Genomic DNA, 261151 nt, shown 5'->3' on the forward strand with positions numbered 1-261151 from the left:
TGACAGATTTCTTTCATTTGCTACAGCAGCATTTCTGTATCATGTAGGAAAACTGAGACGTCTAGTTGAAATTGCACTACTTCTCATATTAAGACATCTCAGGGAGTGAATGTGTTGTTAAACTTCTTTACACTGACAGAAAGGGGAATTTCACCAATCTGGCCCACTTAAGATCAAAGTATCTAGCCCTTGATGCAAAATCAGGTTGACATCCTTGGTTTAAAGCTGTCTTGTTAGTCAAACTGGAGTAAAAAGTAAAGATGTTATTGCATCTGTTGTTTTGACTTTGACTGTTCAATTTAAAGTCTTCCTATTCTGAGTGACTTTATGGAAGTCACTGATGAGACCCGATAAAATTTGTAAACACATTACATATTCAGAAGTTGTTTGTTTATTCTTCAGAGATATGCAAATGAATCAAGATCGCTGTAATTGTAAAATATAAGCTAAATGGCTAAAGCTATCCCTCTGTTCCTTCCTCATGGGTAAAATAGCAAGTATCTTTGTTTAATTTTGAATTTAAATGAGGTACAAATTCACCATATTTGAAGATGTGCACTTAAAAGGGGTATAGTTTGCACAAAATTAATCCCAATCACACACAAAAAAGGATTTACGGCAGTTGTCAAGCCTCTTTCAGGTGGGTATGGTTTTAATTTTCTCTAAATGTTTTAGCAATGTATCCCAAACAGCAAAGAATCTCTCCTTCGACCCCTTGACAGCGTACTTTATCTTTTCCAACTGTATAAATTGTGTCAGGTCACTAAACCACAAAGCCGCTTTGGGTGGCTTTTTTGACTTCCAATGCAACAATATCCTTCTGCGTGCAAGCAGTGTAGTGAAAGCGATTATGTTTTTATGACTCTTCCTTAATGTTCTATGTCCACTATCTGCGACACCAAATATACCCATACCTGCATTGGGTTGAAGCTCAACATTCAATGTGTCGGACAATGTTTTGAAAATTGTTGACCAGTAGGCTTTTAAAGTTGGACATGACCAAAACATTTGTGTTAAATCTGCAGAGGGATTTCTACATCTCTCACAACTTGCATCTATGTTTGGAAATATTTTGGCCAGTCTTGCCTTGGAGCAGGGGTGGGTTGACCTTGGGTCTGGACTGGTGGTGTGCTGCCGTGAGGAAATTGGAAGGCTGGAGGTGACCAAGGCTCTGAGAAAGGTGGCGATGCAAGACGCCGCTTCAATTTGGCACCCGTCTTCATCAGGGGTATTGAGCCAGCATGATTTCTTTGAACATTTGAGGCCCAATAGGTTTTTAGGCCTCTGTAACAGAGCCAGGCGTATTCTAGGTTTTTTCCCCCATCCCATACAAATGAGATCAGAGCTTTATCAATAGATTTAAAGAAAATAATTTTGGAAGGTAAAGTGGGATACACTGAAAAGGATAAAGAAACGTGGGGTGTATATTAATTTTTTTTTTATACAGTTTACCCTCCCTGCCAACGATAAATGAAGTGGCTTCCATTTCTTTAAGTCTGATTTGACCTTTTCAAGTAACTCACAGAAATTTTCTTCATAGAGATTATGCAGATCTCTATTTATGCCTAGATATTTAAAGCCGTTTTGAAAGGTAGCAAGTATCTTTTTAACCACATTTGTAAGGGATGAGTAAGACTCACTGGTTTGCATATTTAGTGAAAGGATGGTGAACAGGTTTCCCCCTTGGGACAGTTTCCACTCTTTTTTTGCATCTAGAAAAATGTCCCACCATTTGTTAAATAAATTATGGAGGTGGTACAACAAACAAAGAAAACATACCTATATGATAGCAATTGTCTAGTGCCTTGAGAGCTTATTTATATGCAGACTGCAGAGGCTTTATTACTGCATCAGTGGTGAAATAAACAACAACAAGCAAATAAATCTCAACAGCTTCAAGTGTTGGGTAATCATGAATAAATTTAGTTTAACTAAGATTTTTTTGCTTTTGTAGGAAGGTGCTAATTTTGTTCTTTAAAAACAAAACAAAAACAAAAAAAAAAATCAAGGCTTTACTTTATAAAGATACCATGATATTTAAAATTGGACCTACATCACTGACTGAATATCTTTGAGAAAAACAATTTCCTTAAAAAAAAACAAAAACCAAAATACAACTTTTTAAAACAAATTTTAGCATAAAGGAAAAAAGAAAAAAAAAAGAAAAAAAAAAGCTGCAAGCCATACATACAGTTACTTTAAAAACAAACAGCATAAATATTCTCCTCACAGACTAAAAACAATTAGGCAATCAAATCAAGAGTTCAGGCAGCAGCTTTGGTTCAGTCCACTGATGCTGACTTCCATGCAGAGCAGCATGGTACCTTCTAGCAATGTTTGACAGCTTTGACAACAGTTACATCAGAATCTGACATACCTCTATGACTGCTGGTTTCCCACCTGGCGCGCTTCTCCCTCACAGAAATCTCAGGAGAGCAACTCCATCCTGTCTCATAAGACAGAGGGGCATGGGAGGAATTCTCCGCTCAGTTGGCGTGCAACCTGCTGCAACTATTTCAAGTTGCTTGACACTAACCTCTTCCTTCAGGCAGAGAAAAAGACGACCTCCATTCTGGTGCAGAACCAAAGCGAAGCACAAACATGCAGAGATCTTCTATGATGGAAGATCTGTAGCTTTGACATCTCTGCTGGGCAAATGTGTGACGCAAAGGGCTTGTCAGGAGAAAAAAAAAGAAAAAAAAAAAGTGTAAAAACTGACCCTGTCGAGTCTGATTACATTGTGAAACAGGAAGAAGAGTAAGCTTGGGGCTTTGATGCCCCGTGGTGCCACAAGATGAATTTGAAGAGATGTAGTCTGATATTTTTCTTTCCTGCAAATTCTGAACAATTTTAACTAATTATTCAATTTAAAAGACCAAAATAGGAACGATTAATAATCCTGCTGTGGTCTCAGTACTCAATGTCAAGCATGAGAAGAACAGATCCAACAGAGAATATTTCTTGAACAAAGATAGAAAGCCTTTACTGTCATTGCATTAAGGATACAAAAAGACTGGCGCACCAAGGCTAACTTTACGTGCTTGCATTGTGGTTTAAAAAAAAAAAAAAAAAAAAGATTACATTAAGCACACCATAAAAGGACTACTTAAATAGAAGCATTTTAACATCAAGCACATTGCAAAGAACCACATCCAGACAACATAAAATACTGCAATCAATAAAGTGCCGGCGTCAACTGATTTTGCAAAAGTAACAGTTTTCGCAACATAATAGCATATAAACATTGTGTGTGGACTGTGACTGCTCATCTTGTATGGTGAGAGTGAACAGTCTCAGGCAGAAAGTGCTTGTGTGTGTCTGTAAGTCAGTTTTTAGTAACCTGTAGCATCTCCCTGACCGCAGAAGGTCAAACAGAGTCTCTGAGATGAGAACAGTCTTTTACAACATTTTGGCCTCTGGAAAGGTGACGTATGTTTGCAATGTCTCGAAGGGAGAGATAGGGCAGTCAATTACTTTTTGGGCAGTGATGATGACCCTCTGTGGAGCTTTTCTGTCAGCTACAGAGCAACTGGCATAACACACTGTGAGGCAGTATTTGAACATCCTCTCTACTGCGATATAGCCAAACATCACCACAAACTTCTGTTCAGAGGTTATTTAAACGAGGGTGCCGGATGGGCCTAGCTGCAAGGCTGAGTATGCCCACATAAAGCACCGGTGCAGAGCATGTTGCTCTCCAACAACAGATCCACCACAAACACAAAAGGAATGACATTAAGCTACTGATAACTGTCTGATGATAATAATAGAGAACTAGCTTCACCAGGTTACTGTATAACTAGCAAGCTGCACGTAGTGTTCACACAGCCAGCTCGTAGACCTTTTTAAGGCCATGAAAATGCAATACTCAGTGTCAAGAACATACTATAAGATACAGAATCCTAATTTTTCAGCATTTTATTAAAAATCTGATACTAGTGTGTGGCTGATGTTATTTGAGGTTACCTGTTACACATTTCTTTATTTTTATTATTTCAGTCTATAGCAAAGTAACTACGCACAATGCAACCGCTCAGTCTATCCACTGTCTGAAATAAGCTGCTCATCTCTTTAAGCCAACTTTCTTCTCATTGGGTGCCCCTCGCTAACGAAACATTTTCAGGTGGGTGGGGCTTCCGTACTCTGACCATATAAGGGGGATCTGCTATTACTGACACCATATTGGTGACATCAGATCATTCTGAAGCCTGTGTTTTTGGCTCACTCGGATTACTTTAGTCACACCAAAAGACCTTTAAAATTCACCGTATTTTTCAATATAAAAGACTAAACGCATGAAGACATTTAATTCATTGGAGTCTTGTAGTCTGTGAAGGAAATAATGTGGAGCACATAGTGATTAAACAAGCATGTGCCCTTATCTTTGAAAGGAAAGCACCCTTATTACAAAGTAAGGAACTGCTGTTGCTGTAACGTTGACATTTAAAAATGATTTATACGGTTTCAATGCCTCAGCTCTGTCTTTTCAAATTACACATAATCAGGCCAGTGCTCTTAGAAAGTCTAGAGCAGAATTTTCACCTCATCTGTATCCAAGCATGAGGTTATACGGAAAAGTTAAAGCAAATTTAAGGCTGTCACCAGCAAAGCTCCAGGAGAAAACCTGCAAAAGGAGTGAGAAGTGTAAGGTCAACACAGTCAGCAGATTGGCTAAAGATTTCCTATTCCATGTCTGCCAGTGTGATTTGTTTGACTCCCATACAGTATCTTCTTCCTTTCTATCTATCAGTATTGTCAACACAAAGATAAAGTCCCATTGGTTTTTTTTCGTACAAGATGATCAAAGTGATTCTGATTGTTGTTCATTGTCTCACTCAGGAGAGCTTAGAGGTCATTTTTCATCCAGCCACTCTGATGCTTCAGCCCGAAACGCTCCACAGAAAACTGCTTTTCTCCGATTCACTGAAATCTGTCTCTGTCTCATGCAGTTCAAAGCTGTGCAAAGTAATAATCCATCACTGGGCGCTCTGACCTTGGGACATAAGCGGCATCACAACAACAACACAAACGGCACAGAGAGGCGACAACTTTCAACACCTGTTCCGACTGGCTCGCTGCCCATTGCCAATATGGATGAGTAGAAATATGGATCCAGGTGGGATGTGAATATGGATGCGATCACAGCTTTGATTATGGTGGAAACACAGTGAGATGGAGCTGGGAATAGATTGATGGATACATGGAGAGATAGAGAGAACGAAGTTTTATTCGTGTAAAATATTCCGATGTAGTGAATTTAATTATGATGACAAATCTGGTTGTACATGAAAACAGCATGGGTGGCAATATAGATGGTTTCAATAAAGTTGCTTTAATGCTATCCAGATAAATCCCTTCATATCTGCTGTGCGTGGTAAATTAATGACTCCAAATGTAACTCTCACTGCTCAGAGGCGCTCGTGATTAATTTCTGATCGCAATGTGTAAAAAAAGAAATCAGCAGGAGAAACGATCATAATGAAGCAAGCCTAAACCTCTCCCCCCCCCATTCACAAAAAAAAAAGATGTGAGGGAAAGATACTATGGTCTGTTTATTGAAGACACTGATGTCATTAAGTCCTCAAGCAAAATGCTCATATCAGACATCGTTCTTACAACATAAAATAACCCATCTGAGGGGAACCTGTGCACTTATTCTGGAAACATTTCTACTTTAGACGTGGAATCAGGAGAAGGATGGATGACACAATGTTCAACCAGGAATAATAACACAGATTGAGTCTTTTCCAACAGTGGTTGCACTCAAGCAAACAGAACTCGTTATGAACATGGAAGGCTCCCTTTAATTATTATTTTAAATTAAATGTCATGCTTTTGTTTAACAAATCAATGGTGGTTTCATGGAAATGGTCTTTTTTGCACCATGCAGATATGTAGTTCAAGCTACAGTGTTCAAGTTGTAAGTTAAACCTTTCATAAACTTATTACTGCTGTATATAATCAGGATAAGGAACAACATGTACCACAAGGCGCATTAAGCGAAACAAAACAGTCAGATAAGTCAAACTTCACTCAATTCATTCTTCTTGCTTCATCCATTTCCGTACCATTGACTCATTAATGTTAAGGAGCTGCTCTATTCCCATGTTGTTGCAGTATATTAATGACTAACCTCGTATGGATTATCTCAGTTGTTCTCCTGACTGAAGTTTGGTTCGTTTACAGCATCCTGCCATGCGATTACAATTGTCCCCAACCATCAGGAACCCTCACCTCTACTTTTATCCAGTGGAACAAAGTTAGCGCTCATCCTCCAGCTTCACTGCGTATATGTTATGCTAACATAGCTGTGTCGCTAGTGATCGTGTAACACATCATTATATACCAGCTAGTCCAACTTCAGCAACCCTACAAAAGTCACTGCTGTTTAGTTTTCTGTCTTCATTTATGTTGGAAGTGACAGCAGAGCTGTACGTTTCAATTTATTCAGAACATGCTATATCATGTTCGGGTGGAAACTATCGAGCTAACTCCCTGCTAACTTCTAACTCATTGTTCATTAGACTTTGGGACCTGAAGCAGATGGAGTTTTGGACCCAGATTACTCTGTGAGGCTCTGACTACGGTAGCCGTAATGCTCCGACAATCCATCAAGCGGTGTGGCTTCGTAGCTTACCGAAGTCATAATAAAAGATTTTTTGACAGATTTGTGAGCACCGTGTAGCACATAACATCGGTTCGAGGTCAGTAAGCACAACCAGAATTCATACATAAGGTGCACCGGATTATAAGGCGCACTGTCGATTTTGAGAAAATTAAAGGATTTTAAGAAAATTAAAGGATTTTAAGTGCGCCTTATAGTGTGGAAAATACAGTATATGTTATTTACATAAAGGTTTGCCCAAACTGAAGAGACATTTCAAACCATCTAATTTTGCAAACAAATGCTTAATGTGATTTGTTGCAAAATACATTTGTTGCAGGAGTGGTACTGATTTTTGGTCTGGATCACCATTTTGCTAATATCTGCAATATAAAGAAATCAACTCTCTAAAACAAAACAAAACAAAAAAAACTAACTTCATGGGAGCCTCTGCTTCGGCTCCAGCCGGGAGCGAGGAAACTGAAATGTTTTCATTTAATTTCTCTGAAAGCACATCAGTGAGTGTACAAATCCAGCTTTTCTGTGAAGCTTTACACTAAATAATACCAAAAGGATGAGAAAGGAAAAAGATTAACACGACTGATCTCAGCCTCCTCTGGACAGAGCGTTCAATCACAGATGTTTTTCTTTTCTCTCTCTTTGTCACTTTGTACGTGAAGAGGATTTCTCACCAGTGACCACATGACTTCTGAATTTCAATTAGGGACCTGGAGTATATGGACAGCTCTCACTTAGCAAAGATAGGGATCTTTTAAATGTCATATAATCTATATACACTTACCAGTAACTTTGTTAGATACACCTTGCGAGTATTGATTTGGATCACCTTTTGCCTTCAGAACAGCCTTCATTTGTGCATTCATTGGTTTTGAGAGACGCTCTTCTGCAGGGGTGTCGGACTCGAGGGCCGGTGTCCTACAAGTTTAGATGTGTCCAACACAGCTGATTTAAATGGCTAAATTACCTCCTCAACATGTTTTGACGTTCTCCAGAGGCCTGCTAATGAACTGATCATTTGATTCAGGTGTGTTGACCCAGAGTGATATCTAAAACCTGCTGGACACCGGCCCTGGAGGCCTGGAGTTCGACACGCCTGCTCTTCTGCATACCTTGGGTGTAATGAGCTCAATAGAGTCAAGTAATTCTTCTGCTCAGTGAACTGCTACACACTGAGTATTTTCTCTTTTTCTGAACCAGTCTCTGTTAACCTTGATGGTTTATAAGTCAAACCCTGAACCGGTTTGTGGGGATAATCTTCATCTACTTATTTTCTGTATTTATTTCCTTTTGTCTGTTGAGGCATTTTTCTGTTTTTCTGATTTATGCCAAGGCAACATGTATGTCCTATCTAATACGTGGTTCTGATTAGACGTTATTGCCACTGGTCGTCTTCATGTGACTTATCACGGGTGATTTAAAATGGCGTTTCCCTGTGTGTCACTGTCTGTTGAAGAGGAGGTGTCCTCCAACCGTTGCACATTACTAGATGCAGTAAATAAGAAAATTTGAGTTCTGCTGTGGGCAAACTGTCAATTCTTTTCTATGTTCAGCTCTGCACTTGCCCCACGTGGTGGTGAGGATGTACATGGATTTCTTTAAATAACAGTTGAACAGGAGGTACTTGGGGAAGTGGATGGCGACTTTTTGATGCAACATTTCGCAGCCTTGCCTGGTGCGGCATTAAATGCGCTCTGTGTTTTCCTTTAAGTCCAGTCAATTTGATTTGTAATGACTTTAATCAAGGCTGCAGTCTCACAGGGCTTCACGACGCCTACATTTTGAAACAACAAATGAAAACAAGGGTAGCAATACTTTCTAAATCTAGAATCTGCCTGGTGGGGAAATTAAACTGCAGCTGCCAGTTCTAACAGCTTTCTCTGAGCAAAAATAAGAAAAAATGCAGAAAACCGATGTGAGGTTAAATAGATCTATTTAGAAATACATTATTCATGTGCCCTTCAGTAGACATTAAACTGACTTTAAATTATAGCCTGAAAACATTTCTCTTGCCTCGTTGTTGGCTGAATATATTGCCCTTTTAAAGCATCTGCAGGGATGGTTTTGCACTAATGATTCCTGCAACGCTTGACCATAATCCACTTTACTCTGCTGTAGGTTGATAATATAAATCCCACTGTCACAACAGGAAAACATGTTAAGAGATTTGTGGTTATATTTACAGAGTTTATATCCTGTGTACTTTGGCTTAATAAAGCTGTTTTCTGAGCATCTTATCAAGCACCAAAAACACACAACCAATGTCAGCGTAATCCTCATGGTGCCAAGCGACTGTCAAAGCATCTTTGTTCCTCTGCCCGTCACCTGGATAAAAAGTAAACTGATCCTAAATTGAACAATATACGCTGCCACTGCTGCTCCTGTGAGAGTCATTTCGCATTGACTCTGGAAAATCTTTTGAAAAAGCTCTAAAAAAAAGAGAGAAAAGTTGACCAAGTTGAAGATAGCCTGACAATATCTGGGAAAATATAACAACAAACTGAAGAAGAAGAAAAAAAGAGACAATAATTTGAGGGAGAATGAGATGGAGGCTCCTGCTGAGCAGAAAATAGCTCACCATCTCGGTTTGTGAGATAACAACAAATAGGAGGCTTCTGTAAATGTCATCCTGTGGGCGTGTGTAATGGGAGGTGTGTCACAGGGTAAATGAGAGACTTTAGCTGGAGAGAACCTCATGATATCGACTGTAATGGGACAGCTTAGGTGATACCTGCAGGAAAATGGAGGCTTCTTACTGAGATAATTATATGACTGAAAACATGGGTAATTTTCATCACAATCTTAAAGAATTGAAAATGACTTGGGCTTGTTGAATATCACTTTAGAGTCCAAGTCATTTACGGGCAAACATGAGAAAGTTGGCATTTGTGCAGGTGGAAGCTGAATTTCTGAATTACATTATATTTTAACAGAACAGGCAGCTCATGTTGTAAAATGAGCCGAGGCTGCCGAGAATAAATCTGAGCTTTTTTTTTTTTGCTTTTTTTTTTTTTTTTTTACAGCAGAATGTTTTTAAAGGTTTAGTTTCATTAAAAAATCAAAGAAAATCAAAGAAAAAGATTTTGCTGTACTAACATGGATTAAAATGTGTCTAACACTATCAAACAGATTATGACATCTAAATTTTTAAGGTAACTTCTATTACCTGTTAACGATCCTTAGACTGCATTTAAAAAGATGACATCTTCTCATCTAAAAAGTTAAGCTGCGACTCAAGATCATAGCAAAGTGTGTAATGGACACACTGGTAAACCCTCTGGATGTTCAGCTTTCTCTGTCCTAAGCGTCAAATGGACATGCATGGTTAATTTGCACTACCAGCAGGGGGAGATAATATTTAACGCCAACAAGTCGCTACCACCTGTGGGAGGTATGAAATACATTCCAGGCTCCTTCCATGCCAGGAACTATTAAGACGGTGGCTGATATGTATTTAGAAGTAAATGTGCCAGCAATGTCTCTTTAAATGTTTTCCATTTATTTTTTCATGTTGGCTTGAAATAAAATATCGCCATCTGCTGGTACTGCAACTTACCGCAACTTAAGCAACTTGCGACAGGCAAAGCTTGACATCGTTACACGCATTGCTGTGGCTAGAAGTGCCGCAAATCTGTATTTTTTTGAATGCCCACCAGGGGGCTACTCATCTGGCTGCAAAAATAAATATGATTGTGTAAAAGTGTAACAGAAAAAAGCTATTTTCAGTTCAGATCAGTTCATAATACTACATAATGTTCAGTTTGTAAATTATGGATGCTCTAAGAGTCAGAGTACGTTGATGGACTTCTGGGTATACAGGGTACACCCTGGTGACCTGCACAGAGTGTACCTGCCTGCAACACCATGAAAGTTTGGATGGGCTGCAGCTCTCTTGTGACGCTGAATTGCATAACATGCAGAAATGTGTATCCATTCTCTACCTCTATTCTACCTGGAATAGAGACAGAAAGGAAGATCAGACAAGATATGCTTTAAGCTGGCCTACCTTGCAATTTACAAGTTTCTGCTGTATTTGTATAGCGCTTTACTTAGTCCCAAAGCGCTTTACACTACATTCAATCATCCATCCATTCACACACAGATGATGGCAAGCTACATTGTAGCCACAGCTGCCCTGGGGCGCACTGACAGAGGCGAGCTTGCCAGACACTGACCACCACCAGTAGGCAACGGGTGAAGTGTCTTGCCCAAGGACACAATGACTGAGACTGTCGGAGCCAGGATTCGAACCGGCAACCTTCCAATTACAAGACGAACTGCCAACTCTTGAGCCACGATCACTTTGTTTACAAAACACCTCAGCTTGATAGACTTCACTTGTCAGTGAGGTATGTCATGGAGGTTAACTCCATCTTCTCTACATCGTACAGCAGCATGACTTCAGTCCTTCAATTTTCAAAAAAAGAGCCTTTTCCGACTAAACGGTTTGCAAAGGATAAAAACAAACAGTCTTAGAGACACAGACATCCAGGTGACGAATTTCTGGAATTAGATTGTTGGACAGTGTCAGAAATCTCCCAATCTCACATATTCCTGCTGTCAGATATTTGAAGGTCCTTCCGGCACATTTTTTAAAACTTTCTAGTTTATGCAGAAATTTTTGAGGAGATGTGAAATTCTTTCTACCTCTCTTTCTTCATTCTTCACATTTGTGCATACTACTGCGACAACAGAAAGGAAATGAAGAGCACGAACTGCTATCTCCAGTTTTCCAGTTTAATAGTTCAGTTTGTCCCCTCCTGTTTTAGAACAATGGACTTTTTTAGTTGCATTGTGAAGAGACACAGGAAATACACATTTTTGTATTCATTGCAACAAAATCAAAGTAACAAGAACAACAGAAGCGTTATTTTTCAAATATATGACAAGGTATATAATGTCTAATGACTCGACTGGATAAACATCTGACAGCACTGTGTTCAGGTTAATTACACCTGCTAAAGGCTCAGGATACATGAGCCAGGAAGTGCAGGGCACAGAGACAGCTTACATAACTAAAAGTAAAGGATGAGAGCGAGAGTTAAAAACGGGACTGTATTTTATCCATACACAGTGGTGATTAATGATGAAACCAGGCAGCTAAAAGACAATAGAGATGATGCAATCACAATGGAGGGAAAGAAACAAAAAGTAGGAAGTAAAGAAGACACGGTAAACACGCAACAGGCTAGCACTAAAAATGAAAAGCAGAAACCAGGAAATGTCTGTGTAGGTTTTCAGTCATGGTAGCCTTAAGAGCTTAATAAAAGAAGACAACTAAAGAAGTCCAGTTGCTTTCCTGTTTTTAAGCTCTCAATAGAGCTGTTTAGAAGCTGATTCACATATAGACATAACATTGATCTTAGGCAGCATCATGTGTCGGCGTTGAGAAGCGGTTGGATTATCATGCAAATGTCAGGCTACAGTGCGCTGCTGATGGTTTTTAAACCAAGTTTTCCTCCATGGTCACAATGACTCACTAGTCAGTGATTGAGTCTAACAGACTGATGAGGGTGGAAGATGAAGGAAAGAACTCAGACAGAGGAAGGTAGAAGGCAATGACAAGTCAAGAGACAGAGTTTAAATGGAGCATTAGCTCTCCTCGTCTGCAGAGAATATTTATCAGATTGCTCTACAGTTCCCCAGTTTCGGTTTAAGAGCACCTTGACTCTTCCAAGCTCTCCTTCTTAATAGGAGATAACACTGGTCTAATCTCTAATGGAAAAATAACAGTCCCCAGAGAAACAGAGCTAATCTGTGACAGAGAAATAACAGCAGACGAGGACAACTTTTTAAACATGTCTGCCTGAAGACGACATGTACTTTTAACGGATTATCCTCACACTCATCGCCTTCTCTCCCCAAAAACATTTCCAGCCTCTCCTCTGTGTCTGCTTCCACATAGTGGAGTCAGTGTTTGCCCTGATTTGTATCAGTTATCACGGCAGAGCTACCTTACAACCTTGCTATCCAATAATGAAATGATTTTCCAGTTTCACCTCCAAATGCTCTTATCAGCCATGTTGAAGGCTGTGAGGAGGAGGGTCAAGCCTTCAACAGCCCATACATTTTTTCTATTAATTGTGATCTTTTATCCAGCTTTAAATCCCTCTAATCTGGGTAAAGACTTAAATCTGATAAAAAGTTAGAAATCAATTGGATTTGTTAATTATATCTTTATGGATACGGAGTATTATGGAAAAAAATGCTCAATATATAGAGCCTGATTAAACGCCACGTTTACTGATGTTTACCTTACAAACATAAGATTGTCTGTTGTGTTGCCTGTATTTTCCCTAAGAAACTGCTAGGCACTATTGTGCAGCAGTGCAGTGTTGTTGCTGCATGAATGAACCATGGTTACTTTTCCAATTACAAGCAAAGCAACACATTCACAGTCACACAGAAATGCAAAAACAGAAACAGAATGAATTCTTATGAACTGATGAGAGAGTCCAACATTATCCCGTGAAGGTCAGGAGATCCCTGAGAATCTCCATATTGAGCATTTGAAACATCCAGGAATTTGTTTGTGCTGGTTAGGCAGCGTTTTTGTGCAAAAATTTGATGTGGAGAAGTGGAGCCCAGTGATTTTCTCCACTGACCTTACTACTCTCTACAGGCTCCCAACCACACATGCATGTGGTCAATAAACTGTCTATAGTGCTGATATAGTGCTGAGGGCGAGAGAGGGAAGGTGAGCTCTTCTCAAAAATTGCACGAGCCGCTAAGCTCTCTTTATAAGCACTCCGGTGTTCAGTGACCACAACAAACTGTCTGTTATCTGTAACCTTTTTATTTATTGAAGTTGTTGAATGAAGTAAAAGAAAAAAGACAGGCTAAAACCTCCATCTAAACATAAATACACATGTACTGTGTGGAATCCAGGGCAGTTCTAGTGGGTTAAAACTGCTTTTTCACATATCTTTGTCACATATTTCCACTGAATCTCTTTCGTTTCTTCTGTGTTTTATATACTCATTCAAAATATAAAACATATAGCAAATATGAGTACAAATCTAGGTATAATATGTGTAGCAAATGTGGATTTCAAATGGCAACATGTTTAAGGTGTTAACAAAATTATTGAAAATTAAAGCACGTTGCTGTCATAATTTATTTTTCTGCTTCTGTTTTATAGATAGATTGAGAGAAAGAGAAACAGATCACTTTACATATACAACAGTGATAAAAAACGACAAAAATAAAAAATACAAATTAGGTAAGGTAATAAAGAGTAAAAAGTAAGACTGAGATTATCCAAGAGAGTAGTTCAAATGTCATTAATAAATAATAAGTATGATATAAATCTGAGAAAGAGCTGCAAGAAGGTATAATACAGAAAAATGCCTGATAGGTATGTTGATGTGCCACAGAGTTATTGTTCAGTTTTATAGAGAACAGTAATTTCCTGCAGCGTTCTTCACGTCAGAAAGATAAAAACCCAAAATGTAATTCTTCAAAGTGTTATAACTAAAATGCCAATGAATAGAGCTGATTTTAACCATGTTGATTGACTTCTGACATTTAGGGACGAATAAGGCTTTGCACACGATTTAAAAGAGAGACAAGGTTGGAGAGGCAAGTTTGAGATGTCTTGTACATGTGCTATGGAGGGATACTGGATATATTGGGCAAATGATGTTGAAGCTGTCAGGCAGGAAGAAAAAAGGAAAACCACAAAGGAAATTCATGGATGTAGTGAAGAAGGACATGCTGACAACTGACCTGACAGAAGATGCTTCAGATGAGGTGAGACTGAGGCAGATGACTCCTAAAGGAAGCAACAGAAAGAAGAAGACAGGATTTAAGCCACTTTCTCAGATAAGAGCACCGTTATATGGATTTCCTATGTCTCACCTGATCTGGTCTGAAATCCCTGTGATAGACCAAAGTCTCTACTGACAGGATTGTCTTTCACAAGCCTGAAAAAGAGGCCAAAGGAAATACAGAAATCTGGTTCCCTCTCGGAGCACTCGAATATGCTGAAAAGCTAACACGGCTTATTGTCCAGTGACACCATAAACACTCTGCCTAACCCCAGCTTTAATTGATTGTAATGAGCTATTCAGACAAGGCTCCTATGTCAAATGTCTGAGTGTCTCATTTAACCAGCCCACACATGAATGGAATTAAGTGTGTTCATTAGAGATGAATGAAGGAGAAGTGGAGGGAAGTACCAGCGGACAGACTTTGTTACTTCCTACATGCTGTACTGTAGGTGGGCTGATAATTAGCAGGAAAAACTCTGCCATCTAATTACTCTGCAGTCGGTCAAATTATAATCTGTGGGAGGTCTGGATGATTACCAGAAGCCTGCTATTAGAAAAGAGATCTTTTCCCTTCAGCAAAACATCATGTCAAAATATCAAGGGCTTCAAGCTGAACCAGACATTACAGAAGAAGTTCGGGGCTGTTGAGGGTCATTTGTTTAATTCATTCAGTAGCAGGTGCTGTAAACATCAAGGAAAAAACAGCATCTTCACCATGTTACAGAGCTTCAAAGCCTAAATTAGACTGGGTTCCTTTAAAAGCTTTGAAGTCTGTAATGCAATGATTTTTCTTTCTTTAGTTGGTGCATTAACACAGATGTAATATGCTTACATGCAGTACTGATATGACACGGCTTACTTAAGACAATAACCTGTTCCCACCAAGTGGAGATGCTGGACTTTGGTGAGATTAACGATGATACTTTTTAATAATGTTGAATTTGGAATAGATATTTAATTTAAATGGTGTAGGTGTGTGTGGAAAAAATAAGAGGAGCAAAAGAAGGGAACTGAAGGCTTTAGTGGGTTGTTAATAACAAGCTAACCGGTGCTCTGCCAAAAGTCTAGATGTACCCAACAAACAGCAAAGCAACGACAAAGCAACGACAAAGCCAACACTGGTCACTACCAATTAGTACTTCACGCATTTGGCTGAAGAGTCTCTTTCACTTTGTCTCAGAGCATTAGCAAGCTTGTATTTTCACTATGTACACAATGTGCAGGGTGGTTGAGTCCAGCATGTAAGAAGGCAAGTTGTGATGACCTCATTGACTGCAGTAATCACCTGCTAAAATCTGCCAGCTTTTCTCACTTGATTTAACTATTGTGTATCTGCTACACAGCTTGAAGGGTTTTTTTTTTTTTTAATAATTGCTCAGTCACACTAGATTAAAAGTAGAATTGCAACTTCCCTGCAACTGGGGAAAAAAATAAGTGGTTTCCACTTTTTTTTTGCATTTGCAAGTAACTGTAGGGACCTCTTTATTCACAAGGCGATTGCACATGTTACCTAGTCAGAGGTAACCCAATTCCAAACAACTGTGGTTGACTTTGTCTGAGTATAGTTTGCAGATAACTGCCATTATAAATGCAGACAGACTGCCAGCACTTCGCCATGAATCTGAATCAGACTCAGTTGGATGTTTTCTGGTTATATTATTTTACGCTAGGTGACAAATCGCTGGTATATTATGCTTCCAGGCACCCAACACGTCCCTATATTACAAGATCGGAAAAATTAGAACCGTTTGGAATGAATCTACACATGTACATTTATTTTACTTAAATCGCTTTGGAAAACACTATCTAACATCATTACAGTGGTGAGAGTTACTGATAAGGTTAGGGTTAGGGCTGGAATGTCTATTACCGCGGGACTGTTGTTCTACTGGATTTCATCCACAACCCGGCGCATAGCAGAGGAATGCAAAAGGTCGCCTTTCGCGTTCCCATAGAACGCCTCGGGATGTGACAAATCGTCGGTATATTACGCATCGGAAGTGAGAGCGGTCTGAAGTGCAAGGTTGCCAAGCACCTGTGTCATTTTAAATTGCTGTCATACAGCAACTATGTAACTATTTGTGACCCTCATAGATTTATGTTTATCTTGATGCCTCGAAGTTGAGTTAAAGACGCCAAGTGGCTGCAAGTGGTTGCAGAGCTAGGTCCATCTACAGATGTTGGTTACACACAAGTCATTGCATTTTAAAGCGATGATAATATGTGTTTAATGTTAAGGTTAGAGTGAGACTGGGACTAGGTGGAGGCCCTACAGCTTTCCTATAACCACCCTATAAATACTTTGTTTTACCATTAATTCAGTTCAAATGAGTCGCCTCAAGATGCTTTAACAGAGTGTGTCTCACAGTAAATAGTGATGAGATTTTAGGACATTGCGTGATATCAAAAAGAAGGAAAACAAATACAGAATAGCTGGAATCAAGTCCCTAATCGGAAGTTCAGTTTTTTCTACCCTGTCTTCAGCTGAGATGAGGAAACACACAATATCTCTACACTATCAAAAGGCCCTTCGTAGAGCCAAAACAACGCTCCATTTTTCCTGCATCCTAAAAAATTGTGAAATCTCACCAAATACAGGGTTTATAATCTGGGTATGGCTACACTACTCACACTCTCAGCCTAATAGTATGTGTAAATCCAAGCATTATGTACTCTTAATTGCAAGTATGAAAGAACATGATTTGACACATAACAAATTTTGCTTGGCTAGCTCTGGGTGAACTGCAGGGTTTAGGGTGAGCAAAAAGTCATTTCAATTGCAAAGTGGGATTAGTAGCCTATTCATGAAAATGTGTATTTCCATCCGCTCAACTGGCTTACAGTACTATTCTGCTATTGCATTGCCGCATATTCTGCTCATTTATTGTGTGAGCGATGACATAACTGGATACTTACTGCATTAGCGTCTTGTACGTAAAGATTAAAACATAATTGCACCATGTTTACAGGCGCACAAAAAGCATGCATCAGCAGCTCTCATCAACATGCAGATCTGTCCCGCTAAACCCTCACGCACCCCTCTGTCATCTAAGCAGCCTTTAATATAGCTGAATATCACAGTAATTACAGATTTTAAAGCTGCTGTTTACATCGCTGTTGAGGAGTAGAGGTGAATAATTGAGGGATTTAAGTCAGCAAACTGGCCAACTGGAGGAGAAAACAGAGCCAGAGATTTTTAATGGGGGAAAAACATGAATAATAACAGCAGTACCTGATTTCAGCAAAGGGCATGCTCTTTAATTTCACTCAGGTTTCTCTATTTTCTCCTGATGTGACTTATAGATCAAACTTACCTGTCCATTCATGATAAAATAAAGAAAAACAAAAGCAAAGAGATGCCAGTAAAGTTTAAATTATTCATCTGTGTGGAGGTGCTGTGAAGTAACACTGCATCTACAGGCAGCACTGGGTGATATAGTTCTGTCTCAGACCACTGACCACTGGTGTAATACTGCTGTAAATGGTAAATGGACTGCATTACCATGGTGGTTTTCTGGACTCAAAGTGCTTTACGCTATAAACTTCATCCAGCCATTGGCACGTGCTTTAATATAAATGGAAGTGATTTCAATTCACCATTACCCACCACCAAAACAATATCTTTTTCATATTGTTTTGGTGGTAATGACTATGGAGCTGCCTACTTTTGTGGTACACACATTTTCTTAAATATAATAATAAGTAATACTTCTTGAAAGTTCAGATAATAATAATAATAATAATACAAGTGAAACCTTTTCTACAATCACATTGCATTTGTCTGTAATACAGTGATGTAATGCATTACAGTATCTCAATATAATAATCACATTACATTTACAGTTTAAGGTAGTAAAACCTACCATGCCTTGATTCTGCAAAACTTTAGTCACACAAACCTCAAGACTGGTCAGTGACCTCCTCACTATGGATAATGTGTGCACCTGGACCATCGAGGAGATGCTGCTAGATGTTATTGTTATTGAAATTGATTGCAAATAAGTGTGATATGGTGCCGCCAGAGATGGGCAGTAACGCGTTACTTGTAAGAGAATGTCTCACGACAGTGCCGTAAGAAAGTGCGACGTTTGTGGCAACAGCTGTGTGCAGATCAACAATGGATAATATATCGAGTGCAGGGGAGAGTATGAGCGTGCAGCGTTTAAAGCGTGGAAGTACTGACCTTACTTTGAGTTTGATTCCATAAAAAGTGACAAAAACATTAGCGTCTTCTGTGCGTGGGAAGAAAACTTCTTTTTACACCGAAAACCCCCTAAACTTCCAAGCAAGCACCGAGTGCGCAATGATGTAATGGGAAATTCACAGAGAAACTCGCGGATTCTTCCACTGACCGCCGCGGCACACCTGCACCAGGGTAAACCTCCGCCTACGCCACTCCTGCTTTACAGGTGAAAATAGAGCAACAGGACCGCTAGTCTGTGACTTTATTTATTTTCTGCTGTGTTTTACTTGCATCTATTTGAAAGAGTGAGTGTAAACACACACAAAAAATATTTTATGTGCTGGAATGTGCAGAAAATAGGTTTAAATATTAAACAAATTTCTTCCAGTCAGAGAATGTTGCATATAATTAAATTTTTGCTTGATGCATAAAGTTAAAAGATTAAAACTAATAAAACAAGTTTTAAAAAGAGACTTTTCCATTTGATTACATATGATGGATTATGCAGAAAAAGTAGAATTGGGCTGAAAGATCTATCGCTTTATTACCTATTCAGGTTGTAAATCGTGTTTTTAAAAAGTAACTAAGTAATTAATTACCTTTGAAAATAAGTAATCAGTAAAGTAACGGGATAAATTTTTTGGGGAAGCAGTTACTGATTACTTTTTTCAAGTAACTTGACCAACACTGGGTGCCGCATTAAAAAACCTCCTTGCAGTTGCTTAGTTTGCTAGCAGACTGCAGCGGTTGCCACTAGTTGCATGGAAGATATCAGGTGATCTGCTAAAAATCACAAATATCCATGAAAACTGAGCAAACTTCAATCTAAATTTGGGTTTTTGGAATGTAATGGTTGCAGTGGTAAGGTTCAAATTTTAGTCTGAAGGGAACTGGCAATAGAAATCACATTATTCTTAGCAGTTGCTCTCACTGAAACTTAACGACCAGCTTGTACTAACCAACAATGTGGTTTGCTGTGTAAGGGCAAAACCATACCATAGAGGGTCCTTATATAATTGTTAAGATAAGTGGACTTATATAATGTTTATTGTTATATTGTTAGCATTTACCTCCACACCATAAAAAGCATGAAGTAAAATAATGCATTACTTTTTAAAAGCAATGTGTAATTTATAATATTTTTTTCAGCGTAACAACTCCAGAACAATTTTCAGGTGCCTTTATCTAACATGTGAATGAACATCAAGCAAAACTAGAATAACGGAAAGTTAAATTAAAACATATTTGTTGCACTTTGTATATTTTGCAAAAATACTGTATGGTTGTGACAAACGTGCACAGCACACCATTCAGGAGAAACGCTCAGTGCGGCATCAACCGGTGCAGTTTTAACACGACATTGCTTTAAAACAGAGGCAGCTCCAAAGCTTCAACCACTGTGTGTATCGAAAATAACCAAAGGAAGGGAGCTACATAAAGCCCTGTGAGTCACAGCGCCATCGCAGATGAAAAAGCCAGCACATCAAAGCTCTTTCAAATGTTAACCCAGGATGACAGTCTCTTTCCCTCTGCTGTCAACTGATTGGCGAAGAGGGGAAGAGACTGGTATTTATCATCCTAATCAGACGCATTAGATGTATACCGCACTGCCCACAGATGAGACTGAATCCTTTAACGAGTTTAAATTCTAGTTGGCTGTAGAGATTATTTGATCCGTTTGATGTTTTCTTCAGCGAGTCTCTGATATCGCCGCTGATGCTGAAGATGTCAGTTATCAGCTTTACTTGTGGCCTCTGATCACAACCAGTAAGCGGATATTTAAATGAATCGAGCAGGGACCACTGATGTGCGGCAGCTGAATCATATCATAACCTCAGACGTCTTAGCGCTTGAACAGAGAGAGGCGCTAAGTGACTCTTCACAGGCAATCACTTTGTCACCCTCTGCTCCTGGATGCCACACGGCTTTACATATTTCTCTCATCTCTGGGATGTTAACAGTCATCATAAATGTCAGCACTGAAGGATGAGCATCCTCCCACACTCCAGTTAAAAGGAACACACATAAAAGATGTAAATGTATGTAAATTGTTATGGTTATTGAGGGGGAAGTCTTTGCTGTATGTCACATTCATTTAACAAAGAAACAAAAGATTGCAGTGGTTTACATTTTTTTTGTAAAGAATCCTACCTCAACTAATTTTCTTTCATTTTGTTGCGGAAACACATGTCATCGTCCTGCAGAACCCTTCAGATATGCAAATGTAAGAACAAATTGATTCACAAACACAATTACTGTTTAACACTCCTGCAATTCGTGTGTAAAGCATGAAAACATGATAGTTTTTATTTTTAAAAAAGCATTGTTATTTATTTTCATCAAACAGGCATTTTTTGTTGATAACCAAACAACCAGAGTTATGGATGAAAGCTGTATATTTCTATTGCATGTCACTCACACTCACATCACTGTATTCACTAACACTACAGATACACTGACAACATTTCATCGTTAAACAAGTGCATTGTCAGAGAGAAACTACACCACTGTCAGTCAAAAAAAATAATACTGAAGAATAAGACTTTAATTACTCTATATTTAACTTAAAGTCAATAAATCCCATGAAAAGGTCAAATTTCACTTCCCCAAACTTTTTTTCTAGCCTCAGTACTGTTGAAAAAAACTCCCAAAAACTAATTTGAGACCACGGTAGTTTTTGGCAAACCTTACCGGGACTTCGCTACGTACTTCTATGTTAGCAACTCAGCTCAGCAGTAGATTCACACACAAATACTTTAGCAAGCATTTCCCATAGCAGGACAGTTTATACACAGACAGTATAAAGGATGGACGTAGCCACTCTGATTTGGCCTGTTGGTCAATAAAGTCCTGTTATGAAGCCTTGAGTAGAGCATTTCAAGCCGTTTGAAACCAGATGCAATGAGGGAGGGGCAGCTCCAACAGTGAAATAGTGTGCAATGAGCATATCTTTGATAAGTCCCTCACAACTCTCTGGATGGCAGTAATTTACAAAATGGGCTTAATGTTGTTATTCGTTATGGCGAATGACCATAAATCCATCAGGGGAATATTTACTGAAGTCACACAGAGCAAGGGAGCCAGGGAGTGTTTTCCCATAGACTTCTACACAACTGTAAGTTTTATTGAAAGAGGTGTTGCCCCCTGCTGGACAATTAAAAAACTGTAGGTTTAAGGCACTTCAGTAATGCTTTTCAGACCTGGAAGCTATGTCCATGTTTTATCCTGTCTATAGGTGCACCTGTGTACTGTGTTCAAAATGACTCATCAATCAAAGTAAAGTCTCACTGGTTATGATTACTTGTCACAGAGAAATATATATCACAATTAATATCAGTTACCTGTTGTTGTTGTTGTTTTTTAACTTCACAGAGTTTGATGACAATAAGAAAACTGCATAACTTCAGACCTGGTCACATGATGTGAGTTTCATCAAATTAATAATAATAACCCCCCACAACCTGCTAGGTTAATGATCTAACATGGCACCAATGCAAAGTGAATTTAAGCAAATTTTTTTTGCTTTATTTTAATCACATTAAGTTAGGTTATTAGCCAATTTGCACATTTTCTCAACATTTGAGGGAACGTAGAGCCAGAGATAAATAAAATTGGGAACCTGAAATTTAAAATACATGAATTTAAATATGTATTTAAAACGTTTAAGTTAGTGAGTGGACAAACCTGATGACAATAAGGACTTCCTGATTTTATTTTGGAAAGTTCTTTACTCAGTTAATGACGAAATGTCAGGCAGTGTAAACAGCCCATTACACAATTAAACTAAAAGACAGTCAAGAAGCTGTAGCTCATCAGCTAGTGGAGCATTAAGAATGTATAGTTCTTGTGGCTGTGCTCACATTACAGGCTTTGCTGCACATTTCTGATTTTTAACTCGTTCTTTTTACTCTTTTTAGACAATTTTTTAAAGTCAAAAACGTAATTTTTTTTGTTTTAATCGTGAGAGTTTGATACATTCAGCTCAGTAACAGATCAAAGTATTAGACCAAAAGTCCAGTAATGCTTTGAAAGTAGCGGTATGATTATTTCATTAAAGTCCATTAGTCGGTTTGAGGGAGCCAAGTGGAAGTCAGTAGGAGTGGCATGTGGGAGTCTCGGGTATGCATGCTCTCTGGAGTGTCACAGATTATATTCCTATATTCACGGGCTTAAATTTGGCGAGCATGCAGAGCATACAGGATAACTAGCCCGTGCTTTATTTAGAACGTGAATGAAAGAGCCACAATGTTTTAATACAGCATCCAGTTCTCTTTAATACGTCCACTTGATGACAACAGAAAATATACAACAGGAAGTGGGATGTAAGCCTCCCACACCAACGGTACCACTCTGAAGTGGTTGTATAGCCCAATATAATATAATATAATATACTTAGTGCTGTAAGCGTTAATCTCGATAAAATGACATTAACGCCATAACTGCATTAATGCGGCAAATCTCCGTTAACGAGTTACTGCGGATCGCCCCGTGCGTGTGGCTGCACAGCATCAACGCGTTAGCATGGTTAGCTCGCTGACAGTACTAAATATGATATAATACAATAATGCAATTTCCTAAAAACACAGGCTTCCTTTAATTCTCGTGTGACCAGGTCTTCATCCTTTAAATGACAAATTAACAAAATTCTACATAATAGTGTAGAAAATGATCAGCCTCAAATGTAACATGGTTGTAATCTTGTTCGTCGTGTTAAAATGGTTTGACAAAACCAGAGACGCTCACAGTGACAGTTTGCACACGGTTTCCACAAATCACTTCACAAATCCCACATTAGTGACTGGTGCCAATGTTATGCTGTGTTTGCAGAGGAAACTTTTGAAAATGTTCTTCTCTGGGTCTTGAGAAACGTCTTATTTGCTTTATACATATGCAGCGTATCATCCAGCACAGTTCAGTCTGCACGCTCGTCTGGATGTCAAAGTTACCTGTTGAACCTAAAGAGTGCTGCACTGCAGTAACTTCTGCTGCGAGGACAGTCAGTGCTTCTTCACCAGAGAATGAACTCTCTGGAATCAAGAATGGGACAGACAACAACGCAAAGAGATGAATTATGCACTTTGAAGATTTAGCAACTTTTGTCATTAAAATCCCATCTGTGCATTGGGTCTCTCAGAGAGACGGTCGTGTGTGTGCGTGTGTTGATAAACAGCTGCTGTTGGGCCTCTCTGCTTGGTGGTGTTTTCATTATAACCATGTTTGCTTGACACAGTCTCTCAGATTATCTTTCAGTCTTATTATTCTCCTCTGTCTCTGCTTTCCATCAAATCACAATTCACCTGTCAGATCAGAGCAGATTAGCATTTCACAAACACATTAACCGTCTCTGTGTGCAGTGAATGAGGTGACAGACAGCCGCACTGTTACCGCCAGCAATAAAAACTTCCCCATTCAGAGACATTTAGAGCATTTGGAGATGATGCTCCCAGCAGGCAACATGCAGCAGGGAGGAGAAAACTTTAATAAAAGAAAAATATATATAAAAAGCTAGAAAACTACAAGAAAAGGTTTAATGTTGTGGTGTGCTCAGAAGAGAAAAGAAGAGACTGAAAAGGAAAGAAAGGAGAAAATGAGTCCCTACTGTATAAAAATCTCTTATTTCCACAACTGCAGCGTACCAACAGTACAAATGCAATATGTGCTTATTCACAAGTGAGCAAGACTGTTGACTTTAAGATGTCACTTAAAAAGGACCAAAAGAATCTGTTCTAGCACAGCATGGCTGGAAAGAAATCACTCAATAAAATGTATAATTGAAATGCTGACAAAAGCAGTCCATAGATGTTTGTTAGCTAAATTCCTCTGACAAAGTACAATTGTACAAGCTCGCACAGTTTTCCTTTAAAGACGTCTTCAAGGTTCCAGAAACTCCAAATTGTTATTCTCCCAAAACTTCCCGCATAATAAAAAGGCATTACAAATGAACAAATGCCAGCACTTACAGAAGTAGTCTTCCTGAGGGCCTGATTAAGGGACAGACTTTTCCACTTCCAGTTAAGCAAACAACATTCATGACCCTCATAAAAATGCACCATCAGCCAAATAACTGCAAACAACCTGATTCTCAGGAATAAAGAAATAAAGTTAAATCAACCCATAAAAAAATAAAAACACAAAATACCTGCAGCCTTTGAATATGACAGAGTGACAATACCTAGAGACTGCTGTAGACATAATTTCCCACATATACATTTTTTTTTTTTAATATTTATAGTAGTGGAAACAAGTTTGTCAACACTTTTAAGGTCCAGCACTGTAGTCTGTTTGATTCACTATATACATAATATACAGTAAAAGACAAAACTGTTCCTTTTATACGTTCTCTATTGCGTGGAGCCGCTGCGTTGTGGCTCAGTGTGCAGTCTGAAGTGCTGAGGGATGACGGACAGTCCGGTCTGCACCCCTCCAAAAACCACCATCTCATCAGGCATTCAGGATTCTTGTTAAATGATATACTCCTTTGGGTTTTCACAGGGGACGCTCTGGGAATCAGCCTGGTTGCTAAAAGCAAAATCCTGGCTGTTTTCCTGCCGGTCCTTCACTTGCTGGTTTCGATATGTCTCTTTTCTCTGGTAGAGTAATCTGCCCGTTATCGCCAGCCCAGTCACAACCACAAAGATCACAACAGCGATGACACCTGCAGGGCAGACATATCCAGGCATTCAGGTTTGGACAGGTCTTTTATGTTATGTAGCCCGCACTTAAACTTTATATTTGAATCAATGGAGCGGACTTAATAATACACAATAGAGTTTAAAAGCACTACAAACTACAAGCCTGGAGAACTACTTACAGAAATCACAACAAAGCTTGCTTAACAGAGATCAGAGGCTGTGTTTCAGAGTAAAAGGCGGTCAAACCAAATATTAATATCACTCCATCTCTGCCTTATACCCTGCAAGTCCTTGTATGTTTGCACACGTTTCAATAAATCCCTGCACCTATTTGAGGTGGCTCAAAACCTGCTCGCAGTGCTGTTTATTAAAAAAAAAAATGTTAATTAAAGAAGGTACAAAATAGTTAGTGCTGAGCAGCTGCTGTTGGGTTTGTTGACAGAGTGGATATCTCATCTCAGGGACAAAGATGTAACACAAGAAGCCCTTTAAAAGGTAAACACTAACATTTTTATTTATTAAAGTCTTACTTTTCTTATCTGACTGTAAGTATGCCAATAACAGTAACACGCTTAGCCTTTGGAAATCACTCGTCAAAAAAACATAAAGAACTGTCATCATAAGGAAGCTGGAAATAATTCGATGTCCTGCAGCTAATACCTACAGTCCTATAATTGGGTTAGACAATGAACTGAGTAGAATCCACATTGTAATTCACTTGTAAATCTCTCACAGTGCTCAGTCTCACAGTACATTGTCTGCCCATCTCTCCTGGGTAAGTCGGCTTTCTTGCCCTGCAGTCTGGTTGTTCTAATCTAACTTCAGCACACACTGAACAGAATCTCACACATTTGTACCCAGCTGGACTCCTGTTTGACACATTTCTTCATTCAGAGAAAGTTTCATCTAATTGGAATTCAAAAACAGAAATCAATTTTGCGCTTTACTACTTTGGTTTTAAAACTTTTGAAGATAACAGGGTGAAAGTTTCAGCAGAGGTTTGGTTAGTTCAGCTGCCCTTTGTACACTGAAACACCAGAATCTCTCACTTTTGTCTCGCTACAACTTTATGGGAACACTTTGGAATCAATCTTCATTTTGAATCGTTCTGGAGTGAAGCGGGGCGATGTAATTTAGTTCAAATGAAATATTTTGCTCATCATATCACCTTTGCCAAAATCCCCTTATCGCTGAAATATTGAGTCACACGTAGTTCAAGAAAAGTTCAACAGCAAAACGCAGCAAAACAAGGTGAAGAAGGTTCACGGTATAGTGAAGTATGTTTAAAAAAAAAAAACAGTACCTCCAATAAGAGCCGAGTCCGTCCTAATGGCATTGATCAAAGGTTGACCCGAACCTGCTGAACCAGACTGATCTACAGCAGAGAAAGAGAAAGGATGAGATAAAGAGGGAAAAACGAGGTAAATAGACGCAGTAAGGATGAAAAACCAAGGGCAACGTGAATTAAAAGAAGAGATACAGAGAGCTTTAATAGAAAAGCGAGGTAAGGTAGATGAATGAGAGGCAATAAGAGGAAATAAACAGGTCAGACAAAAGAAATGGACAAGGAGGGCTATTTAGAGAAACAATAACGCTCATAAAAACAGATACAAAGCAAATACTACAGCAGCAAGTTAGACGACTGTTTAAGGAATATAAAACTGGATGAAAACAAGACCGGAGGAACTGTTTGTAACTCCCCTGTGTGGGTCTAATTAATTACGTTATCAAGCACATTGTCATTTGTCGTCCCAACAAGGTGTACAAATTTAATGACACCATAATGCAGCTCACAAAAAGCAGCTCCCATCAATAAGACACACACACAAACACACACACACACACACACACACACACACACACACGTTCTAACCTGCTATTGCACAATTATCATCACGTTAAAAGGGTTGGAAATTATTAGGCGTTTAGGCCAGCGAGAACAGCAGTTACATTTAAAATGAAAGGGCAGAGGTATCCTCTGAATGTTTTTTTGGGGCGTGTTTAATATATTTTTCTAGGAATATTAATAGAACTCCCATCTGCAGTGAGCAAAAGTACAGCACCCTGGGTGATTCAAGGGCTCATACAGCAAGGCTGATGTTTCCAGTGCAAGAAAATTGGGCTTTCGCTTTTTATGAAACAACTTTCCAGCCATGGCGTGAGGCAAGAATTCACTGTTGAGCCTCTATTGACCTCCCATCCCACCCTCTGCACATCACGTCTTCTCCAAACTGCAAAGCACACAGCGGGCTATATGCCAGCTTGATTGGACCCAGAGAAATAACCCTGAGCTGGAATGATAAATTCTGGCTGGAGGATTTCTGTGTACCAAACAGTTTACACGACCATCCCTTTATATTTTTTATATTTATATATATATATATATATATATATATATATATATATTTTTTTTTAGTGTCAGTTATGGACTCTAATAATTACTCTAATAATTTAATTACCACAAAACAGCTTCTTCACAGATGATGCAAATGAGGCTCCTCCTTTCTTACCTGACAGGTGGTGTGTGTTCTCAGCTGCATAGGGATTGGTTGAAGCTGCAGAGCCACAGTTAGATTGGACTAAAGGTCCAGTGATGATGACAGGGCTGGTGTCTGAGTGGAGAAGAGCTGCTTTCAGAGGACTCATGGTGTTAAAGTGAACCACAGACAGACAACCAGTAAAACCGAGGGACGCCAACTTGGCCAGGTCTGGATCCAGGTCTGGATCCAGGTCATCAGATTCTGGGAATAAGAAAATATCAGACTCTTGAAATAAAAAATACCAAAAAGTCTTTTTTTGTGACAACCATATAATCCACTTTTGATAGTTTTGCCCTTTTGTTGATTTTATAATGATTTGAAAGTGTAACTTTACAAATCAACCAGCAAGCCTTGTGCAAGGAGAAGGATCGCTCAGTGAACCTTCAGTCAATAAAAGAAAAACTCACAATGCTCACAGAAATAACTTACATCTGACAAAAGTAATAATAAATAAAAATTCTATAAATGTTAACCAATGAAATTCAGACATTGCCTTCAACCATGCTTCAATGTAATTATTTAAAAAATAAATGCATGAAAAAGGCCTGGACAAAAATGATGGTACCCACAACTTAATATTTTGTTGCACAACCTTTTGAGGCAATCACTGCAATTAAACGATTCCTGTAACTGTCAATGAGACTTCTGCACCTCTCAGCAGGTATTTTGGCCCACTCTTCATGACCAAACTGCTCCAGGTGTTTCCGGTTTGAAGGGCGGCTTTTCCAAAGATGCTCAATAGGATTGAGGTCAGGGCTCATCTCATAGAAGGCCACTTTAAAATAGTCCAATGTTTTCCTCTTAGCCATTCTTGGGTGTTTTCGCTGTGTGTTTTGGGTCATTGTCCTGTTGCAAGACCCATGACCTGCGACTGAGACCAAGCTTTCTGACACTGGCCAGCACATTTCTCTCTAGAATTCCTTGATAGTCTTGAGATTTCCTTGTACCCCGCACAGATTCAAGACACCCTGTGCCAGATGCAGCAAAGCAGCCCCAGAACATAACAGAGTCTCCTCCATGTTTCACAGTAGGATATTGATATGCTTCATTTTTTTAGAGCTGATGTGCCTTGGCAAAAAGTTCCATTTTTGTCTCATCTGTCCACGGGACATTCACCCAGAAGCTTTGTGGCTTGTCAACATGTAGTTTGGCTTATTCCAGTCTGGCTGTTTTATGATTTGTTTTCAACAATGGTGTCCTCCTTGGTCGTCTCCCATGTAGTCCACTTTGGCTGAAACAACGATGGATGGTGCGATCTGACACTAACGTTCTTTGAGCATGAAGTTCACCTTGGATCTCTTTAGAAGTCTTTCTGGGCTCTTTTGTTACCATTCGGATTATCCGTCTCTTTGATTTGTCATCAATTTTCCTCCTGCAGCCACGTCCAGGGAGGTTGGCTACAGTCCCATGGATCTTAAATTTCTGAATAACATGTGCAACTGTAGTCACAGGAACATCTAGCTGCTTGGAGATGGTCTTATAGCCTTTACCTTTAACATGATTATCTATGATTTTCTTTCTCATCTCCTGAGACAACTCTTTCCTTTGCTTCCTCTGGTCCATGTTGAGTGTGGCACACACCATGTCACCAAACAACACAGTGACTACCTGGAGTCATATACATAGGCCCACTCACTGATTACAAGATTGTAGACACCAGGGATGCTAATTAGTGGACACACCTTGGATTAACGCGTCCCTTTGGTCACATTATTTTGATTCTCTTCTAGGGGTACCATCATTTTTGTCCAGGCCTGTTCCATGCATTTATTTTTTAAATAATTACGTTGAAGCATGGTTGAAAAACAATGTCTGACTTTCATTGGTTAACATTCATAGAATTTTTATTTATTAAGACTTTTGTCAGATGAAAGTTATTTCTGTGAGCATTGTGAGTTTTTCCTTTATTGACTGAAGGGTATCAACAATTTTGTCCACGTCTGTAACTCATTGCTTCGAGTATTTGAGACGTGCATGTCTTTGCTTTTTTTGGCAAGAGTTTAGTGAGAAGCATTGTATCACTAAGAAATGTGTATCTATTGTCAGCCGTAAGTTAGCTTCACCTTGTAAGTTTAATCTATAGTTTTACAATTTACTGGCATGCCACAGCGACCAGACTTTGCTGTTTTGTCTTATTATCAGACTGAACTTGTTAACTTGGTTTTAGGACTAACTTTAAATGTAAATTTAAAATGTAAACGAAATGCTTTACATTAAAAGAAGCCATGTGTGTCATCATTTCGACAACAGCTTTAAAAATATAAACCTTATGGTTTCCATAGGACAGTTTAGTTAATCACTTCAGATAACTGAACTTTTAACCTTTCAGAAGCTTGCTCTGTCAACCAATAGGGTGATCTGACACGACAAAAAGCACGACAAACACTGACAGGTACATTGATCCTGCTTCACATTCCCACGTTATCAGAGTGGGACAATAGTGGCAGCTCATTGACAGTAATAAGGACACACACAACCTCACACACACTGTCAATACAACACAAACCGTTCAGCTGGTCAGCTTTAAAGTCTGCATCCATCACTCCGTTTGACACGTGCACTCTCCAGCTCTTTCTGTTCATTTTATTGACTTCAAACTCTCCATCATTCACCTCTGCTCCTTCACAGCGGTGTAAACAGCAGCTGTGAAAGCCCACATTACTGCTGGAAACAGCTGCATCACTATCTGTTCAGATGACTGAGAGGTGACTGTGGTTTAAGCAGCACACATCTGCATGCTGATGAGAGCAGCAGGAGACACTGGCGCAGCCTGTAAGCTCCTCTCGGCTGATACACTACAGCCACTCTCTCTACCCCCACTTTGTTTCTGTGTATTCCTTCCGGGTCCATTAGTTAGGCTGATGGATGACAGGGTTCGAGGGGAGTGACAGAAAATCCACTTTCCTGCTGCTCTTCAGATCCTGATCTGACTCCCAGCCTCTGCTGGTTTGACAGAGGAGAGGACCGGTCACATGCTGACATGACAGGGTTAAAACCCACAGTGGAACACTGAGCAGATTTACTGCATAAAGAAAAGGATCCTGAGGGGATTTGTATTAGTTGTGTAATAAGACAGCATGAGTGCACGGCTTCTATTACATGTGGATTTCCATTATTTCGTTAATTGTTGTTCTTTTAAACTGTTAAAGATTTTGCCACAGTTTTTCAGTTCTTACATGGTGCAAAATTGTACATTATCTTATGTTCATTACATAGCACGTCCTGATGGATGCCCCGGATGAAAGGCATTTCATTCGACTGACTCATGTTTCACTATTAATTGCAGAGTGTTACGTTTTAAACCACCAGTGCGCTGCTGTGACTCCGAGTCTTATCAGAAAGCTGTGACCACAGCCTGCAGCCTCTCAGCACCTCGTGTTATTAACAGCTTATATCTCAGCCTGTCTTTGATGGTACTGCTCAAGGAGAGCATGAATAAGTCATGACAGAGCCCATTTCTCCCTCACCCCAGCACTGTTACAGGTCCCAGTTCAAGAGTATGCATTGGAGATCAATGAAGATGTGGTTTACACCTCCCAGAGAGTGAGTACTTTTCCCCAGGTGTCAAATCTGCACTTGTGCATTAAAGCAAACACAGTTCTGGTTTAACCTCACCCACCAATCACGGTAAACCCTCGACGGAACCCCATTTGCCAGAATAAGTATCTATTTTTGTATGATAGAAAAAGGAAAACATTTGTATTTATTTTAGTTGTTATGTAATTTTTAAATATCTACATGTCTAAATTGCACATACTGCGATAATAACATGCATTTTACTATAAGTGGTTATACCATCTATGAAGATTTATGCTGTTTACAGATTATACTGTGTTGACCAAACCATATGTTTTAAGGTTTGCAATACTGTATTGCTTTATGCATACACTGCATTATACAGAGAAATGTTCTGAATATTTATCCTAGCCTCATTAATAGAAATGGGATGGAAAAAATAATGGAAGTGTAATGCAATTCAGATTAATGGCAAAAACACAAAAAACACAAAAACTGAATCCCATATTCTCCATTAACCTAATATTTATGAATCCTTCTCACCAGCACATCCTTATACTGGGACCAAACAGATCATATCCATAATTAAAATGCAATAAGTACCAATTTGTGAATATTAACAAAAAGATTGTTTAGCAGTACCATGTTTTGCATAAATGCACCATCGTTGTGTTTTGTTTCATTTGCATAGTATTTGATAGAAATATAAACATCCTTTATTGTCCCTCACTAGGGAAATTCACCTGTTCCAACAGCAACGCGAGAGAGAAATGGAGCAAGAAAATTCACACAACAGTAAAGAATAAAAATACAAGAAATAAGAGACTGTACAGGGCAAATTCACAACACAAGAAAAAAATAATACTGTAAAGTTAGGGTTTCAATAAAATAAGGGTCACTAATTGCAAAATCTGTAATCCCGGATACGTTACTGCAAAAGGCATGACGTTTGAACTCCACAGCTGTTATTTGCTGAGGGAATTTGTCAACCTCCTACAACAACACCTGCATCATCTTAGACTGAGATTTTGATTTTCTGTGTTTCCTATTTACTGAGCCGAAGTCGTTCTTCATGTTTTCACTATGAACTGGCGATGGGGATGAGTTCTTACGTTTATTTGTTTTTACAAACTACTGCATCTCAAAAAAAGTAATATAGACTTTTTTAAAATATAATTTAATTGAATTAGTAAACCCCCACACTATGAATGTCTCTTTGTGCTCAGTAGAACAGTCAACTTTCAAAGACGTTGGCCCTCACGCAATGTTTACGCAAAGTTTCATGAAGACTGATCGAGTTGTCTCGAGTTGAGAGTGAAGCTTCTTAAAGCTCAAGTTGTCTGTTTGAACTAGCTTCCAAGCTTCCATTAATTACCGAAACAATACTGATAATATTAATAGAGATGCTAAAAACACAAGTGCAACAACTGGTGAAGCCAAGTAAGTCATGCATACACGCATCATATTTCAGGCTTAAAACACATACGCAATGATGTTTCCTTTAGCTTGTTGTAATAACATATTTTCCCACAATTGATGAGCATTAAAATTAAACATATTTCCTGTGTAGTTTTATGTTCAATTCAAATTGGTTTTATTAAAAAGCGCCAAGTTACAAGAGCTTACACTGTAAAGACACTAAAGTAATACATGGAAACCCCAACAATTAAACAATGTTTAATCAACAATATTGTATCGTTAGCTTTATTTTTTCTAAAATCTTGTTTCTATTTTTATTTAAGTTAACTGAAATGTTTTTTATACCTACTTTTTAGTGTTAGCTACCCATAATCACCTGTGTTTTATAGAGAAAATGGACAGTGCTATCAAACATGTGTCATTTTCAGGACATCATACATTAAAGTTGATATCATTTTTGGCTTCTGAACTATGGCATCTTTTTTAAACGAAAGATACCAGAAATGTCTGAACATCAGTTCCTGCAGCAGCTATACACGAAGTTCAGGGTTAAAGTCATGATTACAGACATTTTTCCATTTTGCCTCAGTCTCTTTTTTTTCCAGATAATCTGAATAATCAGGCTTGCTGAGAACAGCTAAAGCTACATTTATTTCTTTAAGTTTCCCAAAGCTGAGTGTGAAATGAGGCCAAACACCCCAGAGCTGTTATTCAAATGAGTGTGAGTCTGAGTGTTCTTTAAGTAAAAGGGCTTCTTCTCTATTTTTACAGGCTCCTCACTTACCGTGCACTCTGCCCAACACCAGCGACTTCACAGCGTTGAATTCCCCATCAGATGTCAGATTGAAGTCTTCTCTGGCATTTTCATCAATCTGAAGGAAGAGAGCTACTTCCATTATTTAAATAGGAAAGTTTTGTTTTAATTTCGGCGACTTTGAGCGGTAGGTGTGGCACGAGAAAAACATCTTACAGAAACGGTATTACGAGGTACTCTAAACGTGCTTCAAATTTGATTCAAATTTGTTTAAAATGGATGTAAAACTATCTCCATCACCTTATGACTCCTATACTGTATGCTGCTAAAGATACAACAATTCAGTATGACGGAAAGTGATAAGATGAAATGTGCCTCATAGTTTACTGGAGCCTCACAACACAGTGAATCAGGAGGCTACACCCACGCAAGACAAGGTCACCTTGTAATTTATCTCACAGTTGATAATTATATAGGCATTCTGGCTGCTGCATCCTGGTTAGATAAAATTTACCTCATACATCATCTGAGGCTCTTGTTAACAAGATAGGAGATTCAGGAGATCCAGATACGATGAAGATGCTTCATATTTCATCTGTGGCTTATTTAATGGGCGGTTTGTCCGCGCTGTCCTGCTATAGCTGCATCCAACTACTGTGGGTGGAAGTAAACTACATTGCTGACTAAGGCTTAAAACAAAGAGGGATTTTTTTTACAATACTGTAGTGTGGTCCACACCAGAACTGCGTGTGTGTGTGTGTGTGTGTGTGTGTGTGTGTGTGTGTGTGTGTGTGTGTGTTATTGCCCTTGAGATAAGCTCCTCATTGGCAAAGACATGGAACAAAAAAAGTTTATCTTAAGTAGCTTTGCACCTCATCTTCTTTATCTGCATGTACAAAAGCACATCATCAACATAAAAGGAGCAGGTTTTACGACACAGTGATGCATGACTTTGCATTATTTATGGAATAATTTTAGCAAGTGGCTCAAGCACCATTACATTACTGGTAACGATACTGGTTACTGGATAATCACAATTAGGATATTGTATTTGATGCAACATCATAACAACATAGCAACATCATAACATCATAACCTGTTGCATCAGGCTAAATTCTGGAAGTGTCAGAAGAATCACTACACCTATCTCACAATGAGACTGCTGTGACTGTTACGAGCCACACCTGCTAATCATTCTGGAAATACAAAATAAAATGATTCTCAGTGTGTGGTTCAAACATGCAAACTAAATGTTTCCAGCAAAGAAGAAACTCTTGTCGAGTTGTGGCAGCAGAAGCTTGTTTGTATGATGTGTTTTCTGGTGTGATAATGACAGTGCAAAGGAGCAAGTAATATGGAGAGAAACGCCCTCGGGATTGCTGCCGTGCACTGAAATTCTATAGTAGATATCAGCTTTACAACAGTCTGCAAACAGTGAATAAAACATGATGTTGTGTGCCAAAGCTTATGAGATCCACAATAATGAAACATCAGTTTGTAGACTCTTTAAGGGTTATGAAGCGAAGGTGGTAGGGATGTGGCCAAAGGTTTCTATTGGAATGTGTTGCTGTTGTCACTCACATTAACTCTGCAAACAGGATCATTTGTGTGCTGCTAATCTGTCTTTTGTTCCTCCAATGTAAGAAAACAACAACCTCGCAAATTTGCATTAAACGCTGGACTTGTTTTTTTTTACCTAAAACAATACCGACGCCTTTGTGCGAGCTGGATTTCGTTGTACTTTGCCAATTTGCAAACTTGCAGTGATTTCATGAGCTGATGAGGTGTTTTTACCTGCACAGACACAGAGTCTGTCAGCCTCTTGATGGTAACGGTGTGAAGCTGTCCATTGGCCACGTTCCTCACGCTGCTCCTTAACACTTCAGCATCTCTGCTGCTGTCCAGCTTGTATCTCACCTCCAGCTTATCTTCATACATAACAGACACACACACATACTCATCAAATAATAGTGTTACAACTCAGATATATGAAAGAAGTAACATTTCTACACTTTCACAGAAGAAGGATTTGAGATCATCAGCATTAAGTTTGGTCTTTTCCTGAAAATTAGGCTTTGCTACGTTGTATAATCTTCACCAGCAGGGCAAACATACATTTAATCCTTCATATATGGATCTGAATGTTTTGAAGAAGTTGTTGTTCTATTAATTGAGATTTGCATATTAGGAGGATAAGCGCTAATTCCCCATCAATAACAGAGCTAATCCAATTAATTCCCCTAATAGTCAAGCATATTAATTGGAGATTTATCAAAAGAGTGAAGATTAAAGATTGTTTTTAAAAACGAAAGTTTTTTTTCTCACATCTGCAATATTTCCATAAATCAAAGTGAATAAATCATATCACAAGGTTAAAATTACAATTCAATATCTTCTTTTTGAGGTGCTGAGGAGAAGGGGAAATATTAAAGACGTACCACGTACCAGCTACTGCTCTAATAACAATAAATGTATTCTTTAAAAAAGGAAAAAGGGCCCTAAGTGAAGCAGTAGTGCTCGGGCTGAGAGGGTTTAACTGCAGTCAAGGATGAAAAGAAATGAGCCATCTTAGGGCAAACAAGAGAAAGCTCTCAGGGATTTAATTGGACGCTTCATTTTAAGAGCATTTACCTGACGACTCCAAGGTCAGCAGCAAATCTTAATGCCCTGCTGTCCATCAGCTTTCTCTGAGTCATTAACACCAGAAAAAATCCATTTACAACTAATCTAGCAGCAAAGTGCCAATTTTATTAGATTCCTGGATGCTGAAAATGTAATTTTCAACTCAAAGTGCCTCGTTCCACTCTTAAAAGTCAAACTCACAACACAATTATTTCACACAGAAGCTAAGAAAACACTTCAGCATGTTTCCGGCTCTTTTATTCAGAAGTGCGCTGACCTGCCTCCTATTATCGGCCGACCTAATCCTTATTCCTGCAGTGTCACTCATTGGGTCTCAGAGATAAGTCCAGAAAACACTTTATTCTTAACTTGAGACAAAACCTAATTGCTGGCAAAGCTGGCTGTATAGAAAATGCTAAAGGCTGACGAGGCAAATCCAGAGAGAGGAGTGATCTGACAGATTTTGATGATGGAGAGCAGGAAACGAGGTCAAAACAGGAAAAGTTGTTAGGAATGAATAGGAGAGAACAGGAGGGAATAAAAGGAGAGGAGAAGAGAAACGAGAGGAGCATCAGGGAGGAGAAGCAAATTTAAAAAATATAACTAGACAAAGTTTAGGGAGAAAAATGAGGGCTGGCATTAAAAGTTTCTGAGGTTTCAAAACTTTAAAGTTGGGAAAACTAAAAGTGGAGTTAGCAGGAGTAAGACTGTGAAGAACAGTGTACAAGGAGGATCAAGACACCTCTCAATTAACTTAAGGAGGAGGATAAGGAAAGAAAGGAGATGAGATCATTAAAAGGAAAAGAAGAAAAGACAAACAAGCGTAGGAGGCCTGTGCCCCTCTTACCATGCTTGTTGATGAGCACAGCCAGGTATTCTCTGTAGTAGGAGCTGACGTAGAGCAGCAGAGCTGGACTCTGGTTCGTCCTGAAGCTCAAAGAGATGTTCTCTGCTCTCAGTGTCATCTCAGAGTAGATGGAGGACGGCAGAGCGCTGCTGTTCCTGCTCAGCTCATAGGGCTCCTTGAAGGTGTAGCTGACTGATGTTCCAGGCTTGAAGCTGGCTGACACCTCTGGGACAGGACAAAAATAAATAGGCGAGGATTTAGAGTGCTGTTCAAATTAAACTTTAAAAGAGTTAAAGAGGTTAAAGAATAGTGCAACAACATCTTATTGCTGTCATAAATACATGAAATATATGACTTTCTAATAATAAAAAAAAAAGTCAACTGACACAAAATTTTAAACTCACATTGCATATTTTATCATCATTCTGAGGCAGCGGTCCCCAACCCCCGGGCCACGGAGCGGTACCGGTCTGTGAGTCGTTCGGTACTGGGCCGCGAGAGTTGAGGCTCGGGTGTGAAATGTATGGGTTTCACATTATATTTTTATTGTTTTTATCATTAACTCGGTTTCCCTGGGTCTTTTCCCCTGTGTTATGAATAAATCTTCTGGTTTTTTGGTACCGGTACTGGTTTTATTTTGTTGTATTTATCCGCGACACCTTAAAGGCTGGTCCGTGAAAATATTGTTGGACATAAACCGGTCCGTGGCGCAAGAAAGGTTGGTGACTGCTGTTCTGAGGTATCAAAGGTCACTGGAGCTCAAACTTAAACTTTTTACTCCTGCGCAACGAGATCAGCCTTTGGAATGAACCCATCAACCTACAGTATCTATCCATTCATTTTCTTTCTCTTACCCGGGTCCAGCTCGGAAGGGTAGGGGTTTGAGCAGCGATGCCCAGGGTGTCCTCCTAGCTGGACATGCCTGAACACCTCACTTATGAGCCATCCTGAAGACATCACAGCTAAATGCCCAAACCACCTTAACTAGCTTCTTCCACTGTGGAGGAGTAGTGGCTTTATTTAAACTACCTCTTAAATGAAACAGCTCTAAGGGATGAAGTTTGCTTCTGCTGCTTGCATCCACAATATCATCCTTTCAGTCACTATTCATAGCTTGCGGCTATAGGTAAGCGTAGATTAACTGGTAAACTGACAGCTTTGCTTTCACTCTCAGCTGTACCTTTACCACAAGAGAGTCGTACATTGTCCACATCACTGCAGACATGTGTGAGTCTGCAGAGCGAGTGAGGTGTGTTGCCTCTGTGTGACAGAGTGAAGCTCAAGTACCCAGCCTGAACTAGCTGGATATTTGAAACCCACCTTATTTGTTTTACCAGTTTAATGACGTCTCCAGAATTTCAGTTATCAAAAATATCATTAATAATCTTCTGCTTTTCAGCTGATTGCTAGAGCATTGGCAATAATTTGAAAACTTCACATCCTAAGTTTTCAGCCTACATGAAAAAGATTCTAGTTTGAAAAGTGTTAGCTCTGCTTTCAATAATGTAAGAGTAAACAAATTATTTCTGGGGCACAGAACAATAAATATATACAAAATTATCCCCACAGTGTTTTCCAACTTTAATTAACTTCAAATGAGGGCTGTGGTGTAGGAAGGATCGTGCATGTCTTATTACTTAGGAACTTTATATTTCTAATTACAGAAATTAGTCTTTAGAACTTCTTGCTTTCATTTTCCAACCAGACACAGAGATTAACTTTTAATATATCAAACACAGAGTGTCTCACTGTGACTCACAAAGAAAAACAAAGCGTGCATCAGCATCAGCATCAGCATGATGTGGGAGATCAGAAGATATCGGTGTTTAGTGGGAGGCGGGCTAAAAAAGGACAGATGGTTGAACTCAGTTATAGAACTAATGGAGAACACAAAGGTCAACGTGGTGACGCACTGTTAGTGACTTTAACATCAAAAACAAATCACTAAAATAGACTTCAATCATATGAAACAGTAGCTATCTACATCAAACCACATCAAGTACTTCTTGATGGGTGCTGAGTAGCATAAAAGCAGAAAAATGTTTTCAGTAAAGTATAGGTTCTTAACCTTCAGGCAGCAGGATAAACACTCACTTGTAAGTGCTTTGGCATTATTTCAACTTCCACTCCATAAACGTGAGGAATTTCACCCATCTGTATTAGAAATAACTCTGAAAGACGAATTTTTTATGGCAAGAGAGGCAATCAGGACTGATCTTCACAGTGAAGGACTCTTCTCAGAGAAATAAAACTAACCTACATACCTTCAAACTATGCTTTAACCTCAGTGTGCGAGATGTATAAGGCAGCTGCGCTGAGGGAAGGGGATGGAAGTATGATGTGACACTGTGCAGCATCCTGTAGAGTTTAGACAGATCCTCTGGAGAGGGGTCAAAGCAGGTGACACCACTGAAGTAAAACCCAATCCAAACTCTCTCTTCTGAATATCAAATGATTTGCCATCTCCAAAACTTTTGCTTTTCACACAGAACAGTGGTGTTGGTCAGGATGTTACAAGAGAGCTAAAGACAGAGGAAGGGGTTTACTTCATATTTCTTATCTTCTGTTCTTCCCACCCTCAGAAGAACTTGTGTTTGGTTTCTTTACCTGTGTGCTTTGAGATAGTCAGCAAATTGCAAAAACAACTAACCATAAGGTCTAAAAATTCCTTAGAATAGAAATGCACAATGAAAAGCATGTGCGTCAGAATAGTTCTGCATGGGGATTCTGACATAGGCTACTTAGATAAAATACGTTTGTGCATTGATTAGCTCGACGCTTTTTCGAATCCCGGTCAAACTGAACATTTCTTTTTGTATCACAAATACTCATTGTGATCTTTTTGCTCTGTATTTGAGATTTGAAAAGTAAAAGTGTCACGATTAGCTGTGTGGCTGGCAGTGGCTGGACCCAAGTGCAGGCCCCCGAGACAAAATATTAACTTAAGACGGCAGCTTTATTTGCTGGAAACACAAACTTGGCAATACAAAAACACAACTCAAACTAGGATTGCTTAACTAGACTGGGAATGCATGGCGTGGCATGACATAACCTGACGACAGAAGACGAGGGATACACACACAACTAACGTGGAGGACGTAATGACAAATATTGACTGACAGGGGCTAAAATACACTAGCAGGAAGATGAGGAAATGAGGAACAGGTGGACACATAGCTGGAACTTATTAGAAAAGACCAGTGTTGGGACTAACGCGTTATTAAGTAACGCGTTACAGTAACTACGTTATTATTGTGGTAACGAGCACATAACTAGTTATTATGCCAAAATCAGGAACGCGTTAGTTGTTACTGGTCGTTATTCGTTACTTCTTGCGGTGGCTATCGCGGAGCTTCCACAGATTCAGTAACATTAGCAAGTGGTGGAGGCCAGCAGGTGGATGAGGGAAAGGGGACGCAGGAGGAGCAGAGACCCGAGGCGAACTGAACTTCAGGTAAGAAGTTATGACCTGCAGTCTATCTGGGTCAGATATGAACCAAGTTTAGGTGGAGTTTATTTTCGTTATGCTGACTTTTTCGTACTGGGTACTAGCTAGCATGACGGAGTTTCTATACAGCTGGGTGGGTGCTATGATGTTACTGATGTTGAACTTTATTTTGTTCATAAGGTTAATTATTAGAGTTTCCAACCGTCCCGTAAAAAACGGAATCGTCTCGTATTCAGAGAAAATATCATGCGTTTCGTATTGAGGTGAAAAGGAACACAGTTTGTCCCGGACTTCAGCTACAATGAAAAAGACACAAAGCTGGAGTTATTCTGTGTCTTTGCTGCACAGCTGCCTCTTCTTCTCTCATTCCCTCCCCCTCCCTCTCCTGTTTCTACTTCAATCATGAAACTGATCAATGATCAGCTGATCGGCTTTTCTGTCGCAAGTCCCTTCTCTGTCGTTTGTTTTCATTCAAAGGCTTTATGATTTTTCCTATAATGGTGGGCCGGGCTCTAGTCAAAATGCCCGGGCCGATTTTTTGTCCCAGTCCAGCCCTGTATGCAGCTCATCTGCAGTCTGGTGTTACCTACATCTTCCTATTCGGAAGGCAGAATTTCCGAGTTCTGAGTGCAATCAAAGGACCATGACTGCAGTTTTTGTGTTGGATGTAAAAAGCGCACATGACGCTGTAACGTAGGCTAGAATCATGGCGGCGGTCAACGACGGTCCAGGCGTGGGATTTCTCTCGTGGAAATGTGCACATTATATTTTCCTTTCTATTGGTAGGTGGCACAGAGCACTTGTGGCAAGTAAGCAAGCTAGAAGACTGGCAGTCTTGCTGGGTATCCAGTTACGGAAGCAACACATTAACAAGAGAATTCTGAGTAAAATCAAAGTTACTTTCCCTAGTAACTAGTTACTTTGAAAGTAACGAGTAACTTGAAGTAACTGAGTTACTTTTGATAGAAGTAACTAGTAATGTAACTAAGTTACTAATTTAAAGTAACTTACCCAACACTGGGCAAGACTAGGAAGTAAAATTGAATACACTAACATGAGACAAGACCTTCAAAGTAAAACAGCAAACATGACAGGCACAGAACAGACATTGAACTAAGCCTAAGAACAAACTCTTAACCAGAATAACACTGAAACCTTATCATATTCAAAACAGGACAACTAAAGAATTAGAAAATAAACCATAATACAGAAAAACACCAAAATACAAGAAACTGAAAATGCTGGGTCGAAATGACCCAGAACCGTGACAAAAAAGTATTTTAAATGTCAAATAAGATGTCACGATGTGTTTCTAAAATCATGCTTCCATAAAGTTTAACTCTACATTATTGAGAAGTAATCTTACATTAACTAAGAGCTCAGCATTTTTTCACCAACGATGGAGCGCCTTTAAGACATTTTGGTTATACTGGACTTTTACTCTACTCATTCGACCTCAGGTGTCTCGTCAATAAGAAGCTACCCAGCAACAAACAACAAAAAAGACAAACTTTTCAAAAAGCCAAAATAAGATAAGGGCGAATGTCTGGGCCATGTACCTCACCTTGCTGTGGTATTCCTCTACACATAAACAATACATTTGTCATGTTTAATGAAGTGAGAGTACTGCGATGCAGAATGCGTGAAGCAGACTGAAACTTTTATGATGGGCTGATGAAAAAACTGTTTAACCAGATTAAACTAAAACCAGACAAAAGAGAAAATAACTTCCAAAAAGAAACGAGAAATGAGAAACAAAAAAACGAGGGGATACAGACACATGAATAAAGTTAACAGAGGGAAACTCACAGGAGATGAGGACAAAAGACACATTGAGGGAACTATAAAACTCTAAATGAAATCCGTAACTAAAACAAACAAGGACTTAATGCAGTGACAAATAGATAGAAAAACAAAACCTGCATTAAATAAAGAACAAAGAAACCACAGAGAAGTAAACCCAAAGGACTCCAAACAAAAAAGCCTCTAAAAAAGTGAGTGGGACAGACCTGGGGGTCAGCATCACTAAGTATCTAAAACAATCTGTTTTTCTAAGAGAAAAGCTTGTGCAATCAACTTCCTAAGCCATACACAATATTAATAGTAAAATGTGTGTTCCTGTATCTGCTCACCTGTTTGGCAGAAAACTCCCGCATACGCTGACAGGCTGCAGTCACACTGGAAGCCACTGGCTCTCTCCACACAGCGGCCATGGTTCTGGCAGAGCGAGCCGTAGCTGCTGCAGTGACCCGGGCAGCCGGGTTGAACCCCTGGTGTTATCTTCGCCCTCTCCTCCAAGTCCAGAGTGACGCCGTTCAGCTGCAGAGAGCGGATACAGCCCCGGAAGCCTTTCTGCCTGGATGCTGTGCCTCCTGATAACACAAAAATAGGGCATGGCATTAGCATCCCATTTCCATTTTAAACATTAATGAACTAAAACTCAAAGCCTCCAAAACAAAGAGGAAGCAAAATTCTGCATGTTTAGCTAACGATCTACTACAGCATGACAACATGTTGTCTTTGTTTCAGCCCTTCTTTCATTTCTTTATGTGTTGACAGCTTCTCCTGTCGACTACAGCAGATACACATGTCGCCTGTGCTTCCCCGGAAGCTCCAAACTGTCAAAAGTTTTTATGAAATGACTCAACGATAAAACAGCAATGAAGCAACAAACTGTAGGTGGGAAACAGTTTGGGGGACGTAACTTTTATCATCCATCTGTCTGCCTGTCTAACAGGGCATTCTGCATGCTCTCTTTAGTGGAAGTTTAAACCTTGTTTTCATTGTTACACACTCTCTCTGAGATCTTACACGGTCACCGATTCTTCACATAGTTCAAATAAGACAACCCCTCTTTTTCTACATAGATCAGAGTCGATCTATTACCTCGCTCGAGGCACTAACTCAGCAGCTCTTTGCAGTCAAAGTTAGAAGGAGACAATGTCCTGTTGTTCAGCAGCAGCTTTGCACACCAACAAGTCACTGATCTCTGTTAGAGTCTTGTCTAGGCCTTCCGTCTTTGCCCTGATACAACTCCCATAAATGATTAAACCAGCAAAGCACCGCATAATATGAAACTTGCTTCTGACACAACATAATAGTCATTTGAATCCTCACAGACTCTCCTGGAAGTCATTGTTCATGATTCAAATGTCTACAATCCAGTCATCCTGTCATCCTTTCAACTGTTACTCTTTAAATAATCACTCAGAGAGGTTAGACACTTGGACGCCTTCACTTGCATAACAATGCAACCCTGCAGCGGTCAGACTTACAGTGTAATCACATTTTAATCAGTGTTATAATCACAGCTATTGTACCACAGTTTTCTGCATAGTGATTCAAATTAATACAATATGCAAACACCTTTCTTTAACTGCAAATGTGTCCCGACCCACAAATCTCCAGCTGTAAATGTATTGGAACATTTTACTCTGCACTTATTAAACACAGGCGTACACATACAAAATTGTGACAGTTATTGCTGTCACGTGTTTAAATATGCCTTCTGGACATCCTGACAAAAGACAAACGTTTTTACATTTTCTTCAGTCAAGAGTTTCACATGTAAAAACTGGGAGTTTAGGCTCATGCTGACATTCTTAATCAGTATGATTCTTAATCTCAGGCCATGCTGAGATTAAGAAGATTAAGAATCATATTACTTATTACACCATTTTTTATAAAATTTCCATTCAGTCATGTAAAGGTTTAGCTATTAAGAAGATTTCTTAAAAGTTGTAGATTTGCATTCTGAGAGTCAGAAAGCACAGTTTAAAAAAAACAAAACCTATGTAGTCATCTTAAACTGGCCTTCAACAACAACAACCCAATATAAAAGAACTAAAATAACTAACACAATCTCACGCTGTGACTCTGATATTAAAACTACAGCTCACAGCTGGCCTATTATACAACAGTGATTTCAAATACCCAACAGGAAGCAAGTTTGGCCACTTTAAATAAAGTTTCTAAAGGTTCCAGGAAGAACACCCAGCACACATAAAAGTCATTTTTACCAAACACTAATTTGAGCCCTGGGAGATATTCACACAGTTAAGAATTTTATGTTTTTTTATGTCTTTTGTAGTTATGACCACCAGTTTTAATTATTTCAGCTTCATTTATCAGGAATTCTATATTTTGTCCCCTTAAGAGGTTTCCTATGGCTCCTAGTATTACCAATGACCTTCAGTCCTTTGCTTTTTTGAAGAGATGAAGACACAGAAAGCTGGCAAAATAGAATAATATATTTTAAAGTGCATTTTTATTAAATTCAGATACATTCAAATATTTATCCAGTAAGTGAAAGAAAACTTTTATCAGAATTATACAATTACAATCATTAGCTTCCACGCAACCAAATCAGAAATCTGCTGACTTTATGTTTCTCCCAAAAGTGCATTTTCAGTCACCATTATCTGCTGTTCTTGAGTTTTATGCATATTTTTTTGAGGAAACCGACATCTTTCGACACAGACGCTCATATTTCAGGACGAACATTTAAACAGGATATTTTTCACGTCTATCCAAGCTTTAAGTGCTCCACTCATCTTTGTCACGTCAAAAACCCCAGATGTCGGAAATATCTTACTCCGCTTCTGTTTGGCAGCCAAAAGAAAAGCTTTAGTAGCGCAGGAAATTTTTAAATGGCAGTGTGTGAGAGTGAAAGAGGTGACTGTAGCAGTGAGCAAAAAAGCATCCCTGAGGACCACCACCTCTGATCAAAGCAATAAAACAGCAGCAAGGAGAGGTTATTAAAGAACAAACCCTCCTACCAGGGAGGCTATCAGAGCGGTGAGGGTTTTCAACAAACATCCTGCCGTACAACTTCAGCTCCAACAAGGATTACAGAGTCTTCACATCAAATGGAAACGCTGCTTAAAGAAAACACTTAAACAGCATAATGAGGGATTTGTGATGTGGGGATCAAAGCATACATCAAAGAATTGAAATGCAGATAAACTCCACCTCTGACCAAAGGAGCAGAGCTACGAGTAAGACCTTCAAGAGAATTTCAGCCTCATATCCATCAAAAATGCATCAGCTCTAACAAGACATTTTCAGTGTCTACTATACGTCTGGATCCTGTGTATTACTGGACACGTGAGACGACATGAGCGTGAATAGAAATTAATTAGTGAAATGGAGATCAAAGCCGATGCGTGTTCAAGCCTGAACATCGAGCTCAACAAGCAAAACGCAGGAAAAAGAAAAGTTAAACTAAGAAGGAGCAAAAGCACAGCACAGCTCTGAGAAAAGACTTAAAATCTCAATATGAAACCAGGATATTTTCTGAAAACACAGATTAAAAACAAACAACCAAAAACAGTATGCTGTAGGATGAGCTGACCTGCACCGCTTGAGCGATGGCGAACAAAACAATCATCAAACACTATATGTGCTTTGTGGGCTGCTTATGCTGCACACATGAAAAGAGCATATAGATAACATGGCAATTTATATATATGTTCAGCCTAAACACTTTACATTTGATGTCTATTCCACCCCTACAGTTAAGAGTCTGTAAAGTTGCAATTATAAAAAAGGAAACATACAGTTTTGTTAGCCTGTTTATTCCTTTCTTCACTCATTAACTGTTCCTTATACAACAGTTTCTCAATTTACTCATTACTGAGAAGAAACTTTCAGATGTTTGAGCAAGTATTTACTTTGTACCATCACTGATAAACACTGATTCACAACATAATCATTGCCACATCTCGAAATTTTGGCAAGATCATTTTTACTCAATAACTGTGTGAGCAAGCTGGAGGGTAAGAATGTTTTATAATCTTTACTGAATAGAACACCGAGGCATATAAAAGCAGCAAAAATGGTAGAATTAAAAAAAAACACTGGAAGTTAGGCAATAATCACACATGCCTAGGAACCTGTTTGCGGCCTTCTGATAGCTACGGGTTGCTAGGGAAGAATGGTTCAATCCCTGATTGGTTGCTAAGTGGTTTCTGGCAGTTGCTATGTGAAACTGGGCACCGAATGGTACACAGTGCTGGACTGAAAACCTCCTTGTGATTGCTTTAGCGGGTTGCTGTGATGGTTTGCAAGGAAGATGTTGACTCGTGTGCAAAGACTTGACTCTTGCTGAGCAATGGTTAAAGTGTGAAAAACACAGTGCAAACTGCAACTGGAGGCTATGATTTCTCTCCGTTTATCCTGCAAAAAAGAAATAAATTCTGAATTCAAGTAAAACAAATGAGAGAGGAAGGATGGAACATAGACAGGGAGAAAATACTGAGCAGAATAATTAAACAAATTACCGTTTTGTCTCTTTGACGGTATATTCAGAAAACAGAAAAGCTCTCCACTTCAGAATTCACTCAAGAAGTCATTAATAAGCAGTTGTTGACCGGTTCCACTGGCCATAACACTGGCTCCATCATGTTTGACAGATGATGTGGTATGCTTTGGCTCATGAGCTTTTCTCTCTTTGCCCATACTTTTTTTGTATCCTTAGCCTCATCATCATCATTCATGAGGGCATCTCCTGAACTTAACAAAGATAAGTCTATCCTTCTAATGAGTGTTTTTAACCTAGCTAGATGGAAATGGAAACAATGGAAATAATTCTTTGATCATCCACATAAGTCTTTCAGGCCTTTTGGTGTTCTTGTGCTAGTCATTGCATTCATTCATTTTAGGAATGTATGCAGTGATCAGCTGACCTCTGATAAAACTTTTGCTATCCCTCATTTTTTTTTCAGCCTAATGATGACTTCCACCTACATCAGCATGTCTTTGGACCAGTAAAATGTTATGCAATGCCAGTTCAACACTTTGAATTAACCTCAAATTGTCCATTCCTCTGCTGGAATTACAGTTTACAAATTGTTGTTTTGTGTATAACATTTGTAATGTGAACTCTGATGAACAGGATATGAACAGTCTAGTGAACAATGATAAGTTTAAAAAAAAAAAGTATTTTGTCATCACTGGTTTAACATGCAGGTTGAATATGCCTCGTATAAAGCATATAACTTAGATCAACACAGCACCGAAACCCCCCCCCCCAAAAAAAAAAACCCCACTAAGCTGCGCTTCAAAGAGGATTCGAAGAAAAATAACAACCTTGACTTGACAGGATACCGTGCACACCGCACTGTCTATAATAGGACAATCTAGTGCCAATGCAGCTGCATTTCGAGGGATATGAAGGGAAGATCAAAGGAATCCTGAAAATCCTTGTAGAGGATGGAGTCTCATCTACACATCCCAGCATGGAGGAATAAACTGTGCATCAGTTGGTGGATAGTGATGCTGCACAAATATACAAAGGCTCAGCTATCCAAACAAAACAAAACAACTGCTTCTAACCTTCACAAAGGAAGTGATTTCTGCTGAGCTAATTGCCGAGCTCACTTTAAATTGCTGTGTGTGGATTTTTAGCACCTCCAACGCAAACAGCATGCTGGGGATTATAAATCCATGCAAGGCAATAACACGGCTTATTAATCAAGACAATGGAATCCGCTGCCTTATAAAGCAAGGCAGGATTATGGCACATAAGTACAGCATACATTGAAATATGGCTTGTGAATTTATACAAACCAACACAGGAGCTTGTAATTTACACAATAGAACAGTTTTGCCTTACAAATGGAGTCTTACAAATACAATTCATGGGGTAAAATGGATTGAAAATGTAATCACGCCCATGCTGAGGCTTGTGAATGCAAATAACTTAATATTCAGCTTTTCATACTATGTGAACAAGGAGGGACGCGGTGAGATACTGACGATGTAGAGAGAAATCTGAACACTGCTTTAAAGTCACCCCCCTTGCCAAGACACTAAAAGGGTTACATTTCATATATACGTTTTACACTTAAAATCTTATTAATAATTGTGGGGATTATTATGAGTGTAATATAGCTGAATGATATCTTTTAAGAAACGTGTTGGATGACATATTACCCTATAGAGGTTTGATATTTTTAACTTTTAAAGTGAGATGGTTTGGTACAAACTGGGGGGATGAGAGGTAGAAGTAAGGAGCCATCCAGCTGTCAGGGAGGGCTTAATAAAAAACAAGATATGAGATTACAGCCATGCTGGGAGCTGTGTGGAGGATGTATTTAGGCACCGTGGTGGTGAGAGAAATGCTGACATCAGCTTGCCGTGCTGATGTTTAGCAACTAATGTTCAGCATCTTAATCGTAGTTTATTAGCATGCAAATTTGCACAAAATTCAAAGTACAGCTAGGGTTGATGGGAATGTCATTAGTTTTATTTATCCATTTTAGCATATATTTACTAATAAACCAAAGAACCGGACAATATAGCTACAGTTTTGATCTGATGATGGTGATAGGAAAAAAGAAAGGGGCACATGTAAATAAACCGAAATTTTACTGGGAAAAAACCCCCCAACAAAATTTATTGAGGGATCTGTATCCAGACCAAAATTTTTAGACATATCTAGGCGTGATCCTTGAGGCCTTGCTGGTAGTATGGCTAATAACCAACTGAGCTGTTTCATAGAAAATCAAACTGGACGCACGTGTTATTAAGCTGATGCCAAATAGCCCCACAACAGCCACGAGGCATTCATTTAAATATTACTCAAAATGTGATTTGGGGGGGTCTCAAGCCATTTTACTCCTACTGCTGGTCCCAGGCCCGGATAAATGGGAGGGCTGTGGCAGGTAAGGCATTTGTAAAACCTGCGCCAAAAATGTAGATCCATCCAAGTAAGGGAGCAATGCTGCCGTCTTCAAAAAAATTGAGGTTTGTGAAAAAAAACAACAAAAAAAAAAAAAACACGTGAAGAAAAATCTCTCATAAATAAACTGCTGGAAAAGGTGTGCATATCTAAGACCCTGTCACTGATGATAAGCAAAATGTGTTTGCCCTTCAGAAGCAGCGTAAATGAATAAATAAATTACAACAATTACCAGTCATTAATCCGTTTATTTACTTTGGTGCCAAATTTTGAGTCTTCTGCTCAACAACATCATTGCTAATATTTAAAACATTAATTCACAAATAAAGCCAATAAAATACAACATAGAAACAAAAAGAGAACCAACAACAAACCAGGTAATGTAGCTAGCATCCATCCAGGTATCAATTGATGTCAACTGCTGCTTTTTTAATTACTGACATAAACTATCAGTATAATCAGTAGAGTATAACTGCTTGCAGTTTAAAGAAAAGCTACAGTATGAACCACCTGTTTTTTTTTTTAATTTACTGTCAGTTTATTGCAAAAGTAATCTTGATGTTCTTTATATTTTAAGAAAAAGACAGCACAGCTTGATCAAGCAAGCACTTTGTGAATGTGGGGATAAAGAACTCCATTTTAACAGGAAGTGACCTCTATCAGAACCACACTCAGGAAAGAGCAACCTTCCGCCATGACTGTTTGAAGGGTGAGGGGGTTAGACACCGAAACCTGATGTCTTTGTAATTATTTCCTCTATTAATGTCTTTGGTTGAGTTACGTTGTTTGAGAGGGACAGGTTGGGTCAGGTGATTTATATACAGCCATAAAGAGATGCTGATTTGAGGAGAATTCATGTGAAACTGACCATGACCATTCGTAAAGAGAGATCACAGACTTTATAGCACTTTAAGAGGCTAACTCATCAGATTTAACAGCTGCTATATAGGAAGCAGCAAACTGACAGCAGATATTTTTCTCTGCCTGCTCTGCTTTGTAGGTGAGGTGCAGTTAATTTACAAAGAGCCTATTGGTTAAACACATGCAGCCAATCTATATTCTCCTTGATTTGTCTGTTCTTGTGACCATCAGACAATTTCAGAGTTTGTTGGCTTGTTTTCCCTTCAGTGTGATTACTGGTAAGAAGTGAAAGACTAAATATTTACAGAATGATAAGACTTGAATTGTACAATTGTACTGGCTGTAAGTTAAATTTTCTATTCTATTCTATTTTTCTATTCTGTAAAATAGTCAGATTGCCTATTCCTATTAATGTACAGAATTCACCTGCTTGCTGCTACTACTGCACATTCACCTAATGTATATACTATATATATACATATAATGTTCTTCCTCTACCCCCCCCCATTTTTGCACATGTCGAGGAGCATGTCAGGTTACATTTCACTGTGTGTTATACTTATATAACTATGCATGTGACAAATAAGGAACCTTGAATAGGGCTGCGGCATTGATGAAGTTTGTAGCTGGTTAATAAGATAACTGCGAAATTAATAACTTAGAGGTTTAGAGTTCTTTGCAGTTTATTTATTGCTGCAAGAAATCACACCATGGGCTATGTATGTGTGTGTGTATATATATAAATAATCACAACTCCCTACTGCATGCTTATTTATTGTGATTATTGTTCAGTGGTCAGAACCATTGCCTCAGCACTTTCATATTCAATAATGCTGAAGAGCTGGTGGCATCTGGCCAAGAACAGTTTAGCACTCTGTTGTAGATGATTTCTTTTCCTTTAAAGTATGACTCTGAAAGAGGAAACCAGATGTGGGGCCTGCCTTTGAATCCAAGTCTAGGAGGATTTCTCGCAAAATTAGGAGAAAATAATCAGAAAAAAGAAAAAAAGATTTGCTTCTCTTATACTTTTTAAATTTTATTTAAAAAAAAAAATCTCACTCACAGTTTATTTGACCTAGCGCCAAGAAGTTGAAAAGAGCAACTTTAGTCAAAATTATCTTCTAGATCTCAACTGAGCTCAACTGCTAGAGCGCAAATCAAAAAAAGACTGTAAAACCTCTACTTAATCTCTCAACTGGTCCCGAGTGTTGGCTGGATTTTGGCTTTCATAGACATCCTGCAGTGGAGCTGATAGGCTGCACTTGTGAAACACACTTTAGGGTCAAAAACAAGCATTAGCTTTCTAGGAGCCTCTAAAAACACTCTCTCCCACCAAGTCTCTCCCACCTTTTTAGAAATGATCAGGCAACAGGATTTATACAAACAGTAGTAAAAAAAAAAAGTGGACTACTAATCTTTAAAATGTATTTTTCCACCCAACGTTAGCTTAGAAGCCAAAAAAACAAGGCTCGTATAGGCTCTGATGGTGCAGTAGTCAGCATCTTTCCTTGGCCCTCTCTCTCTGGAGTTGGCATCTACTGCTTGCACCTGTGAGGGGTTTCTCCAAGTTTGCACGTAAGGTTAACTGGTGCTTCTAAATTTGTGGTGTGGATGTGAGATAGATGACAATAATCAGTCAATGAAGAAGTGTGTGAGAAAAAAAAGCGCCATGATTTTTTAAATTGTTAAGAATCCAGATACTGGTTGAAAAAAAAGCTCTTGTTTTTGGTTCATTCATATTCCTTTAACTTAGTTTTATTATATAAATTTTCTAAAGGTAATCAGGACCCCCTGAGTGGATCTATTCGCCGTCTGTTTGAGAGCCGGTCCTCTACAGGAGCAACTGCACTGTTTATACGAGGTATCAACAAACTAACACAATAAAACTCTCTGGTTCCTAACAGCAGCTGGGCATTTTGGTGTCTGTGAAAAATGGCTCGACAAAACCAACAGAATTGTTTTTTATTAATAATTAATCTTCAGGGATGTTTGAAAGAATATATATATATATATATCAGCACAATTTAATTCTGTGTGGGGTTTTTTCCTCGTAAACAATAGAACTTCTTTGTTACATTGGATATTTGCCAGCTAAACACTCCAATAAAATGGTCTGTGCACTGTATCTATTATCCTGCACCTGGCCTAAACGTCGGAAGGACACACACCAACCATTCTGCAAAACACAACAAAAATCCTAACATGCATTACTAATTAGTGTTCGGCTTAATGTGCTGAACACAAATTTTTATTGTTCATCAAGGTTAAATTTGTGGAGGATGAACCAACAAATAAATCCAGAAAACGTGTGCCTGAATTTAGCAAACTATAGCGAGAACAAAAACACAACAGCAACAAGAACACAAAGGCACTCAAGAATGAATTAAAACTCAACAGCTGACTATTTAATGCTACACATGCAAATACGAGTCCGTATTTTTTCCATAATTTACTTTTTCCGTCTCTGCAATGCCAACTGTAACCTACGGGTTCCAAACATTTAAAATAAAGCTAAAAGTTGAGGTAACTCTACTTCCTGGCACAGATGGCTATACAAGCTACCGTGAGAATGAAATGTTCTAAACCAAAGCCTTTGGGAACCAGAAATAGCCCTGCACAGTACAACAATTCATACAGTGACATCTGATGTGAACTTAAGTGGGAGGCACAGAGTTGGCACACTACGGGGACACGGAGGAAAGAAAAGGACTAAAAGCTAAAAGCAGACTTTAGAAGGAGCAGTACAGAAACACTGAGCTGAACTACTGTTCCCCGGAGAACAAAGAAGATATTGTCTGAGATATAGACTACGTATATTATATTCTAAAGAAGTGCAGGGGAATATATGGAGACAGAGAATTCTTTAAACAAAAGAGACATAAAAAAAAAAAAGACACCAAAACCAGCAGTACTACTATTAACAAACAAAAACTGTGCGCAAATGCATCCATGTCATCCTCACCTATGAACAGCTGGCTGTTGAGCTGCAGGTGGAAGTGTCCGTCAGTTGGCGCCTCCTGCGTGGCGACAGGAAGTTCATCCAGTCGAAGCGATGCCTCCTTCACGTTCCGTTCTGCTCGGACCCGATGCCACCGGTTGTCATTCAGCGGGACGCTTGACTCCACACGAACCTCCAGTGGGCCGTTACCAACATCAAAGGAGAAAACCACCTGAGTGGAGGCTGAAAAAGTAGCAAGGGACAGGAAAACAGCGTGATTTCATTAACTGATTAATAGAACGCTTTTTAATAATGATTATATGGATCATTATATAAATTAAATCACAAAACTCATAGGCTGTTAAAATTTAGACTGATTATTTTGTGATAAGAGTCTTTTAGTATTCTGTGTAAATGACCTTAAGCTTTAAGAGGGTCCTCCTTTTAAAATAAAAAAAACAACAATTCATTAGAAACAACCTCATATTATTTAAGAAGCTTTTAGTAAATACTAACAAACTAAAATCTGTGTATTTCATTGTGCAACTCTCTATAGCGGGGGTCTCAAACTCGCGCCCTGGGGGCCACTTAGGGCCCACATCACCTCTACTTTCAGCCCGTATATTGATGTGAAGAAATATAATGTAATTTGACCCTTGAAGTTACTTTTTTTGTTAGGGAGGATTTGTTTATTGTTGTGTGCAATGTTAAAATAAGTTCTTTACAGAGCAAAAATGATTTAATATGAAGGCAATATGAGCAGAGAGCACAAACATGTTGAGGGTTTGGTTGTGTTAGTTCAGTGAGGGAATTAATTAAAAGAAAACAATTTTCACTAGTAGTCAGAAACTAATGTGTACACTCATGTCTGCATTTTTATTTTGTTAAATACGAACAAAATTGTGCGTCCATGTTCCTGGCCAGAAAGACAGCACCAATTTGTTTATTTGGTAGTTCAACGAAAGGCTTCAGTTAGTTAAAAGTGAGAAAAATAAACTGTGTTCACGCTTGCAGTTTTGTCATGTTATACAATATTTGAAATTTGAAAAAAAAAGCAAACAAAACACTTCATTTTCTGAAATATTTGTCTGTGTTTTCTTGTTTGCTTGTTTGTTTGTTTTACTTTGAAGTACTTGAACACTAAAGTGGCCCTCACATGACATGACAGTGTCTGCAGTGGCCCACGGCTCATCTGTATGTTAAAGTGACTGTGGAAACACTTCTCTTTTGGAAAAATATGTCAGATATCACATTCTTAAAACTATCAAGAAACTATATGGATTCAACACACAGACACCTTGCCAAAATACAGTACTTACAATAAAATACTTATATTTTACTCACAAAAACTAGAATACCCAAAAGTACAACACTAATGTTTTGGAGGGGCTGTCACCACCATACAGCAGGCTTTAGTATTTGTTAACTAATTCAATAAAAAAAAATGTTCTAGAGTAGCGGTCCCCAACCTTTTTTGCGCCACGGACCGGTTTATGCCCGACAATATTTTCACGGACTGGCCTTTAAGGTGTCGCGGATAAATACAACAAAATAAAACTAGTACCGGTACCGAAAAAAGAAGATTTATTCATAACACACGTGAAAAGACCCAGGAAAACAGAGTTAACAATAAAAACGATAACAAAATAACGCTGAAAACCGATAAAAACCCTGAAAACCAAACATTTCACACCTGAGCCTCAACTCCCGCAACCCAGTACCAAACGACTCACAGACCGGCTCCCAGACAGCTCCCAATTCACATATTCCAAAGAGTGGGTCAACAAAACAAAAGTCACCCAATACAGTAACATTATACAGGCAAAAGTATTAGGCCACACCTCAGTCACAGTCTGTCCAACAACCTGCAGAGACCATCTGTTGTACATCTATCAGCCAGCTGCAGGAAGCAGTGAAGTTAGAATATATAGAGACCTGAAGTGAAACTGAGTGTTTGTCTCCACTTTTCATGCTGTATTGTTTTAAATCTTTTTCTTCTCAAGTCAAGTTCAAGATTTTTCAAGTTTCTCCAATTCTTGGTAAAGTTGCTGTCACTCCCTTCCCTATTCCGGTCCATTTGCCAACCAATCAGCATTTGACCGACGCATCAGTCATCCACGCCCCAACATACAGATGGGGTTTTGGAGGATGGCCTGGGAGCACATTTGTAGTGGGTGAAAGTGCCACTCTGTTCCCTGCAAACAGAAACACGTATGCAGACGAACACATTTGGAGTATCATAAATTATACATCATGGACTTTGAATTCAGGTGTTTTTAATTCTACTGCCACAGGTATAAAAAAAACGAAGCACCTTGCTCTCCAGTTTGTCTTCATAACCATTTGTGAAATAAAGGATTTTCTATACTGTAACAGGATTCTACTGTTACTTTGTGAAATTTCTTTCCTTCTAGATATCCACTGATCAACTGTAAATTTTATTTTTGCAAAGTGGGAGTGTTTAGTAACCATACCAACTGTCAAAGCCATGTGAAGTGGGAGGCCATGTAAAGTTACAGAGCAGGGTCACTGTTTGCTGAAGCACATAGTGCGTAACACTCAGGTTTTTTTTCCTCAACACACACACACACACACACACACACACACACACACACACACACACACGATGAAGCAACTCACAGATCTATATATATGATATATGAAATAAAGGCTGTAACTAAATCCTAGCTGGCTGATAAATCTATAGTGTCATGGTATAGATCATCCTTTCACCAAGCTCTGACAGAAGCCAGGGAAGCAGTTTTGGTAACACTGAGCAGGAAGTGAAAAGTCTACCGTAATCACATTTTAAAGTGCTGCACCTTTTTGCACATCCGCGAGAAAAAAAGCTTCCTGCGGTGTTCATTCGAACAAAAAGACATGATGGCAGTTGTGTAACAAACTCTCATCCTTCATGGTTTGGAAGGAGAAGATGTATTACTCTGTGAGCACAGAACAAGATGAAACAATATCCTGCAGTAACTTCATTTAGAAATTGTTCTCAGGCCCAGCTGCAGCGTTACAGAGTGATCTGAGGCAGCTGCCAACAAAGCAACACTGTTCAGATCTGAAACAACCTCGCTGACAGTGATTTCCCTGAGGAGAAAAGCTGTTGCTCCAGCAGTGTCCCTGTATTCAGCTGTGTATGTGTCCCTTTAAATCAATTTTTTAGGAAAATGCAAAAAGCAGTGCAGCGATAACACTGCAAACTAACCTCAAACTAAAGTGACTATAAAACTGGCTCATAAATGTGTACCTGTCACTTTGCTGCACTGCAGTGCTGTAGGCAAAGTAATGAGCATCCATGAGTGTAGTTCTGCTATTTCCTAAATGATACTATAGAAAGTATATAGAAGATGGACACATGACTTAAACATGCACTCTGTCTGATGGCCAGCATGGAGTGACACTTCTGAGTTCAAAGTTCAACTTTTTTTTAGTTTAAACTCTTAGGGTACACTCATTCTGTAAACCAGGGTTGCCATTAGATGAGGGAAAAGAAGAATTTCAACTTATCAGTTCAATTCTCTTATTGACTTCCACTGGGTTCACATTGGTACCAATCATTTATCACCACCATTGCTAAACAGCATATCAAAGACATTATGTGCATACAAATTAATTGCTGTGTGGCATTGTCTCATAATTAGTATTTAACAATATAAACCTACAGGCTACAGTTCACTCAGCTTTAACATCACACTGTATTCTTGGCTACTGAGCATCAGCATGCTGTCTGTGCAGATGTTAGCAAAGCGCCAAAGCTGTGTTAGCAGCATAATGGAGTTGTTTCTGTAGATGCATTTTCAACTTTACCATCACATTCTTGTCCTTTTGCACAATAAAAAAAGTGATGTCCATAGCCATGCCAAAGACTGTGCCACAGTTCTCTTCTTCTGGCTTCCTCTGGCTAAATGTCTCCATTAAATTAAATATTTTCAAAAACGATTATTCATTAAATATTAAGTTGCTAGAAGATTCTGCAGGTAGCACAGAAAGCTAGCATTTAGAAATGAAAATTTCAAAAGTAAAGAAGAGAAACACCATTTAGCCATGCTATGACTGTTGATGCTGCACATTTTGTCCACCAGAGGGCGCTCTGCAGTGTCCCTGTTGGCAGCAGGTCTTTGGGCCACAAACACAGCTGATCTGAGCAGAGTTGGGCAGAACATAAACAAATAAAGTGTTAGCTTATTTTTGTTTGGAATTAAAATTCCTGCATGTAAGGTTGAGTTCAGGTACTCGACTTTATCCCGAACTGTTGGGATGATGATTGTGATGATTCAGATATCGTCATTATTCGGTTTCCTGCAGCTAGGTTTGACGGTGTCCTGGAAGAATCGAGGGTAATGTTGCAGCAAACCATTGCCAAAGTTACAAATGGTATCCTTGTGTCAAATTAATGTAGCTTGTTTGCATTCAGATTGTGCAAGACACAGGAAGATACAGTGATGTTTTAAAAAGGTAATATTTGTGCCTACAGGACAGTTTTGACACAGATAAAGTCTTTAACCTCTGGGTTTACACAAATCCAGATTAAAACTTTAAGTTCCAGGTTTTAGTGACACATCACTCTAATCCTCATTAAATTGGTGCCCTCAAGCTCCTACAGTACTCACAGCTCAGTTCGATGCGAATGAAGTCTTTGATGCCCAGGTTTTCCAGGAACACACCAGAGGAGCCCGTGGTTTTAAAAAGGAAGGAGATGTCGGCGCTCAGCTCTCCATGGAAGGTGGGGAAGTGCAGGTACGACGTCTCCTTGTCGAAAAATGCGGCATTCCAGAAGTTCTCTAAGAAGCATGATAAAAACATTGTGTCATGAACATTAAATGTAGCTCATAACACTTATTTATCAATGTTGTGAAGCATTTACACAGTGACTGGAACAGCAATCAATGAAAAGAAGAACAAAGTCAGTGCGATACTTTGATTTACCTTGTATTTTATTCTTAATGAGAAGCAGTTAACAGAGAATGAAGACTTAAAAGGAAATATGGATTAGTAACAGTTATGTTAGTGATAGCTAGAAGGAGGAGGAGGTGCTGAACCCATAAGAATCCATTTAATTCATAATTAATTAAACATTAGACACATAATCCTTTTTTCTAAGCTTGATACTAAAACTTCTAGTCTATTTTTTTTTTTAATTTAGTACTCAGCATCTTTTACATTAAGGAAATGGCATTACTTCCAGAATTTATAGATCTGTGTCACATGACTGAGATCTCAAGGGAAAGTTCCAACAAGCTGCCCAAAATGGGCCACAAGCTTGTCAACCTTCTGTTTCTGTTCACAAACATCTGACCTCCTCTAAAAAGCAGGGAAACAAACGTGTTTGAATAGACTTTCTGGATTTCTAAAAAGAGCAAAGTCCAAGTCAGAGCATCATCATGTTTAAAAATATCTTGTAGACAAATCATATCTGTAACCTGCTTCCAGGATCAAAGTGTACAATAAAACAGACTGCTTTATGTATTTCTTTTCGTGATTGGTTAAAAATGTCACCATTTCAGAACGGTGAAGACCATGAAATTCTCCAGTGTCAAAGGTTAGGCTTTGATTAAAATGGGACATATCCAGTTGGAATAGATGTTTAATCCCAGTGAAACTTGTCCAAACCAATGAAATCATCGTTAAGCCCTTCCTACCAACTGTCCAAACCGATGAAAACAATGTTAAAACTTGTTCAAAGCTGTCCAAACCAATTAAGTAGATGGTTAACTTTTCAGAAACCAGTCCAAATTAATGCATGACCACAACTTAACTCGTCTAAACCAATGATATTGATGCTTAACACCTCCAAAAACACTGCCCAAATTCAGCATTTAAACAAATTAAAATACATGGGCTGGGATTAAATGGTTAAGCTTTAATGCTGCTCTATTCTACAGTTTGCAGACAGGCATACTTGTGCAATGTGGACATTTGGTATGGCAGATTTAGGACACTGACGGCAAGTCATTAGTGCATATTATTTAACAACCATCCAGAATTTTGGCTAAACAAACCTGTTATAAAAACAACAACAACCAAAAAACAACTGGCAGGCAGAGCTTTGTTTTGCCTTCCAGGTGGTCATTTATATAATGATGTGTGGTCACATAAAACCTATAAATAGGATGATTTTTGTCAGCTTTCCGTCTGCTGTAACCAAGCAGTTATGGAGACTTACTGTCTCCATGGCAACGGAGTGGTCCCACCCGGTAGGCAGCCTCCGACCCTGGCCTCTGGATGTCACCCAGCACCAAAGACCTAACCGGGAGGGTGTCCTTATGGGTCAGAAGGCCTGAGTCTTCAGTCCTGTAAAGAGGAAGATGAGAAAGGAAGAAGAGATGAAGAAAAGTAAGCAGGGAGAAGGAAAAGGTGGTGAGAGATTGAGAGAGCAGGAGAGAAGGGTGAGAAGAAACACATGAAGAATGATTAGGAAGGAAAACGGGAAAGAGGAGGAATCGATGAAAAAGGAAGTTGGAGTAGGAGCAAGAAAAATGAGAAGAGAGGGAAGAAGATGAGAAAAACCATGAAAAAGGACAAATTACTTTTTATTGGGATTAACTGCTTTGACATGTATGCTAATTAGGCTAATTTGCTTGCATAAATCTCCAAGCAAATGGCACCGCTGAAAAAAAGTCTAGACTGCTGTAATAATCTGCCACAACCTGTTTTATGTGCAAGACAAATTTTCAGGAAGACAATTTAACAGTGAGACAGATCGTATCATATCCAACCTGACACTCAACACTCCATCTCCGCCAGTTTCTGTGACAGCCTTTTCCAAAAGCGCTCTCCAGACAGACAGCCGAATGAGCAGCGGCGTCCGTTTACACACATGTTCAGATAATCTACAAGACAGTCTCGCTGTCAGGTGAGAATTTTATCCAAGACTGGAAATGAGTGGCATACTCGCAAAGCACATCTGTAAAGCCTGTGTCTGCGCTGGAAAGCTTGACAGCGAGATGAGAGAAAGTAGAAGGTGAAGTGTGATGAAAGCAGCAGGACTGTTCACAGCATGAAGGACGGTAAGTAAAGAGCAATAATTTATTACTCGAGGCTAGAAAGTCTGTTTGTCCGTGTATTCAAAAATAAGTCATATTCAGAATAATGAATCCCACAATCTGAAAGGATTAACACAAGAATTTGATCAGAAATAAATACCTGCCTACTTTAGTGTTTTCTTTTATCTTTTAGAAATTACAGCTTTTGGTGTACCTACGTTTTTTCAGTTATCGTTACAGGTAGTAATGTTTAAATGCATGGGAGGTAACCTGAAAAATGCTCATACAAACTCTAAATCTAAGCCCAAAAGAGAGAGCACATACCTAATACCTGCTGATGCTGCATTTTTTAAATTACAGGTAGAGAGCTGAGTGTGCTACTGAGAGCCAAGACTCTGCAGGTTTGTTTTACAACCCAAACTCCACCTGTCTGATTAGCAGAAAAGACTTCATTAGCGAACTCACTTGCTGAGTTGATTAGTTAGACAAAAAACCCTGCACACTGGTATGTGGTTGGCCACCCCTGCTGTAAATAATTCATTCCAGTACAAACAAATCACTGGCAAACCAACCAAAAGTTACCACAGAGAGGAGGAAGCCCCTCAAACTAGAATGGATCATTAATGTTGGACTGTGGCAGGGCTACCATAGTTTAATTTATGAAATAATGTTGAGAGAGCAAACCTGGCATGAAATGAACAAAGTAATAATAATGCCTATGAATTTTTAAAGGTCAGTACCACTCCAGGCGATCTGCATCACAGTTGCAGTAGTGTTGTAGATCCACACAGTCGCCCTGCAGGCCGCAGGCACACTGCTGGCTTCCTGGATGAGCTCCTCCCCAGTAAGTCTGGACTCGACCTTGACCTGGACCGCCAAGCCACCAGCTAAATGGAGAGCCCTCTGAAACACACAACCATGTTCATGTGTAGCTTCAACATAAATTTTTTTTACTACTACAACTTCTACTATTATTATTATTATTATTAAATAACACCAACTAAGGAATTGTTAAATGTTTATCCTTCTACTTCTTTTTACCTATTGCTGAGTTGAAAACCGTGACGCAATCAAAAGGCTAAATTAAAAATATTTAATTGAGATGGACAGCCAGGGATTTCCAGGCACTGGCTCGTCAGTCGCATGGATCTCTCATTATGAGCCAGTTCATGTCAGTCTTGCCAAACAGCCATACACAAACTCATAGATGCATGCTAACACATCATTAGCATAGAAGTTCTTTATTTTGAGTGAAGACACAAAGTTCATCAAACTGTGAGGAGATTGCCGCAAAATGTTCTCAACAACAAACCTAATCGAACCTAAATCATCCCGACTCTGCTGAACATGAACATTTTAAAGACACCCATAAATCAAAGTGGCTAAAGTTAAAGTTATGCAGATCTCAGATCCAGCTCCAAGCCAGCAGCCTCGGAATGAGCAAAGAATCAAAGCAGCTATCAGACAAATTATGGAGAGTTGTTACGTAAATCTGTTGCATCTGCTTTTGTTTGGTAAGGTAAAATGTGTTGGGTAAAGGTGGTTGAATAGCAGCTCATCTTCAGCTAATTGTTTTCACTTCTCTTGGTAAATGCATTGAGGAAATTAATGACTGGTTGTGCCACAATTTTCTCCAGCTAAACAAAAACAAAACTGAGGTAATAGTCTTTGGTGCCAAACAAAAACGATTACAGGTCACCAGAGAACTTCAATCTATACATCTAAAAACCACAAACCAGGCGAGAAATTTGGGTGTAGTGATGGATGCAGACCTAAACTTAGAAAAACACATTAAGACAATAACAAAATCAGCTTACTATCACCTCAAGAATATTTCAAAGATAAAAGATCTGATGTCTCAACAGGACCTGGAAAAACTAGTCCATGCATTCATCTTTAGCAGGCTTGATTACTGTAACAGCATCTTTACAGGTCTACCTAAAAAAATCAGTCAGACAGCTACAGCTCATTCAGAACTCTGCTGCTCGAGTCCTCACTAAGACCAAAAAAGTGGACCACATCAGTCCAGCTCTGAGGTCTTTACACTGGCTGCCTGTCCGTCAGAGGATAGACTTTAAAGTTCTGATGCTGGCCTATAAAGCTCTGAATGGTTTAGGACCAAAATACATCAATGACCTCCTGACCCAGTATGAACCATCCAGATCCCTCAGGTCATCTGGATCCGGTCTTTTATCAGTTCCCAGAGTCAGAACCAGACACGGAGAAGCTGCATTCAGCTTTTATGCTCCTTATATCTGGAACAAACTCCCAGAAAGCCTCAGATCAGCTGAAACACTCAGTTTATTTAAATCCAGGTTGAAGACTCACCTGTTCTCAGCTGCATTTGAATAAAGCACCAAATCCGCACTTAAGCTTAAATTTCAAAACTTACATTTTAACTACTGATTTTATCTACTGTTCTGATTTTATCTGTTTTGATTTTATATACTGTTTTGTTTGTTTGCTTGTTTTAATCAATTTTAAATCATGCTTTTTATTTGTTTTTGTTTCTAATGTCTCTGTAAAGCACTTTGAATCACCTTGTTGTTGAATTGTGCTATACAAATAAACTTGCCTTGCCTTCTACCACCAGTAGCAAAGCATTTTGTTTTCAATTGTTTCAGTGAGAGAAGATGCTGTGATTTACTTGAAGTTTTGGAGGAAACTGTAAAGTTGAACTTTTTTGTAATTGTGAAAATAATATACTGCATAGAGTAACAGTTTAGTTTTCTTTGTATATCCTGTCAGTTATTGTTCTGATAAGGAAAATTGGAATTGGCTAAAATCCACATCCTCAATTCAAAGATAAAAATCATAATCGGCCAAGAAAAATTCACTCAGTGCATCTCTAATATCTAAACTACAGCTAGACTGCTTACACATTGGGAAATGTCAAAGTCTTCCATTTCATAACTGGTATAATTTTCCTACACTAACAGATATTCTTCCTGTCAAATCAAAGAAATGTTTATCTTTATTCTCAAAGACTGAGCACATCTTATTTAACTTCAGCCTGCTGCTCTCAATGCCAGCCCAAATTAGCTGACTGCAACTGATGCACTTCTGCAAATCCTTTACTCAAACCTCGGGAAATATCAGAACTCTCACTACAGCATGCGTGCCTTCTAAATACAGGCTTTTTACTTTTAATTTACCATCAGTCTAATTCCTCCTTTTAAAAATAATCTTCAGAAAACTGGGAAAACCTGTGGAGCTTCCAATGCTTGAAACAGACAAATCTCACTCTTACAACTGTTTTCACTGATTTCAATAAACGGAGCCTAAAAAAGAAGCAGGAGATGGAAAGACAAGGTTTTGCATTTGGAAGGGTGTTTTTGATCAAATTAAATTGGATATTTTTGTTCCTATGTAAGTGTCCGGTTCTATAAAATCATGAAATTCAAAATGAAACAACAACTAGATGGATTATTTTGTGACAAAAGCATTTTACTATTCTCTGTAAATGACCTTCAGCTTTAAGGGGGATCCTCCTTTAAGAGAAAATAATCTCTTTTTGAGACAAGATTGTTAGATTTATTAGCTTTCTTTAGTTTTCCTAGAATTCTGGAGCATCACCCAGCAGCACCTTTAGCGTTGCATGACTTAGAGTCATGTCTGCTGTCATTGATATCTGCTCTGTTCTGCAGGGAACAGTCTTATTATTGGTCTCCCAGCCTTAGTTTTTCCATGTAAGTACATATAAGCGCAGGAGGTGTGACCATATTGGTGGGAAAAACCTAGAAGAGAGTCGTCAAAGGAGCTTACAAAGAAAAGCGTCTGGACTTCTTTAAGTTAGAAGTCCAGACGCTTTTCTTTGCAAGCTCCTTTGACTACGATGACCTGGATGACTGAGAACCTTCACAGACTAGAAGAGAGTCAGCAAAGATAAATTACAGCAGAAAAAAAAATATTAATCTCACTTTATTTAAATTATACTTTTTTATTTAAACACTGCTGTGAGAACAGCCTTGACCTGTACCAGAATCCCCTGCAGTCATTTGACCAATCGAATGACTGTAGAATCGCTTGCAGTCATTTGATTGGTCATTTTAAACCCACTAAGTATTATGTGGGAGTTGTAATGTCATGAATTATTTCAAACTTTTAAAAGAAAACTGAGTCTCAAAATTTTAAGCACAATTTTCAAATGCAGGCTAAGATGTTGCCATTTGCACAACACATAACTTATTGCACTTTCTTTGGATGCCATATTGTGCCCAAGATGGACTGGGCTGTGAGAAAATAGAGTGCGGCATGGAAAGAGCCCACATGATCCTCCAAAGACAAAGCTAGTGTTTGAGGCGGAGGGATGCTTGCCAGCTTCTAACCCTAACACTGAATATATTGTTTTTCATATTGAGGACGATGACAGTATAAGCTGAAATATGTATTTCACATTTTGAGAGAGTGTAGGTGGAGAGATGGCGAGAGGGTGTTTGGAGATGTCTCTGCTGAGTCAGCACTCCTTTATTTTTCCCAGGGAGTGCCAGAGAGTTTATAATGGAACTTCTATTTCTCCGCTCATTCTTCCTTTTCGACCACTTTTCCCACTTTCATCCATCATTCTATTACCCACCAGACCAAAAGTTTCTTCAGTTTCTTTCCCTTATATACTCCATTATAGGTCCTGAATTGATAAAAACTTTCAAGACTCCCACTGATCTGCATTGGATGGGTAGCAATCAAAAGACAAAACTAAACTGTTTATCTGGTTAGCTGAGACACCTGACGGACATTTCTGAGGGTCAGTCGGCTTCGTTACTACAGGCTGACGTTTCTTGACCACTTTTGGGTTGTTGAAAGGACAAAATTCAAAGGACTTCTTCTAAGTAAGTTTGAAGTCCACATGTGAGCAATATTTTACATTTTCTTTCTTAACCCTCTCAATGCAGGCGTTGCAGATTTGCAACAGTTAAAAGCTAACAACCTGATTACCACACATACATATTTTATGAGTTGTTTTTACTCAGAAGTATCACTGCAGGTATTCTTTTGTGCATTAGCAACAAAAACTTAAGTTGAGCCTGAGAGGGTTAATTGTTTTATTTCCTCCTTTTTTTGTTTAGTTTTTTTTGGAAAGCTTTAGAAAAAGATCAGTTTGCTAGGTTGCCCCTCACAAGCATCGCATTTCATCACAATTTGCCGTGAGACCAGCGTTTGATAAGTTAAATCAATGTTTTTAGTTTTTATTTCTCAACACCGAACAATGTTCGGGTGCTCTTTTACACAGACTCTGAAAGAATAATCTGTTGAATCCACTGCTACTAAAACAAATTTAATGCAACTTAGGAATCAAAGTAATTGTAATTCTGTTTCTAATACTCACCGCCTCTGAGTCAATGCAATCACAACAAAACACATGAACAAAAAAAGAAAACACTAACCCAACTCGATACTCATTCCAAAAGGGGGAGGTTTTTAACAAATCCTGAACAATCAATGTTTCTGAATCATTTGTGAAAGACAAGAAAATCCCTGCAACCAAACTAAGTTTGAAGAAAGGAGTGAAGTAAGTTTGTTGTTCTCTGGCTGAGAGTGAGAGTATGATGTGGTGAGCTCCAGCTGAACAGAGTCAGCCTAATCAAGTTTTTTATTGATTTTTTTCTTTTTGACCCAAACACATTAATTAAAAGCAAGTTTTTGTCTTATTTGCCAGTTTTTTCTTAACACACATCAAAGGAAAAAGCAAGTTAAAACCTCAACGCCAATATTTTAACTACAATTTAAACATTACAGGGATGAGGATTACATAGGATGTTTAAATAGTGAGAATTACTGAAGTTTAACGTACATAAAGAAAATTTCAGCAGCAACAGATAACGCAATTCAAGTTGTCTAAGATAAAGCTGTCAGAAACTGAACTGATAAACTAGTATCTATTTTCAGAGAGGGAAATACATAGTCAATATCAAGCACTGAGAACAAGAAATGTTTTGCCTCGCAGCAAATGGGAAAAGAACAGCGAGCCAAGGAGAGGCAGACTTCATGCTACAGAAAAGAGTTTAGTGTTTGCAGGTTGAAAAACATTTTCATAGCTATGTGCTTTTTACACTGCAACACTTCCAGTTGTTCCAGCTGAGCAGCATCAGAATAATCATTTACAGAATAATAAAGAAAGACATATAATGTTATACTGCAACTAACAGCAAATCTTTACCCAAAGTGTTGAGGAGGCGGGACTTCCTGCAGTGGTAGGACAGTTCCTGTTCGCAGTGCTCTGACTGGCTGATGGCAGCCAGCAGCTGCTCCTCTTGAGATGAGTAGTCGAAGTGAACCGAATGCTGGGACACAGCCGGAGAGGGTCGCACTCGGGTCAGCTCAGTGTTGTTGTGCAGGAGCACCATCCATGTGTTTTCCTCTGGTGGGAAAGATGAGCGTGCAATTTATACTCATTTATTATTATTACAATAAAGCTCTACTGCAAAGTTTCTTTCCTAGAATGTGTACCATTTAAATACCATCTAAGTAGCCAGACTGTGAAATTAGCAATATATGCATGATGTAACTACACAAATAAGCCTGTGATGGAAGAAAGTGAAATGGATGACAATTATATTTCTGCTTTTTAGAAAATAGCACAGATTCAAGAGTCGTCTACTTTCGTATAGATATACCTCCATTTTGGTCCTTCTGTTTAGTGTTGTGGAGTGGCTGGAAGTTATTCCAGTGTAAGATGCGTCATGCAGACAACCACAGACTCCCACATTCACACCTACAGCCAAGTTTGAATCGCTATTTAATCTGTGGGTGGAAGTCGGCGTACCCACAGGAAGAACAGGTGAACACAGAAGGACTCGAGCTGAGTGGGAGTTTTTAGCCACAAAATCTTTTGCTATGATGCAACAGAGCTGATGAAGCTTCCCTTTTCATGCTGGATCTTCATATTTTCCTTCAGCACTTTGCTTTCGAGTTTGCCGCAGTGAATCATCTGCTTCCATCTCCCTTGATCCACTACCATGCTCTCCTGTCAGAACAACCCGCTGCATGTCCTCCTTCACTACATCCATGAACCTCTGTGGTCTTCCTCTTTTTCTTCTTCTTGGCAGCTCCATGTTCAACTACTGCTGTGCAAAATATCTACTATACCTTTTCTGCGCATGTCCAGACCATCTCAACCCTGACTCTCTAAATTTCCATTCAAACTGCTCAACTTGAGCTCTTCCTCTGATTCTCACTTCTAATCCTCTACCAGGAGAGAAAGACAATCTTAGCATTTTCAACTCTAGCACCTTTGACTCCGCCTCCCGTCTTTTTGTTAGAGCAACCATTTCCAAACAATATACCATAGCAGGTCTCACCACGGTCCTGTAAACCTTCCCTTTCATTCTTGCTACTATTCTTTTAACAAATAACTGCCCTTTTGATGCTACGTGAAAAAAAGTAAAATGTCAAATTTTAGAAGCTGGAGCTTGGGAATGTTTTACTGGAAGAAACAGGAACAGATCAATTATCCAAATAGTTGATCTAAAGTATTTAATGGTCATTTGATCTTCTGCAAACCAGCCAGCTGATTCATCGGCTAAGTTTTGCAGTTATGTTTTGTTTTTTAATGTATATTTGATGTATAAATGTAAAGTGGTGACATGAAGGTGCAATGGTTATCAGTGCTATTGACTGCTATAAATTTCCCAGTCCTTCAATAGTAAATGTTTGACCTTGTTTCCTAATGTTTATGTCTAACGCTATAATTGACGAAACATAAAAAGTAATACTTTTTTTTTTTCATTTCTTTATGAGTGGGTGATTTCAGCTCAGCTCACTCTGTGTGTGGATTTTTCATGTTTTTCATGCTGCTTCCAAACACATGCATGTTAAGTTAGTGTGTTACTCCTATTCTTAGTGTTAGCCTTGCAATCGCCCAGTGACTGATCTAGGCGGTAAATTTTCACTTTCCGTCAATGAGTTGGACAAAGATAGAAAAGTAAAAACAAAGAACTAAGTAAGCATGTGATTCAGAGAAAGGTAAAGAATGTTATCATAGTTCATTTATATGATTACACAAAGGGCATGAAAGATTGAGTGAAAGAGAAACAGGAGGAGAGGGAGTGATTGAAGTCTAGGATGAAATAAAAAAAGATGAAGGTGGACAATAATGGGGATCTGGGTGTGATAAGCGGGGACATCATTTAAAGTTATGTCATCATCTCAATCATAAAAAAGGTTCAGTGATGATGGGAGGCAGGCAAGGTGTAAAAGCATGTGTGAGTCTGTGTGTGTCACCTGTCATGTTGCAGTAGACCAGCTGTGGTTTGATTGGTCCGCTGCCATCCACGTCAATATAAAAATGTCCTGACGTGTTGCCGTTGTGTTTGTATGCCTCGCAGGACTGTTCGTACACAGCTGGGAGGAAAATAATGAGAACTACATCAACACGCTGACCCACCGGAGCTGCGAGGGGATGAAGATTACACACTGTGGAGGATTACTATGCTGTGGGTGCTGCTTCATATGTATGTATCACAACTGAATCAAAGTCATGTGATCAGAGAGAAAAAAATAATCGGAGGTTCCTTTTCTGCACCGGCATCCCATAAACTAAAGTTTAATCCAACTGGAGATGACAGTAATGACTGATGGGAATACACAGCCTCAATAAATTTAACTTTATCAGACCTTCTCGCCTCTTTCTCTGTGTCTCCATAAGTCTTCCTCTCATCTCCGTCTCAAGCACGCAACAGTACATCTTCTGCAGTCAAAGATTCAAATCCATATCTGAAAGTTCCCACACTCTGCTCTCCTGTTTATCTCGCTTCTTCTCCACAGCTAAAGGCTTTTTATTCCTCACACTCCCCGAGTGTGGTTAGAGACCAGTTTTCAAAGAAACATCAGAAATAAAAATGAGACCATAGGTGAACCGTGTGGGAAACTCTCCTTGTTTTAGTCTCGAGGATTTGACTCGAGGCATTCAGCACACAGCCACTAAATCTCACCTGCAAGCTCAACTCACTGTCACGGTTTTATTTATTTATTCCCTCTTTGGTATTTTAGTCACAGCTACAGTCTCATTAACCTCCATCATATCACCTTATACACAAAAAGGCGTTATAGAGAGAAAAGATGTGCAGGTAATAAAAATAGATCTCAGGGGACACCTCATTTAAAGTTTGATTCCATAATAAAGATTTATGGACACGCAAGCAGTCAGAAGATCACACAAGAGTTTTCATCTTCCTTCAGATAAACAATATTTTCTAAGCAGGTATTTGTCACTATTTATTCTCTAACAAATACTTATATTAATTTTAAATTACATACTTTTATTCTCAGACTCTTTCTACAGCAGAGTCACAGTTGAAGATAGTTCTTATTTGTCTTATTTTGAGCATTAGTGCAGTTAATGCACCATCAGAGACAAGATGCTCAGCTCTCTTCTACTTTCCTTCAAGTGATCTTTCTTTTGGCCGGCTGACAATCTGAATGGCAGGCTTCTTGGGCTTCCATACTCATCACATGTTAGTATGTAACAGGTGAAAGGATTGTAAATAACACAAATCAGGTGTCAAAAACCAAGCTGATGCAGAAGTGCTTTAAACCTGGCCAGCAGGAAGTGACTTCCTGAGGTGTACAAAGTCTATTTGTATAGAGGTCTATGGGGAAATGACCCTCAGCTTTCTTTAGTTAGAGTCAAAAAGGGGGATAATGTAGGGTTTACTTCAGAGTGAGCCTCCCTCACTGACAAGTGGTACCATATGAGTGTGCAGGAAGTAGCAACAGCAAAAAAAATTACAATACCACCCTTAGAGTTTACTTTGGTTGTCACACACAATAACGACAGGAATCACAGTTTTGTGTCACCAATGTAAAATGTTGGATATAACTTAATATTGTAAATAACTTAATAATTTTGACTGAACCAACCCACCCAATGCATTTTTAATTGATTTGATTTGATTTGATTGATTTGCCATTCCCCTTCCCTGTTTTTTCCCCCTCCTAGTTTAAATTATTCAAGATGAAAAACATCCTCATTATCTTGCTTGACACGCTATCTGTTCCTCATTTGCATTTCATCTGTCCCTCTTACCCCTCCCCCCATCTTTCTCCATTTGCCCTCACTTGTTGTACTTGTCATGTGCTGATGTTTAGCTGTCAGGTGACTCACAGCTGTGGCAGGTTGCTCCGCTGTAGCCGGTGTCAGAGCAGTTACAGTGAAAGACGGTCCAGGATTGGCTGCAGCGGCCACCGTGTTCACAGCGACTGGGAGAACACCTGAGAGAGAGAGAGAGATATGTATAAACCAGGGGAAGAAATCCCAGTTTCCATCACGTTTTTGCAAGTAAAGAGACCATATCAGCAACAGGAAAAAGCACCATGCTGCATTCATTTTGATTAAAGCATTTTAAGAGCAGACTGTAACGTGTAGCTGGAGAGAAGATCCTGATGCAGGATGCAGATGCAGACAATACTGACAAAAAACACCCCAAACGACCAATTGGGAACAAATGTTTTTTTTTAAATTGTTATTTTATGTTAATTCAATAAGCAGAAAAAATAAATGAATAAATAAATAAACATAATCGTGTGGAACAGTAGGAAACCCCAGAGAGTGCAAACAACAATCTGACAAGGACAAGGGGAAAGAAAGAAGGGAAACACAAGTGAAATCAAATGGGAAAAAAAGACCGAAAGCAACAGAAGCAGGACGTGAAATCACTACAAATCACAAGACAAGTAACTACCATTAAGACACATCTAATAACCAAACAAAGAAAGAAAAGAAAGAAAAAAAAACACTCAATGAATAAATAAACTAACAGATCCCACGAGAACCATGACAAAGAGTAACAGAACAGCAGCACCTTGAGGAAAAAGGAACATAATGTGTTTCTGCTGCTGATCTAGCAACCGAGCATTTAAGTGTTTGCCTTGTAAACGTTACTTTTGTATGGAAGAAATAAATGATAAAAAAAGATCATTTTAGTTTGACAGTGAAAAATAACAAGATTAATTAATGGGGATCTACTGTGCTTTTTCCCATTTTCTGCTGTATACTGTCACAGATATAAGGAAAATGGTCAAAGTTTCAAAATAAAGAGGTCAGTTTCAGACAGAATTTTTTTTCTACTATTGATTCAGTGTTTGATGTCAACATTGATCAGAAATCGTTTGCTTTTGTCTGACTAATTCTGCTTGAGACTGTTATTATAACCCATGAAAAAAACATACTTATATATATGTAAACTAGTATGTTTTCCCTCCACACAGTATTTTGTTCTGCATCAGTGTAAAACACTCATCAGACTATGCCACCTCCTGTGAGTTATAAGAGCAATTTAAAGGATAAATGAATCATCTGAAGATAATATACACAATATTATACATTATATACATTATTCATAGACATAAAGAGTGTATGGAAAATAAATCTTTCCGAAGTATCAGTGCAGCTTGAAGCTGATGTTATATTAACTGCACCCAAATATTCATTTCAATGCTCCTCTAAGGCTGGGGAAGTCTCCGAGTTAAATTATTTACATGTTGTTGTATAATGTGTGCCTTGGTGTCATTGTAATAATGGTATTTACTGGCATGTAAATGCACTTTGAATCTTGGCGTCACAGATCAAAAGCGTATATTGAGAAGAAAAACAAACAAACATAAAAAACACCATCATTAAACTAGCTCTGCTTCAAAAAATTCACCTTTTCATTTCACAGAGGAAAAAGGGGTTTTGCAGATGTTCGAGGTCATTTATCCTAAGACTCTAAATCCACCTAATGTGCTACTAAACAGCAGTGAAACGACATAAATCTTTTCAATCATTTCCAGTATCGGTTTTTGTATTTAGGTACAATCTGAGATGTTGCTGGGTTAAAAAGAAATTGACTTCCTTATGCTTAATGGAAAATATCCATTGAAATACCTTTCCTCTGTGATATCAAAAGAATAAATTCATTACTTCACAGACTCGTGCTTTAGATTTTTCTTTCATTTTATATAAAAGGAAAGGTTTTCCAGTGAACAGAGGATATCTTTTCGCTTCTTCTCAGCGGCAGATCTTCTCTGACTGCTGCAAGACTGTTTGAAGAAGCTCCATCAATGACTCCAGATCCCAGGAGACTTTACTGAAGCTATGTGTGTTATTTATAGATAAATATCATACTGCTGTAACCATCATAACACCAGTCCTGTGTGGGAGGAGGGATGGAGTGGACTGAAGGAGGCAGGCAGAGACCGTAAAAATCGTAAGTTTACACATTGCCTTTCATCACAACAAATCTCCCACAGTGGACAAAGTAATCACAAGTCACAGTTTCTGCGCTGGAAACGAAATCACTAAACTCCAACATTTAAAAACTCTGCTCCCTTTGACGTGTGCTTTCCCCTTCCCCTACATTTATATGATCTACAGTGGATATGTGTGCAGTTTATAAGAGAGTTATAAACTGCCTGTGCCATGACAAATATTGTAGAGACTGTAATCATATTTACAACTTGCGTCAATGACTCCAGATCCCAGTTTTTTGTTTGTTTGCATCATCGTGCTTTTACAATTTTTCCCTGACTTGTTGTTTGCAATGTTTGCAAATGTGACTTGTGATTACTTTGTCCACTGTGGGAGATTTGTTGTGATGAAAGGCAATGTGTAATTTATTATAATAAAACAGAGCAATTTGTTATCAGAAAGCAAACGTCCACAACTGCGAAGAGCAGAATATTTTGTCACATGATGGTAGAAGGTAAAGGTAAGAAAACAAGTGAAGGTCACTGTTACGTTCCCCTATAAAGTCCAAGGGATGTGGTAAAGTAACAAAAAATATCCAGCTTAAAAAAGTAGACAAGGAGGCAAAATTGTTAAAGGTTATTTAATTTGAATTGATTAATAAATCAAAAGAGACAGACAAGCCGCTATCAACTTTTAAAGAAAGAAAACAAAACCCAGGAGTTGGTCTCTAAACTGAAAAGTCACTGAAACACACTCCTCTCCACAGAGCAGGAATATACAGCCACCCCACACACAGCTCACTAACTGCAAAACCAACAAGCCTCTCTGGCACCAGAGTTCACCATTTCTCTGGACTTAAGTGCTCTATCTTAATTGCTGAGTAGAATCAGCTGTACAAAAAGGGTGGCGCCTAAAGCAGGAGAGACGGCAGGAACATCCACACAAGGCTAAATTCACAGGAAGCCCTGCTGAGGCTGTAACAGTCGCAGATAGAAAACTATGTTCTCTGTTTGTCTGAAGATTTTCTAAAGCGCAACTGGAAGAGAAAAACGTTGTCGGCAACCATTAAATGAGCAACTTGTGAAGTCAAAATAAAAGATTACTTCAGCTGTGAAATAATCTTACTAACAGTTAAATGATCATGTTTTATGTAGTTATAAAAACTTGCTCTTAACTTTTATTAATTTAGTTTCTCTTTGCTTCTAAGTTCTGCGATAAGTTTTACTTTTATGAAAACTCAAAAGGCTGTACATCTTTCTGTATCTTCTATGTGCGAGGCTTCGTTTTGTTTTATTTAAGCTGAAAACACAAATCAAGGCACTAATTGCTCTTCTATTAATGACGTGGCTGAAATGGCTGAATATGTCATTATAATATGTACTGTGGCATAATTCATTCTTCTGGGTATTTCTGAACTTCTATCAGTTTATACACTACAGAAACATTGCTGTTGAACGTTGCAGAAACATAATTCATACTTTTATTTGTTCACTGGCCCTGAGACTCCAACTCAGATATTTTCAGTTTCCACCAAAATGTGATGGCATGACTGTGACACAGTGTTGTTGCCATGGTTACTCAGGAGGTTACTGAATCAATAATCCATGAGTTGTATTAGAAGGTAAACAAATATGTAAATCCTCTGTCTTATTTGTCTCTTCACTCTGTTAACATGGCCCATAGATTATACCCAGATTATGTTTATTTTCCATAAGTTGCACATAAAAGATGAGTATAGGCAATGTGACATCATGTATTACTGTGTTTAAGCCTTAACACTGGCATTTCGGCTGTTGCCATCTTGTTATTTTGGAGCCAGAACCAACCTTATTTTGAAAAGACATATGAGTGATAAATTACCAACTGCTCCACAGAATGTAAAGTATAACACAAAGACACAGATACCCATTACAAACTTTAAAACATAATACCAGAACGCTGATAAAAATTGAGCATAGATTTCGAGGTCCAGTTCACTGACAGAAATCATTGAGTTGACACAGTTTAGCCTGTCCTGGCACCCACGTGTCACTCAAAGAAAACAACACTCCAAAGCCAGGGCGACTGTGGCTCAGGGGTTGGGAAGCGTATCTGTAACTGGAAGGTCGCCGGTTCGATCCCCAGGCTTTCTGTCCTGGTCGTTGTGTTCTTGGTCAAGACACTTTACCCTACCGCCTACTGGTGTTGGCCAGAGGGGCCAATAGGTGCGATATGGCAGCCTCGCTTCTGTCAGTCTGCCCCAGAGCAGCTGTGGCTACAACTGTAGCTTTCCTCCACCAATGTGAGAATGAATAAATAATGGCGTTGTAAAGCACTTTGGGTGCCTTGAAAAGCGCTATATAAACCCAATCCATTATGCAGTTATAAAACTGCATAATTTTAAGTTTTAATAGATCAGTTGGGTCACTTATGTAAACCCTGGATAAAAATGTGTTTATTCCACTTTAAATTTGGGCATTTTGTCATGCGACCTCTACCTACGTGTCCAGGCTGTACCCCTGTCATTTACTCAATGGCGACTACGGCAGGGTCCAGCCCTCCTGAATCCCTGAATTGGGTAGGACTAACGTTAACTTGGGAGTCTAGAGGGATTGACTCACCTTTGAAACCAGCCTGAAGTGGGCATTTAAGGGCCTGCATTTTTTGACATTTTCACACAGACTCTATTTTTCCAGCCCCACAGGTTGATGGTACCAACCTTTTTTGGTTAATAGCGGTATCTGCAGTGATATAAAGGTTAAGAATAGTATTAGTGGTGTTTTGCAATTAGGTTCAATTTTCAGCATTTTTTCTCAGCTTGCTTGAGCATTGTCTGTTTGTATTTGTTACTCTGGTGTGTTGAGCTCTCAAACCACTGCACAACAGCAATCTTTGAGACAGATACCTCAAAAACTGTGCTGTACCTGAGAGAAGTTAGAAAATATATGTGACAGATTAAAATAGCCATATAAGCTGCTGTGTCTCTGCTAACCCACATAAAGGAGTAATGTGACCTCATTCTCTTGAGATAAAGACAGAGAGGACAACAGGAAACGATGAGTAACAGTGTTTTTATCTACACCGGTTGCTTTCCATCTGTTCCACGACCGGCTGGCACCTCCAGGAGGTTTGACACAAACACACACACACACACACACACACACACAAAGACAATTTTAAGTCAGCGGTGGATGCAGCACTCGGCAGTATGTGCAGGCTTTGAGCAGTGTGTTTTTCTCTTCTATCCTAAACGTACATTTCAGTGTGTGAGTTTACTTATGTAAATGTATGTGACAGTGTTAAACTGTGTGTTTGCCCGAACACAGGCAGAAATATTTAAGAGAAAACAGATGACTGCACAGAATCTGCAACCTCGCCTTTATTTAGATAAAAGCCCTAACTCAGCAGCCTGTCAGCCTGCAACAGTGTGATTTTTTTAAAAACAACCTCCATTTATCTCTATACTACTTTAATCTCAGAGTAAGCTGGAGCCTTGAAGATAAACCACTTAGCTTTTACTTTAAATTCACATTTCCACTTTGCTCCATTCCTTTATTTTACACAGTATATTGAGTGTTTGTGCATGTGAGTCAGTAGCAGGGAGGGTTTCAGGAACGTGACTGTTGATGCAATCAGACTCAGTGTGTCAGTAGTGTATACTGTACATGATCTATATAGATGCTTTTGTCTGACTGCTGATGAGCTTCGAATTCAATGCGGCTTTTGCTGAAATGAGAAGTCTATACACGTCTTACATGTGCATGCACTCAGGGGTAGCAAACAAATATGAATTACTGAGAGCCTGTGAGGAGATGAATGTGTGAAATTGTTTTGCGCTCTGAATCACTTTCGCAATTTTGTTTAAATGGTCTAAAACATTCACTATCCTAAGAAGGAGCCCTCACACTTAGCTCACACTGCAATATGAGATGTTAGTGATTCGGTCAGCATCATATGGATTCTATGAAGGGCCTCAGTGGTTTTGTAAGACAGTTCAACCTGTTATTCTGACTCTTAAAACCATAAAGAGCCCAATCACAGTTGTTCTTTGCAAGGTGCAGCTTAAAGTTTCCAGGAGTAGTTTGGATGAGTGGCACTAGATTAAAAGACAGATATGCAACAAAATTCAAATTTCTGGCACCGCAGAAGGTATAACTTACCTTGGTATAAGTGGAACATGATTGAAATACATTTTCGTGTGGGCAATGTACCAGGATGGCCGAGTGGTTAAGGCGTTGGACTTAAGTTCCAATGAGCAGGTGCTCTCGTGGGTTCGAGCCCCACTCCTGGTATAATTTGGTACCACATGTGTAGTAAACTAAAGTACCAATGAATAGTGGAATTGTAAAGCACTTTGAAGGCCCTGAAAAGCGCTATATAAAAGCAATCTATTATTATTAAACTAGAAGGTAACGGTGGACTAAATCACAAGTTAATGAGTATCTGTGTTATATTAAAGGAAGACAATGAGAAAGGTCTTTTGGCCAATGATATATATCTGCTACACACAGTGATTTTTACTATATGATATCATATGTTACCTTCTCAAGTAAATGTTTTGTAGTGGATCTCCAAAAGTTGATTCGTAGCGTTTTCAGTAGGAGAAACATTTCGTCACTCATCCAAGTGACTTCTTCACTCTCAGCTGACTGCAGGTTTCCCCGACCTTATAAACAGTACATTTGCATAATGACTGAAACCAGCCCAATGAAGGAACAATGGGCTGGGAGGTCAGTTCCTTCATCATAGTTATGCAAATTCTCATGACCATTGATCAACAACCACTGATCAAAGGCCATGAGTACCATTCACAGAGAGTTGGGGAATGGCTGCAATCGCAGTATTGCAAGAGAGCGAAAGATGTACCCTCAGGCCCCCTCCTTGATTCAGAGATGGTCTTTCCCTTTTAACGTAAATGGCCTCCTTGACTCCGCACTCAAACCAGCGTTCCTCCCTGTCCAGGATGTTTACATCCTCATCATTGAAAGAGTGTCCACTGGCTTGTAGGTGTAAATATACTGCAGAGTCCTGGCCTGACGGGGTAGCTCTTCTGTGTTGTGCCATCTGCTTCACCAGAGGTTGTTTGGTTTCCCCGATATATAAATCCTGACAATCCTCCTGGCACAACAGCGTACACTATGTTACTCTGTTTGTGTCAGGGGACACAGAGCCACAGAGGCTCTGTGTTTAGAAAAAAATGCATCTCAACTGTTCCGATACTCCTGACACGTACGGGATCACTACAGGTTTTTGCTTAGGCAGCTGTTGTCCTTCTCTCCTGGATTGACTGGCGCTTTCTTTTGGCGCCTTCCCAGCTTTAACAAAAGTCCAGCTGGGATAACCACATTTACTCAGGGCCTTCTTGATGTGATGTTGGCTTTCCTCAGGGGCAGATACCCGGATGGCCGAGTGGTTAAGGCGTTGGACTTAAGTTCCAATGAGCACATGCTCTCGTGGGTTCAAACCCCTCTCCTGGTACATTTTGGAATCCCATGTGTGGTAATCTGGAAGTTATCTGTGGGAACTTACTTGCGCTTCCTTCTGCATGTTAGTAAGTAAGTGTTGTGTTAAAGGAATACAATGAAATGCAGCTCAAAAAGCATTACTTCATCTTTCCTTGGCCTAATGATATATATCTACTAGACACAGTGATTTTTACTATATGATATCATATGTTACCTTCTCAAGCAAATGTTTTGTACTTGATAAAAAGTTACGTATTTCTGGGTTTGTTGGTCACGATCGTGACAGACTATCATTATGCGAGCAGACACCAGGATGGCCGAGTGGTTAAGGCGTTGGACTTAAGTTCCAATGAGCACATGCTCTCGTGGGTTCGAGCCCCACTCCTGGTATACTTAAATAACTCACATCATTTGCCCTGTTCTTTGCCAGAAAGAACATTTATAATTAGGGTAATTGTTCCTGTTATTACTTTGTGTATCATCAACACAGAAGCCAATTGTTTCTGCTACACATGACTTACTCTGCAGATCTGAGATGACTATAAATTACTTTTAGAAAATGGAAACTTGGTTTGCTGTAACAAAGTGGGATCCAATGAGCAAATGCTCTTGTGAGTTCAAAATCAACCCCTGGTATCTAATCTGAGTGGATAACGTTACCACAGTAAACTGCAGTTTAATACATGCATGAAGGCCAAGGAAAACAATGTAATGGCTACTAACATGAGCATAAACTCAAATATCCTTAATCCTCATTGTGCGTGTATAACATGTCTGTGTGTGCATCAAGTTTACAAAAACACACTGAACTCACCAGCCAATTGCGTTGCTTGTGGCCAAAGATAAGTGATTAACGGAGAGTAAAGAAGGCTTCAGGGGCAAAATACTAGATAAAATATAAAGTGTCCCCTCAGGCAAGTATTTTTCCAAATTGACAAAAAGAAAGGGATCTCACAGCTGTCGACTACATTGCTATGAGTTTTAGTCACATCCATAATGCAGGTATAATCACTGGAGTGACATTTTAATCAACAGGAATGCAAGTTTTTTTTTTTCATATTTTGATATTTCTTTGAATTTTGGTAAATATGGAGGACCAGGTCAGTGTTCAGATAAGGTTGTAAACAAGATGTTTACAACAACAGAATATTCTGCTGCAGGCATAATTGCCTCCACACTGCAGTTTTACTGGTTTTCAGTAAGCTGTGCTTTTTCTAAATAGCTATACTGCACATATGTTAGTGTCATGACACTCTAGCAATGTTTTAGTTTACTCCCTGGTTGTGATCACACATCCTTGGTTGCTTGGCAACTCTTCTTGCAGTGACAAGAGCAATCAAGCTTGAAACCAAGTTTATCTAAGAAAAAATAGCCATCAGTTTGCTTATCACAAACAGACTTGTACATATTCAATATCAGTCAAGTAAACACTGAACCATAAACAATCAATAATGCAAAAGACAAAACTATGTCCAGATGAGCAGATTCAACTTTCTGTGATTCATCTTGTTACGGCCCTGTTCACTACATTTAAAGCTACAGTCCTTGCCAGGACTGTTACAGTGTAACAGCTGGCATGACATGTATCAGGTCTTGTACATCACCAGGCTGTACGAGACCTGAATATTTAAGATGTTGGACTCAGATGGGTGTGTACCCATGTGGATTTAGGCCCTACTCTAGCTATCACAGATATTCTTGAGGACAAAACAGTTCTTTTTGAATCTTTGACAGCTTTTCAAGTCAGTTGAAAGTTGGATAATTTTCTTGCTTTACGTGTTCAGCTGATGTCTGTAAAAGCAGGCTCAATCTTTCATAGCTCTAGGTGAACAAGCCTAAATATGATCTTCCACTGGTATGTAGACACCTCACCAGAGATGACCTGGGGGAACAATTCCATGTACTATATATAGTATGTGGTATTGTTAGATATGAATACACGTGGGCTGCATTTAATCATACAAGGAAACACCAAAATAAACAAAAAACAAAAGAGTAGGCAAGGAAATCTCTTCCAAGGTTGTGAACAGGCTGGCTGAGTAGTTACGGTGTTGTACTCGAGCTGCTTAAAAAACATTTTAATTGTGTTGCTTGCAGTTTGAAGTGTTGAGTATAAAAAACATGGATGCTTCTATATACTTCTATAGCAGTCTCCTTTATATGGAAGGTGTGTGTGGTGTGACCCATTTTTCTTTATATCTCACAAGTACGATTGTACAGTAGAGGCTATGGTTATTTTTGTTTTTTGTCTTGTTCTGTTCCTGCAGCCAGAACTGAGCAGGAGCTGAATTCTCATGAAAAATAATCTGATAAATGTGAGAAAAGAAAGGTATTTAATTAAACCAGCTGGAGGAGATCCTCTTTCTCTGGTGAAAATGTGTAGCTGATGTCTGCAACTGTATTCCTGGACGCCATATCATATATAAGTGTGTGTTTTCTGGTTTTTGCCAAAAGGAACATTCATAATTATGATAATCGTTCCTCTCATTGCATTGTGTAATTAGTGTATCATCAAGACAGAAGGCAATTGTCTCTGTTGTGCATGACTTACTCTGCCGATCTGAGAGGACTATAAATTACTTTTAGAAAATGGAAACTCTTACACTTCTCAATGTCTTTCTGCATCTGCCGTATGCCCTGCCATATTTGCCTTTAATATTTACAACAATTAGACCTCTTTTAGCAATCCTGGTGACATAGCTTGCACTAGTAAAACCATTGCTAATTATTGGACATTAAACTGAATTATTGTGAAACTAAACTGGAATGGAGGCAGCACGGTGGCACGGTGGTTAGCACTGTTGCCGCACAGCAAGAAGGTCCTGAGTTCAATTCTACCATCAGGCCGGGGTCTTTCTGTGTGGAGCTTGCATGTTCTCCCCGTGTTTGCGTGGGTTCCCTCCGGGTACTCCGGCTTCTTCCCACCGTCCAAAGACATGCAGCTTGTGGGGATAGGTTAACTGGATAATCCAAATTGTCACTAGGTGTGAATGTGAGTGCGAATGGTTGTCTGTCCCTGTGTGTTGGCCCTGCGACAGACTGGCGACCTGTCCAGGGTGTACCCCGCCTCTCGCCCTATGACAGCTGGGATAGGCTCCAGCGCCCCCCGTGACCCTGATAAGCGGAAGCGAATGGATGGATGGATAAACTGGAATGGTTACAGTGCCATACTTAGGGATGACATTTCACTTTTTTGTGTGTGGATGACTGATGGGATTTCATGTCAGAAACTTAAAATCCCTCCTCAGAGTCAATCTCATATATGCCTTGATCAAGTGCATTGGAAAGTTATATAGAAATCAGGATGGCTGAGTGGTTAAGGCGTTGGACTTAAGTTCCAATGAGCAAATGCTCTCGTGGGTTCAAACCCCACTCCTGGTATTCTGTGCTTTAGTGAAGCTTCACATAACCCTTACCTTGTGTAACAAACCTAGCAATAGCACTCTCTGGTAAAAAAAAAAAAAACATAGCTAAGAAAAACTGAAGTCATTTGCATAATACAGATTTCATATCATATAATAGTGACCATCATCTGGTTGTTATAAAAAGAGCTTTTGCAATAATTTTTCCTACACTGTTTTGAGACCAGTTTTAAATAAGACAGTGTTTTTAAAGTTTCCATAATGCTTGCAGTGTTTATAATGTCTAGGAAAGCCAGTTTTCATAACTACTGTTTTCCTAGCTTTGGCTGTATGAAGATACTGGGGCTATTCCTCCAGTAAAAATACCTAGCTTGCATTGTAAAACTGTAGTGATTGGCTTACATGTAACATGCGCTTACATCTACTTGGCCATCCTGGTAGTTTCCTTGGGCAAACTACCAGGATGGCCGAGTGGTTAAGGCGTTGGACTTAAGTTCCAATGAGCACATGCTCTCGTGGGTTCAAGCCCCACTCCTGGTAGAGTCAAATTTGCTGTCCATGTGGAGTTCTGATTTACTTTGGTGTTAGTAAAGGTAGTGACTATATCCAAAAAGTTACAGTGATGCCTTAAGTTCCAGTGGGTTCAAATCCCACCCCTGTTAGAGCAGCTGTATTCACTCATTAAACCTTAGAGGAGGGGCGTCCAACTCCAGTCCTTGAGAGCTACTGTCCTGCAGCTTTTAGATGCATCCTTGTGAATGAATGGCAGTTTACCTAAAATCAAACTGATTATATCCAAGAATAGAAAATATATGTCCGCTAGCATGTGTGTGATTAATGTTCATTTGTGAAAATGTAGCATTGTATGGTTTTCTTTCAACAGGTCTGATTTGGATTAGTTCATATTCTTGGATTTTGGCCACTGAAGATGCCAAAAAGCTGAATTATTCCATTAGTACAATGATATTGGCAGATGTGAACACTGTTGTGTTTGCATTCACTACAGCTCCATTATGTTCCCATCGTCACGCACACCCACCAACCGAGGGTGAACATTTCTCAAAGGCTGCTGCAAAACACTGAGCTCTCTTGGGAGGAAATAAATTATTTTACCAGAAAAACAATTTCAATCTGTGCCAAACGCTATTCACTCAACCCTCCCTGAGTCTCCCTGAATATCACATCCATACACCCTGTAGGATCAAAGCACCAAACACAGAGAACACCAGGTGATCAGCAAAAGTACCCGGTGTATTATGTGTGATGCTCAATTCCTTCTCTAGCTCATAAAAGATGGAAGAAAGCAAGAAAATGATGGTGGTAAAAGCGATAATGCGAACAAAAAATAATAATAAAAAAGGATGAAAGGCAGCAGCCAAAATGCTGTATATGAAAGATGACAAATGTTACAAAATGCTATCCCTCAAAAACCAAACAAAGAACCACACCAAGACTGACTCCACCTACAAGCAGGCTGAATAGACAGTTTTCAAAGGTTGCCATTCAGCTTGTTGAATGTCAGGAATAGACTCAAAAGAACAACAAATGAATACAAGAGGCAGGAGGAGCTGCAGGTGCACTACCGATAAGAGCTTTAACACTGAACACATGTTCAATATCCAATTTTTAGATCTTGCTCTCTTTAGAAGTATTGCCTTTCTTTTTATGTTTTCTTTTACTCACTGCTTTTACTTTGTATTTTACACTCTCAGTTAGACTTTAGGGACCAATATTGCTTGGTTTGGAACAGGGACAGATGTAGATTCGTATTAAAATACACCATTTCATAAAGTAATCCATGTGTTTGAAAACTCAGGTATGTATTTACTGCAGGGCATTTTTACATGCGCCCCCTTACTGTACCATTAAAGACATTTTTCATCAACCCGCCTCTATAGCTAGAAAAACTATTTAATTGACATGTACTCCTATTATTAAACATGGTCTACTTTACTGTGTGGAACAACAATGATTATGGTTTCCAGTCATTTTATTATTTTTACTGTAATTCATCCCTTTGAACTTTATCAAGGCTTACGCTAAGGGTATCGGCAGATGAATGCGGATTCAGGCAGCTGTAGCCATGGGCTGTCTGCTGCGCTTCACCTTTGCTAATTGGATTCACTGAACTGGACCCCTTGAACATATTTGTGGCCGTGGTGCTTTTTGGAGAATTTTAAATTAAACCAAGAAGCCCGTGTACCCTTTTGGGTTAATAAAATGTATTGTTATATTACTTAGAAGTAATTAGCTGCTACGGGTTTATGTGTGACAACTCCTCGATGGGATGACGGAGTGAGTATGCAATGAGTTACCAACAAATTGTAACTGACTATATTATTTGTGCATATGTATGTACAAACGCCCCAGACAGTCAAGGAAAAAGACTAGCATGTTTTATTAGCTAAGGGGAATGTGTGTCATGCTTGTGTATGTGTACAGGATGCTGCAGTCGATGACAGAGCCACTCCATCACATTATGGCTAAAATTAAACATGAATGCTTATCCAAGCAACACAGCGGTAAGGATTTCTGCATCGGTGTCTGTGCGTCTCAGTGTCAATGACAGCGAGGGTATAAAATGATTTAATCTGAGCTCAGTGAGATGGGTTTCTGCTGGTGCTGACCTGTCAATGATGCCGCACATGTCGATCTGCAGCTGGCTGTAATTTCCCAGCAGTCTTTGCTGCACCTTGATCAGGTCGACTCGCTGGTTCTCCACCGTGAGTAGACGCATGCAGCCCTGGAAAGTCTCGAAGAGGTTTCTACATTCCTCACTGTGCTCTTCAGCAGGACAACCTTGATGGGAAAGAAGTTTTATCAGTTAAACAAAAAGACAAGACAACACCAATGAGATTATGCTATCCTCCAAAGAAAACAACAGGACAGGCCAAGTGCACAAGGTGTTAACAAGACCAGTAGTTTGGTTTTAAAGTTTAGTGGTGGTGTGAAAATTACATGTATATTGCAGGAACTTTCAGACTGGCTTTAAATGTATAAATGAAAGCTTTACAGCATGCTTGTGAAGTGAAAACATGTAGCACAAAGCAGTAAAAACTCTGCTTCACACACATTCGTACCAGTGAAAATAATCTGTAAAATTTACGTGATACCGCTGCCTTACTAGTGCATACAGGAGACAGAGCACATAACACCCACTTGCTAGTGAATGTGCCCAAATATTAGTTGCTCTGTTCTTATATCAACACAATCCAACATCACATGCCCTTTGTCCCACAGAGCTGGCTGGTTAAAGATCAGTTAATATCTCATCTGCATTGAACACTTCTGTTCTGCATACAGCTGTCTTAGGTAAGTCCTTAAGCCCTTTAGAAAATGTCAGAACTGCAGTGCATGAGTAAAATGATGAGTGAGAGTAAAATGAAGTCAAACTCTGGTAAAAGGTCTTCTACCACATAAAGAGTGGTGCTGTTATTTGTGCTTTTTTCTTGTACTCCTAAGTGCCTAAAATCCTGCAAATGTGGACCAGAGTTCACTCCTTTCCCTTTAACACACCTTGGATTGTGTGCACTATCGAGTGCCTCCTAACTGAGAAAAAGGAAGTTGTCATGTTTAGTGACTGGGAAAAAAATTAGGTTGGCATAGCATGAGTTGAAAAGCAGTTTGAAACAGGAAAAAGGGGACTCTAAAAGGAAGTTCGACAGGAAATTGCAGTGCAATAACATCAAAGAGGTGTAGAGAGGAATGAATATCATTACTGGCTTCAAAGAAATCAGCCGTTTAAGATGCTCTGCAAACGGATTTGACCAGTTGCTCCCGCCAACCTCTGCCAGTCCAGCTTCTTCGCCATCACCACCCTCACTAAGCACCTTCTACACCAGCTTCTCCTCAGCTCTTCTTTACAGTGGATTGGGTGAGAGCTGAGCTCAGGAGGCAGAATTCAGGGAAGGCGGAAGACCGTGGTGCCCGGTACTCTGGCACTTAAAGACCGTGTGTCAAAGCCGGTGGAGCCTGCCTGTGCTATCTTCAGCCTAAGTCATTGGTGCAGGAGGAAAACATCATGTCTTATGCCAGTAAGGCAGGGCAGCTAATGATGATTAATCACTACAGAGCAATTCCTCTCACTTCTCAAATAACAGAGATATGATATGGGGAGTGTGAGCCCCATGAGACCACAACTCCAACATGCACTAGAACCATTACAGTTTGAGTACCAGGGGAACACTGGTGAGGATGACCTGGTCTTCTCATGCAGTTAATAGCGTTCATAATACTGATGATTAGTCTTACGGGGATCATTTGCACCTTTTAATTGGCTATTTTATTGCTTCATATCTATCTTTAAATCATATGAAAACAGGTCATCTTTTTTGTTGTTGTCCACTTACTGCAGCTAGCGCGAGTAAATGTGTAAATGTGCGAGAGTGCACTTGCAGGATGATAAAAAAGCCTAAAGCTGTTAAACATAATGCTAGACTACAATATTGCTGAGCAGAGGGAAAACAAAGGAGATGAGATTTTTAGGCAGCGAGGGAGGCAGTGAAGTATGAACAAAAGGGGGAAAGGGAGGGAGAAAAAAGAAAGAGAATGAAGTGGATTGCAGCATGAGGCAAGGACAGAGTAAAGAGAGACAAAAGCAAGATGAGAGAAAGAGTACACTAACTGTATGATGCAATATACACATACATACAATATCACATCTTCTATATAAACATAGCTATGCTCTTTTAAACTGTATTGGAACAAGCTGTTTAATCCTCTGCCTTTAAGCCAACTTAATCTGACTGACTTCCCCTCGTTAACTGAAAATCTGAACAACAGATGGGTGGAACTGTTGTGTGCCAGAGATGACCATATTAGGGATATCCAACCTCTCACTGAAATGAGAATGTGGACCAGTCTAAAGCCTGCATGAGTTTTTGGCATGTAGGGTGTACTTGCACATGTGCTGACCTCAGCATTTGAAACTGAGCCATGTTTAGTATGAGCATCCATCCTTGTAAGTGTGTGTATATCTATATCAATAGCCCACTTGCGCCTTCTTGTTCTAGTAGCCTACTTCTCATCAGTGTGTCCTGGTTCTTCAACATCCGGGCAACATCCAAGCTGGTGTGGTTTCAGTTTTCTGTCTTTCGCTCATGTCTGAGGTAGGCTTGGATAGCATGGGGGGGTCTAGCCTAGGGACCCTTGTTGGATACAGGAGCTTGGAAAGAAAAGCATCTGGACTAGTTTAAGTTTCTTGAAGACGTTTCACCTCTCATGCGAGAAGCTTCTTCAGTTCTAAGACCAATTGATGGATTTTAGTCCCAGATTTTTCAGCCTTATTGGGAGTGACCCTATAATGTTCATGGACCTACTATTGATCCTCCGCCGAATCTCACCAGCCAAGGTGTGAAAACAGGTGTGGGTCACTATCAGCCAAGGTTTCAGGTGAACCCATTGTGAGACCTTGCCTCACCCAGTCATGTGACTTACTGAGATCAAATGACTCAAAATGTGAGTGAGCGTTAAGGCGTCTGGGAAGGGATCTCAAAACTGGATTATAGATGGCAGACAGTTGTAAGCGACCCCCTCTGTTCAAAGATGGTCGCTGGCATCCTCGAAAGAGTGACCTTCATCCTTTAGATGCAGATGTACAGCTCAGTCTTGTCCTGTTGAGCTTCTTGAAGAAGCTGAGACCTCTAAAAGTTAGGTAACAGCACCTTGACTGCCATTAGGTATCAGGATGTTGTTGCCTTAGACCCACTGTCAGACCCTAGTATGTTGGTGCAATAGGTCCAGGGTTCCTCCTGGTGCACCACAACGCCTCATGTGGTGACAGTATGCAGGCAGTTCGGGGAGGATACCACTGAGTGCCAATTCCAATTATTCACTCCCAACCCCTGGGAGTTATTTGGTACCGGTCCATGAGAGTTGAGGCTCGGGTGTGAAATTTATGGTTTTCAGGGTTTTTATCGATAACTCGGTTTCCCTGGGTCTTTTCCCGTGTTGTAGTTGTGTGTCTTATTTTGAAAGAAATATTTACGTGTTATCATAGCGACCAGAGAACATTAAGGGGGAGAGGGGGAGGATGTTACTCTCAATGTTGTTGGTGCATTTCAGGAGGACGCTGCTAATAAAGTTACACAATTACACAGTGAATTTGCATTTATTATTATATTTACATAATACCACAGTTTTTATCTTGGTCGTATCTTTTTATTTTGTCGTATTTATCCGTGACACCTTACAGGCCGGTCCGTGAAAATGTTGTCTGACATTAAACCACTCCGTGGCGTAAAAAAGGTTGGGAACCGCTGCAATAGAGCACTTCTGGGACGTTACATTTTGGTCCATCTGATGCCACCAGTTTACACCTCAGACTATCCAGAAGCTTGTTGATGTGCTGGTTCAGAGCTGGGAGGAGATTCCCCAGAACACCATCCATCATCTTATTTGGAAAATGTCCCAACATCGTCAGGCATGCATACAACCACCAGCCTGCTGCATCATTTTTTCATTTTGATTTTCAGGGTGTCTTTGAATTCAGTCCTCTGTACGTTGATAATTTTTATTTCCATGAAATGATGTAGAATCATTTTGTTCCTCCTGCATTACTCAATCCATATCAGTAGAGATATCAAGGATGATTTATTTTCCACACTAGTTTCTGATGTACTTTGCCATTCAATTTATTATACGAATCAGGATTATGCAATATTTAAACAGATTGTTCGCTTTTATTCTCAGCTTCCTGAATTTAATACGAACACACCCACACAGTCACAATGAAGGAGGTTAGCTGTGTATGTAGTGTTAAACACCTCAAAGATTATTTTTTCATGAACATCTAGCTTTCCAGAGAAATACTTTTAAAATCAGTTTTCAGGGGATCTTGTAACTGAATAAGAACTTTAATTACAGCCAACAGAAGGAACAGAAATCTTCTAATTGCTTTTCCAGTTAATCTAAGCATAGATATAATATGTAGAAACACATATACTTAAGGAATTTCAAAGTTTCTTAGTTTATAAAAGCTCAAAAGCCTGAATTCACTCTTACCACCAAAGAACAGTTGAGTTTCTGCGGTGATGGGAAATGAGGGAGCAGCATGAGCAATGCCCCCTTCTCCTTTATCCACAGAGATTGTCAAGCGACCGCGTCTGGCTGTAAAATCCACTGCATGCCACTGACCATCATTTAGAGCAGCACCTGAGAAAACAGCAGGCGACAACCCTAATGATATTTTATTTCTTTTTATTTTAAAAACAGTATTAAAAACATAAATCAGTAAGGGGTTGACACATGAAAGGTTAGGATTTCATTGTGCAGGTTTATACACTGACCTGCGCTGAGCTCTAGCACCACTGAGCCACTTTTATGGATCATCAGTCGGAGTCTGGCATCACTCAGATATAACCAGACCATGCCCTCTTGTTGAGGAAGGCTAAAGGTGAACAGAAGCCCTCCCTTGTTCCACGTCCTGAACTGGAATCCGACAGACACACCACCCGGCGAGGACGCTGTAGTCCCGGGCAACTGGAGGAAGCTCTGTGGCCCGGGGAACGTCAAAGCAACGGAAACTGGCTCAGCACAAGAAAAGGTCACATTGCCCTGAGAGAGAAACATGAAGAGTGGAGAGTGGGGAGGTGGGAAGAAAAAAAATGATTACTGGTGAGATAAAACAACATAAAACATGAATATTAATCAGCTGCTGAGGGCGTGTCGCTGTGACCTTGTGGCGCAGCGATCTCATCAGCAAGTCTCCTTGAATATAGCAATATAGCAATGGCTCCTAACTAAAAACAGCAATGTCACCCATCACAGAGCTGTACAGGGAGGTAGATATGCATATGAACAGTGCTATACAGGCATTTCCACTGCGGCCCATTGTTTTGAGTAGTGGTAATGACACTAGGTCCATTGCTAAGGCTGTAGCAGTTATATATTACAGCCCCTGCTCTCTTCTGGGAATATCAGCCTGCTATCTTTATAATGCTCTGGAAACACAGATGACATCTAAAAGCCCTTTGTAGAGCTGTTAAAGTGATATATGAAAGTATACGGTGGAGAAAGCTTCACCACTGCAAAATAAAAAGTAAAAAGTGGGCTATAAAATTCCCCAAAAGCCATTCACTAACACATATGCACAACCAAAATACTCCACATTACTGTTGCCGTGCCTTTAAGAAAGGCTAAAAGTGCTCTCTTTATCAAGACAGACTAGAACAGTGTTAATACTCTATTACTATGAGATGTATGGAGCTCTTGTAAAACAGCCTCTATTAGACCTTCAGCCATGCATGTGAATCTCTGAACCATTTTTACCAAGACGTTTTGCTTCTCTGCTCTCTCATCCTAAACTGTAATGAGAAACCATTTGTTACAAAATGATTCAGAGTTGCTCTCCACTGAGTTCGCTACACTTATTGTCATTGGAGAAATGTTTTTTTTTTCTTTTTCTAATGATAAAGGCGAGGAAGGGCTTACTAGAAATCTAACCACCATCAAGGCTCCTCTGTCTTCTCATCGCTCAGTCTCCTCGTTAGGAGCTCATTAGCATCATTAACCAGCTAGCAGCGCCGCTGCCGGCATCCACATAATTTCCCAGTGGTGCTCTGAGGATGTGAACATGTATGAACACACCTGCACGTGCAAACACATTCATATACTCTCGAGGCTAACCTGTCGTTATTTATGCACGCGGAGGATTGGTGAGTGCTGGATAAGCAGCAGAGGAATCTGCCTCGTGCTGTTTGTAGGGATTTCTTAATAATACTAATAATCAAGTCACTAAAAGAAAAAAAAACTGAGTCACGAGTCTGCAGTTTATACTCTCAGATATAAAACCCACAGAGCCTGGGGAGTTTGAGGAGCTAAACATCAAAGCACAAAATCAGTTGTTATCACACGATATATATATATATATCAACCCTCTCGATGCACTGATCAATAAATTATCAGAGTGTGTAAAGGATGGATTAAGCTTTAAGAAAATAGAACATGTCTAAAGATAAATATAAGGAAAGCTGTACAGCTCACACATGGGTCATTCTGCAAAGCATTTACCCCCTAAAAGTCTATTTTCTTTGCTAATTGTGGTCTATTGACTTCACCTCACTGAAAATTTCAGTCAGAACACTGTTTCCCAATAATCTTTCATCTATTGGGAAATAGATGAAAGATTAGTCCATTTTTTTTTCCAGATTCTTGAGATACTCAGGAAACCTCAACCAAATCTTCATCAGGTATCAGGTTACTCTACTAACTGTACACACTAGTAATTGTTTCATAATGCTTATGTCTTTAGAATAAATTTATTTTTCTTCCAATTGATTACGACTCCTGAAGAAGAAGCACAATTAAAAACATCCATAAGTCATGTTTAGCTTTTCCTACTCTCAACTAATTTAAACTTCTCAGCCAACAAATTGTTACAGTTATCTTATCTAAACCATTAGATGTAACACCACCCTCTCCTTTGCTAATAGTCTGCTCAGCTATTAGCCCTGCGTGTTGCAGATATTTTATGCTGTAATGTTGTATCTCATTCTATTTTAGGAAGGCAAGAATCAACACAGTTTTGCAAGATACCCAGCTTAAACCATGAGTAGCCAGGTTTTTTTTTTACATTTATTTAAGTAGAGGAAGATGTCTACTTAATAGACATATATATATATATATATATATATATATATATATATATATATATATATATATATATATATATATATATATACACACACACACACATATATATATACACACATATATATACACATATACATATACATATATATATATATATATATACACGTGTGTGTGTGTGTGTGTGTGTGTGTGTGTGTGTGTGTGTGTGTGTGTGTTAATAAAAGTAATATAATCAGTACAACAAGACAAGAATAGATGGTGCGGTAACAAAATGTAAATAAATAAAAAGGCAGCTTAATGAAATGCAAAAGACTAAAAGAATCCAAACATCTATGATAATGCCAGTAAAGGCATTATGTTACTGATGCAAAGAGGCGAACTGTTTGAGAGCCTGGAGTCACAGCATATAAGTGCTTTCTTGAAAACAGAAAAATGGGTGTTCTTGGTATCATGTACTTACCCTGACAGTAACTTGGTGGTCACTATTCTTAGCCAGCTCTATCAAGTTGAAGCCATTGTACAGCAGGTTTTCTATGCAGCCATGGAGGTCCTTACTGGAGGCGTCTGGCTTCTGCGATCGAAGGCTATGGACAGCTCCTAAACTCAACTATGTAGAGATCACAATGAAAAAAATATTGTATATTTTCTGTGCACATTTATATAAACACGCCACTGGTCAGTTTTATATCAGTGTGTTTTAGCACACCTGTTCGATGGCCCAGCGACTGAACTCTGCCGGGAGCTGCACTCTCTCCGTGTTTTTGTCCACAGTCAGGTTGAGGTGAGCACTTTTTTGCTCCAGTACTACATGGTGCCAATGCTGATCATCCAACAGGCTGCCAAGGGAGGTGAGATGCAGTGGTTCAGGGGAAGTCTTACCTGAAAGAGAAAGCGGGAGACAGAAAAGATGGGTGAATAAAGAATAACAAGAGAAATGGTGAAGAATGCAAAAGGAAAGACAAAAGAAGAAAGTGTTGGAAAAATACATTTAGGATAAAAAGGAGAAGGAATGGGGCAAAGGGAGAAGTGGATACAGAAGGTGAAGAAGGTAAAAATCAGCTAGAGGTAGAAGAGAGGTGGGGTTGGTCATGGAAGAAAAACAAAGAAGACTGATGGATGGCACGGAAAGAATAAGAGGTGGTGGAGGATAAAGCAGGCAGAGACAAATAGATCGTTATTGAAAACTACTCAGAGTGAAACTGAAATTACAAAGACCGACTTTGTTTTTTAATCCACACACCAAAACTGTTTTATTTGTAAGAAACAAGAAAAAAAGGAAACACTGTACATCAAATTGGTCACTATAAAATGGAAAAGAAGTGAAGCGCTCATCAAATGATTTCACTTATGTCATTAGGATTATTCAGTTTTCTGGTGGCTTTTAGCACTTTTTCAATTTTTACCTGATTTGACAGCGACTTTTGTTATATGACCTGTTAGCTTGCATGGTTGTCGATATCTGACCCACTATTCTGGGGAACAACAACAATCAGACTTTATACTGCATCTAAATATTTCATTTTTCTCTGAATCCCACAGCGAGGATCACTGAGAGGTCACCCTTGGTCATCTCATTAGCAACAACTAGATATAACTGCACGCTAACACTGAAAAACAAAGCCAAATATGTCCTAATGCCTAATCTGGGGGGGAAAAACTGGAGAAGACACATGGCAAGACACCATTAAAGATAGATGAGCACCAGCCGGTCCTAATAAGTGGATCCATCTCTATTCCCCCCCTAGGGATGTGAAAGAAACTGTGTTTCTGCTTACAGGGGGAACTGGAGAGAGCAGAATACTGTCAGTCATTAAAAATGTATTAGATATTCTTAAGGGAAAAGCAATTTCAACTTCAGAGAAAGAAACAGACCACTTGGAAGCTGATGGACAAATATCTTTGATATTTCACTTCGGTCTGTGAGAATATATACAACCTAGTGAGAAATCAAAGGAAAACCCTGAACTGTTCATGCTTACAGGTAGAGATCATGCACGAGTTGTTTGGATCAACTCATCTTAAGGTGCCTACGCTCACCTTTCCCTTCAGTCAGTTTATTGTCCTTGTAATTGTTTGTCTGGTCCTCTTCAGCTTTACCTCTGCTGAATCTGTCTCGCCTAAATACAACTAGCCAGATTTGTGAGTTTGTAATAAAACAAGTATTCCAGCAGTTCCCAGTATCTCCTTGTGTTTTTCCTAATGTTCTTACCAATGTCCTAATTTATGGTGTGGGCTTAACCCCTTGTTGGAAGTGTTTTCTTCCTCTGGCTGCCTTTAAATGTAACTCCTACCTGGATTAAAGGATTTGGATTTCTAAACTTACGCTACTTCCTGGTGCTCTACATTTACGCCCTTTCTTCTGTTTGTTGCAAGTTTAATACAAAGCTTAAAAACTCTCTGACTTAGGTCTAATGAAACTGTACAACATCAGGTGTTACAAATGAATATTGTCTCCTAACACGTCAGTCATGGGCTATGATGCACAGCTGGAATTCCTCCACCTTTTGCTGCCACGCGTCTTCTATTGCCACATTTTCTTCTTGTTGGTGTCCCAAACATTTAGTTTATCACATTTTACTGACTGCTGTCTGCTTGAGATAAGTTACTGTTCTGTTGTTGTCGTTTTTTCTAACTAGCGCTGTAGTTACACTAACCACTACATTATTTCAAGCTTGCATTTCTGTTTGTTGGTTGGTAGAGTTGAATAGGTGGTCATCCTGAATTTGGAACATTTTTTTCTAGGCTACCTTTAGCCTTTAGCCTTCTGCTTAGGAACAACATTTTGGAGCCACTACAAAAGAAAGATATTGCTGTGATTTGATGATTATGGTGCTTGTCTGGGACAGTCTGTGTATACCCAGCTTTAGAGAGTCACTTTAAATCAGCACAAAGCTCTTGATATAAGTGGTCTGCACAACATCCCATATGACAATCGACAGGGAGCAAGACGTCACTGTAAAAAGTATGAATATGGTTTCATATGTCTGCCCTTCACAGTAATCAGCTATTGGGAGGATTAAATGATATGCTAGACCATGCTCTCATTTGCCATCATTGAAAAACCAAATGAAGGAAAAAACGAATATCTTTTCAAAGAATTACATTTCTATCCTTCAGCAAAGTTATCAAAGAATCATTGTCAACTCAGACGATGTTAAAGAATGACTGCCACATGCATATATTGCAGCTCTGGTTAAATACCAAAAGCTGGAAGGCCAGCTTTTCAGGTTATTTAAAATACATTTAGCAAAAGATGACAAGTCCTCCTCCTCAGTGTCTTTTCAAACTCAGACAGCTAGTTGATTCAAACCCAGACCCTTTGTGCTTCGAGGGAACTTCGCGTACTACTGCACCACCTTTCCACTCTAGCATGTGGGAACAATAAGTTCCAGAGGTTGCTACAAATACATGCAACACGCTTTTCTTTTTTCCAAAACTTCAATCTGATATAACTAAATGAAATGCCAATCAAATATTCTATAACTTTCACCTTTCACCAAATCTTGGACCAGATTAGAACTAATTTTAACCTCGAAAGGCCTTAAACCCTTAAGCTCTAATTAACAGAAAATTCTTTACTTGGATAAACACGAATTGTTGCAGTTTGGTACAATTCAAGAATAGTAATAGCACAAATTTGAGTGACCAGAAAAACAATGTTCTTGGATAGCTCGTGCTTGGAAGGAAGAAACATTAAAACTCTTCTGATGTTAACACCTTACTGAGCTTTGAGCTTTCTTTTGTTTTTTAACTTGAGTTCGTCACGTTTTCATATTCTTACATCAGGTGGAGTGAAGAAAAACAGTTTTATTATTTTATCAGAGAAAATTAAACTAATGATACAGAGGAAGTCTCTCCTGTCAACACAGTTATTGTGATGACTTATTTGATTAGAGTCTGGATGAACAGAAAGAGACACTGCAATCAATACGAGAGGAAAGATGAGAATCTCTTTATGGGCTTTGATTAATGGAAAAATTACTGTGTTGTAGGAGGTAGAGAAGAGGGCCTTACTGGATGGATGTTTCATTAGATGGATGATTTGATTACTGCATGAATGATGGGAAAGAGAAAGCAGGAATCAATATCAGAGATCAGAGGCCAAAACAGAGAATTGCTTTACTAATATTAATAAATAGAGCCATCTCTTTCCATCTCTTCATCAATCTTTCCTCGTGTGTTTTCTGTCTTTCGTATTCTCCAATCGTTTTTGGCTGTGAAATCATCGCCTCTGAGGGAGGAAACTTTTCCAGTTTTGAGGACCTAGTGTTACAAAATTTGAGACTGTCTCAGCTTTTTTGTCATCACAGTCCTCTGTTAGACATAGCTGTTAATTAAACAAGTAGTTTAATTAACAGCTATTTATTTAATCAGCAATGCAGTCAGTTTAACTCAGTATGTTAGATATAAATGATATAATTATGCTGAGCCGTAGAAGAGCTGCAATCAAGAGGTTCCAACAAACATGACAATGAAAAGGAAAACTTGTAAATATTTACAACCTTCCCTTCAAGGTCATCTTCATGTGCACCTCTTCACTACTGTCACTGTGCCTGATATCTTTTAGGTCACTCTGGAAGTCCCACTATAACCAGTTGTGTTGTGGTCCTGAGTCTTTGACCCAGCATTTTATGTTTTTGAGTTGCGTTTGTCGTTGTTTAAGCTTGTAGCTGCTTACTGTTCAGTTGTCGCTTTTGTGTATTTTTTAAAATGTATCCTCCGTTACAGGCATTTTTGTTTGTGCTCTTAGTTTAGTCTTTAAGTGCCTCCCCACGTTTTGTCAAGTCTCTGTCTGTTATGTTTCCCTGTTAAGTTATTTCTTGTTTTATTTGGGTAACATTTGTCTTGTGTGTTCTATGTTCAGCTTTACTTCGCTTGTCTCATTATCCCTGAGTTACACCTGCCATATTTCCCACCTGTTTTTTCCTTAGCCTCATTATCATTTGTCCCTTTGTCCTGTCTCATATCTTCCCAACCTTTGGGATTATTTATCCCAGAAATGTGTTTCTTTGCATTTCTGTAAAAAGTCGAGCAATAAGCTGCATTTGGGTCCACTCCCTGCCTACCACACAGCTGAACCTTGACTACTTGAACTTGTGCATCTTTGCTGGACCCTGCAGTGGATGAAAACTCCAGCCTACTCATTTAGTTAGGTAAAAAGATGAAGTCAGAGCCACGATGGCATGTGCTATCATGGAGGTCAGTTGTGCTGAATGTTGTCAAATGCCTTACTGTAGAACCTTATGTTGACAGTATGACACTGGGGGACAATTTCAATGTGTACAATCTTGTGAATGTCACAAAAAATGACAAACATGCTCCAGGTTATCTCCCCCAACTGATGTGTGGCTTTGGGCTTAGACACTGTGCACTTCTCCTCTGACAATTTCTGGTTGCTGACAGGGTTGTAGCCAAAGCCCCGGCTCTCATTACCAGTGATGATACTTATTAAGGTGACTTCTGAGTCAGTTTGACATATAAGCTGATATTTGCTCTCAACAGGTTTGAATTCTGCATTCATATTGTAGCACAGTGGTGCAGTGGACTGCTGCCTCACATATTCATATTCAAAAGTCCTGATCGGTTGGGGCTGAATTAGAATCTTGTCCAGGCTTTCCATGGTGTAACCTGCCTTTCACTAAATGTTACTCAGCCTCCTTGCAACCTTGGGATAGATAAACAGTTCAGATACACAGATACAAGTAGTCAAAATGGGACTAGGCCAAAAAACAGCAGTCCAAAGATGAACATGTAGAGCTTGGCCAACTACCAGTCAGTATGTTTTTATTTTTTAAATTATTAAGTACCCAGTCATACAAGTCTTTGATCCTATTGATTGAAACCTGATACCAAACGTAACGATTGTATGTTTATTATTATTTATAGTTTATTTTGCCATTCTTCAGGTTAATGGAAAACATGAGTATTTGAATTGTATTTAATACCATTCATTATTCATTATGCCAGTGTTTCCCAACCTTTGGGAGCCACGCCACATATTTCACATTAGAAAAATCACACAGCATCATGTTAGGGCCTTCATCTGGGTTGGAGGTTTCTCCAGGACCCAGGTCAGATTGACTACTTTTTCTTTACAAATATTTATGTATTGCTATTATGTACTGTGTCATCTCACAGCATGACTATTATGTAATTTCTTCTTCACCTTCTTATGTTTTACTGGTAGTTGGCAACCATTTAATTAGAGCAAGGCAGTTGCACTGCCCTCTAGTGGAAGAGAATGTAATTGTTCTGCCGGTTACTCATGCCGATTGCTTAGAGTACTGATCAGATGGAACCAGATCACGGCACACCGGATCACACCTCAGTGGTTGGGAAACACTGTATTATGCACTGTAGATTTATGACCTTCACACTAAATGTGAAGGTCAAGTGTCAGTTCTGATATTTCCACCTTCCAAAACTCTTTTGTCTGCTCACTGTTATATCTCTGCATTAAAACTCTGTGGATCAGAATTTACCAGGTTGTTTAAATAGAACCAATTAATGTAACAGATCACTTAACCTTGCACACACAAAGCCAGGCACCTTACAAGAAACACTTACTCCTACGTGCTGGAATAATCAATAATATACCATAAGGTAAGTACACTGAACAAAAATATAAACGCAACACTTTTGTTTTTGCTCCCATTCCCCATGGGATGGACGTAGAGACCTAAAATTCATTCCAGATACACAATATAACCATCCCTCCCAAACAGTGGTCACAAATCAGTCCAAATGTGTGGTAGTGGGCACATCTGCTATATTGAGATAATCCATCCCACCTCACAGGTGTGCCACATCAGGATGCTGATCTGACATCATGAGTAGTGCACAGGTGTACCTCAGACTGCCCACAACAAAAGGCCACCCTGGAATGTGCAGTTTTTTGCGCTATTGGGGGTCTGGGGACCCAGAACCAGTCAGTATCTGGTGTGACCACCATTTGCCTCATGCAGTACAACACATCGTCGCATGGAGTCTATCAGATTGTCAATTGTGGCCTGTGGAATGTTGGTCCACTCCACTTCAATGGCTGTGCGAGGTTGTTGGATATTCGTGGGAACTGGTACACGCTGTCGTATACGCCGGTCAAGCACATCCCGAACATGCTCAATGGGTGACATGTCCGGTGAGTATGCTGGCCATGCAAGAACTGGGACATTCTCAGCTGCCATCTGCCCTGAACAATGTGAACCATGATTCATCCGTGAAGCGCACACCTCTCCAACGTGCCAGACGCCATCGAATGTGAGCATTTGCCCACACAAGTCTGTTACGGCGACGAGCTGGAGTCAGGTCAAGACCCCGATGAGGACGACGGGCATGCAGTTGAGCGTCCCTGAGACGGTTTCTGACAGTTTGTGCAGAAATTGTTTGGTTGTGCAAACCAATTGTTCCAGCAGCTGTCTGGGTGGCTGGTCTGGCTGGAGGTGAACCTGCTGGATGTGGAGGTCCTGGGCTGGTGTGGTTACACGAGGTCTGCGGTTGTGAGGCCGGTTGGATGTGCTGCCATATTCTCGGAAACACCTGTGGAGACGGCTTATGGTTGAGAAATGAACATTCAATGCACGGGCGACAGATCTGGTTGACATTCCTGCTGTCAGCATGCCAATTGCACGCTCCCTCATTGCTTGTGGCATCTGTGGCTTTTTGCTGTGAGACAAAACTGCACATTCCAGGGTGGCCTTTTGTTGTGGGCAGTCTGAGGTACACCTGTGCACTACTCATGATGTCAGATCAGCATCCTGATGTGGCACACCTGTGAGGTGGGATGGATTATTTCAATATAGCAGATGTGCCCACTACCACACATTTGGACTGATTTGTGACCACTGTTTGGGAGGGATGGTTATATTGTGTATCTGGAATGAATTTTAGGTCTCTACGTCCATCCCATGGGGAATGGGAGCAAAAACAAAAGTGTTGCGTTTATATTTTTGTTCAGTGTATATCCGATTAGACTCCGTGTAACACACATAAACACAGATGATGTTCTGTAGCTGAACGACATCTTATCCCAGAATCAGTCAGAAAATCTATTTTAAACTTTTAAAATATGTGTCATTTGATAAATTGTGCAAGATTTTATTTATGAACATCAGAGAAAAAGACAGAATATCCTGAGTAATTGTCTTCAGCGTATTCACCCGAAGGCCTTACTAGACAAAACTGAGAGAAGATGCAGATCAGATCCATTTTTTAATGACTGAAATCTGACTTAAATGGAAATGTGTGTGCCCACGAGCAAGACGTTGTTGAGAAATAGAGTGGGAAAAAAGTTTGAAACCTAGTTTAAACTGTGAATGACTGCAGCAGTTCTTCCTCAGACCGAGTCTGCTGTCTCATCATTATAAGTCTGTACTGAACACAAGTTTAAATCATTTTGTCATTCTACTCATGCCCGCAAGACACTATCGCGTCACTGTATCTTGTCTCCTATTCTATTACAGCTCCTCAAAATCTGATTGCTCTTATCAGAAAACTGGCTGGTATAATTATTTCAGCAACTGACTGCCATAAAACACCATGTCTGTCACAGAAACTCGCTAATGATTCACAGCTCAGGTCACCAAGTGAGAAGTTTGCAGGAAGATTTTTGCTTCCTCAGAAAGTATTTCTAGTGCTTTTTCCCTCCTGCATCATGTGAAGTGAGGTTAATCATCTTTTTATCTTTTATTTCTTTTCACTTTTTATTGTAGACTTAATTTGCACAATAATCTAAACTAACAAAAATGACACATGCAAAAATCACATTTGGTCACATTAAGAGAAGCTGATCAAACGAAAACCAACAGATACAGGATCATTTCTCATCTTAAAAGAGTCATTTAATATATATTGAGCATTTGAGTGTTGCTATAATTTGGATATTGTGAAATACTGTGGGATTTATTGAATTCTGCTGTCGGGGCTAAGAGCTTAATGTCTTCTTTCCAAAGCTAGCAAAGGTTCAAGCTTGCATTATATGTATGTGCTGAAGTAGCTGCCAACAAATTCAAGCATATAGTGGACTATCTGATCTCATTTATCATTTTTATTTACAGGCAATGGGAGAGCCTGTGAGTACTTTGTGAATAGTTCTGTTTTGGGCTTAGAGAGTTCAGTGATCCCAGCAAACATCGCTGAGACAGAAGTTTTGTGTCTCTGGACAAAAATGGTCAAAGGCTGTAGCCAAAAGTGTGATTATGAGGCAGCCAGCCAGAGGAGACACATCAAATAATAGTCCAGTCATACCCTCTCATACAAACCAGGGAAAAACAATCATACAGTACTGTGGAAAGAGCCATCTTTCTTTACATTTTCCTTCTTAGGAACCAGGCTTTCTGTCATTTTTTTAAAGTGGTCTTGACACTTGATCTTCAAGTGATCTCCTCCAGGATTTGTAAAGGTCTTTCAGCAGTCTTTGGTTGTGGTGTTTTCCTCTTCTTGTCTGTCTGGTCTAGGCATCGACTCAAAATTATACGTTTTTGTTTGAAGTGAACTGAAGACAGTCATGAAAAGTGAGTGAAGAACTTATCAGACAGGAACCTCATTGAACCGGAAAAGAAGGCACTAGCCAAAGGACTCCATTTTGCCATTTCTCCACAACAGCTGCCCACAGTGGATCTAATCACAGCCACGAAAACAACAATCCATCCTAGCTCCCCTTGTGGGGAACACACCCCATTACATCAAAAACTCCACTGACTTTACCAACAAGTTCCAGAAACTTCCTCTGGATCCAGATTAAACCAAAATGTTCTTTGATGTGGTTTCACTCTTCACTTGCATACCTGAGGCAGTGGAGACTGTCAGAAAACGACTACAGCAAGACAGTTCCTTAGAAAAGAGAACCAGCTTTACCCCCGATAACATCTGCAAACTGTTAGACCTCTGCGTTACCACCACATATTTTAAATACAACAAGGGTGTCTACAGACAAAAACATGGATGTGCCATGGGCTCTCCGGTGTCACCCACTGTGGCCAACATTTACATGGAGGAAATGGACAGTAAAGCCCTTGGCAGCACGTAGCCACTGGTACAGATACGTGGATGACAACAGGGTCGAAATCAAAAGCCAAGAAGTTTAAGCCTTCACATCAACTCAGTGGATAAAGTTCAACAGGGAAGACACAAAGGACAACAGTTTGCCACTTCAGTACTGTGCTGTGCACGTTGAGGAGAATGGAAACCTCAACACAGAAGTTTACTGGAAGCCCACACACACAGACCAGTACCTACTCTTGGACTTGGACGCGCTGGAACACAAACTTGGAGTAATCAGGACCCTGCAACACTGGGCAGAAAACATTTCCTCAGAGGTAGAAGGGAAAGAAAAGGAACACATACATGTAAAGAAAGCTTTTAAAACATAGTTATCTTAGTTGGGCTTTCATCAAATCAGTGAAGATGAGTTTTAGTCAAGACAGCTCATTGAAAGTTTGTATTAATTTACCAAACTGCAGTATAAATCCCTTTTTTTCCTTTTGCGCAAGTACCAGGATGGCCGAGTGGTTAAGGCGTTGGACTTAAGTTCCAATGAGCAAATGCTCTCGTGGGTTCAAACCCCACTCCTGGTACACACCTTTTCCACACCTTGGCTCATGTGATGATCAATAGTGGGCCAATGAACCCTTTAATATACAACTCCCACTAGGGAATCTCCATCATTTGGTCTTAGAAATGAAGAAGCTTCTTGGATGAGAGGTGAAACATCTTCAAGAAACTCAAAGAAGTCTAGTCGCTTTTCTTTCCAAGCTCCTTAGCTGTTAGCATTGTTAAATTTGCTGAACAACAATTAAGTTATAGAAACCTTGCGACCTTGCAACAAGGTCCAGAAAGCTTTTCTAGTCGACATTTAGAAAGGCCATCTGGCCGACAGCTGGGAAAAATCAGACAATTACAGGATGCTTAAATGTAAATTTTGAGATTTCATTCTAGTCATTAAAACAAGCACTTAAAGACACAAACATGTCTGACTTCCCAGCCCAGACTGCTTGAGAATTAAAACTTTCTTTTTTTCTTTTTTTACTGTGAAGAGGAGATTCATTGCTCTATGTTTTCAGTCTCTACCTCACTGCATTACCTCAGTACTTATAATTCAAAAAACTCACCAGTGAAGCCTCAGATTGTTGTCTTTGCACTGACTTTGGTACAAAATCGCTTTGATAGCTGCAGCTGTAGGTTTTGCATATTAAATATGCATAAAATTGAGGAAAATTGAAAGAAAAACAAATCTGGCTGTAATAAGTCTGTGACTGTTGATTAATCTTAGTATCTTAAAGTGGACCTTTCAACCTCTACAATATTTTCTGTTATACTGTTACAATCATTGATAGTCACATCAAACAAGGTCATCCATCCATCCATTCTCTTCCACTTATCGGGGTTGCAGGAGCATTGGAGCCTATTCTCGCTACCATAGGGTGAGAGGCAGGTTATACCCTGGACAAATCAACAAGACCAAAGAAGGCCAAAGATTCAAAATAATAAAGGCGAAATATGTGCAGCAATCGCAAATGTAGGCTTCACGCTGCTCTCAGTTCTTGCTTTCAGACAGTTTTTCTACTCTTGGCTCTCTATGATGCAAATGGTGCTGATATCTGTAATATTCATTCATTCATTCATTCATTTATTTATTCATTTTCAGGCACAACAAATACCTATATTGAACATAAAATACACAAAACAAAAAACAAAACTTGCCTGAAAAAGGAGTGGGCAATATGGTGGCACGTTGCTCTGACTGTGACCACACAGGCCCCATCCACCTGATATTCAAAATGACTAAAACAGTCTCTATTGCAAGGTGCAGGAAATTTCAAGAAAGCTGTCTTAAAGGCATCGAGAAGGGAGCAAGAACAGCTTGTTTCAGAGAGTAAATGAACTGAGAGGTTGAACCAAAGCCCAGCATAACATAAACATTTCAAATATGTTTTGAAATGAAATGATATATGAAATAATGAAAACTAGTCCAAGAATTTAAAAAAAGGAGATGGAAATGAGCATAAAAGGTCCTCTTAAAAGCTAACTTCAAAATTAATTCTCTTCAAATGTATATTCAGTTAACCCAAATTTATAAAGGCCCCTGGGTTTATAAGTTGAATGAACTTAAAACGACCTGCTGTAAAGTAAACTTTTATTGGAATTTCTTTTGTGGGGTAGTGTGATATTTGCTGTGAGATTTCATAACATGTTTAGCTGCCATTGCAGTGTCACAAAATAAGATTGGCCAGTAATTACACCCTGCAGTGCAGCCAAGTAGGTGACTGTGACTAATGACCTGGTTACTACTTTCATATCTAGGAAGCAAGTAACAAGGCTTCTTTATGTGCTGGGGCTTTCCATACAGTCAGCTATGTATTTAAACTTCTAGTCCTTATATATTCACTACACATACGTGCTGCAATCACACAGATTCCATCAAGAATGCAATTATCTAAAAAGAGATGGTCGACAAATTGGCAACGAGTGACAGGAGAGGTGATTTTTTTAATTTCTCTCATGCAGAAAATTATAATTGGTTAATAAGTAAAAGGAGAGTGACAGGGGCAGGAATTAATCACATTATTTAAAGTACTGAACTGCTGAAGGTACTAGCATCTGCTAAAAAGTAATTCATCTACCACCTAGTTTTTAATTTGTATTTTGGTTCCTCAGTCATCAGGACAGACCTGCTGTTTGTGCAGGGTTGTTACTCAGTGTTGCCTCATAATGTGGACAGCATCTGCTCCAGGAGGGTCAGACCTGGATGTGTTAGTGTTAGTACAAAAGTGCACAAAGCAGATGACCCGAATTGCACAATTCGTAACCTAAAAACTTTGTGCAGAAAAGTGAAAAAGAGAGAGAGGGAGAAAAATGTAGAAAATATGAGGCAGAAAGATGAAGGACTGAAAAATGGTTTACGGAAGCTTTTGAAATAACATAAGAGGAAAAGAATTGCTCTGGCATATCCAAAAGACAGAGATACATAACAATGAAGGAAAACAGAAAAGATGGTTGGAGAGAATATCAAAAAGGTCTTTGTGTGTGTCAAGAAGGCAAGACAGGAGAATGAAAATTAAAGTACAACTAAAAACAGCCAAAGTGTCTCTTCTGATTAAAAATAAATAAATAAATAAAACACTGAGATGTGGGCAGAGAAACTCAGAAAAACAACACTAATTAAATCAGAAAAAGTCTTGCTGAGAAACAGGGTGGAGAGGAACAGAAAGAGAAACCACAATGAAAGCTCTGTTGCTATTATTTCAAAGGACTTGGGATGTTGCTATGTTGAGTACGTGTGTTTGTTCACACTAGGGATGTTTCTTATGACTAATTTACTAGTTGTAGTACATCTAATGGATGAGGTTAAACATGGACAATAATCAAAATGCAGCTGAAAAGTGTGACGCCATGCATAACACTGTACACGCTCAGTGTCAGATGCTGAGTGTTGCTAACATTAGCAGTGGTTGTGCCAGCTGCCTTCTTTCCCTGCAAATTAACATCCACCCGCTGTGCTAGATGTAGTTCTGCATTGCTCTGGGCGAGCGGTAATCTGCCAGCTTATTCTGAGGCAACAAGGCAGAGAGGGCTGGTGTCATCTGCTCGGGCTAAAAGTCTGTGTAACATCTGCATAACATCTCAGAAGTGACAGTTAACTGGCAGTGTAAAATAATACAATTACAATAATTGCTCCACCAAGTATGTATAGCAAGGGTGGCAGTATTTAAAAACCTAGTCAACTAGTCGCTCACACCCCTGGTTCAAAAAGGGGAGGCAAAAACTGGAAGGTGAATGGCCAGCTTGGCTAAATAGCAAAATGAAAGGGGGGGCAAACATTACATTTTCAGCCAATAGGAGGATGATATGTCCTCAGCATCGATGGCAATGCCAATGATACCTAGCTAACAGCAGTACACTTACCATACATTTTTGTATGTTTTCTATTACATGCTATATGGTGAAGTCAGAGCCAACATAACAGCAAAACTTTAACAAAATGTATAATTAACTGCAGTCATTTGTTTTAATGTCATTTCTTTTAAGTCTATAATTGAGATCAAACCACCCTGATGGGTTACTGAACAAGTACAGGGGTCGCTTGTTTATCCTCATTTATCGCGGGAGTTACGTTCTAAAAATCCGCGAAGTAGCCAACTTTATTGTTTACAATTATTATGGATGTTTTATGGCTGTAAAACCCGTCACTACACCCTTTATACACTTTTCTCCGACAGGCTTGAACATGTTCACACTTTTCTCTATGGTTTAAACACTGCAAAAGTTCAAACCTTCGTAGAAAAATAAGTCCATTGTTATAAAATAAAACCAAAGGGACCAATGGTGCAAAACGTTTCATCGACATTTTTGTGTTTATGTGAGAAATCTTACAAACATACAGTACAGCACTTCAGAGTCACACTGCTGGCGATCGAAGATTAAGATAAATTTGACAAACTGAATGCATTCTGTACTGCACAGGAGACACGACACAAGATTGATTGACAATGGTCTACAGCCAATCAGGACGCCGAACACAATGCGCTGTTAAAAAAAAAAAAAGCATGCAAAATTGCACCAAAAAAATCAGCGAAACAGCGAGACCGCGAAAGGTGAACCGCGTTATAGCGAGGGACCCCTGTACACAGTGTATATCCCATATGGAAGCATACTAGAGAAATGATGCCTAATCTGATTAAGTTAGAGCGCTCTCGTTATAATTGATTTAAGTTTCTTGAAGGTGACAGCCCACCTTCAGAAAGCTCTTCAAGGTGATCAACTTCCTACAATGACATTTTGAAAAAGTCTAGGTCATTTTTTGAGGCGGTAGGGTTTCTTTGCTGCCTGCGTTGAGTGCTGGAGGGGACATAGCGAATGTTGTTTAAGAAGTCGTAACCTTTCTTTAAGAAGTCGTAACCTTTCTTTAAGATGTTACTTTCTTTAAGGATGTGCAAAACAAGTTTTACAATCTCAGAGAAGAGACACAGCGATGTCTCTGACAGATGGATGAAAGGTAGAACAGATGACGGATACATGAGGGAGGGATGGGAGATAAAGATGCAGAGATGAAGAGCATTTGTGAGAAATAGAAGTCAGGGGGTGGATAAAAGGGAAGATGAAAGCAAATAGGAGGTGATGGAGGAATCACTTTTAGTAGACATGAAATGGTGAGAGGGCAAAAAGATGGAAAGATAGATGGATGAAAAGACCTGATGGGAATCCTGATGACTGGCAAGCCATATGTTAACGATGGCAGTCTGACAGCCTCTGGTTTAACCCTATTCACACACACACACACACACACACACACACACACACACACACACACACACACACACACACACACACACACACACACACACACACACACGCACACACACAATCTATACAGACTGTAAGCCATGCATCAAGGCTTACAGAGTCCAGCCCCAACACATGCTACAGTGAATGGGTACCATCCATCACGGCTGTAACTAGACAGAGATGCAGCAGCAGCCAAGACTAAACCAATCAGATGGCAGTGTGTGTAATGACCATCTCAAACCAAAAACAATCTAAAGTTATTTTAGAGTTTGAGCTGTCCTCAAACTTATACAGATGTTTTTTACCAATACAACCCTGAAGTGACAAAAAACCTCTGTGTGCTAAAATAACATAGAATACCAGAACCAGAAAATAAAAACAGAAATAGCATGTTTCTTCTCAGAGGAAATGTGCTTAACTGCAAAATCGGTGTGCTAAAAATGCTCTTACCAACTGCAGTAGCATGTCTGAGTGCTAAGATGCCTTTCTTTTGTCTATTTGTGTACAAACCGCTGAAAGGATTAAAAAAAACCTGACGTAGTTACTGCTTGATTATCAGTTTGATTAAAAAAATCTTACATATGGACACTCAAAAAGCCTCTTAGACTAAAATGTATACTTATGTCAAATATCAAGAACCACATTGCATTTTTACATGTTGCCATTCTTTATACTTCAAATATTTGTTCATAAATGGAAAGTCAGAGCAACAACAAGCATTGCTGATAACAGATAACCTTTAAAGGTATCACACAGAAAGAAAATAAGATCAGTGGTTATGTAGCAGCTGGGAGCTCCACAAATAGCTTGACAATATGATGCAAAGAATGATGAGCCATCAGATGATTTTAGCTTCCATTGAGACCAGCTGATCTTCGGGGACTGCAGGGAAATTTGAGTTAAGAGCCAGAGCTAATGCTATGCTGCTTTTTTGTGCATAGAGTGCAGTTAAAAAAAATCTGGCAATCTACCATTAAAAAAATACCAAACATATAGGTTCCCTCCAACCAGCTGACCTCTGCAAGCACCTTACAATTAAAAGTGGTTGTCCAGAAGCTGAGGATGTTGCATGCTCAACCACCGGGACACCAGTTGGTCACTGCAACTATTTGCAATGGGTCGCTTAATGTAACAGAAATTCAGTGCAATCACCAGATCACCACCACTCTAGTGTGACAGTGCCATTACATGTATTATGTGTGTGCTTTTGATTTCAGCACACAGAAAAACATCAACTTTCAATCTGACCAGACAGACTGGCAATAGTACAACAGTTTTCAGGAGAGTGCAAAGCTTTGAAGCCCAAAGGAGGCACAGAAGGACAGGAATGGGACAGTCACATCGCAAATTAACCCACAGCATTAGACAGTCAACACAGTTTACTGTAGTGTCCTGGGGTGTCTAAAAATACAGGAGTCGTTTGGTGAAACTGACACAGTCTTGACTCGCGACCTTCCAGTATATCCTCCCTGTGATGGTGTCCTCCTTACCAAAATCAAGCTGAAGAGTCACTGTTTTCACACAACGAGGAAGAAAGCATGCAGTGAAGGGGCACGTGTGCAGGGGAAGTTCCACTGTGTGATCTAAAAAAGGCAGTAGCACTGGACATGTACCAGATTATGACCCCGACTAGGAGATCAGACAAATTTATATCAGGTTATAGTTTTGGCCAATAACGTATCTTTTTTGTGTCTATTTCTTTAAATACATTTTTTTAAAAGAGGTTTTTAATAAATCTGTCCCACGTTTTTCTCTTAAATACCATTACTTCTACTCCAGTATGTATGAGGAAAAGTCTGCTTCCATAAATGGCTACCATTATGTTTGTGTTGTGTTGTACCTTGTCTGAGCAGCAGCTGTAGCTTTCCTCTCTCTAACTCCAGGCTGAGGCTGACGCCTTGCTGCCCCTCTGCATGCAGCAGTATCCCAGAATTCCTCAGGGTTTTAAACTTCAGAGAGACAACCTCTTTGGATGTCTGCCACGGCCCGGGACTCAGCCTGTACACCAGGCTGCTGCTGCCACCGTTTAGGCTCACCACATCAGAGGCTAAAAATCAAAAACAAAATAGATTTCATGATAAAAGAAACGAGAGCAAAACATTGAAACCAGAATCTTAAGCAAAAGCTTAACAGTTCATATCATATAACCCTGAAACAGACAACAGTCCTTGTGTTTGTGCAATTTTCCTACAGCATCAGATTGTTCAAAGCTCCGACTAATAACTGGGTGTCAGAATTGCTATTAATACCATGTAATATTCTAATTCAAGGTTCTTAAATAATGCTTATGCTACCCTGCATAAACTCACAGTTACTCACACTTGTTACTCATCTACTTGTACCTGTAATTCTGTGGTTGTAGCAGACAATTTGTTAAACAGCGAGGGAAAACCTTGCAGCAAGGACTGAATCTGTATTCTGCTTAACACTTTTCATCAAGAGGTCTCTCAGTTACTGTGTGCTGCTCGCTGGGGATTTGGGCTGAGGTCATGTGAGGAAAACGGTGTAGGTGGTAAAGAATGAACTGCAAATACTGAACTGTTTAAAGAGAGCTGCGGCTGAGTACAGCATCAAAAGCCTTTTCAGTTGTACAACTAATTTCTCCGACTGAATGTTTCTTAATGGACTTGGCAACTCTTTGGCTTCCTAAGACTTATAATCAGCCAACCACTTTGCTTGCAGTAATGCTCTTATTGCATTGTACAGTGTATTTCCTGCTGATTGCAGAGCAGTAGGCTTGGGCTCAGAAGCACTGAGTCATCCTCTGCGACTGAAAGCTAAAAAACATTACTTGAAGTCGACTCTGTGGACTATCAAGCCATTCTAATTAAGTCCCAGATTACATTTTGTTCTACAATATTACGTATTATGTAATTACAATCAGCCATATCCCTGTAATTATCCCCAGAACATATTGTTGATTATTTTTGACTCACTACCTGCGTACTGAAATAGCACTGGACATAGTGAGTGCAGTAATTAGCTGGACATAGTTTTACACACATATATTTGATTGATTGCAGTAAATATAATCATAGAAACACACACATATGACAATGGGAAGAAATTAATAAAAAATACATAAATAGAGGAGACAAGTCCCTGTAGCTATGCTGTTGCTTTCTAGCATCAGTTAATTAGCAGAGAGCAATTTAGACTGGTATGAATATCATACTTCAAAGACATGTGGTTATCAGCAAGAAGGCCTACAAAATGGACTAGTCTGGCCCATGGGATGGTTTCAGGAATACTGCAGAGAAGATGGGGAAGAATGTTTGTATTTCCCACTGTTTGCTTCTGTAGGAAGCATTGGGTTACAGGTTGTTAAGAATAGAGGACGTCAAGGGACTGGTTGTCCAATTCTTAATGTCATTTGAGTCAGAGATCTGAATCATAATCGATGTTTAGCCTTCCTAAAATCAAACTGGACTTGTTGTTCTATAGATCTGGAGGTATTTTTATAGTGCTCCTGCACACTTAAGATTAACTTGCGCTTTAATAACTTAAACATTTGACACCTCTGTATTGCAAGCTGCAGACAGCACAATTGTCTGTGTCTACATTTAAGACAAACTATCCCATGGGTGGTAATAATTTAACTCCAAAAGTCATCCACGTGGTGCCAAGAAAATAATCTTTACTCCATGACTCACTGTATAAACTTTAAATCCATCCAGCAGATGCTGGTATCTTTCAGGACCAGCTTAACCACCTACTGTCATTTACAGACTTTTGACGCTAGTGCAAAAAGAAATCTTCCTTTCACAGAAAAATGCTCTTTTGCTGAAGATGTAGTGAAAATACTCCTCATTTATACTCCATTATTCTGCCTTCTTACAGTGTTTTACACTATTAGCAAATAATACAGATCATCACACTTCCAGCACTTCCAGAAACCAAAAAGCTCTGGTGTGTGGCTAATTCCACTAATTAACTTTTTAATCATGAATAGGTTTTTTTTTTGTTCAGGTTTGCATGGATTTTAAGAAGTTTAAACTCTCATGTAGGCCAGGGAAAATGTTCTCCATCCATTCTTATAATGTTAACTACAAAACACATTATTTTGTGTTTCCTTAAAAAAGACTAATATCCACCGAGCATTTACATTCAGTGCATTTCTCACACTGTGGCAAACCGTTTGTCACCAGCAGCTATATCGCAGCTCCCTGCGATGTATTACATTTGTTTTTCCGGGGAGGATTCTGCCGTGAATGCTGCATTAGTTTTCTGCAGGAACACCAGGAATCTTCTCTGACAACTGTGACACCAGCTGATAAATATAGCACACAAATATATCCGTAAGTAACTTTTGAATATTTCCAAACGACTATAGGCTATTCATCAAAATCCATGTTTTAATGTTTCTCCAAATCCATCTTCTTCTCACGCAGACAACAGTAAATACAGTTAAATAAGGATATATACAATGGTTTTAGCATAAATCATCTTTATACTTGGCAGATTACATGTGATGAAGATGCAAGTACAAGATGTAAGACTATAAAGACAATACAGATGTCACGTAAAAGTGGCGATCACCAAGAACAAACTAAAGAAAACCTGAGGACACTGTTGGTACAGTTTCACACTGCCGGGTTGTTTTTATTAGAAGAACAAAGAGTCTTATAAGAAAAGAAGACTATGTGTCTTCTTCTAAGAGTGACATTCAGTATGAATTAGAAATAAATGGAAAAAGTAGAACACTTTCAAAAGACATCTTTTGAAACCAAGTCGTATTTGTGAAATTGCTTTTTCCTTTTTAGTATATTCAAAGCAAACGAGCTGATGTCCTTTTATTTTTATACTTCTATTTTAATATTCCACTCAGAGTACAGCTGGCGAAATATAGGCGGAAACTTGAAATAATACACAGAGACGGCTGTGGAGGAAATCCCAGGAAACCGTGTTTGCACATGAATAGTTATTGTTTGCTAAGTATATTCTAGCATGTATATGTAAATATATGGAGTTGCTTTTGATATTCATGAGTATGTCGTGTTTTGATTAGAGCACAGAAATCAGGGCAGAGCAGCAAATGAACGCTGAGAAGACAAAAGACTACAAACACCTGCTCGTTTAAGAAAATGAGCAAAGCCTGTACGTCTGACTGTACACCTTAGCTGTAAAGGGAATAAAGACCAGGATGAAGAGGAGTTCCATTCATTGAAAATATAGTCTAATGTGTTTAAAGTCATGCTGAGTCAAGAGGATTCATATTTTATATGGAAAAAAAACAACAACTCACATATGTTATGTAACTGAATGTGAATAAATCTGACAGCAATGCTTATGTGCAAAACCAATGTCGTATTTGTTTAGTTCATTGTACTGATGCTACGGCTGCTGGGGCCAGCATGTATAAAAGCAGCTCTTAACTCTTAACAAAAGGCTTTCAGTGAAAGAAAAGCAGCCCAATAACAAAATCATGAAATGTATACATTTCTCAAGAAAAGACTGAATAAAATTCAGGTGATCCAGTCGGGATAAAGAAGACAGAACTTACTGTAAGGACATCCGTAGGTTTCCAGTCGCAGTCCGATCCGTCCGCTGGGATTCCAGTCCAGAGGAATGAGGCGGAGAAAACGTGCAATCGCTGGTTGCTGCAGCTTGTATTGAACCACATTGTCTGCATTGCTGTTACCTGGAAATGACTAAAAACATACAAGCAGAGAAAAAAAATGACATGTAAATATTTACATATATAAATATTTGCACTGGAAATTCAAGTTTTTTGGTTTCCTGTTTGTAGGTTGCCCAACCAGTCTACATGTGTTTTGTGGACTTTGAGAAGGTATTCGACCATGTCCCTCGGGGGGTCCTGTAGGGGGTGCTCCTGGAGTATGGGGTGTCTGGCCCATTGCTATGGGCCATTCTGTCCTTATACAGCAGTTGCAAGAGCTTGGCCTGCATAGCCGGCAATAAGTCGGACTCGTTCCTGGTGGGTGATGGGCTCCGCCAAGGCTGCCCGACGCTGTACCGATCTGTTGTGGTGAAGAGAGAGCTGAGTGTAAAAGCGAAGCTCTCAATTTACCAGTCGATCTACGCCCCTACCCTCACCTAAGATCACAAGCTGTGGGTAGTGACCGAAAGAACGAGATCCTGAATACAAGCGGCGGAAATGGGCTTCTTCCGAAGGGTGGCTGGCCTCTCCCTTAGAGATAGGGTGAGAAGTTCGGCGATTCGGGAGGGGCTCAGAGTAGAGCCGCTGCTCCTCCACATCGAAAGGAGCCAGATGAGGTGGTGGCTGGGGAGAGGGAGGTCTGGGCTTCTCTGCTTGGGCTGCTGCCCCGGATAAGCGGAAGAAAATGGATTGTAATGTGCTTGCAGTCCGAGCTTTCTTGACCAATCGTGTTTGAGGAAGCTTTGAGGGCATATAATTCACACTGTATAATCCACATTCCCAATAATATAATAATATATCAACCAAGACTACTGTCGGCGTATCTTTTTGTTGTTTGCTTTCTGTTAATTTTTTTTTGCATTGTTGAAGAATGAATGGCTGGGGGAAGAGGAGGTCTTTGATTGGGTGTCTTGTGGCTCCACCTAAAGTCCTGACATATTGGAAAATCTCCCCCAGGGACTAAGCCACAAGAGTAGCCTATGACTGCAATCATCTTGATATTAAAGAGCAAGATATGATATGATATATGTAGCAAGCTGTAATGTTTATCATGTCAAAATTTTCCCACATTCACCAAAGCATCGAAAGCAAAAATATAAAAGCAGTAAAGTAAAATTTTTAATTGACGATAAATCGGTAAGTGTTAAGGAAGCACCGAAATAACTGAAAATCATTTAGCAGCTGTCCACTCAACAAGATCAACCGTCCCATTAGCATCATTAAAAGGGGACATTTACTGTGTACAGGGTCAAATACATCCACATGTAGTGCAATTACTGATGCAATATTCACAATATTCTTTCCTTGCTCTGATACTCCTTTAATCACAACGCTATTCCACCTTTTTGTTGAAACAAATAAGAGTTTTGTGTCTGACTGTGGACTATTTCAATCTTTAATCAATGGGCTGTAAAAGCAGGACGATCAATAGTAGTGATTCAGCTTCTGAGATGGAGGGTCAGCGCTTTTTCTGTATTTCTAAAAACACAAATTTATGATTATTTGTAGCTTTTTTATTTGATTTAATCTCAAGGTCATCCAGTCTAGGCTGTTTTATCTAGTTCTCACTTGGCTTACCACCTATGTAGACACACAGCGCTTTTAATTGGGTAAAATGAAAGGCAGAGATATGCCATCTGTGTTGTACTTAAATGTATAAAATAAAGCTGATCACACTGGCAGCTTATATAATGACCATGTTAAGGACACAGCACATTTCCATTAGGAATTGGAGACACACCATGCTGCATAGAAAAAGCTGTTTCTGATGGGCAGATGAGGCAGGAAGCAGAGGTGAGGGGGAAGTTTAACAGCAGTTTGTATCTTTTCAGATTTGGAAACTTTTCCTTTGAGGAAATTATATTCATTAACCTACTTTATGCTAAAATCCTTCCATAAAATGTGGAGTGTTAGCAGCGAATTGGTTTGTCGGTCTCTCTCAGACTCTGGGCATAATGCCTGATGGATTTCTTTCCATCTCCTCCATCTGGCTATCTACCCTAATTACATGCCTCCTTTGAAGTTGACACGCAGGTTAACTCGCTCTCCCAATACTGAATAAAACTTAGACACTTAATTAACTTATTAATTCCTCTGTAATCAAAAGAAAGTGAATTGGATCACATCATATGATGAAAAGAGACTCTATGTTTGACTGAAAGGAAAAAAAACATTCAATGTGAAATCTGAGAATTCAGTTTTGAGACTTTTATGTATGATTTAGTTCACTTTGTTCTTTAGAGGATGAAAACTTTAAACTCTTGGTCTTTTGAAACATCTGAAAATCCTCACATATAACATGATACTGATGCTCTCTTAAAAGAAAACATATACTCAGCTCTTAAAGCATTCTTATGTTTAAGAAGCTGAAAACAGCTGAAATTTTAAGTGGAAAGCTATTATAAGGTAAAAAAGAAAAGAAAAGACTAAAGCAGTTAATTAATCTGCAACATCAGTAAGTTTGGAATAAATTGTATTATTTGTATCATGTGATCCAATTGCACCAGGTTTTTCTTAACAGGAATGTTCCATTAATGTTAGGAGGTTTTTGATACTACATGTTCCTTTGAAGAGACTAAAAGAACAATAGATGATTGTTAAAATAACAGCATGTTGTTTGCAGACAGGATGTGAGCATAAATATTCTGACTCAAAGATGAAAAATTTGTGAACCAGACCTGCAACCTTGACTCAAGACAGAGACCTCATCAGAGAGGAGGAGAAGGCATTACTACATTACTTTAAAGTGCTGGAATTCAGGGCCAGTGCTGTTCTGCTGAGAAAAATCCGATACAGAATTGTTTAGGAGTGTAAGAGTAATGTTTCTGTTCGTATGGAGTTGAGTGAAAGCTGCAGTCCAAAAAAGTGAGAGGCTGAGTGTTTCATCTGCTCAAAGCATTGAGGCAAACAGCAGGAAGGATGCACCAGAGTGATGAGTATCAGTGGAAAATGACAGAGGGGGAAGAGAATCACCTGGCGAGAAGGAGGGCGATAAGCAGTAAAGACAGCAAATAAGAAAACAAAATAAAGTAATAAAGGGAATTTGAGAAACAGGGAAAAGTGAAAAGAGCAGGACTTGTTTCCTCATCTTCAGCCCTCCAGGCAAGAGAAAGCAAACAGATAAAGAGGAACGAGACAATAAAGAAAAGATGGATTGCAGTATTTCCAAGCACCCACGGGCTTCTGAGGAAAAAGAGAGAGAGAGAAAAAAGATGTCATCCTCAGAGAGGAAGAGGAAAACAACAAATTCCCTTCCCTGGTCTTCTGCCCACTAAAGCAAAAGTCGCAAATGATCCAGGAACTCTGCCATTAACTTTCTCTTCTGGAAGAGTCTTTATGCCTGGCTGACAAATTCACAAATTTCCGAAATCCTTTGAAATGTGACTGGGTTTGTAGAGAACTTGTGTAGCACCTCAGATCAAGATGTTTTTAAACTGTTAGGAGCAGTTTCCTCTGCTTTCTCAGAAAAGATCCACAGTTCTGAGATTAGTTGGATTAAAACTCAGCTCGACTTCTAATCAAAGCTCCTCTCTGCAGCTCTGTAACAAATGTGCTTTCTTCCTGGATCAGTGTCCATGTACACAGTGGAAAATTTGCAGGTTTGTTGTTTGAGCTAGTGTCCAAGTCACAGGGAGCATGCAGGTACATATTTTGAAGTGGCTCACTGAGCTGACAGGATTCATCACTGTGTTTGCTTTCAACACCAAAACTACTTAGTATTCTAGTGCCATTATACTAAACCATGTATCGCCACTGCAGTGGGACAAATACAACAGAGTCCAACATGACACTTGTGCAATGAGAAAACGCCAAAGGGAAGTGCTGTGTCTACGAAGAGGCGGGAGGCGATGCCTCGCTGCGTCTGTGACCCATCTTGTTGATTTTTTTCATTAATCAGCCCTACAGAGACCAGCTGAGGCTTTATCACTTCATGCCTATGTTTTGCCATGTTTCTGCCATGTTGTTAGTTGTGATCAGTGGGGGAAAAGTAATAAAATGATCCACAGGAAGGTAACAAATTACAGAAGAATTCTACAGAAGGTGTCTGATTAAGGCTTTGGGCCTGCACAGGATTTCCAGAACAGCTTCACTGATCCTTTCATGTCTATTTCACCCAGTGCAAACAGTACTGTGATGAGTACACAGTCATTCATCGCAGCACAAACGTGATCATTTTTGGTTAATTTGCACTGATCCTTACGGAGACAAGTGGAAATAAGCCCCGTGAGCAAAATCCTCCTATGGTAGAAAGACTTACTGGACTTAAGTGGTTCTGGTTTTCCTTTACATTTGTTATCTGTCTGTGTACTCTGGTTCTGTCTTTAGGATGTACTTTAGTGAAACACCTAACTGAGTGTGTAAGAGTGAGGGCTTTTTTATCACGTGGCCTAAAAATGAAATGTATATAAAAAATGAATTAATGAGGAGCACAGAATGTTTTTGTTTTTTAAAACACACGCTCTTTCCATTCAGTCTCATCTATACTCCTGGGTCACACACATCTTCCACTAATCAACAGCAAAAAGTGTCAAGCGATCAAGTGTATGATGCAACATCAGCAGACATTGTGGATGGACTTAATTTGTTAGATCATTACATCTTTTTTTAAGATCGAATGGCCAAGGGTTCATCGGAGTCTGTGAGTGACACATGCCCTTTTCTGTTCTCTTAGATGACTAGCTGTAGGTGAAGCTGTTTTGGACAGATAAGAGCAGAATAATGTGTTTAATCACTGCTTTTTGTCTTTAAAAACAAACAATGGCCTTAACCTTCTTGCACTTAAAATGCAATAATCACATGTTTGATTTGAGATTAAAAATCAAAGGTTCATCGTGTACAGCTGGGGTTAGCCTTTATAAGACAAATCTGTATTTTCTGATAGAAGGGGTATGTCTATAAGTCTTAAATGTCGGATCTTATTTGCATTTAGTTTGAATCATATTAAAGGGTACAATGTAAGTAGAGTGGTATTTATATATAATTTATTTTAGTCTTTCTGACTTTTCAAAGCGCTTCAACAAGCAACAAAACATAAAGTGCTTTGAACAGCAAGAGCAAGAAGAACTGTTATTTAAATCTATCCATCTATCATCTATCTATCTATTTTTGACTGTCCCATTTGACTGCCTCTCTCCTCATGATCTGCAGCTAACAGTGGTGTCAGAAGGTCTGCAGACTCAGCAGATTCCAACCTGGGCTCATACATCAGAAATGAAAGGATAAATGCATAATGGCTGAGTTTATCTGTACAGGACAGATCAAGCCACAACAAGACAACACATCACTTCATATGACTTACAATAAATGCATCCTGTTTAGTGATCCCTGGGGGGAAACACCACAGTGCAATACAGGGTAGGAGCTTAGACTTATTAAGTTTTTGACTCATTTAATGTGGCTGGAAAGAGTGATTGTTGGGGAAACTGAACAACTCAATGCCACACACATCCAAAAAGTTCTCTTTTGGTTCACTTATTTTATTGTGTAACACTTATTGTGTCTGTACTGTAGGTAGTGAGGCAACAGAATCAGCAAAGACAGCAAGCTCATTTATTCAGCATCTGACTTTAATGCGGATGCAGTGATTAGCTGCTTACAAAGTCCTGAAATAGGATTGTTGTTTCCAGGTTGCAGTGAAATGTGAGTTGAAATTGTGTAGTGTGTGGACTGTGTATGTAGACTGTGCTTCTTTGTCAATTTGGCACTGGGGTAAAAGACAAACTAACAAAATTTATGGATGCATGGATTATGGATTACAGCATTGAATTCAATTTGATTTTCAATAGCGCCGCAATGTCCTTTATGTTGTAAGGTAGAGACCTTACATCAATACAGAAAAAACAGAGAAAACCCCAAAAATCAGGATCCCTGTGAGCAAGCACTTTGGCAACAGTGGGAAGGAAAAACTCCCTTTTGACAGGAAGAAACCTCTGGCAGAACCAGGCTCAGGGAGTCAACAGTCATTGTGAATTTTTCCTGGAAACAGGAGAAACCTGGGGAAAAGGATTGTTGGCAGGAGAGCAGCTACATTCACCAGTCAGCATCACAAAAATAGGAAGAGGGTATTTTAGTCTGTTGTCACTCTGGTCTATGAAACTTCTTTATTTTGTGTGTTTGTTGGTAAAAGACTGCTGTGTGTGGTGAGGTCATGGTGAAGAATAGAGACAGATGAGCTATGTTCCACATATACAAAAACAGACTGAAAAAGCCCACTTACAGGCACTAATTATGTCAGACTAAACGATTCACAATTATATCTAAATGATGTTCTCCTGCTGGTGTAGCCAACGTGTTTCTTATCATGCTGGAAGTGTAAAAACAATCCTCGGTCTTTCTCTCCATCTGTCTCATAGCAGTAGTGCCGGTGGCGTTTTTCTATTTCCCACACAGCACTGTATGTTTTATGGAAGCTGGACAGCTGCCTTAACAACTACCTGTTCAGCTACCTTCCCTGCTCGTGGATGGAAGGGGGCGGGGGGGACACATATCACAGGGGGACAATAGAACTATGGAGAAGATCGCCAAACCCTACTCACCCCTATGCTGTCCTCCTGTCTGTACTGCTTCCAGTTGTGTCCCGTGTCACTGAACATCAGCAGGTAGGACGTCAGCCAATCCGAGCTGCCATAACGGCCTTGTGTGGCAACAGCTGTGATCTTGGTGCGCTCGCCTAAGTCGACCTCCAACCACTGATACTTGTCTGAGATGAGAGGAGACCAGCCTCCAGCTCCTGCAGACAGATGTGAATATAAAAAAAAGACACCATTTATAGATAAGTGATGTATTAGATGTCCATGTAGATTGGATGAGATGAAATAAGTTCTGGTGAGGAGAAAAGAATGAATTGCATTGCTTGACCTTTCATTGTGAGCCAAAAATCCCACTTTTCAGTTATGAAACCCGAATAATGAAAATTGATTGAACCACAGTATGCATCATTAGAACCATTCAGAAGCTATACTCAAATATAAATCGTACTTTAAGAACTCTCTTTAGGAACTTAAAAAGTTGAATTTGTCACGATGCACAGGGCCTTAAAGTTTTGGAACAGTTTTGGAACAGAAGCATATTTATAGGTCACATGTAAGATTAAAAGATGCAGAATTCAATTCAATTCAATTTTATTTATATAGTGCCAAACACAACAACAGTTGCCTCAAGGGGCTTGCCTCAAGGTAAAGACCCTACGTTAAAAGCATTAAATATTTCAAAGCAATGAAAAAACCATCTCCAGATAATGTCTGTGTGTAAACTGTAGATCCGTAAAAGATCTGCTTAAGACAGCGACACTAAACCTGATCACTTCATCCTTTTAAATTTAATATATTCCTTATTTGATTAAATGGAGTTCATTCTGCAAAGATATCCTGTTGCAGTGGTGAATGTTCATATTTAAATTTCCAATAATGAGGTCAGTAAATCTAACAGTCCATATGAGCCAAAAGCTTAGAGGTTAAACTGCTCAAAATGCTCCATTTCAAAACATTTTTCTCTACCTACAGCTCTGTATAAGGTCAAGGAGAAGAGGAGGTCACGCAGGCGCTTGAGCTGATAGGTAGCCCCACCTATGTGCTTATTACATAGCCAGTCCAGAAAGTTGGCTTAAGGGAGAAGAAAGAGAGCTAAAATGCTTTGCTTCACACAGGATGAACTGTGGGCTGCACCAAGGCCCAGAATAATATGAATAGAGATCATTCTGAACTATGAATCATGCACAGCTACTCCAGTAGAATCCAGTAAAAAAAAACTGAACTGGAAATGAGTGTTATAGGTCCAGGTATAGGTTCATTGCCATCCATCCATTGCAGGCACAGCAGTCAGACAATCCATGACCTCCCTCTCCCTAGCCACCTCCTCAACTCATCTGGGAAGTCACAGAAGTATTCCCAACCAGCCAAGAGCTATAACCTCTTCATTGTGTCCTGGGTCTGCTCCAGGGCCTTGTTCTCTAAGACATGCCTGAAACTATCTCACCTAGGAGGCATCCTGAGACAGATACCTGAACCACCTCAACTGGCTCTTTTAAATGCTGAGGAGAATCAGCTGTACTCCAAGTGCTTCCCAAATGACCAAACTCCTCACCCTGTCTCTAAGAGAGAACCCAGCCCCCCTCGGAGGAAGTTTATTCCCGACCCTCGCATTAGAGAAAGTACACTGATAGTGTGACATGAAACCGTCCTGAACAAGTGAAGGTTTAGTAACAGGGCACATAATCAATTTTCATAATGTGTAATTATGAGAATACACCATTGGAACAGAATATGGAAAAGCATAACAGATCCCCTTTAAGACTGAGCCAAAGTGAGGTCCTGGAAATCAATGTAAGTCAATATAATGTCCTCCGAAGTGGTAAACCCCAGTTGTGTGTGTGTGTGTGTGTGTGTGTGTGTGTGTGTACACATTAGTGAAAACATGCACACTGCTCACAATGCATGCAGAAGTGTGGGAGTTATTGACAGAAGTCTGCCTGGACAGATAAACTGGAGTTGATTAAATGGGCTGCTGCACAATAAAGAGGTGTTAGAAGCAGAAAAAGAGAGGCAATTTCGTGTGTGTGTGTGTGTGTGTGTGTGTGTGTGTGTGTGTGTGTGTGTGTGTGTGTGTGTGTGTGTGTGTGTGTGTGTGTGTGGTTGCACGTGTGGAGCTCAAACACCAGATGGACGAATTCTGAAGGAGGCGGCTGCTGACCAGAGTCCCACTGAGCTCACAAGCTAACACGCCCATGCTGCGTGTCAGAAAGCCGTAGAGAACATAAACACGCTCGCAGCCATCTCTCATTTTCTTTTATCAGCTTGGAGCCAATTATTCTCTCAAAATGCTGCTGTGCAGGCAGGCTAAAAGGCAAAATCATGCACAAAGCTAAATAGCTGCAGGACCTCCTCTTGCAACCCTATGACAAAATCTAGACCATCAAGATCAGATTACAGAACACCGGTGTCATTCCAGATGGCCACTTGTAAGATTTGGTGATTATGTTTCCTTAAAAACCTGCTGTGTCACCGAACACCGTATCCTAGCCAATTATGGCTTAGAGCAACCTGCATCATGAATAAAGGAATTAAAGCAGAAAGAACCAGTGACAGAAGCTTTGGCATAACAAAACACATCACAAATTCCAGCTAAAGGCTCATCGAGTATCCTAGACAAATACTTGCATCTTGCCATGGCCTAAAACAACAAAAGAACAACGGATCACACTGACTGTCTCATTTCCAGGTGATATCAGGTGGCTTGAAGTCATATGTTATCAGTTTGGCCCATTAGATTTAGCTTGCTGCTTCCACTTGTCAGCTCTGCAGACAGTTTGTGCCATCATCTGAGAATGAATGCAGACCATAGGCAGCACTGTTACTCACTGGTTCCTTCAAAACGAGGTTCTTGAGCATAATTTGTGCAGGGCCTTGCTTTGTGGAGTTTGCATTTTCTCCTGTGCTTTTATAGTCTTTCCCTGAGACCTTCATTTTCACAAAAGAGATTATAAGCCTTCGAAAAACATGACAGATTTGAATGTTTCTGTCCAATTTTTGGGAGCCGGAGCTGGGTCAAAGTGGAAGCAGGTTTAGCGGGGTATTTCAGACGTCGGTTTGCCTAGCAATGCTTACAAGTTCCTCCCAGTGGACTCAAAGATGCTCCCGGGCCAGACAAGTTATATAAACTCTCCAGCAAGTTCTGCGGTTTTCAATATTTTGAAAACTGTCCCTACTGACAACCTGAACTGTACAGGTTGTCAGTAGGGACAGTTTTCGAGGTAAAGAAGTTCAAATGGGAAACAGTAGTTGGAACAACTATTTATTTTGTTTATCATTTTAAAATAATGCAGAACAATGTGGCGGCAGACTGATGGGAAAAAAACTAAACGGTGAAAGGAAATCCGTGCCGGTCTGGTGGCAGGTCCAGTCTGATCTTTAAAGGCCAGAGCTAAGAACTTGACTAACAGACGTGTCCAGTGACAGCAGAACAGAAAAGAGCAGACACTCTGACCTTTGCTCATAAAGATAAGACTGTGGAGAAAAGAAGAAAGAGATTAAAGCAAAATGACTGAGAGGCTAAGAGGCGTTACAAAGATTTACTGTGTCCACCCTGTCACAGTAACTGCAGCTAATACAATGGAGGTGAAGTGATGGTGGATGGTCTGAACACTTTGTGTCACGGCTGTCGCTTTAAATCAAAGAGATCGTTTTGGATTCTTTCTCCCCCACTGTCTGTCAGCATACCTGATCTGACCACCTACAAAAAGAGCTAAAGGTTAATGGAGGTCAGGAGTGTGATATCACAGCCTTTATGGCCAAACAGAGGATGAAATTATGAATGTAGCCCGACGAATCGGGGCAGAGTCACGCTGCGCTGCATACATTGTTATTTTGCCAAGATCTGTTTTGGATGTTTATCCAAAAGTCAAATAAACAGTGATTAACGTTACACCTGTTTCAACTTTTCAGATAGTTTTACTGACAGTTGTCTTTTCAAGGAATACTCTTACCACACTGGCAAGTCCACCCTTGGGAACTTCCCAAAACAGTTTAACCTTTGGGCTGCTGAGCAGCTCAAGGACTCTTCAGTGATGGAAATTTGGGAGAGCCAAGTGCATTTCTTCATTCCCACCCAGATTTATCATGATGGCCTTTAGGGGTCAAATTTTAGATCACCATTACCATTTTCCCACAGACTCTTATAGATGCAGAACCTTTGGAACTAGTGGATCTGCTGGCCATTCCAGAAGAAATGATTTAAGGCACTTTGAATTTTAGAAACGAAACCTACACCTGAATTTCCAATCTTCGGTACTGAATGATAACATTTAGGGCATTTCAGTCTGGTGTCTCAACTCCACACAGAAAGCCTGAAGGCGGTGGATTTGACCCCAGAACCCGCTTGCTGTGAGGTGACAGTAGTAACCACTGCACCACTGTGAGTGTCATGCTCTAAGAACCTCCTGCAGTCCAAGACAAGCCACTTGGTGACAGCTGTAGAAGTGAACGGGAGTGCAACTGCTTGTCCGTCTCTCTGTGTTACGTCCCACACCCCCACAATCCTGAATTAGATAAGCAGTTAAGAAAATGGGTGGATAGATGGATGGATTCTGGAGCGCATGACATACAATTCAGCACTGAATGGAGAGAAAATGAGGTGTTTTTCATAATTAGCTGCCCGAGGGCAAATGCAGTCTTTGTCTAATATTAATTATCCAACAATATTGGAAGCTGACAAGTACAACGTTGGTGAATGAGTATAAACAAATTACTATTTCACCTTCAATTGTGCGCTAATACATGATCATGCAGCTACAGGCAGGCAGACTGAGTGGAACAGAACAGAGGCAATGACCAGAGGAAGAAATAAAAGGAACTGAAAGACAGACAATTAAAAAAAGTGAGACAGGAAATGGTAGAGAGAGACAGGCAGCTTAAAGGGATAGAAAAGCAGCTGGAAAGACATGTAACAGATTGATACAAGCACCCGACCCAGAATGAGCACTGGTCATTTGCATGAGAATACCATGTCTGGAGGGTAATTTCAGCAGCCTGATAACATGTCAGTCGGACAGAAAGTCCACCAGGAGGCCAATGAGCTCGATGCGACACTGACAGCAGCACCAGGCTGAGGAATACTGCAGGTTCTCTGCAGGAGAAGCAGGAAAGATTCATCCATATGAGATGCTACAAAAAGAGCCCATGAAGAAAGTAATACATCTTATTTTAGAGTGTAAAAATCTCAATTTGCAGAATTTGCTGAAATAGTTTCAAACTAATCAAAGTGTTCGTGGGGTTTCCGACACTTGCAGTTGACTTGATAAATATCAGGTGTCCAAACTAATTAACTAATTAATGAATCTGTTCTGACCTTTGTGATAATATTGCTGTTTTTGCAATTTATGGAAACAAGAAGATTACTTTCAAAAGATCCAGCATCATGTAAATTTGGGGAATTTATGAATTATTCAGACTAGAAACATGAGCTTGGACTGCTGCAAATATAATTACATGCAGGGAAAAAAACAGATACTTAAGTAATACTATTTTAGAAATAACAACTTTTTGGAAACCGCAGAGCGTAACTGAATATGAAAATCAATACCTGATTAGTTGGCTGCTCTTACATAGTTCCAATTTACAGATTCCAATTAAAGTTTAATTCTGCCTTCAAATCCAACCCTTTGGGAAAATGATTACTGTGGCACAATAATTCTTTTCAAGTCAATTTCAGCATAATTGCAGTGGCGTCACTGATAACTGTCAGCGGCGCCTACAGAAGAAAGAAAATGTTTAAACATGAAGACTGCTATTAACATTTGGCAAGAAGACCGAGATGGCTAAATGACTTCTTACCAGTGAAAATAAAATGTAATGCAGATGAAGCAGAAGATGGACAGGGGCAATTCAGCGAAAGGATGAGGTGGGATGGGCAAGATATATGGAAAGAAAAATGGGACATCACGAAGAGAAGGAGAGAGTGAGCGGCAGAGAAAGGAAAGATAAATGAAGGATAACAGTAACCAGTGGGGAAACTGAAATAGTTGAGTCATTCATCCTCCAGGTTTCTGTTAATAGGCCATTCATCTCCAATCAATAGACTATAAAGGGGTTTTTATCCACTTCTGGTGTCCCCTTCAGACCTCCAATGTGATCAGCTACATCAGGTTAAAGTCCCAAGTACATTGTCAGGCCCTCAGGTGAATGTGTGAATGCAAAGGGAAGGTGCTTTGTTTCATAAAATGTCTGGCTTAAAAGGATATTTTTGTTTCCTTTATAAATGACTTTGGGATTTTGTTTTTTTGTCTTTCATTTGCAAATCCCAGTGTTGCTGCCTTGTTGTTGTATGGCTGCTGTGGCTGAAGAGGCGGAGAGGGTCATCCACTTATTGCTTTAAACCCTCCAGTCCTGGGTAAGACATCTGTTATCTGCTTGTGCTGGGAGAAGAGCTCTATGTACAAATTTGCTTGCGGTATAAAGTACTTTGAGTGGTTCCTCTGGATCTCTATTAGCATCCTCATTATCATCAGATTCTTCCTTAGGTCTTCCATATATGTGAAGAATAGTATAAAGCCATATACAAACAGTCCATTCATTCCTTGCGTGCGTCAGTAAAATATCAAGCTGTAGTTTACATAAATGTGCAATATTTCCAGACTGAGGTGAGTGGTGAACCTCGAAGTTCTCAGCTGGTTTGGTTTTACTTTCTCTCACCCTTTACATATAATGACTTCCACTTTCTTCCTTCTGGAGAAATACAGAAATACAGATCAACTACTTGATCGACACTGAGGTTTATACACAGACATAGAGGATTTATTACTTTATAATTTAGTACAAATTAGTCTCATAAAAAAATACAGAATTGCACTCAAAAAATGATAACAGCAACTTCAACTTCATTGTAGTTACTTGAACATGCACACTTACAATCCTCCGCCAAGCTTCAACATATTAACATTTTGTATTTGAACATGTTAATATGCCAGTTTTTAGCTCAAAGCACCACTGTCCCTGGCAGGGAAAATAACTGATCTTTGAAGATCACAGTTTCTGTCAAACAAAAGGCTGTAATTCAAAACTGGTTCAGTGGTTAAAGGAAGCCAAAAAAATTGTTTTTGTTTGCTATCAGCGAACACAGACCTCCCATGATTAAAGAATCACTACAATCTTCTGTTCTGAGGCTGCTCTGCTCGTATTCACATTTTTTTGGTGTATAAATGTACTTGGTATACCATGAAAAATGGAATTGTAATCTATAGTTATTCCATTTAAAGTGAATAATCTCATCACATATAACACATGTTCATGACCTTCACTGCTCATCAATAACAATAAAGTTTGAATGAGTGAAACATTATAGATTTCTTGTTATGGTGTGCCGTGTAGGTCATATTTAAAGCCTGATAATCGGTGTTCACTTAGTGGATAAATGAAGTGAGAGTGAAGCGGCTCCTTAGAGAACAACCAGAGGAAGCAGAGTTTGCAGCAGAGATGGAAATGAGTCGGAGACATTCATTTATTCATCGATTTCCTCGGCAAACAGCTGGGAATGCTCCCTGGGATCCCGAACCAAGAACTTCCTTATCTACTGGCAACATACTAGAGCAAGATTAGGAAAAATAAATGCATGAGGGTTACCGCTGTCTTGAAATTATTTGTTAGGACATTGAACCAGATGTTGCTGTGGGATCTCAGCTGGTACTCTATTATAGCCCAGGAGTTCTTTCATGTTTAAATGATCTGTTTCTACAGACTTTCCTTCACACATTAACGGCAACCCCTGTGGATACACTGTACTACTTAAAGAATGTAGAGTTTATTCTGGGTCTTTTGACTGTACCTGGATTATTTTAGTGCAGGGGTATAGTAGGGCTGGGCGATATATCGAGTTTTTTTTAAAAAATATCGATATATTTTCATACGAGATATAAGATGTGGCAATATCGTTTATATCGATACAGTCTATGTTACGTTATAATTATACTTGTGGAGCCGCAGGTTTGCCTCTCTTTCGTCCACTTTTGTCTCTACGCAACGTTACTCTGCCTCGCCTCTCCTTCACTGAACACAACTCCGCCTCCCCCATAGCTTCACCTGCAGGCAATGACAAGATGAAAGCGGAAAATCTCCGTTAGCGAGTTACCGCGGATGGCCCCGTGCGTGGGGCTGGACGGCGTCAACGTGTTAGCGAGCTAACCGCGCTAACGACATGCAGCCAGGAGGGGCTGCACGGCCTAAAATCCTTTCATTTTCTCAAAACTCGACAGTGCGCCTTATGTATGAATTCTGGTTGTGCTTACTGACCGCGAACCGATTTTATGTGGTACACAGCGCTCAGCAATCTGTCAACAAAAGTTTTAATAAGACTTTGCTAAGCTACGGAGCTGCACCGCTTGATGTCGGAGGATTACGGCTACCGGGGAGGAGCCTCGCGGAGTGATACGTACTGTGTGTGTATAAGGACCACAAATGGCACTTGTTCAGAGACGTGGTGCAGCTGTGAAATCTGTCTCTTTGTTATTACGCTCAGCGTCTATTAGTTTACATTTTGACTGCACAATTGTGAGCTTTTTGTTATGCACAAAAACAACATTTTCTTTTATTTATGGACCATGATTATTTAATAAATGCTGATAATTTTTTTTGAGTAATTTCTTCATATACATCTACGCTGTATGTAAATAAAAGTGCCCGTGTGACATCTGGGACACAGTGTGACTAAGAACTCTCTTTTTGTTCTTAACTTATGGCTTTAAAAAAAAAATCGAGATATATATCTTATATCGCCATCCAGCTAAAAAATATCGAGATATGAATTTTGGGTCATATCGCCCAGCCCTAGGGTATAGCATCAACATCATGTTTTTATATTCATGTAAATTTAATGAACTGGAAGCCTGAGGAAGTTATTTTGTCCTATAATGCTCTCCTCTGTGGCAAATTTAAAATGTATGGGTCGGCTGGGGGCAATTCTAACAATTGTCATATTTTTGTAAGACTACAAATTTCAATCTAATTTCAGTAAACAAGCTTGAGTCCGAAACCTGACTCTGCACATGCTCAGTGAGATCCTGTCCGAACCTTGATAAAGGTAAGGACACGAGTTTGAAGAAAAATACTGATTTTGAGGAATAAAACTATACATATTTTTCTTCAGACTTAATCTTTAACCTATATATTCAAAATGACAACAAACAACTCGTGCCACAAATTTTCAACATGACCCCAAAATCAGGTGCATCTGAAACACAGGTGCACATCAGTTATTGTAACGTGAAGTAGAAAAGAAAAGTGACCAGTTTTCTTGTCATCGGTTAGCAGTACTACACAAACTAATAAGAACTAAAGTTCACAGAGAATAGCAAACATGACCTTGACCTTGGGCAGACTTTTGATGAAGATCCATCAGGTGACCGTCTGAAACTTTCACCAAAATCCGATCATTCCAGGAGGAGTGAAACTGTGGGTAGATGCACGATAGACACTTCACCACAGCATAAGATCATCGGTGGCTGATTGAGCTAAAAATATTGCAGTTGCCTTGGTCTTCCAACCTTGATTTTTTCCCACAGTACAGAAATGAATATTTATGCCTGTGTACCACTGAGGATTTATGTGAGAAATTACTCAATATATAAAATCCTGGAGGCACATTCTATCTCTTCTCTGTTTTCTCTTTTTATTTCGAGGAAATAAAAACCCAATCGTATACTGTGCAACATATAAGACAGCTGAAACAATTCCAGTTGCAAACTCAGCTCATGTTAATGATAACTGTGTAAACGCCATCAAATGAGACAGATGCAATGGATAGTGCATTTACACTCTGAAAAAAACAAAAAACAAACTTGTGTTGTTTTAGTTAATGGTAGCTATTAAGCTGCGCTTCTCTGCATGAATCCTGAATCCTTGTAAATAATGACAACGCTGGCCGATACTTGCTTGTGGGTTGCTTGTGCACGCTGGTATTATGTAGGTGCTAGCAAGTGTAAGTGCCAGCAAGTAGATGAAGATACCAGGAAGTCAGACACAGGAATGGATAGAGAACTTGGTCGATTATCAGAGTAAAGTGCTCAGCGCACACTAAATGCTTCACTTCCTGTGTAATTTGAACCCATGTGAAGGCTGTAACAAACCTGCACTGGAGACACACCCGGTGTCTTACTGGGTAAGGCATGATTTACAGCACTGTGTTGAATCTGTAAAGTATAGGGCGATGTAGATGTTTGCATTAATAATACTTGTGTAGTGTTGGGTCTGTGTTGCTCTGCAATCACAAGGCAAACTGAGCTGTTCATACTGGATTTGGAACTAATAAATCTTAAACACAAACAGCACACAATATATAAAAAAACCACCTACTGAAGCACAGGAAAGATGGAAGCCTTCAGGAAGTCTGAATCTATTTACATACTGTCACAGCTTTGAAAAGGAGAAAAACTGCTTATGTCTACTCTGGAAGAATACTGGCTACTGCATTAGCATAATGAGCAAGCAAGAGACAATTACAGCCTATTACATGTTGTTTCACTGAGGTATCATCCTTGTGCTAATCAATATGCTATGTTTACAAGACATATTACTCCCAAACAAACCTGCATTGTCACTGAAGTCTGGTTATTGTAGTGTGTAGTTATATTTCTGAGAAGGTGCAGGTCTGTATATGCTGTAGTCTGGATCAGAGACTTAATGTAGTATTATAAATCAAGTCAACAGTCTTATGTAATATAGCTTTTATTTCTAACTGCTTCACATCCTAACATGCAGTGCCTTTAATCAATCAGCAGTAAGTATAATCTTCTTTATGGGTAATATAAAATGGTCTCAGGTTACTTTTAATATTAGTTTTAAGAGTTTTAAATGTTCACAAGTCTTTGAAATCTTGTCTCTGTCATCTTTGCGTCTCCTAGTTAATGAAAGACCACGAAATGTCAGTTCCATTACAGCAGGGTGGCTTTTGAACATCAAATGCCAGCAAAGGGCAACAATGAAAAATTAGCTCTTACAGTCTTTAATACACGGCCTGAAGTGTCACTGCAACGCCTGCTCATTTCTTTACTACCAAGCAGAGTAGAAAGTCAAATTCAGATTTAATGAGTCACGCTCTATTATAATTGATGCTAAAACAATTTAGCATTTAATATAGAGCGTGCAGCGTGTTGACAGAGTACTCCTACAGATTGCTCAGATACAAATGACAGAAGTAGATTTTTTCCCCTAAGATCAGACTGGCACCTTCTTGTTTACTGTAAGCCTCACATACTAACACGCTGTGTTGTTCAAGCTTGCATTTTTTTCCCAGTTAAAAACATTCAGGTCCAAATTAAAAGAACGTATCACCATTCCAACTAATAGTTAATCCATAATCCTATTTTTTCCCCAAACCATGCCAAAGGCACAAACACTATTTGCATCAATTTTTTGCATATTTGTCACACTTACATGTTTCAGATCATCAAATATATTTTAATACTAGTTAGGTACTTTTGTTTGGAAGTAGCAGAATCTGTTCCTCACCTTCTCTTTTGTTGAGTTTGGCGAAACCCGGGGCGTGGCTGCTGGACAGCTGGGAAGAGCTTCGGAAGGAAGATGGCGGCAGATTGGAGACCAGTGCGCTGTCACACACCTCTGTCGAGAAATATCAAAACATAAAGTATAATGAATGTCCTTCAGATTTTGACATTTACATGTAAATGTCAGCATGTGCACTGCTGTGCTTTTTGAGGGTCTATAATTACATTTGTTTCAACATCTCCACACAGATATAGCCTCCTCAAAATATTCCTAGACTGAACAAAACAAAATTAAAAGTCTGAGAGAAGTAAGCATAGTTGAACACAGCTATGACGCATCCTGAGTAAGAGCACTCTTAGCTCAAGAAATCTGTTACTGGGCTTCAGTGCCAGTTTTAGCCCTAATAAGCAAAGAGGAGCAGTGGATGTGTTATCTTTGAATTGCAGGCTTAATGTCAGCTACAGTTCCTCGCTGCACAGTTAAGTAGTTCACAACAGTAGGTTGACGCGGGAATGTCTTTTTTTAAGCTTTAAAATCAAGAAAAAAAAGAAGAAGGAAGCATTCAAACTTTTTATCTGACTGAAAAAAAGCTGAGTGGTTCAAAGAGTAGAGATCAACAGCAAAAAGCACAATGAGAATATCACAATACCCGACACAGCTGGAAATGGATTAGTCTCCATCTCTTAGCCTGAGTGAAAACCTGATGAAATGTTATAAACAGCAGGGTGGGAGTGCTCTGATGCTGAGAGGTAAAAGCGTTGTCTCTGCAAATGATCAGCTTTTTTAAGATAAAAGAAGTTTATTCGGACAGCTTTTGATTGTTTCATTCTAAAGTCTTAAAGAGGCGCTAATGACAACTAAAGTGTTGAGCCTGTGAATATAACAACATGAGTGTCAGAGAGGAGTCTAATCATTCAGGAGCTGGTTTAATGTTCCCCAGGTAGAAACGGGTCTTTCAGCAGTAATGGCTCCATATTAGATGAATGAACAGCGTAATAATGTCCAGTTGGATGAGTAAATGGTGTAATTCTGGCTCAATGGATAAATGAACGTTGCAATCATGTCGTGTTGCGGAGATGAATGGCGTCCTGAGTGAGTCATTATAGGCTGGATGCTGATGGGGATGATTCAGTGTTGTCAGAGGAAACCTTTACATGTTTCTCATATTTAGTTTATGGATGATTCCCTGAAATCAAAACATAATATATTGAACATTATGCGGTAATTAACATTAATTACTCTTATTTTAATTGGAGCCTCTCTCACAGTCTCCAATAAACCTACAAAAAAAAGAAAGCAAGCACTTTTTTGTTCAAATTAAAGCAGCTTTCTCTGTCATTTATTATAGCTACATGACATAGAGAAATCATTTGTAAAGGCAGACTACAAATGAATGTTTGTTTTACTGTATCTGATTGTCTTTGGTCTGCACAGCATAATCACATCCCACAGATATACACACGGATTCATGATCACCAGCCCCATAAATATTCATAGTTTTCCTCTCAAGCTGCAAACTGTAAGCTAAAGCCAAACTATCACCGCCTCCATCCAAAGCCTCTCCGTTAATGGATGTTGTTCTCCACCACTGAGACAAGAGCCAATTACTATGATTCACGCAGCAGTCCGATCTGGGCCCAGAACTCTGACAGCAAGGCTTTAGTTTCGATTACTCTGTCAACATCAGTGCACTTCATCTCAACAACACAAGGTCTTCATCCGCCTCCCGATAATTTCAAAGAGGAATACCATTCCATTTACAGCAGCTCTTTTCAAATGAAATTTGTAGCTAGAGCCAACAACAATATTGGCCTATTTACCTGTAGTTAAAGAAAATTTTGTATCAGTTTAGAAAAGAGCAGGATTTTAAATTTTAAAGCACTGACGATGCTTCACAAACTGAACCCTGAAATCCTGGAATATTTATTTAGTAACTGAGGATGCCAAGTATTTGGATACACAATTAAATACACTGTAGAGCCCAAATGTGGCATTCACTCTCAAGATAATGGTCTAAATGTAATTTTTTCTCATTTGAATGCTTCAAAATACTGGATTTTTATATTATTAAATCTATATCTTCGGCAGGTGTTTTAACCAAACTGCAACACACGATAGAGGATTCAAACACAAATGCAATGAGCAACAGCTGTACTTCCAAACACACCACAAGTCAGTTGAGGATTTACCGTTTTACACTTCTGTTAAAGAGAATACAGAAACAGTCAACAGTCTTCTCCAATATGGTCTCACATAGGAACCCTGAGGGGTAGCTGTGACTCAGGTGGTAGTCGGGGTTGCCCACTAATAAGAAGGTCAATGCTTCAATCTCAAGCTACAGTACTTCATGTCAAAGTGATCCTGGACAAGATACTAAGTGCCAAAAGCAACAGTTGATATATCCATCACAGTTTGTGACAATGTAAAGTGTAAAGTGCTTAGAGTGGTGAGTATACTACAACATATATACCCAGAATATTTGATCAAAAGGCTTCTTCACCATTACTTATGCATTAGCTGTCTCCTGCAGATACAAAATGAAACAAAAAAAAAGGATGGTGTGCAAAGACATACAAATAAATACTAATTCTTGTGTAGTGCTGTGATAGACACGTTTCACAATACAGCTGGGGAGCTAAGAATTAAAGCTTATAATTATACAGTCAGTTTATTAGGTACACCTTGCTAGTGCTGGGTTGGACCCCTTTTGGCTTCAGAGCTCGTTTAAGTCCTTGTGGCAGAGATTCAACAAGGTCCTGCAAACATTACTCACAGACTTTGGTCCAGACTGATACTGCTGCGAATTTGTCGCTTGTACAACCATAATGTGAATCTCCTGTTTCACCGCATCCCGACGTGCTCTACTGGATTTAGATCTAGTGACTATGGAGGTTATTTAAGTACGATGAACTCAGTGACCTCATGTTCAAGAAATCACTTAAGATAAGATAAGATAAGATAACCTTTATTAGTCCCACACGTGGGAAATTTGTTTTGTCACAGCAGGAAGTGGACAGTGCAAAAGTTATGAGGCAAAAATTAGAATACAACTTTGACATATTTTGAGGTTTGTGATATGGCATTTTATCCTGCTGGAAGCAGCCATCAGAAGATGTGAACAAAGGCATCAACAAGCTAAGAAACAATACTGAGGTAGGCTGTAGCATTTAAATGATGCTTAGTTGGCACTTTTGATACAAGGCAGAATGGTTGCACGTTTATTCACTTAACCCAAATTCTGACCATACCATCTGAACGGCGAAGCAGAGATTGTTTTGTTTTTCCAGTCTTCAACTGATCACTTTTAGTAAATTCTTGCAAATTCTGGACTAATTTTCCAGTTTTTGGCTGACAGGAGTGGCACCCAGGATGATCTTCTGCTGCCGTAGCTCATCTGCTTCAAGATTAAATGTGTTGCACGTTCAGAGATCAGGAGTTTCTGAAATACTCAGACCAGCCTGTAAGTCACCAACAACCATGCAAGTCACTTATATCATGTTTCTTTCCCATTCTGATGCCCAGTTTGAACATCAATACTTCATCTTGACCATGTCTATGTAGCTAAATGCACTGAGATGCTGCCATGTGATTGGCTGATAGATATTTGCATCAGCGAGCAGTTGAACAGGTGTACCTAATGAAGAGGTTGGTGAGTGTATATCCACGTGGAGGGATAAATGTCTATGAATATTTGGTCCAGCTGCTTGTTAACATTAGAAAGCCTTCAGCTTGGCCTCAGTGGCACTGTAATTTGATTGTAAAATTATTGGGTATTAACTGAGTCTGAACTCTGTTTAGTACAGTGTGTTGCAGCAGTTATCATTAAACATCAGACCATATAACACAGTTATACTGCACTTTATAGTTACCAGAGTGGAGCAGAGGCTCATACATATTTAATTCTAGCATTTTAAATGCCATCCAGCTACTCAACAATCATCAGAAGGCGTCCAGTTCTTTTGTCCTCTGAAGTTCCTCCTGATAGTCTTTATTCCTCCAGGCTATGCCCTTACTGACACTTATAACTGTGGGTGGTGGGGGAGCTCTCAGTATGAAAAGCAGGTGAATTACAGTAGTCTGAAGAGGTGAGATGAGAGGGACGGCTCTCCAACGCGGAGTGCTGTAATCCCTGAGGAGATAATGTGTGGTGAGAGCACAGCCTCGCTGAGGAAACAGCCGAGAGAGAGCAGTGGAGTTTTAAAACACAGGGCCACTTTTCCTCGACGGAGCTGTGGCATTTAAAAGCCGATGTCCCTGACAGTGTGACTAGTGGAGCACAAACACAGACAGCTCAGAGGAAAATGGAGCTAAATGTTGAATACCTGCTGGCCTCTGTAGCCAACGAACCTCAACACTGACCCTGGCTGTGTTGGACAGAGAGCCTTTCTGAATATTAAACTGCTGCACCTTCCTGAAAACACCTCCTGTCTTTGTGTAAGCTTCACATTAAAGGGTGTTAGACTAAAAAAATATATAATAATGCTTTTAGGCATTCAGATCACCACAAAAACATTATTCATGATCAAAGTATTATAAATTTACACAGAAAAGATAATTCTTCAATCTTCGGCTAAGTGAAATATCTCCTGGCAAAAAAAAGAAGCATTCTTTGCCTTTGATAAAACAAAAACTTGAGCACCAGAACTGGAAGCATGTATTGAACTCTGAGTGATGGGAAATATCCTTTCAGTTCAGTCAAAAACCTCCTGGACACCCATCACTCAGCGTCTGCACTATCCATCAATTCATAGAGTGCCAACTTTATCGTTGCACCAATGTGACAAATGGTCAGTTTGACCGCATTAAAAAACATTAAAGGAAATTTTGAAAATATCTCTGGAGGGTATAAGGAAAATACATTTTATCACCCCTGAAATGACAGACTAATACCAGAGACAGAGTGGCTCATTCACCTGCACTGTCCACTTCTTTACTGAATAGAAAGTGCCCACAGAGTCCGTGACTGAGCTGGTGACCCTGAATACCAATGAGCTCCATCCATCACCTCAGCAAACAGAAGGTCTTGCACTTCAGAGCTCTATAAGCCCCACAAACCCAAAGTTCAGTGCCTCTCAGTATGAGCCAACTTATTTAGCCGTTCAAAGCACGTAGCAGTAAGCAGGATAATGAGGCTCCAGCGATGGTTGTTTTTGCTCCAGAGCGCTAACAATCATCCTCAAGCAGAAAACATCAATGCTCATTTTACTAATCCGCACAACGTCTACCTCCAGTTTGACCCAAGGGGGTTCAAGCCTGCTCCTGCCTGGATATACACAGAGAAAGAAAGAACGCATTAAAAATACAACACAGTGAGCTTTTTTGCATTTTGTTTTACTTTAGCTCTGCCGCGTGGTTTATTTTTTCAATGTTGCGAAGCTAAAAGAAATAACCCAAAATCTTATATTTTGAGTTGTAACTGGTAGAAGGTATTTAAAAATCGTCTCCAAATAGACCAAAGATCTTAATTTCATTATCAGCTCAAATGGTTTTGACATTTAGGATATTTAATTCTATCTTGTGCTGTCTTATCAATAGGGATGGGTATCGAAAACCGGTTCTTGGGGGTCTTCCATCTGAAACTTAAATACCCATGTGTCACTTAATTTAGTTTTGAAGTCTATTTAAACTTTTTCCCACTCGTTCAGTCCAGTTTATTGTTGTTGCACTTGCAGAATTTATTGAAACCTTTGGCCCAATATGTTTTTTAGATTACGTGCTTTAGCTTTACTTCTTTAAGCCTGGTTCTTTAAGGCTGCTAAATCATTCAAGTTTACCCAAGTTTATATAGTTAAGTAACCCTTTAAGTCCTTGAATATTGGTCCACAGTATCGTGAATAACCTTAGACTTTTATGAAAGACATTTGGGAAAAATGCATTCACATCAGTCCAGACAGCGATTTGCAAAACTCCATGAAACTCTGACAAATTTACAGTAATTAAATAACTGTCACCAAACTTGTTGGAACATAAATCAAATGCAACAAATCCAACATCCCCTTAGTGAGAAAACAGTAAATGATTTCTCGATTGGTTGAATGAACTTGCCATGCAGTTTTGAAAAATAGCCCCATAAGTTGGTTTTTTTAGACCAGGCGCGCAAGGGAGGAATAGGTTAATTAAATGAAAAGGTCAGATCGACAAGTGAGAATAAAAAGAAAAAAAAGACAAAATGTACAAAAAAATGTACTAAATGTAGGTTTATAGGCTTTTAATTTTAAACATCAAATTTTAAAAACATACACATTACTCACACTACTTGACGACACTGTCTAGATTAGAACTTGACTATATTTTCTAATTTTTAAGTGTACAACCTACATTTGTTTATACAAATTGTATGACTGTTTTCTATCACAGTGCTATCAGAAGAGAATAAAACAAAGAAATTGTCATTGTGACATAAAAACAATGTTCATCTTACTGCTGATTCAGACATTACTCAATTTGTACAGTAATTTTAGATGTAAAACCACACCACTGCCTCACATATTTTATTTGTTTAAAAGATAGAGGGAGGCAAGAAAAAAGATTTAAATTGGATTGTTGTCATGTATCTGTTGACCAGGATTCCTGCTATATTCAGATTTCTCTGGAGAAATTCCTTTTGAACTCACACATTTAACCTTAAACTTCAACAACATCAACTCTTCTGTCAAACTGACCGTTGCCCGTGTTGAGGTTCTAACCGGCAGTTTTAAGTCAAACACTTTTGATTTTCCAAACTCAGACGTACACATCACATAACTATTTATTTCTTTTATTCTTTGGAGATTCACGAGGTTGTCTAGCGTGAATATGTTCCCTAGGGTCATTTTGTTGATTTAAAGTTCTAATGTAGTGCTCTGAGAGCTCTGACACAGAAAAAACACCTGGACAATCTTCGTTTCCCATTGTCCACTTACCCAAAATGAAATTTAAGTTGTTGTTTGACAAAGAGGTCCAGAGGGTGATAGGAAGATGACCTTGCAGGGTAATAGAGTTTTGGAGTTTTCTTGATATTTGTGTGACACTGAAAACACAAGATAAAGAATTATATTTCTTGCTCACTGTTTTTAATGCTTCAAAGTACTAGATCAGCTTTAAGGAATCAGTACTTTTCGATGGGCTTCCTCTTGTTTGCTTCCTGTGTTCTTCCCTGCAAACATCTGCCTGTCTGACAGCTACCAAACTGAGATGCTCAGCACTTTAACTCATCTGGCTGTGAGCAATGGCAAGGATATTTGTTCTTCAGCTCCAGTTCTTTAGCCAGATGTCGAACAGGTTCCTGCATAATGCCGATTCATTCTGGCCTTATCCAGCTAGAAAACACCAGATAATCAACTCATTATGTGCAACACAATCTGTGTGTGTAAGGCTATACAGTAGCCCACACACAATCCGACACTGCCTTTGAAAGCAGAGAACAATCATCCTTCTTATTGAGGCTCGTCACACTGATCAGTGATGTGGGTGGCTGTGTGGGAGACAGACATCAACCAAATGAAGTGATCAAAACAGCAACGAGCCACAGAACCACAGCATTTAAAATTCCTTCATCTTGAAACTGCCAGGTTTAACTTGCAAAAAGACTTTGGTCCGTTTATATGCTGCTAAAACCGAGAACATTTATCATGAATCACAACGCCTGAGATATGCAGATTTAGAAGGAGTGCTGCAGGAAACACCAATCATAGTGATGGCCCCAAGAGGATATATATTTAATTTAAAAAATCCACTAATTCACTGGCAGCAATAAGCAAATGATTTTAATATATTTGCCCCAAAATATGTATTAATAGAGAGCAGCAGACCAACAAGTCTCTGCGGGGAAAAGAAATGGTACAAAATGTAATATTGTTCTGTCATTCAAGTAAAATGCAGGGATGTTCATATCATCCAAGCAATGGCAAATCTAATTTATTTCAAAAAGGAAACACTGAATTGGACACTGGGGATTCATAAAATTGAAAACTGCATTGCACCAGCAGAAGAGCTTACACTACAAACTATTTTTATGTAAATGAGTGCCACAGTGTAACTTTTATCTTTTTTCATAGGGTCAGTAGCCATAAATATGAAGCAGTATTGTAATATGAAACTATATTTTATTGATTTTCATTTTGCTTTATGCTTAAAGGGCAATTTTTTGCATTGATATATGTTGGTTCAGACCCCTTAAAGGGCACTTCACCTCAGGAATCAAATGCACAAATGTCATTTTTCCTCTGGTGCCATTTATCCACCTGTATTCCAGTGTGATTAGATGTGTGTTTTTAAGACGTCTAGCTTATCCTGACTATAATATAACTGCACCACAAAAAAGAAATAAAAATAAATCTGTTGGAAAACTGAACAGCATCAGTGTCTCTTTTCATGTCATCTTACCACAATTTTTCTTTGTGCTGAAATTCACTTGCAAACCAAAGGAAACGTGCAGCTAGTTGACATTACAGCTAAGCCGAGTGGGTGTAATAAAGATTTTAAATCTACTTTGTTATGACCCTCTCATCACAGGTAATCCTTTTGCACAGTTATAGTTAATGAAGTTCACATGAAACTGGTTACTATGTTGATTTTTGGAGTAAGCCGTGAATGATTTCCAAAAACACTGTTGTTTTTCAAATTTGTGGAATTTTAAGCAGCACAACGTGAGTGCCTTTAATTGTATTAAACTGAAGAGAAGGTACACATACAGTTCCGGTGAGAAGTTTACATACACTCATAATTCTGGCATCATTCTGACTGGATAGTTACTCTGGGTAGAAAAACAGATAAGATCAGTTAAATCTTTGGGATCATTTTCATGTTAGCACACCCAACTATGTACAAGTTTCAACCATCTAGCTGTTGATTTGAAATGAAGATGAAGAATTAGCGCTGCTTCTTCGTTATTCTATCCACTTTGGCCCATATACCAGCACCACAGTCAGCAAAACAACCCCAGAGGATGCTGCTGCCACTTGTATGATGCTTAACAGATGAACAGTGTTCTTTGGTTATAAAGCCTCATCTTTAACCCCCCCCCCCCCCCCCCCCCCCCCCAGCATACCTGTTGTCATTGTGGCCAGGTAGCTCTTTGTCTCTAATGAACATAAAACTTTTGGCTTCTCTGAGTGGAAAGCTGCAAACTTCAGTTGAGTTTAGGGTATTGATTTTGGACCGGGGTTTTCTTTATTGGTTAAAAGACCAATAAAGAAACCCCTGTACATTATACATCCTTCAGCGGCACTTTTTAAAAGGTTCAAGTGTAGCTATATATTTGGACCTGTATGTATACCTTTGACCCTGTGTGGGTCAAAGGTGTTTTAAAACACTAAAACACAAATCTCGGACATGTAAAATTGATTTTGGGGTGGACAATCCCGTTAAGCTCAACCTTAGAGGTAACAGATTTTAAACAACTGGAATGACTGATGAGTTAAATCATCAAATCTATTCACAAATTTTCAGAGCTATGAAACAAGAAAACTGTGTTAACACTGAAACAGCACTAGTTATTAACATTGTGCTTTACGCTGAAATACATAATCTATTACATTTTCTTAAACAGAGAAATTATCTTTGTGCTAATCAATTTACTTTATTACCAAGACGTGTTAAGAACAGGAAGTCTAATCACAGCTGTTGCCTTGACATATTGTTACTTTTCTGGAAAGCTGTGCATCATGCTACAGCATAGGTTACAACAGAATTATCACATTACTATAAATCAAGCTTAACTGCCCACCTACTCTTTAAATAGGATGAATAATATAATTGATTAGACATTTTACAACTTAACAGTTGATTTCTTGCTTGTGTAAATTATTGCAATTAGCTGGTTGGTGACATAATCTTTTTTAGAGAGCATTTAACTTACGCCTTATTAAAACTATTTTAGGCACTTTAATAAACTACAAAATACAAACAATGATTGACAGGAAATGCTACAACCCCTTTTTCTTTGGCTCTGGTATCAAATTAACATAGGCAGCTCAGACTTTTTGACCAAGAGAGAAAAAAAACCACTCTGTCAGCACAACAACATGCTTTAAATCTGGTATGACAGAACTGGTATTAATATTCAAAGTGCTTTCACGGTTGAGAGGAGTCATACTTGGAGCAGATTTCTGCTCAGGCCAGAAACTTTCATCTGAAGAGCTTAGTGCCAAGTACTAATCGTACTCTCTGCCAGGTGTTAAGTTACTCTTTAAGAGCTGACTCCAAAACACTGTGATATTTGATATTGTAAATAAAACTGAGCTCTGTCTATGAATGTTGGCGAGTGTTGTTAGAGGGACACTACACAAACTGAGAGTGACAGAGAAAAAGACAACATGTTCAGGTGGGATTCCTTCTGGCTATAAGCTGTATAGTAAAGTTTTAAACCAATACTGCATGAACACAAAGCCATGTTAAGCTTCTTTTCCTCCTCTAGAGGTTTATGAGGGCCATCACTGTAAACAACAGCGGTGGTCAGCTAGAGAACTGCTTGGAGTAGATGCTGCTTGCAGAAAATATTGTCAGTCTGTGGGGGGACAGGTTTCCTGTAAAATGAGGTCAGGATCCAGTCACTGCAACAGCAAGGCAGCGAAGATCACATCCACACCCACTGCAACCTGCTGCACAGAGACCAGAAAACCTCACTGCACTGTCACCGCTATAATATAATTTTTTTTATATGAGCATCAAACCTAACAAAAAAAACCCTTGATGTCATAATGACAGAGGACATTTATAAATCGTTCTATAAATTCTGTCTCTCTCCCTGCGTGGTGTCTGTCTGTGCGCACAATCGCTTCACACCTTCACTAAACCACAACAGGAGCCACATTCACAACAACTACTTAGTTTTACTTTACAGCCAGCTTCCCCAAGGAGACATTAAAATAAGTGCTCTTAAAAAAAAATCTTCTCTGCAGATAATTTGATGTTCTCGATCTTCCCTTGCCTCTTCAGCAATTCCAGCTCAGGTTTCCTCAGGGCTGAAACACAAAAGCTACTAGGTTTTCTCTAGCTAACAGCAGAGATTGAATGCTTTCAAAAAGTTGTAGAGGAAAGTACTGAAGCATAACTTTTGGCTTGAACTGTTAAATCTTCACAGTGCAGGGTAATTGAGGGGAGCTGGAGTTAAAATATGGACTCCAATTAGGCCTGCGGTCACAAATGAAGGCTGTTATGGTGACTATCTCCTGTCATAGTGGGAAAGCGTGAATAAAACCCAATATTATGCCTGGATGTTGGACTTTCTGTCTGATAGATTCCAAAAAGCAAAGGTGAATAAGTGCCTCTATAGAGAGCTCTTTGTTCCCTCCAGATTTCCTCATAGTTGTACTTTGTACTCTTTAAACATGGCTGTGACTGCACCTATTGAAATGGCTTTACTTTAAGGCTGCCAGTGTTCGGCAGCCTCGCCTCTGTCAGTGCGCCCCAGGGTGGCTGTGGCTACAATGTAGCTTGCCATCACCAGTGTGTGAATGTGTGCGTGAATGGGTGCATGACTGGATGTGTAAAGTGCTATACAAATACAGGTCATTTACCATTTACCATTAAAAGCAAATGGCTCTGATATTGTTCGCTTCATTGAGCCTTTTATTGTAGTAGAAGGACTATGATCTCCAACTGAATCTTGGAACAGAGCCAAATGTGAAAATCAGTAAAAACTTTATATTACCCACATTTTTATGGATCACCTTTAAACTTCACAACAATATTCTAGGCCTTGGGGGACATAAGTACCTAGGTTGACTAACAATTTGACCTTGGCTTTCAATGTTAGCACCTAAGGTCAAAGCTGACCTTGAAAAAACTTTCAAAAAAACATATTAAGTACTTTATATCAAGATTTACTAGGTAATAACTAGTTTAAAACTATCCATGAATCACTTTTTCCAGATTAACGTTGATTCAAAATACACCACTGCTCATTTATTATAGTTTACTCCACCATCAGTTGTCATTCTTGTGTTACTCCATTAATCTGGAATTAATTTGTAACTGTTTGACATGATGTTTCACCACTTAAAAAAGCACAAAGAGTAGTTATGAATGCGTAACTGTGGTTTTGAGACACTCAGAGGTAACAAGCGATTCATTCATTTGCACTAACAGTTTCCCAACTGGTTCTTTAGAAAACATCAACATCTATCATTTACTCATTTCATTTCTTTACTTGTGCTTTGATAGTAAGGCAAGTTTTGTGTTGATGTATTATGGTAATGCCACCCTACTTCGGCGATATAGAGGCAGACCGCTGACAGAGCAAACCAGATGGGCAGGTCTGAGATTTTCCCACTAAACCATCTCTAGGGTTTACAGAGAATGGTCTGAAAAAGAGAAAATATCCAGTGACGTGCTCCAGAAAACATTTCTAAATGCTCAGCTCAACAGATGAGCCACAGACAACCAAACTGGGTGCTACTACTGTCAACTAAAAATAGGAAACTAAGTCTTAAAATTGCACAAGCTCAACATTCAGTGTACCCCAGTGCTGCTGCTGTTCATCTCTATCCCTTTATAACCACAATGCACCCATCTGATGATGGTGGTTCCCAGCAGAATAATGTGTTAAGTCACAAAGCTCAAATCATCTAAAACTGGTTTCAAGAACATGAATACGAGTTCACTGTATTCAAATGACCTCCATAGTCACCAGATCTCAGTGCAACAGAGCAGCTTAGGGATGATGATGGAGCAGGAGATTCACACAATGGATGTGCATCTGTCTGCAGCAACTGTGTGATGCTATCATGTCGATATCGACCAAAATCTGAAAAATGTTTCCAGCCAAAATCTTACAACTAACATTAACATCCATTTGCACCATAAAGTTAAACTTGACTTGACCTTGAGTCCAAAATCATCACTAGTTGCAGAACTTTTGAGACTTCATCAGTCAGCCAGACAGGCAATCATTAGAGTCCTTCTTTCAGCTCACATGAAAAAAAGCACACAACTTTTCTACGAGATGACACACAAACTGATAAACCAGCATCGTCACACCAAAGATGAACTCCAATGCCTTTTCAGGAAAAAAAGCAGGTCTGGGTGATCATGGTGGTTAGGGAGCACGAGATTGTAGGTGGCATTGCTCCAGACCAGTATTACACACATTTGTTCTCAGCCTGCCTTAAATTGAATCTTTTGCTGAAGCTTGAAGTGTTTTATCTCCAAGTTGATAATACACCCTGTAGAGAAATTCAATTTTTTGGTGTTTGGTTGCTGGGTTTAGAATTTATCACACAACTGCAGTATGACCGGTCAAGACCTGAAATCCCCTCAAGCTGCACTTTTCTCCCTGAGGACCATTAAAACACACGCAGCTTGGATAACCCTTTACATTTCATCTCTGGAATAATATCATGCTGTAATAAGAGGGAAATAGTGTGATACCACTGGCAATATAAAAACTTGCAAAACAGGTAAAATATTTCATGAAATTGAAACAAACACTGATTTTCATCTAATTTATAGTTCAGATTTTTATTTTTTCCTCTTAGTTCTTGTTACTGAAAGTTTAAGAGTTAAAATACTATGAAAAAACAGCAGCTATATGTTTTCCATATACATTTCTTCATTATTTGTAAAGCACCATAATAGTTCTTGGCATAAAAAACATACATTCTTCATGGTCATGGTCAAAACACCCACAAATGTAGTTGAAGAACAATTTTAATAAGGGTTGTTTGAGAGCTGCATTCACTGATTGTTTTTAGGTATCTGAGGTGTTAAGGGATGAGTAAAACTCATCTGCACAATTTTCAAGGGCATTTTCTGGGAAAGAAGTTTGCAGCGGTGAGCACCTCATAGCAAGTTTCTGGATTGAACAAGCATGCCTCCATCTCATCTTATCCCAGCATCCTCCTGTGTCACACCAACGAGTGCATGTCCTTCTTCACTACATCCATGAACCTCTTTCGTGGGCTTCCATTTTTCCTCCTTCCTGGCAGCTCCATCTTCAACATCTTTTGTCCAACATATCCACTATCCATCCTCTGCACATGCCCAAACCACCTCAACTTTGCCTCTCTAACTTTATCTCCAAAGCACTTGATCTAAGATGTCATTCTGATGTATTCATTTCTAACCCTGTCCATTCAGGCTATTCCCAGTGGAAATCTTCAAAAGCATCTTCAAGTCAGCTACCTCCAGAAAATGACAGGAGGTCTCACTACCCTCTTCTAAACCTTCCCTTTCACTCTTGCTGTTATCCTTCTGTCACAAATCCCCCCTGACACTTGTCTCCACCCACTCCACGCTGCCTTCACTCTCTTCTTCACCTCTCTTGTACTCCATCCATAGCTTTGTTTGCTGTACCTCTGCTACTTTTATCTGCCCGGTTACACCAGTCTTTCTCTCATCCACAGATGTATTCTTGCTTCTACTATTTCATTCCTCTTCTCTCCGGAGCATACCTCCACCTCTCTAGGCTCTCTCTCACCTGCTTCCTACTCCCACTACAGATCAGTGTCATCTGTGAATACGATACTCTGCAGAAACTCCTGCCTGATCTCATTTATCAACCTGTCCATCACCACTACAAACAAGGAAGGTCTCAGAGCCAACCGCCACCTTGAAAGCATCTGTCACTCCTACCACACACCTCACCACTGTCTCGCTATCCTTATATATGTCTCATACATGTCCTGCATAACAGTCACATACTTCTCTGCCACTCAACTTAATCAACTTAATATCATTATACCTTTTGTTTCTTTAAAAGTCATGGTGACAAAATCTGAAATAAAGAATCACCAATTTAAATTAAAATCACCGTAAAATGCTCTTAAAGTTCACTAAATTTCACCCAAATTAAGGTTCTAAGAGCTTTGCTCCCTACAAGTTTCACTTCCACCATAAGTAAACAACATTACGTCTTCATTAGCGGCTCAATACAGAATGCCAACACATCACCTTTTCTGTCTCAACCCATCAACATCGGGGATATAATTAGAGAAGAGAAATGATGAGTTCCTTACCAATAACAGGATTGGTTCATATGTTTCTCAGACAGTTCCCATGGATTTTTCTAAAGTAAACTATTTTTGCTTCCATCTCAAACCCGTGTAAATTTTCCTGACGCAAATATAACACTGTGTCCATTTTAAGGGATGCAGAGAATGTGCATTATGGATTAGGTGGGTTGGCTGTGCCACAAGCAGGTCCAGATGTGAGTTCAAGTCGAGCCTCTTTTCTCTGTTACTCGCTCTTTAGTTTTATTTGGAAAATCTAATAAGTTGGGTTACAGAAAGAGCGACATGAGGTGTAATATAATTTATAATGATGTTAAAAACAGGATACTACACTCCATGCCATCTACATAGTTTCTGCTTGTGGTTATGCACAGTAATAACATTATCTAGTAAAACTACTGAACATTTTGGATCATTTTCATGGGGAAGACAGAACTAGAAAAACTTTTTAAAAATGATCCAAAACACTCTTAAATGCCCCACAGAGTTGAAAAGGGTGAAAATCCCTGTGGGTGCATCCACTATGAGGGACTCCGTTTTTTAATTCAGCGTTAATCTAAAACTATTCATGAGAACAGCTTTAAAAAAGGGATGCCTGATGGCTTAGATGCAAAAAATAAATCAATGAATATATTATAAATGTCTGATGAAGCTGAATTCACGTCTTCAGCCCAAAGTCATATGAGATTAGATTTCATTGGCTATGATGAAAAAAACAAGGAAATTAGACCCTGACTAATTCTTTAATGCAGAGAAAACTCCCCTGTAATCGTTTCAGGAAGTAGCGACACTGACACAAATACAGACAGATCCGACCACTCTTAGCAAAAATCTGTTGCTTAAACATTCACTTCTCTGGACAGACATTAATATTTATAGCACTGCTGCCTTGCAGAAACCCAGTACTCTAGAGGCTTTGCAAAACTGAGGGCTGCATGGGAACACATAGACACTAACACTCCCTAAAAAGCCAGCGGGGGTGAAATTGTAGAAGAGGTTCAGCGTGTCACAGCAGGGAAACAAACAGGGGAACTATTAGCTAGACGTTTTTTCTTATCATCCCTTTTTTCTCTCCTTCTTCATTCCTCACCTCATCCTAATCCTCCTCTTCCCCTCTGTCTTCTCTACACTCTTATCCTCGAGTGCTTATCATTTCTTTCCCCATACACAGTCTGTTCTTTGCTTCTCATGAAGTCAAATCATCTCCAAGATGTGAGGTGGGGCATCCAGAGAAGCAGATGGAGGCCGGTACACACATACAGCAAAATCAGTGAGGGATAAAATGGGAAAGGCAGAGGAAAATGTCACTGCAGTTGTGAGAAACACAGAGGGAATACTCCAGCCAGACAGCCTGCTACCCCTAAAATTTAGCCTTTCATACTTTATACAGCTCTCCTCACTTCTCATTCCTCCTCTTCCTCACTGTCCACCTATTCTCCTCATCCTCTTGTGTTTCACCTCAAAGTGCTTAGTTCTGATTTACCGCTGTCTTGTTCAGCCTCACCCTTCTGTCTTTAATGGCCACTGACTCAGCTCTGTCCTCCTCTCTAATACAAACTGACTGGCCGTGCTTCTTCTCATCAGCATTCGCTGCAGAATATCAAAGGAGCAAACTGCAGAGCTGTTGGACACTGAAATCATAAAAAATAGTCAGCAGAGAGAACACTGAACTATGATCAGCATCCATTCTGGTGTGTAAAGATGACACCCTCGAGCTTGGACTGAGGTATAAAGTAAATTTGATACACCAGCTACTTAAAACTGACAGCAGTAAAAACTACTGTTTACAGTATGCTGCACTGGAATTTCTGACTTTGTAACAAAACCCTGAAAGAATATTGATTTATTCCATTTTCCATAGCTTCTGGAAAAGTATTATCAGCTCCGAGGTTAGGTTTGACATCCACACTGAGCATCAGAATGAAGAAAAAAGGTGATTTAAGTATGTCTGAATGTGGCATGTTTGTTGCTGATTTTCCCCACACAGACATCTGTGAGATTTAAAGAGAATGTTCTGAAGAAAGGGAGAAAATATCCAGTGAGTGGCAGCTGTCTGGATGAAAATGCCGTGCTTATGACAGATATCAGAGGAGAACGGCCAGACTGCTTTGAGCTGATAGGAAGACAAAAGTAACTAAAATCATCAGTCGTCACAAACAAGGCATGCAAAAGAGCATTTCTAATAGACAAAACAGCGAACCTTGAAGCAGATGGGCTACAGCAGCAGAAGACCACACCGAGCACTAGATACAATGTGTATCAGCTGATTCAGTTTTCAAATGGTTGGGTCAGAATTTGGCCTAAACAAGGTGAAAACACGGACCTTTCCTGCCTTGTATCAACAGTTTAGGCTGCTGCTGGTGATGTGTGGGCGATATATTTTTGGCACGCTTTGGTAGTGGTTTCAACTTGCACATGAAATTAATGCAGACTCCATCATCAAACACCAACTTAACTAAACTGTAATTATTGCCTCTAATAAGGCAAATAGTAGAAAACGGCTTGACTAAACCAGAATGAAATGAAAACTTCCTGGAGTGCAATGAAGCCAGTGTGTCTGTTTTACCAGACTTTTTGTTCTGGCTAAACTCTTTTCCAAAATTTCTCTATGCAATTAAAAATCAGTAGTAGCAGCAGTAGTGGCAGGATCTACTCTGTGAGTGTGAAAATTAAACCCAGAATTATGCACAAATTCCCTGAATGAAACAAACTGATAAATTGCTGAGTTCAGGATGATGCGATAATAAACAACTCAGAGTTGTATATAAATATCTGGTTGTTTGCTCAAAAATTGCAGACACCAATTAGAATTTTTTGTTCCATCAAATTTTTAACTACAGCTAAAATTTGAAGATTACAATGTTGAGAAAGCTGAAAATACAACTTCCAGTTTGCTTTCTGGACCAATTACGGACAAATTCGGAAACTCTGGTTGGAAACTTTATTCACACACGTGATCTGAGCCTCTGACACACAGGGAAAAGGGTGAAAAGAATTCCAGCTGCAGGCCATGACACAAACCTTCAGGACTACAACTGTATTAATACAATGCTGGTGTTAAATAACACTGAGTAGTTTGTTTGAGGGAAAAAATGGGCACAAAAGAGAAAACACTTTTGAATGCAAGTGTGTCCAATGCAGAAGAAAAGTCTTGTCTTTCAGCATAAACACTAGCTTTGCAGGAGAATTGCATGGACTCTATATTGCCAGTATCTAAGTCACACTGTGAGGGCAGGATGATGTCGGCTTTTCCATAAGTGGAAAGGAAGGGGTCAAATGATGTTGAGGAAAAACCATTTTCACATTGCGACCTCATCTAGGGAGCATCAGACTGAGATGCAGGGTAGACACAAAGGCCAAAGGATACAGATGATACAGAGAATACTAAAGATCCCCAAACGATGACTCATTATGACTTTTATGACTTCCTTAGGCTCTACCACCAGGCTGCAATGAGTACATCCACAAGACAAATATCACACCATGCAGAGCTCTAACTACTAAGTTCAAGGAATTCAATTATATAAATATTTTTCGCTCTTCAACAGTGTCTTGTACTAAAATAATCTAATTAATTAGTAATTGGTGAATTGTATTGGGTTGCCCCATGAAGTTAATTTGTAACTTGACATTCAAATTGCAATCAATTAAATATTCATCACGTTCATATTCACCCAAAAAGGTTTTTAAAGTCTTTTAGAGCTCATGATCCCCAGAGAACAAACCCTGATGTAGCTGGTGTCACTGCAAAGCTTTTCTCTACCACCACCAAGAGGCCAAAGTTTCAGATATGTATCAGATATAGATGAGACAGTGTGTCATGAACATCAACACCATCCACCTGTAGAGTTTCCATATATCATCCAGGCATGCGTTCTTGTCTCCTTCACATTAAAGGGGACCTAATGCATTCATTTTGGGCACCAAATACTTATTTGTCAAATCTACTGGAGCCTTTTCATCATTAAATTCAAAGTATTTTTCAAAGTATTTAAAGCATAATCTGTTATTATACTAACTGCAGCAGAACTTTGACAAATGTGTAATCTGTCTCATGAAAGGCTAATCTCTGCTGTAATAGAGGGTGAAACAGCATGGCAACTCTGGTAGCTAATGCAGTTAGAGCTGGTAAGTTTGATGTCCTCGGTATATATATCAAATTATGACACTCATAACTAATACAGTATGAGCTGCTGCAAATAGAGTTTTAAGTGTAAAATCCATTTACTGTTAGAGTCTACAGTCTCAGAGTGATGGAGCATCGTGACCTCCACACATGAGAGCTGATATCTGAAGCGACAACAAGTCATCTTCGATGACAATGGCTGCATTTGATAAATGGCTTCATTGTTTTGGGAGTCAGACTTCTGCTAGGGACATCCTTGAACAAACACCAGTCCAGCAGATCCTAATATCACAAGGCTGGACTGTAGCTCCCTTTTCAGCTCCTGGTTTAACTACCTGTTCCTGGGTTAATAAATCCAGATTCATGACCGGTGGTTTCTCGTTTGCTCTGCAACCTTGACTTCATCAAAACCCATTCATGGTTCCACTTTGCCAGCACGCATTTCCATAAATGACACTAAAGAAGAAATATGAATGGGATTTACCCTCAGTTACTTTCTATCCCCCCCCCCATCCCCCCATCCCAGCTCTTGCTGATGTTGCCCTCTCATGAATCATAAACGGCTGGGAGGTTTGCAAGGAATTTCACCACATATTCACACCAAATGACAATGCCATTGTTTTTCTCAGCTACCTCACTGAAAAGCAATAAATTCCCCTGAGACAGGGCTGCGCCACACCTGAAATGACTTCAAGTTCACACTCTCCACCCTCAGGATTTTCTTTACCAGATTAATCCTGGAACAGATGAGGGATACTTCATGAGCACAGAGATTTAATCAAGCCCTCCTAATATTCCCCTGGAGCCTCCACAGCTTAAATAACCAACTCTTTCTAAAGGCAGCCAATAGCCTTCATTGGGTGAATAATAACACCTCTGATTTTGCCATTGAGCCTTCAGCATCTCAATAATTTACTCTAACTCATATTAAATCCCTCCAGCCTGCAGCAGCTGAATAATCAAACTTTTCCTTCAGCATCAAGCATGTGAATAACCAATAACGATGCAGATCTTACAGCCTAATTAGCTTAGAAACAGGTTACTAAGTTCAAGATAATGAAAGTAGGATTACCTGTCCAATTATATCAACCATCATGAAGCTCAGTCATAGGACAAATGGGCAGAGGCAGTCTGAAACTCAGTAGTCTGACACCTGACTCATAAAGAGCATTTAGTTTGACTTTCAGGCAGGACACCTCAGGCTCTCTCTGCAGGCAGAAAGTAAACTGACTACAAAGTTTTAATTTTATTTGTCGTACTGGGAATGTGGTGACTCAGAGGAACCAGTGAGTCACCATCATTTAAACACAGAGGGACTAGGGCGAAAATGCAAATCAGTGTACACACACACAGCAGGGATCGTGTGGTATTATCTGTCATTAGGCTAGGATTAAAGTCACTCAGTGTTCTTGAGATTATCTGTCATTAGGCTATGATTATAGCACACACTCCAGCGGATGTGAACCAGCTCAGAGGGGAGATAAAATCCTCAAGGAAGACTGATGAGAGAGGGGGAGAGTATTATGAAGATGAAGACATGCAAAGTAAAAAAAAATTCCATTAAGGCTAAACTATTTGAGAAAAATATCCAAACGCAGTTTTTCTGACCAATTTTGCAATTTCTATTTAAATTGGAATAATTTTCCAAAAACTGAACCAAAGACTTTTGGCCCAGTAAACAAGATATTTTTAAATCAAGAGTAATTGCTGACATTTCTTACATAAATAAATAAATATAGGGACATGTAGGAATAATTTAAACAAGCCAGCAATAACACCGGGACAGAGAAAGCAGATTAAACACGTAAGAGGCCACTAGTTTTCCTTTTTCTTGGCTGTAAACACAGATGTTCAGCTTAAAGGGTGACAAAATGAAAATACTGAGGTCAACCCATGTATAAGTATTCCACTTTTGGCAATGTATAATGTCAGTAAGAAGGGCTGTCCTTAATACAGTCATTTCAGGCAGGTGCATCTCCAAGCCCCACCCACCTGCTGTTTAAACCTTCTGTTTGCAAAGAGCAACCAATCAGAAGGATGTTGGCTTAAAGGGACAGCGGATTCACTGTATTCACTATTGTGAGTACAACATCAAAGTACTCATAATGCATTGCCTGTATGCAAAAACAAAACAAAAAAAATGCAGAGTAGCAAAAAAACTGCAGTTTCTCTGATGGCCACTTGAGGCTGGCTCCAGAAATGAGACAGTTCAGTCCCCTTTAACTTCCATGTATAAACACATGAATTTCTTTTGCCATATTAAGTTCTACCGACCGTGGCTCAGGGGGTTGGGAATCGCATCTGTAACTGGAAGGTCGCCAGTTCGATCCCTGGGCTCTCTGTCCTGGTCGTTGTGTCCTTGGGCAAGACACTTTACCTTACTTGCCTACTGGTGTTGGCCAGAGGGGCCAATGGCGCGATATGGCAGCCTCGCTTCTGTCAGTCTGCCCCAGGGCAGCTGTGGCTACAACTGTAGCTGCCTCCACCAGTGTGTGAATGTGAGAGTGAATGAATAGTGGTATTGTAAAGCGCTTTGGGTGCCTTGAAAAGCGCTATATAAATCCAATCCATTATTATTACATAAGAAACAAGAAATGGGCATTTCTGTGTGAAGCCTGCTTGTTTAGTTTTTTTCTAGGTACTCTGGCTTCCACCCACAGTCCAAAACATGCACCTTAAGTTAAATGATGCATCTAAATTGAGCATGGATGGGAGGTAGAGAACTTATACAGGGAAAAAAAGCACTGAATGTATGATTAAATGAGCCTTGTAGTCTAGAGAGCTACATAGATGTTCATTTTCCATCTCTATGGTCCACCATCTGTAACAGCTGTATGCAAAATGATCTGTTTTATAACTCAACTGTTTTCATTTGGTTAAGGCTTAATGTTAGGACAAGTGCTAATTACTGTCATTTCTGGTTCTAAAAAACCAACACGGTGGTGGCGAGAATGCTCATGCTTAGAATTCAACATGCGAGGCCCAGAAACCAATGAATGCAGATTATCCCTGCAGGACATGTGCCCCACTATACTTCAAAAGTTCCCGGCCTCCAAACTCCTCAGATGCCAGCCCAAATGAACATCTGCGAGATGCCCCATACTAAGTCCAATCCACTGAGGCCCTCACCCCACAAAACCCAAAATACTCATTACCAACTATGCCCTAATGGGTCAGAGCTGTTTTAATTTTTGTTTTAATGTTGTGATTCATCAATGTAAAGCCTTTCCCCCCTAATCCTGATGAAAAGTGAAATATTGTTAGTGAAGAAACACAAATATCAAACCTCTCAGGGCGTATTTTAGCTCCTTCAGTTCATTCTGATAAACAGCTTTAGCCAGACCTTGCCCCTGGCAGCGGCAGAGCACTGAAACAAATGAAATGTGGAGGGAAAAGTCGACGTGGATGATTATTAAGTGAACGATGTGCTATAGGTGGACTCTCTGAGGAGTAAATAGCTGAAGGACAACTTATTGGTCTCAGGCATCTGTGGTTTGTGTTTGGTTATAGCTTATAAATTGCAGAAACTCCTCTGGGTCCAGAAGTTTTTCCATCTCGGCTATAAGGTGGTTTTAATTTCATGGCAGTAAATATACTTTGAGTGGCAGCTTTTGTTTTCTAAATTTATATACCCTCTACAAGTGTAGTTTTTCATGTTTAAATTTCCCCTTAAAAACCATTCATCCACATATTGATTTATCCTTAATTCTGTAAGATGTCAGGGTATGGCTTTTATAAGTGTATTCTTCATCTCAGAATCATTATAATTTTTATTGCACAGAATAAATTAAATACATAAAATTCCTCTTTCTTCTCCATCCTAAAGAAGAAATCTGCTAATGTTCATACTAATACACAGCTATAGGCACAAGCTTCGCCTTCTGTATGACATTATTGTGTGTGTGTGTGTGTGTGTGTGTGTGTGTGTGTGTGTGTGTGTGTGTGTGTGTATTTCTTTTTTCCAGCTGCACTGACCCATTCCCCCCACAAGGAACATTAAAGTTTTATTTCTCGTTTCTCTTTCTTTCAGGGAGCATACTAGTCTTCATTCTATCGACTCCTGAGCCTGCCTCTGTCAATGCAGTCCGGTAATGTTCTAATATAAGTAACTGAGATTTACTTCATTCTCAAATTATCTTTATAGCATGACACAAAAGACAAAAAGTGACCCTTTTACTGTAAAAATTGAGTAACTGAATTAATTGTTCGGTGGTTACTTACTACATTAAACTCAAAGGCACAGATCTTCACTCTCTGCACTCTGCAAAGTATTTTAAGATCCTTCAACTCCTGTTTTTAATGTTACGCCCCACATCTTCACAAATAGTGGCACAGAATTGTTTACAATAACCAAGCTGTGGAAAGCCCAAGTCACACAGGCCTAGAGAGTGGTTTGCGACCTTCTGATCATCACCAATCATGAGGGAAAAATGTGTATTCCCCCACTGAGTGCAGGCAATTATTGGTAGTTGCAGTAGCTGAAGAATTACTGGTAAGTTATCCCTATTTTGTCAAATAGACTATGTGCACGTTAGCATATGCTACTTCCGGTGCGGAAACTCCTGTGGGGAGCTTTGTTTCCGGTGTCCTATTCACGCCCTGTTTACGGTCCAAAACAAGTTAAGCAAATGAATGAATCAAGCGGCGATTTACATTTCTATAGATGTCTTGGGCATTTACCCAATATATCTGTAAATGATGTTCATCGACTTGTCGATATTTTTTCCCCGAGCCTCAGAGCAAAATAGAAAAGGGATTCAAATGTTATATTTCTCAGCTGTCCCTCGTTTATTGCAGGTGTTATGTTCTAAAAATAACCAGCGATAGGTGAAATCAAGTAGCCAATTGTATTTTTTGACGGTGCAAAACGTTTGGTGGACATCGTGGACATACAATACTGCACTTCAGAGTCACACTGCTAGCGATCGATGCAGCGATTCTGTACTGTACAGGAGAGACGCCACGGAGGAGATCGTCTGCAGTGGCAGGACACAATGTGACGTAAAAAAACGTGCAAACTTGCACTAAAAAAATCTGCAAAACAGCGAGGTGAAAGGTGAACCGCCTTATTAGCGAACGACCACTGTAATTTTGAAGGTAAGTCACAACATACCCTTCGTAAATACTAATGTATAGAAACCCTTACCATTCATTTTTTGTGTGGCTTTTTTCACAGTTTGTTAACATGCTGTGGAGGTGTGTACTTGACTAGCTGATATCGACATAACGGGAAACATCTGGTTTGACTATAGTTCACCTGTAGTTTGAATGCTGAACATTTGCCTGTTTAAATCATAAGACCAGTCACTATACAGAGATGTGCTTCTAAATGTGGACGATGTGTCTTCTGCTGCAGTAATGCAGTTCTGCTTGTGTTGAGCGATGTAAACAACTGATCGATCTAAATTCTTTAAACGTCAAAATTGATCATTAGATTTTTTTATGACACAACAGTGGTGAGTGTTCCCACCTTCTGCTCTTTGTAACTTAACGCGATCTTTCTGAAGAGCAAAGTAAAGCTACCGGAAATGTACAACCCTACATCCGGTCTCAAACCAGGAAGTTAGCATTTTCTCGTGCACAGGCTCAATTAAGGTGATTACTGGTAGACAGTAGCTTGAAACTGGTTGCAATGATGTATGCAGCTTGTCTGCAAAATGTTGCAAGCAGTAGTGAGATTGACAACAATATCCAGAAATGGTGAAAGCTCACCTTCAAAGTAAACATGGCACCTTTTAATTGATTGCAGCAGTATGTTAGAGCTTTTACTTTGGGTGCAAACCTTCACCATTTTGGTTTGAATTGCACTTTTTTACAACTGCTTTGGAAGTAAATAGCATTGCAGACAAGTCTGTGTCTCCTATCCAAACTGCAGGTGCAATCACAAGGAGGTTTTAATTGCTGTACTGCCCTCCTTGCGGCCAACTTCATCTATCAACAAGCAAGCAGTGTTTTTCTCTAGTGACGGGAGGTTGCCAGTAGGTCACCAGCCTTGGCCTAACTCAAGTACTGTATTCACTACCTTCCAGAGCCAAAATAAAAACAAGATAGGGAATATAGTGGACCAAAATCAACTGTTTCAAGTTATTCTGTATTTTGGGTGCAAGTATGGATTGGCAAACAGATATGTTCACAATGTGAAGTTTATTACTTGATTTCATCCTGCTGATGTTTTTAGCTTCTGGCATTCAACCCAAGGGGTCAGGAAAACGCTTTTTTAAATAACTACAATTACTTAAAGCATTGGACATGCACATACAAATGATTGCTTGTTTCTGAATTTCATGTTTGCAGCACCTCCTTATAATAAATTAGAGATGGCACGATACCACTTTTTAATGTCCGATACCGATTCCGATATTATAAATTTGGATATCTGCCGATACCGATATGAATCCGATATAGCGTATTTTGTAATCAATACAACTGTTTTTTATAAATATCATGCCGCATTTATAAGTTCATACTTAAGTTTTAAAAAACAAGAGATTGAAGCTATTCTGTTATACCTGTATGCAAAAAATACACTCCACCCAAAACATTTTCTGTCACGGTCCGGGGCAGCGGCCGTGTGGAGAGTGGAAGGAGGACTCAAAGCGCAGCACTCATTCAGGTGTGAGGGTGATTTATTGATAATAACAAACATAAAGAGGAGATGGCAAAACAGAACTACGGATGAACTAAACTGGGTGAAACTACACAAAGGAGTGGCAAACCTGAACACGAAGGGAGAACAGCAGGGAGAGCACGCAGAGGATTTCACAGGGTAGATGCAGAGTACGCAGGGTAACACAGAGGATGAACACAGGTAGGAACACAGACGACGCGACGAGGAGCAGAGGAAATCACACGCTATAAATACACAAAGAGACACTGGGAAATCACACACAGATGGGGGAAACAGCTGGACCTGATTAACCTGACGAGACAGGGGAACACTAACACCAGGGACCAACAGAGGGAGCACAAACCCAGAACCCAGTGTCTAAAATCCCAAACACAAACCATCCCAAAACAGCCATGAATAATAATGAAAGTAATAACAATAAGTACATAAACATAAAGTCACTGAGTCATGGTCGCAGGACCATGACAGTACCCCCCCCTCAAGGGCTGGCCCCCAACAGCCACAGAAACACACCACCAGATCCGGGCGGGCGGCAGGGGGCCCAGGACGGAGGGACCGGACCACGACCACGGACGGAGGCCCCAGAGTCCCAAAACAAAGATGAACACAAAACCCACAGGGGAGCAGAGTCCAAAGCACAGTTCAGGAGGCCGTCCACGAAGAAGGCAGCGGCGGCGCGTAAAGAGTTCAGGAGGCCGGCCGTGCGGAAGGCAACGGCGGCGCGTAAAGAGTTCAGGAGGCCGGCTGTGCGGAAGGCAACGGCGGCGCGTAAAGAGTTCAGGAGGCCGGCCGTGCGGAAGGCAACGGCGGCGCGTAAAGAATTCAGGAGGCCGGCCGTGCGGAAGGCAGCGGCGGCCACACAGGCGATGGCGGTCCGGGGGCCGGCCGTGCGGAAGGCAACGGCGGCCACTCAGGCGATGGCGGTCCGGGGGCCGGCCGTGCGGAAGGCAACGGCGGCCAGTCAGGCGACGGCGCTCGGCCAGTAGCCTAGCCAGCGGTCCAGAAAACGGCCGTTTAGCTCCAGACCCAAACGAGGCTGGGCCAGGCGAGGCTGAGGGCACGGAAGCCGGGACCGCAGCAGGCGGAGATGATGATGCAGACACAAAGGCTGGGCCAGGCGAGGCTGAGGGCACGGAAGCCGGGACCGCAGCAGGCGGAGATGATGATGCAGACACAAAGGCTGGACCAGGCGAGGATGCAGACACGAAGGCTGGACCAGACGATGCTGATGATGGACCAGACGAAGATGAAGATGAAGCCGGACCAGACGAAGATGAAGATGAAACCGGACCAGACGAAGATGAAGCCGGACCAGACGAAGATGAAGCCGGACCAGACGAAGATGAAGATGAAGCCGGACCAGACGAAGATGCAGACACGGAGGCTGGACCAGACGATGGAGACACGGAGGCTGGACCAGACGATGCTGATGATGGACCAGACGAAGATGAAGATGAAGCCGGACCAGACGAAGATGAAGCCGGACCAGACGAAGATGAAGCCGGACCAGACGAAGATGAAGATGAAGCCGGACCAGACGAAGATGAAGATGAAACCGGGCCAGGCGAGGCTGAAGCTTCAGGCTGAGGCGTGGCAGTAGCAGGTGGTAGCGCTGCAGGTGATGATACTGCAGGAGGCGGCGCTGCAGCCACAGGTGGAGAAGCAGCCACAGGTGGAGAAGCAGCCACAGGTGGCCGGACGGGATCCTCGGGCCCCCCAGCAGGCGAAGCAGGAGGCTGGACGGGCTCCTCGGGCCCCCCAGCAGGCGAAGCGGGAGACTGGACGGGCTCCTCAGGCCCCCCAGCGAAAACAGCCGCAGAACCAGTGGGCACCGGGGCCCCCGGCACACATGAAACAAAGCCAGTAGGCACGTGGGCCTCTGGCACACATGAAACAAAACCAGTAGGCACGTGGGCCTCTGGCACATGTGAAACAAAACCAGTAGGCACGTGGGCCTCTGGCACACATACGGAGGGCTGCAGCTGCGCAGAGCACTGACCCTGCTCAGGCAGTGACAGCCCGGTGCAGTTCACAGCTGGCATCTTGGCCACCAGGGGTCCAGAGTAAGCTGAGGGCAGCAACCCCGCCTCTGGGGAAGCCCCGGAGTGAGTAACAGTCACTAATGTTGCCAGCTGTTGAGGAACAGGTCCGTAATGTAACAGTTTGTCTCCCTGCTCAGAAACGGCGGTGGAAAAACAGTGTGAAAATTGTGGCTTAAGGGAGGCTAATGGTTGAGCTACAGACTGGGAAGCTTGTGGCTGGACACAGAACTGAGCCGGAGAATGGTGATAGAGTCCTGGCTCAGAAGGAGCGGCAGAGAAACAGTCTCTCGGTTTCACAGAGGGTCTGTACACGCCCACTTGCGAAGGGTCCGTTACCACGAAGGTGGGTAAGCGATCCGAACAGTCTCCCATCCCGCTCTGGATAGCCCCAGAAAACAGAGTCTCGGAATCTGGGGAAGCCAGAACATGTCGCTCGCTCACCGCCTCGGACTGCTCGGAAGTAAAAGCAGACGGGGGGTGAAGACCGAGGTCCAGAAGGAGGAACTCCCGCTCCCACGAACAAAGCGAGCCCAGAAGCCATGGGAGACCGGTCACCAGACGCTGTAGCCGCCTCTCTACAGCGCGCTGGGACGTGCCACCCGGGCTTTCCAGCCACAGGTCGATCAGCTCCTGTGTGGCATCGATGAGATTTTCCCGTAGTTCCCTGGATGGATTAAGCGCTGCTGGGTCCATGTTGTGGTCGCGTCGTACTGTCACGGTCCGGGGCAGCGGCCGTGTGGAGAGTGGAAGGAGGACTCAAAGCGCAGCACTCATTCAGGTGTGAGGGTGATTTATTGATAATAACAAACATAAAGAGGAGATGGCAAAACAGAACTACGGATGAACTAAACTGGGTGAAACTACACAAAGGAGTGGCAAACCTGAACACGAAGGGAGAACAGCAGGGAGAGCACGCAGAGGATTTCACAGGGTAGATGCAGAGTACGCAGGGTAACACAGAGGATGAACACAGGAACACAGGAGCAGAGGAAATCACACGCTATAAATACACAAAGAGACACTGGGAAATCACACACAGATGGGGGAAACAGCTGGACCTGATTAACCTGACGAGACAGGGGAACACTAACACCAGGGACCAACAGAGGGAGCACAAACCCAGAACCCAGTGTCTAAAATCCCAAACACAAACCATCCCAAAACAGCCATGAATAATAATGAAAGTAATAACAATAAGTACATAAACATAAAGTCACTGAGTCATGGTCACAGGACCATGACATTTTCTAGTTCAGCAACACTGATCAATCTAATAAATTTAAACCTACACCATCCTCCCTATTCTGGTATTTTAAAGAGTACTTACCTTCCTAACTAATAGGGTTGCCAACTCCCAGCAAAAATATTAGGGAGCCACCCCCCTACCTTAATCGATGTAATCAACTTTAATTTAATGCAAGTGTAAAACAAATGCACAGAAATCAATTATTTTTCTACAATAATTAAATAGATTCAACATCTTGCTTCAACAGAATTGCAGACTGCACAGATGGTACCTTCCCAAAGGAAAAAAGTACTATGGATTTCTATACATTTAATCAGATGACCACTTTTGTTGTAAGATTCAGATAATTATTTATTCAAAGTTTTTAAATGACATAACAAAGAAAAGTATTTCTTTCAGGGATGAACTTACACATTTGCTTTACTTCTCTGGGATAGTTTTCGCTGAGATGAAATGCCGCGGTTAGGAAGCATGTAGCGAGGCTCCAAATGCTCCAACAGACCACCGACAGGTCTTGCAGACAACAGCCGCTCTATCACGTGACACATACTGCTCCGATGAGTTGGGTTACGCTAAGTAGCGCGTTTTGTGATGTGATTTTGTGATACTTCGGGTCGGATCACATTTTTTATTTCTCTCCGATATCCAATCCAGTCATTTAGGTCAGTATCGGACCGATACCGATACGTAATATCGGATCGGTCCATCTCTATAATAAATACATGACAGTTAGTCATCTGCAGTGTACTGGCATCACTCCCTATCACAGCCACATGGCAATCTTCCTTTTTGGATTACATAAATGTTTAAACAAAAAACATATCTGCCATATGGCCTGGTTTGCAACCTCAACCTAGTCTGATTTTCCAGGGTTGCTTTCCAGACCAATGTCAGCAATCATAGGTAAACCCCAGCTGAACAGCTCAGCAGGTGAGCCAAGAGATAAACATTATGCTGCAGCCATAACAGTAAACAGTTTATGACATATGCGTGAAATTTTGAAGTAATCAGTGTATGAATTCTTAAGTTATGACAAAAAAAAAATTGTGCCTTTTATCGAAAAATTGTAAACGTTTTTCGTTGAACCAAAATGATCACGTGTGCCAAACACAGACAACAGTTTACCCACTTCAATCTCGGCAGCTGTATAAGCTGTGCAACTGATTAAATGCAGTGCCACTATATAAGATGCTTCACAGTAAATGAGCAGTTCTTTTATTTTAGCTGAAAGTTGTTTCCAGCGACTGGCGCCTGTTCCACTCTGTAAGGGGAGCGAGAGGCCTACAAGGTTCTGTGAGAATAACAGCAAGCCAAAAAATGTTTAACCTTTACAAAATCTCACTATTCTGTTGGTATAAAACTCAAAAACATAATACACACGTTTTCTTTTGTATTGTATTCTACACTACTTTTACCTATACAAGTATTCATTGCCACTGGTTTGACTTCAGTCACCCACTCATCTTGTTTGGATGAGCAGTTCTTAAGAAAAGTGCAACGCACAATCTGTCCATTCTGCACAATCAAAAACAGAATGAGTCAGTTTATCCTTATTGTTCTCTTCTGAAACAGTAACGTAATGATTCCTGCATGTGGCATGTTCAGGGGAAATCTGTAAATATTACGTCCGAAAAAATAACCTGGGTTACTCTCTCTCCAGACGCACTCCCGCAGTGTCGTGGTCGCAGGAAGAACGGACAATTCGAAGAACAAGATTCCTCCTCCACAGCTGTCTCCAATGCACAAGCATAAAAATTCATTACTGAGGAGGCGGGAGACCAATATTGCACCCAAAGTAGCCTCTTCAAAATCTTTTTTTCATAATTTGAACAGATGGAAAGCGTGTGCTAGAACACCCATACCTCTACACTACAACTTTTCCTCCCCTGGAAGTTCATTACTTTACCACAAACCCTTCATCCACCTACACTTATATAGTACACCAGAGACAACAAGCTACTCAGAAGGATCTTAGGATTCAAATAAAGTGCATGATATTAGACTTCAGAGATTTACCCCTTGAACTTCACTGATAGTAGACTAGATATAGCAGTAAGAACTGGCTGACTTTCTGCAATAAGACTTGGTTGATGTCAGCGAGCGTCCACATAAATGAGGTACAAACCTCTAATGTGGATTTTTTCTTAATTGTTTTCTTTTCTGAGTAATACTGTCAGGAAGAGTAATAGCTGTCTTCATTCTTCATAATGGAAATACACACACACATAAAACAATTAACCAATAAAACCCCTCAAAAAGCAAAAAGCAAAGCTAATTAAATCCAGTAATTAAAACAGGAGTCTCAAAATTTGAAGTAGCGCAGCGCTCATATTTAATAAAATAAATCAGAAGAAAGCAGGTCATGATATAAAACTTTTAGAGGGCACAATTAGAGACACAGCAGTTTTGAAACAAACCTCTAATTACATTACTGTTATTCAACGCAAGGCTTCACTGTTCTGCAGTTTCTTGCTTTGCATCAATTCTACCCACTCAGTATAGCAATACAAAATCTTTGGCTCCTTCAATGCTCAGTGCAAACCGCTCCATCGTCAGGTTGTGGACACATTTGTGGTTTTAGCTGAAATTCTGTTCTCGCAAGGTGAATTTTTAAGAGATTCACATGAGTAAACTCACCGCTCTAGTAAATGTTTCTTTGCTGTCTTAAAGATTTTGCAGGTCAACCTTCATAGTGCAGGTTGTTTCCCAGCAGGCAGCTGAAAGGATTCACTATAAGCTCTGATGTTCAACATGCTTCACACCGAGGCTGGTTAATATTGCTTTAAAATTCCATTTAAGCTTGACATCTTCTCTTAATAAAGATTAAAATATTAATTGATGTTATATAATATATACATTATATGCTATTATATATATTAATAAAATAAACAGTTTCTTTAAAACTTACTGGAGGAATTAATAGCCCCCAAATAGTATTTAACCTTCAGTATAGAGAACGTTATTTTTATTGTCTTCCTCCCATCAGCCCTAACCAGACACAGCAGTTTGGTCCCCTCCCTGAGCCTGGCAATCGGGAGTTCTCCTTCCCACTGTCACCAAGTGCTTGCTCAGAGAGTCATTTAATTGTTGTTTTCTTTCTGCTATTGTACGATCTTTACCTTGCAATAAAATGTATTGATGTGACTATTTGGCTGTCCATCCATCTTTTCTCTTCCACTTATCCTTATCTGGGTCACGGGGAGGTCGGGTGGCTGGAAAGCAACCCTATAGAAATTAATAAATAAAATGGAATTGATTTGCAAATTAACAAATGAATAGTCATCTACACATCACAATTTCTGTGCATGAAATAAAACTAAAAAGCATCGGCATCATAAATGAAATGTTATAATGTGTCAGTTTAATTATTAACTTTCTGCCACTGTACATATGTCCCCCTCTCAATCAGCAGTCTGTCAGAGTAGGACAGAACCATAGACAGTATAAAGTGTGGATGTAGTTACCATGACGTCACTGTGTGGTTTCTGAAAGACTTGAGATGTGTTTTCATTGTTGCCATTCTGTGTTTTGAAACTGGGACCTAATTGTGAAACTGCAAGCTAATGAGAACACCCCAGATAATCCTCCCTTCTGAAACTTAAAGTGGCCAGAATTCACATAATGGACTTAATCTTTTATTTTGTATGACCTAAGAAGACTGGCTGAACCTGAACACTCTTTAGAAAAGTGCTTACTGAAGTTAACTCCGTGGGCGGGTTTCCTACAGAAAATCATGGGTATTGTCCCCTGATCGCTATTAAAACGTCTACAGGTTTACACTGGCTTCACTTTTCATGTCCAACTTTTGTACAGCCTATAGTTAGGACCTTCTTCCAGACAGTAGGAGGTGTATGAGAGTAACTTTCCACATTCTGCATGTATATCTCTGTGTTCAACACAACAAAATGGAGCAAAAACATGTTTCAAACAGGAATAGTGGTGCACTGACAGCACATTGTTAACCCAATTCAAGCACCAATGGCAGCTGACAAATTCTACAAATTCTACAGATTCTATGTTTCTATATTCTAATTTTCAATTCCATTTGTACTCCTGCATTTAGAAAAAAGCACTTCTATCCACATCAAGATTTGCTAACAGTTTGTTTAAAACCTGCAGGGTTTTATTCTCATTACCTCATTCTGACACCTAAAACTGACCTGAGGCTCGAGGCTCCAGCCGATAAACAGTTACTCACTGTTTTTGGAGCTTAAATGGATATTTTAGTTTTTATTTTTGTCATATAGCAGCTGCTGAACATACATTGACTCTTTTATGTTTTCATATTGGAAGGCGATTAAATGCACACTGGCTTTACGGCCCTGCGGGTAGCTGCTTCACACACCAACTTCCCTGAATCTCATCAGCTCAACTCCAGTGACAAAGCAGCTCGCTGCTTCGGCTAACAAGTCATCCGAGCGCCGTCGGTTGTTAAAATATGTATCTCTACTTTGTTGTCATTTAGTGCCACCTCCATAATGAACAGTGAACTGTCTCCGTGGAGAATTGAGATGTGAGGCTCAGGCTAAGAACTTGCAGCTGGGATCCCTCCATCTCTGCAGTCTTAACTTATTATGCTGCTGTGGTTTATGGTCCGTGCATGATGAGTGTGCTGCTGGGTCACGCTGAGCGAGATAATCACAGACAGAGACAGATACAGAGAGAGAGAGAGAAAGAGCCTAGCCAAGGAAAAGAACCACAAAGCAAAAAATAATGAAAACTGAGAGAGATCGACAGAAACACTGACTGTAACAGTGGCAGTTATTTTTTTAAATATTCATGCAATACTGGCAGGCCACTGCCATGGCACGACTTGTATGTATTTTCTAAGCTTTAAGTATGTGTTAGTAAACAGCCTTATCATTTAAAAGCTTCCATAAATCACTGATTTTTCCTGTCACTGAACATGTGAGACTCACTTTAAAAGCTAATTCAAGGCAAACGGACAAATCCTGAGATGGAGATCCATGATGCAGTTAGCTAAGCAGCTGTTCTAGGGAGTAAATTTCACTCTTAGTCAAACATGAAGAGAAATGTTCAGACTACGGGTTTTGAACCTGTGGCTCTGAGCCTCACGCAGCTATTTGTCAGTCTCCAGTGGTGATCACCGCAGCTTTGACAAAAAATAAAAAGCTGCTGTTGGCTGCTCCCTTGTCACAGAGGGTAGCGCCGCATGTTTCATCTGGCAGATTTTTTACGCTGGGTGCTCTTCCTGACAGAGATGGATAATGTTTTTCTTTAACAGTTAATTATCATTGCTGCCAGTGATTCTTTACATTCTAATTGTAACATGTATGCAATAAGCAGTAATAGCTCCTGCACGCTGTCATTGACAATGATGCTAATTTCTTCTTTCCCAGCTTTTACTGTGGGTACACCTCCTCGCACATAAATACGTACATGTGGAGCTGACAAGACGCAGCTGCATTGCTGTTTGTTCATTCATTTGATGACAATATGTTATGTTATTTTAAGTGCAATAGCTAAAAGCTTCTCAAAAAGTGTTAAAGCAAAGAGGGCAGAGCTGAATAACATGTCGACACCTTCCACTGTTCATGCGTCACTTGTGCTTCTCGTACAAGTAAACTGCAAATGTGTGATGGTCTCATTCTGACGAGAAAATCAAGCTGCCATCACAAGTTTTGCCAGATTTTTTTGATAAAATAGTTCCTTGTTGTTGTTTTGTTGTGAGAAAAGAAAAGCAACATTTGAAAGATTTGCTTTTTCAATCAGAGCTCCGTTATAAGGGGTGTTTTGCAGCCACATCACAAATTAAGTGTTTGAGTTGTTTCAACCAACAACAACTACAAATAGAGACATCTTATTCAAATGTGGGATTGTTGTGGGAGGCCAAGCGCTCTGTTGCTAATAAACCCTCAGATAAGCATTGCCAACAGCATTTACAGATACGCAGCACACCAGAATAGACTTTTTCACTTCTACTATCTTTGTCTCAGGATTACAATTGCACATATTACATGTTAGACTGCAAATCTTCTGGATTTCCCTGTTAGCTTTCTTGCACGTGCAAAGGTGGCACAAATGGCTTGTCTGTTATTCCTGTGATACCGATGGCAGGCGACTCCACATACAGCTCCACACACCTTCAAGCTGAGCTGGAAAATGTGCAGAAACACATCTATAAGGGAAGCAAGGTCTCTCAGAAAAAAAAGATTTTGGGTCATAAAGTATTAACAAACTGTTTTCAGCTTCACGTGGAAGGACTCAGTGAGCAGGGAGGACACATGCAGAGCGGGAAAGATGAAGATGAATTGGAAGAACAGTGATGGCGCAGTGAGACATCCTCTTTGATCCAGGTGTAGAGAAGAGATTTGGGTAGAGGAGGACAAAGAGAAAGACACTCGAAAGGAAAACAAATAGAGACGCATCTCTTCAGTAGGACAAAGGGAGTGGAGAGACACTGGCAGGAAACAAAAGGAAGGCTAAAAGAAAAACGCAACAGGCAGAGAGACAAGTCGGACAAGGAGGAACGGATGGAGAGTTCGCACCACATCTGAGTCAGAAGCAGCAGGAAAGCGAGGAAACAACTGAAGGAGAAACACAGCAGGTGGAAAAAGAGAGAGAGCCTGATATTTTGGTGAAGCTCTAGATGTTTTATTCAAGGAGGAAGGATGGAAACTACAAAGCCATCTACTCTAACTGCTTACACACGGCTTTGTCTACACTCTTTCCACAACACCATTTATCCATCATCTGTCTGCAGAGTGTGTCTCTTTCCTTACCTCATTACTGTTAGACAACAAAATCACACACAAACTGAAAGAGACTTTTTATGCGCCTTGTTGCTCCTGGTAGTCTACAAAGGGTGAAACATTAGGATTCTCTCTTTGCTTTTATGTTTAACTTGGTATTTCCACTCAATGATGTTTCAAATTATATAGAGACAAATAAGTTTCACAGAACTGTTTCTACTACTGTGTCTCAGAAATCCTAAACCTACAAATATGCAAATATCCATTTCAGAAGATGAGATATTTCATTATTTCACTTTGCACTTGTCTAAGTGGCTCACTCATATATCCTATACTGGGGTCTCAGTGCAGCCCATCACAGTCCAGCCTCTCTCCTTCCCTTAAGCAAAGAAAATTCACTTAACAGGGGAGAAGATGAGGACTAGCTGCTCCTTGTAAACAGAAGGTTTGAGATGACCATATATATGATATCGGCTCTCTAAAACAGCACACAACCCCCCCCCCCCCCCCCTTCAGCGGATGAAAAGTGAATCCAGCCTTCTGGTGTCAAAGTGCCCATATATCATTCTGCACAGTGAAGCTCAAACATCCAAATGCATTAATAAGCACAACACTTCATGTATTTTCATGACTGCGCCCTTCTATCAAGTGGAAATATTCAGGATGTCTAGTGCATGCTTTTGCAACACTCAGCCTGACAAATGTGGTGTCTTTGGAAACTTTGAGGTCTCCACTTGAATTTCAAATAAAGCTCTGCGAGTGTGAGCAATGTTTGGCTGCACAGCAAGAGTTTCTAATGACTGTGGGATTCAGGGGGTCAGTGACTGTAAATATGGACGCGAGAGGAAAAGGGAACACGAAAAAGAAAAGTGGAGGACTTGTAGAGTAAAAGAGCTATGGAGAAGAAAGTGAAGATAACAATATTTTACACAAATCACGTCTTTAAGAGTGTAAGGTAGGAAAGCTATGAAATAAGAAATGAAAAGAAATCACTGAGCTGCGAGAAAAGAGAACAAGACAGGAGGGCGGGAGAGTCATTTTGCCATCTGTTTCCAATGTGTACAAGCGTATGGCATCTCCCTCTCTGCTCCTTTTGTCCATCTCTCTCCCCTTCGCCTCTTCTTTCGGGCAGAGGAAGATAACAGCAACGCCCAGCTTCACATTCCACAATGACACATAACTAGAGACCTGGAGACTCACTAATGCTCAACTCAGACATGATTCAGTGATGAAAAGTGACATTTCTTCACCTAAGACGCAACCCAGCATCCTCTCAGTCCCAAGCCCACATCTACTGTACAAGCTGCATTCAACCTCTCTCTCTCTCTCTCTCTCTCTCTCTCTCTCACACACACACACACACACACACACACACACACACACACACACACACACACACACACACACACACAGCTTCACCCACACTCTTGTACTCCGGGCAGGCTCAACATGCTTTGCCAAGCACAAAATTAACCAGAAAGCAAACACATAACCTTGCTGTATGGAGTGGATGAACTCGATTCAGTGGTTATCATAAAGGCTTCAGCCTACAGAGGTTTGAACACACAGCTGAGACCTTTTACTGACAAACACTGAGCTCTGTGAAACCTTCTGGGCTGCAGCATCCTAAATACAAAGGTTTTCAGGAGGCACTGTGAGTCTGAGAATCAGGAATCTTTGGAAAGATGTAATACAAGGGGCTTAATCACAAGGGGAATGTTTTCTAGAGAAGTTGACTTGTGCAGGAGGCTTAAATGTTGCTCTAATAAAAAGGGCAAAAATATCTTTAAAAACAATCTACTTCTTTAATTTCCTCTGATTGGCAACGAAGACGCGCTGAAAGCTGATGAAGAAGAAGAAAGCTCTTTATAAAGCTCGAATGTTAATTTAAAAAGTAACAAAAACATATCGGTCCCCCGTGTTTCTATCGCTCTAATCAGATGAATGGTGTCGTGTTTTAAGCAGACTCCCCGCACTTGCTGCGCTACCTGCGGGAAAAGTAAAAAACGCACAGCCGGCTCACCTTCTCCGGTCGTCCCGTATGCGCAGGAGAGAAGCAGGGCGACCTGAGCGATAATCCCAGCAACTCTTTTAGTTCCCAGATCCATGGTGAAGCGGTGAGAGGCTGCAGAGAAGCCCGGCGGCTGCTGGAGGAGAGAGACGAACGAACTCTCCTCTCCAGCTCCAAGAGAGATCTCCTCAAACCAGAACTGAAGGGGAGGAAGGGAGGCAGTGAGGGAGAGTGAGAAAGAGAGAGAGAGCGAGTCGAGGGTCTTACTACACGTTCCCAGCGGCAGCTTCCGTGCGCCTCCCTCCTCTGAAAGCTCTTCTTCAGTCCATCGATGTTTAATAAGCACAGTTTCAAAAGCCCTGCGCCTTGCAAGATTGGGTCCTTCAGTTCCAATGGGGTAATAAATCCTGCCAGGCAGACTCGTTTCACGTGAAATGCACATCCACACACAAATCCACGCCTTACTCAACACTTCATTTTTATGGTGTGTGCATTTTAAATCTCACTAACTCGAATGCTTTTTATTTACAAAAAGTAAAGTAGTTGTGCAAGCGCCTAAATCTGTGTACATTTGGAGCAAGTTATATTCCCGTGTGGGCTTAAAACGTGCGCACAGCTGGGGAACAAACATTCAACACATTAGTTTAACAATAAATATAAACAAGCAATACAAAAAGTGCATAAGAATGAAGGCGATGTGTAATAGCTAATAAAAAAAAGGCTGTCATTACAACGTTCAGCTGTAAAATCTCATATAAAGCTGTATTTACATTTCTTGGGGAGAAATGAGGGGCAACATGTGTACAACTCCAGGAAGTACTGCCAAGACCCAGGCTAACCGAATCAGCTAGTGACTGTGCTTTACATTTGCTACCACACAAAGAGCTGAGCATCATCAATCTTCTCACCCAGCTCTGTAAGTAATCAAACAAGCATATTTTCCACAATCTTTGATTATCTCGTTGTTTTAAGTTGATTTTTTCAATTGTCACCAAGACATGACAAGTGTTTGCATTAGCATCTCATTACTGTCTTGAAAATGTATTCCACAAGTGCCCTGTACTTGGCTGTCTGGGGAACATTGGTGCTCATCTCTTTGAGATGCTGCAGATACATTAGAAGAACAGGTGGCACCCAGCGAAGGTGAGTCTGCAAAAGGAAAATTGTGGTATAAGCATACTTAATGTATTTGTGAGACAAGTTCACCAAACTAAAGCATGCTCTGCTTTGTTCTCCTTTTTAAGTCAGATGGAAACCATCATTTATAACATGATCCTTATTTTAAATAAGCTTTGTGACTGAGACACTTCTGTGGCCATAGATCAGTGAGCAAAGGGTTGCTTTCCCATAGACCTCTATAAAATCTGACTTGTTTTTAAACCCGAAGACGTGCCCCCTTCTGGCAACTGGAAAAAATAATGCAGGTTTTAGGCACATATGTGCTAGCTTCCCTTTTCAAATGCAGAAGCTACAGTGTCCATCTTTATTTTAAACTGAAGAAGAATATCAGCCTGTGTGTGTGTTTGTTTTTTTTTAAATGACATTGTGCTACAGAGGGTACTCTGGATACATGGTCAGTGATTGTTGGGTTGTCAGTTGGGTTTTCATCAAACCAGGCAACAGTCGGGCACCATGTTGTGGAAACTCCTGTTCTGGAATAGCTAATATGGATATCTCCCAATTTGAATTTAAACAATAACAATGTACTCTTTGAGCAAAATGGCAGCTGTCAAGTATTTCCCCTCTATCCACGACAAAACAGACAACAAGAAAACCTGGCCTTTTTTTGACCCTGCGCCAAACCAGAAAAACTCTTTGCCCATCGGTTCCAGAAACGACTGCTCTGCTAACAACTTGAATGATGGTGCTGATCAGCAGCTCGAAGCTCCGGCAGCCTGGAAGACATCAAACATTTTGCCTGATTACCAGCCTCTGGATGTTTTCAGTGCGGCAGAAGAAGATCCTACTGTAGCGTCATGGAGCGAGGCGGATGATATCTGTGAGCTCTGCATCAGGCTCAAGGAAATTGAGCTATGCAACATGATAGGAGAGACAACGAGCAACCAGGAGAGTGAGTGTGATAGCAATTACCTGTGATGTTATTAGACAACTTAATAGCTCACTTTAGAGCCACGGGAGTTAACACAGTTGGTTATTCTGCAGTTTTGATGAGTATCATCATTAGTATAACTAAACTAAATTAGTATCATTTAGTCGTCTGAAACTGATAAAGGAAAAGAGCAGAAGAGATATATGAAAAGAAGTGAAGCTGTGAAAACAATTGTAATATATTGTGCACAAAACATTCTGTTAGTGCTAAAAAGTTTTCAGATCCTACATAATATGACTGTCAAAGTACTACACATCACACGTCAGAGTCCTGCACTAAAACTGCTGCAAGTTAATGTTTTTAAATATGATAATAAATGGTTTAAAATAGTAAAAATGAAAAATGCTCAATTTAAACAATATTTTTAAATGTGAAGTTCACCTGTATTTTTCATAGATGAGACCTAGATTAGATCAGTTCAATTTAAAGTCTGCCAAATGGCTTATAAATTAATTGACTTGTCACTTTAGTTTTACATGTATTTATTCTCAAGTGGTTTTAAATAATAACAGAAATATTTAAGGTCTGTTAAATGTAGGGGGGTTTAAAAATGCATTTATTTCACAGTGAAATGTAGAAGCTTGGATTAAGTGAAAATATATAATATAATATAAAGAATTTTATCCCCTCTAATGCTTATTTAAGTGAAATTCTTGCAGTATGTGATGCATTACGGTCTCTCTCTCTCTTTCAGAAAAGTTTCTGAGGAACATTGGGTATTACTGGGTCAAGCAGAAGAGGAGAAAAAGGAAGTAAAAATCTCAGAAAGACAAAAACATTAAAATGAACTGCAATGACAAGCAATTACGCTTTTGAGCTGAAATGTTTTTCTGTTTGTGTGGGTTCTCAGTTTAGCCACTTGACTGCTTTTGCTACTATGTGCATCTTTGTCCATCAGTTTTTATCATTATACACTAAAACACTGTGTAAACACTGGAAACCTGCAAAACCACAAAAATTGTAGTATCACACTGAGGGAAAGAGGAACGATATCTGCATTTAACAACTGCTGGTCATCACCCAGTAATGACTTAGCTTCCGAGGGCAGAGATGTGATTTCCTAAACTGGAAGTCTTGAAATATTGGACCCCAGGAGCTAAATTACAATTAAATCAGGATGGCTGATGGATTTCCGAACCCATCAGCTAGTCTAATGGTTTTATCAAGACATGTGAATGTGATATCAGAAGCAAGTTTTGTAACTTGGCAATGATCTTGAAACTTCCTATCTAGTAGAATGGGGAGACAGCTTTTATTTCAGTGGTCACTGCCACGTGAAATATAAAGTGTGGTGGACTTTAAAGAAAACTGCTTTAAAACTTCGCTTATTTTGGCCACCAAAAGTCTTTTCCCTCCACCAGTTATATTCCTACTGCACTGTTTCACAACATTACACCTTTATTTACTGCTCAAACCAGAGTGCTGACATTAAAAGTGTCTCGGCTTCTCCCACAAAAACAACAACTGGGATCAAATACCATGCTTATTTGCATGATGGATACAGCAAGCTGATAAAAATTAAAGAACACTACAGTTACCTACAGCTTAGTAATCATGTTTAAAGATGTAGAAATGTGCCAGTTGTAACGATCTGCTTTGCGCATGTATCGGTGTAGCAAGAAAATTAGCCAATATGTTTCCCATTTGACGCTTGATTGGCTTTTTGGGGGGCAGGGGTGAGGCAACAGGCACTCAGAATTGTCCCATGGATTTTTATTCACGATTCTTTGAGCCATGTCTCCTCCTCATACACTGAAAAAAAGGCCATGTTGGATTTACTTGATTCAATAATGGACATTGGTTGCACACAAATGTTTTGCTTTGGGAGAAACTTAAACAACTGAGTTAAATCAACACAACTTTTTCATATTCAGTAAACCTGTGCATTTTGTGTTCATAAAACGCGATTGAAACATGTTCAGATGAAGTAAGTTGAGCTCCTGGAATATTTTAATTCTTCACAATTTTGTCATTTCATTTCAACACTATTCAATAACTTTTACCCCAATACTACTTGGTCACTTAAATACTACATGCTGTCTTCATATTACATAATGTTCAACAAAGTCTAGATCCTGGTTACCATAAAAATTTAATGGGTCTTCAACAACTACCATCCTTCTATCTTTATCCTGGTTGCAGGAGGGCTGGGAAATAACCCTGAAGTGATAGGTTACGGTGCAGGGTACACCCTGGACAGCTGAGCAGTCTATCACATAGAAACAAACAACCATTTACACTTACATTCACAGATAATTTAGAATCACCAGTTTACCCTTACTCTAATAACTGCATGACTTTTAACTGCGGGAGGAAACCAGAATACCCAGAGAGAAACCTGCAAACTAGCCAGAATGTGGATTTGAACACAGGACCTTCTTACTGTGAAGCAACAGCACTAACCACCATGCCAACAATCTAGGAAACGTAGGAAAGGTATGATTTCCTGTATTTGATGCAGAATTGTTTTGTTTTTGTAATAATACACAATAAATAGCAATAGCATGCAGGTGGTGCGTGTGTAGGTCTCTGCCTCTTATAACTCCAGTGATTTTCCTGCAGTTTGAAATCTTGTGCAATCTTGTGAATTTCATGAGTTCAGCAACTAACCACTCTTACTAGATTGTATCATGTCGTCTCAACAAGAACAAATTAAGTTGTTGAATTTCGTACAGATTCTTCATGATTTAATTACGTTCATAGAAACATGAAATTATTGTGTTCAAATTACAAGTTAGACTTTTTTAATGTAACAACCACCCAATTTACTTTTTTTGGTATACTAAAAAAAGTAGAGGTGGCTGCTCGACTTGACTGAGATGGATGCCTTCCTGAAACCACAATCTAAAGAGCGCGAGTCTGAAACCCGTGCAGTGTCGTGGGATTTAACATTGATATATTATTGACTTACTTCACTTGAACATGATATGACCAATTTAATCTAGCCTCTCTGCATATCATGTAGTTTCTACACTATGTAGTTACACTTAACTTTAAAGCATGAGGCAATTGTGTTAATTACACGCAAGATGCTTACGTAAATCCAAGAGCTGGCCAGTGTGCATTGTCTCAGATAAAGTATATCAACAGCTTGCGCTGTGCATGCCATTATAATCTGAAGTATCCGGGAGCTGCTGCTAATTCAAATGACAGAACAACAACGTTGCCAGGCAGTCGCTGTAGGTGGCAATAGTTTGCTGTGCTCATGTGAAGTAAAGCTTGCATTGTGAGAGACAAAAGCATCTGATTGGCATATAAAGAAGAGGAGGCTATAAAGGTCCCCAGATAAGCACATTCAAAATCTACTTTGGTCTGCTACTTTTTTGTTGTATAAGGTTTTACAAACACACACACAGTTACACATACAAAATGCATGGAGTGCTCTGATGGCGCCCAGATTTTCTAGACACTAGGTTAAAATTTGCTCTACAGTTCGAAGCGAAATTTGTTCTTGGCTTTACTTAAGTCAAGAGTAAGGGGTGGGTTAAAGCAACCGTGATTCAACACACAGTAGTCGTTTGAGACCAATTTGTGTAACACAGAAGTGCCTGGGGATGAGGTTATAATGTTACATTCAACAGATCGGGTGCAGTGCAGAATATTGAGTGCATACATTTAGAGAGAGAAGCTTTCGGTTGCGTTCGGTCGATAATGCACGGTCAAGAAAAAGCCCTGAAAACAGAGAAGAGAGGGGAAGGCGTGCAGAGAGTCAGCAGGGGGATCTGATAATGAAAACCTACTGAGAGTATAGACAGCAGGGGAATGAGATGATAAAAAACCTGTTGAGAGCAAACACAGTGGGAGAATCAGATACAAACACTCAACATTAGCATCAGACACCTTGCTGGCCTGTGGACATACCGCACACAGAGAAAACAGCTGCTGCTTAATGTTTAAATCAGACCAGTGAGAGGTTTTCAAACTATGTCAATGTGAGACGTGCAGAAAATGCAGAGACAGAAAACAGCAGGCTTTTGGTGGCAGAGGTCAAACTGAGAGTGACACACAGCAAGAAAGTTATAGTAGATTGATAAGGTGAGACAGAAAATCTAAAATAACATTTTAGAAGCAGGTAAAGGGATAATGAACGCACTTTTTTTTCTCTTTCAACTAGCTCTGAACATCAAAAAATACTCAAAGAGTAAAATATGGGGAAGGAAAGACAGACAAATCTTAGGTTTTGTAGAGTCTGAAAAGAAAAACAACAACTTCACAACACGGGTGTAGTTTCGACTTTGTGAAAGGAAGATTAGTTTTTGCCTTATCTGACAGGTTTGACAGAATCACTTGGCAGTTCTCAGTGAAAGCCTACAATGGGACACTGGGGAAAACCAATTTGCTTCTTTTCAAATAGAAAAACTTTCAAAGAATTGTGTGTAAAAAGTGACCAGATTTTCATTTACAGGTTAAAGAAAGAAAATAAGACTCTTTGTGTCCACTTGGTTTGGCACTAGTGAATACAGTACAGATGAAAGCAGAGCAAGGGAGTTAATTGTGACCCAGACGTTACCCATCAACGAACACTTTAATGTCCCTCCATCCTCCATAGCAGAATTTGATCTCTCTGGAGTTAGTCAGTTAAACCTGGATGGAGCTCATTTATCAGACTGTAACATCTCATCTTGTCTGGTTGGAGATTTTGGCAGCAGAAGGAAATCCACCCAAATTGTGATGACAGCACATCGTGACAGGCCTGTGGAGAAGTGCTCGTATGATGAGCATGAAAGGCCACTGTCAATTAAATGTTAACTTTTGCTTCAATATATCTCTAATAAGATAGTCCCTTCAGCCACCCATGTGAAAAAAACTGCCTTACTTTTGAATTATCAAATTGTTTGAGCGTACCCTTTGTGGCCTGGGGGGATTTTATAGTCTGGTAGTGTAATAATGCTCATAACAGTGTGATGGGACACTGTTAGAATAATCAATCCTCTATTTTAAAATTGGGACACTGAACAAAGCTCAGCAAAGTTTCCATTCTGCCAGAGCTGGCAGGGAAATGAGACCAAAACAGGAAGCACACCCATGAATTTGTCATTCACACAGACTGCAAATTTTGCACTTGTTGGTTGCTTTTTCTTTACTTTTACATATAAATCGTACTAAAAACTTCTCAGCCGGGTTAAGGTCAGTGAGCTGATACAGGACTCTGTCACGCTTCTTTGTCAAGAATCCTTTAAGATCCTTGAGGTGTGTTTTGGGTCACTTTCTCAGATGTTGTGGTGTACATGGTGGTTAAGTCTTGTTTGATGATAAAAGAGTCACTCGGTCTCCATCCAGCTGATTTTGAGATGTATGTGCTGCTTGGACTGATGCAGTTTCTAATGGAGTGAATCAATCCTTTGCAGCAGTGGCTGTCATGAAACAGCTGTTTAGCAGGCAGGATGTCCACCCAGACCTGAGTAAACTCAAAAAGCAGCTTTTAAATGTAAGCTCTGACAAAATATAAAACAATTGCAAGTCAGGAAGAAGAAATACAAAACTACAAGTCTTTTATAAAAACACAGAACACCGAGAAACACAACTGAAGGTAAAGACTTGTGGAAAAGTTAAAAAAATTAAACAAGAAAGAACTATTGCCAAGACAATAACTCTGACTCACAAGCCTGAAACAGAAAAACAAAAATACAGAGAGCAAAACCAAAAATCCACACGAGCCAACAAAAAGATGAAAGCCTGGCTCCAAGGCCCAGACACATGACGATGGCCACCTTTGGTCTTCCTTTCCAGAATTTCATCACAGCATTTCATGGTTCTTGTGACTGAACTTGGTGTCTTTTGGTGATTAAGTGCTGCTTTGCTTTTCTTAGCTGAGCGGGGAAAACAATTACCCAATGAATTACCAACGTAGGCAGATAGGACTGTTTTTATGTATACCAGCAGTAGCTCAACACAGCACAACTGATGGTCTCATTAGAGGGTGAGAAATCCCACAAACTTTTGACAAGTTGTCTGTTAATTAAAAGGCACCCCGCATTGATGCTGGCAAGGATACTGGCAAGGATACTGCCTTTCGTTTGTAAAGTTGTGATCACAGCAAACACTTTGATGGATCTAAAATCTGACACATATTCATGAAATTATATACAGGTTTTATTTGTCTTCAGTACCTTATTAATTTTGTGTTTAGTCTATATATTCTTACTGGATTTATTATGTGACTCATATCTCTCTTCGGTTTTCTCATATTTTATTGTAATTTATTATCAGAGTATTTTATTTCCATGCTTACTTTTATCTTTGCTGGGCTTTATTAGAAATGACATCACTTCCTTGGTGTTTCTAAACAAGAATAAAAAGCTGATGAAAGCTGAACTTTTGAGATCTCAGACTAATTGATGACACTAGATTGCTTCACTCCCACTTTGCAGAATAAACCAAACCAAAGAAGTAAAAGGTTTAGTGATTGAATAAATGCAAGCAAACTTGCTTTTATTTGAGCACTCATTCAACCATCAGCTCCCAATGGATCCTTCACTGCACTAAACCATCTCCTCTTCTGTCAAACGCAGAGGAATTTCTTTCTCTGATCTGCCAAGTTGGTCGGTAAAAGCTTTCAGCAGATTTTGAACCTGATCCCCGACCAGCAACTTGTTACTTCTGCACCACATAGCAATTAATGAAATATTTTTCCTTTACCATGGTAACTTCCTGCACAGCTAAACAGAGATGCTGAATGGACTTCTGAAAAATAGAACGAGGAGCTGCATGAGAATGAGCACAGAGGGAGAGGGAGGCCAGTGTAGATGTAACTACAACTAAAAGTAAGTAATATAGATGGTTTTTAATTATGGCTTCATCTATGATGGGTATTTTTTAATCTAAATTCATTTCATTATACTTCATGAGCAGAGCTGAAAATTCCTCCTGACAGAGTGTGAAAATAGGTGAAAGGATCAACTTGGGATCTGTTAGTATTTCTGTGCATGTCTTTGGATAAATATTGATAAGAGAGAGAAGCTTTTCATTTGAGACCATTCACTAATGTGCTGTCTGAGCCACTTTACAGTCATATCATGTTTGTTTCTACAAATCAGGACCTTTTTCTAACAGAGCATGGAGACAAATCTTACTATAATATACCAACTCTGACTGGGAGCAACCAAACCTGGCACGCAGGTACATCTTAGGCCTCTGAAGGTTTTATCTACAGTATATCACATTATCATGTTGTAATGCTGCCTAGCAACCAGAGGATTTTTTTCTCTGTTTTGTTTACAAATAGTCCCAAAGAACGACTGTTAAGAGACGACTATTCATAAAGTTTGGGAAAGTTGCAGTCAGCTGAGAAGGAAGAAGTCATGTGGATGAGTGATGAAAGGTTTCTCTCAGTGAAAACGCTGCATCCAAATGAACAGAATCAACTTTCTGCAAATAGACTTCACAGTTTCTGAGGAGAAAACAGCAGAAAAGAGAGAGGGAGGGAGGGTGGGGGGTTAGGGGAAATATTCGACACAGAGTTAATGAAATGCTGCAGGTTAGATGGTGCAGAGATAATGTTTGTGGTCGATCTCATTAGAGATGCTCACATCTCCAACCCAATGCACAAAAAAAAAAAAAAAAAAAAAAGATTAAAGTTTAGCTTTTTCCCCCCCACAAGATTCAGCAGCAAAATTACCAGCATGATGAATAAACATTATCAAATAAATACAACAGCTTTCAGCATGTGAATGGGCTACTGCACAGGTAGGTCTGAGCTTCCAAGCATTTTGAAAGCAACTTTTAAAGCATACTTTAAACTTTATTCATCTCCATGGGGATCAAATGCTGGGAACAGCCCAATTGATATCACTGTGCATTCTATGACCGTTATCAGCGACTATGATAATGGGCATTTGGGAAAAAACTATGATAAATTTTGACATTTGAAGTTTTGCATTTGTCCAACAGGGAAGCGCGTATTGGTGCTGTCACTTACCGGTTACCTCAACAGTTAGACGGCTCATGTAAATGCTTGCAGATCTCCTGGAGTTACATTTGAACATGCTGGGTACCCTTTAGCATCATTTTGCTTGTAGGGTTTCTTTGAATGAGGTGTATTTGAACCAAAACCAACCTCTTTTCCTAAAGTTGAACCAAATGTTGGTGCCTAGACCTAACAGAACAGAAATGAAAGCAAAAGTAAAGATAAAGAGAGAAAGAAAAGAAAAGTAATCAAATAAGCAGCACTTAAGCAAACCTCCATATGGCACCACACTCTTTGGGGAGTATTTACTTTAAAGGGACTAATATTGTATTTTGTTTTTTTGTTCTTTTTAAATAAGTTTGTAGTAAAGATGAAGGTAATATGACAGGTGTTTACTTTGAAGTTAGTAATGGATAAAAAGTATAGATTTGTAAATTAGTGAACATATAAAACTTGAGCTTATTATATAATAACTAACTACTTTCTCTTAGCAACACATTCTTTAAAGATATAACACATTTTGGGGTCAACTTGAAAGAAAGGAAGATGTGAATGTAATAAAAGTGAGATTATATTTTAAGTCTTCATAAGTTGCTTTGTAAATGTTGACAATACACAGCACCTCATAGTTTCTAAGTTCAAAGACTGTTCTGGTAATTTTCGAATTAACCTTGAAGACTGTGGTGGATTTAAGCCAAATTTTAACGGGTTGTTAAAATGACTCTACTCTACAGCCTTACAAAGTTTTATTGGAATTCATTAAAAACAAATTATGATGTTTACAAGCAGAAAAAAGTACACAAATGCACACAAACACTACCAACAAACATGACCTAATGTCTAAACAGGAATGAACCATGGCCTAATGGTAGATTGTCTGTCACAGATCAAAATGGCATTTTTTGATGCCCTGAGGTAAGAGCAGTTTGACCGCGCCAACCTCTGAGGAAACAAAAAGCTGGAAAGTCCAACAAAGAAGCTGTTATAACTTCTTTGCAGTTTTGCACTTTCTATTTAACTTCCTGAGTATAAACACTCTAAAAGAGGAGTGTTTTTCAGGCAGTCCTGCCAGAAACTCAATTAATTAGGTTCCAAACTCACAGTTAGCAATTGCTCATAGTTTTACACAGCTAATTTAAACTCTTCATCAAATGAAATGATGTACAGTCTATAGAACAAGACTCCCAGAAAGCTAAAGTGACTGACTAGTGCTGCCACGAACCAATCCAGCTATTAATGAACTCATTGCCAGTAGAGTATCTCACAAGTTAAACTTGCAAATCGTCCCTATGCCATCAAACATCTCGAAGCACATTTCTTTCCAAGATGAAATTCTCTGACTCAAAGCAGTGGATTCATCCAGCATTATGAAATGTAAGGGAGAAGCACATTTATTAGTAGATAATGGAGTAAAGTGAGGCATTAAAGGCTCAAAATGTCTCTAACATGATGAGTCAGATTGCAGCTGAATGATGTGAGCCCGGGCTACTGCTTCGCCTTTTGTCCACGGTTGTATTTGTGTTGAATAGCAGATGGAGAGAGCTGGTGATCAGTGCATTCTGCCTCTGCTTTATATTCACAGCAGCAGCTGCAGGCTGTTGGAGGCCTGCTGCCTGACCGGCCGGCCAGTTGGCTGAAGCAGAAAAGACACTCAGAGTTTCTTTGAGAGCAGAGCAGAGATCAAGCTGCTGGGAGCCAGAAAAGAGGGAGGGAAATTAACGAGTTCTACAAAGAAGTTCAGTCTTCTGTGTACTGTAAACTCTCTACTGCATTCTAGGTACTAAGAGCTGGAATGAGAGTTCCTCTGTTGGAAATTAAAGAGCCATTTAAGTCAAATAGCACAATGAGTTACCCGCTGTTGTATCTGGTGCTTTGTAGAAATAGCCAAGATATAAGGTATTACAGCTACAATAGATATCGGTGTATTGCATGAGAATCAGGGCCGGATTAACTGGATAGTGTTATATGTGTATAATTCAGGAAACCTCAAGTTTTCTGTGTGGTTGAATTGGTAGCTATAGATATTCACTTTCATTTCATTTCATTTATATAGCACCAAATCACAACCGCTGCTTCAATGTGCAGGATTTTACCAACATGGAACGGCCACAGAATCCTAACAGGACTCCAGCTTCATTGTAGCTGGAGGAGTTTGTCTACAGGGAACTGTGTACATTCATGCCTTGAAATGGTTTACATTGTTACATCTGATGCAGGTGTGTCACGATACACTGAAACTGATGAACTGATGAGTGATATTTAAAAATTAAATATTGATGATAATAATAATAAATAATAATAATAATAATAATAATAATCTTCTATCCTCTTCTGCTTATCCAGTTCAGGGTCAAGGGGAGTCTATCCCAGCTACTGCCAGGTGAGCCAAGATACAACACAGTCAAGTCGCCAGTCTATCACAGGGCTAACACACAAGCATTCGCACTCGCATTCACACCTATAGGCAATCTCTTGGGCTGTGGGAGGAAGCCGGAGTTCCCAAAGACACGTGAAAAACGTGCACACTCAACATAGAAAGGCCAGGTGGTAGATTTGAACCCAGAGCCGTCTTGCTGTGAGGCAAAAGTCCTAACCACATTATAATAATATTAATCCAGCAGCAGTAACTACTGAAGCTTGAGGCTTGGCAAAAACGACTCTATTTGTTCTGTCTGACCAGTTACCTTGCAATGACCAACTTTGTCTCCGCTGCTACTGCAGTATCAGGGAGAGTTAAAGAGACAGGATTTTGGGGATGTGGATCATTTCCTTATTAATTAACATCAATCTCACTGACTAGTTTAAAAGTAAGAAAACACTTAAAACTGTCAAATCTGAGCAGTGTAATGGACAAGGTTAAATTCAGTCTGTAGAAGTACTTTGGATATACTGTGGGGGGAATCAATCTGCAGTTTCTGTAGCTTCTCACCATCTTACAGCTGGAGCGTACCTTAGCCAAAACTAGCATAACAGTTTCTATCTCACAACAAGGGCGTGCATAAATATAAGCAACAGATGAAGGACAGAAAATAAGTAAATTGATTAAAGTTGTCATCTCTGGTCCTTCTGCTTTGACCCGTGTTTTTTACAGTGTTGTTAGAGTGCAGTTGTAAGTCAGTAGAGCACTCTTACTGCACTCTTAATATGTTTAATGTGTCACTGGGAATATGAAATTTTGATTAACATCTCAGTGCAGGAGTAAATGAATCACCAGTCAACTGGTTACCAAACAGCATTGAGAGCACATTGCAAGGTTGCTTATCCATAAACATCCATTTGCATGTAGATGATAGCTGTGCAGGATTTCAAATTAAAATTCTGATATTAAAAACTTCTATTACCAAGTATCATATTACCGTGCATGTTACATTTCCCCCCAAATAGACTGATGCATCCTTTAAAGTTTTAAGCTGAATGAATGAGTTATTTTCATAACCTTCAGAAACCCTGGAAAAAAAAATCTCTGCAACCCCGTCAACAACACATCAAGGTGGAGTCTCGGAGAATGCGGGGTAGAGGGTGGGTGTGGGGTGAGGGGGTGAAGGTGTGCAGAGAGGCATCCCAAGGCCAATTTCAGTGTACCATCACATGTTTGAGTACCCTTGTAATAAATAATGAAAGCAAATATATATATCTTAAAAATTCCTGTTTAACTGGAAAGCTTTAAGTACACGATACTACACCAAGTAATACAAATAATGCTGGCATTGTACATAGTCAGAAGAGGTTTAGATGAAACAAATAGAAAAGCATAATGTCATTACGCTGCTACTTACACACATGCATATCCTGGACATTTAACTCTCACAATCACTTTATTCATGCTGGGTTGGGAACACATTTGCCTTCAATTCTTTGTGTAATAGATTTAATAAGGTGTTACCGGCACTCTTCATAGATTTAGCTTCATATAGACGGGATATGATCACACAGTTGCTGCAGATTTGTCAGCTGTCCGTCCAAATTTCGTATTTGATTACAGATCTGGTATGTGGAGGCCATTCGAGTACAAGATTTTTCCAATCTTCTGTTGGACAGTTTGAATTGTGGTCTCAATTTCCTGTTCTTAACTGACTGGAGTGGCAACTGGTGTGGTCTCGTGCTGCCGTAGCCCATTTCCATCAAACTCCGATGTTTTGTGGGAGATGCTCTTCTGCATACCTTGTTTGTACAGAGTGGTGAATTGAGTTACTTTCAGTCCTATGAGTTTGTTAGTAGTGTGGCCATTCTCCTCTCACATCTGACATCAACAAGGTACTTTCACTCAGAAGTGATGCTGGATATGTTCTCTTCTTCGGACCTTTCTCTGTAAATCCTGGAGAAGGCTGTGCAGGAAGAGTCCAGTAAATAAACAATGTCTGAAATACTAGGGCTGGGTATCATCACTGTTTTCTATTATTGATTTGATCCCCGATCCGATTGGATTCGATTCAATTTTGACTAAGACAGTCAGAAATATTATGATTTTGATAATTTATCAGTACTGAAACTTGTGAGACTTCATCAGAGGTGTAAGCACCACCTGTAAAACACCACATACACAACTCACAAGTTCCTGGCTCTCTCGACTCCCCTGTAGAAATGTTTCTCCGAGAAGGGGCAGGCAGTGAGGCACGGCCCCCGTCCTCCGGCACCCCCCCTGGAACTTGTAAGTTGTGTATGTCCACTCAGGCATCATTGATACCTTCTCTGAGATAAACCAAAGAAGAAGAAGCAGAACTGGCTGCTTTGGCTTTTCACCTAATTGGCGTCAACATCATGTCCTAAAAATCATATTTATATACAACTAAACTGTCAGTGCAGCAAATATGTAAATAGATTATTCATCATCTAGTGAGGAATCATCCATTTTTAACATATTCGGGAGTCAAATGTAGTTGTATATAAAAACATATTATTTAATTTTATGTTCAAGTTCAATTTTAAAACTTTAAAATATAATAAAGTCTATTTTTAGTTTACTTTGTTAATAAAGACATTTCTTAGGATTTTCAGAAACACAAACATTATACATTGCAGATTGCTTCATATTTAACTTTTTCAGCTGAGGCGTTCAAAATAGATAACAGTCCCGTTACACTGTGACAGTCACAGTGTAATGCGGGCAGCTGCCTGCCTAATATAATGTAACATCATCACAATATTTTACATAAAGTGAGCAAATGTACCTTTGTTCCCTCAGCTAAGACAGCTGGGCTGCAGTAGCTTGTGTTGAGAGTGACATCTGTTTTAAAAGCAGGGAACAAAAGACACTGAGCAGCACATCAGTCAGCATAGAAACCGGTCAAATTCTTCATGTGTGTTCATGCACAGACTACATGTGCATGCTGTTGTGCACATAAACTCACAGATGTATATGATAACTCAAGTTTGTGGCATTAAATTTGTATTCTTATTCTAAAAATGTAATACAATACTCACATCAGGCCATCTGCCAAAACCAGCAATGCGACATTCATTCATCGTTCTTCCTTATTCGGAGGCTCGGTTTGGTTTCAGCAGGCTGTTTCGACCATGTTTACATGCCTAAGTGCTTTGAGTTGCTGCTGATGTAAAAGGATGATTATATATGTGGTTTGCTGTAATGAACAGTGGAACAGATGTAACTAATAAAGTGGTTGCTAAAGGTATGTAGCATGACTTTACTGGACTATACATTCACGCTTTGTTCTTAGAATGTACGTAATTTCTTTTTCTGTTTTCTGATGATTTTTTTTTCCATTTTGTTGTTCTCAATTTTATAAAGTAAAAAACAAAACAAAAAAAACCAATCTACTCTACATTAGGCCGTCATTTTTGCAGAACCATTTTTTAAAGGGTGGTGAAATGTTTTTAGTCATTTATCAGAGTTGATGTGATTGACTATTCATGTTTTAACACTCATCTATAAGGTTTGCTACAGTGTCTTTTGCACAGGTGAGTCTGGAGTATAAAAATGCCTTAACTGTTTTGAGAACTGCATTAAGAGTGATGAGAATGACATACCTGATGTGAGAACTGCACCAAAGTGATTGAGAAAACCTGTAAACTCTGAACACACACTTTGTGAATTTACATATTTCTATCAAATACCAGTGATGTTAAAAAAAAAAGGTTCGAGTTTCCCAGGCCTCAAATAAGGACAGTTTCTCCATCACAGGGTCTTTGACTACGAGTGACCTGGGTTAAATTTAAAGTCCTGTTCTGCTTTTTGTAGCATTCATGCTGACTAACTTGTCATTTAGTTTACATTTGTGAATAAAAAGACATGAACATTATCCTTTTGGTGTCTCAATACCATAACACATGCTGTAAATGTGCATTTACCGCTCGAGCAGCCAGCTACTTGCTTTTATGTTGAGGTTTTTAACCATTAGTAGAACACATTACATTCACTCTTTAGTTCCATAACCGTCATTTCCTATTAGGGTCCACGCTTTGCTCGGCCGCACTTCCTTACAAAGCTACTCAAATATTCACATCTTGAACCATTTGTGGTGATGTTGTGTGCATTTCTCTGGATTATATTTCTTGTAGTCGGGGTTTCTTTTGAAATCAATTTTCATTTCTTACATTTTGCTATAAGTAGATTTAACTGTGGAAAATATCGGCTCATTCCACCCAGTCTTGTATTGTCTAGATGTTTTTTGTGTTTTTCTTTTTAAATTTCTGCTCTTCAGTGAAGCAACAAAATCATTGTTTTTTCTTACGTATTTAACTCAGGCTAAGAAGGGCTGAAACCAATCCCGGCTAACACTGGGCAAATGGCAGGGTATAAACTCAACAGGCTGACAGTCCATCATGGGGTAAATGGTGCAAGTGTTTTATTCACACAGAATAAATACATAACCCAAAGTTTACTACTGGAGACAGCATGGTAGGCAGATTAGTATGGCCTCTTCACTGCAAAAGGTCCTGGGTTCAAACCTGTCTGGAGTGTTTCTGGAGATTACATGTTGTCCCTGTGCCTGTGGAATTTCCTCCAGCTACTCTGGTTTCTTCCCACATTTCAAAGACAGACTCATTTGGTTAATCGGCCATTCAATATTGGACATAGGTTGATGTGAGCTTGGTTCCCCTGTGATGACCTGGCAAGCTGTCCAAAGTGTAGCTTACCTCTCACTTTATGTTATGTGGATCCATGGGCTGGTGCCTAATCTGGATCACCAGTAAGGAGATGGATAGAAAATGTTTATTTGGTACCTTTTACAGTATCACTTGTGCAGAGAGTATAATCTATGTTTTTGTGGTTAGTGTTTAAAGAAGAGTCACAAGACTTAAGTTTTCATAAGAACAAAATTCTTTTTTGTAATTTGAACTTTCGTATTTTTTTTTGTCATCATGAAATAAGGGAACAGGGCCACCTGACCATGAAACTGCTTGATATCAACTGTCCAATTCATTTTCAGACTCAAAAAAAGTGGGCGATTGTGTATGAAAATGGTTGTTATTCCTAAAGGCTTTGTGCAAATTTTTTTTTTTTTTTAAACTCCTCGAAACAACACTGAGAATCTGCTTTTTACAGCCACGATAATTGATTTAAAGCTTGCAGAACGTTTTGTCCAGCCCTCATATATTTTTTCAAATCCACATTTTTTTCCCTCCCAGATCTGTTTCAGGGTTACAACTTTATTTTAGTATCTGAATTGGGTTTCGGTAGACTACAGTTGTAGCACTGAAATACAAATAATGTCAGTTATGATCCTTACAAAGACTGTGCACCCTTTTCCCCAAACCCAGCATTGAGCAGGTAGTGCACAGCAGTCACGGGAAACACTTTGACTGAGCACTACACTTACTCTTGTCCCGAGCAATACATTGGCTAAGTCAAAAAAAAAAAGGACCAATTGACAGATTTCTTGAAGTATTTGGAAGATTCAAGACAAACTTTTGTGACTTTGTAATGCTCTGCAGCTCAATATTGTTCAGAGTCTGTATTGAGTGGGTACATCAGTAAGGTTTAAGGTTAAAAGTTACCTGGAAGGAGGTGAAGAAAATGTACTTTGACTGTTCTATACAAAAAGAAAGTTTGTGTCTACTATGTAGATATGATGTACAAAAGTAGTCAGGTCACCCTTTAGTAAGAAGAGGCTCTGTTATGTGATAACAGAGTCAGAATTTCTGTTTTCCTTATCTGCTTTCCTTTTGGGCTTCTAAGCAGCACAAACCTTTGAGTCGAGTCATGTAACCTTTCTAAAAGCACCGAACTGCAGCAACATTTGAACAAAAGTCATTAAAATGTCATTTCACCTTTGCCAACTTCAACAACATATGCCAGACATAATTAAAACTACACAGCAAAGAGGAAGTCGTAATTAGCCGCTGACAAAATGTTTCTACACAAAGTAGTTAGACTGACGTGATGAAATAAACTTCATCTGGGACAAAGTTAACAAACAAGTATCACTCAGATCACCTTCACATCATCCTGCTGTCCTCGTAACAATCTGTGATCAATCAAGTCCCAATGAGAAGATTAAATTTAAGAATATATAATATTAATCAGGGGCATAAACACCAACTAGACAAGTATCCATTTAATTATCTCTGCTGTCTGGATTTAATGAAGTTCACCAAGACTTAATGATTAAAAAAAAGAAAAAAGTGTACGATGTTCACTGCTAACTAGATCCAGACTTGTCTGTTTTTCTTGGGGTTTTGTGTAAGAAGGTGAATTGTTAGCGAGCGTTAGAGAGCCTCAGGTGTCGATAGTTCTGCTTTGTTTAATCCTTACCTGACAGGTGGTGAGAAATGCCTTCAGGCTGGCAGTCCGATGAGGGCGGTGGCAGGTTTCACCAGAGAGGTTTTTCCTGCCTTTGCTGGGTGGACTGCAGGTTAGCTGCATTTCATCAGATCTTTTAGAGGAGAGTAATGAGGGTTTGTTGATCTGACAGTCTTTAGTCTGTCTGCAGCTATATGTCTTTATCACTACAGGTCCAGGGAAAGTATACTTAGTATTGTAAGACTCATGCTTTGTGTATCTGATATAGTTTAAGGCTGCTGCATTATCCATTTGCACTTATTACTAAAATCCACTTACTTTGTATTAAAAAAAGAGACCATAATAAGAATGCACTACATGATTTGAAGTTAATATTAAAATTTTGTTTCTTTCCAGGTCCATTTTTTTATATTCTGGAACTATAAGGTAGCCTTCTATGAATCTGACAGGGTGACATGCAGCGAAGGTCCCCTGCAACACAAACATTTATCTTAACCACCAAGCCAATTAATTTGTATTTTGCAGGGGAAAAAGAAGTTCAAATCTACTATTGTAGATGTCTGAGAATACATTTAGTACCAGTAGCAGCACCAGTGAAATCTGATAATATCTTATAAAAAGCACTGAGTGTTACAAAATCAATGGCTGCTTAAAATGAGTTTCCTGGCAACTTTCTGCATTTTAGAAAACAGGCCCCTTTGCCTTCTTTGTAAAATTAAAACAAGGGCATTTGTCAGCACGTGCAAGCTATTTCTGCATTGCTGAAATCTTGCAACCTGGAGCATTTTGCATATCAGAAACTCTTACAATGCATGCACTTTAAGTCAGTGCCACTGTCAAAATCAACAGGACACGAAATCTAGAACTGATAGCTTAGGTTTGAATTATGTAACACGATTTCACTTGAAACCCAGATGAAAATTATACTAATCTGTGTCCAGGTGCTTTTTTGTTCTCATCTCACTCTTGGAGAAAAATATTTAATTATTTAATAAAACATCAAATTTGTCAGTGAAGAAAAAAAATATAGTAACACCAACAAACATGACTGGGGCTCAGAAAAAAAGTTTCAATCAAAATAAAGTAGGTGAGCAGGAGATATTTAGTCAGCTTAAAAGATTTTCTTCTGCACCACTGTAGGGGTCTTGAACCCCTTCTGCTCTGGCTCACACTGCCTGATTCAATTCAATTCAATTTTATTTATACAGCACCAAATCACAACAACTCGCCTCAAAGCGCTTGTAAGGTAGACCCTACAATAATACATACAGATGCAAATGATTGCAGTGACTCCTGTCTGAGGGGATATATATATATATATATATATATATATATATATATATATATATATATATATATATGAAACTGTATTAAGACAACATCCTTGATTTACTAACATTAAAAATAGCCTCAAGGTGTTTCATAGACTAAGCCTGGATTTACAGTATAAAACCAGGGCAGAGAAGAAAACAGCATTAAAAGCAAACTCTGAATAATTTTATGTTTTATCTCTGAAACACTGGTGTTAAGACAACAACAGACAGCAACTTCTCTAATCCTGTTGGTCTCCCTTTCAGGGCATTTCAGGTTTCGATTGTTTTGGAACAAAGCTGATCAGACCGGCAGCAGCCTCCTCGAAGCGCCAGACGTCTGAGCTGTTGGCCGGTTCACTGCAGCTCATCTCTCCCAGGAATTAACACGCTTGCTGCTGGATTACACAACAGCTCTACTGTTGCAAAGCTCAGACAATTAAACATCAGCATAACAGCTGAAAAAGAAATAAGTCTATGACATGCTTACATCAAACTTCTTATTTTGTTGCCCTCTCTATGAGAGCCCAATGAACATGTGGCTTTTTGTGGCTAACGCTGATTTTAAAGAGTAAAACAATGACAGATCCCATTCGAAGTGAACGCAGGCTGACTAAATAATCATTTCAGCATGAAAATCCTTAAAATAACTAATCTGTGCACCAGATCGAGATTGGTTAACCACTGTGGGAGACTTTGATGGGTTCAACAGCTCTTCCACCACCAAAGCACCAAATGAGTAAAAATCTTTTAAAAGTTGTTTTCATCCCTCCAGTAGAGTTCAAACACAAAATCAGGGCCAAAGGACACAGAAGCTGTGCTAGTGACACATTGTGGCCTATGCTGGTTTTTCTTTAAACTGGCGATCCTTTTGGTATACACATTTGTTATATTGAAAGAGGACTTCAATATCCTTAACTCTTACCACCTTTGCATTTATTTCAAATACATGTTTACTACTTACCATGAAGACAGCACCAAAATCTTTACCGAATGCTGGGGACAAAAGCAGAGTGCATAATCACTCACTATAATCAGTATCACTATAATGCTGTGATATTTATAAAATTATTATAGTCAAAGAATGATTCGAGTAAGTGTTGCAGCACAAGGACTGAGCAGTGGAAAACTGCCAGCATGGAGGATGCTTTCACGAGAGTATTTAGACAGAATTATTCCTTCAGATTTTTACTGGATGCACACAGCTAGCTTTACTTTTTAGGTAGGTCCTTGCTTTACCGATGAACCTGCTGGAGATTTCTTGATTTTACTGGTTTACTCTTGGTTAAGTCAAAGCATGGATCAGGAAGAAAACTAGGAAAGAAGATGAGGTCACATAATTAGAACCTCCCAGGTAAGTAAATCACAAGTTACTACAACAACCTGGCAAAGATTGAAGATTTCAGATGGCTGTTTAAGTCTTTGGATAATGAGTAAGCAGATGTAACAGGATATATCAGAACTATTCCCAAACTCCACCAGAGAGCAAAGAGAAAGGGAGAGAGTAAAAGAAGGCAAAGAAATAGCAGGAGCCAACCAAAACCCAGACAGTTAAAGGGATGTTCTATTACTACTGCATCCAATGAAGCAATGATGCTTAATCAAAACCCATTTAGTACAGTAGGATGATCCTCGCGGCTAATCCATTGTTCAAGAGTAGAGTTAAATGGAACACAAGGATTTGCTTCTGGATGAAAATACACCATTGCTAATTCTATATATATATAATTCTTGATGTTCAACTATTTGAATATGGATGTCCAAGCTGCCCGATAGTCAAGTCAAGTCAAGTCAAGTTTATTTATAGAGCACATTTAAAAACAACCAAGGCTGACCAAAGTGCTGTACAGTAAATACAGATAAAAATACAATAGAACACAATTTCGTAATAACACCTCGCTGATAAAAATAAAATAAAAATATATAAAACAAATAAATTAAACCTTTCTAAAAGCCAATGAAAAGAGGTGAGTTTTAAGAGCGGTTTTAAAAGTTTCTAGGCTTTTGGAGAGTCTGACGTGAGGAGGTAAACTGTTCCACAGTCTGGGTGCAGCCACAGCAAACGCCCTCTCTCCCTTTGTCTTTAATTTATACCTGGGAACATCTAAAAGCATCAGGTCGGCTGACCTCAAAGATCTCCTGGGGCGATAAGTTCTAAGGAGTTCTGACAGGTAAGAAGGTGCAGTGCCATTTAAAACCTTAAAAGCCAGCAATAAGATTTTAAAATCAATCCTAAAGGCAACTGGGAGCCAGTGGAGAGAGCAGAGAACCGGAGTGATGTGGTCTCTTTTTTTTGAACCGGTCAACAGGCGAGCGGCAGCGTTCTGCACCAGTTGAAGGCGATGTAGACAGGAACGATCTAGGCCAGCATAGAGGGAATTGCAGTAGTCTAGCCGTGAAGTAATAAAGCATGGACCACTCTTTCTAGATCGTTCCTGCAAAGGTAAGACTTGACTTTGGCTAAAATCCGCAAATGATAAAAAGATCCCTTAACTACAGAGCTGATTTGTTTATCAAGTTTAAAAGCATTGTCAAAAATAACACCAAGACTCTTAATGGAAGAAGTGCAATCGGAGGTTAGGGGTCCCAAAAAGTCAAGAGAGAAGTTGGGATCTTTAGGAAGCCCAAACACAATGACTTCAGTTTTGCTTTCATTAAGGTGTAAGAAGTTAAGAGTCATCCAAGTCTTAATGTCAGACAAGCAGGAGAGTAGCGGCTGCAAAGAAACATTGCAGTTCAACCTCAGAGGGAGGTAGATCATCATCGGCAAAGATGTGGAAGGACACATTATGTTTACGGAGCACATCGCCCAGAGGGAGCAAGTACAGAATAAACAACAGGGGGGCCTAGTATGGACCCCTGAGGTATGCCACAGGTTAAAGGAGCTCTGGGAGATGACAGTTCACCAAGGTGAACAGAAAAACTCCTATTATTCAAATAGGACTGGAAAAACTTTAAGACAGTGCCTTTTAAACCGACACAATGTTGAAGGCGGGATAGCAGTATGTTGTGATCAACAGTGTCGAAGGCTGCTGTCAGGTCCAGGGTTACTAAGACAGCAGCACAACCAGAGTCAACAGTTAAAAGCAAATCATTAAAAACTCTCAGAAGGGCGGTTTCTGTGCTATGCCGAGCTCTAAAACCAGACTGGAACTTCTCATAGAGATTGTTATTGTCAAGAAATAGCTGGAGCTGCGTGAGGGCGGCTCGTTCCAGTACTTTAGACCAGAAAAGGGAGGTTGGAAATGGGCCTATAGTTAGAGAGTAGGGATGGATCTAGATTAGGCTTTTTAAGGAGAGGTTGAACAACAGCGTGCTTGAAGGGTGTTGGAAAACAACCAGAACTGAGGCAGGCATTGATCAGGACCAGAAGGAAAGGTCCGACTGAGTCCAGAACCTGCTTCAGAAGCCGAGAGGGGATAGCATCGGTGGAACAGTTGGTAGTCTTAACCTTGCAGACTATTTCATGCAGCTGAGAGAGAGAGAGATTGGTTCGAACTGATTAAAGGCAGAATGGCACAAAGACAAAACACAGGGATTGGAAGGTGAAGATGGAATGACAGACTGCAGGGAGGAAATCTTGTTTACAAAGAACTTTAGAAAGTCATTACAGAGGGTGGCAGAAGGTGTGAGGCTGGTGGATGTGTAAGGATTTACAATGGAATTTAAAACACGAAACAGAGTCTGAGGTTTATGGACACTACTGCTAACCAGGTTTGATATGTAGGAGGACTTAGCCTCTTTAACGGCTTTCTGATAGGTTGAAAGAGAGTCTCTGAGGATATTAAAAGAAATGTGCAGCTTGTCCTTTTTCCATTTTCTCTCAGCACACCTACAGGTGCGCCTGAGAGCACGAACAGAGTCTGTAATCCAGGGTTCAGCGTGAGCTTTGGGACGGAGTGTTTTTAGGGGAGCGATGAGGTCCAAAATAGAAGTACATGTTGAGTTGAAAAGATCAGTTAAATCTTCTGCACACAAGGAATCAATCCAGTCCACCGTGGAGAGCTCAGAGTTGCTAAAAGCAGCAGAAAACTGAGATGGTACATGGGTATTGATGATCCGGTGACGGCGTGAAGGAGGTTTAACTGCAGCATCAGAACAATGTGCAGTGGCAGAAAATAGAACAGGAAAATGATCGGAGATACACGCACTCTCACAAATTTCAGAGAATTTCAAAAAAAAGTAAAGCTTTAACATGAAGACAGCTGACAAGATATTAATCAACATGTCAGTCAGCTGAGTGTAAATTGATTCCACCAGAGCTTCTCTATTTTTGTGCATTAATGGATTAATTAAGGAACGGAGGAGAAGGGGTTTCATTAAACCTGAAAATAGCATTTCAATTTGCCTCCTTCATTAAAAATGTTTTTGGGAGGAAATTTGTCTGAGCCCAGATCATCAGCTCAATTATAGTGCGGAAATTAATCATGTAGTTCATAAATTACTTATGCACTGGGGTTTAATGTGGATTTACTTGGATTGTATTTTTGTTGTAATTTGAAGTTATTGAACGGTAGATACGTTTACTCTTCTCATACAGCTGCCAATGTACAGCTCTTACTCAGCGTCTGTGTTGCATGTAAGTGCAGAGTTGAAGAAAAGCTTTATCCAGATAGCTCAATTACCCTGACTCTGGGCTGCTGAACATGGCGTGAAGACAACAGGCTCACCAGTTATCTGTCAGTCAGAATAACAAAAAGATGAAGTTGACATCATCCATTGGTTCTGGGCTAAAAATTCTAGAGTCAAAGCATTGTTTTAGCATATATGCACAAGCTTTTTTAATATATTTAGATATTTAGGGAAGAGGGTGGATTGCCAAGTTATCAGGTAACACTGACAAGCTTAGTTAATGAGCTGCATCCATGAACTGTAAAGAAAGCAGACTTTCTGTCTGCCACAGATTACCTCCAAGATGCCTGGAGAGCTATAAAAAACAAACAAACAAAAAAAAAAAAAACCTGCAGAGGTTAGAGCACAAGCTTTATCAGTTTGTGTTCTTTTTCAGGGTGCAAAGAAGAGTTATTATAGTTTAAATTTTCTCATTAGCTTTCGTTTTCACTTTTTGTTTTTAATTCAGCTTAGTTTCAGTTAGTTTCCAGAGTGGATTTCCTTGTCAGCCGATTTCCCCCATTCAAATTTTAAACTGTTCTGATCTTTTTAAGCTTTTTATGCCATTTTTTTGGCCCATTTTGCTGAATGGGACCACATTATCAGTGTGATCACCAGTTTAGCTTGCAGGCTGGGCCATGTTTTAGCTCAGTGAGATGAGCAGCCGTTCTCAGAGTAGGAGGGTCAGGTTAAAATCCCACTTATGGCAATTTTTTTTTCAGTTAGCAGTTTAAATTCTTTAACTCTTTTCAACACAAATTTCACCTTCTTCACCTCTTTTCAGCAGAATTTTCAGTTTTTTCACCTTTTTTCAGCGCAAATTCCAGATTCTTCAGCTCTTTTCAGCAGACAATTCAGATTTTCAACTCTTTTCAGCAGAATTTTCAGCTTCTTCACCTCCTTTCAGCACAAATTTCAGTTTCTTCACCTCTTTTCAGCACAAGGTTCTTCTTCTTCACCTCTTTTCAGCACAATTTAGCTTCTTCTGCACAGTGTACATTTTTTCTCTCATCATATGTTTGCTTGAGACCAGAACTGGTTTTGGCTCAGTGGGATGAGCAGCAGCCGTAAGACCTGGTGGCAAAGGTTTGAATCCTACCTGCGGCGTTTGCTGCACATCTTCCCTGCTTGCATGTACTCTGCTTTATTGACACTATTCAATGTACCCTTTCAAATACAGAAGTTTTCAGCAAATAGTTCAGCTTCTACACAGTGTTTTCAGCAGATAGTTCTCCTTCTTCTGCTGTTTTCAGATTCCACGGCAACTTTTTCTAGTTTCAGTTTAGCTTTCATCCCTTAACTGCAAAAGCCTGATGTGGCATTGTTATCGCCTCACCGGGTGTGCAGGTGGCTTGGAATGCAATAACTCGGGAACAAGATGACATAGGATTCTGAAATCCATACCATAGATGCATCTACTAAAAATCTTGCAAGAGTTCAAAACCTGGTCACCTTGACCTGAAGGTCCAGCAGTGATAGAGATTAGGACAAGACACCCTGGAATCTGCGCTGCTGTCTCGGTGCAGTTTAATAAACTCAGCTGCCTGCTCCTTGCTATCTAAAATATAACAGGACACTGGTGTAAATTCTCGACCATCTCACACTTCTGTTTAATCAGTTTTCTGTCTGACGTTTATTCAGATGTGTGAAAACCAAGGAGGAACCCACCCGGGGGATTAATAAAGTTTCATTTTATCGAATCTATTCTAATAACTTTAATCTCAGCCAAACCGATTTACTCACGAACAAATAAAACACTGAAAAAGCCAAACAATAACATTTTTAGGTTATCTAAGTGACTTATATATTACGTTTAACCTGAGTAGTGAAAGACTGCGGTGATCTGAAAATGATGTGCTGGGAGTTTGATATTCTCGGCATCTCTAGTGACCCTCAAGCTCCTGACTAGCTATCGAGCTGGTGGATAACAGACGTCTCTGAAAACGTCAGAACACTTTTGCAAATATGATATCTTGATAAACCGAGCAGATACTTGAAGTTTACATAGCTACATTCTCGCCTGAAAATATGTTAAAAATTTATTTTGTGACCCAGAAAGAGTAATAAGAGTAATATTAAAAACTAACAGCCGCCATTGTTGAAAACTGGAATTGGCTGGGCCGCGCTATGAATTCTGGGATATGGTGGGCCACGAAGGACACACCCGACCCATCCTTCAAATTCGGGGAAAAGGAGGACGCATTTGTCGGTTGCATTCGGAGGAGTTTACTAATTTGGACAGCCTTCGTCGCGGCGCTGTGACATAATCACGGCCTCAGGAGGATGCAGCCCATGAATTTGGACACCCCTTTAAAGTACACAGAGTGGAGGCTGATTGGCCGGAAAAAGGCGGGAAGAAAGATGATTAGACTAGACCAGTGACGATGCAATAAGCTTGACAGCGTGGGAAAGTGGAAGTGGTGTAAAAATTAGATTAGCCACAAAAACCTTATTTGTAGCAGGCTTTAAAGAAGTCAGACCTAAAGTATTTGGACATTTTTAGATGGAAGTCTTTTAGCATTAACTTGAGGAACTGACTTCCATCCCTGGGGGTTTCTGCAAGTTATCTTTTGTGATGGATTGGGGCCTGTCCAGGGAATACTCTGCATTTTGCCATCTGACTGCTGGGACAAACTCCAGCTCCAAATATGATAAGCACTACAGAAAAATGGATGGATAAGAAGAAAAACTGACACAAAAGATAGTAGTTAATAAGGAAAGAGGTTGCCATCCCCTTTGTCAAACCAGCTGAATGACTGCAGCATCCACCGGAGCAACAGAATTTATAACCACCTGAAAGGGCCTCGTTTCCAGAGCTTCACGATGTCCTATACCCAGACAGACAAAAATCTCAGAGCCCTCAAATCATGTTGCTTTGCACTTAAGAATGCACTTCTACTTTTTGTGAAGACCTGAGTGGCTTTTGTAAAAATGACACAAAAGAGAGTTTAAATGTCCCAGAGGGACAGCTTAGGTTGTCAAAGTTTTCTACTACGCACCACTTCAAAAGGCAAAACAAGCTGTTTCTTTCCCTTCAATGGTTTTAACCTCTACAGTTTGAGAACCACTGGGTAACACACAGAAATTGGACAAATCTAGATTTGAGTTCACACAGGTTCATCCTGTCACACAAGAAAACAAAAACCCCCAAAACAAAACAAATATATGTTCACACTTTACAAACCAACATGATAAAAGCTCGCTGGCTCAGCTTTCGTGAGGTTGCACCCAAACCACCTTAGAAAAAAAACAAAAAACGTACAGAACTGTAAAAAGCTTGCAGTGCAAGGTGGTAACTGATTTATGTTTTCCCCTCTGGACTTACTGTAGTTGCATCTGCTCCCTGCTGTGGGGAGTTGGGGGCCCTCTACTACAAGCCTGTTGTGCTCAGCATATACTGATACCCATATAGAATCAGCAGAACTATACTGTAGTATGAACACAGCCAGGGGGCTACCTAAGGAGGAGGCAGGCTGAGAGCTTTTTGATAAAGTGCTCTAGAAGTAAAGTTACTGTAGATGGACCCAGCATACATCATCAGCAGAGTGAGACAATTTCAGAAAGGGTGGAATAGAAATTGTGGTATGATAAGATCCACCTCTTTACAGACCCTTAGCTCACAAAGTAATCATTTACATGAAACCAGTGGAGACAGATAACTTTGCATTCATTTTCTTACTAATGAAAGTTTTTTGGCTGTAGAGTCTGTAGGACAATTCGCTGAAAGTTTCCGGCATTAAATAAGCTACTTGTGCTTAAGTTCAGTCAGCAACACAGACGGTGAGGTCATCAACAATTTATAATAAGCAAAGCGGATCAGTGATGCAAGGCACACATTCCGGTTTTATAGCTTTATGCCGCAAAGACCCAGAGTTTCCAGATTTCCAAAGTTATCACTGTGTGATACAACAGCATCCATTCACTAGTGAAGTTGCAGGTTTTTCCTCATATTGCTTGTTGTAAAAATCGTTAACTCCAAAAGGAAAGCAGCAGAGACTGTTCACAAATCCTTCTTGGACGAGGTGGGCACTGAACATGAGGACTTGCTCTTGCATGTTGAGGCTGATAAAGTTGCGGTGAAGTGCTACAGTGATATGTTGAACTCCTCCCACAGATTCAAGCATTTTGGGAAGCAAGAAATAAAAATCATGAAGAACTGATGCACGGCTTCTTGATTTGGGCTTTCTCAAAGACTTGATGACTAAATTAAACGAGCTCTGAGCTGCAAGGCAAAGACAAAGATTTGGCAGATATGATAAACACTCTCAAAGCATTCAAAGCCAAGATGGGTCTGTGGACCATACAGCTGAGAAAGGGGAGACTGTCACACTTCCCAAATTTAAAAAGACTGGCAGAGAATGTAAGAGAGGCTGACCGTTTGTTGACAAAAGACGCAATATTTTTCAGTATGTATGCATTTGTAAAATTTTATTTGTTAGAATTTCAATTGGTAGATTCTGGCCTTCATCTAAATGTGTAAAGTGATCTTGGCTTGGAAAAGGTTGATGACAATACAGAATATTGTATCAAAACAAAAAAGGAAAAATTCAAAAATCTTGTAAAAACAAGGTCTACAGTTTAAAAAACAGCTACTGTGGGGGACTCAGTCAGCTAACTTTGTCAAATGACTGTGTTAGCTCATTAGCTGTTAGCTAACGGTACCACTGTGTGAGAATTGCTTTGCTGAAATGGTATTAAAATGTCTTGGAAAACAGAAATCTAAAGAAAAGCAGAATACTTACTGTGACACAATGCTGTTAATGGTCAACAGTGATGAATGCAGAGCCACCTAATGGCTGGTGTCTCTGGCCTTTTAATGAGTCTTCAATCCCACCTTCTCACATTTCAAAAGCTACTGCAGACAAGTGGGCGGAGCTCCATATTAAACAGGAAATTACCTCACTAAGGGATCTTCAAAATAATAAAAGCAGCTGACTCTTTTTAAGGCTTGCAGTTCATACACATTTTTCTAAATGCCCCAATAAACTCCTAAATTCATATGAATATATAAATAACAAATGTTTTTTTTTAATTTAAAATTTTTTATGTGTTGTTTCAAAATGAAATAAAAGCAACCAAAAAAAAAACCCCACAACAAACAAACAAAAAATACATTAAAAAAATCCAGTGTAAATGCAAGAACATGTGAGCAACATGTGAGGACATTTTACTTTTACTTCACTCTTTTCTCAGAATCTAAATCAGTCCAGTAATTATCTCAGACTAAAGACATATCATTTATGTACGTTATCAAAACCTTCCAAAAATGACTGCAATATAAGTTTTTTAAAAATACATAAAATTAAATGATATTTTTAAGTAGCAGGTCCTTAATGTGCAAAATAGTTAAAGTTAGTTCAACTTAATATTTTTGACCAACTCAAATAGAAGCAAATGTTAGATGAACTTTTTTTTCCCCAACAACACATGGACAACCGGGTTAAAGAAATGCAAGAGGAGAAAACTCAAGTAGAGGAGAAGTACAGAGATATACAGTGCAAGTTCAAAAACATGAAGGCAACACACCAAGAGATGCAGAGCAAGCTCTATGACATTGAGAAGAAAAAAAATGAAGGCCTGCAAGTGATGTTTGATGAACCCCTCCAAAGAAATACACACGTGTTAAAAGAGAAAGAAGAGCAGGAGGCAACAAACACAGAATTGCAGTGCAAACTCCAAGAAAAATATCAAGCGATGCAGTGCAAGCTCCAGCATATGGAGAAGAAAAATTAAGGCTTAAGTGTAATGTTTTATGAAGCGCTGAGAAGAAGAGATAAGATAAGATAAAACTTTATTAATCCCTCGGGTGGGTTCCTCTTGGAAATTCGGTTTCCAAAAGCACAGCACCGACAGAAGTTACAGAGTTACAGAATATTATATATACACACACACACACACATATAAATACAGAGACATATATAAATAAAATATACGAAGGGGATAAATAGAATAAATAGGAATAAAAATAAAAATACAAGTGAATTGCACATTTCAAGTATTGAGGTCTATTGCACCACTGACTATTAACAAAAGTATTGCACAGTGAAGTGAAGAGGCACTACAGCTTAGTTGTTCCTCCCTCCTTTGTCCTCCTGTTTCCCCTCCCTCTCCCCTCCAGAGGGGAGTTAAACAGTCTGATGGCGTGTGGGACAAAGGAGTTTTTAAGTCTGTTAGTTCTTGTCTTGGGGAGAAGCAACCTGTCACTGAACAGACTCTTCTGGTTGTTAATGGCCGTGTGCAGAGGATGCCCAGCATTGTTCATAATGTCCAGCAGTTTTTTTAGTGTCCTTTTCTCTGCCACTGTCACCAGTGGTGCTCCTGTGCTGCTGACCACAGTGTCAGACGTGATGTCCTTCAGCCTGTGGTCTCTCATTGAGGTAGTGACAGACCACAGTACGTCAGAATACACAAAGAATACACAAATGCTGAAAGAGAAGGAACAACGTGAGGCAACGAACAATGAAATACAGTGCAGACTCCAAGACACAGAAAAAGAGGATGAAGCATTGCAAGAAAAATGTTACATAAAGCAGACAAGAAACAACTTTAAGAGACACAGAAAGAAATGCAACATGTTCTCCACAACGTTGAGGAGAACAATTTTAAATTACGAGTATTTTACAACAAAGCAAAGGACAAAAACAAGGAAACTGAGGAAAGAAACAACAACTGAAGGAAATATGCACAGAATGGCAGTCTAAAATTCAAGTAATGCTGCCGAAAAATATTCATCTGCAAGGACTGTATACCAAGCACTGTACAGAAACTAGAGATGGCACGATACCACTTTTTTATGTCCGATACCGATACCGATATCATAAATTTGGATATCTGCCGATACCGATATGAATCCGATATAGTGTTTTTTAATCAACAAAACTGTTTTTTAAATATCTTGCTGCATTTTGTATAAGTTCATACTCAAGTTTAAAACAACAACTACACTAAAGCTATTCTGTTATACCTGTATGCAAAAAAAATGTTTCATAGTTCAGCAATACTGATCAATCTAATAAACTTAAACCTACACCATCCTCCCTATTCTGGTATTTTAAAGAGTACTTAGCATAAATATTAAGCAACCTAACTAATAGGGTTCCAACTCCCAGCAACAACAAAAATAAATAAATAAAAAATAGGGAACCACCCCTCACGCTCCACCTCATGATGCTTAATCGACGTAATCAACCTTAATTTGATGCAGTGTGAAAAAAATGCACAGAAATCAATTATTTTTCAAGAAATATTAAATAGATTCAACATCTTTCTTCAACAAAATTGCAGACTGCACAGATGGTACCTTCCCAAAGGAAAAAGTACTATAGCTTACTAGGGTATATATATTAGACTTAATAGTTACTATATACAGTAATGGACTTCTATTCATTTTGCATCAAATTAAAACTTTGGGTGTCAGATAATTATTTATTAAAAGCTTGACATTTTAAATGAGAATAAGAAAGAAAAGTATGTCTTTGTGCCCCCTTTTCCCTGTTAATGCCCTATCGGCCCCCCTGGCTAAACTTTGCTAGATCCGCCCCTGCACAGTTACCAGCGTCAGCTACGTAGAAAAAGATCCTCGAGTAGAAAGTAATAATAAATAAATTCTAACAACAGCTTATCAAGCTTAAACGTGCTGCTGTTGTTCAGCCGCTGGTTTCCTCTTTCTGGTGCAAAGTGGGCCAAAAGCAAACTAGAGACAGGGACTCACGACAGAAAAGCCGATCAGCTGATCGTTAAGCAGTTTCATGATTGAAGTAGCAGCAAGAAGAGGCAGTCGCTTGTTAAGCTTAACGCAGGAATGCTTTACAAACATTCAGAGATGGACTTACACACTTGCTTTACTTCTCTCGGGGATAACTTTGTCGGAGATGAAATGCCGGGTTGCTAGCGAAGCTCCAAATGCTATCCAGAGCACCGACAGGTCCCACATGCCACAGCCGCTCTATCACGTGATGCATACTGCTCAGACATGCTAACATTCTGAGGTGAGTTCCCTTTCAGTCGATTCACTCGGTACAACACATAAGTATGGGATATCACGCCCTCGCGTGTCCTGGCTGAAGAAACCTTTATTCACGCCTTTACGGCAGATGACGTGTGATGACACGCGCAAGGCCCCGCCCGCACATATAGCCGCTGCCATCACCGTCATCCCTCAGTTCTTACGCTCTTCACCTCGCTGAGAACACCTCTGCTGAGTTGGGCTAGCTAGCTACTGCTAGTTAGCTCCGTTGTCTGCCAACTTGAACCTAGCTTAACTGCCCCTGTTGGTGTTAGCCTCCACCGCCCAGCTGGTGCGTAGGCTGCCCGCGGAGCGCTATTTTCAAGTTTTTCTTGTGCAGCGTTTCGCTTTGCATTTTGGGAATGGACTCCAAACCGAAGCGAGCAAAGCAGAAATCTTCTGTTCGCCCCTGTCCTCAGGGATGTGGTTTCTCTTTGCACGACAGCGACCAGCACGATGCCTGCCCTGTCTGCCTGGGGATCGTCCACGCTAGGAGAGCGTTGACGGAGCCCGAAGCTTGTGCGTTTTGTCGCCAGCTCCGACGCTCGACCCTGGAAAGACGGGTGACGTTTGTGGAAAGAGTGCTGGGACGCTCGGCTGTCGCACGGCATGACCCTCTTCTTTCCGAGTCGGGAGCCCCGGCTTCGTCCGAGTCCGAAGACGAAAATTTTCAGGTCGATGTCCCCGCGATTAGCTGGGCTGACCACATGGAATACGTTGACGGGTTAGCCGATGACGGACCGGAACCATGCAGGAGCGCTGACGGGCTTCAGCCTGGGTTGAAGCCCGCCAGCGCTCCCCAGGAAGACGATGACGTGCTGGACATCGGCCTGGACATCCATGGTTTGTCGGAGGATGAGCAGGAGAGCTCATTGTCGACCCAATATGCCGCCGCTGCTGCGCCGGTCGGCCACGATGACACCTCTCTTTTCTCCCTGTTTCGCCGTGCCGCTGAGAAGCTGCAGGTGGACTGGCCCTCTCCTCCACCAGCTCGGAAGCCGTCGCGGTTTGCGGGTTTTTTCCTTCCACCGGAGCCCGCAACGGCCAAAAACTGCCTCCCCATGTTCCCAGACTTTCTCTGCGAGCTAACAGCGTCATGGGACAAACCTCTGTCTACCCGCGTCACTGTGCCCGGCTATGGACAGTACATGGAATTGGACGGCGCCGAGGGAGCTGGTTTAGCTAACCCACCCCCTATGGAGCCGTCTCTGGCTGCTTATCTGGCCCCGTCCCATAACCATGGTGTCGGTGGCCCCGCAACTCTGCCGTCCAAGCACTGCAGATTCTCGGCCTCGCAGCTGGAGAAGATTTATCGGGCTCAGGCCGGCACCGCTCGAGCCATGAGCTCCGTCACCATGCTCCAGACGTACCAAGCAATGTGCCTGGCAGAGCTTGGATCGCTGGTTCCGGAGGACAGCCCGCTGTCACCTCTTCTTAACGAGGTTAGAGTCACCACGGATTACATCCTCCGTGCGTCTCGCTGTGCAGCGCTCTCCCTGGGCAGAGGGATGGCTTCGACAGTGGTGGCGCAGAGGCACCTGTGGCTGACCCTCTCCGACGTCCCTGATAGAGACAGAGCTGTGTATCTGGACGCACCAGTGTCTGCGGCTGGGTTATTCGGACATTCACTTGAAGCTATTCAGGCTAGATTCGATCTGAGGAAGAAGCAGACGGAAGCTCTGCGCGACATCATCCCCAGACGCCAGCCCCAGCCCAAGCCCACTGCTAGCTCTCACAGGCCCGTCGCTCCTCTGACAGCTGGCAAGAGACCGGCGCCCACTGCTGGAGTGGGAGGGCCGCCGGCGAGAGCACGTACTCCGGCCCGAGCTCCACGCCAGTCGGCCTGGGGCAAAGGCCCTCCCCCGGGCCCCCGACGGGACCCGACGCCCAGGAGGAAGAAGCCTCAGCCCTCCTAGCTGTGATTGCGAGTGGGGAAGGGATCCGGCAGCAGGGAGACGCTGCTCTTACCCCTCTGTTGCCGCACAAGAGGTGCCGCTTAAGTTCTGTTCAGGTTGTCAGCCCCAGAAGGCGCTGCACTTCCCTATCGCGGTCTCCCAAGCACATAACCCCTGCACACGGTTCAGATGTGTTGAATGTTCAAGCGACCACATCGAGTGTTCCCGCTGTTTTTCATTGTTATGCCCCGGAAAAGGTGCACCCAACAAAATGTATAAATGTACATGTTCCCATGTTGCAATCAATAAAGAGTGTTGTTTACTCTCAAACAATCTCAAATGCTCAACCTGCAGGCGAAATGAGCCAGGTCAGGCAGGGGATGCAGTCCCCTGCAGACACACTGGGGGGCGACGGCGCCCCGCCGTCAGTGCTGCAGGCCAGCCGGCTGGCTGCTCATTTCCCTCAGTGGCGCGCTTGCGCCCCCTCTCCGTGGGTGCTGCAAACCGTTGCCATGGGTTACCGGTTGCAGTTCCGGGTCAAGCCGCCTCGTTTCCAAAGAGTCGTGAACACGATTGTCAACCCCGAGGCAGCCTTGGTACTCAGAGAGGAAATACAGGCGCTATTACAGAAGAGAGCAATACGGGTGGTCCCCGCTTCGGAGACGGACAAAGGTTGGTACAGCCGTTATTTTGTCATTCCGAAGAAAGGGGGAGGGCTTCGTCCCATCCTCGACCTGCGAGTCTTGAACACGTACCTGCGAACGTACAGGTTCAAGATGCTAACACTCAGACAGCTCCTGAGTGCAGTCGGCCCGGGAGATTGGTTTGCGACAATCGATCTAACAGATGCTTATTTTCATGTCGCTATACACCCGAAACACAGGCAGTTTCTGAGGTTTGCATTCGAGGGCGTAGCCTACGAATACCTAGTGCTGCCGTTCGGGCTGTCGCTCGCTCCCCGCACCTTTACGAAATGTGCCGAGGCAGCGCTAGCGCCCCTCAGGAAGAGGGGCATCCGCATCTTGGCCTACCTGGACGACTGGGCTCTCGTGGCTTGCTCCAGAGAACAGGCGGAGACGCAGCTGTCGCGGGTTCTGTCACACATTCAGGCACTGGGGTTCTCTGTGAACTTTCAGAAGAGCTCGCTAATCCCAGGTCAACAGATCGCTTTTCTCGGTCTGGAAATATGCTCTCTTTCCAGCCGCGCACGGTTGTCAGAGCACAGAGTGGCCGCGTTTCATCGCTGCCTCGCTCAATTTCAGCTGGGACGCAGACTGCGTTTCCAGACGATATTGCGCTTGTTGGGCATGATGGCATCTATGATCGCCGTAGTGCCGCTTGGGCTGTTGAAAATGAGAGCGTTTCAACGCTGGACTCTCTCTCACCGTTTGTGTGCTTCGCGTCACCTCCGGAGGAGGCTGCCGGTAACTGCGTCTTGCATGCTAGCTCTCCGTCCTTGGAGGGAGCCCGGGCTACTGCACCAGGGCTCTCGGATTGGGAGGGTGTTGTTTCGCAAGGTGGTGTCCACAGATGCTTCCCTAAGTGGGTGGGGAGCGCTGTGCGAGGGTGCGTCAGTGAGAGGGATCTGGTCCGCGGCTCAGCGCCAGCTGCACATCAACCACTTAGAGCTGTTAGCAGTGTTCTTAGCTCTAAAGCGTTTCCGTCCAGTCCTGCAGGGCCAGCATGTCTTAGTCAGGACGGACAATTCAACAGTGGTGTCTTATATAAACAGGCAGGGAGGAACACGCTCTCTTCCCCTGTTGCAGCTGTCTCGCTCTCTGCTGTTATGGTGCAGTGTTCATTTTCTGACTCTAAGAGCCACCCATGTCCCGGGCCACCTGAACCTGGGGCCGGACCTTCTCTCCAGGGGGGGTCCTCTGGTGAGAGAATGGAGGTTACACCCTTCAATAGTGGCTCAGATTTGGGATCTATTTGGCGAGGCGCAAATAGATCTTTTTGCTTCCAGGGTGAATGCTCACTGCCCCCTGTACTTCTCCATAATCGACCACGATGCACCCTTGGGCTTGGACGCGCTAGCGCACCAATGGCCAGACGTGCTCCTGTATGCATTTCCCCCAGTGGAAATGATATCTCCAATTCTGGAGAGGGTGCGTCGGCATTCCCTCTCTCTGATCCTGGTGGCCCCTTGGTGGCCCGCGAAGTCGTGGTATGCAGAAATAATCAGCCTGCTTGCAGCAAGTCCTTGGCAGCTTCCTCTCCGCAGGGATCTCCTCTCTCAGGCGGGGGGGGAAGTGTTTCATCCGCGCCCGGATCTGTGGCACCTTCATGCTTACCTGCTGAGAGGTTAAACTTGGTTGCTAAGGGTCTGCCACCTAGTGTGGTAGCGACGATTCAGAGCGCCAGGGCCTCGTCTACTAGAGGCTTGTACGCTTACAAATGGCGAGCCTTCGAGCGATGGTGCCAGGATCGCCACACTCTCCCATTTCAGTGCTCTATTGTGGATGTTTTGACATTCCTGCAGGAGCTGTTGGATAAAGGCCTTTCGTTTTCGACGATCAAGGTTTATTTAGCGGCTATATCTGCTTGTCATATCGGTTTTGACGGGGTGACACCAGGTGTGCATCCCCTCGCCGTGCGTTTTCTGAAAGGGGTTCGCCGGCTGAGGCCCGTGCTTAAGTCCAGTGTCCCGGCTTGGGACTTGTCTTTGGTGCTGGAGGCCCTTTGTGGCCCTCCGTTTGAACCCGTTGAGTCGGTAGATATGAAACTTCTTTCGTATAAGACCGCATTACTTCTCGCTTTGGCCTCGGCGAAGCGAGTGGGGGACCTTCATGCGCTGTCTGTGCATCCTGCCTGCACACAGTTTTCTCCTGATGGCCGCAAGGTCGTATTGCGTCCGAATGCCGCCTATCTTCCCAAGGTCATGCCTGCATCTTATAGTTCAATGGAGTTTGAGTTGCTGAGCTTTTGCTCCCCTCCTTTTGAATCTGAGGAGCAGAGGAGGGTGCATTCTCTTTGTCCGGTGCGTGCGCTACGCACCTACATTGAGCGCACTCGGGATGTGCGTTTGTGTGACCAGTTGTTTGTCTGCTTCGCTAATCCGAATAGAGGTAGAGCTCTGTCCAGACAGAGGCTGTCCCACTGGATTGTAGAAGCTATCTCGCTGGCATACAGCACCGGAGGTTTTGCGTTGCCCCACGGGGTGGGAGCTCATTCCACCAGGGGGATGGCGACCTCATGGGCTCTTTTTAGAGGGGTGCCTGTGGCTGATATTTGTGCAGCGGCTAATTGGGCGTCGCCGCACACTTTTGTGCGGTTTTATCGGTTGGACGTTACAGCCCCTTCGGTGGCTCATGCTGTCCTTTCTGCTGGGTCTACCACTCACTAAGGATGTGGTGGTCCCGTTCCGGTTCGGTGGCTGCTCTGCGGGGCGTGTATATAGGTCCCATACTTATGTGTTGTACCGAGTGAATCGACTGAAAGGGAACGGTTAGTTATGTCTATAACTTCTGTTCCCTGAAGGAGAGGAACGAGGTACAACACAGGGTGGCCCCACTGAGCAGTTGGCTCGGTGAAGAGCGGCTATCGAACTGAGGGATGACGGTGATGGCAGCGGCTATATGTGCGGGCGGGGCCTTGCGCGTGTCATCACACGTCATCTGCCGTAAAGGCGTGAATAAAGGTTTCTTCAGCCAGGACACGCGAGGGCGTGATATCCCATACTTATGTGTTGTACCTCGTTCCTCTCCTTCAGGGAACAGAAGTTATAGACATAACTAACCGTTACAGCGTGTTGCAAGTTTTGTGAGGTGCTTTCGTGATATTTAATGGATCGGATTACATTTTTTATTTTTCTCCAATATCCGATCCAGTAATTTAGGTCAGTATCGGACCGATACCGATACGTAATATCGGATCGGTCCATCTCTAACAGAAACACTCAAATGCAGGAGGAGGAGCAACAACAGGAGAAAACACACAAAGACATGCAGTGTTGGGTTCAAGAACTGCAGAGGACACATCACAAGTGTTCTGCGACCAGGGCCAAAAACAGATTGTTGCTCCGCAGAAATAGTTGCTGTGTAGCTATTCTAAATTTGGACTAGGGAGGTAACTCAAGCTTCACTCACCTCACATTATATACCAAACATACCCACCCCAATGTGGTGGTTTATTTAGCCTCTAAATACACCAAAAGTATGACTGTCTGATCGATATTTGTATTAATGAGCAGTTGAACAGATGTTTCCAGAAAAGATGAATGTACATTCTTTGCTTGAAATGACTGTACATGGTTACAAAATTAAAGACAACTCTTCAGCAGTGTATGGACTACCTGCCCATACTATTTCAGAATATGTCTATGCTTTGTTTCTTTGCCTGCTTTCATTTGATAGCAGTAATAAAGACACAGATATGAGAAAGCGACAGAAAAACCCAGGGATATAACACGTATTGTAGACTCACTGAAACTTTTGGTCAGATTTTTCTTGAAAGGCTGAAAAGCTGTAAAGTTCACAGAGTAGTAACTTTATGAAAAGTTTAAAGGGAATCTGACATTATTATTTTAAATTTAAAGTGCAGAGAAATTGTCACACTTTCTATTTACGTACTAAAATGTCTTTCACATCACTCTCTATCTCCATAGAACATCAGTCACATGTTACATTTTTGATATACAGGTATGAACTGACTTTCATATTTAAATATCGTTACGAACAGTGCACCTAAGATGAAACATGAAGAGAAAGACATGCTCATAATTGATAGCATTGCAAATCAAATCAAACTTTATGGCAGGAGAGGATTTATTTTTCTTTGATTTATTAAAAAAAAGCTCTTAAGTCCCACTTTAATTTTTTTGAGACAAGCTGCAGGCTTAAACGGAAAAGAGAAAAGATGAAAATGTGAAATGGCTGAACTTTGTGAAGGATATGTAATCAGAGCTGAAGAAACTAAATTGTTCTTTCAATCTTATTATTAGTATTTGTCTATTCGCTTTGTTCAAATGATATTTATTCATATAATGTCTGACAGAAGCAAAAATTAAAATGAAAATAGTGCAAAGTGAACCTCAAAAGCTATGTTTGGCTTTCCTCGCCTCAGAAGTCAAAATGTCTATTTAAAGATAAGAGACGGCAGAGCTCCTTAAGCCTTCTCAAACATATGGAGGGTATGCAATTACTGTTATAGTTTTATCTCAAATCAGCTGTGAAAGAGAGAGTGGTAAATATCTTTCAGTTGAAGGTTATCTCTTACTGTGCATATTCCTTTCATTTGTCCTGCTTGAAAAGAAAGAAAGAAAGAAAGATCCTGAACTGAGGTCTAACTGAGATAAACTTAACAAATTTCCTCACTTATTTCAAGTGACTATGACTTTTAGTTTTCTTTTGCTGAGATAACCAACCTCAATAGATCTGCGAACACTCTGCGAATTTATCCAGGTCTTATCACATCAAGTTCAGGATCAGACCGCTATCTTGTATTGCCGAAAGAGATACAAAGAAAAGCAGAGTCAGCAAAGCAGTGTTTGCATTTTCCACAGATAAGGAGACGGTGCAGTACTTCACTGAGGACGATGGGACAGGAGTTAATAAAGAACTGTTTACATGCCATTCAGTAGAGAGCTCCTTTGAATGTTCAAGGAAAGATCAACAGAAACCACCTTAGATATAGAGCTGTAATTATGTTTCTGTTCACACAGTTTTTACGCCTCTTTTGCTTTAGTTTTTTTCATTATTTTCCATTAAAACTGAGCACCACCTCACATGAATGGGGTCATTATAGCATTGCAGTCGAAAGCCCAATGAGGTCATTTGTATGCGACACAAAACAACAATGGGAGACATCGAAGCTATGGTATACCTACTGCTCGATCTATGGCTGTACTGGAACTGTTTGTATGTTATTTCTCCAGGCCTATAGGGGGCGCAGGTTTGCACAGTTTGCTATGTTGAGCCAATTAGTCACTAAAAGAAGTGTGATAGGAAGTGTTTGCTCATGAGTGAAGCAAGACATGGTGTGTTTTCCTCCGATCCAAAGCCATCCACTCCGTTAAATCCCTTTGAGTGGCAATATGAGTAAGTTTCTTAATTGTGTTTACCTTTAAGAGAGGGTATATGACATTATTGAAGTGATTTGGAAACTTTTGATGTGTTTTATATGTCCACTTAAGTTCGACCCAAGCTAATGTTTATGTGACATTTCTGTATTCTGTATCATTTCAGTTTCACACTTTTTTGCATTAAATCCTGTCCAAATACAACACGTGCCTGTTCCTTGGAGGAAGTGATGCAAGAGAGAGTTTAGCTGGCTGTGAATCTCAATATAGGACACTGGGTCACATTGGGTGCAACAGTACAATGGCCTTTTATCAGGCTCAGTGACAACGGCTTTGGCTTTTATGAAGTTATTTCCCTCATTCCCGGGTCTCTAAAGCGGCGGTTTTGATTTGTGTGAAGGAGCCGCACCACTGACTGGCCAACAGGTGTCATACAGTCTGCTGATGTCACATTTTCATTTAAGAACTGAGTTGAGCCGAGCCAAGTAGGTACTAATGGGTAAGGGTTATTAGAGAGTGTGTAGGGTGCAGTTCCACCAGTGGCCACTTGAGGCTTAAATTGCGATTCAGTCTCCACAGACGTTAAAATGTACTATTATTAAAGGAGAAATAAAATAAAAAAAAGTACAACCTGGTGCAAAGCAATTTTGTTCCTATCTAATTTTATACCTCACAGCAATGATACAGGTGTTGAATTTTTGTGTAGCTCACCATGTTGTTGCTAAACAAGCTACCTGGCAGTAGTTGATATTGTAGTTCTCCATCCCTTTACTGAAATATGGTCTTGTTTGCCTCCACGAAATGAAAAGCTTGTACTTTGTTCCTTTAAAAGATGTCAGAAATGACCATGATCGGTGGCAGCTTAGCTCAGTGGGTGAGCCGGCTACATGCCACATGGCCAGAGGGCAGTAGCCTGAGTTCGAGTCTGATCTTCTGTCTCCCCCTCTCTCTCTTCACTGTCTCATGATCCATTAAAGGCCAAAAAATAAGCAAAATAATATCTATTAAAAATCTTAATTTTTCACTGTCAGATTTTCAATTGGATTGAAGGTTATCAGTCGAGCTATGTAGGCTTTCACTGAGATAAGCAGTCAGACCTGAGTGCTTAACTTTCATATGCGCACCTCATGTGAATTCATCTTTATGTGTTTGTAAACACTGCTTTACAGTCTGAAGTGCAACGTGTTGCCAACAAAATTTTAGTGTTAACTTCAACACTGTCAACAGGCGTTTTGAGGAGTTAGTTGTCAGGACATTTTGAGCGAGATGTGAGATCAAAAAAGGAAGAGCCTCACAATTACTGACATAAAACAGCAAATTGAGAGCCTGAAGCTGCCACCTGAGTCATCTTATATGTCAAGTCTGCTGAGACTTATCTGCAGCAAACTGCAGCAGGAATTAATCCCTGCATGTTCATTAACAGCAGTGAATCCCGCAGCATGTGAAGGAGCATGTGGGAACATCACAGTAGATTCACAAGAGGGCATTTATGAGCTCTAATGAAATCCTAGAGACAAGGACTTCAATATTTATGAAATTATAGAACATCATTTATCACATTTAAGAGATCTGTGTTTTAATATTCAGGTTTTAGTTTAAAGCAGACAAGCCAAATGACTGTGATTACTGTGTGAATGATAATATACATTTACAGAAGTGTGACATAATTCCTAGATGAGATCCCAGTATCGCCGCAGTAGAGAAAGTATAACAGAACAAAAGAAAAGAGCCAGAGGGAAGCAGTGATTGAACTGTCACAGCAAGGCACTTTCACTCACTACTTAAAACATACTCACCATAGCTCTGATTTGGTAAAATAGAAACAGTCACTTATAAGCTCCAATTAATGCCACCCCTGCCTACCTACCTCTTAGTAGTGCTCCTGCCCCCAAAGGTCCTACGTGTATAGTAACATGTTGTGATATTATGCCTATGGTGTAATTAAAAAGGAAGAAACCGATTGCTGCACAGCACACCCAGCAAAGCCACATGAATGGCAGTACCAACTGTGACCTATGCAGCTCCTGTCCACCCCCCAAGACTCAAGGTGTGTAAGAGAGGAAACAGGCCGAGGAGATGATTAAGACCGGGAGCAAGAGGACAAGAAGTTTTTTGTACTTCTTGCTGACTGCCTGCTTGAGTGACTGCTCCTTGAGGTTCGTATCCAGCTGCGGAGCCCTCAAGAGTGTTGTGAAGCGTGATATTAGATGCTGAACTTCACAGCAGGAAGCTTCCTAACGATCTCTGAGCGCCTATGACCCGTCAGCTATGACTGACAGCTGGAACAAAATGCTGCTTAAAGCTGTCTCTGTGCCATGAAATGAGGGGGAGAGGGTCAACATACTATACCCCCTGTTAGGGCAGAGTCACTGTCTACAGATTAGTGAACACCTTGCAAACACTGATAGGTTTGGATGAGACTGAATGACAGATTACTAGACAATACGATTTCTCTGCCGCAACCCCAGTGACATGAAGGCATTGTTTCGTAAAAGGAAACAGGTGAGACGTGGAAAAAAAATACATCATACAACACATTTAACCAAGTTGAAATAAAAGGAAAGATGAGAAAATGTGCTTTAAAATACAGACTAATGGTTGAACTCTATTATTTAATGGTAAAGAGACTGACTTCTATGCCTTAGTGCTTTTTATCTAACATTCCTGCACTGATAGACGAATCAGAGAGCAACTTGTTGCTCAGTATCTTGCTCAAGGATACTTTGACGTGCAGACTGTAGCAGCCAGGGGTTGAACCACCAACCTTTCAGTTAGTGAACGACCTACTCTACCTCATGAGCTACATACTGATATGTTACCCTTCTAAGATAAGATGAGCTAAGATAGGCTTATTAGTCCCACAGTTGAGAAATTAACATTATTACTGCAGCAGAGTGGTCAGAGCAGGAATAAATAGAAGCAACCTGTGAGATGGTAAAGTCTAAAGTGGTCCCAGTGGTAACAGGAAAATTAGAGATGTCTGTCCAGAAAAGTACAGTGCTAGGAACTATTTAAAAGGTGGGTGGTCTGAACACCTGCATCTGCATCTTAAAATGTCCTACGGCAAAATGCCGAAGCATCCATTTGGGTTTGCGTGAGCTCTGAAAATGTGTCTGTGGATGCAGCTTGCAGTCGAAGCAGGGGTTATGCTGAAAGAGTCAGTAAACTGATGCTACTGCTTGATGTGCTTTGAGTTTTAGGTGAGAGTACAATGGTGGTACATGAATTTCAGTCCATTTACAATGAACTAAACTAGCAGAGGGGAAAACACTGATCTTATGAACTGGATGGTGTGGTTAGTTACATTGGTGAGTAAGGAAAATAGCAAATATCTGGGCAGCACAGTGGTGCCTCAGTTGCCTCGCATCAAGAAGGTTCTTGATTGTCAGCTTGTTGGGGACTCTTAAGTGGCTGTTGGTGTGAGGGTAAACTGTCATCTGTCTCTCTGTGTTAGAAAAAGGCGAAGACGTCCCCAAAGGAAGAATTCGTTTTCATGCATTGAATGCATGAAATACTTTGAAGTGAACACTGAATACAGTGGGACCTCATCTAAGTTAAAACCTAGTTTTATGCAACATAGTGCTGTGAAAGGGTAATTCCTCGACCTGCAATGACTCTGCAACTGTAACTGTAATCAGACCACAGGAGCAACATGTATGTGTCAGCCTAATTATTTGGTTTTACAAAATAAATAAAAATGACTTACTGGTAGTCAAAAAGTGTGAAACCCCTTTCCAGTGGTTAAAATTCTTTAGTAAAACAGCTGCTTCCTAGTATGGAAAATGTTTCATTTTAAATTTTTTAAAACTCAAATGTCTAATTGTTTTTGTTTTGTTTTTTTAATTGATGGGCGTTTTTAATATGCCAACTGAGGCCTGTAGTACCCAAGATGGATTTTCTTTGCAATTTCTGAGCATTGCAGTTCACAGTCTGACCTTGGAGTGGAAGTCCCCTTCAGTAAAGATTGCGACTTTGTGTTAATGCACGCCTGAACGCTCCACACCAGGAAACTGCCAAAAATTCTGCTTTTACAGATATTCCTGATGATCAGCTAATCAGATGCATTTGATTAGCAGCACCTGGTTGGTATTTAGCCTCTAAATTCCTATGGAAACAGTAAAGGTATTTTCATAGGACTGCATAGAGTCCTGTTAAATCTGCATCAAAGATTGTGCTGTGCTTCAGTGCCTATCTACCCATCCAAGAATTTATTATGCATGCTTGTTTATGTTATTTATCATTTATTACTAAATATCCTCAAAAGACAAGCTCAAGACCTTTCAGTTAAAATGTCAGAGGTTCTATTCTTTATACTCTAATTACACTGTTTACAAAGGTTTACAAGCTACCCTTATGACCAATAAAGTGACTTTGACATTTGCAAAATCAGTGAGGTTCCACTTTAAAAGTAAAATGTGAGATGAAAGTGGCCTGTTATCTAACTGGTTTGCAGGTTCGTATGTAGCTGAAGTCATATTATAAAACTGCACTGGTTTGGGGCTTAAACCTATAAAAAGGAAATTGCCCACATATACATTCGGACAATTACTCATTTCTAATAACCTGCTTCACACTCTTTGGAAAATAACATAATTTCCTTCTCTTCACTAACTCTTAATGCATTTAGAGCTGCCTTAGGCTACACTCTCCATTCAGATTAAATTTCTGCTTCACGTATGTAATTTCCTCCCGTGCCGCTCCGCCTGTCTCACTCTCTGTCCATGTCACAGCAGCTCTTTCTCTTCCTCCTCCTCTGTCTGTCTTCCTGTTAGTCTCGGACAGTTTTTTCTCTGCAGGGCTTCTTCCTGTCACAACAGACATTTGTTTCCCCTCCACCAGATCTGACAGCAGCACAGATCTGAGCAAACTATTTCTCCCTTCTTGTAAACATCCATTACTGACCACTGAAGGAGAGAGGGGGGAGTGCGTGTCTGTGTGTGTGTGTGTGTGTGTGTGGGGGGGGGGGGGGGTGTAAGATGCCACAAGGTGTTTCTTTTAGTATGAAAAAACCTTGAGAAAGCTTTGACCTCAAATCCCCAACAATATGCCACATTTTCATGCTGCAGTTTGCTTCCATTACAAAACCTCGGGCCATTAGTTGTTTCCAACAGTGGTTCACTTAAAAAGAAGACATTAGCAACGCGCGCGGTGGCAGCCTGTGAAGTAAGATGACAAATCTCTGAATGCAATACAGACTTCTTGGCTTCAGCCCAGTATATCACGTAGGCTTTTAATGACTGAATATTGACATTATGAAATCCTCATCATTAAAGAAATTACATTTGAAGCTGCATTAATTGATTTATTGGCAAGAGGGGGAAGAAGAATGCCACAATCTGCTGAAAGAATCAATACAATCGTGTTATTGCTTGATGAAGCTATTATAGCCGACATGCTTGCAAACCAGTGCCTATTTACTACAGATGTTCCTGGCAACTAATAGATTTAATACATTTAACAAGCAAAAAGAAAAACATGAAGACAGGAGTACAGGTGTAAGAAATACTAAGATAACTATAAATCAGCACTAAGCACTGAATATTTGAACATAATAATAATTGTCTAGTGTAACAACCCTTATTGTGTTATAGGACACAGTGGGGGGGTTGCAGCCGTTACATGCTGCTCGTGTGTTCAGAGAGAGACCTCATCATTGTAACGGGCTGTATGTACGGACAAAGTGGACCCAAGGAATCTGGCTTGTATGGTCTTATGTTGCTAACAACGAATAAAGGTTTGTTGTTCGATTTAACTGACTGGCTTCGAGTTATCTGGCTGGACTTGCTAGCCGCTTTTTCCTCGCCAGACTGCCATTACACAAGTCGACTAATTGCACACATTGAGCTGACGTGTATCACAATTATTTGATGTAATGTTTCTGATAATTGATGCTTTCCCTCGAAGCTCTGTTTGACTGCTGACTGCTAGCTGCACTGTTCTAGCAGAAGATGTTGAATTGAATTTGCAGGATGCACGATCAAAAATATTTAAGAGCTGCAGAGTTTGTTAAACCTCAGTTAATGCAGCTGCAAATAATGTCTTCCATGTTAAAGGACTGCATAGTGCCACATGTCCTCATTGTACCTGAATGGCGGTTGAATTTTTGCAGCAAGATGTTAAAATGCGTTGCCCGTTGGCACGCCCACATTAGAGATTATAGCAACGATGGTGTTTTCTTCACTCTAGTGTCAAGTGTTCACTGCTGTGGTCAAAAAAAGACTGTAACTCTCGAACGAAGGAAACCATGTATAACTTTAAAGCAGTGAAATCCATCACATCCTGCTCAGTTTCATCAAACTTCTGACTTTCTTGTGACACTAATGCTCTGAGTGACAAAGAACAAATTAAAACACCTCATTTCCCCACCAGCACTTTCCCACAAAAGGTCAAGCAATCATTGAACAATTCAGCAATTTTATGGCCAAGCTGTATCATTCCTCAGAGCTCTGAACTGTCCCAGCGCTCGCCCTCAAAATGTCACCAATCATCTGTTGATTCAGTATCGTGATGTTTGACCTGAACTACTATATGTGAACTGTGACTTTTCCTCTGGGCACAGATATTCTGCTGTAACGATCCACTGCAAACCTGCTCGCTCCGTCCTTCGGCTGTTTGAATTGTCTTCTGCGGGAGCTGAACTGCATTGAATTAAAGGAGATACTAATGACTCCGCTGAATTAAAGCAAAGCCGTTTGCTGCTTCAGTAGCTGCAGGTTCAAAGGGTTAATGGATTATTTCTTCTTTAGGGCCAAAAAGGCAAATAGCGTGAAGACATTTTAATCTGAGTAGAAGATATCTTGCTCCTCTTTTATCACTCTCTCTTCATGAGAAAGTAGAACCTTCAAACTTTTAAATCCCCTCAAAGGAGTAGCAGCAGAGATTCAGCAGGTCATTTTTATCACAGTAAGACTCTTTTATGTTGTACCAAGACTAATTAATAGCTTAATATTTGCTGTTTTGTCATAGCACAATTAATTAGCTAATGCCCCCTGATCTAAATGAGGAAAGGAAAATATCACTTTATATCAAGGTTCTGCTTTTCAGTAATGGATGAAAACTAAAATGAAAACTGACAGTTATGTTGACATTCATTAGAACTTTTATTCTGATTAAAATAAATAGTGCTTACAATAATTAGTGGGTCTAGACAATTTATCAAATGTTATTTTCAATCAAAATTTCAGCTTTCAATGAATATGAAAACAAGATAATAAAAATAAAATGTCTGAGCTGCTTTCTGTTTTACAATGATGCTCTCTTTTTATGTTGTGTTATCCATCCATCCATCTAATACTAATATTTCCTACTGTTCATCCTGTCTCTGCTTGCAGTATTGTAAGCAGAGACAGCAAGACCTCTCTCCCAGACACCACCTCCAACTCATCTGTGGGGACAAAGATGTGTTCCCAAGCCAGCAAAGAGATTTCTCCATCATGTCCTGGGTCTTCTCTGGGGCCTTCACCTGCTAGATCAGGCCCTAAATCCTTCATCGATGAGATGCAGAGGCATCCTAGTCAGATTCCCAAACCCCCTCAAATGGGTCCTTTTGACGTAAACGACTAATAACTCTGCCCTGAGCCTGACCTGAATGACCACGTGCCAAGCGAGACCTAGCACCACTGGGAAAACCTTTACACTTAGGCATGAAGGTAAAATTCATGCTTCATTATTACTCGGATGTGAATTTTCTATTTTTGTATTACAAAGTCACACGTTGCTGTAATCACAACAGGATTTCAGCTACAATTTTGTCATTACTTGGGCTACAAAGGTACTTCAATTATCTGCACGACTGACAGATAACTGATAATTGACAAGGAAAGAAAAAATGTTTCTTTCTTCCTACGCGTTTGCACTGGAATCAGGGGATTTCAGCTTATGTGCAATGAGATGGAAAATGATGTAGTGTTTTACAACATTAGAAGAATTGTCACATTATCATTACTTTTAATTTAATTCCATTAAAGCAGGGGTGGGGGACTCCTGGCCTCAAAAGCCGGTTTTAGGTTTTAGATATCACCCTGGGGCAGCACACCTGAATCAAATGATTAGTTCATTAGCAGGCATCTAGAGAACTTCAAGACGTGTTGAGGAGTTCATTTAGCCATTTAAATCAGATGTGTTGGATCAAGGTCACATCTAAAACCTGCAGGACACCGGCCCTTGAGCCCTGGAGTTCCCCACCCCTGCATTAAAGGATCCGAGTGCCATGGTAAAGTGCAAATTATGCCCAAGGACTGACAGATTTGGATTACACTGCTAACACTACATCCACTCTTTAAAAACTTCAGTATGTGATGCAGCATGCTACTGTATGACAAAGCTAGCGAAGAACTCAGAGTGATGTTAAAGTTGAATGTTAAAATAGTAGCAGGTAACGTGTAAACTACTTTTTTTTTACCTATTTGGTATACCCAAAGAGAAAGCTTAAAAGAATCAAAATATTAAAATCAGTTGGAAAGACATGATTTGAAAAGTAACATCTTCTAGTCTTTCACATCTTCTGAAAGTAAGTCCCATGTGACTAAAATGTCAACATGAATGAATATTGATGGATATAAATATTATATGAAGTGGACAGGCAACCAGCTTTGACACGGGACATTAGTCTTTTATAAATCTTTGCTAAGTCTTCTAATGCCGTGTAAGCATGAGTCTACAGTTTGTTTTATTGCTTGGGAAAAAGTTTTAGCAAATTGAGGCTCAACAAAACTATAAAGTGATTCTCTGTGTTGGACATAAAAAAGAATCACAAAGATGACCAACTTCCAACTTCATCTGAAACCAGCCAATCACAGGCTGCCACTGTAATGGTGTTGAGCGATGGATTGTGATCTGATGGTATTCAGCCCTTCCTACAATCACAAGAGCCGGTCTGGCCTTGGTCACATCACATTGGCTGTCTAAGTGGGACTCTCTCCGCTCTTTGCAATTATCAACCATTTGACACAGTCTGAGCATCTCGTGTGGAATATGAATGAGGACGATAAAAATACAGAGCTCACAGTGAACCGGAGCCTCGTACCTGAAAGAATTATCAACGGCTCGACTCCCATCATTGTCCTCACCGAGCGTTTTCTAACATACAACAATTATCTCATTTGTGGCCACTTTGCTTTTGTCCATCTTCAGTCAGGTCATTTATTTCCTTTGAGAGGCGGATTCCTGCTGTAAATCCTAAATATCAGCCAGTGTTGCAGTTTTTTAGAAGATGTATGGCATAAAGCCCAGACTTACTATTGATGTGAAAAGCTTTTAGTGATGCCACTAATAAGAGCTTAATGATTTGTGTGTGTTTTGTGTGTATGTGCTGTGTCTCATGGGAGTCTGCTCCACTGATTAAAGGTCAGGTCCAGGCAGTTTTTCACCGCATCCTGTTTACTAACCTTTGACTAAAAGGGGGAAACAGGACTTTCAAATGTCCGCTTTTGACTTGACCGTCCTAAAATATGCTAATCCAAAAGACATGTGTGTAAATTAAATCCAGTTATACCCAGTTATGATATGTGACAGAAGAATTGCTTTTGAAGTAACCTAAGGGAAGCGTGTTAATCACAGAGGCTGTTTTAAGACAGGTTGATGGACATTTAACTGGTTTTGCTGCTATTTTCAGACAATTTAAAGAACTGCTTTGTACTGTATACAGCTTGATCCACAACGTGTTGGGCAAAGGCACAATCTTATAGTTTTATAATCTAACAAAGTAGATTTTAAACTAAACAATAAATATGTGATTGAAGTGCAGACTCTCAGCTTTAATTCAAGGGACGCTACTACTATGAAAACTGTTTAGGAATTACAGCTATTTATATCCATAAAGGTGATATGGTGACATTCAGTCACAAATATTCAGGTGTTTAGTCAAACGTAACCACAACATAGGAGCATTTAAACTGGATCTCCACCTCAAAATTACCTGTTAATTTGTGTCATTTTTATGGTTCAAAGCAGCAGCGGTTCAAAAGCCTGGTTTACATATGAATGTTAGCAATTTATGATCCTGCATGACAGTGAAATCTCTTCCCAGCGAGGTTAATATGGCTCCATTCAGGATATCAAAGACCTCAAAAAGATGATGCAGAAATTCAGTGCTTTCAACCTGTCAGGTACAGAATTGGATTTCAGTGGAGGAGATTCAGGAAAGCAAAGCAACAGACCACCGAGTACAACATCATAAGTGAAGAAGAGACGACAGTGAAAGGGAACTAAGATAAAAAACATGTTTGGATATTTTTCCAGCTTTCATGTGAAGTATTGGGCCGAGTGAAAGAGTGGCAGAGGGGGGGATATCAGCTGTCTGTGGAAATAAAAGACACTGGGACACCATTATACACTCACACACACTGACTTTCTCTCATACTGGTCAAGGTCACTCTCAGTTATCTGATCTATGAGTTCTTTGATGAGCTTCTCTAGACTCCATGAGCAAGGCAGTCAAGACAGTGTTATGGGTTTTATGGTTTTTACTGGTTCAAAACAGACCTTCAGGCACTAACTAAGCAAGGGTACGCTGCACACAGGAACAGTATTAAGCCTGTTATTTGACGAAAACTGTGGATTTTTATTTATTTAACTGACAAAAACAACACCCAAATAATAAATTTGTCGTAAGCAATGCAGAACTGGCAAATCACCTTTTTCACTCACAATCTGTTAATAGACCTCTCTGCATTGAATCATACTTCTATTAATCTCTGTCTCTCTTCCACAGCATGTCTTTTTTTTCTGTGTCCCTCTCCTCACTCTCAACCAGTCGCGGCAGATGGCCCCGCCCCTCCCTGAGCCTGGTTCTGCCGGAGGTTTCTTCCTGTTAAAAGGAAGTTTTTCCTTCCCACTGTCGCCAAAGTGCTTGCTCATAGGGGGTCATATGATCATTGGGGTTTTCTCTGTTGTATTATTGTAGGAACTGCCTTACAATATAAAGTGCCTTGAGGCGACTGTATAAATAAAATAAATTGAATTAAATGACATTTAAAGTCTAATTGAATTGACACAACATTTTTTTCTTGGCAGTGGAGGCATGGAATGACGGTGAGTGAGCTGCCAGTTAGGTCTTCATGTGAGTGGTTTTCAGAGTGAAGGTAGATTTATAGGTGAACTAAGTTCCTAGAATGAGGCTGACTGACACACAAGTGGAATTTAGGGAACAAGAAGGGCGAGAAGTGAGCATAAAGGCCATTACACACCAAGCATGTTGTGAAAAAGTGACACAAAATTCAGATTTTTTTAGATGTAAAGACAGAAAGACTTGCGATTTTTGCAGAAATTTCCCCCTTAAAAAATGAAGTCTTTAAAAGAGTAAAATAACATCAAGTGATAATGAACTGGTCCCGATGTGGAAGAAACAGAGATTCTAGGTTCATACAACAAGAGAAGACGGCAGCAGACAAAATTTCATGGTTTGATCTAAGAGTTGAAAATTTATCACAGGCACTTCCGTACATGTTTCAGGATGTCAGTGGGTAAAATAGTGCTATATTCAACGCCAGTAAAACCAAGGAACTGGTGGTAGACTTCCGCAGGCACAAGCATTCTCCACTGCAACCACTGAACATCCAAGGTATGGACATTGAGGCTGTGGACAGCTACAGGTACCTTGGTGTTCATCTGAACAATAGACTGGACTGGACTCATAACTCAGACGCCCTCTACAGGAAAGGGCAGAGCAGGCTGTACCTGCTGCGGAGACTCAGGTCGTTTGGAGTGGAGGGCCCACTCCTGAAGAAATTCTATGACTCTGTTGTGGCTTCTGCTATCTTTTATGGCGTGGTCTGCTGGGGCGGCAGCATCTCTGCTGGGGACAGGAAGAGACTGAACAGGGTGATCCGAAGGGCCAGCTCTGTTCTAGGATGCCCTCTGGACCCAGTGGAGGTGGTGAGTGACAGGAGAACGGCGGCTAAGCTGTCATCCCTGTTGGACAACGTCTCCCACCCCATGCAGCAGACTGTGACAGCACTGAGCAGCTCCTTCAGTGGGAGACTGCGGCACCCACGGTGTGGGACGGAGAGATTTCGCAGGTCTTTCCTCCCCACTGCTGTCAGACTCCACAACAAAGACTTTAACTGATCAAGCACACACATCCATACATATGCAATAATACTAAGTGCAATAATCCTTTCTGTCATCGTTGTATTTTTACTCAGTTGTATATAGTATTTGTATTTGTATTCTATTTTTATCTTATTGTATATTTATTTTATTGTATTCTACTGTATATAGTATTTTATTCTATTCTGTACAGTTGTGTACTGTATTTATTCTTATTGTATTCTAATTTTTGCCTCATAACTTTTGCACTGTCCACTTCCTGCTGTGACAAAACAAATTTCCCACGTGTGGGACTAATAAAGGTTATCTTATCTTATCTTATATTACTGTATAGACAGAGAGTGAGAGTGGAGAGCATATAAACACAGTGCTGCAGCTGAGGGCAGTAGAAAAGTGACCCTGTTAAAGAGAGTCAACACATAAAATCCTTGCAAATATTTTGTGGGTTTTTCAAACTCATCCCTTCTTATCGCGACTGTTCACGCTGACTGCCAAATTTCACTGGATGATATTGTGACAGATATTTTTTCAAACCAACCAAATAAACAGATCTGGCCAATCAGGTCCCTGCATTTGGGTACAACTGAATTTTTTGCTAAAAAATTGTACTGAACACACAATGATATACAAATAGTAAAATAATAGTATTTTACCTCAGACACACAGTAAGATGCTGCTCAGGTTCAGTTGGCTAGGATCCGGAAAATTTGTAATTTTTGCAATACCCTTGGTGTGCAATGTCCTTTAGGATGCTCTTTAGTTTTCGTTCCCTTGTTTTCCACTGAGTTATCCGTTCTTTTACTAGTTAGCTAAAAATATACAAATTCAACTCAATAGCAACAACCAACCCACTGATGTCATATCCTGTACTGGAACAGGATGTCATTATACAGGCTCTAAAAACATGTACTTCAAACACTTGTACAGCTTCAATACAGCTTCACAGACAGCGTAAAGTTAACTGTGGACGTTCTTAGAGTAGGACTCCATGGTGTAAATTAGCCTAATATAAGATGCAGTGTTTCATGTCCACTTTAAGGATCTTGCAATGAGTCTGCACACTCAGAATCACATGCACACAAAGCAACGAGCGAGAAAGAGAGAAAGTGGTGGATGACACTAAAGGCAAGCAGAGACCATCCATCCATCACAACTGTCACCGGGCAACAGACGGGGCTCATCGTTGACAGATTTCCAATCTTTTATAGAGCCGACACGCACAGACATCTTAAAATGATTAATTATCTTTGAATAATTTGAATCATCTTCCTCCATTTAAAAATTACATAATATCACAGGATCTTTACCTTACAGTACAAATCACCTTGAGGCAGCTGTCGTTGTGATTTGGTGCTATATGAATAAAATGTAATTTAAGAAATTGAATTGAATTGAAGACTTTGAATATCTCCTCACTCACAGTGCATAATATCAGAGATTCAGAGAATCTAGAGAAATCTCGGCACAACAGACAAGACTGAGTATCAGTGTGGGATGTCTGTGATCTTCAGGCCCTCAGGCAGCACTGCATTAAACACAGACATGATTCTGTCCTGGAAATCACCGTGAGCTCATTTAATATGTAGTGAGGCAAAGAGAAAAACTGTTCTTGAAATTTTTTTAGGAAAATGTGGACACCACATCCTAAGGACAGAGGAGGAGCGGGACCATCCGGCCATATCAGCACTCATTTTAAACGCCTCCATTCCCAGATGTTTGTGGACTATCAAGAAGAGGGGATGTTACCCAGTGCTTAACAGAATGCTGCCCCAACTTTTGAGCTGCTTTCTATGACCCTAGCCCATCAAATTCTAAATTAATCAATATTTTAAATAAAAGTATTATATTTTAAGAAAAATACTGTAAATGTACCTCTTACATTTTACACAGCGTCCTGACCTTTTTGGAACCTGTATGTAATGATTGTATGGTAATGTTATTTTTATTTTTTACTTCAGCTGCATCCATTAATCTCCATTTCATCAGCAAGCTGTGACAAAGCGCTCACATTAGAAGCAGACTCCCCCATCAACACTCCAAACATGAGTCCCCCCCCACACACACACACAGACACATTTTATATGGTCGCTTACAAAAACTAGGAGATGTGGACTTGTTCCCAGTGGTATGTGAGATTATTTCCTTCTATCTCTTCATCCTCCTTCCCCTGAGTGGCTGCCGGAGTCCTTCGAAGGCAGTTTAACATTCAGTTCCTGTCCTTGGAGAAAGAAGAGCCTCTGTGCTCGTCCAATCAAAGATCTTCAAGCGCGGCTCTGATTACATTTTATAAACAAAAATCTTCAGTTTGACTCACAGAGGAGATGCTTTGAGTAACGGGTGGAGAGTCTTTTATAAAGACTGATTGGGAAGATGTTCTCTTCATCATCATCTCCTTCTTCTTTTCTAGCACACACTCACACATACAGTGCACATAAGTAAATCCCCACATCCACATCCATTTATTATGGAGAAATGGAAAGTGACAGCCTGAGACTGTGAAATATGCCTGATAATGTTAACTATGATAAAGTAATAAAAGTATAGCTGTGCACACTTGTTTCCTTTAATAACTTGATGTACTTGATTAATCTAAGTACAGAAAACTTCTGGGCGGGTAAGCACAAAGACTCCGAGGCTGTTTTAACAAGAACACTTCAATTTAGTAGCTTTTTGATCATTTTGGGGTAGATTAGGATTATTGTGATGTGGATGGGATGAGTTATTGCTGTCACGTTTGCTGGTACTGGACTCAGAAGGCAGGACTGTACTGTGCAGGCAAACAAGTGCGTACATTTACAACACCAGTGATATTTACATATATACAGTGAGACAGGGAGAAGAAGGCTTCCAAGGATACGTCCAGGGCTGGGACACATGCTCACACTCCACTTCATACAGTCCAAATCCAGATTTCACACCGTCCACTCCAAAACCATGCTCATTCTCACTCAAGCTCAACCGGAAAGGGTCCAGGGAAGACAGGTTCAGGTCCAGGAAGGTCTACCAGAGAAACACTCAGGTACACAGGGAGATCAATAAGAGCCTGAGCCAGGCTACACTAACAAGTACAACGCTCTAGCAAGGAACATCAATCCAACCAGCCCTTAAGTATGGTTGGTGTTCATCACCTGTGATGAGCTACAGGTGTGTGTACGTGTGTGTGAAGGCAGGCGCCGCCCTGTTGGATCATGACAATTGCAGCTTTTCTTGATTGCTTTTCACGCAATTCTCACATAAGAAGTTTTACTTCCTTGTGGAGCAGTACTGGAATCATTGTGTTTGTCCCCATCTATTGTTTGTACTTAACTCTTAAGGATGTTTTGTAATTGTGCTGTCATTTTGTCAGGCAGAACTACAGAGCTCTCACTTACCTAATACTGTCTGGCATTACATTAATGATTTCCTCCATGATTGTGTCAAGTTTGAAACAATTCCATCATATTTCATTGTTGTGTCTGTTCACTTTTGACCCTACAGCTTTTGCAGCAGTTTTTTTTAAAGGCGGTAAGGTTTTGAAAAACACTGTTACGATCCAATGTTGTCAGTGTTTTGTTTTATGCGTGACTCCTCCCACCAGAGGATGGCTGTGGGTTTTTTCCCCTTTCTCTTTTAGGAGTTGGACACCTGGGCGTGCCTTCTGAGTAGTTGGGTGGAGTCTCTTCCTATCCTTGGATTGGATAATTGGATAATCACCTCCAGTTTTTAACTACCAGATGACAGCCACCTGGCCCCCTCTCTCCTAGCCTCCACCATCCAACAAAGAACCTGTGTTTTGATTTGTTGCTGTGTAGAGTTTCGTTGACAAAGTATAACCGTGTGTGTCTGTGTCTGGTGTTGGTATCTTAATTTTGTAAATAGCTGTAAATAGATTTGTAAAGTAAAGTAGCAATTGAGTATTTTGTTCACCTTGTATATATTGTTCACTGCAGCAGCCTAGTAGGCGTGAGAAGCCATTTTTGTTGAGTTTTCGCCTGTTTTTCATGTAGAAAGTTAGGTAAGTGAATTGTCTTTTGTTTGGTTTTCATTTTGTGTAGGAAAGCGTAGGGACCATTAGGGAGTTTTGTTTGTTATTCTTGGCACTGCTCACTGCTGAAGCAAATAAATGGCTGCTTAGCATTTTAGAAGATACTATTGTTTGGGTTCTTGCTTTGGTGGAGCGGGAGTGGGCCTTTTTTTTTTTTTTTTTTTTTTTTTTTTTTTTTTTTGCGCGTTCAAGACACGCCTAACAACACATAAAAGCATTTTTTGTTTCTATGCCTTAAAACAGTGAAAAAATGATTTTATTCACTGGTCACAAAGTGAGAATTTACATGACTGACCCTGCATGTTTGGACATGCTATGGAGATTTTGATTGTTTTAGTGAGGTATGACAAAGGCCTTGACTGTTTTGAGAACTGAGTTAATGATGACAATGATGTCTATGAGTTAAGAATTGCATCAAAGCCATGAAGGAAAACAACGATTACTGACTATAGTTCAGGGTTTGTGTTCAACGGTTGTTGTTCAGTTTTAATAAAAAACAGTGTTTCTATAACAGTGCAGTGTATGGGGCACAGGAATGTAACAAATGAAGATCTCTGGGGACAGATTTCCAGGACCAGGGCCCTGTTTCAGGAAGCCGGTTTAGAAAACTCAGAGTTAAAAATGATACGCAGGGTTGAGTAACCCCGAACTGTCCAACTCGGAATATTCGGTTTCAGAAAGGCTGATAACAATTAGTTCAATCAACGCGGAGTTGCTTTAACCCCAAGTGAAGCGCGCGGACGAGGATACATAAAGCCCTGATAAGCGGAGCACAGATTAAGCGAGTCACCATGGAGACGGAGGGAAAGAAGGCGCGGTCAATGTATTTCACAGCGCTTGAGGCCGAAATTCTGATGGCAGCATATGCCGATAACATGCAGATTTCTCAGAAAAAAAGTAACACAGCCACAGCTGCAAAACAAAGGGAGCATGCATGGCAAAACATAGCCGACAGAGTCAATGCGTGAGTGTTAATATAAACATTGATCTAGGGATTTCCACCCATTTAACACGTTATTTTATCATATGTTATTTTATTTGTTATTTTATACATTTTATTTTGTGATGTGATGTGAGCGCAGGTGCAACCCAACAGGCCCCAAACGTGCCTGGCAGCAAGTAAAAATGAAATATAAAAATATAGTCCAAACAGGTGAGGTGTAATTGTATCATGGGCCATAGTGCTTGGTCTGTTTGTCCGATGTAAATCAATTGCAGTTAGAGGCTACATTAATTTTCTTTCTGTAAGCACTTATTGAAATTATCTGAGCACATTACAAGTACATATTTGCTTACTCTGTATGCTCAAATGTGGCCCGTTATAGCCAACAGAAAAAAAGCGGAGGCCCGAAAAACAGGTGGGGGTCCTCCACCACCACCACCACTCACAGAGGCTGAGCAGTTGGCCCTCAGCCAAAACAGTGGGCGCCCTGTGGCCGAAGGCATCTCTGCGGGGACATCCTCTGAGTCAATAACCCCGCAAGACACAAGTGCCTACATAGGGGGTAAATTCAAAATAATACATGATGTGCATACATCCTTTCTTCACAGTCACCTTTGCAGTGCTACTCATTCATTTGATAAACTCTTTACCATAATGGATTATTTTGTAGTGAAGTTATTTTCCTACTGATTTTGCCTTCCCTCAGTCTTGGTTGTCTTTGAGAGCATAATGACAATGAAGTGTAAGGTGATTGGTATGTTTGTTAATTGCCATTTGGTCCCTTGTTATAAGTGACCTGTATAAACCTCATATTCTATCAGTTGATGGTGGTGGTGTACTGCATCTGGTGCAGCCTCCTGTTGAGCCAGACCAACATGCAGTTGTGAGTAATACTCCACAGATTATATGAGTTTACAGTAGAACAGCAATGTTGTTTATTTCTTTACTACAGGAAAATAATGAAGAAACATTGACAGCTGTTACAGAGGAGGAAGCAACAGAGACACTTTATGAGGTGTACATCTTTTAATACTTTGTGTACAGGAAACACAGGCGACCAATAAAGCCAGTTGAACAAAAAATCTGTTTATTCTTCTTTCAACATGTTGAGGTGATGGGTCAAAAGAAATGATTGTGACATATGGTGTCTCTGACTGCTCTTCCATCTTGTATGTCCGTGGGAGGGTCAGGATGTTCATGGTTTGGATCACTGCTGATGTTTGGTTCAGAAGGACAGTGTTCTCCTCTAATTGTGGCAATGTTGTGAAGAATCACACATGCCACAATAATGTCACATGCCCTTTCTGGGGTGACCCTGAGTCTTTGTAGGCACTGGAACCGGGCCTTAAGCATTCCGATAGTCATTTCAATTCTGGCTCTTGTCCTGCAATTAGCCAGATTATATCGCTGCTGTGGGCCCGGTTCAGGGTCAGGGTAAGGGGTAAGCAAATAGGGTAAACATGGATACCCCCTATCACCAAGCAAGTAGCCAGTGAACTCTCCTAAGACAGAAGGATACACTTCAGTTCAAATGTCCCTGAAGCAATTGGTCTTTATATATTTTAAAGTATTCTCAACTCACCATGTCCAAATTTTGTGCTCAGTGTACATTCACGGAATATTTGTGAGTCATGGACAGAGCCTGGCCACTTGGCTTCCACATTTGTGATAATGTTGGCAGCATCACATATGATCTTCACAGTGCAGAGAACACAAATTAGCATCCATTACTATAATGAAATAATTTGTTAGTTTGAAATGCTACAGGGAACTATGTACCTGCACATTAATGCTGTGGAAAGACTTCCTGTTCACATAGTCTCCTTCATTTACTGAAGGAGCAATGATTGGAATGTGAGTGCCATCTGTACAGCCAATCACGCCTGGGAACCCTGAAAATAAATGTACAATTTAAGTAGTAGTCCAAGTATCACCACATCATAAATTAAGTTTTGGTCATCCTGATACCTGCAATTTTGTGGCATCCCTCTTTGATAAATCTTGTGGGTCTATGACCGGGGAACACCACAAACGAGTGCAGGAGACGTTTCAGTGCAACTGTAACATTCCTGACTGCCCGACAGACGGTAGCCTTGGAAACGTGCTCAGCGTCACCAATATTATACAGAAAGCTCCCGTTTGCAAAAAACCGAAGTGCAATACAAATAATATGTACAGAACTGAGAGGATGTCCACGATGTGTCACATGCGTAATATATGGCCTGAGGATGTTATCCAAATAACTTATAGATTGTGCTGAGAAACGGTAACGTTCACACAGAAAATCATCAGGAAATGATAAAATGTCCAAACGCGCTCTGATCACTCTCTCCCGGCGGAGAGCTCTGCGGAGAATTTGGGCTTCACGATCTACTGGCTCTTCAAGGAAGGGGCACGCCATGTCTGACACTTCCTACTGTCAGCTTTCCGACAAAGGGGCGGAGACAGTCAGGGTTAGTTGTAGTAAACCTGCTAGGGGGCAGATTAGCTTCACGGAGTGTGTCGTCATAGTGACTCACTGAGGCTTCATCTGAACTCGCTTTGTGAAACCGAAAACCCAGAGTTTTCGTTAACTCAGGGTATACTTACTCAGTTTTTCCACTAAACCGGCTTCCTGAAACAGGGCCCAGGGATCTGATATTGAATTAGTATGTTTGTTTGTTTTTTTCCTTTAAGGCAATAAAGAGACTTGTTGTTACCACTTAAGTCTCTGTTAGATTGTATTGAATGTACTGCATAAACATCAGTTTTTGCATATGCTAATTTCTGTTGTGGAACACTGACATTCATTATTAAAGCCATTACCCACCATTTGTTATTGGATGGTCTGCTTTGTCCCTCCTTAGGCTCCATTAATAGTCTATTCTTATTTGGAAGGCCACTTTTAGTCAGCTTCCAACTTCTATACCAACCTGTACTGCTCTTTATAACTTGTATCCTCTGTGTTATTCTCACTACTCACTTTTAGTAATATGCAGTCAGACTAGACAAATGACCATAAATGACCATTTTTTTCCCCGAGGCACCATGTCTGTGTACATTTTTAAAATAAATCAACTTTTACCAAATTTTTCAGGGTCCAGTAACATGAAAGGAAAATAACTTATCCATCACACTCTGTATATTGAATCTCCGTCACTGTAAGGGTATATCTAAGTAAAGCCACAAGGACCACTGTAAAAGAGTGACAGGATGGCCTTTTACGGACTGATGAATGTATTTCAAGGATAAAGAAACAAACTGTTATTGACGATGTGTTTCAGTTCAGTACAATTCTAGAAAAGGAAATGTTCAATCTCTGCATGTAATTGTAATCAAATATTTTTTTTTTACTTTTAATGGAGACATGGGATGCCGTGTTGTGTTTAATTTAGTGGTAACTCAAATAAAATTTCCCTGTGGAGAAGTTAACACCATTGACAACATGATGACTTTGCGTCTTCATATTTGCATTCAAAAGGCGGCAGGGTAGCACTGCTTGCCTGCAGACCCCTCACTCTCTCACATACACATGCGCGCACACACAGGCGCACACACACAATGTGGGCTCTGTGGGAGTAGATTTGAAGCATGCTTAATTAATGATTTGATAACTGCTGAGGCGTTAAACTGAGCGCAGGGAAAGGAGAGAATCTCAGATGAGGAGTGAGAGCAGAGCTTAACAGACTTTTAATACAAAGTGAAGGGTTTCTCTCAGCCTGCTGCAACACATTGTTTTTCTATTCTTCCTCTGTCTGGATCACTCTTTCTCTGCCTCAGTCTTTCCATCCCCTGCCTTCTCTGCCTTGATCTCTGGCTCAGATTAGTTCAGCAGGATGCCTGCAGCACGCCGCTGGTGATACTGTAAATGTGGAGGAGGAGAGCTCTTGTCTCTGCACACTCTGAGCTCTCTGTGGTTCCCGTTTCATTCGAAAGCAGTGGTGGTTCTTTTACCTGGCCAGAGTCAGGTTTTTAATGAAATGTGCGAAACTTCAAAGAAAAGGTAACCTTGTAATTTCAAAAGAACCGACCCAGACTAAAGTTTGTCCCAGCTTAAACTTTTCTCAGAGAGGAATTCCTGCAGGTTAAAGATGTGAATTTGAGCGGTCGGCACACAAAACTATCTCTAAGTCCTTCAGTTTGATAACAGTTATAGGTCTAAACACTGCTTGTGAGCTTCAACTGAAATGGAAATCAAGCTCAAAGCTGCCTTGATCAAAAATACTTTACTAGATTGTGAGAATAAAAGTTGTCAAGAATTACCAGTTGACAAAGGCTGGCTTCAGTGTTTTATTCTTAATTTAGTTTTACAGTAACTTAGTTCCCAACTGGTCTATAACATTTAGCATGACAGGTGACAGACAAATGTACCATCTCTCCTGTGAAAATCGTGAAGCATTTAGTTAAACCACAGAGCTAGAAACATGAGCTACATGTCTAATTTTGTACATCCCTAATACTTTTCCTCATCGTGCGTCTCCATGTGTTAAATCGACACCATCATAACCACAAGCGCCATTGAAACCCCAAACTGCAACCCACACCATAACACATGCCATAGATTGATATGCAACTGCCTGGATATGGTAAGTGTGCAATGCTTTGATGCAGTCTATTTAGTACCATCAATCCCTCCTATGCAAGTTTTCACAGAGTTTTCTAATTTGTCAGTGAAAGAATAATCATCATCATTTAAACACGAGGACTGAAAGATGTCCTCTGGTGGGAAAAAAGTCCCAGCATTTTTTGTTTCTGTCATGGACTGCATCTAAAACACAAGACATTGCCACTTATGTAGGTTTATTCATAGGGGCTACAATGTCAATTTTTTCTATGTAGTGTATTTTATTAAATGTAAATTATTACTACTTTACAAGGAAATAAAATATAAGTTCATATTCACAGACAGACACACACACACACACACACACACACACACACACACACACACACACACACACACACATACAGACTCAAACATTCACTGAAGGAGTTTAAATCAGCCATTACAGCCTTCTTGGATTCGCTTTGATCTGAGTGTCGTATGCTTTACCAACAAATGGTGAGAATGAGGTTCAGTGCAAACATTCATGTGCTTTATAACGCTAAGCTACAATACACCAAATACCCATGTTGGTGTGGACTTCAGTGGAGAATAATTCCAAAGAGATGAAAGAGGATGAGGCTAGGAAGAAACGATGATTGATGGAATTTAAAGCCAGAAAAATACACGTACATCTTCAACAGAACAGGAGCAGCTGTGGGGCGGAAAACAAGTCAACAACAAATGTGAAAAAAAAAACAACAAAAAAAATCAAAAGCTCACACACTGTGGGACTCCAATTTTCCCTCTTTTGTCCATCTAATGAATAGCAGGTATGCTCAAAATGATAATAATGGATTGGATTTATATAGCGCTTTTCAAGGCACCCAAAGCGCTTTACAATGCCACTATACATTCACTCTCACATTCACACACTGGTGGAGGCAAGCTACTGCTATAGCCACAGCTGCCCTGGGGCAGACTGACAGAAGCAAGGCTGCCATATCGCACCATCGGCCCCTCTGGCCAACACCAGTAGGCGGTAGGGTAAAGTGTCTTGCCCAAGGACACAACGACCAGGACAGAGAGCCCGGGGATCGAACCGGCAACCTTCCGGTTACAGATACGCTTACCAACCCCCTGAGCCACGGTCATACAGTTTCCATGGTGCGACAGAAAAGACAAAACTGGCTTCTGGCAGAGTGCAAGCGCATTTTTTAAAATAATTTTTTTGTTTACATGGAATTAAAATGCACACCGTAGCATAATTTGAAAAGCCCAAGACCCCAGTAGCATTCATGCACAAGCCTTGTGTATTCATGTATAAATGCTGTTGGGATCTTGGGCTTTTCAACATATGTATCTGTCAAAATTTAATATAGTGTTATATATTTAGTTTGTCATTTGTTTCTGAGTTTCTAGTTTTGCTCTCACCTTAAAAGAGTAGATATTTGTCATGGTCCTCCATCGTCAGACCAGTGTTTGAGTTTGTTATCGTCTTGAGATTCATTCATTTGGATTTAAGAGATTTTTATGTTTTAGTCTCTTTATTAGTTGGTCTTGAGTTTTGTATTCTGTAGTGCATCTGAGTTATTATCTGGTCTTGTTCCCAGATCTGTCTGCTCTCTCTGTGTTCTGTCTGTTTTCCCTGTTGTTTCATGTTATTTTGTACTTGTTGTCCCTAGCCATTTCTCAAACATGCGTATTTACTGTGTACTCATGAATTTGTGATATGTGATATGTCGCATTCCAAGTTCTAATTCAAGATACGCATCAAGTCCGAAAATCAAAATCAGTAAAGGAGACTGGCTAAAACTGTAAGTAAAGTTTGAAATATTAGTCTTTCTGTGAAACAAAATAAACTTTTAAGATATTTCCAGGCAACAATGTGGGCATGTAAACTTCAAATATCGGCTTGAATTATCGAGACATCGCCTATGTGCAGCTCCGACATTTTCTAGGATGTCTGTTGAAATGAGTCTTTTGTTCGTCTTTATTCCCTGATGTAAAAAATGTGCTGTTCTTATTTTAATGGCTTACTCTGAAATAAATCTATTTTAGTCCAGGAGCAAACATTTTCACGGGGAGCAGAAACATCTGGAGTGGCATGTTGATACCTGCAGATTCTGAAGCCTGCTATAGAAATGAACAAATTATGTTTTGAATATTCGTTTAATTCTTTTCCAAACACCAGCTGTCCATCGTAAGTTTAAAGTGTCGACTAAAATATAAATAAAAGCAGTTTAACATCTGACCTGTTTGTTTTTATTCAATAAGCAGCATGAGCTGTGTATACGTGTATATTTTTTTGTTAAGAGAGATGAAGTTTGTGTTTCAGTCATGTGCTGATTGTTGGTGCTTTACTGTATTAAGCTGATTAGACACAGTGAAACAGATCATATGTATCTATTTTTTTTTCTTAAAGAAATCTGGTAATTACATGTATTATCTGCAATTTCCATAGCAAATATTTATCACATTTGTAGTAAGAGCGGTTAGTAGTAGTAAAAACACTGAGTTGCGATGTCATCAAAGGCACTCAAGCACACTCATGTGCTGCGTTCTCCCGTCTCGGGAAGTCCGGACTCCTGCGTGAACTTGTGAAGTGCGAAATAGCAAGAACACAAGTACGGACTTGAGTATTGAGAAACAGCCCCCAAGTCTAGTTCAAGTGTCTCAGTCTGAGGCTCAACGTATGTTATTTCCTGTTTTATTTTGAAAGTCTCCTGTCTGTGTGTATGATGTTCAGTTTTGCTTCCCCTGTCTTGTCAGATTCTGTTCAGCTGTGTTTCCCAGGTGTGTCCACTTTGCCTCATCTCCTCTGTGTATATGTTGTCGGCAGCTCCCTCCCTGGTTGGTCAGCTGTTTGTTTACTGATGTTTTTCCAGCATTAAATAAATCTGTGACTTTTAGTTCACTTCTGTTGGTTCGGTCTTGCACTTTGCACCCTCTACCTGCCACACACTCACCTCACACGACAATATTTGTTTTAATCCAGGGTGTTGTTGTGGACATTGTGGAGAACTACAAATGCCTCTCCCTGTACAACTCCTCCATCTGAGGCACAGTACAAAGTGCAATAGTTACACCCTTTTGCACATGCTTCACAGTAAAATAACCAATAATAGTTTTAAAGTTGACATTTTAGAGTAAAATGTCTATCATATAATCATAATCATTGTAACATACTGGATATTTATAATCGAGCTATTTGTACATATTTCTTATAGTTTGAAACTTTGTATTATATTGTGTTTTTTAATTTACTTCAGCCTGTTACTGTTCTTATTGTCTTAAAGCAACTGTAACCACATCATTTCCTTGGGGATTAATACAGTTTTCTGACTATTCTGATTTTTAGGACAGTTTATGAATTCATCTTGGCATCTGGGATTGTTTGTTTTCTGCTTCTCTTATAGAGCAACAGATTATGAAAATAGATTAAATGACAAACCTTAATACTTAAACACACACTGCTGCATCTATTTCTGTTTCAGCAAGACATTTATATTCTTATCTCCTGTGTTTTTCTTTCACTAACAGGTGATGTGTCCATTTTTGTAATTTTATACTTTGTGGCATCACAAAATACATGGATCCATGTCAAAGATGACAGCACTGTGACATTTTTATTTAAAGATACTGGCATGCCGTGAAGGAAGCATTTGTCTTTGACGTCATCAGCGAACCAGGTACAGTAACAGCAATTTGTCTCCTGAACCTTCGGTCTGTGGCTCTCCTCCGCCTTCATTAACCACCCAGCTGCAGCTCTGTTTTTCTCTCTGAGCTGCAGGCAAAGTCAGCCAATAAAGAAACAGGACAATTACACACATAATGAACAGTGCCAAGAGGAGAAATAAAAATTTAAACTACGCCAGGTGAACTGATGAATGAGACAGGGGGGAAAGAGTCAAATGTGTTGCCAGGTTTATGAAATTAAACAGAAGGATGTGAAAGGGGTCATATTGGATAAATAATCAAACTGAAGCTAGGTGGGAATTAGTCCAAGTTTTTATGAATTTCAGTTTCTCCTCATCAGCAACTGGTTCCAGATCAGATAGCAGAGGTGATGCATACGAAGAGGGGCAAAGGCTCCTTTTGATATAAGACAGTCTTTACATTTGTAAGTATGTAGCTCCTGACTAAATCTAAATCTCACTGTTGGAAGATAAAAGCGTTTTTATTCAAGAGCAGAAAGTTGTGCTCACTGCAGAAAGAGAACTACCTCGTAACTCTCGGCCTCTGTCTCTGATGACCTTATTTTCTCTAAACTATAATTCAGAGGTCTTGAGTTAAGCGGCATTTTGATCTAAATGATGTTATTAATCAGCAGCCGGAGGAGGGGAACCACTAATGACCTTTATAATGAGAGGGCGGGAGTCAACACGCTGCTTCTTCTCTTCCTCGACACCTCCTGCTGTGCACTTTTTACCCCCTCGAGTGTCATTTTCTCTCTTTGTCCTCATTTCTATTCTACTTATTCCTCTCGCTTCTTGCCCTCCTCTCCCTTTTCTTTTCACGTGCTTTAATTATTTGTTCGTGTTTTAAATCTCCTTCAGGGAAAATTAAGAGCATGAATTAGGAAATGGTGCTGAAGGAGAATAAAGAACAAAAGCTTTTGTTCAGTTTCTTAACGTACTCGGTGTGCATACATTTAGTAGAACATGTATTCCCAGTAGGAAGCAAAACCCCACAGAGAGCCACTTCGACTCACTGAACTTCTACAAGTCTGTGTGGCTGCCAGTGATAAAACTCTCATTGACTATGTGACTGTCGTTACTGTAAAGTTGAGCATTTCTTATAAGAGAAAGCTTAATACATTTTCTGGCAAATGTTGTTGGTTTTCTGCATGTTTTTAATAATTTATCTGCCTTAAAGGGGACCTCTTACTGTGTTAATTAACAACTCCTCATTTTTATTCTTGAAATGTACTAGAGTGGGTTTGCATGATCCAGAAGTCAGCAGAGTCTTTACTTAACTTCCACAGTCTGACTGGAGCGCTTCAGCTCACCCACCGTCATTTTTGTTACTCTGTTTTTTAAGCCGACGCTTGGAAGAAATCTTACACAGAAAATTAAGATAATAAAAACAATGACTCTAAGTCTGCACAGTGCAATGGCACAGTGGTTAACACAGCAGTGACAGCTGCGTTTGAATCCACAAGTCGGCTGGGAACCCTCTGTCTTCTGTCTCGTCTGGCATTAACATCAGCACAGATATTTTTGCGCTGGGAGCTTCATTACATGGGTTTGTATGGCCAAGCAGCTCCTATAAGTGGACAGTGTCACAGTTATTCATTTATACTGCAGAAACAAAACAGTACCTAGAAAGCTCCACCATCCAGAGCGCTAATCCTGCCAATCCTCCTGCTGGAGACTTTATCCTGTCTGTTTGGTGGAGAGTGATGGCATCTGGTGTTATTTGTCAGTGCACCTGTGATGTCTGGCACTGATAATCCATAGCGTTTCCTCTCAGATAATTTCTTTACGGATAATAAAGAGTGTGGTCACAGTGAATATAGTCTGTTGTTTATGACCTCCTGTAGGCGTCATCGTGCCTGGATCAGTTCAGGCTCCTTACTATGTCAAACTGTATTACTTTCTCCCTTCGCTGGCTCCCAGTTGACTTCAGGATCCAGTTTAAAATTCTTCCCCTTACACGCTGAGCATTTCATAGTCGGGTTCCTGCATACGTGGCTGATCTCCTTCATAATCACTCTTCATCTTGCTTGCTTAAGTCTAATAAACTTACTGTCAGTCCCAGAGATTTTTACACACGCCTAAGGTCTCAGTGTGATTGGGCTTTTCAGTCCCCTGAACTGTGTAATACTCTGCCTGCATCTCTAAGATTTGCCAATCCTGTGGATGTTTTTGAAGACGGTTAATAGCCTCTGATTGAACACAGATTTGGGTGACACTAGTTGCAGCAGCCCTGCTTTTAGGTGTGCTGAATTATTCTTTTTTTCTACTCCAGTCTTACTATTTTGTCCGCAATTACTTATTATTTTCAATTCTTCAGTTAGTTTATTGATTTACATCCTAGAATTGTTTCATTCATTTCTTTTTTATTGCTTTCAATTTGCATGCTGTTTTAAATTTTTGCATTTTAAGTCCATTATAATATGGTTTTTTAGGTATTTTTTTGTGACAAATCCCTTTAAAAAGTCCAATATAAAGACATTTTGCTTGTTTGATCAGTGTTGACAACAGATAAATCACATGGGTGGCACTTCATGCTACAGGCCCGCATTTCTAAACTGTCCTTGAATAAATTGTTATTTAGTAATAACAAAGGGAAAGGTTTTAGCAGGTTTTAAGCCCTTTAGTTAGCTGTTCAGTCGGTTTTGTTGAATTTTGTTCTAATTCCCAAAAAATGTGCTCACAAGGATTAATCAATTTAAGCCATGAGAAAAGATTTATATGACTCATGACTGGAAATGTTGTTTATGTTGAATAGCGTGTTTGCTTGCAGACATCTGCATGTTCTGCAGACCAGCTGTGCACTGACTATGAAGGGTTACACCAGCAATTAGCTGGAGTTAATTAACTGGAACTGAGTGCTGTGTAAATGTTTTCAATAACAAATATCCCCCCCACCCCCCCCCCCCCCCCACAGGAACTATGCTGCGAATTCACAGTTAAAGATCGATTCCTTCATGGGGAAAGATGTACAACTGGTGGTATGAAATAAAGCATTAATATCTGGTGATCGTAAACTAACTTTAAGTATTCAGTTTATGTTGGGTGGGTAATGTAACAGTGCAGGTTAATGGCTTTATTCTGTTTTTCTATTTGAGGGATTTCTGCTGTTTCCCCCAAAAAGGCTTTAGTCTGAGGAAAATGAAAATTGTAATTGTACAAAAGGTTGTAAGATGGGCACAGGGAGGAATAGACAACACTGATGTTAACACACGAAAACTCCTTGCAATCCGGGGAGCTCTCCACCTGAAGTCCAGCACCCTGAGGCTCTATGAGCAGCAGGAAGACGGAGAGTGGGGATTAGTGAGTGTCAGAACCACAGTTCAGGGTGAAACATGAAGCATCCACGAATACATCAGGAAGACGGCTCCCCTCGGGCAGCTGAAGACAGACAGTGATGAGGAACAGTAAGAGGAACTATGACCAAACCTCTGCACGGGATTGGTCATCCAGTAGACTGCAACATCAGGAAGAAGGAGCACAAAGTAGAGAAGTACAACGAGCTGAAGGAACAACTGTAGCAGATGTGGAATAAAAAAAACAAAGTGGACCCAGTGGTAAAAACAGCGTTAGAAGCTGGTCTTTGACTGGAATAGGAGCAGCTAAGATACTGTACAGAACCCTAAAAAGGTCTCTGTGTTGTTAGTGTGAGTGTCATGTTGCTATTATCTGTACTGTCTGTCTTCTGTTTACTCTGAGAGCAAAGAAAAAGCTTATTCTGATTCTGAAAAGGGTGAAGATGCCATCAAATAAGAGTTACAGAAGATGGAAATAAAAATATTCCTTTGGCTGTAAAGGTGTGACTGAAATGCATAGTGTTACAGAATGCAGCTATAAATATTGTGTAATAATAAGTTGATGATTTCCAACTGCGGTAAAGTGACATGCCTCCAGCTTCCTTCAGGCAGACATCAGATCCGGGACGTGTTAGCGTCCTTCTGTTCCTCAAAGTTACAGATTCAGTCTGCTGCAGCTGAAATATGAAGAGACTGATTTCACTGCTCCTAAAAGACATTCAGTATAGATGATGAAAGTGATCTGAAATTATGAGGATTTTTGAATTATTATTAACTACAGTTACAGCAACACAAGGCACATATAAATCCTGACAATCTCTGGAGACTTTTTATCCACCCAGAGTTTTCACAGCTTTGCTGCTCATCCTCTCTGCTCAGACACTGAAGCTGGAGTTTAGCCAAGGACGTCCATTCACCTCGATAAGTTCCAGTCACTGAACAAATCCTTGTCCCACTGGACAGAAACACCTTCTCATCTTATTGTTGCTGCTGCGATGAAATGACCTTGGACTTTTGGGTGTTGGGAAAATGTTAACAAAACCTTTTGAGGAGTTTTGTTTTGTTTGTTTTCTCTTAATATTCAGCTCCAGGAGATAAAGAGTCCTCGGGGAGACGGACGTCCACAGTCACAGCAAGTTCATTTGGAGCTTTCCTTTTTATGTGTGAAGCTGCTACACTTCAATTGTTTAGTGCACAGATGGTCCATTAGTCACTGATTATTTTACTTGATGATAGTTATGAGATTAATATGAAATGAGAGTCATGTGCCTTTGTGCTGGTCCTTGTTTGTCACCTTGCCTTGTTCTTACTGTCTTAACAGAAGTGAACAAGCAGGAAAGCACATAACAGCTTTAAATTCATTTAAGCTGCATTTTCATGGACTTGGTTTTGTGACCACAAAAAGTATTTTATTTATCCTTTCGTTAGTATAATGCTGCAAGTAAAATAAAGGATTCTTACTTAAACACGAGAGTCTGAATTTTTATTTTTAAAGGTGCTGCTTTTGCTTCACTGAACGTCTTTTTACAGTCCTGAAGAGTAATTACCAATTTTCACCCTGAGTGGCTGAAAGTCATCAAACGGCTCTGTCCTCTGCTCTACGGCTGAGCAAACAGAAAGGAGAGGAAGTCATTTAGAGAGCAGGATTTTCCTTCAAAACTGCTGATTAAAGCACATTGGATTAAAAATGACAGAGGATGGTTCACTGTAGTGAATTTAGGAACCTTTATTTATTATCTTTGTTTTTTAACACACTTTCTAACTAATTAATCTTTTAGTGAATATATAGAACACATAAGGCTGGTATGTGTGTCTTCCTCAAGCTCAGGGCAAATCCTGATGTATGCATCCTGGATGGACACTCACTAACCTCTCCTTTTTTCTTGTCGATGCTCAAAGTGCTTCAGCATGCCTCAGCTGGACTTTGGGTGGAACCCTCTGCTGTGAGGAGCTTTCACATCTCGACATCAGTGGGATCGTTCACCTGATGAAGCTGTCTTATTATTTCAGCTGGGTATTTGATGACTGGTAGGGCATAGCTGTTGATGATGAAGGCTTGAATTTTAATGCTACTACTGACCTGGTTTCTCCTTACATGTCTTACCCTCTGGCAGTATTTGACTACAGCTGACCTCCTTGTGCTTTTATCATTGAACTGTGGGATATGCAGGTACTTGTAACTGTCCTATATGTCTGTATGTATCCTATCCTGCCACTCCTCACCCCAGATTGTCTTTGCCACCAGAGTGCCACAGATAGCAAGTCTAATTTCCATCCTGATGTCTGTACTATAGGTCCGGGTGAGTTGATGTCTCACTTGCTGTTTGTGTACAGGTTCTTGTCTTACCCATGTACAGGATGTAGCTAATGCCCACTTTAATCTTGAATCTTTGACCAGATCTGACATTGAGATGAGTTGGCTGAAGAGTTTCAGGTCCATGGAGAACAACAGTTTCTTAAAACTGATAGTCTTGGAGTCTTCCAGTACTAGACTGACCTTTGATCCATCGTTATACTTGCACCAAGGATTACTTCCTGCTCTGTTTGTGTACTGCTCTAAACCAGTAGCTGGTGCTTTGAGCCTCTGGTTGTGGTGTGCTCATGTTTTGACCCAGGCACCTATTCAGCTTGGTTGCACTGATGTCTGAGAGGAACTTCCACAGTGCTGAGAGGCAGATGAATCGGCGGTAGTTCAATGTTGATCTTTCATGATCAGGCTTGTCCTGCCAGCCAATTAAGCTGTTCATTTATTTCTGCTGTGAAGTGCACACGGAGTGCTTTTTCAGCTAGAATGGATCATGCTAGGCCTGGTGCTCTCCAGTTCTCTGTGTCTGAGGCTCATTGTTGGATGTCTGCCTTCATGATGTTGACCGGTTCTTATTCCAGCAACAAGTCACCTGTCATTGGTGTTGTGTGACAGCTCTTTCCTCCAGATGTTTTTGCTCAGCGTCACCTCTGGATGGGTCTAGCTTTATGCCATTGCTGAAGGTACACCCTAAATGAGTGTTTTGAGAAGAAGCCATGTATTTTCCTGGCTTCTGCTTCTGAGGTGTATCTCTTAATGCACGCTTTACCAGGCAATATAATAGGTGCAAGAGAATGTTATTTCTGTCTTAGGACAGAAGTACAAGTTGGTCATTTTTGCACCTTTCCCTAATCCTTGAATATTTGGTATCTCAGAGTCCAATCCAGTCCCCAATGCTGTTTTTGAAATAACCAGCCAATTAAATATTAAGTTGTAATTAATTAAAGTGTGTTTAAATGAATACCTTTATTTCTGAATGAATTTCAGTGTTGTGGCATTGCTGTGTATGATATTCAGAACTGTTCCTGACTCACATAGTGGTCACATCCCTCACACAACAGTCAAATATATGAACCTAAAAATATTCCAGGTAAAAAATAACCACACACACACACACACACACACACACACATATATATATATATATATATATGTATATATATATATATATATATATATATATATATATATATATATATATATATATATACACATATATATATATGTGTGTATATATAATCCTGGTAGGATTTCTGGATATCAGCCACCTCCTCTATCTGCCGGTGGTACATACCGTGCAGGGGCCTGTCCTTCCATGATGGTTCCTCGTCTCCCTCCTCTTTCTTGGGTTTCTGCTGCCTGAGGTATTCACTGAGCACTCGGTCAGTTGGGGCCATCTTCCCAATGTATTCTTGGATGTTTGTTGTCTCATCCTGGACTGTGGTGCTGACACTCACCAGTCCCCGGCCCCCTTCCTTCCGCTTAGCGTACAGCCTCAGGGTGCTGGACTTGGGGTGAAACCCTCCATGCATGGTAAGGAGCTTTCTTGTCTTTATGTCAGTGGCTTCTATCTCCTCCTTTGGCCAGCCTATTACCCCAGCAGGGTACCTGATCACGGGCAGGGCGTACGTGTTGATGGCCCGGATCTTGTTCTTACCATTCAGCTGACTCCTCAGGATTTGCCTGACCCTCTGCAGGTACTTGGTGGTTGCAGCCTTTCTAGCGGCCTCTTCATGGTTCCCATTCGCCTGTGGGATCCCCAAGTACTTGTAACTGTCCTCTATGTCTGCAATGTTGCCTTCTGGTAGTTCAATCCCCTCAGTTCTGACTACCTTCCCTCTCTTTGATACCATCCGACTACACTTCTCCAGTCCGAACGACATTCCAATGTCATTGCTGTATAGCCTGGTAGTGTGGATCAGTGAATCGATGTCTCGTTCACTCTTGGCATACAGCTGGATGTCATCCATGTACAGGAGGTGGCTGACAACTGCTCCGTTCCGTAGTCGGTATCCGTAGCCAGTCTTGTTAATGATCTCACTGAGGGGGTTCAGGCCTATGCAGAACAGCAGTGGGGACAGAGCATCTCCTTGGTAGATCCCGCACTTGATGGTGACTTGTGCTATGGGCTTGGAGTTGGCCTCTAGTGTTGTACGCCACATCCCCATTGAGTTCCTGATGAAGGCTCTTAGGGTCCCATTGATCTTGTACAATTCTAGGCATTCCAGTATCCAGCTGTGGGGCATTGAGTCATAGGCCTTCTTGTAATCAATCCAGGCAGTGCACAGGTTGGTCAGTCTGGTCTTGCAGTCTCGGCTGACTGTTCTGTGTACCAGTAGCTGGTGTTTTGCGCCTCTGGTATTCTTGCCAATCCCTTTCTGTGCCCCACTCATGTATTGACCCATGTGCCTGTTCATCTTAACCGATATTATGCCTGACAGGAGCTTCCATGTAGTACTGAGGCAGGTTATTGGTCGGTAGTTGGAGGGGACCGGTCCCTTCTTGGGGTCCTTGGGGATCAGGACCGTCCGGCCTTCAGTTAGCCATTCCGGGTGTCTCTCGTTAACTAGCAGCTGGTTCATTTGTGCTGCCAGACGCTCGTGGAGTGCAGTCAGCTTCTTTAGCCAGTAGGCGTGAACCATGTCGGGCCCTGGTGCTGTCCAACTCTTCATACTGGAGACCCTTTCTTGGATATCTGCCACTGTGATGGTTACGGGACCCTGTTCAGGGAGGTCGCTGTGGTCTGCCCTCAGATCCACTAGCCACTGAGCATTGCCGTTATGGGTTACGTCCTTCTCCCATATGCTCTTCCAGTATTGCTCCGTCTCCAGCCTTGGTGGTGCTGTTCTCTTATTATTGTTCCCTTGCCACTGAGAGTACACCTTTGCTGGTTCTGTGGAGAACAGCTGGTTTATTCTCCTGCCTTCTATCTCTCTGGTGTACCTCCTCAAGCGGCTGGCCAAGGCTGTGAGTCTTTGCTTGGCAGTTTCCAAGGCCTCAGGTATGGACAGCTTGCTGTATTTCTTATGCACCTTCTTTGTCGCACCTTTCTGCAACTCCGTTAGTTGGCTAACCTCCCTCCGTGCTACTTTGATCTTGCCCTCTAGCCTCCTTCTCCATATATATATATATATATATAACTCTTTTCAGCACTGCCTCTGTAAAGAATTTTAGTGGTGAAATTTTAAATGGCTGTGGAGGAAACTGAAAAGTTTTTGATGGTCCACTGACACAAACAAAAGTCCTGATTAGTTCTTCAGTCAGTGGTTTTTATTTCCACTTGGACCATCAAAACTAAGAGGCTGTGTACTCTCTGCACCACCAGCTGCTGCAGATAAGAACTCCAAACGAGCTGCATGTACGTATGATGACAACAAGGTGTTGATATCCCTCTCTGCCTGTTACTTCTGTCTTCTCTTTGTGTGTTGTCAGTGTTGGGACAAAGAAGAAAAACTACTGCTACTGTGGCAAAAACCCCTCCTGGTTCCTGGTGGAGCCAAGACTTTCTGTCTGACACCCTCCTGATAGAATCCAATGGAGACTGGACTCTTCCAAAGGTTTATCAGCAGCAAAACAGCAGCACAATTACACCACAATCTACAATGGAAATGATTACTGGGAACAGCTTCTGGAAATTTACATAACTTAGAGTGAATGCCTCTCTCTCTCTCTCTCTGCATCTCTGCTTTTTTTCCTCCTATCTCTTCAATCCTGCAGCATCACAGCATTGTTCTCAGCTCCACAGTTAAACCTGTTAACTTGTATTACATGGAGGTAAAGGATTCCCTCACTGTAATTCACACTGCAGTGATGTCCAGGACTGTTGTTTTGCTTTCTGGCAGGTTTGAGTTAAGCAGTGATTAGTGGTGGAAAAGGGAAGAAAACACTGTCCTTTCCTGCTAAAGAAGCTCAGCTCACATAAACATCTATTGTCTCTACCATCATGGCTCCTCCATCCTAACAGATAAACAACTTGTCGCCTTATCTGGCTTCACCAACACAATTTTTGTCTTACTGGAAAAAAAGTGAAACACTGTAACAACCTTACAACAGTTTGTGACATACACACAAATACACAAAATGTATTAATTCACGATTATTATATAAAGTACTGCACAAATACTGAGCTACTTCTCACTTCATGCAGCCAGACTTTGGTCTTGACCGGTCTCCCCAGGCTTTCTGAAGCTCTTTCAAAGTTTTCTTTGGATATTGTCACTCATTTTCACTCCAGTCCACGTACTTGATCATTTTCAGAGGGTTTTTTCTTGTTTGTCCGTTTAAGACATTTAACACTGACCTATGAATTATTCAAGCACAGAAAAGGCACCTAACTCAAGTGATGAACCAGTGTTATCGCTACACATAACAGACAGCTCATCAAAGGACCATTTTTAAATTCTGTCTGCTGGCACTTTGTTACTCACATCCTGTCAAGAGAAACATATCACTTGTTCCCTTTTTTTGTTTTTGTTGAATCCACAAAATATGCCAACAACAACAACACGTTTTTACAGGCATAAAATAGTATTTTTGAATCAACGAGGTGATTCCCAAAGAGTTTTCAGTGGAAACCTTGTCATACCTCAGTCCTTAAAAATGTGAGGAGAGTGGAGATATCAGAGGACAAAAGAAGTGGCAGGCCTAAATCTACATTTATATTTATCTATAAAATCTACAGCACATGAACAGTATCTGACACTCATGTCCTTAATGGGCAGAAACTACGTTACAGGACCTGAGAGATTCGTCTGGCCCTTTCAGTTGATCGAACTACTGTTTGCTGAAGCCTCATCAGTAGTGGTCTCGATGGAAAAGTGGCTGTCAAGTTGATTTCTCTTCCCATAAGAAAGGAAAATCAGGAGCCCTGGAGAACTACTCCTGAGAACTGCTGCAAGAAGTTTACATAAGAGAGTTGTTGTGTTTAAGAAATATCAACTTTCAAGCTTGTTACAATTGTGCAAACTCTGTTTTTGCCTTAAATATTGTGTTCCCAGTTACATGTTTGCACATGTTTCAAACGCATGCTGACTGTAACAGAAACCAGGACAAGTGCTCATACAAACAGATCCATTTTTAAAGTTTGGTCGAGTTTTCCTCCTTTGCAAGGTCCTCACAGATATTCCTCAACAGGTCCTTCATGACAGAGAGATCAGCCATTATGCAAATACCTCCAGAAATCAAAGCGTGTGATGCTTTCCACTGGAACTTGTCAACATCAAATGACTGGAGAAGTGGAACTTGTTGAAAGCAATCAGGCATAGCAGTGAATCTCGACTCTGACACGGTGGACAAACTCAACCGAGCATGTAACAAATCACACCGTGACATTCGTCCTGCTTTTGCTCGACAGTGTCCCCGTGGGAGAGCATGGTGTGTGCCGGGATGCTGCTGCGATCGACAGCTTTTATTTAATCAACATGTTTTACACACGTGGATGTTTGACTGGGGCACCTGGGGACCTCGAGAATAATTTACAGTAAGAAGCAATTATAGTAACAAAATAATAAAAACAACAAAAAGTATTTCTTTTTAAAGTATTGTTAGTTGTGAAAGTAATGTCCACAGAGTCAGTGTGACCACAGGCGAGTGTCAGCACGTAGATCGACTTATAAATCGACACCTTCGGGGTCAGCTCTCTTCACCGCAACAGACCAATACTTAAGCTCCTCCATGCCTTCACTGACCTGGACTGGCCACTCCATCCTACTCCAGCTGAGAACCACTGTCATGGTCCTGGGCCGTGTTGGCCCAGTATTCTTCTCTTGTATTTTTTGTATTCAGTTCCCTGTTTAGGTTCTGTTTCCTGAGTTGCCCTGTTATGTTGTTCCCTGTGTGCTTTCCCTTTGTGACTCTCACCCCCTGTGTGCCCCTCTATGTATTCATGAGCCCTTGTCCCCTTTCGTGTTTTATTCCATGTTTTCCCCAGCCTGTTATGTCTGTGTTCTCCCCGTGCTCTCTCCTCCTGTCTGAACCTCTGTACTTCCTGTTTTACTTTGACAGTCTCTCGTCAGTATGCGTCATGTTGTGTTCACTCCTGCCCTGTCTCGTTATGATTATCTGTGTCAGCTGTGTTCCCCGTGTGCTCCCACTTCCCTCGTTAACCCTCTGTGTATTTATGTCTGCGTCTCCCTCATGCTGCGTGGATTTCCCTGTGTCTCTCTCCAAGTATTAGTTTATTGTGCCCAGTTTAAGTTTTGTATTTTCCTGTCATCTTGTCAGCAATAAAGCTGCCTTTTGAGTTCATCCCCTGAGTCCGTGAGTTTGCATTTTGGGTCCTCATCCTGCCTGCCACACAGCCGAATCATGACAGAAGACTACGACCACGACATGGACCCAGCAACTCACAACCCCTCCGCTGAGCTCCGGGAGGATTTAATCTACACGGTGGAATATCACTGTCAGGAGTGGGAAGTGCTGCCAGGAGACGAACACCGGGAGGTCGTAGCCGTCCGTCTACAGCGGATGGTGTCCGGACTCCCGTGGCTGTTCGGCGCGCTGCACCCCCACATCCGGGACTTCCTCGTTTCCACCGTAGGCATCCGCCCGGAGCTGCCTCTCCAGTGTGAAGAGTCGGAGGACGTTCAGCCCGGTCCGCTGGAGGATTCGCGGTCCGGCTCGTCTCCTCCCCCTTCCCGGAGAAAACGGCGTTCACGTCGCCGGCGTTCCCGAGCAGCGGAGCAGTTTTCATCCCTGGGTGAGAGTGACTGTGCGTCACACTCTCAGCCCAAGTTTTCTGGACCCGGACTTCATGACTTTTCCACCACTGTGAGTAACTCTGTTTTGCCCGCCATTGTGTTTCCTGAATCGGATAACTCCACCACTGTGTGTTTGGACTCTAGAGACACTATACAGCGAGGCACCTCTGTGTCGGATCATTCACCAGTTGCTAGCAACCTTTGTGTTTTTGAGCCCTCTTTTTGTAAAGCTCGCAGTATGTCCTTTGATTTAACCGATATGAATGTGTTACATGTAGAGACAGCTGAACCTAAGACAGCCATCCTACACCAGACTCACCCACACACTGCTACCAGCGTTGCAGCCCCACAGAACTGTTTTAACCAGCCTGTACACTCTGGGGTTTTCCAGTCTGAACTCAGCCACACACCACCACCATCATCAGCCAAACCATCTGAGACTGAGTGTTCTGTAACGGATGCTCCTTCTAGTAACTGTTTCATGTGCCAACCCGTTGTGTCTTTTGACATGTCCAGTGGTGCCCAGTCAGGTCCACAACCAGTGTTTAATCATTCAGTTTCTCGAGTGAGCGGTAACAAGATGGTCGCTTCCTTTGCTAAGCTAACTGAAAGACTAGGGTTAAGCGTTAAAGAGTTGCTTGATCAGGTCAAGTTTTGTGACCCACGGCAACGCATGCTTGATCCTGTTCGCTACTCCTCTGAACCTGTTGCTGTGAAAACTGTTGTGGGTGTTACTTCGTCCCTGGACTGTGTGGCTCCCCATCCAGTTCGATCTGAGTCAGCCTGCCGAGTTGGTTCACCTATGGACAATATGAAAATTGACTTTGTTTCTCAACCTGTGTTTGTCCTTCCAGCCTCGATTCTGAAAAGAACTGTCTCTGGCGTTCTTCCTTCTCTGACCTGTGTTAGACAGCACACCGTTCCTCAAGAGACAGTTGTTGATGTTGTCTGTTTTGAAACTGCTTCGGTGACTGTCCCTGAGCTAACCTCCTCCAGGACTGCTAGCGCTAACCTGGAGAGTGTTATAGCAGTGGATTTCCTAGGACCTGCTTGCTTTAAACCTAGATCTCCTAAAACTGAGTTTGGCGTCAATAACTTGGTTTTCCCAGTGTCTGTTGCTGCTCCTGAACTCTGCTCTCAAACTCCAGTTCCTGTAACCAGGGCAGCGCAGGCCCAGCTTTCCCTTGCTCCCGTATCAGTTCCTCGGGAGAGGGTGGCTGAGGTCCAGCCGGTCCCTGCTTCTATCCCCAGCCTGGCAGAGGCTCCGTTCATCCCGGCACCCGTACCTGCTCCTCGGGTGGGGTTGATGGACACCCAGCCGTCGCCTGTGCCTGTTCCGGTTCCCCGGGTGAGGTCAGCCGTGACCCTGCCGACTCCTGCACCCGTCTCAGTTCCTCGGGTGGGAGCGACAGAGGTCCAGCTAGCTCCTGCACCTACACCAGCCCCCAGGGTAAAGGCAGCCAGAGACCAGCTCGTCCCTGCACCCGTATCTGTTCCTCGGGTGGGGATGACTGGTGTTCGGCCAGGCCTAGCACCTGTTCCTGTTCCCAGAAGGAGAGCAGCTAAGAGTCAGACACCTGCTCAACCACAAGCGCAACTACCACTACAACTGGCATTTCTGTCCATAACGCAGTCAGTAGCTCAGTTATTAGCACAGTTTCTTATTTTGTCACCAGTTCAGTCTCTAGCACAGTTATCAGCTCCATTATCAGCTCAGTCATTAACTCTGTTACTAGCTCAGTTAGTAGTTCAGCAACTCGTTCAGTCACCGCCATCCTCTGCTGGAGGCTCTTGTGGGCTCACTCAGCCAGTTGAGGACAGCGTCGTGCTAACAAAGCTTGGACGGACTGTTTGTCCTGCACAGCCCCAGCGGTTGCATCCCAAGCCGACTGCGTGCCCTGTGCAGCTACAGTTAGCGTCCCCTCAGGCAGAAATCTCTGCACCTGCTGGCTCTGCTTCTGTTCCCGCTGGGGGTTCAGGAGAACCTCTCCAGCACCTCGTCTCCGCTGGGGGTTCAGGAGGACCCCTCCAGCAGCTCCTCATCTCCGCTGGGGGTTCAAGGGAACCTCTCCAGCACCTCCTCGTCTCCGCTGGCGGCTCTGCTCAGCCCGGCCAGCACCTCCTCGTCTCCGCTGGGGGTTCAGGGGAACCTCTCCAGCCGCTCCTCGTCTCCGCTGGGGGTTCAGGGGAACCTCTCCAGCCGCTCCTCGTCTCCGCTGGCGGCTCAGGTCAGCCCGGCCAGCACCTCCTCGTCTCCGCTGGGGGGTCCGAGGGGCCCATTCAGCCACCAGCTGCTCCACCGGCAGCCTCGTCCACGTTTGCAGTGGCCGTGTCTTCATCCACGCTAGCTGCGGCCTCCGTGTCTCCGTCCACGTCGCCGCCTGGTCCAGCCTCCGCCTCTGCCACGCCTGGTCCAGCCTCCGCCTCTGCCACGCCTGGTCCAGCTCCAGCCTGTGCTTCGCCTGGTCCGGCCTCAGTCTCAGCTCCTGCTTCACCATCGCCTGGTCCAGCTTCGACTCCGGCTTCAGCCTCATCTTCGTCTGGCCCAGCCTCGACTCCGGCTTCAGCCTCATCTTCGTCTGGCCCAGCCTCAGAGTCTTCGTCCTCGTCTGGCCCAGCCTCAGAGTCTTCGTCCTCGTCTGGCCCAGCCTCGTCTGGTCCTGTGCCCACCGGGCCATGGCCAGCACGCCTAACACTGGAGAGCCGCCGCCGCCTTCCGCGCGGCCGGCCCCCTGAACTGCTCCGTCATCTCCTTCGCCGCCGCCGCTGCCTTGCACACGGCCGGCCCCCTGAACTGTTTCCACGTCATCGCCGTTGCCTTGTGCACGGCCGGCCCCCTGAACTGAGCTGTGCTTTCCTTTTTGTTTTCTGTTCCGAGCCCTCCGTCCTAGGCCCCCGCCGCCTGCCCTGGGTCGTTTTCTGTTTGGTTTTTGTTTTCCTGTGTTTGGGCTGTCTGGTGCCAGCCCTTAAGGGGGGGGTGATGTCATGGTCCTGGGCCGTGTTGGCCCAGTATTCTTCTCTTGTATTTTTTGTATTCAGTTCCCTGTTTAGGTTCTGTTTCCTGAGTTGCCCTGTTATGTTGTTCCCTGTGTGCTTTCCCTGTGTGACTCTCACCCCCTGTGTGCCCCTCTATGTATTCATGAGCCCTTGTCCCCTTTCGTGTTTTATTCCATGTTTTCCCCAGCCTGTTATGTCTGTGTTCTCCCCGTGCTCTCTCCTCCTGTCTGAACCTCTGTACTTTCTGTTTTACTTTGACAGTCTCTCGTCAGTATGCGTCATGTTGTGTTCACTCCTGCCCTGTCTCGTTATGATTATCTGTGTCAGCTGTGTTCCCCGTGTGCTCCCACTTCCCTCGTTAACCCTCTGTGTATTTATGTCTGCGTCTCCCTCAGTTCTGTGTCGTAGTCTCCCTCATGCTGCGTGGATTTCCCTGTGTCTCTCTCCAAGTATTAGTTTATTGTGCCCAGTTTAAGTTTTGTATTTTCCTGTCATCTTGTCAGCAATAAAGCTGCCTTTTGAGTTCATCCCTTGAGTCCGTGAGTTTTGCGATTGGGTCCTCATCCTGCCTGCCACACAGCCGACCATGACAACCACAGATTCAGACGGAGGTGCTAATTCTCATCCCATCTGCACCACAATCAGCTGCAAACCACTTCAGTCCAAGCTGGAGGTCACGATGGAGGCCAATGAAAAAGCAGAGATGACTCTCTGCTCTCCCCACCTAGACAGCACCTAGAAATATTATGTAAATATTATGAACAGCATTAGTGACAAAGGCTCGGCCTGTCTGCCCAGACTGACTTACAGCTGGTAATGTGAACCAAGCTCTCACCGTGGCTGTGCAGAGACCAGCAATGATTAAAAACAACTAAGACGTGGCAGGGCGTGCCTCAGCTGTCTCAGGTGCAGAAGATCAATAACGATAATGTCCCGTGCAGATGATAAAAGCAACACTGGAGTCCTTTGCATTTGCAATGACAGAGAGAGTAGCCCCACTGGATTCTGTGTGTTATCTTAATTTAGGAACAATGGCAAATATTAAGTGAACAAATAATTCAGTTTATTAAAACTGCAGAAGGCAGAATTGTGTACATGAGTCCCCAAAACATTTAGATTGTGAAAAAAAAATCATAAGGAACAAACTGATAAAATTATTTAAAAGAATTACGGGTTAAACATTTCAAAAGGAGGTGTCGTTGCTCCTACTGTCTCTGAAAAGCAAAATAAAACAAAAACAAACGTTCAGCCTTGAAGACCTAAGTTTAGGAGGAGTGTTTTTTTTTTATGCAGTGAATATTTGCCAGGAGAAGTGTGCAGGAGCAGTCTGGAGACAAATCCCTGAGCTGAGTCTTGACACTTTATGCTAATCTGCTCTATTATTTGCCTCTATTTGCCCTTGATGGAGACAGCTGCACCCTCAGGCAAGTTGGAGAAACAGTTTTTGGATTAATGCCTGCCACGACAAATGCACACACACACACAGAGCGAGCCGATGCTGATGTGAGTCTGACTTTCAGCACTGATCTGTGTCACGGCTCAAGCCAGCAGACATTTATAACATTTGCCATCCGAAACACCATGACACTTTCTCTGTATGCGAGCAGCTGTTGAAATCTCTAAACAGTTCATTTTTTCACGCCACATTTCTTCTCTAAACAGCAATGTCGCTCTCTGATAGACCCCTGTGCCGGTTTAACACAGAACTTAATGTTGGGCGCTGCTAAGAGCCGTGGAGAAGAGGCTGCAGCCAAAAGATGACAGCGGTGTCAACATTCACGCCCACCTCTTCAGCCCCGGTCAGCTTGACAAAGAGAACCTCAGGGGTGAAACGAAGAGGAGAAAGCACTAATGTTTCAGCGCTCGAGCCAGCCAGAACAGTTCAGCCAATCGAGTGGAAGAAGCTCTCATATTCAACTCTTCAGCCACTGATGTGCAAACTAGAAATATTTAAGGAGGAATTAAATGTGTTGGGGAACAGGGCAAAAGGAAAATCCTAATTGGAATATACTATTTAAAACTCTAAGGTATGTGCAGAGCTGTGCCCCTCACTGAAATATTAATACAATGCAAGCACGTATAATGAGAACTTTTATTTTAGGCAGTATGTCTTCAGCCTATTTAAATATTTAAATATGAAGCAATTTAAATAGTTGTTTTGCCAGTTTTCAAAAAGAGATATTAACTGAAAAGGTATGTTTAAACTCTTGTGCATTTTCATACTTAATGTGAAACATCTATGAGTCCCTGAAAATTACACCCAGCGTTTTCTACACTGTTTAATTCTGATCAAATATTCTGGTGTCAAATTTATTCCTGCTGACAAAAAAATTTGAAGGTGCCCCTGAGTACAGCAGACAAGACGCAGGCAGCTTAACAGACTTTCAGCCAGAAACTACACAAGGGATTACTGTAAGTCAGGGGTGGGACACTTCAGGCCTCGAGGGCCGGTGTCCTGCAGGTTTTAGATATCACCCTGGGTCAACACACCTGAATCAAATCATTAGTTCATTAGCAGGCATCTAGAGAACTTCAAGACATGTTGAGGAGTTAATTTAGCCATTTAAATCAGCTGTGTTGGATCAAGGACACATCGAAAGCCTCCAGGACACCATCCCTTGAGGCCTGGAGTTCCCCACACCCCTGCTGTAAGCCATCAAGATCCACTTTCTGTAAATTTGCAAATGCAAATTTTAAATTTAAAGATGCAAAATCAGAGGGATGCCAATGGCTGTGCAGGAGAGATATACACTTGTGTTTTTTACCTCACACAATATATTAATAATGAGTAAAAAGACAAACAAAGTGGCATAAACTAAGAATAACTGTAACACAGTCGACCCAAGCAAATGAAAAATGGTCTTCTAGGAGGAGAGAGACGTCCTGGGAGGAAACCGTCTCGTATCTCAGGTGAAATAATTTTCCTTGGAAAATGGGAAAACAAACAGCAGACAACAACAACAACAAATACTAACATGAGGCCGTGGGTTGTCATAACTCTAATGTCACACCAGCCATCTGCATGTCCTCCTTCACTATCCATAAATCTTCTCTGCATCTTCCTCTTTTCCTCATGCTTGACAGCTATATTCAACATGCTTCATCCAATATATCCACTATCCCTCCTCTGCACATGTCTCAACGGTTTCTCTAACTCTGTCTCCAAACTGCTCAGACTGGGCTGTCCATGCTGGTCACTCTCAACAAAAACTTGCTATGGAGTGAAAATTAATAAGTGCATTTTTAAAGCTGTGTATAAAAAAGGACATCCCAGAGGGTGCTGCACTAGTAGAAAACAGCAAATGTGGTTCTGGTTGTCTGTATGTTGTATATCTACAATGTGTAAGTGTGTAGAGTGTCATACTGCTGTCTGCAAAGCTAACTGCCCCAAAGTTTTACTCTAAAACCCAATCAAATATGTACAAGAACATCACAATTAATTTGTTTTTAGTTTATTAATAATAGTGAAGCTTTTTTTGAGTGTGAAAGAAAATGAAAATGCAGTGAACAAGCAGATCATTTCAATTTTTTCATGTGCTGCGTCTGCTAGCTAGCATATAGAAGATATCTGCACAGCTAGCTCTCGTTGAGCAAACAAGTATACAGCCTCTGTGTGCATATTAAATCTGCTCATATGCATAACATTAATAAAACACTTAAATACTCCTCGCACTATTTAAATTCAATGAGAAGTTCAGCACAGCAGCTCAATTTTACGTAGGAGACAATTCAGTAGTTTAAAATGTTTTTATCTTTTTCATCTGATACAGCTCCACACTGATTTGGAAGAACAACACACAGCAGACCTCAGATTATAATAGAGCATTTTACATTTGCATTTTAATTTTTGTGAATATTTCAAGCATTTAACCCAGTCTGTTGGGAGGAAGAGGAGAAAAAAGGTTGTTTTGATCCAGTGAGCAGTTTCATCTAAAGTCAGCATTTGCTGTGTTTTCGTTTTAATGTTTAGCCTTTAGGGGAAGGTCTGGCCACTTATCGATCAATCTATAGTGAGAGAAATGCCACTGCATCGCTGCGGATCAGCAGATTGGCCTTTCTGGATAAATCTCATTAACTGGGCAACATTGCCAGTCTGCTGTCAGTCATCAAACCAAAATGTCAGGAGAATTCTGGCACCTTTGCTCCGTGTGCTGAGGGATTTTAAACAAGCCGATCAAACACGGAGGAGGCAGAAACCTCTCGCTCGAGTCTTGTCAGAGCGGGCTTCTAGCACTCAGATTTCACTTTAACTACATAAATGTCATCCACAAAGGCCGTGGCCGGGCCAGATGTCCATGTGAAAAATAAAAGCACTGGGGTCAAAGAAGCATAATTACACACCTATTCATTCTGCAGTAATAAAATCCCCAAATCTGCCTGGCAAAACTTACAAAACTTAAAGCTGTGAATAATCTTTTTACACTAAGTATCACGTTACCCCAAAGGCTAGATCTTTCATGTTTAAAACAAACTTATCAGTTAGTGTCAACTCACACCACATGGCCAGTGACAGACCGTTCAGTAAAACTTAACATTCACAGGCAGGTCTGGTTTGGGATTAAATTAAAAGTCTGCCTTTAAGCATCGCATTTGGCTGCTGTTATTGTTTTTCTCTTCATACTTGCTTTAAAGAGATCCCTTCTTAAAGTAATGAAGCTGGAAGAGCTGTTAGGAAAATCTAGTCTTTATTAAATGAAAGACGTGATGCCAGGTTTCAGCGTTCCAAACACATAGACTCTCAAAATATTCTAACAACAACTTGGGAAATATCCTCTTTTAATTTCCAGACTGTATTTCTTTGTGGAGCTGTGATGAGCATCCAGAAGAAAATGTGGCAATCTTGGAGGGGGAGACAGAGGACTGGAAGTTTGCTGCTTCTGTCTTTACACTAGTGGATTTTTTTGTGGATGTATGCAAGGAAAAAAACCAGAAAGAAGAAAGAAAAGAAAATGCTGGTAAAGGATTATGTCCAATATTTAAAATGCTTGTCCTTTCCAACTAAGAAATGCATTTAGAAATGAGTGCTGTGAGATTTGTGTTGCTAAAAATATCAAACCTGATGCATATGCCAACATTTATTTATTTATTTGTCTGATTCAGACTACTGAAACCTCATTTCCATTGTGTTTGACATGAATATAAGACTGTGGATTTTGTCCAGCTGTCACACTGATGAGAAAAAGCCAAATTCATGCAGAAAACTATAAAAAGAATCAATGATTAACGACACAAAAGAACAAAACAAAGACAACAACGACAGAATCATGTGTAATATAAAGATCATGACACCACCATCATTTACGTTTGCATCGCTTAAACGTAATTAAATTCCACCAAGGCCTGTGTAGAGAAGAGGTGTCATGGTCCTGGGTCGTTGACCCAGCGTTTTGTGTTTTGTGACTATTTCCCTCTGTTCTAGTTATTCTGTGTCCTCCCCCCTTGTGTCCGGTTCGGGTTCTAGATTTCCTGTTTTACTTTGTAGGTCTGTGTCTCGTTATGCCCATTAAGTTCCAGCTGTGTCCCCTCCTGTGTGCCATTTCCTCATTACCTGGTGTGTGTATTTATAGTTGGTGTCTGCCTGTGCTCCTCGTCGGCTCGTCTGCGTTCATCCATGTATCACTGCGTTCCTCCGTGTAGCTCTGCATTCTATGGTGTTTCGTTCCTGTCTCTGCGTCTCTCTGCCCCGCACCCCTTTTGTATGGTCTCAGGTTTGTCTTTAGTTTCTCCCAGTTTAGGTTTGTAATTGCTCATGTTGAGTTGCCTGTTTTTGCCACCACCACCACCTTGTAAATAAACATCACTCTGTCATCAGTTCGCTGCATCTTGGGTCCTCCTTTTCCTCCACACCACACGGCTCCCTCCGCCAGCCGTGACAAGAGGAAAATGTTCAATATGGACCAACATGGATTTTGATCCATATTTTGTCAGCTGCACATTCATGTGTGATTCTCCTGTTCCCACACAATCCCAAACATGCTCTACTGGATTAAGATCTGGAAGGTGACGGTGAACTCTGCGTCATGCTCAAGAAACCAGTTTGAGTTGTTTTGAGCGTGTCATCCTACTGCAAGCAGCCGTCAAAAAATGGGGACACTGTGTCCACAAAAGGATGGACGTGGTCAGCAACAATACTCAGGTGGGCTGTGGCGATTTCAAAACAAAGTTTAGACGGTACTAAGGGGCTTAAAGTGTGCCAAGAAAATACCAACCACACCATTACACCACCTATACCTGCCTGAACTATTGATACGGGGCAAAATGGATCCGTGCTTTAATGTAATATACCCCAAACTGTGACTCTACCGTTTTGTTTTTTTGTTTTTAGTTCATCTGCACAACCATCTCCATGGTTTCCAGGAAATTCCCAGTGTCTCATCCGCATGTGCATCTCTTTAGCTACTTGCTAGACTCATCAACTTGGTTTTTTCAAGTGACCTTTGTAGCAGGCTCTTTCTGCATGAACTGCAGGGGGCAACTACTGTGCTTTAAAAAGTAAGTCCAATTGCAAGGAAGTCTTTGGGAAAATGACCTTATTGTTCACTTTATTTATTACGGCTTTCCTGAAAGTTCACAGATTTTATGAAATGTGCTGTGTTTTGAAATGTTTTAGTGTCTTAAGTTATCTTGGTCCTTTATTCCAACTTGGACAAAAGGTATCCATCATTTCAACTTTCAGACATCCCACTTCATCAGAATCTCTGCTCGCACAACCTAAACTGCCTGGATGTCATTTCTCACTTGGGAAATATAGCTCCATGATTTCTGTTTGAAGGTAGCAAAAGATATCGCCTCCGAGCAGCGCGCCATCTCACTCATCAACATTTTGGGCCTTTCTGCTAAAGAAGAGCAGATACAGGGAGAAAAATCTGGGTGTGTGAAATATATTTTGACAGTTTCCAGCTCATTCTGACAGATAAGGAGTGACTCTTCAGGGCTGTCTTGGATAAAAATATAGTGGAAATTCAGAGCAACGTTTCAAAAGGCTGAGCAGCTTCCCTGCAGATTTTTATCCTGCTGGTTAGCTTTTTTTTCTGTCCCCCTGTCACTAGTGAGTGGCTTACACCACACCATCACTGCCAACCAGCGGGGGATACAGAGAGATTGTTAGCTACCTGGAGCTCTTGTCACTCAGGTCTATCTTAATAGAGATCTCACAGTTTGGAGCAACCAGTGAAACCCAAAGCCTTATGAGGAGACAAAAACCAGCCCAGAGCTTTAACACCAGAAGCAGTTGTGACTGTTTTTCCTGTTGTTCGAGTAAACATGTTTAGCTGCACCAACACAGAGCTTCACATTCCCATACGTTATCAGTGCTTTCCATACCAAATCTGACTATTTCCAAAACAAGTCTTCTTTTCCCCAAGGTCTGATCAGGTTCCAGCAGTTTAACTAAGTGGTTACGATAAGAGGGGAAAACTTATGTTCCATTTTATACATTTCATAGCACGACGGGTACTATCAGTATAGTACAGTATCAGCGACACATATGTGGGCAGTGTGGAGAAATTTTGTGTTAGACCTGGGTTATAAGGAAGTCTTACAGATGAACAAAGCAAAGGGGAAGAAGAAATGGCCTAAACAGACAGACAGACATCCCAACAGTACAAAGAATGTCAAAATGTCCATACCCTTACTGTAACTTTTTAAGGCTAGAAAGTGATAGCTCATAATATGAGCTGAGTGATGCTCAGAAGGTTAGAGTAGAAGTAGAATAGTAGAGAAATAAGTTATTGAAGTTTAGTGTATCAGTGCATCATACTGTGAATAGAGTTTAGATATACATAAAAGTTTTAAACTGATTTGAATGTAACTGAGAGAAACAAGTATTCCCGATCAAAACATGACTTAGTGCTTGGTGGCGAAACTCCTGTTGGCGAGCATAGCAGTAAGAAGTTTCATGTAGTTGGTCACCAGGTTTACACACATCTCAGGAGGGATTCTGGCCCACTCATCTTTACAGAAACTCTCTAAATCCTTTAGGTTTCTTGGCCGCTGCTTGGCAACTCAAAACTTCAACTCCATCCACAGATTTCATACAGGATTGAGGTCTGGAGACTACCTAGGCTACTTTAATGTGTTTTCTTTTTAAAAAAAAATATATTTATTCGCTTTACACAAATTGTGGTCACAATAGAATGAGAACATTGTGATTATACATAGAAATAAAGCACAAAAATAAGAAAAAAAGAACAGAGATTTGCCTCTTGCCAAAAGGATCTATTTCCGAAATAGTATCCACTTGATTTTTAGGAGATAGGTGCAGATTTTCTACAGGATTGAGGTCTGGAGACTGGCTAGGCGGCTCCATGACCTTAATTTTTTTTCTCTTTAGAGTCTCCTTTGTTGCCTTGGCGATATGTTTTGGGTCATTGTCATGGTGGAAGACCCATCCACAACCCGTCTTCAATGTTCTGGGTGAGAGAAGGAGGTTATCGTCTAATATTTTACAGTACCTGGCTCTGTCCACTGACCCCTAAATGCTGATCCAAGCTCTAGGGTTTGATTTTGGTTTCAGCACTTTGTCCCAAGCCCTCTCTCACTTTAGATATTCACTGGCAAACTTAAGACAGGCCTGTGCGTGTGCTGTCTTGAGCAGGGTGACCTGGTGGGCGCTGCAAGGTTTCAATCCATTACAGCACAGTGTGTTACCAGTGGTGTTCTTGGTGACTGTAGTCCTAACTGCCTTCAGGTCATTAACTAGCGCCCCCTGTGTAGTTTTGGACTGATTCTCCACCTTTCTGATGACCATCTTCACCCCATGAGGCAAGATCCTGCACAGAGCTCCAGACTGAGGGCGGCTGACGGTCATTTTATACTTCTTTTATCCCTGAATAAGCACACCAACACAAAGCTTCTTGCTGAGGGTCTTGTAGCCCATTCTAATCTACAATCATGTCCCTGACATCATTTGCCCAAACTGATTCTGTGAACAGGTGCTTTATGCAATAATCAGGAGTATCTGTAACTGATCTATTGATTGACTGTAGTCTATGTACCACATGGACACAAAGACAAAACATTTAGAATTCATGCTGCAGAGACTTGCTGGATATGCGGCTGATTATAATGCTCTGTTTTGGTTTTTTTGTTACTAAATACTTAGCAAATAACATATTTGTGCAATAGAAACTGTAGCAGTGGCACCACTATAGAAGTAACCAAATAACACAGTAGACAAGGTTTACAGCCTGTCTGTTTAAGTTTAAAACTGCAACACTGTAGCAGTCTTAAACCCACTTCATCCCCACAGACTATCATTAAAAAAAGGAGTTTATAAAAATCTTGACAGGAACTTTAAAACACAGGAAGCTCGTATCCTCTGCACGTTTAAATTCATGTAAGTGTTGATGTCTGTAAAAGTTTTTACTGTGCCAAGGAAAGCAATTGGTAAGTCTTTGAGTTAAACTCGTTTCCTATAAAGCATACACACACATTTAACAGGTTCAAATGACTTTGAGTAAAATTCAATACTGCACGCTGTGAGGTAGCTGCACTGAAGTCTGCTCGTCTTCTTCGCTCTCTGGTTTCCATTCAGCAGAGCCTCAGAGTAAACGTGCAGTCTTAGTTTGCAAAAAAAATCAGGAGTCTGAGGAGAACCCTGTCAACCAGTGTGCGTGTGTTTTTAAATAACCAGCAAGAATGCAATTACCATGCAGAACCAGTAGCAGGAGACACAGAGGTAGGTTTGTCTACATTTGCATGTCTGTAGAAGGAAGGGGAGTTCCTCAGAGGTGGTCCCACACATACATAAGCATGAGAGATAAAAACTGTGTCAGCCTGCCATGTACACGTTTAAACCCTCTATCCTTGCTATCCGTCGTCAGCAGACGGCATCCCTTCATCCTGTGAGGCTAGCTGTCACTCAGCTGTTTAATGAGATGTAAATTAATGTTATACTGCTTTTAATTAATGTAGCAGATAGTCATAAGTCTTAATAAAAAAATACAGAGCTATTAAATTTAAGTGTCTGTGGGGAGACAAATGCTGGCCTAAGTGAAAGAGCTGCATCTTGCGATCCTGTTCATGAATGAAGCGGAGACGAGAGCATCTGCGATGATGAGGGGTAGCATTACCAGCCTGAGCCAGTTGATCTGATTCCTACCCTCGGACGCGGTCATGACCTCTGGGTTACGACCAAAGGGAAAAAATTATGAATCCCAGCAACTGCCAAAAAACATCCACTGTAGGACCTGTGACTTTAGACTGAGGGAAAGGGTGAAGGCTATAATACAGCGGGGCAGAGAGAGATTTTGCTTTAGGGAGAGTAAATGCATCAGTTTGACTGGAGATTTAAGGCTCTAAGATTCTGACAGAGACGTGAGACTGGGAGGTCAGTTCTTTCATCGTAATTATGCAAATTCTCATGACCATTGATCACCAACCACTGATCAATGGCCATGAGTACCATTTACAGAGAGTTGGGGAATGGCTGCAATTGCAGCATTGTAAGATGGTGACAGATGTACCCTCAGGCCCCCTCCTCGATTCAGAGATGGCCTTTCCCTTTTCACGTAAATGGCCTCCTTGACTCCGCGCTCAAACCAGCGTTCCTCCCTGTCCAGGATGTGTGCATCCTCATCATTGAAAGAGTGTCCACTGGCCTGTAGGTGTAAATAGACTGCATTTACCATACCTGACTTAATTTGTTAGACTTCACCTTCAACATCTTCTGCGTTCTTGTGTCATGACGGCTGATCATTGGTTCTGTGCCTGCAGTGGCAGCACATCAGAGCATAATCAGGAGCACCTGCGCTGCTTTTTTTCTAAATTGTTTATCATCACTTTGCTTCCTGAGCAAAATTCAAGGGTTCAGAGATGCATGTAGAGCAGTTTCAAATGAAGTGAAAATGAATTTGTCAAAGTGAAGATAATCAAAGGTACCAAATGAAATATTTCAGTGTAAGTTAAAAACCACATATAAAGCTAAAAGTGCACTTTAGGTGTTAGACTTTGAGTTTTTATTGTCCCGGTGGAGTGGACAGCAGCTCAGTCTATGTTTATCATTTCCCATGCAGCCAGTGACTGAGCAGATATTAGCTTGGCCTTATCAGCACAGGCCACAAAGGGCTGAGGGTGAAGTGGAGCAGAAACAGCTCCTCAGGGATACAGCTAATGATGGTCCCCACTGATGGAGCCTGACACGGGGCCTGAGGCGTAGCCTCACTGTGGAGCTCAGCAGCAACAGCCACCACTGTGTAATTTCAAAGATAACAGAGAAATCTTCTTACTCTGTAAGGCTGGAGTTAAGAGTATTGATGTTAACTTTCTAATTTTAGCTGATTATAATTGAGAGGACAGACTGCAAGGTCAGTGTTAAAATCCTCAGAGGGGCCACAAAAGTCCAACTGAAGAGCACGAAACTCTCCGCTTCCACATCAGGACAAAGTCAACTACAATAATCCACCAATACTCAAAGAAACCTGTCCTCGATCGTTCAGTCTCAGTCAAATATATGTGGCTTAAATACCTGATGAAGATGTGTTTGCAGTTACAGCCTTTATATTATACTCCAACCAGACTGGGAGTCAGCCTTGTGAGATTATTTTATATCATATTTTTGCCTTAAAAGCAGATCAATTATTTACCGCACACAACCAAAAATCATAAGATTGCTTTAAACTATTTTACTCTCTGTACAAGAGATAAGGAGGAGGAAACTGCTAAATTTGGAAAACCCTGTTGTCACGGTACTGGGTCGTGTGACCCAGTGTTTGAGTTTTATGTATTTTTGTATTCATTTTCAATCTAGTTAATTTCTAGGTTGCTGTTCAGACCTTATTTCTTAGTTATTACTGTCATCTGCCCTTGTCCCCAGTCTCCCTGGTTCCTGCGTCTATGTTTCATGTCTATGTGGTTATGTTAAGTTCATGTCATGTTTTATCTCCATGTCTATGTCTCCGTGTTTCCTGTTTTACTTTGTAAGAGTCTGGTGTTCTTTGTTCATTGTAGTTAGTGTTACTCTCCCCTGTATTGTCATTATGTTTCATTTGAGTCAGCTGTGTTCTCATGTGTCTCCACTTCCTCTGATCACCTCATGTGTGTATTTAAGTCCTCTGTTTTCTGAATGTCGTTGTCAGGTCGTCTGTTATCTCCACCATTGTCTTAGTTATTGTCATTGTTATAGTCATAGAACTTCATAGTATTTGTTTCTTAGTGTTTTTTAGTTTGCTTAGGGTTCCATGTTTAACTACTGCTATCATCCAAATAAAGGATCGCTTTCTGTTTAAACCTGCAACTCCTCGTCCACATCTGCTTTCGGGTCCTGTTTCAAAAAACACACCGGCGCACCCCGCCGTGACACCTATATATCTTGACTGTGGTACTTTAAGTTCGACCCTTATTTGACCACAGTGGATGGATCTGCATGTTGATTTGACATATTTTTTACACGGGATGCCCTTCCTGACGCAAACCCTCCAATGTACTGCAAGGCTGCATTAAATACACCAGCTTTGTGACCCCTGAGGTTGATTTTGTGTCTTCTGGTCTCAAACCAGTGGATTTTCACAGCTAAGATGGACATGGGCGATTTTTTTTTTTAAATCTGTGACATAATTTGAGTCAATGTCATCTTTTAAAAAAGCTGTTTTTATTGAATTGGTGAATACAGCTTTAACCTCATCTCATGGGTATGAATGTGTAACTGAAGCAATTTAAAGTAGGACAGTCTTTAGAAAGAGAAAGAATGCAAGCTCAGCTAAACTGTTTTCCTGGAAGAATGAAGGTGTATTAATGTGGGGCTTGAGATAAGAGCAATTATAGAGAATTCAAAATTCTGAAGAACTATGTGCATACACAAGGGCGTAGATTTGGCATGGACGGAAGGGACATGTCCCCACCAATATCCAACGATTATTGAATTGTCCCCACCAATAATTTGATCTCTTCGAGTAAAGAAAAACAAACCCGATAGAAAGAAAAAAAACGATCTGTCAACGTCTCATTCACCCAGCGGTGCAGAAAGAGTTAAATTACGTTCTCTACTGGAGTCCTACCTCATGTGACCTACCTCTGTTTAGTTTTAGCAGCGGCAAGCCTGCGATGCAAGGACATGCAAGGAGGAGAGGAGGATGGCAGCAACAAGGAAGA

The 261151-nt window shown here is 40.6% G+C and overlaps 2 protein-coding genes, 2 long non-coding RNA genes and 6 other non-coding genes across 10 annotated transcripts; 7 read left to right on the forward strand and 3 right to left on the reverse strand.

Moving 5' to 3' along the window:
- Positions 1-20902: 20902 nt before the first annotated feature.
- On the reverse strand, positions 20903-167156 carry LOC147307936 (contactin-associated protein-like 4). Its single transcript, XM_086271142.1, has 24 exons — positions 166987-167156; positions 129282-129392; positions 117828-118021; positions 111175-111322; positions 107512-107718; positions 91099-91271; positions 90853-90999; positions 88088-88355; positions 87804-87953; positions 83429-83600; positions 69932-70038; positions 68050-68169; positions 65987-66187; positions 60570-60732; positions 59010-59137; positions 57457-57627; positions 52862-53080; positions 42488-42727; positions 36908-37132; positions 35233-35366; positions 33469-33556; positions 27720-27950; positions 26513-26584; positions 20903-25232 (listed from the first exon to the last, which is right to left on the reverse strand). Exons 1-24 carry the CDS (start codon positions 167069-167071, stop codon positions 25039-25041), a joined length of 3948 nt encoding a protein of 1315 aa, XP_086127268.1. The 5' UTR covers positions 167072-167156; the 3' UTR covers positions 20903-25038.
- Positions 76184-76266, forward strand: trnal-uaa (transfer RNA leucine (anticodon UAA)). Its single transcript has one exon. It is a non-coding gene; the product is annotated as a tRNA-Leu (tRNA).
- On the forward strand, positions 77370-77452 carry trnal-uaa (transfer RNA leucine (anticodon UAA)). Its single transcript has one exon. It is a non-coding gene; the product is annotated as a tRNA-Leu (tRNA).
- trnal-uaa (transfer RNA leucine (anticodon UAA)) lies at positions 77747-77829 on the forward strand. The gene has a single exon. It is a non-coding gene; the product is annotated as a tRNA-Leu (tRNA).
- Positions 80738-80820, forward strand: trnal-uaa (transfer RNA leucine (anticodon UAA)). The gene has a single exon. It is a non-coding gene; the product is annotated as a tRNA-Leu (tRNA).
- Positions 81259-81341, forward strand: trnal-uaa (transfer RNA leucine (anticodon UAA)). The gene has a single exon. It is a non-coding gene; the product is annotated as a tRNA-Leu (tRNA).
- On the forward strand, positions 100881-100963 carry trnal-uaa (transfer RNA leucine (anticodon UAA)). The gene has a single exon. It is a non-coding gene; the product is annotated as a tRNA-Leu (tRNA).
- An 18547-nt stretch (positions 167157-185703) lies between the features above and the next one.
- On the reverse strand, positions 185704-196446 carry LOC147307943 (uncharacterized). The gene is made up of 3 exons (XR_015126251.1): positions 196355-196446; positions 187966-187997; positions 185704-185824 (listed from the first exon to the last, which is right to left on the reverse strand). It is a non-coding gene; the product is annotated as an uncharacterized LOC147307943 (long non-coding RNA).
- Positions 196447-201871: 5425 nt separating this feature from the next.
- LOC147307944 (uncharacterized) lies at positions 201872-205216 on the forward strand. The gene is made up of 2 exons (XM_086271990.1): positions 201872-202318; positions 202396-205216. The coding sequence occupies exons 1-2, from the start codon at positions 201872-201874 to the stop codon at positions 204856-204858; spliced, it is 2910 nt and encodes a 969-aa protein (XP_086128116.1). The 3' UTR covers positions 204859-205216.
- Positions 205217-225612: 20396 nt separating this feature from the next.
- LOC147307945 (uncharacterized) lies at positions 225613-226944 on the reverse strand. The gene is made up of 2 exons (XR_015126110.1): positions 226129-226944; positions 225613-226048 (listed from the first exon to the last, which is right to left on the reverse strand). It is a non-coding gene; the product is annotated as an uncharacterized LOC147307945 (long non-coding RNA).
- Between the last annotated feature and the right edge of the window lie 34207 nt (positions 226945-261151).

This window comes from Aulonocara sp. 'chitande type north' Nkhata Bay, linkage group LG18 (genome assembly GCF_057382095.1).
Source record: "Aulonocara sp. 'chitande type north' Nkhata Bay isolate Kocher_YH1m ecotype deep benthic linkage group LG18, A_spYH_male_GT1.1, whole genome shotgun sequence".
NCBI classification, from domain to species: domain Eukaryota; kingdom Metazoa; phylum Chordata; class Actinopteri; order Cichliformes; family Cichlidae; genus Aulonocara; species Aulonocara sp. 'chitande type north' Nkhata Bay.

Excerpts from the sequence above, each read along its gene's own strand:
- LOC147307936 (XM_086271142.1), bottom strand. The coding sequence starts at position 167,071 with ATGGATCTGGGAACTAAAAGAGTTGCTGGGATTATCGCTCAGGTCGCC. Across the intron at positions 68,170-69,931 it reads CGGAGCAACCTGCCACAGCT|CTGTGTACGAACAGTCCTGC; the intron begins GTGAGTCACCTG and ends TTTTCCTCCCAG. Across the intron at positions 26,585-27,719 it reads GAACACACACCACCTGTCAG|ATCAGTCTGGTTCAGCAGGT; the intron begins GTAAGAAAGGAG and ends TCTCTGCTGTAG.
- LOC147307944 (XM_086271990.1), top strand. The coding sequence starts at position 201,872 with ATGAGCCAGGTCAGGCAGGGGATGCAGTCCCCTGCAGACACACTGGGG. Across the intron at positions 202,319-202,395 it reads TCAGACAGCTCCTGAGTGCA|GCAGTTTCTGAGGTTTGCAT; the intron begins GTCGGCCCGGGA and ends CCCGAAACACAG.